Source organism: Lissotriton helveticus, chromosome 2_1 (genome assembly GCF_964261635.1).
Source record: "Lissotriton helveticus chromosome 2_1, aLisHel1.1, whole genome shotgun sequence".
NCBI lineage: Eukaryota > Metazoa > Chordata > Amphibia > Caudata > Salamandridae > Lissotriton > Lissotriton helveticus.
In genome coordinates, this window is record NC_136059.1 from 843,137,235 (window position 1) to 843,425,592 (window position 288,358).

Below are 288,358 nucleotides of genomic sequence, written 5' to 3' on the forward strand. Positions count from 1 at the left end.
AGGCGCCTGTACTTCTGAACTCACCTAGGCACAAGCAACAGAGTAGACAATTAAATTTTTACCGAGAGCCCTGTGGTAGATATGTAATCGATATATATTGGACCATTAAGGTCTGTGCAGTCTGTAATGAGTGATGTGGGTGAAGGTGCAGCAGTCTTCTGACATCAGCTAGCCCCATCACCACATTCACGTCTCCTGGGAGCCTATGCGTATCAGAGCAGAGGTTGTGGGCCCAGCCGCCCACTGACTTGCAGAGAGGGTTGGTCTTTCACATGCGGCTTGGCACAACCTCCCCCACACGTCCTGATTATGAATCACAAACTGTGAGGAAGGAGAGAGAATGCCCCTCATATACTCGCAAGACCAGGGATTTAAGTGGGCGGGATCTCACCGGGTCTGAGCACCGGTAGTTTTTAAAGGGGGCCCCAAAACGTGTCTCTATCAGGTTCTGTTTTACAGGGGGCCCGTTTTTCCCCAGACTGCAGTGACGCAGGCACATCATGTACGCGTGCTCACACTGCTCACTTCTCAATAGTGGAGAAGTTACGGCATGAAGTCGTGCCAGGTGAGCGTTGTAGGAGAAGGGAAATCTGGTAAAGCAGCGTTAGAAGTGGGCGGGAATGGAAGGGCATGGCTTGCCCCTACTATTAAAAATTATGCTAGTCCTTTCCCCTACTTCTTGTTTTTAAAAAAGCGTACCGGAAACTTTATTTTTCTGCCTGTGTGGTGCAACGTGCACATCGAGGATGGCCTCTGCAGTGCTCCCGACCTCCTCCCCTTCCCCTCTGTGTCTAGGGGCCTGCAAAGTGACACTGAAAGGGCCACCAGTGTAGAATAGCGCGAAAACGGCGATCTCTGATGGCCCTGCTGCTGCAGTGAGCCTGTGATTCACACCTCATTTTGTGAGGATGCTGCCTGCCTGCCTGCCCCACTGTGACCAATACAATGGTCACATCAGGATACTCTGGTGTCACGCAGACTGATGAACGCCAGCTGGGAAAGAAGAAAATGGTTTCACTGAGGACTTTGTGACTTGATGTAAATCTACTCTCCAGCCAGAACTGAAAAGCTGACCCAGCCCCACCAGCCTCTCCTGGAAATTATTCTCCGTGCCTGGCCAGAGGTCCCCGGCCCCTCCTTTACAGCTCTGCTCTTTTCTCTGTACTGAGGCCTGCAAGAGGAGCCTGGACTGCCTCTGAAGTTGAACTCCACAAACATCAAGTAAGTTGGGAAAATAAAATACCTGGTGCATTTTTTTTTTAAATGAATTTCAAAATGTCGAATGTCTTATCTGCTGTTTTTTTATGTTATTTTTTTTCAATGTGTAGTGCCCAGTAGTGCGGGTGTGTAGATCTGTGTCTAATGGGCTGGGTAACATGAGAGTTATTTTATATTAATGTATATAGTGTGCCTGGTTATTTGCACAAAGCAGCTTGGGAAACATGAGGTGCATTACGAATTTAGAAGTACCTAAATATGTCCATACGTGGGTGCACACAAGTAAAAAACGTATACATGCATGAAGAAATACAAGCATGAGTAAGGAAAGGAATGCACGTCTACACAGAAGTGTGTCGCTACTCATGGACTAAAGGAGCCATTGCCCATAGACGCCATAAATGCCCATTCTTCAGGCGATGTGCCCTGTGGGTGCCCCTTTAAACCCAGGGCCTGAGACAAGGGGTAAGCTGTCACGAGCAGCGTGACCTATTTTATGTGACCTTTTCTTTCCTGTTGCTGGTTGTAAGCAGTGTCCTGTTTCTTAAAGGACCCTTTCTTTGAGCCTTTGAGATGTCCCTTAAATGACACTTTCCAAGTGTATATGACGATGCAGTCAGTGTGATGTTTCATAATTGACCCTTTTCCAAAAAAGGGTCAATTAAATTGGGCTATCCTCAAAAGAAGTCTGGGCACTAATTAAACATTTTAATACAAGTAATAATGTCTTCAAATCTGACCCGATTCAATTTTGTTCGAAGATGCTCAAAAGAAAATTACGTTTAAGTCGACAAATGTTTGCAAATGTTTTTTGTTTTGTAGTGCCTGGAACAAAATCAACAAGCATTGGCATAGGCAATAGGTCTCGCTTTTGGGACCTTATAAGTATTTAGTTATGCAGCACAATATCCTTGGTGCAAAAACATCAACTGTTCCATGGCTAAACACTTATAAGGTCCCAAAGGCGAGACCTATTGGCTATGCCAATGCTTGTTCTATCTTGCACTCACTCTTCAACATTCGGTATCACATTCTCACTCTCACTTTTTCCTACTCTGATTACCTCATTCTAACTTACAGTTTCACTTACTCTACGTGACTCATTCTCACTCACTTTCTCTCCCTTTCATCCACATACACTCTTTCACTCATGCTCAGTTACATTCAGGCACTCAATCATTCACACCCACATTTACTTACTCGCACTCATTCTTCTTTGCAGGACACTTGAATACGTATTTGCTATACTATGTTTGAGCAGCTAGTTGGCTGACATGAATATGAAGGAGCCCTTGTGGGTTTCCGTGAGTCAGATCAGATACTCTTGAAGAGTTCCTTTGTGTTCTGAGCCCTGCTTGACACATATGTACAGGAGGAGCCCTATATTCATGTCCTCAATGTTTGAGACACAAAAATACTCATTGATTTCTGAACAATGAGAGTAAAAGCGTTAAGGTAACATGTCGTTCCTGCTTATATTTTGCATGCTTTACATAATCCTGTATTCCCTATGAGTGTTTGCTTTTTCCAGAATGTTGTTACTTTTTTTCAGGCAGTGCATAATTTGAAATGAGTCACATCCAGGTGTTTATAATGGGGCAGAATTGGGTTGTAGCTGAAGACAGTGCGAGTTTCACTCAGTGTGGCAGAAGGGTGTTTGGTGGGGGTAGGATGTGGCACTATGGCCAGAGCTACAGAATTTGGAACTGGGAATCCTGGTTCAGCCTTCATGCCTAGTCCATCAGACCACTCCTGAGGGAGCACATTCCCATGATAGACCTTAGAAGGCCCCACTAGACCTTAGAAGCCCTGGTCACCTAGCACCAGCAGGTGAACCCTACCGGTGACCAGTTTTGGTTAACCTTTAAGCCCTGTCCACCACAATCCATACTGAAGTTCCCCTCCAGTCTTGCGGGCAGGCCTACAAAGTAGTACACCCTCAATCAATCAATCAGGAGTTTGTTAAAGCGCGACTACTCACCCGTAAGGGTCTCAAGGCGCTAGGGGTGGGGGGGGGGAGTTGGGGGGGTGCAGGTTCCATTCCATCAAGGAGGGGGTCTGTCGAAGAGCCAGGTTTTGAGGTTTCTTGCGAAGATGGGGAGCGATGTTGTCTGTCTGAGGTGGAGCGGAAGGGTGTTCCATGCCTTGGCCGCGAGGAAGGAGAAGGAGCGGCCTCCCGATCTGGTCTTTCTGGTGCGGGGGACCACAGCGTAGGAAAGCTGGGCTGATCGTAGGGTCCTTTGGGGTGCGTGGAATTTGAGTCGGCTGTTCAGGTATGCTGGTCCGGTGCCGTGGAGGGCCTTGTGTGCGTGGGTGAGCATCTTAAAGGTGATTCTCGCCTCGACGGGGAGCCAGTGGAGTGTGCGCAGGTGCTGGGAGATGTGGCAGTGTTTTGGCAGGTTGAGGACCAGTCTTGCGGCGGCGTTCTGGATGTTCTGTAGCTTGCAGATGAGGTTTTTGTTTATTCCGGCGTAGAGTGCGTTGCCGTAGTCGAGTCTGCTGGTGACCAGGGCGTGAGTGACTGTCTTTCGGTGTTCGAGGGGGATCCATTTGAAGGTCTTACGAAGGAGGCGGAGGGTGTGGAAGCAGGAAGATGAGATAGAGTTGATCTGGCGGTCCATTTTGAGCTCGGAGTCCAGGATGATTCCCAGGTTGCGTGCGTGGTCTGTGGGGGTTGGCGGGTTTCCGAGGGCGATGGGCCACCAGGTGTCACTCCAGGCGTCGGGGTTTGGGCCCATGATGAGTACTTCTGTTTTGTTGGTGTTTAGTTGTAGGCAGCTGTTTTTCATCCATTTGGCGACGGCTTCCATGCCTTCTCGAAAGTTGCGTCTGGCGGTGTTGGGCTCGTTGGATAGGGAGAGGATGAGCTGAGTGTCGTCTGCATATGACACGATGTTGAGTCCGTAGGTTCTGACGATGGGGGCAAGTGGAGCCATGTAGACGTTGAAGAGCGTCGGGCTGAGGGAGGAGCCCTGGGGGACTCCGCAGGTGATAGGTGTGGGGTCCGAGAGGAAAGGGGGGAGTCTGACCCGCTGCGTCCTGCTGGAGAGGAAGGAGCAGATCCAGTCGAGGGCCTTGTCCTGGATTCCTGCATCGTAGAGTCTGCGTGTTAGGGTGCGGTGGGAGACTGTGTCGAACGCCGCTGATAGGTCGAGGAGGATGAGGGCTACTGTTTCTCCTTTGTCCAGTAAGGTGCGGATGTCGTCTGTTGCGGCGAGGAGGGCGGTTTCCGTACTGTGTTTTTTTCTGAAGCCGGATTGGGAGGAGTCGAGGATGTTGTGTTCTTCAATGAATGTGGCGAGTTGGCTGTTGATGGCTTTCTCGATGACTTTCGCTGGGAACGGGAGCAGGGAGATGGGTCTGTAGTTTTTGAGGTCGGTGGGGTCCGCTGAGGGTTTCTTTAGGAGGGGGTTGACCTCGGCGTGTTTCCAGTCGTCGGGGAATGAGGCGGTCGCCAGGGAGCGGTTGATGGTTTGGCGGAGCATGGGTGCGATGGTGTTGGCGGCTCTGTTGAAGATGTGGTGGGGGCAGGGGTCCGTGGGGGCCCCTGAGTGGATTGACTTCATTGTCTTCAGTGTGTCTTCGGTGGTGAGGGCTGTCCAGTCATCAATCGCTGGTTTCCGGGTGTCGGGGGTGGTTGGTGAGGGTTCAGTGTGTTGGTTGTCTTCGTCGAAGTTGTCGTAGATGCTCTTGATTTTGTGGTGGAAAAAGATGCTGAGTTTGTCGCAGAGGTCTTGTGAGGGAGGGATGTCGGTAGACTCGCTGGTGGGTTGGGCGAACTCCTTGATGATGCTGAAGAGTTCCTTGCTGTTGTGTGCGTGGGTGGAGATTCTGTCTTAAATCGCTTTTTTCCTCGTTTCTCTGATGAGTTGATGGTGGGCGTTGGTGGCGGCTCTGAAGTTGTTGTGGGCTTCTGTGGATTTGGTGTTTCTCCAGGCCTTTTCGAGGTGGCGGCATGTGCGCCTGGACTCTCGAAGTTCGGTGGTAAACCATCTGGCTTTCTTGGCACGGGTATTGTTGTTTTTCTTGAGGGGGGCTATGGTGTTGGTGCTGTCCGAGATCCAACTATGCAGGGTTCGGGCTGCGGTGTTGGGGTTGTCGTTTTCCGCGATGGTTGGGGTGGAGTTGTTGAGTGAGGAGGTGAGCTGGTCATCGGTGATTTTGGTCCAGTTTCTTTGTGGAAGCAGGTGCTGGTGTCTGTGGATGGTGGGTGTTCTGAAGGTGAAGTGGACGCAACGATGGTCGGTCCATGGGAGTTCGGTGGTGTGGCTGAAGGTGATGGAGTTTCCTGTAGTGAAGAGGGGGTCGAGGGTGTGTCCTGCTGAGTGCGTGGGTTCGGTCACGATCTGGCGGAGTCCAATGTTGTGGAGGTTGTCCAGGAGGGATGTGGTGTTGGGGTCCAGTTGATTGTCGAGGTGGAAGTTGAGGTCTCCCAGCAGGGTGTAGTTGGTGGATGCGATGGCCTGCGGGGAGATAATGTCCGTGATGGAGTTGGCGAAGGGTCCGCGGGGTCCAGGGGGTCGGTAGATGAGGGTTCCTCGGAGGGCTGCGGTGGGGCTGGCCAGTATCTTGAAGTGAAGGTGTTCAATCAGTTCTGTGGACTCGTCAGGGAGTGTGCTCAGGCGGAGGCTGGATTTGTGGACGATGGCGATTCCTCCTCCTGGGTGGATGGGGCGGTCCTTCCTGGAGATCTTGTATCCTTGGGGGATGGCGATGGCGATGTCCGGTCCCGAGGTGGTGTTGGTCCAGGTTTCGGTGAAGAATGCTACGTCTGGGGTTGTGCTGTCGACGAGGTCCCAGATTTTTGTGCCGTGTTTGTGGAGGGATCGGACGTTGAGGAGGATGCATTGCAGGGTCTTCGGTTCGGTTGTGTTCTTGTGGGCGGGTTGTGCTGGATCCGTGTTCTTGGCGGTGCTGCAGGTGTGCCGGCAGCGGTGACAGCTGAAGGGTCCATGGGTGTCGGCTGGTGATGCTAGCTTGCAGTTGTTGTTGCAGCCTGGGTTGAGTGCGTGGAGTGCTGCTGGGTCGTAGCGTTGGCGGGGCGGAGGTCCAGGGTTCCAGGTGCTGGTTGCGGACGGGTCGCAGACGGGCGCAGACGTGCTTGCCTTTGACGCGCCTTCGGTGCACCAGCGGCGCGCCCGCAGCCCTCGGCCGCGCAGCGGCCGCGGGCTGCGGGCGCCATTAAGTAGGGGTCGGGGAGGGCAGGACAGCTGGGAGGCAGGAGCGGGGAGGGGAGCTGGATTGGGCCGGTCGTGCTGGGGGGGGGAGGGGCCGCGGGGGCAGCAGCGGCGGGGAACGGTAAAGGGAGGAAAGAAGGGATAAAGAAAAAAGGGAAAATAAGCAGAAATAAGGCACAGAAGAGCAGAGATGCAGAAAAGAGCAGAAAGGTGAAAGATAGAAAGGGTAAAAAAACGAGTGAAAACGAGTGAAGGAGCAGAGGGAGAGAAAGGGAAAGTGGGCAGAAATAAGGCACAAAAGAGCAGAGGTGCAGAAAGGTGAAAGATAGAAAGGGGAAAAAAACGAGTGAAAACGAGTGAAGGAGCAGAGGGAGAGAAAAGGAAATGGGCAGAAATAAGGCGCAAAAGAGCAGAGGTGCAGAAAGGTGAAAGATAGAAAGTGGAGAAAAACGAGTGAAGGAGCAGAAAGAAAGAAAGGAGACAGAGGTCCACTGGACCACCAGGGATGAGGCGCAGGGAAACCTGCGGGTGGAGGAGGGCCTCGATCACCAACACTCAAGAGTGCAGGGGCAGGGGCACCTCACTTAATGGTGGAGCTGCGAGGGTGGGAGAGCAATTTCACTGACAATGAGTCAGTGGTCTTGCTCGCCTGTCCCCGTAGTGGCCGCCATTAAGTAGGGGTCGGGGAGGGCTGGACAGCTGGGAGGCGGGAGCGGGGAGGGGAGCTGGATTGGGCCGGTCGTGCTGGGGGGGGGAGGGGCCGCGGGGGCAGCAGCGGCGGGGAACGGTAAAGGGAGGAAAGAAGGGATAAAGAAAAAAGGGAAAATAAGCAGAAATAAGGCACAGAAGAGCAGAGATGCAGAAAAGAGCAGAAAGGTGAAAGATAGAAAGGGTAAAAAAACGAGTGAAAACGAGTGAAGGAGCAGAGGGAGAGAAAGGGAAAGTGGGCAGAAATAAGGCACAAAAGAGCAGAGGTGCAGAAAGGTGAAAGATAGAAAGGGGAAAAAAACGAGTGAAAACGAGTGAAGGAGCAGAGGGAGAGAAAAGGAAATGGGCAGAAATAAGGCGCAAAAGAGCACAGGTGCAGAAAGGTGAAAGATAGAAAGTGGAGAAAAACGAGTGAAGGAGCAGAAAGAAAGAAAGGAGACAGAGGTCCACTGGACCACCAGGGATGAGGCGCAGGGAAACCTGCGGGTGGAGGAGGGCCTCGATCACCAACGCTCAAGAGTGCAGGGGCAGGGGCACCTCACTTAATGGTGGAGCTGCGAGGGTGGGAGAGCAATTTCACTGACAATGAGTCAGTGGTCTTGCTAGAGCAGCTTGCTGCTGCTCTAGGTCACCCTAGAGCAGCAGTGACTTTGTCACTGAGGTCACAGTATCCTCGAGGCCAGTCCATCTCACCCATTGGTGCTTCCATTGGTCTTGTTCCAGTAGTACTAATGCAACTCACCAGGGATTTGTAATGCAGAATTTGCATGCACACCAGACAAAGGAGCATGTTTTCAATGACCTTGAGTCATGCTTGCACCTTGCTATGTGGTACATGCACAATTCAAAGCTCCAAGTCATGTTTTAAAAGCCAAGTAAAGCCACTTTGCATGTCTTTAAACAACTTCATAGATATTGAGTAGTGCAACGCAGCACAAACTACTGCATTGCCTTACTGTGTGCAAGGGGGGTGTTGCGGTAGGTGTTGCATGGGAGACTGGTTTTGTTACTGGGGGCTGGTTTTGCAGCAATGCTGCAAAATCGGCCCCCAGTAACAAAACCATCAGAACTGTGCAGCATTATGACTCAGTCTTAAAAACTCATAAATCACCGCAGAGTTCCTTGTAAACCCAGTAGTTTTTCTGCAACAATAAAAGTCTTCCACGTAACTCAATCAATCAATCAATCATAGTACTTGTAAAGCGCGCTACACACCCGTGAGGGTCTCAAGGCGCTGAGGGGGGGAGGGGTGGAGGGGTGATGCTACTGCTCGAAGAGCCAGGTCTTGATGAGTCTTCTGAAGGTGAACAGGTCTTGGATCTGCCGCAGGTGGGTCGGGAGGGTGTTCCAGGTCTTGGCGGTGAGGTAGGAGAAAGATCTGCCGCCGAAGGACTTTCGTTGGATGCGAGGACGCTGGCGAGGGCGAGGCTGGCGGAGCGGAGCTGGCGGGTGGGTGTGTAGAAGCTGAGTCTGCTGTTCAGGTAGGCTGGTCCGGCGTTGTGGAGTGCTTTGTGTGCGCGGGTAAGGAGCTTGAATGTGATCCTTTTGTCGATGGGGAGCCACTGTAGGTCTCTCAGGTGGGGGGTGATGTGGCTGCGGCGGGGCACGTTGAAGATTAGTCAGGCGGAGGCGTTTTGGATACGTTGGAGTCAGCGCAGGTGTTTGGCCGGGATACCTGCGTAGAGTGCATTGCCGTAGTCTAGTCTGCTGCTGACGAGGGCCTGTGTCACCGTTCTTCTTGTTTCGTTCAGGATCCACTTGTAGATCCTGCGAAGCATTCGGAGGGTGTTGTAGCAGGAGGAGGAGACAGCATTGACCTGTTTAGACATGGAGAGGAAGGAGTCGAGGATGAATCCTAAGTTGCGTGCGTGGTCGGTCGGTGTCGGTGCTGTTCCCAGTGCAGTTGGCCACCACGAGTCGTCCCAGGCGGAGGGGGTGGGTCCGAGGATGAGGATCTCCGTCTTGTCCGAGTTCAGTTTCAGACGGCTGCTCCTCATCCATTCGGCGACGGCCTTCATTCCCTCGTGGAGGTTGGTTTTTGCGGTGTGCGGGTCCTTAGTGAGGGAGAGCATGAGCTGGGTGTAGTCGGCGTAGGAGATGATGTTGAGGTCGTGCTGACGGGGAACTTGTGCGAAGGGGGCCATGTAGATGTTGAACAGCGTCGGGCTGAGGGAGGAACCGTGGGGGACGCCGCAGATGATATCTGTGGCTTCGGAACGGAAGGGTGGTAGGCGGGCTCTCTGGATTCTACTGGAGAGGAAGGACGTGGTCCAGTCGAGGGCCTTGTCTTGGATTCCGGCTTCTTGGAAGCGTGTTTTTAGAGTTCGTGGCAGACCGCGTCAAAGGCGGCTGATAGGTCCAGGAGAATGAGGGCTGATGTTTCACCGTTGTCTAGTTGGCGCCTGATGTCGTCTGTGGCGGCGATGAGGGCTGTCTCGGTGCTGTGGTTTCGTCTGAATCCGGACTGGGATGGGTCCGGATGTTGTTATCTTCGAGGTGGCGGGCCAGTTGTATGTTGACAATTTTCTCGATGACCTTCACCGGGAATGAGAGCAGGGAGATGGGCCGGAAGTCCTTGAGGTCCTTGGGGTCCGCCTTGGGCTTCTTGAGGAGGGCGTTGATTTCGGCGTGCTTACAGTTTTCCGGGAATGTCGCTGTTTCGAAGGAGATGTTGATGACCTTCCGTAGTTGGGGTGCGATGGCTGTGTCGGCTTTGTTGAACACGTGGTGGGGGCATGGGTCTGACGGAGATCCAGAGTGGATGGAATTCATGACCTTGTGAGTCTCGTCGTCGTCGACGTTGGTCCAGGAGGTCAGGTGGTTGCTGCGGGTGGTGTTCGCAGGGGTGAGGTCCGGTGTGGTCGGGGTGGTTGTGGCGTTGAAGCTGTCGTGGATGTCAGCGATCTTCGGGTGGAAAAAAGTGGCCAGTGAATTGCACAGTTCTTGTGAGGGCGGGTTGTCGTTGGCGTTGGCGCTGGGGTTGGAGAATTCCTTCACGATGCTGAAGAGCTCTTTGCTGTCGTGTGCGTTGTTGTCAAGACGGTCTTTGAATGAAGATCTCTTGGATAGTCTGATGAGGTGGTGATGTCTGCGGGTGGCATCCATGAGGGCTGCGTGGTTGTCTGGTGGGCGTTTGTGGAGCCATTTCTTCTCAAGTTTCCGGCGAGTGCATTTGGAGGTCTGGAGCTCGTCTGTGAACCAGGTGGCTTTCTTGCTTGCGTGGTTGATGGAGGGTTTCTTGAGCGGGGCGAGGGTGTTGGCGCAGTTGACAATCCACTGTCTGAGGTTGTGGGCGGCAGTGTCTGCGTCGGTGGGGTCGGTTGGTGTGTTCTGGACGAGGGTGGTGGTCAGCTGATCTTTGGTGACTTTGCTCCAGCAGCGGCGGGGCAGCTGTTGGGTGCGCTGGTGCGTGGTTGGTTTCCTGAAGGCGAAGTGGATGCAGTGGTTGTCGGTCCAGTGGAGTTCGGTGATGTTGTTGAAGGCGACATGGGGGCTTGTGGAGAAGATGTGGCTGGCGGCGTGTGGCTGGCGGCGTGGGTGGGTGCGGTGACGAGCTGTCTGAGGACGAGGTTGGCGAGGTTGGCGATCAGGGTGGCGGAGTTGGTGTCGTTGTTGTTCTCGAGATGGAAGTTCAGGTCCCCGAGGATGATGTAGTCCGTGGAGGTGAGTACGTGGGTGCTGGCGAGGTCAACGATGGCGTCGCTGAACTGTGCCCTGGGTCCGGGGGGTCTGTAGATGAGTGTCCTCTGAGGGTGGTGTTGGTGTCGGTGTGGATTCGGAAGTGCAGGTGTTCGGCGGTCTTGAGGGTGTCGTCCAAGTGGGTGTGGGCCTTGAGGGTGGACTTGTGGACAATGGCTATTCCTCCTCCGATTCCGTTGGCGCGGTCCCTGCGGGTGATTTTGTAGCCGTCCGGGATGGCTATGGCGATGTTGGGCGCCGAGGAGTCGTTCCACCAGGTCTCGGTCAGGAAGGCCACGTCTGGGGCGGTGGTGTCGAGTAGGTCCCAAAACTCGATGGGGTGTTTGTGTGCGGAGCGGGTGTTGAGGAGTATGCAGCGGAGGTGGTTGGGTCCGGTCCTTGGTGGTTTGGTGGCTCTGTCGCAGGTGAAGTTGCAGGTGCGGCAGGCGAAGGGTCCGTGGGTCTGTTTTGGGGCGGCTTGGAAGCAGAGGTGGTTTCGGCCGGCATTGAGTGCGTGGAGGGAGCTGACGTTGTTGCAGAGTCTGGTGGTGTGGCATTCGCTGGGACCAGGGGTTCTGGCGCTAGGCGCGGTCCAGGCGGGACGGGCGCAGACGGGCTTGCCCTGGCGCGCCTCTGGGAGGAGCAGCTGGGAGGAGTGTAGGAATCAGCCAATGGGATCTGGGGGCGGGTCCGCAGGGGACGCAGCGGCAGGAGAACCAGGAAGGGAGCGGAAGGCAAGGGGGCGGGGCCACAGGGGGCGGCGGGAGAGGGACGGCAAAAAACAGGCCGAGAAGAAGGAACAGAACAGTAAGGAACCAGTCACAACAGTAATACCAGTTAAAATCAGGCACAACCAATGATACCACGGGTGACAGCAGCAGCCCAGGGGCTCGAACACGGATCACAGGAGGGCTCAGCAGCAGCGGGGACAAGCGCAGTCAGGTGGAGCTGCGCGGCGTGGGGGAGCGACCGGCCTCAACCAGGGTCAAGGGTCGCACTCACTGCCGCGCAGCGGCCACCATAAGAAGGGAGGTGGGAGGGAGGAGCAGCTGGGAGGAGGGTGGGAATCAGCCAATGGGGTCCGGGGGGCAGGGCCGCAGGGGGCGCAGCGGTGGGAGAACCAGGAAGGGAGCGGAAGGCAAGGGGGCGGGGCCGCAGGGGGCAGCGGCGGCAGGAGAGGGATGGCAAAAAACAGGCAGAGAAGAAGGAACAGAACAGTAAGGAACCAGTCACAACAGTAATACCAGTTACAATCAGGCACAACCAATGATACCACGGTTGACAGCAGCAGCCCAGGGGCTCGAACACGGATCACAGGAGGGCTCAGCAGCAGTGGGGACAAGCGCAGTCAGGTGGAGCTGCGCGGTGTGGGGGAGCGACCGGCCTCAACCAGGGTCAAGGGTCGCAACTCCCACGGTTTTTGATGCATTCCCAGATTTACAAGGACTTGTTATCCTGGGAATGTGTCAAAATCTTGCTCTGCCCCAGGGGAGGCATAACTAGGAGAAATATCTTTATTTCTCTTTGGTTTTTCCTCTTTCAAATTGTGCTTTATTCTGCAGCACACATAGAAAGAGGAAAAAGCCTCTCAAGATTGTTTTTGTGCAGGATGGTGCCCTTCCTGCACAAAAGCAATCCTGCATGCAACGGAGGCACCCTTGCACCATGGGGCAAGTGTGCCTGCCTTGGCGCTAGGCTGTCGAAATGGCGCCAGCGCAGGGTGAAAAGACAGGAATGCACCATATTGGACAAATACTGTGCATTCTTGCCCTTTCCCTGTGATACAGAGCAGTGCAGCAGAGTAACTTGCTGTGCTGCCCAGCACCACCATTCCCATAAATATGCCCACTATCTTACTGAGACTACTCCTGAGGCGGAAAGCCGGGAGCTTTGCTTCGTAATTTTAAGTTCTTTTAAAAATTTGTAATACTGTGATTTTACTTGTGCACTGACCTCCTGGCACTCACCTAAACCACCATCAAGCAGCTGCCTGAGCGCTGCTCCTTCCAAAAACGCTCGTTTTTGGCGCCATTACCGTGCTGAGGCAAGCCACGAGACACGCCCCCCTCGGTCGGCCACGCCCCCCCACAGGTACAAATAGTGCGCGCTGACTACTAGCGCGGCACTATCTTACTGCGACTACTCCTGAGGCGGAAAGCCGGGAGCTTTGCTTCGTAATTTTAAGTTCTTTTAAAAATTGTAATACTGTGATTTTACTTGTGCACTGACCTCCTGGCACTCACCTAAACCACCATCAAGCAGCTGCCTGAGCGCTGCTCCTTCCAAAAACGCTCGTTTTTGGCGCCATTACCGTGCTGAGGGAAGCCACGAGACACGCCCCCCTCGGTCGGCCACGCCCCCCCACAGGTACAAATAGTGCGCGCTGACTACTAGCGCGGCACTATCTTACTAAGACTACTCCTGAGGCGGAAAGCCGGGAGCTTTGCTTCGTAATTTTAAGTTCTTTTAAAAATTGTAATACTGTGATTTTACTTGTGCACTGACCTCCTGGCACTCACCTAAACCACCATCAAGCAGCTGCCTGAGCGCTGCTCCTTCCAAAAACGCTCGTTTTTGGCGCCATTACCGTGATGAGGGAAGCCACGAGACACGCCCCCCTCGGTCGGCCACGCCCGATACTTACGCCCAGGACTTCCTCTATATAATATGAGTCCTTTCCGGAAGCGCAGCGGACGAGCGCAGCGGGCGCGACGATGGCGCGCCGAAGGCGCGCTTAAGGCAAGCTCGTCTGCGCTCGTCCGCGATCTGGACGCGAGTAACGCGGTCCACTCTGATCAATCACTCATAAATCCTAGTGCCCACCCCCCGCTGTATACTCGTGAGACATTGCTTAGTCTGAGAGAGTCTGCGCACGAAGGCCACCTTATCTTTACTGACAATGCCTACCCTTTGCATGATTTCACCAGTGGGGGCTTGTTCCTTGGAGGCCTTCTTAACGTTAGATCCCTGCCTAAGCATGCAAACGAAATACAATTACTTATTGATAACCATCATTTGGATGTTCTCTTTCTTACTGAGACATGGACTCACGTCGACTGTGACGTCGAATTAGACTGGGCCTGCCCCCAGGACTATAAAATCCTGCATCTTCCTAGACCCAAAGGCCGAGGTGGCGGAGTTGGCATTATTCACAGAGCATCATGGCGGATCAACATCCTAGACTTAGATCCGGTCGCTGAGATCGAGCTCTTTGGCCTCTCCATTGACTGTCTCACTGGAGCCACGTTCACGGCCATTATTTGTTATCGCCCTCCAGGGTTCTTTAGCTCTCAACAACAGCAATTACTACTCACCACCTTTACAAATATGGCGATCTCCCACAGTAAGTTGATCATCTTAGGGGATTTCAATCTCTGGCCAAACGGTAGTCTTGATACCGGACTGCACAACCTCCTGCTTTCTTGTGAAAGCGTAGGACTCCATCAACTGGTCAAAGAACCCACCCATAAAGCAGGTCACATACTTGACCTCATTTTCTCCACCCCCCTATTAGTACACCTGAATGAGATTCTGCCTACGGCCTGGACGGACCACGCTCTCCTCAAATTCTTAGTCACTACTAAAGGGACTAAACCGCCGGCACACAGCACCTTCTCTGAATTTCGGTACAGAGATTGGAAAGCTTTGGAAAGGCTGAGCACCACCGATGCTGTGTTCCAGGTGCAAGACAGCTTTTCTTCCGCCAATTCGGTAGAAGGCAATTATGAGGCCTTCTGTACAAAAATTTCTTCCAGGACGGATTCCTATGCTCCCTTAAAAAGATGCAAACCTAAGGGCAGACCTTCTGCCCCCTGGTTTGATGATTCTCTGAAAACTCTCAAAACTGCCTGTAAAAAGGCCGAGAGGAAATGGAGGCAAGGCTATACCGATATAAACAAATCCCTTTGGAAAACGAAACTTCAGGAATACAAATCCCAAATTGCTAAAAGTAAGTCTATTTACTTCTGCTCTACCATAACTAATGCTGCTAATAGCTCAAAGAGCATCTTTCAGATTCTCAATAACCTCACTCACCCTGACTGCGCAAAAAAAATAACCCTTCCGACACAAGCACTCTGTAATAATCTCGCACAGTTTTTTCATGATAAAATTGAGACCATTATCCATAGTCTCAACACCTCCCCCTCACTGGACAGCCCCAATACCCCCGGGACTCTCCTCCCTAACTCCGAGTCTACAAACCTTGAGAACTTGGCACATCTGCGGGATTTTCCCTCTATCCCAGAAATGGACTTTGTGAGACTGACACAGGGGATCACTTCGGGCTCCCCTCTCGATCCTCTGCCTCCAAAAATATGGAAACTGTTTGGACCAGTACTCTTTGATACCCTTCGGAAGATCTGTAATCAATCCTTGCATTGCGGATTCGTTCCGACGCTCTGGAAGCAGGCTCTCATCACCCCGCTGCTGAAGAAACCCTCTCTGAACCCCGAATGCTTATCAAATTACCGGCCTATCTCCCTTTTGCCTTTCCCGGCAAAGATTGCCGAACGCTGGGTGAGCTCCTGTCTCTCCACACATCTGGAGCAGAATCACATGCTGGACGACATTCAATTTGGTTTTCGCCCACAGCATGGGACTGAAACAGCTGTCCTAACGGCCATGGAAGATCTTCGTATGCGTGCAGACAGGGGCCAAGCAGTGGCTCTGATCTTGCTGGACCTGTCTGCCGCATTCGACACGGTCAACCACGTGATTCTGATGAAAAGACTAAGGGAGTCTGGGGTTGATGGTACTGCTCTGCTTTGGTTCCAGTCTTATCTTAGAGATAGGAAGCAGGCTGTGTCCCTTCCCCCTTTCCAATCTGCCTTCTCCTCTGTGCTCCATGGGGTGCCCCAATGCTCGTCCATCAGCCCCATTCTTTTTAATGTTTACCTAAAACCTCTGGTCACATTAATAAAATCCCATGGGCTAAAAACAATAAATTACGCATACGATACACAGCTCATTTTCTCTTGGGATGGGGCAGAATCGATTCCTCTAGAATCATTTCATGACTGCCTGAGAGACACCGCTAGATGGCTGCATAACAACTCCCTACAGTTTAACTCTGCCAAAACAGAGGTGTTGTTTTGCGCAGGAAGTAAGATTCCCCGCCCGCTCCCAATCGATTTCTGGCCCCCAGAGGCTCCAGAAAAACCACAGCCGGTGACTACTGTCCGCAACCTGGGTGTTATGATAAACAACAAACTTAGCATGGAGACACAGGTAGCGAGAACAGTGTCTACCTGCTCGGGCCTTCTTCGCTCACTTCGCAAGATTATGCCACTCCTTCCGGTTCAAGCTTGAGCGTTGGTAGTCAGGTGTACTATTCTTAGTCGCCTTGACTACTGTAACGCTCTGCTACTTGAGTCCCCAGCTATTCTGTTAGACCGACTCCAAAGGGTCCAGACGGCCGCCGCCAAATTAGCTCTTGGCTGGACAAGGAGATCCTCAGCCACTGCGGCCTTAGCTGAACTGCACTTGCTCCCTCTGAAGCAACGAGTGGCGTTCAAAGCACTTTGTCTTGTGTTCAAAGCTTTACACGGAGCCGGACCCATACCCTTGCAAGCAATGTTCACTTGGTACACTCCTACTAGAGCCCTCCGTTCAGCCTCAGCCTACCTTGTTTCAGTCCCAAGATTCAACAGGGTCAGGACTGGGGGAAGATCCTTTGGAGTTGCAGCGGCAAAACTATGGAATAGTTTGCCCCTAGATATTCGTCAAATACCGCTACTCCTTCCATTCAGAAAACGCATTAAGACCTGGCTCTTCCCCTAAACCTTATCTTATTTTTATTTTATTTTACCCCCTCTCCTCAACTTTCGTTTAAACCATCTATTCAGTCCACTCGTTCTCATCTCCCTACCTTTCCCCCTCTACGGAGTTACTCTCTGTTTAGCGCCAGGATGCCTGCAAGGCGACAGCCGCGCTCTATAAATGTTTTAAATAAATAAATAACTAAGCTCACAAACTTCATGGTCTCTCTGCTTCATACACTACACTTTTAGCATGTGCTGCCTGCTTTGGGGTCACTGCAATTATGCAGCAATCGAGGACAACATTATGTTGCAGTGTTGACTAAATTATGCAGCAAAAAAGACTTATACTTTATTATTTTGATATTTGTACACATATCAACAGTCTCTGGAAAGCTTTCGCCTCATTAATCCCAGTGTAACATGCAAATGCTGCGGTGAGAAAGGTGACCAGTCAACCTTTGCACACGTCCTTCCGCTTCACAACAACACAATTCACGTTGTTTAGTAACTTTTGCTCCGTTAAACAACTTATATATTAAACCGCAAATAAACATGTTTATTGATTGTTTGAATTAAATAGCATTATAAGCTGTAACTAATCAGGTAAATGCCAAACGTACTAAAAATTGGTATGTTTTGCTATTTCTAGCCACACCTCTGACTCCGCCCACTAATTCAATCCTCTGCTTATTCCCGCCCGAGTCTCCACCCACAGTTCCCCTATTTTTTTTCCCCACTTCGACCATTGCTGTAAAGAGTCATTTTCTCCATGGATTTCCCTTCTCTTTTTGGAACTCAGGAGCAGCAACATTGTCATGGTGTCGCCAGGGCTTTAAGTGGAAGCTTTTTCAATATTATGTACAAGCCAAAGTTGCTGCTTGTTTCTCTTGTGCAACTAACAACCATTGACCAAGCTAATAGTCCTGACTTATTGTAGGTGCAATGTTACTTGTATCATATCTGGATGCAATGATGACAGAAACAGCAAAATACAGCTAGGGTGGCACACTATGCTAAGGACAGATTGTCAGCTTCCGTGTTTTAAGCCTCGGCCTTGATTACATGGGCACGCCCCTTTGAGAGATCCCCCCACCCTTTTTTCAACCCACTTAAAGCCCTGCGCAGGACTATTTTCCTCCCCTGCAAATGTGTAATTGTATTTTATGGATCCGACCCACATCCTCCAATCGTAGACGTTGACACTAAAACATCAACAGCGCTGGTAGCTTTTTTGTGTCTCCTCCCTCTCTATGGACCCACATTAGGAGTGATTCTTGGGGTTGGGTGTACTCCCACAACACTCATTTTCAGATTCCTTCTCTTACAAGTAGCATCCGCGTGTCTCTACCGCGCCATTCCTCATAAAAACATGCTGCCGGCCATTTAAAATATTTGGCCAGTGACAAGGGTCACGTACAAGACGTAGCATTCCTTCTTGGACCAGCTGACTGATAAGTGTTCGGATCCAGTTGTTTTGCTCTCTTGACCTATCCTTTCCTTTCTCCCGAGTTGCATTATTTGTGTTTCCGCCTCCTGATCGTGTTAAAGGTCTGTTTCCTCCTGTAAACTCCCTGAGCACAAAGAGGCCACATTAGCTGCTGTAGCTGAAGCAAGTAAATAACGAGTGATTGGTCTTCGTGAGGGGAGCCACGCAGATGAAAACGAATGACCAGGATAATCAATAAAATGCATTGCAGCCATGGCACATGATCCTTAAAAGATTGAAAATGTTATCCGGTCAGGAACTATCGACGCCTGGACAGGAGCTTTCATGTTTTTCAGTTCATTCTGTAATCTAAGTGTGCATCCTGTTGTGCTTCTCATGAATCACGTGCCTTTGGGAAGCAGCAGAGTGCTGACGAGCTTTTTCAGAAGCAGAGCCTTCCTGGAGGGGAGCACATGCTGCAGAATCAGCTCAAGATGTTTGCAGGGCCCTGCTTTTCGACCATTATGAGGGAAGTGCTATAGAAAGACACTCCTGCCTCTAAAAACACATCTTTTCACGGAGTCTGGTTTTCTCCCCAGAGACGGTTTTTATCTCAAATTGTTATAACATAGAAAGTTGCACCGAAAGAGGAAACGCCTTGCTGTCTTTCTTCCCATCCAGTTCAAGCTCTCCCAGTAAACTTTCCTGAAGCGACAACACACATTAAACTGAAATTGTGCATGGCGCAATGCTGCAGAGTGGCGACTAATGCCTGTACAGGGTTACATTTGCCAATATGACCTTGCAAATGATGACATGTAACCATTCATCAGACCGTAGATAGAAGCTTGTGCTTTGGACGCTCCTTTAAGCACAGCCCAGGAAGCCGACATGCCTCTCGATGATCTTCCTTGGACCAAACCTAGTAAAGACTTGTTAGACTTTTCAACGGGTAAGATAATAAACTACTATAGCCTTTTACTGAAGCTGCAGACGTGGGTTGCATACTTTGACCAGGTGTTGTCTTGAAACATAAAGAGACAAAGGAGCTTATTTACAAGCCCCTTGCGCTGCCAGTGCATCACTTTTCCCTATGTTAAAAGTGACACACCTGTGACGCAAGGGACTTGTAAATAAGCCCCAAAGCTCTATTCAGATCAAGATGGATTCGGAAAATAAACTGGAAGGACCAAAGCTTGAGACACATGAAAGCCAGATGGATTACCTTGGGAATTAAACTAATGGGAGAACAGGAATAAGAAAGCAACGGGCCAATGGTTGGAAAACACACTTACTGCCCAAATCCATAGGGCTGAATGGAGGCTGTAGAAATGTTAAACCTGACAATTGTCCGTGAACGCACAAAGGGATGTGTTGGACCTGGCCCTCTCTGCAGGGTCACCCCAATCTTTTTGTCTTCACTCCTCCTGAACCTGTTTCTATTGGCCTTATAACTCTGCACACTTTACCACTGCTAAAGTGCATCTGCTCTCTCCTTTGAACATGGTAAAATTGGTTTACCCCCATGTGGCCTACTTAATTTACTTTTAAATCCCTAGTAAATTGTTACTACAGGTACCCAGGACTTGTTAATTGAATGCTACTAGTGGGCCTGCGTCTATCGTGACGGGGAGTTATCCTGTTGAGGTGGTAGGGGGCGATATCGATAACGTCTGTATTCAAAAGTGTACCCTCTATACACTTTTGAATGGTCAATATGTAGGCTGCGTAATTATTCCGTTCCTCTTGGGCCAACATAGGCTAGTTATTTACTTGTAATATTCTCCCTGTGTTTTCTCACACTTCAATACCTCAGATGCTTACATGACATACATGTATATCAGAACATACTGGCAAACATGGTGCAACAAACAGCAATATAAATAAAAAGGTTCTACAACAGTGAAACTTGTTGCTGTGGATCTTTTTTTTAGTAAACACTTATTGTGCTACCCACCTAAGTAGCCCTTTTAAATATGTTGCAGGCCTGTTATTGCAGCCTGTGTGTGCAGTTTTAAACTACCTTTGCGACCTGGCAAAAAAAACTTTTGCCAGGCCTAAACCTCCATTTTGAACACGTATATGACCCCTAGGATAAACCCTTAAACAGCCCATAGGGAAGGAGGTGTTGTATTTAAAGAGTTGGACATGCACTTTTAAGTATTACATATCCTGGTAGGGAAAAACTCTCAAATTAATTTTTCACTACTGCAAGGCTTATGCATGCCTTTTGTTTGTTCTCCCTGTCTTGGGTTTTTACATGTTTCAAATTCTTATGATTTAAAAAAAAAAGGCAAGGCAAGGATAACTGTGGGTTACCTTATCACATATATTAAGTGACAACTTTTGTGTGGGAGCTAGTAGAAATTTCATGCTTAGGGTGTGAGGAATTGTAATTTAAAACTCTTGTTAATGGTAAAATCAGATACATGTTAAGCCACAATTCTGAAAACGCGGCTTTTGAAAAGTTGGCATTATTTTTTCCAAACCATTTGGTGCCTGTATCCTGGGTCACATGGCTAGGTGTAGTTGGCAGTTGGCCTTTGCCTATCTTCCCAGATAGCCCCAGAATGGAGGTTCTGGGTGTTGGCAGAATGGACCATCCTGCCTTGATTGGGGACGCACTTGCACTTCAAAAAATACTGATCACCTCACACACAAAGGACTTCACACTAACCTATTGTGCCCCCAGACAAACTGGGACCATGGCAGGGATGCGGGAAATTACAGACACTTCTGAAAGGGGGAAACTCCAGAAGCTTCTCCCACTTCAAAGGGGACACCAGGTATAAAAGTAGGACCATCAGACTCACACTTCAGTACACCCCTGGACCTGTGGATACTACAGAAGAAGGACTGCACTGCTGCAAGGGGACTACCCTGTTGTATGAGGGGACACCTTCACTTACTTTTGGTAGAAGCCATTGCCTGGAGGCTCTTGCCGTCTCTCCGTGCTGTTCTGCTGTGCTTGCCGACGGACCTCGCCGCACCCGCTCCGCGGGTGCCGCATCGACGGACTGTGTGTGGGGCTGGACCCTGGACCCTGTGGGGAGCTGTGGAGCATTGTTACCAGGCAGAGGGCTGTAGCAGGGCTGCGAGCGTAGCAGGGACTCCATTACCCAGGAGTCCCTGCGAGACCGAGTGACAGCTTCCGGTCCGCTCTCCCTGTTGGCACGCCCACAGCCCACTAGGAGGCTCTTAAACCTCATGTCTTCCCGGCCTCTGTGGGACACCTTCACTTCCTTTCGGTAGGAGCCATTGCCTGGAGGCTCTTGCCGTCTCTCCGTGCTGTTCTGCTGTGCTTGCCGACGGACCTCGCTGCACCCGCTCCGCGGGTGCCCCATCGACGGACTGTGTGTGGGGCTGGACCCTGGACCCTGTGGGGAGCTGTGGAGCATTGTTACCGGGCAGAGGGCTGTAGCAGGGCTGCGAGCGTAGCAGGGACTCCATTACCCAGGAGTCCCTGCGAGACCGAGTGACAGCTTCCGGTCCGCTCTCCCTGTTGGCACGCCCACAGCCCACTAGGAGGCTCTTAAACCTCGTGTCTTCCCGGCCTCTGTGGGACACCTTCACTTACTTTCGGTAGGAGCCATTGCCTGGAGGCTCTTGCCGTCTCTCCGTGCTGTTCTGCTGTGCTTGCCGACGGACCTCACCGCTCCCGCTCTGCGGGTGCCGCATCGACAGACTGTGTGTGGAGCTGGACCCTGGACCCTGTGGGGAGCTGTGGAGCATTGTTACCGGGCAGAGGGCTGTAGCAGGGCTGCGAGCGTAGCAGGGACTCATTACCCAGGAGTCCCTGCGAGACCGAGTGACAGCTTCCGGTCCGCTCTCCCTGTTGGCACGCCCACAGCCCACTAGGAGGCTCTTAAACCTCGTGTCTTCCCGGCCTCTGTGGGACACCTTCACTTACTTTCGGTAGGAGCCATTGCCTGGAGGCTCTTGCCGTCTCTCCGTGCTGTTCTGCTGTGCTTGCCAACGGACCTCGCCGCACCCGCTCCGCGGGTGCCGCATCGACGGACTGTGTGTGGGGCTGGACCCTGTGGGGAGCTGTGGAGCATTGTTACCGGGCAGAGGGCTGTAGCAGGGCTGCGAGCGTAGCAGGGACTCCATTACCCAGGAGTCCCTGCGAGACCGAGTGACAGCTTCCGGTCCGCTCTCCCTGTTGGCACGCCCACAGCCCACTAGGAGGCTCTTAAACCTCGTGTCTTCCCGGCCTCTGTGGGACACCTTCACTTACTTTCGGTAGGAGCCATTGCCTGGAGGCTCTTGCCGTCTCTCCGTGCTGTTCTGCTGTGCTTGCCGACGGACCTCGCCGCACCCGCTCTGAGGTTCCGTGAGAATCATAACGATGTTTTGGGCATGCTCGGATATGGACGAGTTTGGTATCTATGAACCGTAAATGACGAGTTTAGTGGTCGTGCGCGTTTTCGCTACACTACTTGGAAGGGTTCGTCTTATTTACGGGTTTTTCCATCTGAACCCTCGGGTTCCATTTTAGATAAGGCATCCATGTTGTTTCTTGCCCTCACGTAGCCAGCGAACGGACAATGTCCGCTTCGTGACCCTGGGATTCCCAAGCACTTGCGGAAGATGAATATTCTTTGAGTTCGTCTTTATTTCTGGGGGAATGACACGACAAAGACAGATGGCTCCGCTCGAGGCTCATCCTGCCGTGCTGGTCTATTGTTTCAGCCTTGCATGTGTTAGGCTCGAATCCTTTGATCCTGTGACCATGCTTCCGATATTGCCCCCACACTCTTCTCAATCTGTTGTCTGCCTTTTGTCTTTTTTGCACCTGTTGCTGTTTCTTCTTGTTTACAACTAGAGTGGAATGAGCCTAATGGAGGGATAGCGTACTTTTACAGTTGGGAACCGGCAATGTTACTGTAATCATGTTCCGGGCTTCTGAAAACATGAATGAAATCCTTTGAAGTTTACTGTGGGAACTGAGTTGTAACCTTTTGTTTGTTATGTCGTGAAATGACGAAAATGTGTATAAAAGGAGCGATTCACTCTTGCAATTTGAAGCAGACTCCCAGAACCTACACTCTGTTGTACTTCTTGCGATTTCTGTGTCCCTGCAGTAATAAACGCTGATCTTTGACGCCGAAGGAAGTGTCCCGTGTCTCTGTCATTTCGTACGCCAGAACAGGTAACCCACGAAGGTTTCAGGTGTTGACCCTGGCACCGCTGGGCCTTAAATAGCTCAGTCCTTCAGTTGGCGCCCAACGCGGGGCGACATCCGCGGTACCGGTCCAAAGCCTGACGATCGTGAGGAACTTCGTGTGAAATCTCTGAGGGAAGGTGCACCCCGCTTCATCGATCCTGTTGTCGAAATAAGTGGTCCGAAGATTTTTCCTGCGAAGATCCCCGCCTCCTGACGGCTACGATGGACCGATGCTCTGACTGTCGACCAGTTTTGACGCTTGGCGTAGTCCTTTGTACGGCGAGACGATAGACGGGCCTTCCTGGTGACGCCATTGTGCTCTCAGTTAAGTATTGGTGGGTCGCTCCAAGTGTCCTTGGTTGTTATTTAAGCTTAGTTGTTTGCATGGTTCCATTTGCATTTGTGGTTCTTAGTTGTTGGTCCTTAGTTGTTATTTGACAGTTGCAATTGCCAAAGCCGAGGGTCTTGCATTTTTGCGAGGATATCGTATTTTGATAACCCTTGAAGTTTGATACTTGGTTAGTGTGCACGATGCTTAGCCATAGTGGCTTTCTTGGTTTCTTTAAATGTTATAACATGGATTCCCGGTTGGAGGACTCGTGTCCGATACCTCCAGTTGGAACTCCGATATATGAGCTCTATAGTCGACATGGTGTGGGCCCTATTATATATAATGCATATTGGATTCGTTATACGAAAAACGATGGTGTCCTTAGTTGGCCACCACACGGAAGTTTTGACACTAAAATTTTAGATAATCTCGAAGCGAAATTGTTTAAAAAGAAATCTAGGCCGACAATGTTCGATTCCTTTCGGCTATGGCGTAAAGAGACCAGGCAGAAAGAAATCAAACAGCTTAAGAAGAATAAGAAAGAGAGTAGTATCATTACGATAATGCAAGATGCAGAACGACACCAGCGAGATAAAGCAGATAAAGAAACGGAAGTTTCTGCCAGACTGCATCACATGTGGGTGGATAAATGTTATCGGGTGTTATCGTCAAGTCTTGATAAAAAGGAAGAAGATTCGAAAGAGGATTCTTTGTTAGCATATTTATTGAAATCGCCACCTCCTTATGCGCAGGGTGCTACAGCCCCTGTAGTTCCTCCTGTTCCCCCTCCTGTTGTTTTGGCGGCTGCTGGTCAGCCTGTTGTTGGTCCTGTTCTTGTCCCTCTCCCTGCTCCTCTTCCTCTTGCCACTTTGCCCGTACCTTCTCAGTCTATTGCTCCTGCTTCCGCCACTGTTCCTACGATCACTTCTAACGTTGTTGCTCCTGTTCTTCTTTCCTCTTCTCCTTCCGTTCGTAATCGTATCCCTAATTCTGTTGCTACCCTCCTATATTCCCCACTTTCCGGATCGTTATTTCAATCCGAGGTCTCCGAAACTCCCCAGAGACGAAGTCAAATCCCTGGTGGAAGGGAGAGAGCGACGTTAGAAACTATGGCGCGTAGATGGATTAGAGACCCTGCTAAATACACCTCGCGCATAGTTTTCGATACATTTTCTCAGTTTAATGAGCCCACACAGAGATTCGTGTTTGAAGAAATGTGCAACTCCTTGAGAGAAGAGTGGGATAATGATGACTTAGATGATGTATCGCCCGATATGACTGAACTTCAGAGTCAATTTTTGAACGGTATGATCGTAGGTGGAGATGTACGACGTGCATTAGAACGATTGTTAGCCTTCAGGTCCACAGTGCCTTCTCGAGTGTCTTTTGATGATGACTCCGATAATCAGAAAACGAACACTGGTCAGTATCCTATGAGGGAGGTTCCGCCAGTATGGATGCCAGGTGATCCTGCTGCTAATCCTGTGGTGCTGCCATACTTCCAAAGAGTTTGGATACACCTCCCGTGGAAACGAGCAGAAGTCTTGCAGGTGAAGCAATCTTTGCCTGATCCACGCAAGAATCCGGCAGGTTATTATAAAGAGTTATCCCAACTGGTGGATGCTTCTATTATGAACCTTGCTGATATCGACATGTTGTTTGGTAATGTCGTACCGCAACCGATTTGGGCGAAAATCCGCCAAGAGAATCATTTAGCTGAGTTGGGCGGTGATTGGGCTACAATATTAGCGGCTGATGGACGACAAATTGGTGGGGCTAAACCTGAGCAGATAATTACAGATCTGCCCCAGAGAATCATTACGCTCATGAAAACACTTATGCCAGCGATGAGGGTGAATTGGGACAAATTGTCGGCTTGCAAGCAAAAGAAAGACGAGAGTGTCTCAGATTTCTTTACTAGATTTGAGGAGGCATTTGTCGATCATAGTGGTCAGGACATGAGCACTGAGGGAGGCCAGCGGTTGTTTGTTGATAAGTTCGTGTTGAATTTGTTGCCTGAGTTATGCAACAAATTGAAAAATTCAGAAAGTGCATGGGCTGTTTCAACTACGGCTCAAATATTAGCAACGGCTCAATACTACGAGAATAGGGAAAAAGAAGAAAATGATCGTTCAGATAAGAAAACGAAGGAGCTTAAGACAAAGGTTTTATTGCAGCAAGCGTATCCTCCACGTTTGAATCAAAATGATTCGCAACAACAGTACCGACCACAGTTACAGTCTTCTAGGATGCAGTCACGCTCTGACTCCTTTGCATTTAGATCTATGCTTGGATATAATCAGTGTGCATATTGTAGGGGGGAGGGCCACTTGAAATATAATTGTCCCGCTTTACGTGACCGACTTAATGGTGTTTCGGCCCGAGGAGGCCGTGGTGGTCCCCAACAGACATCTCGAGGTAGAGGTCGTGGCACCTTTCAAAATCAGAATGAGCGCCCTACTACTTCGTCGGACGCGAATAATTGTTTTGACCAGCGAAATGCGAGGTCCGATGGATCAGCACAGTACCATGTGGACGATTATTACGTTGGACATGAGATTGTTGCAGACGACCGTTACTAGGACAGCCACCGACAAAGAGAGGGAGTAGTGTCAGTTCCGGTTGATCAGAGAGGGCCTTACGTCGCAGTTGCCACATCTGGCGTAGTTGAACCCTTTCTGTTGGACACTGGTGCAGCAAAAAGTTCCATCATGCATTCAAAACTCCCTGGCACACCTTTGTCTGGCTTAACGAATGTTTCCATTGGATTCTCTGGCGCCCCTGTTAGCAATCCTGTCTCTAGCCCTTTGTCCCTTACGATTGGTCCTCGTGAGCTAGAGGCTCCATTAATTCGATCTACTGGTTGTGGTGAGAATCTTTTGGGTCTGGATTTGTTAAAACGATTATATGCGACTTTGTACTGCTCTCCTGCGGGGGCGGAGCTTACATTAGGTCAGAGAGTAATATCCCCTATGTACTTATCAATCGATAAGTTCCCACCGGAACTGAGTTCCCTTCCTGCGTCGTTATGGGCCACGGGTCCCAATGATGTGGGCCTGTTGGACATTCCACCTTATGTGGTCCACTTGAAATCAAATGTGCGATTACCACGTATACCTCAGTATCGTATCTCTCTTGACGGTGAGCGAGCGCTATTAACGATCATTTATGATCTGATCAAAAAGGATGTTATTGAAGAAACTAGGGGAAATGTGTGTAATAGTCCTGTGTTACCCATTTTGAAACGGACCGATCCATCTCAAACTCCTGTGTACCGTTTTGTAATTGACTTGAGAGAAGTGAATAAAATCGTGATCCCACAGTTTCCTGTGGTGCCTGACATCACGGCCTTATTGACCCTGATTCCAGCTTCCGCCTCCTGGTTCACGGTGATCGACCTAAAGAATGCTTTCTTTAGTATTCCGATCGCTGAGGAAAGCAGAGATCTATTCGGATTCTCATTAGGAGGTCGCAGTTTTAGATTTAAACGCGCACCACAGGGCTACTGTGAGAGTCCATCGATCTATAGTCAAGCCCTTAAAAGTCAACTTGATGCATTTGTGTTACCGAGGGGTGCGGCTTTGATTCAGTACGTTGACGACCTATTGGTAGCTGCTGACACCGAGGTAATTTGCAGAACTACTACAGTCTCGTTGTTGCACCATTTATGTGACTTACATCACAAGGTGTCACCTTCTCAGCTGCAATATTGTTGTCAAGAAGTAACCTACTTAGGTCACTTATTGTCAAAAGAAGGGAGAAGGTTGACCCCAGAAAGAATCGCAGTGATTGCTCGAATGACTGTGCCAAAAACTCAGAGAGACGTACGTGCCTTTCTAGGTATTACGTCATACTGCAGACAGTGGATTCCAAATTTTTCATTGCTGGCAAAGCGATTGTTAGCCCTCACGTGCAAGGATGTTCCGACTCCTTTGCCCTGGACTGAAGAGTGTCAGAAAAGTTTTTCGGAATTACGGGATGCGTTGTGTTCGGCTCCTGTGTTAGGTACTCCCGATTACAGTAAACCGTTTACACTATACGTTCACGAGAGGGATGGTTGTGCGTTGAGTGTTTTGACGCAACAATTTGGCGACAAACAACGTCCATGTGCATATTTTTCTTCGACCTTAGATCCAGTGGCCAGAGCATTGCCGAGTTGTTTAAAAGCAACAGCGGCAGCTGCGGCGTCCATTCGACAGTCCGCAGGTCTGGTCATGGATAATATGCTTACGTGATGGTCCCGCATGCAGTTGACACTCTTTTGAATCGGACAAAAACTCAACACCTGACGAGCGCAAGGCTGTCTGGTTATGAGTTGACACTTTTGGCAAGTCATATACGGATAAAACGTTGTAATGTGTTGAATCCAGCAACATTGTTGCCGATCAACATGGAATCAGGTGATGTAGCACCACATGATTGCTACTTAAGAACCGAAGAAGAGACGAAGGGTCGTATTGACCTGCAAAACACTCCATTGGTAGATCCCGATGGTACTTTGTATGTTGACGGTTCATGCTTCAAGTTGCCGAATGGTGATGTGACGACTGCGTATGCTGTAGTGACGTTGAGTACGGTTGTGGAATCTGCGAGATTGAGTCAGAATTCGGCCCAAGCGGCTGAGCTGATTGCGTTAATGAGAGCGTGTGTGTTGTCTAGAGGAAAGCGGGTGAATGTGTTTACCGATAGTCAGTATGCATTTGGCGTAGCGCATAGTTTTGGTCAACTGTGGAGAGAAAGAGGGTTTTTTACGTCGCATGGCACGAAGATCCAACATGGACAGCTGGTAAATGACCTTTTGGATGCACTTACATTGCCTAAGCAGGTGGCAATAATTAAATGTAGCGCGCATCGGAAAGTGACAGATGATGTTGGCCGCGGTAATGCGTTTGCGGATGAGATTGCTAAGGAGACAGCCAGAGATCTGACAAATCGAATGTATGTTGCGACTTCAGTAAGATGGCCGGCGGAGACTAGTATGTGTGAGAACACAGTTGAGAGTGTGAAGGAGATACAGAATGAGGCTACTGAGATGGAAAAGACTCAGTGGAAAGAAAGTACGGGGAAGTTAGACGAGAATGGTTGTTGGGTTGATTTGTCAGAAAAGCAGAGATGGATGTTACCGGATGCATATGTACTTGCCGTTGTTACTATGGCTCACGGCACGTCACATATTAGCGTGAAAGGCATATGTAAATTGTTGTCTCCAGTATGGAAGAATAATGGGATTACTAAGTGTGCGGAGAGAGTGGTTAAGAACTGTATGGTATGTTTGATGTATAATCCTGGTAAGGGTACCCCCACTCCACCTGGTCACTTTGCTCCTCCTTCATGTCCCTTTGAAATTATTCAGTTGGACTTCATCCATATGTAGAGATGCAATAACCTGAAGTATGTTTTGGTTGTAGTTTGAGCATTCTCTAGATGGATTGAGGCTTACCCTCTTAAGGATAATACTGCCCTGTCCACAGCATAAGTTCTGCTTAAGGAATATTTCCCTAGGTATGGCATGCCACGGATCTTATGGTCGGATAACGGAAGTGAGTTTGTGGGAAGTGTGATGAAGAGTGTGTGTAGTGGTTTGGGAATATGTCAAAAATTTCATAGTGCCAATCATCCTCAGTCGGCGGGTTTAGTGGAAGGATACAATGGTACCCTGAAACTGAAACTTGCCAAAATCCAGGCAACTACTGGTTTATCATGGCCTGATGCTTTGCCTCTAGCTCTCTTATCAACCAGGGCGACTGTGCACTCTCGAGTAGGGCTCAGCCCATATGAGATTGTGTTTGGCCGTCCTGCGAACATTTGGGAAATTCCGAGGCCTAAGGAGTTTAACAGACTTGAATATCCAATGTTGATTGACTATCTCCAAGAACTGACTGCTAAATTGAGTTTGATCCATCAACAGGTTTTCGAGGCTCTACCGGCACAAACAGAAGGTCCGGGTCATCGGCACCAACCTGGCGATTGGGTCGTAACCCGAAATTTTGGGAGAAAACGCAATCTTGAGCCAAGGTTCGTGGGACCCTACCAAGTCTTGCTGGCAACGAGGACTGCAGTTCGGCTGGAAGGCAGGAAGCATTGGGTGCATGCCACCCATACCAAGAAAGTCCCGCTCCCATTGCCAGCAGATAATTGGATAAAGAAAGGATTTGCCCCGACTGAGACCGATACCACTTCACAATACGTGCCATTTAGTGATGCCCAACTTGTAAAAAACGATTCAATCCAGTCAGATACACCCGTTGAGACATCTGGAACTGTACCTTCGTCTTCAACATTTGAAAATTCAAGTTCTGAATTGTCACCTGAACAATCGAACACTCTTTTGCCATCTGAACCGTTGTTTGAAGAGCAAACTCGACCTGGAAAATGTCGATATTTTCTTCGATCACGTGATTAAGGACTAATAAAAATTACCTTTTCTTTTTCCCTTTCCGTACAGCTAGGAGACTTATATTGAACTAAATATAACACTGACTAAATCCTTCCATCTGGGTTGGCCGTAGGGCCGTGCGGGTACCTACTTCTGTTTAGCAGGTTTCTGACACTAGGTCGGTTGCTTTTGTCGGTTTCTGGGAACTCCTGGGAATTGATAATCGCTACTCAGAACGAGGTGCGTCAAGAACGTCACGGACGGTTTTTTTTTTAGAGGATGGAGTTCTCTAAATTGTCGGAAATGGAGAAGATGTCGGCGCAGAGATTTAAATTGCATAAGGTTTTGCGAACAAGATGTTTTTTGTTTCAGGTTTTCATGTTGTTCCTAACTGTTTCTATGCTACTAGTGGGTGGAGTGTACTTTGGGATTCAGTCATTTTTGCCTTCCACTTCACCTACTCCTCCTTCCCATGATCTGAATTCTGTCTCCACTATTTCTCCACATTCCTTTCATCTTCTGCCCCAACATGAACAAGTTAAACGTGCGGAATTTATGAACAATTCCTTTGTCCAACTTCTGCATCAGCATCAGTTGTTAATTAATACTACCAATTGTTGGGTGTGTGGGTTAATGCCACATACCATGGATAAGGGTATTCCGTATTTGGTTCTTCCCTACAGCTCCCAGGGGTCAGCTCGAGCATTCCAAACCATGTTCCGTAGTGCACTAGATTCCTACCCCCGTCGAGAACCGCGCTCCACAGACCTTGGGTCTGGCCCGTACCACAAGCCTTTGGCGATAGCAATTGCTGATTTAAATAAAGATATTTTTGATGCAACAATCATTCCAGAGGAAGAGGTGCGAGCTTACAAGGATCTGAGTGAGGTTGAGTATAGTATGTCAGTGAGTGATAGACAGCTTAAGAGCTCGTCTCCAATCTGGATCGTACCCCATCTCGGTCATTTCTGTCTGCAAGGTCTTGGTCGAAATCCGAGAGCTCAACTTGGGAGGAGTGCTTGTACTGAGACGTATGTTTTGCCGATGCTCTCTTCCCCTGTCTTCCTGACTGCCAAGGGTACTTATTTTGTGTGTTACGATCGTGCTTATACATGGTTGCCTCGTGACTTTTCGGGCACCTGCTATATCGCAAATCTTTTACCACCGACTTTCACAGTTGCCTCAGACTATCAAAAGACTAGAGTTGTGAGAGGCGTTATTAGCAAAGAGGACACTGCCGGTCAAGAGGCAGGAGACTTCTTTAAGGGTTTTCTACCATTTTGGGGTCCTATGGTTAATAGTAGGAACCTGAGACAGTTAACTCGTGTGGTGGAATCGACTGCTAATATCACTGCAAGCGCCCTTGGTAACCTGACAGCAGAGCTTCAAGCGGATAGACTTATGACGCTGCAGAACCGTATGGTTCTAGACGTTGTACTTGCAGATAGAGGTGGTGTGTGCAAGGTGATCCATTCGAGCTGCTGTATTTTCATACCTGATAACGCTCCAACTGTTTATCAAGCCATCTCAAAGTTGCATAAAATCTCAGAGTCCATACACGTGGACGAAGGAGATTGGACGCTCCTAGGATGGTTTTGGGGTTTGATGTCAACCTGGGGTTGGAAGATTCTGATGATTATAGGGGTTGTTGTGACATTTCTGTTCACATGTTGTCTTTGCGTGCAGTGTGGTCCTGCCTTATGTGGCCTTTGTGCTACAACGTGTATAAGAAGGCCATCTGTTACCAAAGAGACGTTGATGGATAGGATAATGTTCCAGCAACACCTGAAAGATCTGATGAATATCGAAATTGATTCTGATTTCGACTAGTGCTTGCCTACATGAGGGCAAAAGGAGCGTCTGAGGTTCCGTGAGAATCATAACGATGTTTTGGGCATGCTCGGATATGGACGAGTTTGGTATCTATGAACCGTAAATGACGAGTTTAGTGGTTGTGCACGTTTTCGCTACACTACTTGGAAGGGTTCGTCTTATTTACGGGTTTTTCCATCTGAACCCTCGGGTTCCATTTTAGATAAGGCATCCATGTTGTTTCTTGCCCTCACGTAGCCAGCGAACGGACAATGTCCGCTTCGTGACCCTGGGATTCCCAAGCACTTGCGGAAGATGAATATTCTTTGAGTTCGTCTTTATTTCTGGGGGAATGACACGACAAAGGCAGATGGCTCCGCTCGAGGCTCATCCTGCCGTGCTGGTCTATTGTTTAAGCCTTGCATGTGTTAGGCTCGAATCCTTTGATCCTGTGACCATGCTTCCGATATTGCCCCCACACTCTTCTCAATCTGTTGTCTGCCTTTTGTCTTTTTTGCACCTGTTGCTGTTTCTTCTTGTTTACAACTAGAGTGGAATGAGCCTAATGGAGGGATAGCGTACTTTTACAGTTGGGAACCGGCAATGTTACTGTAATCATGTTCCGGGCTTCTGAAAACATGAATGAAATCCTTTGAAGTTTACTGTGGGAACTGAGTTGTAACCTTTTGTTTGTTATGTCGTGAAATGACGAAAATGTGTATAAAAGGAGCGATTCACTCTTGCAATTTGAAGCAGACTCCCAAAACCTACACTCTGTTGTACTTCTTGCGATTTCTGTGTCCCTGCAGTAATAAACGCTGACCTTTGACGCCGAAGGAAGTGTCCCGTGTCTCTGTCATTTCGTACGCCAGAACAGGTAACCCACGAAGGTTTCAGGTGTTGACCCTGGCACCGCTGGGCCTTAAATAGCTCAGTCCTTCAGCTCCGCGGGTGCCGCATTGACGGACTGTGTGTGGGGCTGGACCCTGGACCCTGTGGGGAGCTGTGGAGCATTGTTACCGGGCAGAGGGCTGTAGCAGGGCTGCGAGCGTAGCAGGGACTCCATTACCCAGGAGTCCCTGCGAGACCGAGTGACAGCTTCCGGTCCGCTCTCCCTGTTGGCACGCCCACAGCCCACTAGGAGGCTCTTAAACCTCATGTCTTCCCGGCCTCTGTGGGACACCTTCACTTACTTTCGGTAGGAGCCATTGCCTGGAGGCTCTTGCCGTCTCTCCGTGCTGTTCTGCTGTGCTTGCCGACGGACCTCGCCGCACCCGCTCCGCGGGTGCCGCATCGACGGACTGTGTGTGGGGCTGGACCCTGGACCCTGTGGGGAGCTGTGGAGCATTGTTACCGGGCAGAGGGCTGTAGCAGGGCTGCGAGCGTAGCAGGGACTCCATTACCCAGGAGTCCCTGCGAGACCGAGTGACAGCTTCCGGTCCGCTCTCCCTGTTGGCACGCCCACAGCCCATAACGCTTACTACTTCAAGGACTCATTCTCCCGCAGCGCGGGACGCAGCTCGGGGCGAAGACCGGGCTAAGAGCGGGCCGTTTGAGGCCGTTCGAGTACGGCAGAGTCCGGTCCGGCCCATTCCCCTTGGCTCCCTGGCACTTTGCCGTGGTCACACTCTATTTGTCATCAGATTTTGGTAAGCAAACGGTACAATGTCTACACGAGAGTATAAAAGCAGGGCAGCAAAGGGGAAATTGAAAAACGGTACTCTTGATGACTTTATTTCCAGAACTAACAATGCTATAGATCTGGAAATCACCAAGATGCAGAAAAGGGTTTCAATCGAACTTGATGCTGCTAGAAGGCTTTCCCAAGAATTGACTAATGCTAAGAAATCCTCGTTGGGGCATTATGCCCATGTCAAATCACCGGATCGCACTTCTTGTCCAGCACCGATTATAGCACAGGCAGTGATCCACTACCCACCAGTCTCACCTCCTAGAGCCCAGGTAATAAATGTAGGGCCCCCACGCCCAGTAACCTCCAGTCTTATTACACCTCTGGACAGAGTGGGAGGGGAAGAGGGGCCACAAATATCGACTATACCAATTGACACTCCTAAAGTTACGAGTGCGAGTTTTTCTGTAAATCTGACTAAGGGTTCCAACCAAAAATGGAAGCGTAAGTCCACAACTGCATATGCAAAGAAAAAGGCTAAGGTAGCGAAGTCACAGTTACCCTCCCGAGTTTGGGCCCAATCACCACTATCACCGTTTGTTGCGGAAAAAAGTTCCCCTATAGTACTAGAATCTAGCCTAGAGAAGTTGAGGAGGGAGCAGGAGATTATGACAATGGAAAGTGAGAACGGAGGGGTACCACTCTGTATGATTCAAGGAAAGGATGTGGAATTCCTAACGATCGTGTGGGAAACGTTAAAAAAACACCTTACCCCGTTGGAACTCAGATTGTCTAGAATAGAAACCCAGCTTCTCGAGACTGAGAAAAGTATTTTAAATTTGGCAACCATGACCCTAACTGATAATAAACCAATAACTTCATCAGTCGCGAGCCACATACCAACAGTAGCTACTGTCATCTCACCATCCTCCCCGGTGATCAAACCCATCCCAAAACCCCGGAAAAGGTCCCTGAAAGTAATACCACTGATAAAGTAGCGGGAAATGTAAAACAGTCCTTGGTATCTTCTGCACCAGCCCCTAAAAGGCAGCCGGTTCCGAGGCTAAAAAAACCTGACACCTATAATGCTATCCCACAGAGAGACAGACACACTAAAAATCACTACAGGGGTTATGTTGATCTCCCCCCTGATGTAAGCCCATATGTAGTAGTACTCACGGGGGTGCCAGAAATCTTTCACCAACAGCAGGAGGACTTTGGGTCATTAAAAAACAAAGTCATCCATTGGCTTAATGTGAACAGGCCTTTACCTAAACACCACAGAAGTAAAATCCTTATGGTGCGGCGGGTTCCCTGGATAGGGACCACGCACAAAACTATCTCTGGCGATTGTGTATTGGTCTCATTTGAAGATCCGAAAACTGCACATTTTATCTACTCATGGAGCGGCCATGGTGCATACTCATCCATAGCAACTAGACCAGTCACCTACTTTTATCCACCACGCTCCGATTCCTATAGGGGGGTAATTCAGAATTGGAACGTGATCCCTGAACGAAACATTAGGCAGGGCGGGCTATCCAATCAATGGCAAGACAAATATGGAGGGTGGAACGGGGCCCCCACTTATCACTGATTTGGATGCCTCGAGGACGTGGATTGACTTCACTACTGGGTCCTTGATGTATCCCCCTTGACAGATTTGTATCACTCTTTACCCTATTCCCCTCCTTGTTCTCCTTCACCAACATTAGAAAAAGCTCAGGACACACTGGCACTATCCCCATATCCTTTAGGAGAATGTAGTCAAACCACAGGGGAAACTAAATGTATAGAGAAGCAGGTCGCCAACCATCCCTTCGTGGACATTTCCACTGATCACAAAATAGATGAAGATGAGCTTGTTACCCCATGCCCAGTTGCTATGCCATATGCCATTTCCCAACTGGTTTCAGAGGGATACTCCTCCCCCACCAACTGCCAGAGCAAGATAAGTAGGCGACCATCGACCTCTAATATTATTGAGTAGGGTGGGGAACCAAGAACACTTTCAATACTATCCTGGAATCTAGCTGGGTTGGGCAATAAACTCGACTCACCAGAGTGGGTGGAATTCGTTGAGGAATATGACATATGTCTATTCCAAGAAACTTGGGCTAGAGAACAACACTTCCATGCAGGGTTCGCCATTTTTGAGATCATGGCAAAATGGGGTGGGAGGGGCCGACCATTAGGCGGCTTCGCAATTTGGGTAAGTTCCCACCTTGGATGCAAGGCAAGAAACTTGGTAACAAACTCACCAGACATCCAGTGTGTTGTCCTGAAGTGGGCGACCGGTGATGGAGTAGCACTAATAAATGTGTACTCTAGACCGGTTGCCGTCGGGGGCACTTCAGGAACAATCGAGGAGCTGGCGGTGTTTCTTGACCGTGCGGCCCTTTGTCCATCACTTATAATGGGGGGGGGGACTTTAACATCCAGTACGAGCCCCTTCCGGATCATCTGGATGGTGTGTTCAATGAAGAAGATGAACTCTGGGAGATACCCATTTTGCCGGGTCCGCCAGTAAAATCATGGTCGCCCCTTGCCACCCAAATAATGTCCCTCACGCTGTCCCACTCACTAAGGGCTTGTAACGGGCGGTCTAAAGGGGATAACCCACCCCAGTACACCTTCAACAGACCAGGGCATGAATCACGAATTGATTACCTCCTGGTGCGGACCAGGGATTGGAATAAAGTCAGTGACTTTACTATACTCAAAAGGACTGACAGTGACCACAATGTACTCTCACTGAGGTTCGCTGCACAGGGCATGCCATTCCCAAACATAGACAAAAACTCTTTCCATTCGGAAGGTCTTGTTGCATCTAGTAGTAGACGCAGGATTAGATGGGCTACACTAGTGCAGAACCCAATAAATACTCAGAGGTTATACGAGATAGTGGTCCCTGTCCTTGAAAAAGTAAGGGATTTTCTCCTTCAGTCATCAACTTCTGATGACTTCAAAGTGTTGGGGGATATCCATTCCGAGCTTTGCACTAATCTGGCTGAAGTACTGAACACGGTGGCCGTGATGAAAAAGGGGAAGAAAAAGAGAGCCACATGGTTCAGTGCTCCTTGCAGAAGTGCAAAGGCTGCCCTCCTAGAGTCCCTAAAAAATCGGGATAGCACGAGTAAGATAAGGTCCAAGAGGATGGCCTACAAACTTACAACCCGCAATGCCAAAATAGAATGGGACCAGCACAACTGGTCGGAAATGACCGCTGCCTTGGCATTTCACGATGCCCGCAAATTCTGGCAGATCGTCAAGTATGGTTCGGCTGAACCCACACCCGCAGTAGATGCTAATATTGCTGCCACAGTATGGGAAGATCACTTTAAATCCTTGTATAGTGCCCCCAATCCGGGTCAACTAGGTAATTCACTTAATATACTAATGCCCGAACCCGCAGAATGTGTTGTAAAAATGGATGGGTTCACTTTGGGAGAACTTAATAGGGCAATCCTTGACCTCGCGCCTGAAAAGGCGCCTGGTTTGGATAAACTACCAGGTGACCTCTACAAACAGGAGGTTGAGATCTGGGCGCCCTACTTGAGGGAGCTGTTCAATGCAATCCTGAACGGCATGGCGATCCCCTTGACCTGGCTGGGGGCAGAGATAGTCCCTATCTTTAAGAAGGGTTCCCCTCTGCTCCCAGCCAATTATAGGCCAATAAGCCTGATAGATGTTTCTCAGAAACTCTTTACCAGGCTATTACTGGATCGTCTATCGGAATGGATGTTAGATCACGATATTCTGAGCCCATTCCAGGCGGGTTTTAGAAAGAAGATCTCAACTATCGACCAGGTCTTTCGGCTTGCCCTCATCCACTGGAAAACGGTACAGCTGGAGGGTGGCAGCCTCTACACTGTATTCGTGGATTTGAGGGCGGCCTTCGACCTGGTCCCCCGCAGAAAACTATGGGAGGTGCTGACCAAATTGGGGGTCCCTGGGGGTTTGTTGGAAATGATCATTCGTCTCCATACCGCCAACTTTGCCCGGGTGAGGTGTGGCAAGGAGGGGGCATTATCAAATCGCTTCCCTGTTGACGCGGGGGTTAGGCAGGGTTGTGTGCTTGCGCCAACCCTGTTCTGCCTCTACGTCAACGGGGTAATAGCTCACCTTGGCGGAGTCGTCAATTCGGACGCCCCAAAGTTGGCAGGCAGCAGGGTACCGGCGATAATGTTTGCCGATGATACCCTGTTGCTTTCAAAATCCCCAATGGGGATACAGCGCGTCCTAAATGGTTTTGTGGAATTCTGTGGGGAACATGGCCTAGAAGTTAACACCCTAAAAACCAAATTTATGGTCTTTAATGCCCCACAAAGGCTACGAACTGCCCCTACCATCGGACAGACAAGACTAGAGAGGGTGCGCACTTTTGAGTATCTTGGGCTCCTACTAAATGAGAACATGACCTGGTGCACACACCAACAGAAAGCACTACTTAAACTGGCCCAGTACTCGGGAGGGGTCACGAGGCTTATGGGAAACAATAGGTCATCCGTCAAACCTGTCGGCCCACCACTCCAGATTTATAAGGCACAGGCAAGGGGGGCCGCTATGTATGGCTGTGAGCTGTGGGGGCACATTCCTTCTCACGAACTGATGATAGAGGAGAACAGGTTTTTAAGGAAGGTGGTACGACTTCCGCCTAGTACCCCTCTAGTCCCACTGAGGTTAGATCTGGGGTTGCGACCCATAAGTGAAGAACTGGCACTGCGTCCTCTTGTTTACTGGCGCAGGCTGTGGGCGGTTCCAGAACTGAGCAGTTATAGGCAGGGTCTGGAGGAAGTCCTAGCAATGCCTAATGCCGGTAAAATTAAGTGGCTTAAATTTATCAGAACTGAGTTGGAGGAATTGGGCTTATCGACACTCTGGTCTGATCCTCTATCCGCAGCTCCATTAATTTCCAAAAAGAGATTGGCTAAGGTATACCACGAAAGTAAACTAGCTGCACTTTGTCGCCAAGTAACTTTGGGAACACACACTGAACTATTTTTATCCATCAAGGACAGCTACAGATTTGAACCAGCCCTGGATAAAATGTATCCCCCACTACTCAGGAAATTATACTTACAATGGAGGCACGGGACTCTGCCAATTAGAGTGCTAACTAGTAAGTGGAGTAAATCTCCATCTAGCTTATGCCCGGCCTGCGGACTGGACAATGAATCAGAACTCCATATAGTCTTTTTTTGTCCAGCCTATTACGTTTCTCGAAAGAAATGGATAATCCCCATCTGTAGGAGTCTGGGGTTCGCATAGTGTAAGGCCGCGTTCAGAGTTCTAAAATCAGATCTCTCTACACACATTGTTTTTGCTGTCGCTAAGTATTTAGGAGCAATGTGGTACCTGAGAAGCCAATACCTTAAGGCTAATGACTGATTATGGACTGACTGTAGATAAAACCAGAAACTTTGTACAAAGGAAATTTTTTGATACCTGGATGAACTGTCATTTTATTATTTTAATGTTTTAACATTTTTGAATGGAACTATGTATATCTTTTATGGTGATATAATTACCGAAATAAAGATTTATATGATGATGATGATGATGATGGTATGAGAAGGAAGCCTGGACCTGGCCCCCTCCTCCCAGGCTGAAGTTGCTTCCAGGGGTCTGCTGACTGGCCTCCTGTTCTGAGCTACAGGGCTCACAACAAGCTCCAGGAGCCTTTCTGGCACTGCCCAGCAGACCTGTTGCAAGTGAACCTGCCTGGACTTGCAACTGGACGTGCCTGAGCACTATAGCCTCTGCTGGAGTTAGTTCCCGATCCCTAAGAGGTGCCACCCAAGTCCTGGACCCTTAATGTAGCATCAGTTGAACTCTTTCTTGAAGAATAGAAGAAGTCCTGAAGTTTTGGGCTCTACGCAAATGGTCCAATTCAGGAATGATTTTGCAACCTGTGCCGCCCACTAACACAAAGCTTTGGTGAACCCAACTCTTTGTTTTGCATTGACTGGCTGCAAGATCCGCCCTTCACGTTACTGCATTGACAGCATGCTGCAACCACCAATGCAAATCTACAGCAACTACTGTTTACGACGCCCGGCAGGATTTTCATGCTTCAGCAGCGACCACCTGTGACGCCCGGCCTGCTCTTCACACATCAGCAATGAACATCTGTGATGCTCTCTCTGCCACTTGCTACCCCCTCCACCCTACTGGACATAGAAGGTAACTTTTTCAGCAGGACTAACTTGGACCCTATATCCACCTGAGCTTGTAACTTTCACCGGGTTTCACACGACCAGATAACTGTGAGTGGCACTTTGTGCTTTTTGGCACTATACTTACCTTAAGTCTTTAAAATTGCATATCTCTGGTACTAGTGATTAGATTTATTTTTGTTTTGTTGTCAAATAATTTATTACATTTTACTGTATTTGTCTAAATTGGTGTGGGATTTCTCAGGTGTTGTGTTTTCACTTTATTGATGTTTGTGTGCTGCATAAATAGTTTAAACATTGCTCTAAGTTAAGCCTGTTGGCTTTTGTGCCAAGCTACCGGAGGTTAATTCAGTGATTTTTTGTGCTTCACCCTGACAAGGATTGTTGCTGTTGCTCTAGTAGGGTTTCACACCTCTCAACCAACAACCCAAATTCTCACAGTAGAACTAAGGAGTTCCACATCTCTAGGACAATTGTTAGAAAGACGTTGGATGCAGAACTATTGAGACTGATAAAGGAAAGGAGCAACTTAGATGGTCCACAAGCAAGTTTTCCCCCAGGGAGATAAACTGGTTCAAGACCAAGGAGATGTTGCTCTGCTTAAAGAAACAAGATACAGCTCAGCTGGGCTAGAACAGACAGACTTCTTTTCTTCCTGGTGCTGAACACAGCTCCTGACCACCTGACTGTCTGTTCAAATCAGAATTAATTGATTGAGAATCATCGGAGCAAAATGAAGCTATTCTAAATTTAAAGCTTTTGATTCCTTCTAGTTTGAAGACACTCAAATCTGTCAGGGAGACCACCTCTCTTATCTAGGTTTCACTAAAGAGTCAATCCCTACCACCGCCTGCTGGCATTCATGATAATTATTGTGAAGGGAGAAGAAATAAGGTTCCATTGCTCAATGACTGCTTTGGGAGCCACTATCACAGATCAGGAGATACCTGCTGAAGAATGGGGACTGGAAGAGATTAAACTTGAGAAAGCGGAGCCCAAACCCTTACTGGGTGACAAACCAGGAGCTACACGTCAAGACAAGCCCAAGGCAGAATCAATATTGACGAGGCCATGTCCCACTAAACTACTAACCACTCTGGCAGATGCCTGGAATTTGGTCAGCAGGGAATCCAGTTAATTAAGATTTTCTTCGACACAACAGTGGGAAAGATTTGTCTTCCCAAACATAGGAAGGAGAAACTTCAGTCTCATCGACCAGCCCATCTGGCAAAATTCAATGCATCAGCTAGAGAGTGGTTGCTCCTACAGGGGTGGCCTAAACAATTACTATCCTGCCCTGGGCTTGTTGGCTTGTTTGCATCTTTAACCTGTGGTTTGTCACCAACTAAGTGATTGGGTGCCTCTATTGGAGGATTACAGTATACAAGTACTCATTCTTTCGCAGGTAACTGAGGGTCTGGAGTACCGGCTGAAAGAGGAGCCATTAAGCAGGGGTACACCTTTGCTTCTCCCTTTTGCCAAAGTAATCACAACAGATGCCAGCGGGAAGGATTGGGAAGCAAATCTTAAGAATCATCAAATCCAAGGGAGGTGGTAACTTTGTCAGAGATCTTCAAACTGGAGGTAGTTGAAGGTGGTCTATTTTGCATTATTTCAATTTAGTCTTATGATTTATGATTCTCAATCACTCAGTCCTTATTCTTTTGACCAATTAGCTGGTCAAAAGTTATCTACTGCGCGGGAGGGGACCAGTCCTGTTCCCTAGCTCAGTTGGCATATGTCATTTGCCTATGGCGGCACAGCATCTGCGGTCTTTGCAAGCAGTGTGTCTGCCAGGGAGGGATAACTTGCTTACAGACACCTGAGATTACCTTTTCCTTCTTCAATCTTGATGGTCTACATCCAAAGATCTTACAGCAAATGTACCACAGATTTGGGACACTGTGGACAGACCTGCTTGCCACAAAGAAGTATTGTCAGATTTCCAAATTTAAAGTCTATTTCCAGCCCCAGGGGTTAGGGCAGTAGGTGCATTTTTTGATCCAGTGGCCACAGGGTTTCCTATATACTTTTCCTCCCATTCCTTTGATTCCCAGGCTAATTCAGAAGATTATGACAGGTCACGTTCAAGTTCAGTGGTGGTACTATATTGACCCAGGAGGGCCTGGTTCCCTCTTCTCCTATAGTTGTTGGATTCTCCCCATTGGCCTTTCCCTCTGCAGCTATCGCCTCAGTTAGCACCATCCCTCGTCAGAGCAGCTCTGTCGAGGCTTCATTTGGGGGCTTGTAGCTTGACAGATTGAGACTTCAAGAGTTAGGTTGTTATGAGGAGGTCTCTATTGCAATTAATCAATTCTGATGTCCTGCTACCTTAAAAGCGCCCGGTAGGTACTGGAAGTAATTTTTTACTTGTGCACTTCAAAACCCTTATCCCTTAGTCTGTTTGATTCTGTGAGAATTCTACAGGAAACCAGAAGTTATATCGTCTGGTATCCAGGTTACAAACAGGGTCTTTTTAAAAAAAAATCCCAATGATACATTTTCCTGTCCCATCTTAGGATCTGCCATTGGTTTTGAAGGCTTTACAGTTCACACCTTCCAAACCTTTAGGGTCAGTAGGTCCCAAGTTTCTCTTATACAAAGTACTTGCCTTTCTTGCTATTTGTTCACGTTGCAGAATTGGAGAACTAGGGGCATTGCTTTCTTGTGACCCTTTGATTAGTTTCTTTCCAGACAAGGTTACCTTGTGACAGAAGCCTTCTTTTATTCTGAAAGGTCTAATGAACTTCCATGGGTCACAAGATCAGGTTCTACCGGTTTACTTTCCAAAGCTATCCTCTTCAGGAGAAAAAGTTACATACTCTTAATTTGCCTACAGCATTATAAATTGATGTTGCAAGAATCACATCTGTATGAAAGCATAGTCTCTTTTTGCCACATTTGCTTTCGTAGAGCAAATTGGGAGGGGTTTCCTTTTGGTGGCAGGAGATTTTAATATAACATTTGAACCCAGATTGATAAGCAACTGGAATTGGCAGCAGATTGTAATGGACAGTGGGGTATCCCCCAGCTGGATTTGTCTCAGTTACACTGGTCTTCAAAAACCGGCCAGCTTTTGGCCCTCACACTTAATTTTGATTTAAGAGGTGCAAATGGCAGGACTCCATCTGATCGTTTAGCTAAAATGACTTTTCATAGACTTGGTTATGAGAGTTGTATTCATTACCTTCTTGTAGATGTGAAGTTATGGCCGCATATAATTGATATGGAAGTGGTTAATAGATCGAACAGCGACCACCATGCATTAATCTTAACCCTGTCTGATAATTTTAAGATAACCTCAGCCCTGAAGGGGCTTCGTGACTTGGGTGCCTTTCTGCATCTATCAACCAGAAAAATATAGTGTGGAATATAGTGTGGAAATGGGTGGAAGAAAATCCCTTATGTCTTGAGGCAGTAGTTTCTAAAGTAACAACCAAAGTAGAGTTTCTCTCATCCCTTACTGATTCCACCAGATGTGAGGAGTTGGGACACATTGCACTTTTTAACCAGATCGGGGATCTGTTGGGTAAAACACCAAAGGGGGTGTGGGTTTCCCTAAAGCAAACTCATGGTACAATCGCTCCTGTAGGCTAGCTAAAAGCAAGTTATTGGTGGCAGTGAAATCCAATATGCACCATGATTTAACCAGCTGTAAGTCCAAATAGGGACAGGTTTTGTCTAGGGCAAGGAAGGAGTGGGAGGACAAAATGGGTTTAACTATTCATCAGGCCATGATTTTTAAGAATAGCCGTACATTTTGACACCTGGCCTCCACTTGTACCACTTGTATCCAAACTGTGTTAGACCTTTGTGTACAACCCGATGATTGGGTAGATCATTTCAGCAAGTTATATTCTAGCAGTGGAGCAAAAGCTATGGATGATAAACTGAGTAAACGTTTCTATTCTCAGGAATCTAATAACATTCTTGTCTTCACTTTATCTGAGACTCTAAACCCCATTAATTCATGTACTGCTGCCTGTGCCCCGGGTCCGGACAGGATTCCTAACAATCTATTTAAAGCCAATACGAACGTGTGGGGTCAGTATATAAATATTTTGTTAAATGCTATGTTGTTGGGTCTTGCAATTCTACCTTCGTTGAAGTTTGCCAAGATCCTGCCCATCTACAAGAAGGGGAATCGGGCAAGCCCAGCAAACTATCGTCCCATCAGTTTGATTGATTCCTTGCCAAAACATTTCTGCAAACAAGTACTGTTTCACTTGCAGAACTGGATTGACAAGGAGGGTATTCTATCTGACTTCGAGGCGGGCTTTTGTACAGTTATCAGTACCCTGGATCAGGTCCTTAGGTTCCTGTGTCTATATTGGTGTGAGGTGTTACTCCATGGGAGAAAGCTGTATGTCGCTTTTGTGAACCTGCGTACAGCATTCAACCTTGTTCCCGGGGCAAGTATGTTGAGAGTACTGGAAAACCTGAGTATTTCCCCTCCCTATTGAACATTTTAGTGAGACTCCATGTAGGAAATAAGGCTCATGTTTGATGGACCTCAGATGGGCAGCTTTCCTATCCATTTAGGGTGGTCCAAGGAGTCGGACAGGGCTGTGTTTTCGCCCCTACTCTTTTTTTTGTATATTAATGGGGTTATTGACCACCTTAGTGAAGAGGGGTGTGATGCACTAAGTCTCAGGTGAAGGAGGGCTTCATCTCTCCTTTTCGCCGATGATACCTTAATAATTGCTAAGACACCGCAAAGGTCTACAACTGCTCTTGAACCATTTCTCCTCATTCTGTGCTGAGGGGGGCCTTGAGCTAAATGGTGCTAAAACCAAATGCATGTTTTTCTCTAGGGCCAAACATTGTCATTGTAGTAGAAGACATATCTTGGTTGAAAACATGCCTATTGATCGTGTGTACTTCTTAAATTATTTAGGCGTTCGGTTGACACCTAACCTGATCTGGGCCCCGCAGATTGAAAAGGCCTAATTGATGCTTACCCAACAGTCTAAAAATCTGGTGAAGGTTCACCACAGAACTTCTTTCAGGCAAGTGGATCCTGTTTTGGAGATTTATAATGTTAAAGTTATTGGATCTGGATTGTATGGTGCTGAAGTATGGGGTTCATCAAATCCTAATAGTCCTGCTATGACTGAACATAGTTTTATGAGGTCTATCACTTCCAATGAGTACGCCTCTTGTACCCCAGTATTTATATCTTGCCCAAAGGAAGATATTGCACAAACTGAATGCCGAATGTTATTGTTTTGGTATCGTTTATGGACCACAGCCAATCTTGAACCCTAAGATTTGTTGACCCATCCGGGTGCAGTCAAAATCCCCTGGTTTCATGCTCACTTCAAGAGGTTTAGTCTACATGATTATTGCCTTCTCCCAGAGCAATTGTGCCAGTTATCTAGAGAAAAGTTCAACAATCTGTATTGGGAAGCAGCAGATATGTGCATAGTGACCAACATCACAAGAAGTCTCACTTTATCCTTTATTGATTTTAAAGCATTTACGAGTTTTTGGATTTCAACCGATGAAATCGAACCCACTTTTGCATGCAAACTCTATCTGCAGTTTAGATATCGTATCCTTCCGGTCAAATCTTATATTTTTAACTGGTCTGCAGGGAATGATGATGTTGACAACCAATGTCCGGCATGTGGGATGTGGCAGAAACCTTGGAACACTTATTATTCTTTTGTCCTCCAGTACAGTAGGCCACGAACAAAGTAGATTGTTCCACTGTGTAAGAATCCTGGTACTAGGAAACCTCAGGTTGCTTTTAAAATGTTAAGTACCAGTACAGCTAGGCCCCATGTCATCGGGGTGGTAATTTCTTATGGCAACCTAGATAAGGCACGCCAAGTTCCTATTAGATGTCTAAGTCACCTCTTGAGCAGCTACAACTGAGATGTATACAGTGGAATGGTTTGTAAACAGATATGTGTTTGGCCTATGAATTGTTTTATCTTGTTTTAATAACTGTATCCATTTTATGATAACAGAAGGACTGCCCTTTTTTTAAATCTATTTAGCACTCTGTAAACTGTGTCTATTTTCTACTTTGTTGAAATGTGTGATCGAAATAAAGTATTTTGACTGACTGATTTAATACAGGAATGGTATTTTTTCTGTTTGCCTCTTTATTTTGCTTGGGTATTGTCACACCTAATAAGGACGACTGGAACGAGGGAGATGGATGAGGAGGTAATTCCTCGGTGGCATACCTGAAATCCTCATTACTACGAATTCATGTCTTCCTTCTCACCGTCCTGCTTTGCCTTCCCACGGTCCCAGGAAAAGGAACTTGTCTTTTTCCAATATTTTGCCTGGTATTTTACATGAAGTGTTGTGTGCAACTTCCTGCTTTTGTAGCAGCCACAGGAAGAGGAAGTCGGCCATGTTTGTAGTTTTATTGTTTTTTTTGCTATGGTAAAAACCATTCTGTAACCAAGATTCCCATCTCCAGTAAGGACTGTGATGAAAACAAACTGAACTTAAGAGTAATGAAGATTGCCAGTCATTCTGAGGCATTCATCCGGCCATAGATTGAATCTTGTACTTTTCAGCATCATGCAGTTAGTGATAGTACTCTAGTGAGTTTTAACAGCGTGATTCCAAAAATTGAGGAAGTTGATGCAGGAAGTCAAAGCAGTAGACACACCCCCACCAGAAAAAGCTATGACTTTTGTACTTTATTGTATTGTCAGCCCAAACTATACCCTTGCTGATTGTTTATAGAGCAGAAAGTCTGCTAACACAGCAGCAGGGCAAATCTGAAATTGAAAAGTGACTTTTCACTTAATTTTTCACATGAAAATATGTCTTGTGAAAAAAATCCTATGTACTGTACCTGCTAGCCAAAATGGAGCTGTTTAAGGGAACTCTATCACGCTTATTGCATCTCATGATCTGATATGTGATACAACATGATACCAGTTAGCACCAAATCCACTGCCAAAATAGTCTCTCCATGAACCCTGAAAATAAAGGGTAGCAAGCAAATATGCAGTGTGCTGTACAGATAAAATCAATTGATAGGATCATTCTGACATAAAGGCTTCTTGGAAGAAAAGTGTTTGCAGTTTAAGACTGGTGGTTAACAACTACTCTGAATGTTTGTTGTTCTGTAGTTTGGTGGCACAAAATAGGGAAGCATTGGTGAAGCCAACAGGTCTCACCTTTAGGCTTTGCCAATACAAAGCTTAGCTTTGCAAGTGCTTTTTGCCGATGCTGTTCATCATTGGCATAAAGAAGGAAAAAGCATGTTTATCTTTCCTGAACCTCATCAGATAAAAGAAAAAGTGCAATGATTTGTATGTATACATGCGCCATCAAGTATGCATTATGACACTAAGGCGGACTGGGTGCAATGTGTATGCTTTTATTTAACGTCATAAGATGGTGGACCCACATGTTGTAAAGGTTAAATACAAAGAATAATTACCACTTAAGAAAGGAGCAGAACAGCAGAAAATTACAAGTTCCAGGCCCCTCAATAAAAATATGTAAAAGAAAGCACATAATGGGGAACAGGTGAGAGAGCCTCAGAGGAGTGAGTGGATGGGATTGTGGGGCATGGAGTAATGAGGAGTGACAGAGGAATTGGGGTGGGGTTGACAGCTAATATTTAAAACGTTGGACTGGGAGGAGGGGGAGCAACCAATGAGCTGGGAAAAAGGGCAAGCGCAATACAGCCTGTGGGGTGGGGGGTGCAAGTATTTAAGATGGGAAGCAGCACACAAGAGAGAGTGGGAAAACGCATTCACTCCTATGGAGCCCTAAAAGCAGAAATAAAAAAAAGAGTTCCTAAATGTGAGCAGGTGAAAGGATACAAGCCATACAATCCAAAAGATGGTAAGGAAGCTAGGTTCCAGGAGGGGATCAAAACAAGAACAGGAAGCAAAACCACCTAATAAGAAACAACAAGATGAGAGTGACAAGAAAACCTACCAATGGTAAGCAATGGGCTGACCCAAAGTTCATAGTGAATATTGCTATTGTCCACAACAGGCCTTCCACAACAGACAGCTGAGAGCTGTCCGTCAGGAAGAGTTCAATAAAAAAGGATTATCCACACTGTTTTGATATAATGGACTTACCTTTCTAAGGGTGGATTTTTGGTCTGATTAGAGGAATCCCACAGATTCTTTTCTGATTAAGCACTATGATAGAAATCATGAACTGTGATAAAGCTATGGTGGCTAATGGTCCCATTTTGGGGAGTTAAGATTTCCATCCTGTTGCTCGCTGTGAAAGAGGTATTGTCTGTGAGTGAGATGAATAAACTGCAGCACACAGTGGTCCTGCACAATGTAGCTTCAGGAACATATTAGCTTTTATTGATGCTAATAGGGAAGTGGAGACCTGCATTTAAACCTGCATGTTTGAATAAAAGACTCACAGGTGTATATGCTGAAAGTAGACCCTTAGGGGCCCTTTAGGATGGCGGGCAATCGCCCCCGCCAGGCCGGCGGGAGCCACCGCCGGCCTGGCAGGGGTGATCCGCCCACCATCCATGCCGTGCCGGAATGACACCCGACATATTAGTATGGCTGGGGGGTCCGCAGCGGACGGAAAGACCGTCTGCCGCTTTTCCGCCCCGGTGGCCTTGCGACCGGGTCAGAAAAGGGTTCATATGGTGGCGGTGTCTATCAGACACTGTCAGCCATATTACAATGGGCTTTGACAGATGCCTTTCCGTGGCAGCAATGCCGCCACGAAAAGGCATGCGGAGTCTGCTATGGGGGCCCAATGCGGGCCCCCATGGACTCCGGGGGAGTGGGGGTGCACATGGAGGGTACCTATGGTACCCCCCAGCAGTTCCATGCACAGCATGCCTTCCTGCCATTGTGGCGGGCGGTGCTGAGTGCACCGCCCGCCACAATGGTAGGAATGCTGGATGTACCCGCCAGGATGTACCCGCCACTGTGGCAGGCGCATCCTAATGCTGGCCATGGGACCCCCGCCCTATGGTGGTGGTCCCTTTCACCGGTAGGATGACGGGCGGACAAAGTCCGCCCGCCATCCTAATGGGCCCCTTAGTGTTTATTTCTTCCATTAAATTCCCTATAAGGTGCACATATATCGTCAGATCAGGTAACAGAGACACAGTGAAAGTTTGTTTGCCCAAGATCAAACAAGTTGGAGGCCCAAGATGGTAATGCAGTACTGCTGGTTTCAAAGGCTAATATTTTACCACAAAATTTCATTTAGGTAAACAGACCAGGAGAGTGGACGTTATCTACCCACCTTCCACAAGATAATATCCAGTCCAGCTTTCTTTAACCACAAACTTACTTACTGCTTTTAGATTGCTTATAAGTAGTCCCAATCTTGGACATAAAGGGGGTATAGACATATAAGTTCAAAAGGTGATTACACAAGGGTGCTCCACATAAATGTCGACTCAAACATATTGTCCTTCTATAATATTGAGGGTAAGTATATTGTGTTTTAACTGCTTTACAAATATGTCAGCGTATGGAATTTTAATTTATGGTAATAATATTACCATATTTTTTATAATGGTGTTTTATTGTATTGTGAGTTTTTATTTTATTGTATATATTATCATATAATTATGATTATTTTAAAAATAATGGGTAGTGTTAATTCTTAGTTCTGCAATGCTTTATGTTAATGAATTTGTCAATTATGTTTTAGCTTTTTATTGTTACCTTTTTGTTTAACCATGTAATCCATTTGTTAATTGTGTATTAATATTTCATTGTGGGCTGGTGGGTATATCCGGGCATTGGGAAGGTAGAGTTTGTTTGTTATTTGTATATTAATGTATGGTAATTAATTACTTTTTAAATTATTCTACATATTTTAATTGTTTTCATTTGTTTAATGTTTCATTAATTGTTGCATGTATGTATCACATTTTAGTTTTGTGTGTGGGGTTTATTGGGTAATTTGGTGGGCAGCTTTGTTTGTTAAACTACATATTCTTTTATGTTAATTGATTAATATGTTAATTGTTTAATATTTATATTGCTATTTATTTCTTTGAATGTTATATAGTTTGTTAAGTTATGTATTACATTGAAAATTCTGGGTGTAGGGCTTACTATGGGATTGGGTGGTATTTTTTAAATACAATAATTTCAAAAGTTTGATTACTGTATTAATTATGTTGTTTTTTAAATTAAAAATCAGTTAATTGTATCTTTTTTAATTAATTCTTAAATAAAAATAGTTTTTATTATTTTGTAATTAATTTAAACATTATGTTTGCTATAATTTTAACTGGAAAAATGTTTTGTAAATAATTATTTTATGCTATAGTGATATTTGTCTGTTTTAAGAGCAGGTTTGAGGTACATTTTATTACTTTCAGTAAATATTTCTATTCATTTATATTAATGAAAAATACATGAATAGTTTATTATTATTATTTAAAAAAAATATCATTTTAGGGGAATATTATATTATTTGTGTGACCTGAAAGTTACCCAGACATATATGCTCTTTCCCCAACAATTGTTAGGGTGAGTTAGCATAGTAAATCTGACCCCCATCAATATAAGCACTTTCCCCAGTGTTTCTTAGATTGGAGTTAGAATAGTAAATCTGCCCCCCTCCACCTAATGTATGCCCCTTACCCAGTGTTTGTAAGACTGGTTTAAGAATAGTAAATTTAACTCCCCCAATGTATCTACTTTCCCCAATGTTGGTAAGGTTAAAGTTAGAATAGTAGATGTGTATCCCATTACATCCAATTTCTTGAATGTTTATTAAGCTGGAGTTAGAATAGTAAATCTCATCCTACGTAATCTATGCATTTTTTCCAATTTTGGGACTGGAGTATGAATAGTAACTCCTAGCCCTATCCCCCTCTCCCTGACACGGAGCTCATTGCAGACAGGAGCGTGACGGCGCTTGCTGCTCTGCTACTTTTAAAAATTGCCTGAAATTGTTTATTTTGTTTTGTTTTTAGGTCGCTTGACCCTCGCTCTACCTCAGCCCCTTACCTGCACAATAATTGTGTCCCTGCACCGCCGCTTGGCGGGTTGGTTCTCGGGGTGGCGGACATCTTGCTCTGGGGTGAGTGGCCCATTACATCGGACAGCGCTGCATTGCGCATGCGCCAGCGGGGGAACGCGTATTTAACGCGAGTCCCCGTTCTCTCTCCCCTGACACGGAGCTCATTGCAGACAGGAGCGTGACGGCGCTTGCTGCTCTGCTACTTTTAAAAATTGCCTGAAATTGTTTATTTTGTTTTGTTTTTAGGTCGCTTGACCCTCGCTCTACCTCAGCCCCTTACCTGCACAATAATTGTGTCCCTGCACCGCCGCTTGGCGGGTTGGTTCTCGGGGTGGCGGACATCTTGCTCTGGGGTGAGTGGCCCATTACATCGGACAGCGCTGCATTGCGCATGCGCCAGCGGGGGAACGCGTATTTAATGCTCCTCCCCTAGCGCAGCGGGATCGCGCAGCGGGCGTGTCCTCGCGTGGCCGGAGTCGTGCCAGAGTCCTGCCCGTCTGCGCCCGTCCGCGCTTAGGACGCGTTGGACGTGGCGGGCTCTGGGCGGCCCTCGTCTATCCAATACCGTTGCCATGCTTACTTATTCCAGGGAGCGCCTGTATTCCATCGGCAAGGTGAGCGGTCATTGTACTCTACAGCCCGTTCATCCTTTATGCGGCCCTTACCGCTGTCCCTGTAATGGCTTGGCACTTGATCCACCGCTGCTTCTCGCTCGGCTTCTTCCCTCTGCCGTTCGGCGTAATAGAGGGTTACCGCCTTTTTTGCGGATTCTGAATCTTAATGTCAGGTCGATTCTTAGACATCAACAGAATGTGTATGACCTAATTGAAAATGAAGCCCCGGATATTATGACCTTAACCGAAACATGGCTTCAGGAAGCCGACACTGCCATTCCCAATCTAGTCTGCCCTCTCGGCTACTCCATGTATACTGCGAATAGGCTATCTAGAGGTGGGGGTATAGCTTTGATAGTAAGATCTAGCTTTTCCTGTGTGTGGACCATTCTTAAGATCGCTGGCTGCGAAAGCGCCTCGTTTAAAGTCTCTGTCAGCCCAGAATTTACATTCTCTGGGATGGTGGTGTATCGTCCGCCGGGCAGTGATGTAGCGTTCAGGAATGCTTTCCCGGACACTGTTGCCACCTTGGTCACTGCCTGTGCCAATTTTTCCATTCTGGGCGATTTAAATTTGCATTTTGATGCCCCATCCTGTCTGACAGCGCGTAGTATTCTTGCGGACTTAGAGGCCCTACAACTTTCACAGCTGGTCTCTCAGCCTACTCATTCCGGGGGACATATTCTTGACCCTTTTTTCACCAACTTGACCGAGGCTAAAGTCACGTTGGTGGCTCCTGTAGAGTGGTCTGACCATTCTTTGGTTTCCATCTACTGCCCTATGACTTCCAACATTTCCATCTCTCCAGCCAAGCAGGTACCCAGGAGACCCTGGAGTAAACTCAGGCTGGATGACTTTTACCATCTCCTGTCAATGGAACCTCTGGGTCCATTTAACAACGTAGAGGAGGGATATGATCTCTTCTGCTCTTGGCTCATTAGGGCTCTGGATGTTTTGATACCTGTTGTAACAACGAAGATTAACCCTCGTGTGTCAAGCCCCTGGTATGACGACGCTTTGCGCGCCCTGAAGGGAGCCTGTAGACGGGCGGAGAGGGCCTGGCGGAAGACATATGGGGCTGAGCAAAAAGCTACTTATGTCGCTTCCGTCAAGCTCTATCACCGGGCCATTTGTCGTGCCCGAGCGGCATTTTATGCCGAGGAATTCCGGAACAGCACTAACCCGTCGAAGGCTATCTTCAAGGCGGTGAAAGATCTTATGTCTAAGCGGCCCATTTCTACGACTGAGAGTTCTGTCACACATTGTGAGTCCCTTGCTTCCTATTTCTTAGGTAAAGTCCAGTCTATTTATCGGACTTTCCCGAGTACGGGTATAGCACTGGGTAGCCCAAAGGGGACACCCTACCAGCCCGCTCTTCTCACTCTTCCCCCTTTCACCATGGAAGGGTTTGATAAACTTGCTACGCAAGTTAAATCTGGTTCTCCGACTGATCCAGTGAGGCCTGCCCTCTTTCGAGATCAGACCTTTGTGGGACGTGTGGCTATTCGCTCTCTTGTTAATCTCTCCTTAGAGACTGGGGTCGTTCCTACCAGCTGGAAACAGGCGGTGGTGTCTCCGATTATTAAAAAGCCATCTCTTGACCCGTCTAAGCCGGAAAGCTACCGTCCCATCTCGCTGCTGCCCTGGCCAGCTAAGTTGACAGAGGCCCATGTCAATCTGGCCCTGTCCGAACACTTAGCCCGGTCCAATGCCCTCGATCCCACACAGAATGGGTTCCGTGCTGGCCACAGCACGGAGACTGCCCTTCTGGTGATGGTGGAACATCTCCGGGCAAGGTTGGATGCTGGACAGACGTCGGCGCTGATTTTGTTAGATCTCAGCGCCGCATTTGATACTGTATCGCACAGCATCCTCCTTGGGCGGCTCGAGGAGATTGGTATCGGCGGCTCGGCGCTGCAATGGTTCCGCTCCTTCCTAGACAACCGCTCCTTCTGTGTTGCCATCCCTCCGTTCAAGTCCGGGTTCCAGCCTCTGGCCATGGGGGTTCCACAGGGATCCTCGCTGAGTCCCACGTTGTTCAACCTCTACGTGAGACCGCTGGCTGATGTCGCTAGGCAGTGGGGCCTAACCATGGTCTCATATGCCGACGACACACAGCTGGCGGTTACTCTCAGCGGGGATGCGGAACAGGATGCCCCCAGGTTTCAGTCCGGTCTGAAGGCGGTGGCCAGCTGGCTGACAGGTAACTGTCTCCAGCTTAATGCCACAAAAACAGAGGTGATGGTTGTCGGGAAGGGAGTGGAGCTTTGGGGCGATCAGTGGTGGCCTTCGGAGCTTGGCCCCACTCCGACCCCAGTGCCGGAGGTGAAGAACCTTGGGGTCTGGCTAGACGCGGGTCTGACATTTATAGGGCACACCAAAAAAATCGCAGCCTGTTGCTTCGGTCTCCTTAGAGGGTTAAGGCCGGTGCTTAAGTTTTTTGATGCCCCGACTAGACAGCTTGTGGTCCAGGCAACCGTCATCTCTCGTCTGGACTACGCCAGCTCTCTGCTGGCGGGGGCTAACCAGGCTGAGTTAACACGCCTGCAGCGGGTGCAGAACGCCGCGGCGAGAGCCATTGTTGGACTTCCTAAGTTCTCCCCGGTGTCTCATGTCATCCGCTCTCTGCACTGGCTCCCGGTTAGGAAGCGTATCCTCTTTAAGGTCCTGTGTCTGACCTTTAAAATCCTTAGAGGCATAGGTCCCGAGATCTTGGCCAACTCGATCTCCTTCTATGTCCCTACCCGCAACCTTCGATCACAAGGTCAGGCCCTTGCTGTTGTTCCCAGATTTAGGCTCAGCCGGATGGGAGGCCGTTCCTTTAGGGTGAGAGCTGCGTCACTTTGGAACACCCTCCCGGTTGAAATTCGGCTGATAGAGGACTTGCTGTCGTTTCGTAGAGCCATAAAAACCTTCCTATTTTAGCCCTTCTGTTTTAGCACTTTTTTGTAGCATTCTGCCTTGTTGTGTTATGACTGCTCCGTGTCTCTGCGCCGGGATGCTCCTTTGCTGGAGTCGCTGTGCGCATAACAAATTGTTATAACATAACATAACATAACATAACAATGTATACACTTTCGCCAAAATTTGTTAAAAGTTAGAATACAAAATCTGACTCTGCACAATGTATGCGATTTACTAGGGATGTGCTACATTTGTTAATTTGCTTTTGTGTAATTACATGAAATTTCTACTAAATTTCACTAGATTATATGTAATTATGTGAAACTCAAATTCATCATTTAGCACTATATTTTTTAGTGCCACATGCGTTCTTTTGTTAATTTTAGAAAAGTAAATCTGACACCCCCAAATGTATACACTTTCCCCAATGTTTTTTTGATTGAAGTTAGAATGCTAAATCTGCCACCACTACTGCTGTATATCATTTCTGGAAGTAGAATACTATATGTGATCAATCAATCAATCAATCAATCAATCAAGGCATTAATATAGCGCGCTACTCACCCACAGGGTCTCAAGGCGCTTGGGGGAGGGGGGTCCGCTACTGCTCGAACAGCCAGGTCTTGAGCTGCTTCCTGAAGGCGAGGTGGTCCTGGGTGAGGCGGAGGTGGGTGGGGAGGGAGTTCCACGTCTTGGCGGCCAGGTAGGAGAAGGACCTTCCTCCCGTGGTGGCTCTTCGGATGCGGGGTACGGCGGCGAGGGCGTGGCTGGTCGATCGGAGCTGGCGGGTGGGAGTGTAGAAGTTGAGGCGGTTGTTGAGGTATCTTGGGCCTTGGTTGTGCAGGGCTTTGTGTGTGTGGGTGAGGAGTCGGAACGTGATTCTCTGGTTGATCGGGAGCCAGTGCAGGTCTCTCAGGTGTCCGGAGATGGGGTTGTATCGGGGGATGTCCAGGATGAGTCTTGCTGAGGCGTTCTGGATCCGCTGGAGTCTCTTCTGGAGTTTGGCAGTGGTTCCGGCGTAGAGGGAGTTGCCGTAGTCCAGTCGGCTGGTGACGAGGGCCTGGGTGACCGTCTTCCTAGTCTCGATGGGGATCCACCTGAAGATCTTGCGTAGCATGCGCAGGATGTTGAAGCATGACGAGGAGACGGCGTTGACTTGTCTGGCCATGGAGAGGGAGGAGTCCAGGATGAAGCCCAGGTTTCGTGCGTGGTCCGTTGGTTTGGGTGCGCTGCCCAGGGCCGGGGGCCATCCGAAGTCGTCCCAGACGGAGGGCGACGATCCCAGGATGAGGACTTCCGTCTTGTCAGCGTTCAGTTTCAGGCGGCTGTTCATCATCCACTCAGCTACGTCTTTCATCCCTTCGTGTAGGTTGGCTCTGGCGGTGGCGGGGTCGTTGGTGAGGGAGAGGATCAGCTGGGTGTCGTCGGCGTAAGAGATGATGTTGAGGTTGTGCTGGCGTGCGATGGCCGCAAGGGGGCTCATGTAGACATTGAAGAGGGTGGGGCTGAGCGATGAACTTTGGGGGACTCCGCAGATGACTTCGGTGGCCTCTGATTTGAACGGGGGGAGGCGGACTCTCTGTGTTCTTCCGGCGAGGAAGGAGGTGATCCATTCTAGTGCCTTCTCTTGGATTCTGACATTGCTGAGGCGCTGTACTAGGGTGCGGTGGCAGACAGTGTCGAATGCTGCGGAGAGGTCCAGGAGGATGAGGGCCGCTGTTTCCCCGTTGTCGAGCAGGGCTCGGATGTCGTCGGTGGCGGCAATGAGGGCAGTCTCGGTGCTGTGGTTGGCCCGGAAGCCAGACTGCGAGGGGTCGAGGGATCCATTCGTCTCGAGGAAGGCGGCCAGCTGCTTGTTGACGGTCTTCTCGATGACTTTGGCCGGAAACGGGAGGAGCAAGATGGGGCGGTAGTTTTTGAGTTCGGTGGGGTCCGCTGATGGTTTCTTCAGTAGAGCGCTGAGTTCGGCGTGCTTCCAGCTCTCCGGGAAGGTTGTGGTGGCGAAGGAGGTGTTGATGATGTCTCGTAGGTGGGGCGCGATGATGGAGTCGGCCTTGTTGAAGACGTGGTGAGGGCAGGGGTCGGTTGGAGATCCGGAGTGGATGGAGTTCATCGTGCGAAGGGTTTCTTCGGTGTTGATCGGGGTCCAGGCGTGGAGGGTGGTGGTGGAGGGTGGCGATGCGGTCGTGGGGAGCGTTGACTGTGTGCTGAAGCTGTTGTGTATATCTGCGATCTTGTTGTGGAAGTAGGAGGCGAGGTAGTTGCAGAGGTCTTGCGATGGGGTGATGTCGTTGTTTCCGGCGCTGGGGTTGGAGAGCTCTTTGACGATTTTGAAGAGTTCCTTGCTGTTGTGTGCGTTGTTGTCTAGTCGCTCCTTGAATGCGTTTTTCTTGGTGGTGTGGATCAGTTGGTGGTGTTTCCGGGTGGCGAGCTTGAGGGTGGTCATGTTGTCTGGTGTTGGGTCTCTGCGCCAGGCTCTCTCGAGGGTTCGGCAGTTCTTCTTGGAGTTCTTGAGTTCGTCGGTGAACCATGGTGCTTTCTTACTGCCGGGTCTGCTGGGCGGGGTCCTCAGTGGGGCGAGGTCGTCTGCGCAGTTGCTGATCCACCTCGTGAGGTTGTTGGCGGCCTGGCTGGGGTTCGTTGAGCTGGCGGGGGGGTCCTGGCTCAGGGATGTGACGAGCTGGTCGGCTGTGATCTTGTTCCAGCTTCTGCGTGCCACCTGTTGCGGGTGGTGGTGGGTCATGGTTCTTTTGAAGCTGAAGTGGACGCAGCTGTGGTCCGTCCAATGGAGTCCGGTGGCGTGGCTGAAGGTGATGTCCTTGCTGGAGGAGAAGATGGGGTCGAGCGTGTGTCCGGCGTAGTGGGTGGGGGTGGTCACCAGCTGCTTGAGACCGAGGTTGGCGAGGTTGTCCAGTAGGGTGGTGGTGTTGCGGTCGTTGTTGTTCTCCAGGTGGAAGTTGAGGTCCCCGAGGAGGATGTAGTCAACGGAGGGGAGGGTGTGCGGGCTGATGAAGTCGGCGATGTCTTTGCTTAATTGTGTGCGTGGTCCCGGGGGTCTGTAGATGAGGGTGCCTCTGAGGGTGGTCTTGGGGTCGGTGTGGATCTGGAAGTGCAGGTGCTCGGCGGCTCTGAGGGTGTCGTCGATGTTGGTCGTGATGCGGATGGTGTTCCTGTGGATGATGGCGATGCCTCCTCCGGTCTGATTGGCGCGGTCCCTCCGGGTGATCTTGTATCCGTCCGGGATGGCGATGGCGATGTCGGGTGCTGAGGAGGCGTTCATCCAGGTTTCCGTGAGGAAGGCGACGTCTGGTGATGTGGTGCTGAGCAGGTTCCAGAGTTCGACGGCGTGTCTGTGGACGGAGCGGGTGTTGAGCAGGATGCACTTTAGGTCGTTGCTGCTGGTTTTCAACTTGGAGAGTGCGGGTGCCGTGCAGGTCCGGATGCAGGTGAACTTGCAGGAGTGGCAGCTGAAGGGTCCGTGTGTGCGTCTCGGGGTGGCTCGGTAGCATCCAGGGATCCGGCCGGTGTTCAGTGCGTTGAGGGCGGCGGCATCGTCGGTCTGTCGGGTCGTCTTGCCTCGGCGGGGGCCAGGGGTCCTGGCGCTGGGCACGGGCCAGGCGCGGACGGGCTTGCCTTTGGCGCGCCTTCGGCGCACAATCGGCGCGCCCGCTGCGCGAGCGTGGGGGCGTCATAAGAAGGGAGCCGGGAGGGAGGGTCCGCTGGGTGGCGGGAGCGGGGGGGGGCAATCGGCTGGTGGGGGGCAGGGCCACAGGTAGGCAGCGGCGGGAAAGGTGAGTGCGGGCGGCTCAGCGGCGGCTGGGTCGCCTGCAGCGGCAGGCAGGCAGGCAGTGGTGACAGGCAGTCAGGCAGAAGCAGGAGGAGCGTGGGGGCGACCCGGCCCTTAATGTATATATTTTCCCGTGTGTTTTATGGATTGGATTTAAATTAGTAAATGTGATTCCTTCCCCCCAAAATGTACATTTTATCTCAATATTTGTATGACTGTACCTTTGTTAAAAGTTTTTGGAATACAGTTTGGCATACTATTTATCATTTATTTCAGTATGTGTTTAGAATGTATTACATTTACAAGTAAATACTTTTCAAATTATAATATTTCTTGTATGTTAGAATTGTTGTTTTTTTAAATTATTTCTCATGTGTTTTGTTGTGTGACATATATTAGTTTTAGTAAAATTTTCTTAAAATTAATTTTTACTGGTTTATCAATTATATAGTTAGTCTTTGATGGTTTGATGGTTTGTTTAAAATCAATAATAATCATGCATGTTTATATTGTTTTTTATTATATAATATAAATTGATAACATTATTGTTTTATTTCAAATGTACATTTTTAAAATTAATTCTCATGTGTTTTGCTGTGTGACATATATTAGTTTTACATTCCACAAAGTCAAACAGAACCTGCTTGAACGCTAGGGTGCACTGTTCACATGCCCAATCTGGTGCTTGGTTACATATATCACATGTTAAACAAACATTATAGCAAATACGATAATATCAACAAGATCAATTGAACCAAAGTGAATAAACGTAATAAAATGAAAACTCATATGTTCTTCAGTTATGTTTAAACAGTAGTCAGATACTTGAATGTAAACATTAAACTGATAAAATATTCAAGAACATTTCAATCGTGAAAGAAGCCGCAGGACGAGATGGTCACAGTTCAACACACTGTGTTCTGCTTTATTTTCAATTTCCAATTTTCAATTCTCCAACACAGCATCCAATATTTCCCATTTCCCAATGCATTTCGGTGCTGACACCTTCATCAGGGGAACGCTGAAAAAACATATGTACGCAATCCATGTATTCCACATAGGCTTCATGTTGAGAAATAATCGATTTAAATAACGTTTTAGATAAAGTCTTGAATAAAGTTTTATATGAAAACACCACCAGCCAAAACCAAGGCTCAAAAAAGCAGTGCCTGATCTAATATAGCATTCCTCAAAACGCTGAAAAGCCCAAAAGTGTATATGACCAAGATAAGGTCGTAATCACTGGGGATTTCAAGGACGGCATTGTTCCTCCTTCATTAAAAAAAAGCTGGAACTGAACTTCTCTGATCATAAAACTTTCAGTCTCTTTCTTTTCTCCCTATTAGAGCTAAAATCTAACATTGTGGAAAAACATGTGGCCAGAATATTATATAATCATCTGCAACCCTCTACAGTTGGTTGGAGGATATTTGCAAGAAGGGTTTTGTCCTGCCCAGAATACCAAATCAGTATTAATATCATGCTTGATAATTTACTCAGGGATTGTGGTCAAGGATTTATGAAAGCCCTAGTCCTTATGGATCTGCCCATGGCTTTGGATATCATAGATAATTGCAGCCTGCTGATGTTTAGCTGCAGCAGGAGATATTGCTTTCTCTTAGGGTCCAGTCTTTCCTCAGATAGTAGAAATAAACTGTTAGGCTGGCAACTTTTACTGTTAAACCCTCTTCACTTATGTTTGGGGTACCACAGGAATCTTACCAATTTTTCAACACATATATGGCCCCACGATTGACTGGCCTTTTTTACATGCAGTACTTGTACGAATGGGTTTTCCGCCATTATTCATAGGGTGGATAACGATGTTATACACAAACTTAACTGCACGCATACGGATAAATAAACATCTTTCGGACCCCATAACAATATGTCGCGGGACTAGGCAAGGATGTCCACTGTCCCCTATGCTGTTTGCCCTCATACTTGAGCCACTGGCCTGCAAGATCAGACAGCACCACCACTATTCGGCCATTCAGCTCCCAACTCGACCCATACACATCTCCTTATACGCAGACGATATGGTGCTGTATGTTAAGAACCCGGAACAAAATCTTAACCCATTGTTGCGAGAGTATATCAAATTCGGGCAATACTCGGGGCTACAAATCAACTGGTCCAAGTCCTTTATTCTATCATTAACAGACAGTACTCATCCAACGGCCTTGGACTATCCTCTATAATGGCAAAATGAGCCTACCAGGTATTTGGGGGTATGGTTCCACAGGGACCCGGAATTGGTTATCCGCACAAATTACGGGAGAGTTATATCTATATTGGAGGAAAAAATCAAGCGGTGGATTAAGCTGCCGCTGTCCCTGGCAGATAGAATCGCAATTGTGAAAATGGTATTGCTCCCCAAGTTCCTGTACCTGTTCAACAACATTCCTATCAAACCCCCAGCAGAGGTGTTCCGTAATATCAAAACCCTCATGCTGACCTTAATTTGGGCAGGGAAACAAGCCAGACTAGAATTAAAGACGATGGCACTACCATATGCTAAGGGTGGCTTTAACGTCCCAGATGTCTACTTATATTACCTCTGCGCTCAAGCGCAGTTTGTGCATTACTGGTATCACGAAATACCTTTCCTAACGCATGAAGCGGTGGAAAAGGGTGACGCTGATCCAATCCCGCTCACGAGTATATTGACACATAAAAGAGTACGGTTACATGACCATGACATCAATCCGGTAAATACCACAACTGAGGCGTGGAGAATACTGGGCAAAGTAGCAAAAAGCGTGCCACTCTACGCTCCTGCACTCCCACTAGCCCATCACCCGGCCCTATCAGTCACGCAGGAGCAAATTGGAATGGGATTACTGAAACACGCGGGAATAGACAGGATAGGCGACTTATATAGGGATGGAGTATTTCTAACTCTTGACAAACTAGATTACATCAGCAACCCAACACTGTTGTTTAGGTTCAATTATTATAGGTTGCAAAGGGCAATGAGAGAATACTTTCCCACATTTCCAGACGAACCACAGACGCTTGCCCCTCTACAGCTAGTACTTACCACACCGACGGCCTCACATTTAGTATCTAAGTTGTACAATAGCGCGCAAACAGACATTGGAGGGAACACTGAAAGGGCAAGGGAGAGATGGAGCACGGCGTTAGATGATACACTTTCGGAAGAGGAATGGGAAGTCACCTGCCTACTGACGGGGTTACTGACGCCTAATGGCAATTTAAGAATAATCCACTATAAATATCTTCACCAAATGTATTACACGCCGCACAGACTACACAGGTATGGATTAAGGGACACCTCCAATTGTATAAGATGTGAACAGGAAAATGCAGACTTTGTGCATTTAGCATGGCATTGTGGCCCGGTAGCGAACTACTGGGAACAAGTGATAAAGGCCATAAATGACATACTGGGAGCAACTTTGCAATGTACGGCCAAGATTTGTTTGCTAGGAATAGTACCGCAGCTACGAGCGCAGAGGCGTAAACTGTGTGTAATAGCACTCTTAATGGCAAAACGGAGAGTATCTTTACATTGGAACAGTAAACTGAGGCCCAAGGTAAAAAACTGGTTGGAGGACTTAACGTATTGTTGTGATACACTTGCCACATTCGAAGAAGACTTGCCTGCAAGTTCACGCCCCAGGGACTACTGGGCTCCTTTTCGACAATACTTGTTAACAAGTACGACGGACTGAAGTATTACTGAAGCTCTGAGCAGAATCCGGCCACATGGAAATGAGTATGGTTATATGTAAAGCAATGGGGGAGGGAGAATGCTGTGACACAGTGCTTTGAGAGGGTTTGTTAATTTGTTTATTCAGTTTACTATGGTTTCACATACAATATAAAAAAATGGTAAGAACAAGAACGTAAATGCTCGCAGTAGAAGCACTGTTTACATATGCACATGTCTGATAACTCACGAAACGCCGCCGGACCTACGGTTGTCGGCTGATGGACCGTGTATGAAGAAAGGCGAGTTTAATGGTACAAGCACAAAGTAGAGCAAACAGCCTGTATAGCCGGCCTGAGAAGGTTGTAGGCGGAGACATGTAATTTACCTATGTGACAATGTGAAATAAATATCTTACACCAAAAAAAACCAAAAAAAAAAAACACATATATGGCCCCATCTATCAAAGCTTTGGTTCGTACAGGCCTGTAGATATATATGTATGCCAATAACTCCTACATTCTGCAGAGACTGAATTTGACATCCTGGCTATCCTCGCTGAAGCGTTGCATAGTCCTTCTGTAGTAACACAACTATTTCCCCATATATTCTGACTAGATTTTCAATTCTCTCTTGCATGTTAGGATCTCGCACTGAAATACTGAGTAGTTTTCTTTAGTACGAGTATGTGATTGCGATGTAAAACCAATAACATATTATCTCCTTTTTCTCACTTGCAAAAGCAAGGTATTCCATCTTATGCCAACTGCATCTGTGGTAGTAATACTGTACTTAGTGGTCAAAGTGCCTTCCCTGCATATTTCTTTCTTTATATGTACTCAAACGCATTGCCCCCCGAAATGTGTCCCTTGTCATTAACTTCCTCATTGTATAAGTAATATTAGAAACAATCAACACAAACTTGGAATAAAATTCGGCAAATCCCAAAAATGAAAGCATTCTTGATAATAGCCAGCATTTGCAAATCCATATCCTACTTTCAAGGCCCTTGAAATGACATATGAGCTAACTTTTCCAAAAGCACAGAATGCAACCTCTACAGGGGCAAACCATTCACCTGATTTCACAGCTTTTATACCTGTTTCCTTTAATTTCTCTGGCTCCATCTCAACTTCATCTAGAACAGCACTAGGAACATTGTGGCTATTATTAACATTAGGAAAATAATGACTTTTAATCACAATGTGATTCTGGAACTCTTCCAGTATCTGGAAACATACTCAATAGCCCTTTCCCATTTATTTACCTTGCTAATCAACTAGGATCTTTCCCCTATGATGGTATATGGAGAGGTTGAATCAACTACAATGTTTATACCTACACCAAATGGTCATATTACAGACAGGTATATTAGAGTCTTTCTTTAACATTCAAAACAATGTCATTATCCTCACTAGTCCCACTAATTGACTCTTTCAGATAGTCATCACTTACACATTTAAACCTCTGGCCTCCTTTTTTTACATGCTTAGGCAAAATTGAATTTATTCCACCAATTATTCTATTTAACTTTAAACACAGAACAATTTTTATCTGACGCTACATGCCTCAGGCTACCACACCTATTCAAATCATTTAATAAATCACTCCTCTCTTTTTACTTTTAATTCACTTTCCCTACGATATCTCTAAGTGCCTATTTAATGGTAATGTTTATAGCGATAGCACTGCGCCCAATGCTTCACCTCTCTTAGAAATAGTTAATGTTTCTTTAAAAGGTGCTTTTTAATGCATCAAAAGTCTCACTTATACCATACTATATGACTGGATCATAATTCAGTCTTTTATGAATTTATAATTTAGTACACCTAGGGGGTTGATTCCGATCCGGTAAAAAGCCCTCCGAATCGTCGTACGGAGCGTTTTTTCCCCGTACGAATCGTACCTGTAAACGTCCCATACGTACGACGAAGTACGATTCGTACCAGGAGCCGTACTCCGAACGAATCGTACAGAGACCGTACGAACCGTATCCCCTTACGATTCGCCCTCGGAACCCCAGCTGTACGTGACGTCTGTACGGTTCGCGGCTGCTTTTTCCGACCTGGCAAGTACGATTCGTGTTGGGTACGCTCCGTACGACACTTTTTCTATGGGAGCTGAAAACACCCGTAGAAGCAGAGTTCACCCCGAAACAGGTACGGAGCGCCCCCCCCGGGTACGGTGCGTACCCCCCATGATCGTAAGGGTACGGCTCGTACACCCCATGATCGTAGGTGTACGAGCCGTACCCCTACGATCATGGGGTGTACACACCGTACCCCTACGATCATGGGGTGTATGAGCCGTACCCCTACGATCATGGGGTGTACGAGCCGTACCCCTACGATCATGGGGTGTACGAGCCGTACGGTGTGTATGTGAATGTGCGCTTTTCCGTACGAATCGCTCTTACTTGACGTGGCCCGTACAAATCGCGTCCTGATCACCCGGTCTGGATCGTACTTGCCGAGTCGTATGGTGTGTGTATGAGTCGTACGGAAACGGCTCCGGATACGAATCATACGGACAGTGATTTTACCGGATCGGAATCGACCCCCAAATGTGTAAGACACAGACAGCTTCCTCACACTAGCAACATATTCATCAATGCTCCCCTCCTTGGTATGCTTTCTGCGGAAAAACCTGTAACGGTTTATGGAAAAGCATATTTTTAACAAAAGAAATATGAATATCAGTTTTGGTATTACATATGTAGATATCTTCCCTTTGCCTACTCTTTCTCTTTTAGGCACTTGTTTATACAGCCTTTGCCCATTTGGCCGTAATGAATGTAACAATACTCTCTACAATAATTTCTTCTCAGGGTTTATTTGCTCACTGTCAAAGTTTGTGATATAGTTCAAGAAGTGATCCTTCCTCACTTCCCAAGGCATGAAGGGATCAACTCTTAAAAAAAGAAATAGCTGAGGAGGAGTGTTGGAAATGGCCCTTTTTACAGGGTTAGCCCCAAACCTTTTGCTTCTTCCTCCTAATTTTTCCTGACTTGTTTGTGTTGGTTTTAGGACTCTGGGCACTTTACCACTGCTAATCAGTGCTAAAGTGCATATGCTCTCTGTGTACATTGTGCTATGGATTGGTGTTTCCATGATTGGGCTATTTGATTTGCTTGTTAGTCCCTAGTAAAGTGCACTGCGTGTGCCAGGGCCTGTGAATCAAATGCTACTCGTGGGCCTGCAGCACAGATTGTGCCACCCACGTGAGTAGCCCGAAAAAAGGTACCTCAGACCTGCCATTGCAGAATCTGCATGCAGTTTGTAACTGCCATGTCGACTTGGCCCGTGCACACACTGGCCACTCCCTAACCTTCCCTTTTCTTACATGTCAGGCACCCCTACAGTAGGCTAAAAGCACCCCTATGGGCAGGGTGTAGTGTATGTGAAAGGTAGCACATGCCCTGGTGTGTGTGGCATGTCCTGATAGTGAATTACAGCCCATTTCGTTTTTCACTGTTCCAAGGCTACCAGTTCCCCATAGGACAGATTGGCAAGTTTGTTTATAACATCTTGTAAATATAACTGGCTCTGGGAACTAGATGGGAAAATAAAATTTAGTATGCCTGAACTCAGAATCTAACGATGCATCTTTCAGTAAAGGTGATTGAAAATACCACTTTTGGGATGTAGGTATTTTCTTGCTCAGTCATCCCGTGTGCCTCTGCTGGATTGCCTGTCTGGGTTTTGAACGACAGATGGCTAGGAAGCAAGGGTGGCTCCCAATAGTCTAGGTAGGTCAAGAAGGGGCTAAATAGACCTGGTCTGCGATGGGGGAAGAGGGAGGAGATTTCCTTGCACCTCTGCCTCTGAAAATGCTGTGTCCACCCCCTGCCGGGAAATCACACCAGAGAAGGCAGAACTGGTTCTGTCTTGGCACAGACACCCTCTGCCTAGAGATCAAAGGATTTCTGGATACAAATACTGGGGCCCAGACCCCTGAACTTTAGAACTCTTTTGGATCAAGAAGACTGCCAAGAAGAAGAGCTGGAGAAGCTGTGAGGAGGGACTTTTCTGTGTTGGCCTGCGGTGGCTGCTTCTGTCTTGGGCAGTGAAAGGACTGGATTGAACTTTCTGCAATCTACTTTTGTGAGTTTCTCCAAGGGCTTGCGGTAGAGCTTGCCCCCTGTTCAAGAAGTCTCAGGAACAGCAAAGACTTCAAGCTCTTCTGCCCTCAGCATAGGGACTGTGCGCTTTGTGCTGCAACAGAAGAAAAACAACTCGACGACGTCTATGATGCCGCTGCCGACCCCGTGTCCTGAAGGCACTGCTGAGGGCACCGCCGCAATGCCGCACCGTGACCCTAGTCTCACCGCTGACGCCAGCTGATGCGGCCACCAAGCCACTGCTTGCACCGCGACCTTGGGGCACCACACTCCTAACCGCCTCGCTTCATGCCGAAGCCTGGGCACTGCCGAGAGCACCGCCGCTATGCCTCACCGCGACCCTGGTCTCACCGCGATGCCTGTTGATGATGCCACCAAGCCTCTGCATGCACCGCGACCTGTGGGCACCATACTCTGCACCACCTAGCTTCACGACAATGCCTTGGCCTCCCCCGACGACGCAGCTGCTCCACGCCAAAATCGACGCTGCTGCTTGCACCATGGTTCGAGGGCACCGCTCGTAAAGTTACACGATGCAACGTCCTCATCCCGCACTGCAGCCTTGGCCTACCAACGCCAGTGCCATCGACTCCCGGTCGTCAGCCGACGACAGCGCTTCAGCAACGACAACGACGCTGCTTGTACCGTGACCTGCCAGCACTGTGACGTGCACCGCCTTGACCTCGCACCATGACCCTGGTCTCAGCAACAATGCCATCTGATGCTGCCACTGAGCCGCTGCTTGCACCGCGACCTGAGGGCACCGCACGCCACACCGCTGCACTTCGCAACTAATCAGTTAAAGATGTTTAGTTCCAAGGGACACTGGTTAATTACGACCACATTTTAAACCAACTTAATCACTAGCCATGTTATATTATCTAGCCTAAGATGTATAGGCCATACCCACATTTATTGAGACATCACCCATGTTTCCCCAGGCAATTGCCAAGGCGATCCAGACCAGAAAATAACCCCACCGGCTGGTGAGGTAGAATCCACGAGATAAGGTAGGGTGAGACCCCTTTGACGTGTTATACCAATAAATAAAGTTGTCCAGTATAGAATCAGCTAAGGTTTCCATCATATATTACTTTTAGAAGCAGTGAACTCACAGCACTAAGTGCTTTGTCGGCTGACAAGCACCCTCATCAGTAAAGGACCAGACGATCCACACACGTAACAATAAGGTGAGCTCATTAAGGGTGTCCCTTCCTTTGTTTTTAAAGCTGACCCTTAGAAAGTCCTGACCCCACGTTATTTACATTCATAGGCTGTCCTACCCCTGTCCAGTCGTGATGAAGACCCGCTCTAGATGCGCATAAACCAGCACATCACTACTAGAGTCGAAACGTCGACGTACTATGCTATATATCCGCCTGCACAAAATCCCAAGGAACAAAAGAACAAATTTAATCCATTAAGACTATTGTGATTTACAGTGGATACCTTGAGAAACTTTCATTTTATGTATATATGTTGTTTTCACATTCAGTCACAAATCACGACCTGCACCCCTTGTTTATTCACAGTATATGTTGTATGTATATTGGACAGGTCACCTAATGCTTTGTATAATTAAGATTCAAGAGAGAATTGAATACTAAAGATTTACTTTCTATACTTTGGGATCAGTGCTTCATTTATTTGTGTAAATCGGTGTATATCCTTCATGAGATATACACAAAAGTATGTTGTATTAGATACCAGGTACAATTGAAATGCTCTTCCCGACAGAACCATTATTACTTGTTTAATTACCCGCTGGGTTCTGAGCGTTACAGGGTTACCACATTACACTTAATGGAACTTCGCACCGCAGCACCCGACGCCTGCGTTCCTGATCCCAACAGGAAGGAGCCCGACCTGCAACGTGAGTGGTTTCAAGGGCCTCGGCACCCTGCATCTCTAACAGGTACTGTTTGCGGGTCTTCCCGACACCGTAGTTGGCCGGCAACGCTGCTGTCAGCCAGAACTGTTTGGATTTGTTTGCTCACAACACATTTTGATAAGTGAAACCTTTGAAGTACTGTATTGTGGATTTTTATCGTTTTTGGTCTTGTCTTAAGTATATATAAATATTGGATATTTTTGTAAACTGGTGTGGTGTCCTTTTGTAGTGCTTACACTGTATTACTGTTGGTTATGTGCAAATGCTTTACACTCTGCCTTTAAGATAAGCCTAACTGCTCGTGCCAAGTTACCGAGGGATTGAGCAGGAGTTATTTTAGGAGTGTAACTGCCTTATCCTGACTAGAGTGGTGGTTTCTGCCTGGCTTTGGCACATGCCCTAGCCTGCCAAACATCCCATTTCTAACAAGGAGTTAGAGACAAAGGGCCTGATTCACAAATTGCATTTTGTAATACATAAAGCAGTACTGCAATAGTGCTATTTATTTACCACAAAATGCAATTCGCAAATCTACAGGTTGAAATCTCTCCCTCCACTTCTATTTTCTATTGGGGGATTCTCACACTTGTTAGCTTAGTACTTAGGGGCCGAATACGATGTTGTTTGGAAACTCTTCCGACCGAATTGGTTTCGGAATCGTTTTGGGTTCGGAAAGTCCGTTGACTGATTACGATGCTTCCCTACATCGTTCGGTCCGACTCACATTGACTTCAAAGGGATCCTGTGTTCTGAACGAGAACACAGGCTCGCATTGAAAAATGGGATGGTTTGGGAAAACCTCTGTGCATGGTTTAACAGGGGGTCTCTTGGGTACCCTCATGGGCCCCAACCAGAGACCTCAGGGTGAAGGGGGTCTGCTACAGGCCCCAAAGTCAGATTCCGACAGCTATGTTGTGTGGGGCAGACTGAATCAGAACGGCTGTCCGAATCGGTCATCGTAATCGCTCACTCGGAGATCATGTCCATAGAGCTGTACGAATCGGCTCCGAAAGACTTGGGCTGTCCTTGTGCCTTTCAGAATCGATTCGGACAGCCCGAACGGTTTCCATGCATCGTAATTGGTTGGTTGGAAATGTGTACAATTCGGTCAGAAACATAGGTTCTGAACCGGATTCTGAGATTCCGAATCTCATTCGGAGCCTTTCCGAACGGCATCGTAATCGGCCCCTTAGTAGGAAATGTGGGAGGGAACCATAGGGAGTAGCTGGAAATTGATGATGATGATTGAGAATATCTACTACTAAATGGGACAGGTTTAAGAAGGCGTACTGAGGCATTTAGGGAGAGTTGAGGAGGGGTTTAGGAAGGGGTAAACACCCATCCATAAAAGAGTAAGCCCATTGCTATTTATAAAATGAGCCTCTAAAATTCTACAGTCAAAAAGCACCCAAAACAGTAGTAAATTTACTACAGCTCAGCATCCAGTAATTCCAGCACCGCACATGGGCAACCATTAACACATCAACATCCTCCCATAAGAAATAAAAGAGACAGGAATGTAAAGAGAAAATCAAAGGAACTTATGCTGAAATAAAAGAATGTATTTTGACTTTTAAAAATATATAATTGATTTCATGTTAAAAAATATATAAATAAAACATAAATATTATTGTATGGTCAAATATTGTAATAACCATTTTATTTACAAATAAATGCATCGTACTATTTTCTTTAAATTACGTTAATTGAAATGATTTCTACACGTAAGGTTCTGCAGTTTAGAATACATAAAAAATAAATATAAATATTTTATTTTAGGTGGGATTTTTTTTATTAAATGGTAAAAAAAAAAGTTTAATGTACTCTATTATATTTAAATGAATTCAATATTTAATTCAAAATTAAGTTGATCCTGCTTTAGAATGTTTTTGTTCTACACTTAAAATAAATATGTAACATGAATTTATATAAATATTTAGCATTACAAAGTTTTACTTATTTCTTTAAAATTGTATACGCTTTTTCGATTTTCCCTATACTCTACAATAGGGAGATCTCTTCCTCAGCAATTGAGAACTCTGCATATGTGCAAAAAGTTACTAGCAACAACTTTACACTTGTAAATTTGGCTCCACCATTTGTTAAAGGGGGTAGAGACTTGTAATCCTGCACTTTGTTTTTGTTGTACATTTGCACTTTGAAATGGTGAATAACTAAAAGTAGGAAATTTACTACAGTGTAAGAGTAGATTTATATGTGTAGATTTACTCACATGCAAATTTACCTTTGTGAATAGGCCTCAAACTGTACACTCATGGTGGGCTAATGTATCAGTTGCTCGCTCATACAGTGCCTAGTCTTGAGTTCTTTCATCCCCACCCACACTTGCACAGTCCTGTGCCACTCTCTACTTACAATAGCTTACTTGAATGAATGTAGAAAGCGTTATACAGAAAGAGAGAAAAGGATCAAAATGATCGTAGAGATTATACCAGCTGTTGTTCATACAAATGTTTGCCTAAGGGTTTTCCGCCCTTTGAGTTTGATGTTTTTAAATTTCTCTACAAGCTCCTGTTATAAGTCTCTTCATACAACATTCGCTCCTTTTACAACACTCTTCTTACAAATTGCCTTGTTATTCTTATCCTTTTATATAATAGTACAAATTAGTGTGGAAGGGGGTTTGTCCAACCCCCGAATAGGCCTCCAGCCTACCAGGATCCCCCATGCTAAATTCGCAGATGTGGCTACACTGTGACAACAAATGTACTGTATTGAATGTATAGGGGTAGGCTGGAAGTTCTAAAAGGGAGACCGTTTTCTGTTTAACATATCGCTAGGTCCCGTCCACACGAATTTATGTAAACCTTTTCCCCTGTGGAATCCATTTCTTTTCTTCTATTATCTTCACTAGAGCACAATTCTCTCACACCTTTTTCTTTTCCTGCCAATGACAACCGTCAAGTACATGTATAAATGTATATCATGCGCTTGAAATCCGCCCTTTTTTTGAATTGAGATGAATTGTTTGTTTTGCATTTTTACTATGCCTAAATAAATGAAAATATATTTTGTCGAATTGAAGTGGCCGATAGCCTTTTTATGTGTGCCTGTTTTTGCATATTGTTTATACGCATTTATCTATACAAAGTGATATGTTTAGATAAAAATTGTCTAGGACCACTGTTTTCTTTACCGATGTGCTTGGTGCGCGACATTGTCACAGCACACAGTGGGGTGAGTCAATACTGGACCATCCAGATATGCTGCAAACACCACACAATTTTGTCTCTTCACGTTCTGTCATTCCTAGACAAAAGGCACACATTGGAGAGTGTGCTATAACTCATAGACGAGCTGCGTTTCAGTGTTGATAAAAAGATGGTGAATCTGACATCTTAAGGTATGTATTCTCATTGTCAAAAGAACTCTCACATTGTCCCACATGAATGTGGCCTGTCTCTTTCATCTGTATTACTGTGGTGTGCTGAGGGCTATCGAAAAAGCTGAACGGCCTCTGAAGGTTTATTTTCAATAAGATTTGTTTTTAGAAGTTCCCCGATAGTAATGTTAGAAAGACGTCAGCTAAATCTGTCTACCCAACTGCTATCCCAGAGCACAGAGTAAAATTGAAGCACCAAGCCCTTGATTCTAAAGACTTTGATTTATTATTAGTATCATTCATCCTTGATAGCCATCGCACAATACACAGTAGGCTTACTTGAAGAGGGATAACCAGATTAGTGGATTGCAATATACAGAAAAATATCAAAAAAGTTCTTCAGTTAGTAACATTGATCAAACAAGGACAGAGGCAAGAGCCTCCATAGTTTTAAACCATAACTCAATGGAAAGACAGCAACCTCTTCTCAGCAGATCTCAGAGTAAATATTAACTATGTAAATGCAATGTTTGTATTACACTTTTTCGCAAAATGGACCCGAATACAAGGTTGCCAGTTTTTGCTGGGGGGATGCAGGGCCGGAATCACTGATTCTGATCAGTATCCATGCACCAAAAACAAGTGAATATGAGTTGTCTTTTGATAGAATGCAGAATAACCACACTGAGTAAGAGATACTGGTTTCTTTTCCATGCGATTTTCCCTGATTTCAAAAGAATACCAGGGACGCTTTCCATCTGCATTGAGTAGGCAGAAATTGTCAGCAGGAGGGTCCAGAAGAGGTAGGCAGGGTGCTAGGTGATGATGACAGAGTTGAAGATCGGCGTAAGCTTTTCCAAAGGGGGATTATTGTTTGCACCCCATGTTGCTGCAGGAGTAGGGCAGAGGTCAGACTGTGCTCTTGCTTGCAGCCCCTCCCAGAATTATCAGGTCCTGAGTTTGTAGATCCAATAATTCCATGTTCAGAGACACTCGTAATTGTGGATGGCAAAATTCCAGCTGACGTTATTGTTCTTTTTCAAATTACACCACGAGTAATTGGGGACCCAGAAATATGCTCAGAAACTCAATTTACTGAAGACTAGAGACTTGAAGCTTTTCAGAGTCAGATGATAATGCTCATTATTCAAATCAGAACAATGTTGGAAAAGTAATTAATGTGGACTGAAGATCATCCAAAAATGTAACATTTGTATTTTCGGCTGTGTGAGCATCAGGAGCAAAACAGCTTTGTTATTTTCATTCGAAATTACTTCAAAAACATGCTTCTTGATGAAAGAGCTGCTAAGATGAAACATGGAGGGAGCAGAGAGAACAATTGCAAGATGACAGCAATTGCCTCCATGAAAGAGTCTGAATTTGACTGTAAGCGCAACTACACTGAGCTGAAGGGTGATATTGCGCCTTTGCACACAATACAGCATCACTTTCTTAAGGCGTGCATGCATTTAGAACCAAAGAGAACAGTCAAATCTGATGTCTGATTGGCTGAGTCTTCTCCTGTTCACACCCCTTCCATGCCGTCCTAGCTAGCTGTCTATGAGAGGAGATGCTGACCGAGGACACCCAAATTACCTGTGAGTGAATGAATTTGACTGGTGTCAAGACGCTGGGTTGCCAGAGCTACAACTTCACTGAACTAAAATGTTATATTGCATCATTATTCACAGCAAGCAGCGCTTTCTCAGGATGAGCAATGTGGACAGGAGACAACAGTCAAGTTCACTGTCTGATTGACTGAGCAATCTAATGGCCCCACCCTCAGCTCTTAATTAGAGGAGATGCTGACGCACAGCATGAGGGAAATGTAAGCACACTAAACATAACAACCATGTTGCGGGCATGCTAACCACCCCACCGATATAGGGCAAGGGGCAGAACCTTTGGCCCAAAATAATGTAAATGTAAATGTAAATTTGTAGAGCACATTAAACTATAGGCATGAAAGTGCTGTAACCAACAAAAGCTTACAGAGGGGACCAACTAGGCAAATAGATCTGTGAGAAAAGCCAAGTTTTCACATTCTTGTGAAATGCAGAGTATGAAGTAATCCTAGCAATATGTACTGAGAGAGTGTTCCATAACCTAGTAGCTGCAACTGAAAAAGCACGCTCACCCCATCTTGCCTTCAAAATAATCAGCTTCTTCTCCAACTCCTACCCAGTTAATTATTTTTTCACTGGAAAATATTAGCTCTAACTCCTTCAAGGTATTGCTGTAGTTCCAGTTACTTCATTTGGAAACAATGAGGCAGACATATTCTAAAACTAAAGATCATGGCTCTAAAAGGGTGGACTACCCTTAGGCACAGTGAGAGCATAGGGTGACAGTTTAAAGCTAAAACTTGCCCTAATCTGAGACAATCTAGGAAAGTGGGAGGGATCACTCTTGGATTCAATAATTTTACATTTGTAGATCGGTCTACTGAAAGGAGTTGAAGTAAAACACAAGTAGGGTAACAACATTGAGGAAATTGCTAACTGGAATCATGGTGCAGCTAGAAGACCAAGAGGGCAGAGCTTGGCGCAACAATATGCAGGTGGTGGGAGTCCCAGAGGGCATGGAAAGACAATCGGCAGACTTCTTCCTGGAAGACTTTTTCCTCCACAGTCTGAAGCCAAAGCAATTGTCCACCTTCTTCTCTGTGGAGAGAGGGCATTTTGCATTGGGACCGTGCCTGGGGGCTCCCACCACACAATAATAGCCTGCATACTTAATTTCAGAGACAGTGACTCCATCCTGCAGGCGGCACACTCACATGGTGATGTCCAATATGAAAATGTCACCATCTGATTTTTTCTAGATTTTACACTTCAGGTCCAACGCCAAAGACAGACATTCGATGTGGTAAATAAAAGCCCTGAGACAAGAACCTGAAGTACATAATGATGTTCCTGGACAAACTCAAGGTGTCGGCTGAGGGAAAATCATACTTCTTCATGTTGCCAGAGAAAGCATGGGAATGGCTGAAGGGTTGGAGGACGGTCGGGCGAAAGATTGATAAGGAGAGAGAGCCTATTATGAAAGTACAAGAACCAAGAAGGCAAGAACTTGGTTCCCTGTCCGGCCTGTATGAACAGCCACTGAAAACTGTTAAGTGACACCCCTGGGGGTGGTGGCGAAGCCAGGACTGGCTCCCTCTTTTCAGGTGAGTGGTGAGGCGGCTAGAGGATCGGGTGCTGAAAGAAGAGGGAGGCCATCAGATCTCCATAGTTTAGACTCTAACCTAAGACTTGAGATTCAGCCCCAGAACAGTCCGGTGGCTGTGGCTACACCCTTTAAATGCTTTCTTCTAGAGTTATAGGGGAATCAACGTATCCGCCTTAAGTAATATACCCGTTGATGCTGGCAGCATGCACACCACCCCTCAATTGTTGTTAGGGTACCACTGCTTTGGCAACAGGCACTCTAAATGTTGGGGAGGTGGGGGATTGTTACTCATCTAGCAGGGATGCAGGGAGGTGGGTTAGGGGAACCGTTTGCCCTTCTTGTTAAGTTAATCAATGTTGCTCATGTTAAACGAAATCGATACACAGTACATATAGTCATTGGGCCCAATACGAGAAGGAGACGAGTAGTAGTTGCCGCTTAGCACACCCAAGAAAGAAGGGGAAGCCGCTAAGTTGACTTGGAATGAAAATTGTCTGGGAAACAATATCAAACGGGCACTTGTCCTGCAATACATTAAGCGCCACTCCGCAGATGTGGTATTACTGCAGGAGAAGCACCTGAATGGGAATTATTATAAGGCCTTGGTCCGCTTTGGTTACCGACCAGCGGCCCACTCTGGGTACTCAACTGGTGCCCGTGGCGTGGGTATTTTAGTGCAAAGCACAGTGCCCCTCACAGTCACCAAGATCTGGCATGATGATGATGGGTGTTAAGCGGCAGTGCCCGGCCAGTGGGAGGGGAGCACACTCATCTTCAGCTCATTTTACATTCCTCCTAGATTGCACACGAATATTCTACCAAAATAAGCGCACTGCTAATGGGCTTGCCCACGGGTACCCTTCTAGCCGGAGGTGATTTAAATGCAGTAATAGATCTAGACCTCGACTGTTCCATCGTGCCTGGGGTGTAGGTGAGGGACCAGATTCTGCCGGGCTTTCTGACAGAAATGGGCTTGGTAGACCTCTGGAGGCCCCATAATCCTTATGATAGGCAGTACACATACTACTCGTCACGGCATGGCTTATTCTCAAGGATAGATTACCTGCTCATGCACCATAACCAAGTAGAGTGCTTCATAACGCTGACACACATGGCAATGGGCATCTCAGACAACTACCCATTAAGCATTGTCCTTGAGGGGCCAAGAACTAACACAGCAGAATTCCCTAGGATAGATCCCTGGTATCTGAGAGACCCAGTGTGGAAAAGTAAATTTTGCCATGTTCTGTGTCCCTACGCCTCATCCATCATATGTTATGTGTGCATGACCAATATGCATATGTTATTCCCCATGTCTGATTAATGACGCAATTACAGTTGTGTCCACCTCTAGTATGCCAGTTTTCCAGTCCTCGTGAATACTACGAATATCAGGCCTAGGTAAAGTTATGTTGCCACGTTTCTTAGTGTGCACGTTATTCCATTATAAAGTCCCCGTTTCCAGGCCTCAAAAGGGCCCGGACATCAGATTCAGCTCCTGTCTCCTGAAAAGCCTCGCTAAGGAGCGATACAGCCCCCACCTGTATCCTCGACCTTTCACTTACTTCCTGCCTCGCAGTGCCCGGTGCAGCCCGGCTCTGCCTCTGAGTCTGCCAAAAGTATGTTATAGTTCCAGCTATCAGTTCAGTCCTCCTTCTCTGCATTCCTAAGCTACTGAACTGCATCAATAGTTTCCGTCATTGTCTAGCCTTCTCGTCTCCATGTTAGAGAAATACTGCATTTAATGGTCATTTAATATTCTTCATCACGCATTACATGTAGAATAATGCATGGTCCAGTCTTAGAATCAAGTTAGCTTTTCCCCTCATGACTTCTAGTTTATATCCACATGTTTCCTAAACATCAGATACCAGATAGGGTTCAGGTACATGTCGCTCCGACCCTCCAGACTCTAGTCTCTGCTCCTAGCACAGAGTTCGTAGCCCCCAGCTTCTCCTAGTAACACGTCATTGCCAGTTTACGCGCACCATTAGGTTAGAGGTCCCGGCTCCTTAGGTAGCCCCCTCCAATGTTTCCGCCCCATTCATGACATATTCTGTTACGTATGCACCACATGTCTATGCATACGCCCAGTTACACCTACTTTCACTGTTATCTCTCGCGACTGCTACGCGTCACGCCTTCTGCTCCACCCACTGCTACGCCTACTGCAATGTAATGCTATGTGTTTGCGCTATGTATATAAGTTGATGTATTATTATTAAAAGTTAGCGCGCTCATCCCAGACCAAGCCCCGGCAGCTGCTGGGCCCCAGTTGTCCTGCTGGGCCCCTGTTCCTATGCAGGTTGTCCTGATCCTGTCCTTATGCTGTAATAAACCTGCAGAAACTCCTACTACCTCGAATCTTGACTCTTATTTTATTGAGCTATCTGTTATTCATTCATTCATTCAAAAATAGATCCGGTATTATTTATTTATATACCACACCAGACTTGAGAGGACGACTCCATGAGGGAGCTCGTCTATATTTCAAAGAAAATGAAGGCTCAGTGAAGTCCCATCAAATCTTCGGGGAGGCCTACAAAACAGTGTTGCAGGGGCAGGCACAGGCGCTGATAGGGGGGAAGAAAAAGAAAGACACATTGAAACTCCAGACCCTTGAACCAGAAATACAGTCTCCAAAGTGAGAGGCGATCGCCGGCGGGAGCGCAGAACTACGACACAGATTAACCATACACCAGCAAGAACTGAATGCAGGCGGATAATGAGTGCAAGCGTATGCACTGGCCACCCAGCACCAACTATATGATATAGGAGATAAGGCCTCCAGACTACTGACTTGGCTAGATAAAAGAGATAAAGAAAGGTCATGGGTGGTAGGTGTCAGGGACGGAACGGGTGTCCTTCAGACAACAAGGGTTGGAATAGCGGCGTCCTTTGCATCCTAGTATGAGGGTCTCTATGCCCCAGTTAGCACAAGAACTGACAGGGACTGCGGGGAGTTCCTCGCGGACTTCTTGCTTCCAACTATTACGAGATGCCTTGGAGGCTGATCTCACAGAGGAAGAGCTCTCTAGCGCCCTGGGATCATTGAGGTTAGGGAAAGATGTGGGCCCGAATGGGCTCCAGGCCGAGCTCTTCAGGGGCTTAACTACAAAAATTATGCAACCAACACTTCAAATGTTTGAGGAGGTGAAGGAAGAAGGCTCACTGCCTATAGACCAGTGTATAGCCACAATAGTGGTAATACACAAGGAGTGCAAGCCTCCTGAAATCTGCAGCTCATATAGGCTGATCTCCCTACTGAATATGGAGGCAAAGTTGCCAGCCAAGGCACTAGCAAACAGATTAGTGATGGTCCTGGCCACCATTATTCACATAGACCAGTCTGGCTTCATGCCACACAGAAGCACCCGCCACAACGAAGCACCCGCCAGTTGGCGTAACGGCTAGGGCGCTCGACCTCGGACCTGGGGATCTGGGTTCGAGTCTCGGTAACGACGCCAAAACCTCCTGTGATTCTGGGCAAATCACTTAATCTCCCCGTGCCTAAAATGAATGTGTGTCCTCATGTAATGTAACTGGTGATATGTAAAGCGCTCTGATACCTGATTCGTTTCGGGTCTAGTTCGCGCTATATAAAACTCTGCAAAAAAAAAACCTGCGGTGGTTAAACGGAGTCCTCCACTTGACAGAGGTCCTTTCGCCCCAACAGACAGCGCTAATGTCTTTAGATGCCTTGATGACCTTCGATAGTATAGAGTGGCCCTACTTGTTCGCTGTGCTTTGGCCCAAAGTTCTGCAGCTGGGTGGGGTTGCTCTATATAATCAATCAATCAATCATGCCATTTGTATAGCGCACTACTCACCCGGGAGGGTCTCAAGGTGCTTGGGGGGAGGGGTATGCTACTGCTCGAACAGCCAGGTCTTGAGTTGTTTCCTGAAGGCGAGATGGTCCTGGGTCAGCCGAAGGTGGATGGGGAGGGAGTTCCAAGTCTTGGCAGCCAGGTAAGAGAAGGATCTTCCTCCGGCGGTGGCTCTTCGGATGCGTGGTACGGCTGCGAGGGCGAGGCTGGTGGACCGTAGCTGGCGGGTGGGCGTGTAGAAGGTCAGGCGGTCGTTGAGGTACTTGGGGCCCAGGTCGTGGAGAGACTTGTGTGCATGGGTGAGGAGCCGGAACGTGATCCTCTTGTCGACGGGGAGCCAGTGCAGGTTCCTCAGGTGGCTGGAGATGTGGCTGCGTCGGGGGACATCCAGGATGAGTCAGGCGGAGGCGTTCTGGATGCGCTGGAGTCTTTTCTGTAGCTTGGCTGTGGTTCTGGCGTAGAGGGCGTTTCCGTAGTCCAGTCGGCTGGTGACGAGTGCCTGGGTGACAGTCTTCCTGGTCTCGGTCGGGATCCAGCGGAAGATCTTGCGAAGCATACGCAGGGTGTTGAAGCACGATGAGGAGACGGCTTTGACTTGTCTGGTCATCGAGAGGGAGGGGTCCAGGATGAAGCCCAGGTTGCGTGCGTGGTCGGTTGGCTTGGGTGCGGTGCCCAGGGCTGGGGGCCACCAGGAGTCGTCCCAGACGGAGGGCGAAGATCCCAGGATGAGGACTTCCGTCTTGTCCGAGTTCAGTTTCAGGCGGCTGTCCTTCATCCACTCGGCGACGTCTTTCATCCCTTCGTGTAGGCAGGTTCTGGCGGTGTCGGGGTCTCTGGAGAGGGAGAGGATCAGCTGGCTGTCGTCGGCGTAGGAGATGATGTTGAGGTTGTGCTGGCGTGCGATGGCTGCGAGAGGTTTCATGTAGATGTTGAAGAGGGTGAGGCTGAGTGAAGATCCTTGCGGGACGCCGCAGATGACTTCGGTGGCCTCGGAGTGAAACGGGGGGAGGCGGACTCTTTGTGTTCTTCCGGCGAGGAACGAGATGATCCACTCCAGTGCCTTCTCTTGGATACCGATGTTGCTGAGGCGCTGGACTAGAGTGCGGTGGCAGACCGTGTCGAACGCAGCGGAGAGGTCCAGGAGGATGAGGGCCACTGTTTCCCCCTTGTCGAGCAGGGTCCGGATGTCGTCGTGGCTGCGATGAGGGCGGTCTCGGTGCTGTGGTTGGCTCTGAAGCCGGACTGCGAAGGGTCGAGGGATCCATTCGTCTCGAGGAAGGCGGTCAGCTGTCTGTTGACGATCTTCTCGATGACTTTAGCAGGAAAAGGGAGGAGCGAGATGGGGCGGAAGTTTTTGAGATCGGTGGGGTCCGCTGTAGGTTTCTTCAGGAGGGCGCTGATCTCGGCGTGCTTCCAGCTCTCCGGGAAGGTGGCGGTGTTGAAGGAGGCGTTGATGATGTTCCGGAGTTGGGGTGCGATGGTGGAGTCGGCCTTGTTGAAGACGTGGTGTGGGCAGGGGTCGGTCGGTGATCCGGAGTGGATGGTGTTCATCGTGCGGGCTGTGTCTTCGGTGGTCACCGTGGTCCAGGTGCGAAGGGTGGCGGTGGGGGGCGTTGGTTCGACGGTTGGGTGCGTGGGTGGGGCGCCGAAGCTGTTGTGGATGTCGGCGATCTTGCGGTGGAAGAACGAGGCGAGGGAGTCGCAGAGGTCTTGTGACGGAGTGATGTTGTTGGTGCCGGTGCTGGGGTTGGAGAACTCCTTGACGATAGTGAAGAGATCTTTGCTGTCGTGGGCGTTGTTGTCCAGTCGTTCCTTCAGGGATTTCTTCTTGGTGGTGCGGATGAGCTGGTGGTGCTTGCGGGTAGCGTGTTTGAGGGCGGTCATGTTGTCGGTGGTCCGGTCGAGGAGCCAGGCTTTCTCGAGGGTGCAGCAGGTCTTCTTGGAGTCCTTGAGGTCGTCGGTGAACCAGGATGCCTTCTTGCTTCTGGGTCTGCTGGGAGGGTTCTTTAGTGGCGCGAGGTCGTCGGCGCAGGCGGTCAGCCACTGTGTGAAGATGCGGGCTGCTTCGTTGGGGTCCGTTGTGTTGGCGGGTGGGCTCTGGCTGAGGGAGGTGGTGAGCTGGTCTGCGGTGATCTTGCTCCAATTCCTGTGAGGTACCTGTTGCGGGTGGTGGTGGGTCGTGGATCTTTTGAAGCTGAAGTGGACGCAGCTGTGGTCGGTCCAGTGGAGTCCGGTGGCGTGGCTGAAGGTGATGTACTTGCTGGAAGAGAAGACGGGATCAAGCGTGTGGCCGGCGTAGTGGGTGGGGGTGTTGACCAGTTGCTTGAGTCCGAGGTTGGTGAGGTTTTCCAGCAGGGCGGTGGTGTTGCGGTCCTTGTTGTTCTCCAGGTGGAAGTTGAGGTCCCCGAGGAGGATGTAGTCGGTGGAGGGGAGGGCGTGTGGGCTGATGAAGTCTGTGATGTCTTCGCTGAATTGTGTGCGTGGTCCCGGGGGTCTGTAGACGAGGGTGCCTCTGAGGGTCGTCTTAGGGTCGGTGTGAATCTGGAAGTGGAGATGTTCGGCTGCGGCGAAGGAGTCGTTGGCGTCGGTCGTGTGGTGGTATATAAATAAATAATACCGGATCTATTTTTGAGTGAATGAATGAATAACAGATAGCTCAATAAATAAGAGTCAAGATTCGAGGTAGAAGGAGTTTTGCAGGTTTAATACAGCATAAGGACAGGAACAGGACAACCTGCATAGAAATAGGATGACAGGGCCCAGCAGCTGCTGGGGCTGGGATGAGCGCGCTGACTTTTAATAACAATACATGAGCATATATACATAGCGCAAACACATAGCATTACATTGCAGTAGGCGTAGCAGTGGGTGGAGCAGAAGGCGTGACGCGTAGCAGTCGCGAAAGATAAGAGTAAAAAGAAGGTGTAACTCAGACATGTGATGCAAACGTAACAGAATATGTCATGAATGGGCGGAAACATAGGAGGGGGCTACCTAAGGAGCCGGGACCTCTAACCTGATGGTGCGCGCAAACTGGCAATGACGTGTTACGAGGAGAAGCTGGGGGCTATGAACTCTGTGCTAGGAGCAGAGACTAAAGTCTGGAGGGTCGGAGCGACATGTACCTAAACCCTATCTAGTATCTGATGTTTAGGGAACATGTTGATATAAACTAGAAGTCAGAAGGGGAAAGGCTAACTTGATTCTAAGACTGGACCATGCATTATTCTACATGTAGTGCGTGATGAAGAATATTAAATGACCATTAAATACAGTATTTCTCTTAATATGGAGCCGCATAGGCTAGACAATGACGGAAACTATTGATGCAGTTCAGTAGCTTAGGAATGCAGAGAAGGAGGACTAAACCGATAACGGGAATCATAACATAGTCTTGGCAGACTCAGAGACTGAGCCAAGCTGCACCGGGCACTGCGAGGCAGGGAGTAAGTGAAAGGTCGAGGATACAGGTGGGGGCTGGATCACTCCTCAGCGAGGCTTCAGGAGACAGGAGCTGAATCTGATGTCCGGGCCCTTTTGAGGCCTAGAAACGGGGACTTTATAATGAAATAACGTGCACACTGAGAAACGTGGCAACATAACTTTACATAGGCCTGACACTCATAGTATTCACGAGGACTGGAAACTGGCATACTAGAGGAGGACACAACTATAATTGCGTCATTAATCGGACATGGGGAATAACATATGCATATTGGTCATGCACACATAACATATGATGGATGACACGTAGGGACACAGAACATGACAAAATTTACTTTTCCACATTCCCTCCTTGTCACTACGTTTCCATCAGGAAACATCAATATTCATGATACCATCTATCATTTCATACAGTACCATTTGTTCATCTCGAATTGTCTTGGAACGAGATTTAGAACGGGGCTTGGGACTAGGAATACAAGAGGTAGCACACATGCCGCAAATCGCAGGGCCACATTGTATACAGAGGCAGCAGCTGAATATGATCGCTACTGCGATACCTAGAAAGGACAGGACTTTCCATCCCCAGGCGGAAATTATATTCCAGAACCAACCGGACCATGTCCAGGTGCCTGGATCCTGGTGTAACAGATGGGCAATTTTATGAAGTCTGGTTATAGCTGAATAAACAGACGGCGCGTTATTTGGAATAAAAATGCAACAACTGGATCCGAGGACTCTACAGGCCCCGCCCCTATCGGCCAGTATGACGTCAAGGACGAGACGATTCTGTAAAACGACAAATCTCATAGCAGATTGCTCTTCAGTTAAATTACCTAGAGCGGAGGCAGTCTCATCTACTACTGCTTCAAGGGTTCTTGTTAACCTACGGATTAGCTTACTATTTACAACTGTACCTAAATAAGGGAACACACCTTTATCAATATCAATGAATTGCTCTGCAGCAGTTTCAGTATAATCGACAATCGGGAGGTTTCTCTTGTGTCTAGTATGTACTAGGAAGGAATTCCTATGGTAGTCAGGTGGGGCTAGGAAAACAGGTGGCAGTAGGAAGGCAATGTAACAGGTTCCCTCCCAATCGAGGGGCAGACGAACATATGCAGTTTGACCACAAACAAAATAAGAATGACGTGAAGCTTTAAAAATAGATTTCCCACTGTCATTATACTGGATAACAGTAGTACAATCACTATGTCCTACGTGTACAGAACCATAATTACGGACACATAATTCGCCTTTGACTGGTAATACTGAAATAGCAGGTGAGTCTGGAGTAGTATCAGACTGAACATTCAGGACCATGAAATTCGAAGAATAGTTACCTAAATTGTACACTTCATTTTCTAGATCTAAACCTGTTCTGTGGGGGAGACCTTTCTTGTCTGGGAAACATGTGCTGTTAAGAAAAGACATATCTGTTGAGGATGACGTTAACGTGGACCATGCTCCACATGAACCATTATGTGAAAAAGGATAAGGAAAAAGTGGCAGAACTCCCTTTGACGTCTGGAAAGGGGGGAGTCGACCACACACCCAACAATTAGTGGCATTGCTGGTCTGGTGTGAGTAATGTAACATGCGGATAAATGAGTTATTGCGCATAGCGAGGCGGTAGGACAGTTCATGAGGGGGCAGATCACTAAACGTGTGCTCTACTGTAACATTAGAAGGCTTATTTACATGAGGAACTGGAAAACACAGGAAAAATGCGTAACTAGTGCAGGAAATCATTATGCTGAGAAATAATATGAAACTTAGAAAAACGATACATCGGTTTGAGTTTTGACTAACTCTCTCACTATGGGGGTCTATTTTATACATGTCAGAAACAGTCTAACCGTTTCACCTAGGGGAGGACTTAGACAATCAAACTGACTGACTTATTTTACTAGACCGGAGTTTTTGCTTATACTCCTGCTGCGGAGTTTTCTCTAACAGGGGAGGGGTTGTGTCAATGTCATTTGCGGGACAGTCCTTAGGAACAATGTTTTGACAAGTCTTGATATCCTGGGAAATGTTTTTAAAGACCGGCTTTAATCCGTAGAATTTCTTGACGTGCGAAAGGTGCACCCAGCCGCGGCGTCCTTCCAATTTCACAGCTGTACGGGTGGTGAGGAGGACCTGACGGGGCTCCTTCCAACGTGGCTCCAGCGGACTTGATCTGTCAAAGTTCCGGACGAGCACCATCGAACCTGGAACGATCTCATGCGGTGCCACCTCGGTATTGTCTGGAAATGCGGCGGCAACCTGTGAACGACATGAGTTGAGGGCAGACATCAAGGAAGCTAGGTAATCTGTCAGCATATTACATGAAACATCAGTAATACTTCGGGGTCTAGGAGTACCCCACATGTTAGGGGGGCGGCCGAAAACGACCTCATACGGGGACAGACCTGATCTGGAATGTGCGACCATGCGCATGTAAAACAAAGCGACTGGCAGAGCTACTAGCCAGTCCACACCCTTATCTTTACATATTTTGGCAATTCGAATTTTCAGAGTCTGATTATGTCTCTCGACTAGACCGGCTGCTTCAGGATGGCGTACACAATGAAACTTCCACTGGTACCCCAACAACAGGGAAACGTGCTTCATCAGTTCAGATGAGAATGGCTGACCGTTATCAGAATATACGACTCTAGGGAGTCCATATCGAGGGAAGAATTCACGAACCAACTGTTTGGCAGTGGTCGCGGCTGTGTAATCTGGGACTGGATATGCTTCTGTCCATCTGGACAAAGCGCATACAACTACAAGGACATACTTGAAACCTCGACATCGCTCCATCTGAATATAATCCATCTGGAGGACCTCAAAAGGGTGGTCAGGAGGCTGGAAACCACCTTGTTCCACCGGGACACTTTTACCTGGATTAAACTGACAGCATATCATACAGGTACGGACTTTCTGCTTGGCTGCAGCTCGTAAATGCTTGTTGAACCAAATGTTCTGGATACTGTCTAACATTGCTTTTTCTCCTAAATGTGCTGGACTATGTGCGGTATTAATGATGACTTGAACCATAGAGTCGGGGAGAAACCATGCGGTTCTACCCTTTGTTAACCATCCTTGATCTGTCTGGACCCCTCCTTGTTCGGACCATTTCTTCATTTCATCGGGAGTAGCATGTAACTGGATATCTATGACATCTTGAGTAGGGTCCTTAACTGTCATACATGTAGTCAGATCTGGAGTGTGTGTCATGTTAACTGGACTGTCTAGAGTCTGTGCTGTAAGCTTGGCTGTGCGATCTGCTAGATCATTACCTTGAGAAATAATGTCAGTGACTTTCGTATGTGCTTTGCATTTCATGATAGCGATAGATGTCGGTAAGTGTATGGCATCTAACAGAGCTTGAATAAGGAAACCATGCTGAATCTTGGTTCCATGAGAAGTCATGAAACCTCTCTCCTGCCAGAGCACTCCAAAGTCGTGTACAACTCCGAATGCGTAGCGTGAATCCGTGTAAACATTAACTTTCAGGTTCTTGGCGTGTATACAGGCTTGTGTCAGAGCAACTAGCTCTGCTGCTTGAGCGGACAGGGTATCAATACGGTGTGTTTCAATAACTTCGGTGTCAGTAGTCACTGCATACGCGGCGACTAGTTCTCCTGTACTAGTCCTCATACATGAACCATCCACATAAAGTGTCAGGTCAGGGTCTGGTAACGGAATATCTGTCAGATCTTGTCTTGGCTTTGTCGTAATGTTAACTACTTCCACGCAATCATGTGTGGCTGGATTTGAATTAACTGATGGTAACAGTGTAGCAGGATTCAGGATGTTGCAGCGTCTAATTTCTATGTGTGGCTGAAACAGTGTCAATTCATAACCTGTTAAACGTGCAATTGTCAAGTGCTGTGTTTGTGTTCGGTTTAAAAGAACTTCCACGGAGTGTGGGACTTGTACTGTCAAGGAGTGTCCTAAAACTATGGAATCACTTTGTCTGATAGCTAGGGCTGCGGCTGCAACTGACTTGAGGCACGCAGGCAGAGCCTGGGCTACAGGATCTAGTGTGCTCGAAAAATAAGCACAGGGCTTGTATTGTCCTGCTTGATCTTGTGTAAGAACAGATAATGCTGTACCTTCACGTTCTGTGACGAAAAGTGTAAAAGGCTTACTGTAGTTCGGCGTAGCTAGAACTGGAGCTTGGCATAAAGCTTTCTTTAACTCGTTGAAACTAAGTGTATGTTCAGATGTCCAAGGGAGAACAGTCGATACGGCTGCCTCCTGTGTCGTTAACTGTATCAGTGGCTTGGCTAGAAATGCATACTGTGGAATCCATTGTCTACAATAAGAAGTGAGGCCAATAAAAGCACGTACCTCCTTCTGGGTCTTGGGCTGAGGAAGACTCGCTATTAACTGGATACGGTCTGGTGTCAACTGCCTACCCCTCTTGGACAGTAAGTGTCCTAAGTAGACCACTTGCTGGACACAGAATTGAAGCTTCGAAGGGGACACCTTGTGCCCCATCTCGGCTAGGAAATACAGAACCGTCAGTGACGCTCGCTCGCAAGCACGTTCAGAACGGGCTGTGATCAGTAGATCATCGACATACTGGAGCAGGGCAGTGTCAGTTGGCATATGAATGTTGTCTAGTTGTCTCTTAAGTGCTTGACTGTAAATACTAGGGCTTTCTGTGAAACCTTGAGGAGCGCGTGTGAACATATAGCTCCTTCCATTTAAACAGAATCCGAAAAGAAACTGGCTGTCTGGATGAATAGGAACACTAAAAAATGCGTTCTTGAGGTCTATGACAGTGAAGAACGTGGCTTCGGAATCAATGGCTGTCAATAGGGAAGAGATATCTGGGACAACTGGGTACTGAGGAATAATACATTTGTTAAGTTCCCGTAAATCAATCACTAATCGATATACTGGGGGTGCATTTGGATCAGTACGTTTCATGACTGGAATGATCGGAGAGTTACATACATTGGAGTCAGTTTCTACAACTACTCCTTGAGCCATGAGCTCGTCAATAATTTTGGATAAGGCTGCTACAGCCTCAGGTGGCAATCTATACTGCCTGATTCGTGGTAACACTACACCTGGTTTCAGGGTCACACGATGGGGTGTGATTTGCATGTAACCTACATCAGTTGGACCTTGCGCCCATAAATGCTGCGGAACATTAGACAGTCTTGAATCAAAATCTCGTAATACATAGTGACCCTTAAAGTCACGTAGGAACAGACGTATTCCCTCTGGGGAACAACATATAACTGCACCTAACTCTTTCAGTGTTTTAATGCCTAATAGATTTTCTGGACATGACTTAGTAAGTAACAGATCAGTAGTGCGGGACAATGGACCTACTTCTAGAGTGACTGGCTTTGAAATCTCATTAACGATAGGCTTTCCTGAAAATCCAAGGGAAACATTTCTTGAGCCTGAGAGCGGAGCCCCTGGAACTTCGGCATGACTAATTGTGGTCCTACTTGCCCCTGTATCAATCAAAAACTTTCTGTCTTTCCCTAATACTTGACTGTGAACATAGGGACCTTCTTGATCTACAGGTATCTCGATGAGAGGCAAGCCTACCTCCCTCTCTAGGCTGTTTCATGAATATGGCTGGTACTCTGGATACTCAGACTGTGCATACTGGTACATCTGCGATGTAACATGCTGTGTTGCAGCAATAGGCTGCGGTACTGTAACTGTCTGTTGTGCATTCTGTGGCTGAGGAATCTGTGAAACTTGTTCTTGTCTAGGCGGACGTGGTCTTTCTTTAGTCTTACCAGTAGCTATGTTATGTTTCAGAACTGCACACTCATTTATAAAATGACCTGGCTGTTTACAATAATTGCAGTTCCCTTTAACGGGAGCTGCAGGATGACTGGCTTGATTCGGACCCCTCTTCTGACTGTCTTGAGGAACGGATTGTGCAACTAGTACTTTCATTTTCGTGTCTTTCATACGTTTTCTCTCGTGTTCTTGCTCTTCCCTGATTCTATTCTGGTGGTACTGGAGCATCTGGAGCATCTGGGACGGAGTATTTGCTTGCCAGGTGCTTTCGACTTTCAGAACTCGGTTTTTAATTGGTGGACTTGAATTCTCGACTAATTTGGTAACGAAAAGGTGAGGGTATGACTCACTACTTGTCTTGAGACCACTGTTGATACTAAAGCACTTTTCAAACCTCGAATAAAAATCACTAATATCTTCATCTTGTTTCTGTTTACAGGCTGAGATTGCATCCCAGTCTTCTTTTCTCGTTGTTAATAATCTGGGTAAAACTTGAATTAATAATTCTGGTAATTCTTTACATTTATCTCCGAGACCAGTACCTGGTACTCGTATCTTATCTTCAGCTTCTAGGACTGCCCAATCGATCTTTTTCTCTCCCACCTCCCATTCTTTTTCTTTAAGCTTTTCATACACCCCTGCGGGCAGCAGAACCTTTAACATTTTAATGATATCTGGGTAAGTGTATTCTCCCATACGGAGCATGTCTTTTAATTCTCTATGGAACCCTGCTGGATCTTTGTCATGACAGGGAATTAATTTCTTCATTTCGAGGAGTTCCATCTTTGTGATCGGAGTGTATACAAACACTCGCTGCATTTCGCCACCCGCTCCTCTGACTGGGTGGACTTCTCGTAACGGATTCTGTCTGTCTATGTAGAATGATTTACTTTCTGGGGGTGAGACATGAACAAAATGCGGGTTCAAGAATGTTCTATATTTGTGGCGCTGTTCTAGAATGACACTAATTAAATCGGTACCTAGACCTCTCCATTTGTACTGGAGTAACTCGTTCAAGATATCATGTAACGGGCCTGGATCAGAATGTTGACCCTCATACAGAGTAATGAGGTGCTGAATCATATACATACCCACCAGTCGCTGCTCGGCTGGGGGCATTTTCAGGAACATTTGTGCCACTATTTCGTCCGGAAAAGTGGTAGAATCAGTAATCCATCTGACTGCTGATCGGACTAGTTCCTGTTCATGCATAGTACTTAACTCACTGTAACCGATTCGTGATTTCAGAATGTGATCGGTAGCTTGGAATACTTGTTCTAGGGAACCTTGTTCTGGTGCTGAATGATGGAAAGTTGACTTGTGTTCTAGACGTAAATGGCGATCTGGAAATCTAGATTTTCCTACATACGCTATTCTGGCAGTATTCTCATCGTCTTCCTCTTCAGGATCAGAGGTACTTTCTTTCTCGCTTACTTGTGCTGCTTTACGCTGTTCGTGTATCTTTATTATTTCTCTACGGATTTTCTTGTACATACTTTCCATGGCACCAATGGTATTGTGCTTTCCTTCGGCTATATTATCACTCCACTTTGTTAGAGTTTTCATTTCTTCCGGGTCTTTAGACGGGTAATCCTGTTCTCTTATTAGACAGTTAATTAAGAACTTTAATATCATGCGCTGAATCTCGGCTTTCCTTTGAGACATGGCATCACTAATACTTTGTGGGTCATCCCCTGTACGGATGAAACGATATATCCTGTCTAGATCTTCTTTCATATTCGGCAGGGTGACGAGATACTCGGTCACTCTCCTTACTCGTACGGAATATAAAACCATATTAAACTCGCCTGGAACTGGGTCATAGACACATTCGCCAAGGGTTTGCCTGATCTCTGCAACAGACTTATTACTCTTGGGAGTACGCTGTGATGCTTGAGCATGTAATTCGAGTGCTGATAAACGCTTGTATGGCGGCGGGGTTTGAGGAAGACCTCCTCCCGCGGCCCCTAAACTGGAATCATCAACTGATGCTTTTCGTCCTGGCAGGGTGGGTAATTGTAACGTGGGCTGGACTTGTATGGCGGGCTGACCCGGGGGGGCTGTTAAGGGCACCCCGGTGTCTGGAGGAGCAGGAATTACCTGATTTACAGGGACTGGCGGAGCGCGAACAGGATTTGCATATTCTGGGACTGTGTCGTCCAGATAGGACGAAATAAAAATATCAGCTGCGGTCGGTTTGTGACGTAGCTTGGTCGGAACTAACGGTGGCGGGAAATTACTGGATGCCTCCGGGGTCGCTTTTGGCAAGCCCTCGGCAAGAAGAGGATACATACCCTTAATGAGGGCATTCCTCTGTCTGTCTGATTGCTCAGTTCTAACTCGTTCACCTATCTCGATTAATTCTCTTTCTTGGGCTCGTTCTTGGGATTCTCTACTTAGTTCTGACTTTCTGATTTCTTTTTCGGTTCTTTTATGAGCTTCTTTGCGCCATAACTCGATGGCATCTTTCTGCGACTGTCTGGCTTTCTTTTTCCATAATGCCTCCTCTACTCGCATGATGCATTCGGCATCCCATGTACCCGATACGGGCCACCTATACTTTTCTTCTAACTGTTTGGTATATTCTACCCATAAATCTAGATACAATATGGCGCTTATGCCATGTTTCTGATACATAAAGTGACCTGGACTGTCCCTGGGCGGGACGGGAACTGCTGCTTCCAGCAGACCCTTTCTAGTTTTTAACTGACGTAATTTTGAGAAGAGCGGCATGACTGGACTATAATCTGGACATAATACAATACACAATGAAAACACGAAATCACGTCGCACTCATACCACAACATTAAAATACATGAAGAACATTATGAATAACAGTTCGAACAGAATACCACCTGAAAATACTTGAAATTTCTCGAGAACAGAACTGACTAGAACAGAAACTAGATGCACTGCTGAAACAGTACGAAACTTACCGGTCTCTTAAAGAGACACGTCAGGACCCGCATCCACCGAAGTGGACACTTCGTTTGTGGGACTGTGTACCACCAACCCACAGACCAGAGTCAATTAAATTGACCCTGTCTAGATACCACCCCAGTAACGGTACTCACCGGGCAGCAAGAACGGAAGGCCTCGGACTGGACTGGACTGCTACGACGACGAACTTCGGACTTCAGTTACGGGTGGACCTCCGGATACCTCGGACCTTGGACTCTTGGCTTGGGCTCTGGTCGGGACTCGCCGCGTTCCTCCACCGTCTCGTCTGGATGCTGGACCGCCTCCTCCGTCTCCTCCGTGGGCCTGAGGGATACTTGAGCAGAAATATCTGCCACTGCGCAGAAGAGTTCCGTCACGACTGCAGAGGGTCAGGGGGTCGGCGTGGCTTCACCGACGCGTGGGGAAAGGGCAAGTCCCTATTCGGGCGCCATTATGTGGTATATAAATAAATAATACCGGATCTATTTTTGAGTGAATGAATGAATAACAGATAGCTCAATAAATAAGAGTCAAGATTCGAGGTAGAAGGAGTTTTGCAGGTTTAATACAGCATAAGGACAGGAACAGGACAACCTGCATAGAAATAGGATGACAGGGCCCAGCAGCTGCTGGGGCTGGGATGAGCGCGCTGACTTTTAATAACAATACATGAGCATATATACATAGCGCAAACACATAGCATTACATTGCAGTAGGCGTAGCAGTGGGTGGAGCAGAAGGCGTGACGCGTAGCAGTCGCGAAAGATAAGAGTAAAAAGAAGGTGTAACTCAGACATGTGATGCAAACGTAACAGAATATGTCATGAATGGGCGGAAACATAGGAGGGGGCTACCTAAGGAGCCGGGACCTCTAACCTGATGGTGCGCGCAAACTGGCAATGACGTGTTACGAGGAGAAGCTGGGGGCTATGAACTCTGTGCTAGGAGCAGAGACTAAAGTCTGGAGGGTCGGAGCGACATGTACCTAAACCCTATCTAGTATCTGATGTTTAGGGAACATGTTGATATAAACTAGAAGTCAGAAGGGGAAAGGCTAACTTGATTCTAAGACTGGACCATGCATTATTCTACATGTAGTGCGTGATGAAGAATATTAAATGACCATTAAATACAGTATTTCTCTTAATATGGAGCCGCATAGGCTAGACAATGACGGAAACTATTGATGCAGTTCAGTAGCTTAGGAATGCAGAGAAGGAGGACTAAACCGATAACGGGAATCATAACATAGTCTTGGCAGACTCAGAGACTGAGCCAAGCTGCACCGGGCACTGCGAGGCAGGGAGTAAGTGAAAGGTCGAGGATACAGGTGGGGGCTGGATCACTCCTCAGCGAGGCTTCAGGAGACAGGAGCTGAATCTGATGTCCGGGCCCTTTTGAGGCCTAGAAACGGGGACTTTATAATGAAATAACGTGCACACTGAGAAACGTGGCAACATAACTTTACATAGGCCTGACACTCATAGTATTCACGAGGACTGGAAACTGGCATACTAGAGGAGGACACAACTATAATTGCGTCATTAATCGGACATGGGGAATAACATATGCATATTGGTCATGCACACATAACATATGATGGATGACACGTAGGGACACAGAACATGACAAAATTTACTTTTCCACAATGCGGATGGTGTTCCTGTGGACGATGGCGATGCCACCTCCGGTCTGGTTGATGCGGTCTCCCCTGATGATCTTGTACCCGTCCGGGATGGCGATGGCGATGTCGGGTGCAGAGGAGGTGTTCATCCAGGTTTCCGTGAGGAAGGCGACGTCCGGTGATGTAGCGTCGAGGAGGTTCCAGAGTTCCACGGCTTGTCTGTGGACGGAGCGGGTGTTGATCAGGATGCACTTGAGGTGGTTGCTGCTGGTGTTTGTCTTGGCGGGTGCGGGGCAGGTTCGGAGGCAGGTGAACTTGCAGGTGCAGCAGGTGAAGGGTCCGTGGGTGCGTCTCGGGGTGGCTCGGCAGCAGGCGTGGGTCCGGCCGGCATTGAGTGCGTTGAGAGTGGCGGCGTCGTAGGTCAGTTGGGTCGTCTTGCCTCGGCGGGGAGGGCCAGGGGTCCTGGCGATGGGCGCGGGCCAGGCGCGGACGGGCGCAGACGGGCTTACCTGTGGCGCACCTTCGGCGCTCAATCGGTGCTCCCGCTGCGCGCTTCCGCTGCGCGGTCGCTCTGGGGGCGTCATAAGTAAGGAGCCGGGAGGGAGGAGCAGCTGGGTGGCGGGAGCGGGGCGGCGAATGGAATCACAGGGGGGCGGGGCCGCAGGGAGGCAGCGGCGGGAAATTCCAAGAAGCAGCGGGCAGCGGGAAATTCCCAGGAGCAGCGGGAAATTCCCAGGAGCAGCGGGCAGCGAGCGAAGGAATCTGCAGGCAGGAGGCGACAAAGGCAGGCAGGAGCGGCAGCAGTGAGTGGGGCGACCAAGCCCTGTGGAGGGCTGACCTCTATTGAGGTCCACTAGCCAGAGTGAGGGTCAGTGGAGCTTTATCAAGAAGTTTTGCACTGTGAAGAGGCACCAGACAGGGCGACCCCTTGTCACCGCTGCTATTTGTCCTGGCACTGGAGCCACTGGTGCATTGGATCAGAACAGACCCGATGATTTGGGGCATCGTGGTGCCGGAGGGATGGGAAGAACGCCGATGATATAATACTGCATCTGCCGAGGCCTTACTTCTCCATAGCAAGAGTCCTCCACATTTTTTTTAGCTCTTTGGGAGCTATTCAGGCTACACTATCAATTGGTCCAAGTCAGAAGTGTTCTCCTTATCGGGTCCCCCCAAGGTGGCCGGCGAGTTGTTCAGCCCTGATAATCATGGAGGGCTTCAAATACTTGGGCATTTATGTGATTGGTAACCAGCAAATATTTTTGCAAAGGAACCTTCTCCCACAGTTTAATAGACTTCACACAGACAGTAGCGCACCCTGCCGCAGACTTTAACGGGCAGAGCGGCGTTGTACAAGATGATGACCCTGCCGCGCCTTTTATACACTCTGCAAAATACTCCCTACTCGATCCCACCAGCCCTTTTTAAACAGATAGCCCAAGATTTTTGCAAGCTGCTGTGGCAGGATCACGCCTCGAATTGCCCCGCACAAACTAAAAAGAGGGGTCTACAAGGAAGGCCTAGCAGTCCCAGACATTAAACTCTATTACTGGGCCTCGCAACTTATGGTAATAAATGACTGGGTATATGCAGATAAGGAGGCCTATAGAATGGATAGAGACGCAATGCCAGGTGGGAACTACGAGGCTCGACTGTATGTGCGAAAGGCGAGTTGGGATTGGCCAGCACACACAACAGTATTAGTCAAATGCTGGAATGGGGCAAATAGGTACCTGGGATGGCAGGTCCGACTGACGTGCATGCCGTCTCTATTTTATTATTTATTTTTATTTTTGTGTTTTATATACCACGAACGTGACCCGGTAGGGTGCCAGAGCGCTTAACAGAGATATAGCGGTCCCAAATGCAACCGATAGCAAGCAACATAAACGTACGCATACAGATAACATAACATTTTAAAAACAGTGGACAGTAAAAGTTCTTAAGACTTGCAATAATATCTGAGACTGAGCAAATACGTCAAATTACAAATTATCTTTTACCAACAAAAGACTCAGAGTGCAAAGTTTAGATGAGTGATTCATCTCAGTAGCTTAAACGAAATAGGGGATCCAGAAAAGGACTGTGTAAATCCCAATAAGAATCAGTTCAGGAAGTCATTGTGGGGCCCTCTGATTTATAAATCTGTAGCTAACGGAAGGTGATTCAATCGACAAATGAATTAGTTGATTCTTTGTAAAGAGTTATGGTAGGAATTTCCCCATTAGGAAGATCTTAGCTTCCTTTTTGAATTTTGAATGGAATGTTATTCTTCTAATGTTTGGCGGTAGTGAGTTCCAGATTCTGGGTGTGGCACCTGAGAAAGCTCTGTTGTATGCTTTCTTCTTCTGGAAGCGCGCGGTTTCAGCACAGGATGTTTTGTGCCTCTGGAGTACCTGCCTCCTCCGGATATCATCACTTTCTGGGCAAGGTATGCCGGTGATTTTGAGTGTAGCTCCTTGTGTGCGATGCAGGCCAGTTTGAGTTGTACTGTGGCTTCGTATGGTAGCCAGTTCCGAGCTTTTACGTGTGGAGAGATGTGATCAAGTTTTCTAGATTCAGTTATGAGTCTTGCGGCTGCGTTGATACAAGCTTTTAGCAGCGCTGTTGAGGACTTACGCAGGCCAGATAAAGTTGAACATCCATATTAGATCCTCGCGATGACCAACGCCTCAACCACCATTTTGAGGTCTGACGTTTCAAGGAATGGTTTCAATTTTCTAAGACTACTCTCTGTGGCTGGGCGACCGACTGAGAGAGGTGGCCACGGTAGAGGGGTTCAGGGATGGCGGACCGTAGGCATTGAGCATCTGGGAGATGTGTGGAGAGATGGAATTCCCCTCCCCTATGATGACCTACAACAAGAATATGCCCTGACTCTCTCCCAGGGATTTCCATTCATGAGATTCGTGCATGCTCTACAAAGTCACATACAACAAGGCATGATCCTCCCAGATCACTCACCAGATATAAGACAGGGTATTAGTAGACCCTATTCCAAATAAGGGGACATCCACAATATACCGGAAAATAATGAATAATGCACCAAACCCAGTAATCTCCCTTAGGAGAGCATGGGTGGATGACCTAGGCAATATTGACGACGAAGACTGGTCCGAGGCCCTGCAGAGTCTCAGAGGTATAGCGATCCAAGCACATTTTAGGCCGGTACAACGTAGGATCCTACATCGCTCGTACTACCCCCGCACATCACTGCACAGATGGGGACGATTCAGACGGCACTATGTGCAAGAGGCTGTCAACAAAAGCGTTCCTTCTTCCATATATTATGGGACTGCCCAGTAATCAACTCATTCTGGAGAGGGGTGACAACTTTAATGTCAAGAGTGTTGGAGATAGAGATATCGATGGATGCCAGGTGGTTACTACTGATGATCATGGGTGCAGAGGACTGGCCTCAACACAGTGGATTCTGGCTGGCCCTCTCTGCAGGGGTGGCAAAATGCAATATGGCGAGACGCTGGGGGGCGTCCCTCCCTCATTGGTGACAGAATGGGAGTCCAACCTGGACTGGTGCCAACGAGCGGAGGAAGTAGTATATAAAAGCAGGGGCTGCTTAAAGAAGTGGGAAAAGACATGTTCCCAGAGGCAGAACTACAGGGTATGTGAGCCTCCTGAAACGGGATCATACACATCTCCAAGGCAAGAATATAAGTCAGACACAACCCATTCCACATGTAAGGTAGAGCTACAAAAGAGAATACCTTGATTGTTCCTAATGTGATTATAATTCTATGATCTTGTGATGTTGTATTTTTTATGTCAAACTTAACCTAATGGTGTACATGTAACCACTGTCCACCTAGTGATGTTTATGAGCTGGTTTAATAAACAAAAAATGTTTTAATTGTACATGTTCGATCCTGATGTAAGTCTCATCTTGACTTAATATTTATATCTTTTAGCTTGCAATAAATGCAACAAAAGAAACAGATTTCATTGATGGTATATGGAGAATACCTAAAAGATGTGTACATTTAAAATGAAAAGTAATGATGGAGGTATCCGATGGGAAGGTTTCTGTGCTTTAATGCCTAAAAGTCTCAATTGTTGAATTAAACTCAATGTTCAGCATCAACCAACACACTTGTTATGCAGCTAGGGAAACTGTTTGGATTAAACTTTTGTTAGGATAAGAATTTTCCTCCATATCAGCTCTGTTGACATCATTGATAGAATTAAAAACAACCATTCAGTTAGAAGAAATTGGTTAAATATTAATATGGTCAAATTGAGAAAGGCTGGAGTCTGTAGGTGAGCTAATTGGTTAAATTGCTTTCAAGCAACAACCAGGTCTCAAAACAGTTTTGAAAGCTATAATAAGTTGAAATCACATTGGAAAATTGGACCAGTAAAGATTTTGTTCACATTTCGTTTACTTGTGGGGCACTTTCAGAGACAAATCTGCTACTCGTCTTAATTCTGCAATTGGTAGATGTCTGAATTTGGTTTTCAATAAGAGTCCAGCATCGGTTCGAATTATACCTAATGTGCATGACATATTATTTGGATTTATTATACAGCAACAATTGTTTCCACCTATGACAGGCAGTGAAGGGGTCACTTTAACTAGTTATGTGGAGTGAGATGCACAGCAGTCACAGGGATAGCTCCGTGCCCTGGTTGATATATCTGATTTTGATCATTGAGGAACTGGTGGTCGAGGCCACTTGAAATAAGTCAGTAACGTGTCAGATTTAAAAATGAAATCAAAGATATATCATTCGAAAGTTCTTATGTCTCTGATTGGCGCCGCGTAGGGCTCTGAAGAGCCAAATTACACAAAATGCATATATTGATTTAAATATGTAATGGTATCTAACTAACCACAAAAAAACACATGGTCAGGCAAAACCAGTTGCGATTTCGCTTCTTGCCCCTATTGCAAAGTTCACACAAAAATGGAGGAAGGAGATTCAGGTTGAATGTCCTTGTTTCCATCTTTTTGGGGCAAGGGAAGAATCAATTTCTCATTTGCTAAGTTGCCCAGCGTTGCTATTTGAAGTATAAAGATTTATGAATAATTGGTTCAAAGCTCTTGACATAAGAACTGTGAAATTTTCGTATGCACTTCTGAGTTCATACAGTTCATAGGTCATACATTTTTCAATCTCTAAACTTCATTTCAGTCCGGACAAATATGCAGTAATTTTTTACAAATATTTCTTTATTGATTTTATCATAGATCAGAAGCATGACAACTAAGGTCTTTCGACATGGGTCTGGCAACTCAACCAGACAGCAGTGATTCCCCTCCCCCAGTTCCCAATTCCCTCCCCTCCTCACATCCCTACCCTTCTTTTCTCCACATACATAATTATGATATTTATAAATGACCATTCGAATGTGCACATATTTTAGCATTATGATCCCTGTTGTCATTGCCAGACTTCCACAGAGGATCATACACTGGTCTACATTCCTTCTTTCTATGTATACGTAATGCAGCACTTTCTAAATGAATTTTTCGCCATTAGTCATTGCTGTGGATCTAGGAGTTTATTTAATTTAAATTAATTGTCAAATAAATTCTTGTAATATGTATGTAATTGTGATTGTCAGGCTTGATTAATCGAAGGTTTTAGATTCAATCAAACAATGATAGTTGCCGCTCTCAATGTTTAACTTCGGACTGTTTTATGTATGTCTAATTTATGTTTGTTATGGTTCATTTGAAAATGATTGTAGTGATTTTAATCATTTAATACTCTCAAACTTTTTTTTATATATGTATTTATTAGCATTTTTCTTATACTTAGCAAAAATAACATACATACAGGAATTTTGGTCCGAAACACCATCTTTTACATGTCAATCTAATCTTTGAGTCACCTGTCCCTCCAACATACCCTTATATATCATTCACAGTTCGATCTCTGGGTTGTGGTCTACATACATTGTGATTCTACCATCTTATTTTCAAAACTGACATTCCTGTTTCTGATGCAAGAAAATTCTCTGTCTTGGGCAGTTACATCACTGTACTTTCTTTAAGCCATATCTTGTTTTAATAAACATTTAAACTGCCCCAGATCGTGGGAAATCATATAACATAACATTGTCCAGTAGTATGCTATTTGTATCTAGGATATTCGAATAGTCTCTTGAGGGGTATGGGGTGTGGGTCCGTCCCTAGTATTTCCCGATGTCTAATTGTCCGATGTGTCATTATCGCTGCCCATAGTCGCCTCTGTGTCTCCCTGTTCATTGCTATGTACATCCTTCCTGCCAGTCCAGGATCTCATTATTTCTGAAAACAACCCAGCTATAGGGCGCTTATGGAGTCTCTAGCCTCATCCCTTTGCAGGGCTCTTTTCTCTGCTTTAGCCCATCCGTCCACTGTATGTTCTCAAATCAGTATTGGAGGACTTCTCTGCTCTTTTCAATTTATGGCAACTTGTCTCCGTTCGAAAATTAATGCCAAGTCCATCCACAAATCGGTAACCCACTTTCTTAGCCTTCGGTCTAGGAAACAGTCCCAATAAACATACCTCGACCGTGCATGCAGTTTGTCTGTCCAGGGCAAAATGTATTTGGATCAGCACTTCTTTACAATATTCCTGCAATTCCCTACATCCCCATGTCATATGTGTAAATCCCACATCCTGTTGATTGCATCTAGGGAATCTCTGAGTTTTACCTCCATGCATGACGTTAACCTATGTGGCGTAAGATAGACCCTGTGCACATAGTTGAATTGGATTTGTGTCAGTGCGACATTTGTAGAGATCCGTTTCGGGCTCTGTCAGGCTCCCTGCTAGACCCAGCCCCACCTCATATCCTCGCCCAAGGTGGGAAAGCCGTCCTCAGTCAACTATGTAATCTACTTAATCTCTCCTTTGAAAATGGCAAGGTACCCATAGAGTGGAAACACACCATCATTAAACCCCTGCTGAAAAAACACAATTTGGACCCTGAAATGGGTTGGGTTTTCAAGCCAAGTGACATAAAGATATAAACATTAAAATAGATGAATGATGTCTTGGAGCATATAAATCGAAATTTGTAAGTTTGATAACTATTATTGGATTCACTCAAACATATGCCAGTATGGTAAGAGGGCCTCATTATAAGTTTGGTGGTGCTGGAGGGGGACCACCCTGTTCCTGCACTGCCAAATCTGTGGATGAACCACCTGCCAGATTAGGAGTTTTCTCCTGCCTGGCAGATGGTTCTTTGGCATTCACACGATGGTGCCTATGAAATAGGCACCTCAATGGGAATATCAAAATCAGTACCTGCACGGCATGGACTGCTGCAGTTTATGCTGTGCAGGTACTGGGATGCATGCACAAAGGGGTGCACAACATGTGCCCCCTCCATGCACCCCAAGGCGCAGAGGCACATGTTCCCCCCTGCATGCACCCCATGGCGCAGAGGCACAAGGGGGCCTGTTTCCACACCATCAGACTTTTCATGGTGGTCGCACTGCCATGAAAAGCGTGGTGGTGAGGAAACTCGTTATGTGCTTGGCAGGGTTGCAGCGGCCCTCCAAGCATATTGTGGCCTCAAGACCACTGTGCCACCATTCTGATCCTGGCAGTTGTGGTGGTCCCAGGGCAGCCAGACCACCCTATTTGTAATAGTCTAAAGACTGCAACTGCCATGCCCCTGCAAGCCTGGCATTCCATGGTGGATGTAATGTGATATAGTGATGATCTCCCACCCACATCCTGTTTCAGCCATTTATTTTAATGCCCACAAGGTCAATAAGCTTTCTTGAGGTCCGAGATGTCCCTGTTCCTAGTCTATTCTGCTAGTCTCTCCTTCCAAATCGGTGACCACATGTGCGCTAAGACATGTGGTATTGGTGTATCAATATGTCACTTACAATTTCTTGTACCACGGTGCATGATTATTTAAAATGCGGTAATTCCTTTCTGGTTTCTTAACCTGCGGTCCTGGGTCCCTGGGGGTCTGTGGCTGCTTAGAAAATCAAATATTATTAACAGATAAATAGCGGTTATATAAAGATGCAAAATGTGCAATTGAAATTTTTAAAACATTCTGTAAATGTGGAGGAATTTGAAATTAGAGGCTACATTTTAAGTTAGTGCAAATGCATCAAACAGAATATAGTATGGGCAATGAGTGGTCTCAATTGAATTTAGAAAAGCATCAATTTCTCCATTACAATTAAAATGTAGATGTTTTAATATTTGTTTGTGAATTAAATACAATATTTCATCATTTGTACATTTTTTTAATGAATGTTAGTTTCCATATGGTTTTGCGTTCCTAATTATCGAAAATGCTTAGACCAGGGTTCCCTTCTTTCAGTAATTACTCAGTGGGAGTCCCCAGATTCCAATAATTGTTCAGTAAGTGTCCCCGGATTCCAACAATGATTCAGTGTGATTTCCAGTAATGATTAAGTAGGAGTAAACAAAAGTCCAAAGGTCAGAAACCCTGCTTTAAATGACACTGGTTAGAGAAAGAGAGATTGAGTTTGAGAAACAAATAGGCAAACAGAGGGTATGAGGTTGATTTAAAGAAAGAGAAAACAATCATTTCCTCAAGGGGCCCCTTGGAAGTTGAGGCCCCCGAGCGATTGCCCACTTTGCCCATGTCCTAAAACATCTCGGTTCCTGCGGTCATTGGACCACTTGGCCAAATTAGAAATGTGAAAGGACCCGATTCCAAGAAATTGCAGCACTATATTGTTTTTTATTTCTCTCGGATGCAATTCGAATTCGAATCCATCATATCTCCCCGCCTGTGACTTGTTAGTCTTTTGCCTTCTACGCACTGCGTGTTAGTGCACAGTCTGTCATAGACTGCAGATAAAGAAATCCTCGAACACCAATAAGTATTCAGCAGCAAACACTTCAAAAACCAGCAACAATAACATCTCAAGCTAGACATACTCTCAAATAATCAATGCTCGTCATCCTGACTGTTGCCTTTTGTGTTTTTTCCCTCTGAATAGAATGCAGCGCTGCCCTCTAATTACACGTGGAAAATAAACGCAAATACTGTGGGCAATTGTGATTCGCCAGAGGGAGGACCCTCATGCACCTCTTTCCCAGAGAAACATTAGCCAACCAAGGCAACTGCAACAGGATCAATGGATTATTGGTATTTGATTGTCACCTTCAGAGGAATGATTTATCACAGCCTATCACCATGAGTAATTTCTCTCTTTGGGATGTACAGCAAATGCGGTGGGATTGGGAAGGCAGCAGGGTGGTAGTTAAGGGGCTTCAGATACTGTGACAGAAGATAAACTGAATCTTGTTAGACAAATGAGTCAAAGGCCATTAGAAGCGTCTGGAGCAGAAGCCAAGTAATGCATCTCCCAATCAGTGGAAACAAAGCCAGGTGATCTGCGGGTAGACAGAGCACATCATCCACCTACCGAAGACGCATGGCATTATTGGATCAGCCTTCGTCAATAACACATTAGATAGTCGAGGCTGATCTCTGTCAACAGAACAACATGGAAGCGAGAAACAAAAGGGATGTGGACATACAACTGCAATTAACTGGTGATTTAAGAAGTGTCTGCTCCTGAAGCACCATTAAGCAATCCATTAGTTATTCTGCTACTGTCGATGTACAGTAGCTTGTGAAAAAACATGTCTTTCAACGGCTGTTAGAGGTGACATTAGGACAGAAAGACTGCAGACAAATTAGTGATTATATTTCCCCTGCTTGTTATATGTGTAAAAGTGAACGGGCGCGTGTAGTATAATGCTGCCACATAGATCCCAGCCCGAAATATCTGAAGCGAGCAATGATTACGCTGAATGAGAAAGTGTAGGAAGGCTGATGCCCAACTTTTGACAAGTCAGACCCTGTCTCAATGAGAACTCTCAACCCATGTACCCCCTGTTCACTTATTTGTAACCTGTGTTATGGTTCAACCTGGTTCGGACAATAGGTGTGTTAATGGTCTTGTTGGGTTTCCCCCTACTCACTCACTTATGCAAGAGTCTTCTGTCGCTTGCCACGCTGTTGTTGCTCATGGTTTCTAGTTGGACTGGTGTTCTGGAAATCCACATTGGTGTTCTGGTGCTGCTGGGGGTCCCAGGGGTCCTAGGGTTACTGGCTAGATTGCATCTCAGTATGTTGTGTTGCTGTGCTTCCCAGAAACTCTGCTTTGTTCCAATACTGTCATGTCTGTGACTTCAGTTTTCCAAGGGAACCAGACCAAGCCATCATAGCTGTTGAGCAGCTCCCTATTTTTGTCATGTGTTTCCTTTACTGGGATTTTATATTTTGTTAGGGAGAAGTTGTTGGTTGCACCTGAACTCCTTCATTGGTCCTCTGAGCCTGTATATGCTTTGCTCCAGGATGCATCGTTGCATTCCAGTCTGCCATTTCCAGCTCGTCTTCTTTCCCACCTCTAGCCCTGGCTACCTCTGGTTTGTTAGATACTGCCTTGCTGCTTCTGCCTATTCAATACCAGTCTATTAACACATTCTCTGAACTCCTGTTCCAGTGTGATGAGGGTTAACATCCACATCTGTCTCTACTGCCACAGTGCAGTGCCTACAAACATCAGGACATTCAAACTAGGAAGTGGTGCACTCACCAAGTGAGCACACAGACGTTTTAATGTCCTTGTGGGTAAATCTTTTTCATTCTTCTTGGCCCAACTATCGAGGAAGCCACCATCTGTAACCCGTATTACCGTCATCAATGAAAGCCTCGGTTCTGAAACAGGTTTTTCTTCCTTTGTAAAGGTAAAAAGTTGGCTCCTTCGGGCAGCCTGTGACACCATGCCCCTAAAAGAGAGAGCACCATGTAAGAGTATCTTACTCTACACCTCACTGCAGAAACCTGGCGATACTTAGATGCACTGAAGAACCGCAGGCACCAATGGGGGCCAATGGAAGAAACCTGCATCCGCCGCACTTAGAGTGCCGTGGAGTCCCGCTGGTGTCCCAGTGACCACCACTGGTACTTAGCTACCAACCTGTCTTACCGTCTGCCGCGCTGGAACATTTATTAATTACTACAGTGTCACACTACATGAAATACTGCATTCTGTGGAACCAGAGCACCCCAATTTTGTGTACTGACCCCAAGAAATTTCTTGCAGACAGGTTTCGAGTTGTCAGATGTCTTTGCTCTGGTCTTTCTATTTCCGTATGATGCCCACTTGCACCTTTGTAGACATTTATATTAAGAAGCCTTTTCAGTGCGATACAAGTCATTCCACATCAGCAACACTGGCCGTCGGACGGAAGCAGTCCAAATGAAGTGTTTTTGATGTGATAAAATTCACCGGAGCGTTTAATCTCACCCGCCATTTTCATACAGCCCCACGCAATCCCAGAAACATTGTAATGAATTGCGCTCAGCAGCTTCATTTCTCTGAGAGGAGTGCAGCACGAATGAAGAACCGGGGGCGGATGCGCGTGGGAGGAGCCACCGCGTTGCTAGGACAAGTGCCAACAGCGCTGCCGACATGAACAGCCTATCACCTCCTCTCTGACTGTAGATACGCTTCCCGCCAAGCATTTCGGGGCAAGGCTGCCTTGAGACGTACTCCAGGCCCAGACCCTCGGCTGGAGTTTACTCCACTCTCGGTAGCAGCTGGCAGCCTGGCTCCCGCTCGAAGGGACTCTGACAGGTGGGAGGGGCCCCTCTGGCTCGCGGCCGCATCTCCAGAGCTGAGGAGTCTCGCGCGCTTGCCAAGAGTGGGCGCGCTCCCGCGCGCTAACGACTTGGCGCAATCACACATCATTTATTGAACGTGGAAGGGAGTCCGATAGAGGCAGGGGGCAGCGACCTGGCAATTTGTTTCACTTTAACTGAGTCGGCCCAAGCTCCACAGATATATTTGGGATATTCTTTTTATTTGCACAAACTAATTGGGGGAACATTCTTCTATTTCTGTAAGCGTGGTGGGTACAAAGGGTTGCCAAGTAATTTTGTTGATTTCACTTGAACCAGTGGGCAAATGTGAAGGTGGGTTATAATGACCATAAGTCAGAATTAAAAATGTGTATTTCTTATCGTAGTTGGCCCACGCATTTCACTAACTGTGTTTTAGCACGTGTTTCTCTAGCTGTGCTTTTGAATGCGGTCTTAATGTAAATTTTCTGCAGCGTACATGCTTTCTCTCAGGTGCACAGCACAGTGACCTGACAGGGTATCTGCTGTACTGCCATTCTGATATTAAAGAGTAGGCTGTCTGAATAAGCAATCTTACCCAACTAAATATGTGAGGGCCCTTTCAAATATAGTGGAGCTGTGAATAAAAAAATAATTCTGAATGCTTTTAAACGGTAGAAACTGTAAATGAAAGGTTACCTTAATGATTAAGTTAACTCTTCATTTTAATTTTCTCCCATTTCAAAATCATATTTACTGACAATAGGCCCCTTAATTCTAGGGGCCAGTAGATACGGTGCCATAAGTATAACTGAAAAATACAGCCATTTTTTAAAATGAGAGAAATTTAAAGTGCAGAAAAATGTTCCATATTATAAATATTCTTGCAGAACATTGTACTGAATTTGAATTTCTCCAATTTAAGAAAAAATGATTGTATGTTTATGTTATACATGTAAAGGTGACACATATGGAGAAAGGTATGTCCTGTGCTGCAAGTACATACAACACAGGCTCTTAGTCAACCATTCGGGCAGCCCCCCCCAGGTACAGGCTGCGAGGTCATCACGCCAGGGAACTGAGCAGCTGAAAGCAGAGGGGCTCTCCGGAGACGCGGAACACGCTGCAACGGAGGCCTCCCTGCAGCATCGGAGGGAGATGCTGCCACGGCAAGAGACAAAGGCCTAGGCGACTCTCAATCAATCAATCAATCAGAGTACTTGTAAAGCGCGCTACTTACCCTTGAGGGTCCCAAGGCGCTGAGGGGAGAGGAGGGGCTGCTACTGCTCGAAGAGTCAGGTCTTGAGGAGTCTTCTAAAGGCGAGTAGGTCATTAGTCTGTCGTATGTGGGTAGGGAGGGTGTTCCAGGTCTTGGCGGCGAGGTAGGAGAAGGATCTGCCGCCGCCGGTCGTTCGTTGGATGCGGGGGACAGCTACGAGGGCGAGGCTGGCGGAGCGGAGCTGGCGGGTGGGGGTGGGGGTGTGGAAGCTGAGTCTGCTGTTCAGGTAAGCTAGTCCAGCGTTGTGGAGTGCTTTGTGTACGTGGGTGAGGAGCTTGAAGGTGATCCTCTTGTCGACGGGGAGCCAGTGTAGGTCTCTCAGGTGGGGGTTATGTGGCTGCGGCCGGGGACGTTGACGATCAGTTGGACGGAGGCGTTTTGGATGCGTTGTAGTCGTTGTAGGTGTCACAGCAGTCATGGCGCACAGAAAAACCTCACCTGTGAATGCGAAAAAAATAAGAAAGTGTCCTGACAGGAGAAATTTGAAGAAATAGAGTCCCACCCTATGAAATGAGAAGCAACAGGATGAGACACAAACAGTTCAATTATTTCGTACAGGAGAAACGTGGCTATGCAATTACAGCAGAAGACACAGGTACTTTAGAAGCTCTGAAATCCCCTGTAATGCCTCATTCCTGATTCACTTGAGGTAAGATTTTCCAGCTATAAACACCATTGCCGAATGACTACATATGATGTAAACATACATACACACCTAGTACCCGCACACACTGAAAATGAACAGAGATGAACAGGAAAGGCAACACAGGGCACGCCTCTGGAGCAAAGAACTGAGGGATGTACTTACGGAACAGGCACGCTCACGTGCACTTGCCACCCAGCGACGAGTATACGACTTGGGGGATAAGGCTAACAAAATGATAGCATGGCTGGAGAAGAGGGATAGGGAACGAAACTGGGTGCCGGGGATAGAGCGGCCGGACGGGACAGTGCGTGACACTAGCGTGGCGATAGCGGAGGAGTTTGCGCTCTAATATGAGGCGGTATACCGGTCTCAGATGGCTATGGAGGAGCGGGAGTGTCGGGCTTTCCTGGCCCCCTTACAGCTGCCCACACTGGATCCAGCTGACAGAGACATCCTGGACTCTGATCTTACAGTCAAGGAAGTGGAGGAGGCCATGGGGGACTTACAAACGGGAAAGGCCCCGGGACCTAATGGGTTCCCAGCAGAAGCAGTTGGATGTGTGGCAAGTAGAACGGCACCACACATTCATAGCATGTTCATCGAGGTGCGGGAGGTTGGGAAGCTTCTGAGGGATCTACGAATGGCGACGATCGTAGTGATCCATTAGGCTGGAAAACCACAGCGGGAGTGCAGCTCCTACAGACCTATATCTCTCCTTAACTATGAGACAAAGGTCCTTGGAAAGATCCTGGCCACAAGACTGGGGGCGGTTATACAATCTTTGATCCACCCGGACCAGTCGGGCTTCATGCCCCACAGGAGCACACGGCTCAATCTGCGGCGTTTGTTCGGAGTCCTGCAGGCGGTGACTACGTGTCCTGAGGTAACTGCGGCATTATTGTCCCTCGATGCCCATATGGCTTTTGACAGCATGGAATGGCAGTACATCTACGCGGTCTTGGAAAAACTATTCTTTGGAGACAATATTTGTTCATAGGTGAAACTGCTGTATACGGAGCCGCAGGCGAGGGTCCGAGTTAATGGTGCTATGTCCAGGGAGTTCCGGCTGGGGCGTGGCATGAGGCAAGGCTGCCCCCTTTCCCCGACCCTATTTGCCTTAGAGCTGGAGCTGTTGGCCCACTGGATTTGGGTGGACCCTGGGGTGTGGGGCATAGATCTAGGAGGAGGATGGGAGGAATGCATATCGTTATATGCCGATGACATCTTATTGTATGTCCAACAGCCGGCTGCGTCCATCCAAAGACTGATGATTATGCTGCGCAAATTCGGGGAATACTCCGGATACCGCATCAATTGGGGCAAGTGATGAAGCAAAGCTTCGCATATTTTGCGGCTTGCCGAAGTCAAGAACCTCGTTTATGTATAACAAGGTAATCAATGTACGTCTTACTAACATTTATATTAAGTTTGAGTAAAGTTTATGATGCTTGCCTATGTGTATTCCTAACTATTTTAATCCGTGTTTATAAAATGGCCGCCGCTTGTATTTAGTTACTGCGCATGCGTCAGCCACACTCACGTGTCCTGACGCGTCTGCAGAAGTGGAGGGAAATTTATGCGCATGCGTAATTCATAGCTGTGCTTATCATGTGGTACTGCTCGTGCCACTGCTCTTGTACCCGTATCAATATAGCTAACATTTAAAACGCATAAGTTTATTTCTTGATGATGAGTTAAAAGTACAAACCCTGTGATATGTTTTCATAATGACATTATTATGTATTAATTTGTTTTCGCTTACTTTTCATGTACCGCGGGGAATGGGGTTCTGTTTGTACCGAGAACCATCTTGGAGGTCCCTTCTGCGCCTGCGCGACTTGCCGAGGCACAGCAGACCTTGACTGATGGAACACAGCCAGTTGGCAGTGATGAGCAAGATGCTCCTGAGAAACGACCTGAAAACTCGGCTGAACCAATCACATGTTCTCGCAGTGCAACATTGTTAAAATTGCCATTGTATTTCTGCACAATTTCTCATGGGAACCCCAATCTAGTTAGGCGGTACCCTACTATGCAAATGTAGGCTTAAATTACTATGTTGTGATTGGTGTGCTACCCAAATCCTACCTTAGGACCAATCGAAATTGAGGGATTCTGACACTTTGCAACATTGGGGGATGGTACACTGTCCCCAAACTGTATATCTACCCTGGGTTTACCTAGGGAGCCGTCCGACTTGTCTGGTTTAGCTGACCTGTCACTGACCCATCGTACTCAATAGGTGATTGAAGATACAGAGCGCTGCGGAGCACTCTGTCCGAATTTGACCATAGACTAAGGTTCTACTGAACCTTAAAGTGCTGGCGAAGCACTTTGCTGGGAGTTCGCTGACCCAATCGGGGTCTTGATCGATAACTGCAGAGCGGGTGGAGCGCAGGCGTTGCTTCCAAACTGTGGATTCCGGTCCTGTCCTGAGCGGTCCTGTCCTGAGGGTTTGCTGTCCTGTCCTGAGGGTCCTGTCCTGATTCCTATTCCGAGGGTATCCTGTCCTGTCCTGGGTGTCCATTCTGCACCTGCTGTCCTTTGAGGGGTATCCTTCCTTGAGGGTTTCCTGTCTTAACTGACCCGTGGCCAGGGTTTGGTTTCCACACCTTTCTAGGTAAATATTGCTCTGAAACTCCTAAAATCTTGCACCTTCTGAATTTCTAACTTTTGCTATAATAAAGTTCATCATTTGCATACGTTATATTTTCCATGCCTTTCCGCAACTATTGAAAGTCAATTACATATTTTCATAAGTTTGTTCCTATGTCTTCTCACTTGTTAGAGATTATATTTTGCATTGCAGTTTGTAATTTTCTGATATGGTCTAGAACTTCATTACCTAGACTGTTCAAAGGCCCCTTTACTTTAAGTGAAGCGTGTTACTCATTATAGGCCCTCCTATAGTTATCCATACATAGTCTGCCCATGCTTAGATATTACTGAATTGCATAGTATTTTTCTCTTGCATTTTATCTCAGTATTTCAATGATTACCCTATCATTATTTTTATATAGCTACATAATTTACATTATCTTGGTCATTGATTGTCTCATTCTTGTATACTTGATGCATGAAGAAAACGAACTTTAGATAAACATTTTAAAACTTCCAGTTGTCCGTGGTCATTTAAACAGTATTTGAATGTTATTGGTTGGGTTTGTATTTTGCTGCCTTTTCTTTACAGCTAGCTCCCTGATTCATTGTGGTCATTAGGTACCCGCATCGGTGGATGGTAAGTCGGGTGCACTGGAAATTAATAGTAGGGAACACACACACAAATTGGTAGAGCTCGTGAAGTCACCTGATCGATGTATATGGTGATTTGAAAGTATATGGGCCCTGAAGCCGGAAAACGGCGAAAACTATTGGTCGGGTGGCCTCGCGCGCTCTATCAGTTTTACTGGCAGCAGAGGATGGTTAGGGACTAGTTAAGAATAAGGCAGGGATTAGTTGGACTAGTTGAGTCGGAAGCTGCTAGTATATTGATGCTGCTAGAAGAGCGGCTGTTCTAAGAGACCTGATCATTCTCTTGTGAATACGCTGCTGAAACTCATGAATTTTTGTATTGTTATTATTCTTGTTCTTATATTGTTATATGTACTAATCCATGCATTTGTAAACCGTATTGTTTCGTGTTGTCCGAACTCCCCGGGGAATTGAAAGGGCAAGTGGTGAATAGAATCCATTGTCCTGAGGTCACAGGCTCGAGGAAAGTTAGGTGCAGGTTAGGATAACCGGGAAGCACTAACTAGGGGTTTCTGAATACATGTGTGAATAAATGACAGTAACGGGGCTCATTGGCAAAATTCCCATAGTGGCGTAACCTAGTAAGGGTCACATCGGAAGAGTAGCAGGTTCCTCGGAGCTAGCGTGAAAGCAAAGGGGTCCGCTGGGAAACCTTAAACTCGGAATATATCCCGGAAAGAAGTGGATGAGTTTAGGGGAATAACAGGTTCACCGATGCTAAAGTGAAGGGTAGGCGGAAGAGATCTACTCGCAGCGAGTGAAAAGTAAATGGAAGTAGTTTACTTGCAGTAAAATAATTCTTTCTCTATCTAGACACTTGAGCACTGTGGCGAATGTGTATTTGTTGTAAAATAACCAAGCACTGAGCACTTTAAAAGAAAGAAAGTTTCCGTTACCTTGTGAAGGGAGGGAGTCAGTCGCGAAGCGCCTCTGACGTCACTCTGTGCCGCGCTGGGATTGGTAGAAGCAGCGGGCGGGTAGCGGAGCTGGTATTGTAAAGGAGGGGTGAGAGCCAGAGCGTGGGAACTGTCTCACGAAGGGGCTGCGCACCCATTGGCGGAGATTATTCAGAGTCGCGCACCCATTGGTCGCACGGATTTCTGAAGCGCGTTCTGATTGGAGGTAGTTTGTAAACAAAGTTTAGCGTAGAAGTCGTATGTGGCACTCGCAGACTACAGGAACTCGACCTGATCCAAGGCACCTAGGGTTTGAAAGGGATCAGTGGAAAACTAATAGATACGATATTATGTACGGAACAAAGAGAAAATTGTCCCTTGTAAGTAAGGTGAAAAATTATTTTAAAACGGACAAACCAATTAAATCTAGGGAAGGTGTTCTTGTCCCACCACCTAATACTCCTGCCTCATTTATGATGTTTGACAGAGGGTACAATACCTGTGTATGGTTGGAGAATTGGGTGAAGTACACAAAAGATGATGGAGTATTGGCATTTCCATTAGATGGGACTTTCAATGGTAGGATCCTATTTAATTTAAGGACTCGGATGAACGAATTGCATCCCAGACCGAGACTAACGCAGTATGAGGCATTAGAGGAATGGGAAATTGAGGCTTTTGAAAGAGAAAGACCCCGAATGGACAAGGGTTTGACCAAGTGGTACCCCAGGCTGAAACAGGAGTCCAGGGATAAAAGGATGAAACAGTGGAGGCAGAGCATGATTGTTGAGGGTTTGTTTCCCATGATGCCGGCATGTCATAACCCTACAGCGGGTGAGAAGAGTACCGAAAAGTGTAAGCATTGGGGGGCCCCGGGGGAGTCAGATGATGAACTGATAGATGACATCTGTACCAGAAGTCCGCCACCTTATAACGAGGGAACCCGACCTTCCAGTGTAGGAGATGCTCCCCGACGCCACTTCCTCAAGGAAGAAGACAGATTCCTAGGACTGGGAGGGGGTGGTCAATTCTATGTCAGGGAGCGGAGGCGAGGATTTTGCTAGTCCTTTCTCCATTTTATTGGACAGCAAGTTAGTAGTAAAAGAAAAAACATCACATCCAGGACTACCCAAACCAACATGGCAGCGGTAGGCCTGGTAACGTAACAACCAATCAGAGTCCAACAGTTCGTATATATGGAGTCCCAGCTGTTAGTCCTTCCTCTTTCTCCATTGCTGCCTCGGCAAGATAAGTCACGCTCTTCATATCTTTGTCGTGGCAGATTTTTGTGTGATTGTTGACAGCTTTATTTGATAGCGATTGTTTGTATTTGACTTTGCCTTATTGTAGGCTGTGTTTCCATAACGCGGTAGGCTTTCAGCCCGAGCGTTCATTCTTCGCGCGTGCGCGATCTTGGTGTCGGCTTTTGACGCCGATCAGCTGTTCTCCTCAGCGCTCTTCGCGCTTGAGTAGAAACGCGCTGAGGCACTGCGCTTCTGTCATTTTCCGGCCTCTTCCCTCACACGGACGCCGTTTTTGACGGCAAGAAGTATTTTTCTGACTGAAATTATTTGAATTAATTATTTTTTCTGTCAGAATTTTGGTGTTTCAGGTTTTCTATTGTGTTAGCCTGCCTGGTACCTGTGTGAAGGGTTTTTTCCCCTTGTATTTAGTTGGGGTGTTCGTGTATGGGTACCAGTTTTTCTGCTAATATGCAGTCAAGTCCTTCAACTGTTGAGGTGGTGGCTCCTAATGTTCAGCCACAACTGACCCCTTTACACCCTCCTGCAGAGGTTGACAGGCTTCTCTCTTCGGCGATAGCCCAAGCTCTGGCACCTCTGCAGGACAGTGTAAACAGACTGTCAGCCCATGTTTTTAAGAATGATACTGGTGTTTTTGGGGACAGTGGGGCAGGGTCCAGTGGTGTTCCGTGTGCTCTACCACGTACGGCCAGGAAGCGTGACGCGGGGCACCTGGAGGGCTTCAGTAAATTATCTGAAGTGTTCCGTAAGAGTGCGCGCACGCTTAGAAGCGCACCCTACCGGGGGGAAGAATCACCCGGAGAGACTGGTGGTTTTGCCACCCAGGACCTTGACCCGGAGGAAGGGTCCCCCTTTGAGGGAAATGATGAGGAGGACGAATACGTAGATGAGGATGAGGATGCTTCCTCAGAGGATTTTTCTGATGTGAGCAGGTCTTGGCGCCCTAAGCCCAGTGCTCCTAGTCTTACGGAGGGTGATCTTGCGCCTCCTAATATGTTTGACCCATCTACGATTGTAAGACCTAGGTCATCGGAGTGGTTTCCTGAGCAGTCTACTGCTGATTATGTCGCAGCTAAGCTTCGACAGCCTTTACCTCAGGATGTCCGACTCCGTCTGCGCTCTGAGTGCCCTCGCCCTTCCCTTCCCTTTAGAGTGGCTTGCACCCCTGAGATAGATCCCAAGTTGTGTACCTTCTTCGCCAAATATATCAAAGACCCTAAAAAGGGTATTGATAGGTCATGGAAAGCCTGTCAGGATAAACTCCTAGATGTGGTGGGCCCTCTCACTAAAATTATTGAAACAGCCCAACGCTCTAAGGAGTCGGGCTTACCGATGTCTGTTGATGACGTTGCTGGTTGGTCGCAACGGGCAATGTGCCTTCTTGGCAATGCCAATTGCGCGCTCTCTGCAGAACGGCGACGTTCCTTACTGCTTAAGATTGACCCGAAATTAGGGGAGTTGTCGTCTTCGGAGGCAGGCCCTATTGCACAGGGTGCTTTGTTTGGGGACCCCTTTGTTAAGGAGTTGGGGAAGTTTGTGGCAACCTTTTCGGCTCTGGACAAGGCTCAGGCTTCGATGAAAAAATTCTTCCCCAGAAAGGTTTTTGGCGGGGCCGGCAGAGGCAGGGGTCGCTCTTCCGGCCGTCAGGTCCAGCAAGGCCCCAATAGAGGCCAGTACAAACGAAATAACGGCTGGAACGATGGACGACAGGGTACCTTTTACCCCTCCAGAGGAGGCAGAGGCCAAGGCAAAGGACGTGGTGGATTCCAGTCCAACTCCAGAGGATTTAATGGTAAGATTTCGAATCATCTCTCTGGTTCAAATGGGGGGAAGGTTAGCGTTGTTTCCCCAGGCCTGGGCGTCAATAACTTCAGATCCTTGGGTGCTGGAGACGGTTCAGGGGTTTCACATCGAATTCTACGGTTCCCCTGTTCAGCTTTCTCGTCCTCTAGTGTTTTCTGTTTCAGACCAAGAACTTGTCGATTTGGAGGTTCGGGCGATGTTACAAAAAGGCGCCATTATCCCCTCGGCGCTTCACCCAAACGGTTTCCTCAGCAACATCTTCCTGGTGGAAAAGAAAGGCAAAGGGTTCAGACCAGTAATCAACCTCCGCTCCTTCAACGAGTGGTTGGTTTACAGACACTTCAAGATGGAGGGCATCCATCTTCTGAGGGACCTTTTGTTACAGAACGATTGGCTGGTTCGCTTGGACCTGAAAGATGCTTATCTTTCGGTTCCAATCTTTCCTCCTCATCGTCGATTCCTCCAGTTTCTGTGGAAGAATCAGGTTTACGAATTTCTTACGCTTCCCTTTGGTCTTTCCTCAGCACCTTGGTGCTTTACCAAACTCCTGCGTCCGGTGGTAGAACATCTCCGGACCCTAGGGATTCGTATGATTGTTTACCTGGACGACATTCTTTTAATGTGTCAGTCCAAGGACCTCCTTCTTCACCATCTTCAGGTTACTATAACCCTCCTTCAGTCTCTGGGATTCATCATCAATGCCCAGAAGTCGGACCTCTTTCCCCGACAGGAAATGACTTTCCTTGGCTTTCTGATCATAACTACGGATGCGACTCTTCACCTTCCTTCCGAAAAGATCTCCAAGATCAAGAAGGAGATTCGCAAGGTTCTTCGGCGGGATCGAGTATCCCTCCGCCAACTGGCCAGGATTGTGGGCTTACTCTCTTCATCGATCCAGGCCATTTTTCCAGGCCCTCTTCATTACAGGGCTCTTCAGAGACTGAAGGCATTTCACCTCCGCAAGGGTCTTACTTACTCGGAACTGATTTCCTTGAATCTGGAAGCCCGATCGGAACTCCTTTGGTGGTTGGATCACATGGATGCCTGGAACGGGAAGGCGATTTTTGGTTCCCGTCCGGATCTGGTGATCGAGTCAGACGCCAGTCGCCAGGGTTGGGGTGCCCGTTGCGGCTCCCTCTCGGTGGGCGGCAGATGGACAGAGGAGGAACTTCACCTCCATATCAACTGTCTGGAGCTCCTTGCGGGCTCGTTCGCCATCCGCTCCTTCACCTCGACCAAGGTTTCGTGTTGTGTGCTTCTTCGGATGGACAACACGACTGCGGTCAGGTACATCAATCGGTTGGGAGGCACGCACTCCAAGGTTCTAGCGGACCTTGCGAAGGACTTTTGGAACTATTGCCTTCTTCGCCAGATCTCTGTCACGGCGGAGTATCTCCCAGGCGATCTGAACACTGTTGCGGATTGGCAATCCAGGAATTTCCGGGATGCCAGCGACTGGAGACTGGATCCTTCAGTATTTCAGAGAATTTCGGACCTTTGGGGTCTTCCAGTAATGGACTTATTTGCGTCCAGATGGAACGCCCAGCTTCCCCGTTTCTACAGCTGGAAACCGGATCCGGGGGCGGAAGCAGTGGATGCCTTCCTACAGGACTGGTCCCTGTTTCCAGCTTACGCGTTTCCCCCCTTCCTTTTCATTCAAAGGGTGGCGGCTCAAGTCCGCAGGCAGAGAGCTTCTCTGATTCTGATCACGCCAATCTGGAGAGCTCAATGCTGGTTCCCTTCTCTTTTGGAACTATCCTGGCACAAGCCTCTTCGGCTTCCGTCGTTCGACCACATTCTGACGGATCCATTGGGTCACCCACATCCGCTGGTTCTCCAGGGCCATCTACGTCTCATGGCATGGAGGATTTCAGGGGACGTTGGTCTTGTGACTCGCTTTCGAGAGACGCTGAGCTCCTCATTCGAGGAGCCTGGGCTCCTAACACCACTAAGCGGTATAGATCGGCATGGAACAGATGGGTTCGTTGGTGTGTGGGAAAACACCTGGATCCCATGGGCTCCTCTGTCACCGACGTGATTAACTTCCTCGCTGATCTTTTCAAGCAGAAATTGGCGTATAGCACCATTAATTCTTTCAGGTCGGCAATTTCTGCTGGGCATGCCCTCGTTGATGGCTCTCCGGTTGGTGAGCACCCTTGGGTTTGTAAACTCCTTAAAGGTATTCGCCTTTCGCGTCCTCCAGAACCTCGTTATTCAGGTTTGTGGGATGTTAATGTGGTTTTGAATTTTCTAAAGTCCTGGCAGGATAATCAATACCTTTCCCGCAAGGAGCTTTCGGCCAAATTAGCGATTCTCCTCTGCTTGATATCATGTAAACGTGCTTCAGATGTTCGTGCTCTGGACGTGTCAGCCAGGGTTTTTACCCCAGAAGGGGTTACATTTACTGTTTCCAGAAGAACTAAATGTAATACCAGGTCAGTAACTTACCCGGCTTTCCCAGATTCGCCAAAGCTCTGTGTTGTTCGTTGCCTTAAGACATATGAGGATGTTACTCTTGAGCTCCGCCCTCCGGGCGAAAGACAATTACTTATAGCGGTTAAGAAGCCTTTCAAGGCAGTTTCCTCTCCCACCATTGCCAGATGGGTCAGGTGGATAATGTCTGAAGCTGGGATTAGCGTCACTGACTTTGGGGCTCATTCCACTAGAGGTGCAATGGCTTCCAAGGCTATTCAGGTAGGTGGACGCCTGGAGGATATCATGAATGCAGCGGATTGGTCCTCAGATTCGACTTTCAAAAAGTTCTACTTTAAACCAATCCATGAGGCTGCTTCGTTGGTGGTGAGTAGGCTTTGAACAAGCAAAATCCTCGCCTCCGCTCCCTGACATAGAATGAGAAATTTCCTAGTTACCACAAAGGAAAGTTTCAATTCTATTAAGGAGGCGGAGGCGAGGATTTTCCCACCCAGGCTTTATCGAGCCTGCCCTCCCGTAACTGGAATATGATTTGTTACTTCGTCTAAGGGAGTATACCTTTTTTCTGAGTTTTAATGTTTTCATTGTTACGCTGTGCAATGTTGATTAAGTTATATCTGCATTTTGTTCTTCTACTCCATTGCAATGTTCTTGAATTCTTCGACATTGTTCTGGACGAGATATTATTATTTGGTTCTCTTCCCTAGGCTCCGATCAAAAAACGGACTAGTGGATGGATGACTTCTTCCCTGCGGCAGCTCCCACGAAAGAGGAAGGACTAACAGCTGGGACTCCATATATACGAACTGTTGGACTCTGATTGGTTGTTACGTTACCAGGCCTACCGCTGCCATGTTGGTTTGGGTAGTCCTGGATGTGATGTTTTTTCTTTTACTACTAACTTGCTGTCCAATAAAATGGAGAAAGGACTAGCAAAATCCTCGCCTCCGCCTCCTTAATAGAATTGAAACTTTCCTTTGTGGTAACTAGGAAATTTCTCAGTATTGCCCTATTCTGAGAAACCCGAGCCTGCGGAAACAAGGGATATATATCCCAAAGTGCCCGCAAGCCAGGAAGAAAAATATTCACGTACGAAAGTTTTGTTTCCCAGACCCTTGTATGAAAGCGAAGAGAAACCATCGAATTCAGGACTGCCTTTTATTCAACCTCCATACCGGGAAGAGCGCAGGTCCTTTAACACTGGAACTTTATTTCCGAAACCAAATTATGGTGGGGGACCAAGTGAAACGCATCCTACTGCCCCGAGTTTTACTCCTCCTTTGACCCCACAGATATTACATGACACGACTTTAAGAAGGATACTAGTGGAAAAGGAGCAAGAGGCTCTAGCTAGACAAAGGACAGAAATAATTCAGAAAATCTCCCAGTTAAATACCAGCCCTGAGGCATTGACTATTCCAGTAACTATTGGACCAGTGGTCCCGTTATACGGAAATGGTCAGGGAAATCCGATTACTCCAGTCATGACCCCAGTCATGGCAACCCCGAGACAGGAACCGATAATCATAGATGATCAGTCCAGTGAGTGCGAGTCTGAAGTTGCGTTCTTGGACTTGCCAAACAAACCGACCGGAAAGGGAATGCAGCAGAGGCATAACCCTTTTAATGCGAAAGAAATTAAATTAGAGTCAGCAACAGGCACTAGGAATGTCTCTCTGGTAACTCCAGATGAAATTGAGAGTTGGAGTCGTGAATTAGAGAAACAGACTCCGCAAACGAAACCTTTAGACCTCTACAAGCTGAGGGTAGAAATAGAAGAATTAATGGCAGGAAATGTGGGGTTGGATCGATTGAATACCTACTCTGAAGAAGAATTGTCGTTTATATGTAAAAGCTTTACAAGGAACACCAGAGTGCTCCACGAAAAACTGACCGAAACAGCAGTTAGTATGGGGGTAGATATCTCAAAATCCAAGCCCTTACAGAAACCGTACAGAGCAGACTTCTCAGACAAAGATATAGAGCACTTGAATGTGGCAGGAAAAAAGCTGCAGATTAAAGAATTATTGGGAGTACTGCAGAAATGGGGAGATGTGGAAAGATGGAGAAGCAGGTGGGCGAAAAAGAGGGAAGAGGCTCGCTCCCGACAAGTGACTCCTGAATTTGCTTTAAGGGAGGTAGAGAAACCTGAACAGTTATGCCCCATGCGCGAAGTACCTGGAGGGAAATATGTGCATGTCCCCTGGTCTAGACAGGATATTGTGTCCTTTACGAACGACTTTCCAAAATTGCGAGAGAAACCAGTAGACTGGTACAGGCAGGTGGAAAGGTTCGTGAAGGTACTGAAATGTCTGTGGAAAGACCTGGATGGGTTTTTCGACATTGTGGTTCCGGTGGATTTATGGACCCAGTGTAAGATAGCCATAGACTGGCCCAGTGAGGAGTACCCAAGAAATAAGGAAACAGGGGAGCCATCAAAGGATGTCATGCGAAAATATGAGCAGGTGATTCAGCATTTGAAAGAAAAGGTGCCCGCAAAGGAAACTGATTGGACAAAAATAGATAGAACAACACAGGAAAGGGACGAGACAGTGCACTCCTTCTATGAGAGGTTATTGCAGGTATTTAAAACATACAGTGGTATTGATAACATCGATTTGAAGGACATGACGCATTTTATTTACAGGTTTGTAAATGGTTTAAGACCTGAAATTTGTCAGTGGATAAAAGATAATAAAATCTGCTGGCATACAAAGAAAATGGATGAGGTCCTGCGGTACGCTAAGTACTGCGAGGACGAAATGGCAGAAAAGAAAAAGGCCCTTAAGGAAAAAGTGATGTGGGCTCAGGTGAAGCTCGCAGAACAGCAGGAAAAACAATTGAGTAACATGGTTAAAAATGCTGAGAACAAAAGTCCTGGGGGAGGGGGTGGAGGAAAGCCCCGGCCAAAATTTAGCAGGGAAGAGGCTATGAAGAAATTTCCCTGCCATCAGTGCGGCGAAATTGGACACTGGCGAAACGAGTGTCCTCAATTAATAGATGATAATGCAAAAACTCCTGATTTAACTCCACAGACGCAGAAAGAAAAACCAAGAAAGACTCAACCCCAGGTAAAAACAGTTCAGGTGCCTCGAGCACCCAAGCAGGTATACAGGGGAAGGCAAGCAGAGGGTGAGGAGATAGAAGTTTGGGAAAGCGGTGAGAACAGAAATACAGCAACTTCGCAGTATCTGCTAAATGATACCTTCCTTTGTAATGATCAGTACTGACGGGGCCTGAGAGGGGAGGACGAGGAGTGCGTACTTGGCGCTTCCTTGCCGGTAGACCAGTCTGGACCATACATTGAAGGAAAGGTTGACGGAAATGATGTCACCTTTCTGTTGGACACTGGCGCTACCCGTTCTACTGTAAGAACAGTGGACGTTCCAAACCTACCCCTCTCGGGAGAAAATATCCAAGTAGTGGGTGTATCTAATCAACTGATTAGTACTCCTGTTACCGAACCAATGGAGATTTCAATTGGAAATTTTAAACAAATGCATAGGTTTGTTGTCTGTGACACCAGTCCAGTGAATCTACTGGGTCGTGATTTGCTGTGCAAAATGAACTGTACCATCTTTTGCACACCAAAAGGTGTTGAAATACAGACCCCGGATGAAGATGGCATTTATAAATTATTGTTACTTAGACCTGACTCAGAAATTAAAAGATTGACCCTGCAGGATTTGCCCCAAGAACTCCAGGAAGCGGTAAAGCCAGAGGTGTGGGATTTCACTGGAAAAGATGTGGGATTAATGAAAGATGTGGACCCCATACAGATAGCCATCAAGGACAATGCAGTATATCCTAACACTAAGCCCTACCGAATGAATGCTGAAGTGAGAGCAGGTGTCACTCTGGAAATACAAAAATTATTAGAAGGAGACATCATACAGGAAGTGATGAGCAGCCCATGCAACTCACCGATTATGGGCATCAAGAAGCCTAGTGGCAAGTATAGGGTAGTGCAAGACCTGAGAAAGGTAAACAAAATTGTAGTTCCTTGCTGCCCTATTGTCCCGAACCCTGCAGTGATTCTGTACCAGATTCCTTGGGATGCTGAGTGGTTCACTGTGATTGATTTGTGTCATGCATTCTTTTCGATACCCCTGCACCCCGACAGCAAATTTCTTTTCTCATTTGCCTTCGAAGGTCACGTGTATTGCTGGAACAGGGTCCCTCAGGGGTATACAGAGAGCCCCTCTATCTTTAATCAGATCTTGAAGAAATGTCTAGAGACTTTGACCTTACCTGGGAACTCTGTCTTAGTGCAGTACATAGACGACCTTCTACTGGCGTCTAAAAGTCATAGGGACTGTGTAGTTGACACCATTGCCCTCCTGAATCATCTGTGTGAGAAAGGGCATAAAGTGGCCCCTGACAAACTACAGTTCTGTGCAAAATCAGTGAAATATCTAGGACACCAGATAGAAAAGGGTGTCAGAAAAGTCACATCAGAAAGAGTGAGAATAATACAAAAGATGCAGTTGCCCCGTACTCAAAAAGACGTCAGAATGTTCCTGGGAGTACTAGGATACTGCAGGCAGTGGATTCTGGGATTTGCAGTCTTAGCCAGGCCTTTGATAAAAATGACCACAAGAGGAATGCCAGACATTGTAGAATGGGACGATGAAAGCCTAATGGCTTTCACAAGACTGAAAAACTGTCTGTGTACAGCCCCTGCGCTGGGAATGCCAGATTATTCCAAAGAGTTTGCCCTATTCTGTGACACTCGCGATAATTGCGCATTGTCAGTCCTGACTCAAGAACATGGCACGACCAGAAGGCCTGTGGCCTATTTCTCTGCCACCTTGGACCCAGTAGCTGCTGGGTTGCCAGGCTGTCTGAAAGCAGTAGCTGCTACCTGTGCAAGTTTGGAACAAAGTGAGTCCATAGTCATGGGACATCCTGTGACTGTGTATGTTTCACATGGAGTGGTAATTCTATTGACCAGAACTAAAACACAGTATCTCACCCCTAGTCGGCTGACTAAATACGAGAGGATTCTTGTGGGTGCAGCAAATGTAAGCATTGTTAGGTGCGGTATTCTGAACCCTGCCACTTTACTCCCCGACTCCCTGGAAATGGAAGGGGGGGATGATGATGAACATGATTGCATTGATCTGACAGAGTTCAGCACAAAACCACGCCCAGACATAAAAGAAACGCCATTGCCTGAGCATGATAAAGAGCTGTTTGTAGATGGTTCCTGTCTAAGACATGAACTAGGAGGCCTGAGTGCTGCTTATGCAGTAGTCTCTTTAACAAAAATTGAAGAAGCAGGTTACCTATATAACATCAAGTCTGCACAAGTAGCCGAATTGATTGCTATGATAAAAGCTTGCAAAATTGGGAAAAACATACGCATAACAGTGTATACTGACAGTCAGTACTGTTATGGAGTTGTGCATGACTTTGGCCAATTGTGGCTACAGAGGGAATTTCTGACTTCCTCAGGTACTCCCATTCGGAATGCAAAGGTGGTGCATGACCTTTTAGAGGCCATCCAGTTACCCAAGGAACTGGCAGTGGTAAAATGCGGTGCTCATAAGAAGAGCATGGACAAAGTATCACTGGGAAACGATTATGCTGACCGAGTGGCCCAATGGTGCGCCAGAGATCGGTATATCGTAAATCCAAAACGAGGGGGGCCAGGAACCAGCTGCCAACTTCAGGTGTTTGAGGAAGTGCCTACTTGGGATGAAGTGAGAGAGTGGCAGGAGTCGGCTCCTTGGCAAGAAAGAGAGAAATGGAAGGAGGATGGGTGTAGACCGAGACGTGTGGATGGTGTCATCTTGGGCCCAACTGGTATGCCTGTATTACCCCGACACTTGCTTGGCACAATGGCAAGATTAATACATGAAGGATCACACATTGGTAGGGATGCCATGATTCTGGTATTTCAACAGACTTGGTATAGTAAGAAGTTCAGGAAAGTAGCAGAGTCCCTCTGCCAGAGGTGCCTGTCATGTCAACAGATGAACCCAGGCAAGAGGACAATGGTTGAACTGAGCAAAATTGGGAGATCAGGGGGTCCCTTTGTAAGGATACAGATTGATTTCATCACCATGCCCCGTTGTGAAGGGAAGCGATATGTCCTTGTCATTGTTTGCGTATTTTCAAAATGGGTAGAAGCTTACCCTACTCCCCAAAGTGACGCACTGACAGTAGCGAAGTGTTTACTAAAAGAACTGATACCTAGATTCGGGGTGCCATTCATTATTGAATCAGATAAGGGTGGACATTTCCAGAATGAAATACTGGCTGAACTCTGTAAGGCCTTTGGAATAAGGCAGAAACTTCATTGTGCATACCACCCAGAGGCTTCTGGAATAGTGGAACAAGTAAATGGAACTATCAAAAACAGACTAGCAAAGCTGACAGATGCTACTGGCATGACCTGGGTGAAGGCCCTGCCCCTGGTCCTGATGGGACTGAGAAGTGTTCCAGACCGCAAGACAGGCCTAAGTCCCCATGAAATCATTATGGGAAGAGTGATGAGACAAGCATGGGTGCCAGGAAGCAAACTGTTGAGTATTACTGATGATTTGGTGCTTGAATACTGCAGAAGATTGGGTGACCAAGTGCGTTCTATCTCTCGCCAGATTGGAGACGACGGCATCCTCAATCCAACGACTCCTCTCCACAGCTTGGTTCCAGGAGACTGGGTCAAAATAAAGAAGCACACTCGATCAAACTGTCTGGCACCAAGGTGGGGAAAGAAACGCCAAGTAATCCTGGTAACAACCACTGCAGTGAAGGTCGCAGGTGTTCCCCAGTGGATCCACGCTGGCCACACCCAGAAGGTATTACCAGACAAAGAATTTGCAGAAGAAGGGCAACCAGCAGAGGACTCTGCAGGAGCCAGACCAGAAGTAGCTGACAACGAGCAGCCCAGCACCAGCCAGGCTGCAGGAACAGCAGACGTTGGCCCAGGAGTAGTTGACTACGAACTGCCAAGAATCCAGCCTGCTGAAGAGGTCCAGGAAGCTGAGCCAGGAGTAGCTGATGACGAGCTGCCAAGCATATGGCCAGAAGAATGGATACCGATGATTGATCTGACTGAAGATCCTATCAGAACAAGAGAGCGACTTAGTGAAGGTAGAGAGTGGACTAGTCAGGAAAAGCAAGGCACAGGCGAAGAACCTCAGCCGCCTGAGATTCACATCAAAACTGAGGAAGGAGAAGGTCAGACAGGGACAGAACAGGTGTTCGATACACCTCCACTAACTCCTGATGAGGATAAGGGACAGCTTAGACATAGAGTGATAGTTCGAGCAGAAGAAAATCAAGAGATCGAAGTGCTTGAACAGGATCAGATAGGGTTAGAAGAACGGGTTCAGGAAACAGAAACAGAAACAGAGACAATCGAAAGCCAAAAACAAAATATTCCTGAACTAGGCCAGATTAGTAACCAGGCAGAAGAAATTGATGATAGCCCTGGAACTAGCGAGATAAGGGAAGGAGAAGAAGAAAGTGAAGCAGAATTGCCACAAGCTGAAGAGAATAAGAGGATAAGAGAAGAAAGTGAAGTCCAAGTACCAACTAAGAGACTAAAGAAAAGAAACAAACTTGAGCCTAGGTTCATAAAGAGACTAAGGCTAAGGATAAAGACGGTGGAAGAGAAACGTGCAGAAGCAAGGAGAAGTGCACGGATAGCAGAGCAAGAAGAAAACTCTTCCAAAAGAAGGAGTGAACGATTAAAAAGACAAAACAAGAAATACAAGTCTCCTGAATGGACACTCGTTTTGGAAGAACTTGAAGATCTTGATATAACTGACGTAAGCGACGGAGAGCCCGTCCCTGAGTACTCTGCTGAAGAAGAAGACGAACCACCGTGAATTTGCACAAAGTAAGCTAGCTGTGTAAAGACACAAAGAGGGGTCAAGAAACTTCTTCTGAGCCGAAATGTCTGATTCAACTGTGAATGGTAGACCTAGTTGCAGTCGTTTCAAGACGTGCTGCAAGGTGTGTATATGTAGTATAGTAGTACTGATAGTAATTTGGATAGGACTAACAATCTTTATACCCTTCACTGTAAGTAAAGATATTAACATTGTCCCTACTGAAATAGTAAATACAGACGGTGAGGAGTTGACAACACAGAGTGTCGCAAGACATGAGAGAGCACTGAGACAAACAAAACGAGACTTAGAAGCATCAGATGAGGGAGGACTACATTATCATGGAATTAAGAACAGGACACACTTAAATGTTTTTGCAAACTTGTTAATACACTATGTAGAGACTATGGAAATTGAAGATTGCTATGTCTGCATGAAGCTACCTACTTCTGTGGCTGAAGGCGTGACATACCATCACTTGCCATTAACATATGGAATCTCCTGTAGCATTTTAGCTAGTTTATTTTACAAAAGAGGACCGTTACAGTACTATTACTCTAATAATGACGTAATCTTTTCTGAACTTCCTATACGTGGGAACTTGAATCCTGTACATACCAAAAGCGACACCATAAGATATATGGGAGACTACTTCTTGACCATAGGTAACATTGACATAGCAGATGCACACAGAGACAACTTGACTTGTTCTTTGCGTGAACAGGAAAAGATGTTCCTGAACATGGCAGAGAAAAGAAGAATTAAAATACAAAAGAAGGCTAATGACGAAAGTCAGAAAAGCCAAAGTGGGCAGAGAACATGGAAGGCACCTCAAATGGTGGGGCGGGACCTGCTCTGTTGCTGGATTTTGAAAAGAAAGGCAAGCTATGTCTTCATCGCGAGAAGACTAGCTATTATAATAATGTTTTCATTGGTTCCAGTGAATGCGAACATAATTACAAGGTAATTGGAGGTTGGGGTTTCAAAAATGGGTCAGAGCCTGTGTTTCCTGGAATTTATTATATTTGTGGGGACAAGGCTTATTTCAAATTGCCGGATCACTGGTATGGAAGCTGCTATTTTGGCATTGTTTTCCCGAAAATATACCATGTGAATGGAAAAGCTGGAAGCAATGAAGATACTAATGGCTTAGTGCGTAGTAAAAGAGAAAGTATAGGTGAAATTATGGGTAGTATTTTCAGTGCACTGATACCTGGAGTGGGAGTGGTTCTGAACACTCACAGAATTTGCAAATTGTCTACTATAGTAGATGTGCTGTCTACTGAAACAGCTCATGGATTTCTGCTGGTCAATACCGAAATGGTTGCGATCAGATCAATGGTTTTACAGAATCGACTTGCTCTTGACACCTTATTAGCGAAAGAGGGCGGAGTCTGCCGGATGTTGAAGGCGCAACATTGTTGCACTTATATTCCGGATAAAAGTGTACAGATCAAAAGATATGTGAAAAACATTACTAATTTGACAAAGGAACTCAAACCACTCGAGGTTGATAGTGCCTGGAAGAGACTGGTAGATGGTCTCTCAAATGTAGGTCATTGGCTTGCTAGCTTAGGTAAAAGCTTATTGTTCAAGATACTGATGCCAATTGGTATTATAGGTCTTATTATATTTCTCATTTTTATCTGTTGTAAATGCCGTAAGCGCACCAAGAAGCACGAGGTAAATGCAAGAGGGTTGAAACGGAGTGTGGATGAGATTGAGTTGGAGGAAGTGAATGATCAGATATACAAAAAGGTGAAGACTTCTCACCCTACTAAAACTGAGAGAGAAAAGTTAGAAAGATTGCTGGAAGAGATAGAGTTATATAAAGTGTGAAAAAAAAGTTGGCATCTGGTTCCATTTTTGTGATGATAGTAAATATCATCAAAGAGGGGATTGATGAAGCAAAGCTTCGCATATTTTGCGGCTTGCCGAAGTCAAGAACCTCGTTTATGTATAACAAGGTAATCAATGTACGTCTTACTAACATTTATATTAAGTTTGAGTAAAGTTTATGACGCTTGCCTATGTGTATTCCTAACTATTTTAATCCGTGTTTATAAAATGGCCGCCGCTTGTATTTAGTTACTGCGCATGCGTCAGCCACACTCACGTGTCCTGACGCGTCTGCAGAAGTGGAGGGAAATTTATGCGCATGCGTAATTCATAGCTGTGCTTATCATGTGGTACTGCTCGTGCCACTGCTCTTGTACCCGTATCAATATAGCTAACATTTAAAACGCATAAGTTTATTTCTTGATGATGAGTTAAAAGTACAAACCCTGTGATATGTTTTCATAATGACATTATTATGTATTAATTTGTTTTCGCTTACTTTTCATGTACCGCGGGGAATGGGGTTCTGTTTGTACCGAGAACCATCTTGGAGGTCCCTTCTGCGCCTGCGCGACTTGCCGAGGCACAGCAGACCTTGACTGATGGAACACAGCCAGTTGGCAGTGATGAGCAAGATGCTCCTGAGAAACGACCTGAAAACTCGGCTGAACCAATCACATGTTCTCGCAGTGCAACATTGTTAAAATTGCCATTGTATTTCTGCACAATTTCTCATGGGAACCCCAATCTAGTTAGGCGGTACCCTACTATGCAAATGTAGGCTTAAATTACTATGTTGTGATTGGTGTGCTACCCAAATCCTACCTTAGGACCAATCGAAATTGAGGGATTCTGACACTTTGCAACATTGGGGGGTGGTACACTGTCCCCAAACTGTATATCTACCCTGGGTTTACCTAGGGAGCCGTCCGACTTGTCTGGTTTAGCTGACCTGTCACTGACCCATCGTACTCAATAGGTGATTGAAGATACAGAGCGCTGCGGAGCACTATGTCCGAATTTGACCATAGACTAAGGTTCTACTGAACCTTAAAGTGCTGGCGAAGCACTTTGCTGGGAGTTCGCTGACCCAATCGGGGTCTTGATCGATAACTGCAGAGCGGGTGGAGCGCAGGCGTTGCTTCCAAACTGTGGATTCCGGTCCTGTCCTGAGCGGTCCTGTCCTGAGGGTTTGCTGTCCTGTCCTGAGGGTCCTGTCCTGATTCCTATTCCGAGGGTATCCTGTCCTGTCCTGGGTGTCCATTCTGCACCTGCTGTCCTTTGAGGGGTATCCTTCCTTGAGGGTTTCCTGTCTTAACTGACCCGTGGCCAGGGTTTGGTTTCCACACCTTTCTAGGTAAATATTGCTCTGAAACTCCTAAAATCTTGCACCTTCTGAATTTCTAACTTTTGCTATAATAAAGTTCATCATTTGCATACGTTATATTTTCCATGCCTTTCCGCAACTATTGAAAGTCAATTACATATTTTCATAAGTTTGTTCCTATGTCTTCTCACTTGTTAGAGATTATATTTTGCATTGCAGTTTGTAATTTTCTGATATGGTCTAGAACTTCATTACCTAGACTGTTCAAAGGCCCCTTTACTTTAAGTGAAGCGTGTTACTCATTATAGGCCCTCCTATAGTTATCCATACATAGTCTGCCCATGCTTAGATATTACTGAATTGCATAGTATTTTTCTCTTGCATTTTATCTCAGTATTTCAATGATTACCCTATCATTATTTTTATATAGCTACATAATTTACATTATCTTGGTCATTGATTGTCTCATTCTTGTATACTTGATGCATGAAGAAAACGAACTTTAGATAAACATTTTAAAACTTCCAGTTGTCCGTGGTCATTTAAACAGTATTTGAATGTTATTGGTTGGGTTTGTATTTTGCTGCCTTTTCTTTACAGCTAGCTCCCTGATTCATTGTGGTCATTAGGTACCCGCATCGGTGGATGGTAAGTCGGGTGCACTGGAAATTAATCGTAGGGAACACACACACAAATTGGTAGAGCTCGTGAAGTCACCTGATCGATGTATATGGTGATTTGAAAGTATATGGGCCCTGAAGCCGGAAAACGGCGAAAACTATTGGTCGGGTGGCCTCGCGCGCTCTATCACAAGTCCCTGGGATATGTCTTGACGGGACCCCAGCTGCAAGTGATGTACGATTGCAGGGGTCTGGTTTGGCGGGATATGTTCCGCTATCTGGGAATATGGGTCACACCATCAGATACCGAATGTATCTGTTTAAATGTGCTGGCACAACTAGAACGGCTCCATGGTGATGTGGCACACTGGAGGACTCTCCCACTTTCCTTGATGGGACGCGCCGTCTTATTCAAAATGATGGCCCTTCCACGGTTGATATACGTCCTGCAGAACTCGCCCTGTTCGATCTCTACACCAAGGGTAGGTGCCTTGGTGCCCCAAACAGCAGTGGCAGTAGGGGTGTGGAAACGGGTGACGAAATTGCTGGGTTGGGAGGCGAAGCTCACGGAACACACGCCATTATGGGCTGGCAATTTCCTGTGGGAAGTTGCGAAATTACGGGATTTACGCCAATGGAGTCTGATTGGTATTGACATGCTGGGAGATGTGTGGAAGAGGGGGACTATGGTGGACTTTGCGACCTTACAGACTGAGTTTCAAATGGGCAACGGAGAGTTCTTGCACTATCAACAGCTCAGACACACCATAAATGCCCACATGAACCAGGGGGATCAACTGCCTGAATATGCCCCACTTGAGGATAGGCTACTGTTAGACCCCATGATAGATAAGACTATCTCCCTTACTTACAAAAATCTCGTTAACAACCTTCCAGACCCGCTGGGACCCCTGAGAGAAAAGTGGGAGTCAGACCTCGGGCTGTTAGAGGATGATGATTGGAATGAGGCCCTGCAGTGTCCCAGGGAGGTGGCGATTTGCGCCAGATTCAGGCTGGTCCAGTTGCGTATCCTCCACAGGTCCTACACCCCACGCACGGTGCAGTATAGGATGCGTTATGCAGCTTCGCAATTTTGTTTACGGGGATGTGGGGAGGAGGGCACTTTCTTTCACATTCTATGGGACTGCACCAAAATTCGAACATACTGGGTCAGACAGATAGGCATCATGGAAGAGGTAGTAGGGGCGGAGGTCCCGCTAGAGGCCCGATGGCACGTTCTAGGGATGACGAGTGATACTACCTGGCCAAAATGGGACAAGACATGGTTAGCCCTAGCAAGTATGGTGGCCAAGAGAAATATAGCTAGGCTGTGGGGGAGTGAACTTTTGCCAACGGTGGAAGAGTGGGAGCGAGACCTGGACTGGTGTCAGAGGGCGGAAAAGGTTATTTATAGCAGCTGGGGCTGCCCCAAGAAGTGGGAGAGAATATGGCTGGCGTGGAGGCAATACAGGGGGGCCTGGATGGACTCTCAAACTGGATCAGCGGTGGGGTGATGGGGTATTCGCTAAGGACATTTTCCTTTCTATCTGATTGGTTTGTAATAAAGAAGTGGACTGCTCTGTACACTCGGGGCTCAACCAACCACAACCAAGGATGACAATGGACATATTGAGGTGGGGGGAGTTTGGGGCGGGAGTGGTTGACAGTGTGGGGGGGTTTAGTTAGGGGTACTGTAGGTGCATTGGTACTGCATACTGGTTTCTGTAGGGGTTTGATCTATGGGCATAGGCCGCTTGGGTAATGAGGAGGAGTCTTACTTGATTGAATTGTTTGCATTTGCCAATGAACTTCCGATGCTGACTGATATGCACTGTAATGGAGCTGTTCTTTGTAATAAAAAGATTTTTTTTTAAAAGAAAATGAACAGAGATTATATGTGTGCCAAGTAATAGCAGCCATGCACACATGCTCTATTCGGCACGTCTGCTACACACTAACAGGACATTAAAAGGCAGAACACCACTACTCACTAGAATGAAACAGACTACAATGGGGGATTAAAGTTGTAATGGGGTCGAGAAAGGGGGTGATTTGTGGATGAGGCAAGCACCTGGAGGTGCATGCGAGCAAACAAAGACAGGAGGGAGGTGGTGGGGGAAACAGAAAGTAGCAACAAGGGGAAAAGCAGTAATGGGGAAGAAAGAGGCTGTGATTTGTGGGCAGGGCAAGCACTGGGAGGTCCAAGGCAGCAAGCAGCGACAGAAGGGAGAGGGTGGGGGAAACAAAGAGTAGCAACAAAGGGAAAAGCGGGGAGGGGTGATCTGTGGATGGGCATGAGGGCGGGTGGGAGGTGATGGAGCTGGTAAAAGCCCAAGCACTGAGTAGAGTGCTGAAAAAGAAATAAAAACGTAGGTTCTAAAATGGTTGTAAAAACAGGAGCAGTGGATGTTTACAAGTACTTGGTCCATGCTCTGAGGGAGGGCTAAACACAAGAAGAGGCATGTCCATGCATGCAAGTGACAAATGATGGCAAAGATCATGAGATAGAAGATGGAGTGAGCAAATGGGAAACCTGTGGGTTGATTGAAGCCTACAGATTAAACACAACATGTCTCTTCGAGATCGCACATCCACTGTCTAGCCAAGACCTAAAAATGGATAGCTCACAGCATAATTAGTGCTATCTCTTGGTTTTCGTGGTGCTGCCAACACTGGATGAGAAGCAAGAGGCACATTTTTCCATATGGAGTTCTTTTGTTGCTGCCTCTAAAATGCCCTCCTCCCAGATATACTTATACATTAATGGCTCACCTTCTTATAGTTTAATGGTTCACGTGTCCCCAACTCAATAAAAGATCTCCTTGATGCGCCTTTACTAAAAACCTAATGGGAAGACAAATGGGACACTGTAACCATCCATGAAATGCTGTGGACTTTATGGACAGTCCAGGCAACAAATGACAAACCATGAAAAACACATGAATGCCAGTGGCGGAAGGGGGTTAACATGAAGCCTGCACTTTATCCCTCTTTTCTTCTTTTTGTACTTTTTTGAAGATTTGATAACAGAAAGTATTACAAAATATTAATGATACCGGCTGACAGACCTAAAAAGGGGACTTTTGCTAACTGTCAAGATATTTTAATCCATTAAAATGTTTAGGGTAAATTAGGGTAACAATCAAGATGTGCATGAACCACAGTCTACCAGGGAAACGTAATCAGTTTTGTAAACCTCATTCACATGCAAACGATGTCTAATGCAATTGAAAACAATTAAAACCCTGGAAGAGGTACGCTGTAAAACCTCTCAAATGGAAGAGCAAGTGTTCACTGCAAACTCTGGCAGGCAACAATGTACACTTGCTCGTTCTCATGGCTCCATGGGGCACCTTTGACCTCAACTAATCATCACATTGTTAGCAAAGGGCTCCTTTACTTGTTAAGCATTTCCTTGCTTTGTTTTTGCAAAGTCTGAGACTGCACCAGTTTTTATGTGCACGATATTTATGTTGTTTTACGCCCACCAAGGACTATGCTGAGAAAATCCAGTTTATTTCGCTCCAATGTCTATTCTTCAGTAAGGGGAATTCTTTAATGTATGACTCGGATCCTATATTCCAGTCTTTTTTCTTCTTACACCAGATGGAGACATATTACATCCAAATGCCTGAACTGTAGAACAGGCAAAGCGGTCTTCACTGAAGACACGTGACAAAAATACTGCTTGACAGCACAGATTTATTGAACGCTTCAAAGACATAAATACTGAACTTTGGGCCGTTGTGTTTATTTCCACTTGTGTTCCCAAGACGTCAAACTAGAACCGTAAATAACATTTTTGTCATTTTGTGTGATCGCCTTTCACATGGGATCCCTTGCAGGTGGCATGGGCTTGCTTAATTGGGAGCCGGAAAAGGCCACAGTATACCCCGGTGTGCTTAAGGTCTCCAGGGCTCACTCTGCCGGAGCCCATCACGATCAGATACCTGCCTTAGAACAAGCAGAACTCCTGCTTACCCAGTGTGGGACCTAACAAAAACAAAGATGGCTTTTATAACCTTCAGTGGCATTTCCAGGGAAATTACACTGATCTTTGAGAAAGTCAATGGTCTTCACCGAACCCAAGTTAGAAAAAGTGTTTTTGAGGTGGAGGGCGAGGCAAAGGAAGAAAATGCTTTTCGAGACAAAGTTTACCTTGGATTGTGAGAGAGAGATGTGGAAACAATGTTCAGTTATTTACGGGAGGCAAAGCCGCCTTCTAGTTGCAATGTGAGGGGCTAGGAGATGGGCACGCCCAACATATCAACACTAGACAACACAACACAACACTGGACGCTGCATAATATGAGTTGCATAGTTGTAATCACAGGGATCAGAATTCCGAGTAGTCATGTGTCAGACCCTGCAAAGTTCCCGAGACACATTTTGTCAGGAAAATCCCTGGCAATATGCTTCTGGATAAACGGTTGCCAAGCGTAAGGAAATCAGTGTTGTAATCTCCAATTCCTCATGTTGTGACTCATTCTCACTTTAAAAACTAAGATCAGGAAGTATTTACTGCACCAAGTGAATGCCTCATTTGGTATGAGAATAGACGGGTTGCAGTAAATTGCACCCCCATTCCACAATAGCAGTAATCAAGGCCGCATTTCTCTGTGGACCTTCCTTTTTAGGTCGAAGTCTACCAGAAGACTTCTGAAGCCTGCTCAAGACTACTTGGGGACATTTAGAAAGCTACCTTGGAAATGAATTCTGCCCATTGCTTACCATTGGCTTTATGGTTTGTAACTCACATAGTCTGGCTTTATTTATTTTAGGCTGTCCCGGGTGAGTTTGTCCCTCCCAAGGATCATAGCATTTTCACACCAACTCCTCTTGTGTTCTTCCACAAGTTCTCCTTACTGTAACCATGCCTTTAAATCGTATTCTTATCTTGTCACATTTGCAGTGCATTCAAAGGTCAAATATCAGACTCTGTCTTCGAAGGGAGTTTAGTGTTTTCTTTCTCTGCCTTCAAATTGAGAAGATTTATGTGACAATCTTGCTGGATACTGGGGTTAGGGAAGAGTTTTTTTCTAGCTCACAACAACATGTAAATGAACTGTGCAAGTATTTCAGAATATATCTGAATTGGGAACACAAATGAAGCACGTTTTGTTAATTCTGAAGTGTGTTGAAAATAAATACTTTAATATTTTCAAAACAAATCAGTACACTAGGTGATGCCATTTCCACAAATCATTGTTTGTGTGCTATGTAGTTTTATTTGTAAAACTGTATGTCTGTGCAAATGTGATGGTCATTTCAATTGAAAATGTGTTGTTTGTAATGGCAGTGTCCTACCACACCATTGCATGCTCCACACTACCCCACTTCACTGTACACCACTCCATGCCACTGTGCTCTTTACTCTGCTTTACACCACTCCATGCCACTGCACTCTGTGCCACTTCACTCTACTTCACTCTGTACCACTCCACTCTACACCACTTCACTCTACACATCTCTACCCTATGCCAATGCACTCTACGCAACTCTACTCTAAACCACTGCACTTGATACCACTACAGTCTAGGAAACTCCAATCTACTCTGCACAACTCCACTCTACAACACTGCACTCTATGCCAATCCACTGTACGCCACTCTAATCTACTCTGCACCACTGTACTCTACACCACTTTACTCTACGCCACTTTACTCTACGCCATTACACTCTACACCGCTCTACTTTACACCACTGCCCTCTACCCTGCACCCCTCCACTCTACACCACTTCACTCTACTCTGAAACAATCTACTCTATCTATTCTACACCACTGCACTCTATGCCAGCCAACTCCACTCAGCGCCACTCCACTCTACGCCACTGCACTTTATGCCACTCTACTCTAAATGACTCCACTGTACACCAATACACTCTACACAACCGCACTCTGTCACTGCACTCTACTCTGCACTACTGTATTCAACACCACTGCTCTCTACACCTCTCTACTCTATGCTACTGTACTCTACAACACTCTACTCTGCAACACTGCACTCTCCGCCACTCTACACTAAGCCACTCTACTCAATGCCACTGCTACGCCCCTCCACTTTGCACCACTGCACTTTACTATGCACCACTCTAATATACGCCACTGCATTGTACGCTTATGAATTCTATGCCACTGCAGTCTACATCACTGTACTCTGCAACACTCTACACCAATCCACTATTCACCAGTCAACTCTATTCTATGCCACTCCACTGCACTCTAACCTGCAGCACTTTATGCCACTGTGCTCTGTGCCTCTGTACTATACTCTGCACCACTGTACTCAAAACCACTGCACTTTACTCAACACCACTCTACACCACTGCACTCTACACCAATTCACTCTACACTACTGAGCTGTACGACACTCTACAATACTGCACTCTATGCCGCTGTATTCATTGCCACTGCACTCTACTCAACACCACTCTCCACCACTGCACTCTACACCAATGCACTCTACGACACTCTACTCTACAGTACTGTACTCTATTACACTCTACTATGCACTCCTGAATTCTATGCCAATCCACTCTGCGCCACTTCAATCTACACTGCTGCTCTCTATGTCACTGCACTCAACAGCACTATATTCTACTCTGCACCACTCTGCGCCACTCTATTCTGCACCACTCTGTGCCACTCTAGTCTACTCTGCACAACTGCACTCTACGCCACAGAACTCTATGCCACTCCACTCTCCACTAGTCCATTCTGCACCACTGTGCTCAATGCCACTGCACTCTACGCCACTGCACTCTATTTGCAACAGTCTAATCTATTCCACTACAATGATGCATTGTATGCCACTGAATTCAATGCTGCTGCACTCTACGCCATTATACTCTGCAACCCTCCACACCAATGCACTCTATACCAGTCCATTCTGCTCTGTCACTCCACTGTACGCCACTATACACAACTCCAATCTATACCATTCCTGTACACGGCTCTCTACTGCGCTCTTTGCCATTCCACTCTCTGACACTCCACACCACTTTCCTCTACGCCACTAATTTTTAGACATGCGGAACAGCAGCGACGCTGGTCTACAACATGCCTGAAACACATTTGCAAAGCCAATAGCTCTTGCATATGCAAGCTCTATAAGCTTTGACAGAGCTTGTTTGCTTGCTGTGAGCATTCTTCACCTTACAGTTCAGGTCAGGGATTAGATAGGCTGTATGACTGCTCTCCTGCCATAAAATATTGGAATTGATGCGTGCATCTCTTCAGTGGGTTGCCTAATTTGGAAGTGTGTTGTGGCCTCACTGATGAGGTACCAGCATACTGCAACAGTGCTGTAATAATAATGTATTTCTATATAGCGCTAAGTGCTAAAGGTTAAGCCTACCTTATCAGAAGTCAAACTCATAAACTCTCGGAAATCAAATTTGTCAGCAGTGAACATTTGGCTCACTGAGACATTCTCCTGCCTTAGTGGCGCACTAACCTTGGTAATGATACCTGTACTTTTAATTAGTAAATCAAGCTGTCCAGAGATGAGCACTGACTGTATTCAACCTATTTGTATATCACTCCTGAAGGGCATTCGGTGAAAGAATATAGATTCTTGGTTTCAGGTCTTTCGTTTTTAAGTTTAAAAATCGTGTCTGTCCGGCTAAACTATACGTGTCAAAAAAGTGTCTGTCTGTGTCAGGTTAGTGTGAGTAAGAGAAATTTGATATTATACTCAAAACCAATTGTCCTGATCCTGTTATGGTCATTTGGGATCATCATGGTACTGGGGATCTCATATTAGAAAGATTCCCTAGTGTTTTTAGAAATGAAATTGGGAAATTAGCGAATTTCAAACATGAGATCCATTTGAAAGAGAATGCTTGCCCTAAAATACACAAAGCTGGCAACATTCCCATGGTAGTACGAGATGAAGTGGAAAAAGAACTTAAAAGCTTAGTGAGTGAGGGCATTATTAAAAAAATTAAACCATCTGAATGGGTTTCCCCCATTGTGGTAGCCAGACAGTCTAATGGCAAAATTAAACTTTGCATTGATTTATGCCACCTAAACCACAACATTTTATCTGCCAATTCCTGTTAACCACGCATTGCAGAGTTGTTAGCTACAGTAGATAAAGCAAAATGTGTCTCTGCAATCGACCTATCTGCAATCTACCATCAAATCGAGTTACATGAGAAGTACAAAAATTTAACTGCTTTCATCACACATTTTGGCTGCTATCAATATAATAGTATGCCTTTTAGGTTAGCGTCAACGGCAGCTGTTTTTCAGCGTATTATGCACAACCTGTTTGGGGATTATAAAAATGCTGGGTTTTTTTCAGGACGATATCCTTGTTTATGGGAATGACAAACATGAGCACGATTGCATGCTAGAGAAAGTTCTGATGATTTTGTGTGAAAATGGGCTGACGGTGAAACATTCAAAGTGCAGATTTGATGTTAAATCCGTCACTTATTTGGGACACGTGTTGTGTGAGGAAGGTATAAAACTCAAAGTTGATTTAGTAGAAGCCAAACGTGCTGCTCCTCATTCTGGTTTCAAAGATGAAGTAAGGTCTTTCTTAGGTTTGAGCGAATTTTATTCGAAGTACGTGCAAAATTTCTCTTCCAGAGCATATAATATTAGGCAATTGGTCAAAAACAAGAACAAGTTTGTATGGAGTGATGGGTGTGAAAAAGAATTCTGTGATGGGAGAAGTGCAATTTGCGAGGCTACGGCCCTTTGTGGTTTTGATCCACAACTCACATGTACCATTACCACTGATGCGATTTCTAAGGGTATGGGCACTAGACCATTTTAGCGTTTTTATTTGGGGCAAGAAGTGTACAATAAGAAGTGACCATAAACCTTTAGTGCACCTTTTAACCATGGAGGGAATGATCAAAGCATCAGCACACATTGATAGAATGTCCAAGAGGCTCCAGGATTTTGTTTACAATGTAGTGTATGTTCCTGGAAGAGAAAATGTTACAGCTGATTTTCTATCCAGGATGTCCTTACCTATCACAGAAGACATCCGTAATGAGTGGGATGAGTATCAAATTGCTTTGGTGCATGATGAAGGGACCATGCCTATTGATAAGATTGTTTGGGGTGGGGAATTTGCCCTGGATAAAGTGTTACAAGAGGTAGAAAACATTGTGAGAAGGTGGCCCAGTAAAAGCTCTATGGAAGGTGGTCTACAGTGTTTTTGGGAAGTACGGGATAAGTTGCCTTGTGTGGAGGGTGTTATCAGAAGGGTTGATAGAGTAATACCTCCCACTAGTTTAAGACACAATATAGTTCAACATGGTCACGAAGGACACAGCAGAATCATTAGAACCAAACAGGCTGTAAAAAAAGGATTTTGGTGGCCAAGTGTTGACATTTATGTTGAGTGTTTAGTCAGGAACTGTGTTACTTGTGCAAATTCATTTAAATCCCTTAAAACCCTGAGGCCAAACATGGGAGAGCATGTTGTTCCAGAACACCCATGGGACACCATTACTATGGATATTATGGGTCCAATTGGTCAAAATTCAAAGTTTATTATTGCTGCTATTGATGTTTTCTCACGGTGGCCAGTTGGAAAAATTGTAGAGAAAGTAGACACAGATGCAGTATTAGCGTTTCTTGATGATACTTTCATTGAAGAATTTACCAGTACGTCTCATTACAGATAATGGAGTGCAGTTTTTATCCAGCAAGGCACAGAATTACTTCACGATAGTAGGAGTTACACATGGCACCACTTCCCTGTATAACTCTAGTGGCAATGGCTTTATTGAGAGATTTAATAGAGTGCTCAAAAGTTCTACACAAATTGCTGGGATGGACAGTGATAAGTGGGGGACACAAATATTTAAAACAGTTTGGATGTACAGAACGACCATAAATGACATGACAGGGTGTTCTCTATTTGAAGGTAGGTTACCTAGGACTAAGTGTAACCTGCTTTGTTAGTCCAGTCAACTTCCAGTACCATGGATTTGGAAGTGGTTAAAGAAAGAATTGCAAAAACACACATAACCAACAAACAGAAGTTTGATAAGACAGGGGATCTAATGTAATCCTGTAATCAGTATTGAAATGTTTGTGAAGGTTAAAAAACCATGGAGAGTAAGAAAATAAGGAAGTTAGTACATGGACCCTTTTGAAGTCATGGAAGTTTTATAGAATGCTGTGTTGTGACTCACGGATCGCAGAGTTTGAAATCTAATCAGAATAGTGGTTCTCAAAGGAGACAAAAATCTCTATGAAGTGTCAAGGTAGTATTGAGAAAGATGATTGCGCTGAAAATGACTTCAAAAGAGTAGTTAAGCAGGATTTTTAGAGGAAGAAGAAACACGTAAAGTTATGGTTCATGAAGTTTGCAAAGAACTTATTGAGAATCAGCATAATGAGTCAACAGACAAGTGTTCTCGTACAAACCCTAGATGGTTGTCAGATTTTGTTACTCTTGTCAAAGGCAAATTTGCAGTGTGAAAATATACTCAATTGTTTCTTTTTCTTTAATTGCATTTATTTCGTTTTATATATTGCATTTTTTATATATATATTTATATATATATATATATATATATATATATATATGTATATATATATATATATATATATATATATTATTTTTTCTTTTTTTAAAGGAGGAAGATGTGGTGTGTATTTAAGTTTGAATGCATCGCCTAACGGCACAGCCATGGCGTTCCATTCTAGAACATCTGTCTGTGACTTGAGTTGGTGAAGGAGTTTGTGAGAGGCTACCGGAGCTGGAAGACTTGTACCCGGTGGTCCTTTCATTTCTACCAATAAAGTACTTCTACTCATATTCCTGTGAGCCTCGTTACTCAACACCAACTTTGAGCCCGATTCCAATCTCGCTAGAAAAGCCCTCCGTACGACTCGGATCCGTAGGGCTTTCCGAGCAAGATGTGCTCCGAGAGTCCGAACGAGCGAGTACGATGCTGCTGTTTGCTTACATACTCGGTTTGCTCGAACTCCCATTGAACTCTATGGGAGCCCATGTACAGACACGTACACAGGCTCCCATAGCAGAAAAGGGGTGTGTGGGGAAAAGCGTACACCATGGAGTGCCCGCCACACTGTGCATGCCTGGATCGGGGGACCCATGGGCACACCCCCATGACAGATGCGGAGGGCCCCAGGTGAAGGGGGGCCTGCTACAGCCCCCCGAAGTACACTTCCGACAGCTGTTTCTTCTCGTTGAGACCGAGGTGAAGCAGCTGTCCGAGCGGGCATCGTACTCGTTTGGTCGGAATTCGGCTCCATAGCACGGCACGATTTACTTACAAACGAGTCGTATGGACGGGTTCGGGTCCCGGAAACGATTCAGTAGGTGCGTACGTGATCTTCCCATTATACTTGGTCATCCGGACCTGTGTACAATTCGGTCATAAACAAGGGCTACAAATCGGATCTGGGAAAGTCAAATCTGATTTGGAGGCCTTCCGAACGACATCGGAATCAGGTCCTTCGTGTTCTGTTATGCGTGTTTTTCAAGGTATTCAGAACATTTTTAAATTGAGTAGTTAAAAGGCAAACTGGTCACAGCAAGGTCTGCACTTCTTCAAAAAATGTGATTTGTAAAGAGTGCAGGGGCCAAGGTCAAATGCAAGAAGCTGTTGGAGGTAACTGAGGAACTAACAGAGAATTTTGGGGTGTCTCTGGCCTCTGACTAATTGACTGACTTTCCTGAGGACTGAAATGGATTCGGCATTTTTGATCGACAAGGTTTAAGTAACTGCTGCAAGAAGTAACAGGTAAGGCAAGTAGCTAAGAAGAACATCTGAACTTCATATGCAGAGTGGATGCAAAAAGCAGGGCATTCTGTGGTCAGATCACAATGCCAAAGAAAGCGGCAAATAAACCTATCCACAGAATAAGAGTGACTGAGGGTAATGAGACACCAGCAAGGTGACAGATGGAATACATGAATTAATCTCAGCCACTAGCAATCGCTCGGGCCGCATCCCAGTCCATTGTATTTTTTGCCCACCCTGCCTCCTCAGACGTGGCAGACATTCATTGAAGGTTATAATGCAGTGTGAGTATGGCTGCCGAATGAGCCGGTAACATAAAATTTAAACACTCTCTGATGTGACAGTTAGGCACTGAACTCCTAAGAAAATACTCCCAGGGTATCGAACACCTGGAACTGAACTGTGGGAGGCTGGTCAAGAAAGAGGGTCAGGAATAAATGGAATAGGAAGGCAAAGATCATAGCAATCATGAGGGAATGAAATAAAGGGGCAGGTCAGAGAACCTTTCATCCGGATGGGAGGTCGCATTATCTCATTCAATATTTAAAATAATATTTTTGAGCATATACAATATCAGAAGTGGTTGCAACAAAGTTTATTGATGGTTTCAAGCAGTATGAGGTGAGACTGATAAGAGGAGGCTCACATATAAAGGTAAGGACAAACAAAATGGACCAGAAGAGAAAGGAAACACACCTGGAGTTACTGCTGATAAGAGATAAGAATTGGTGCCCAGAAAGAACAATTTGAGCTGGTTGATACATCGTTCACAAGTAGCCTTCACAGTTCAGGCAGGGCAAGTGCACTTTTCGTTGCATAGGTCAAAAATGAAAGTGGAAAGTGAGAGAGCAGAAAGAACATCATATGGGGGGGGGGGTTCTGGTAGCAGGATAATTACCAGAACAAAATGTGAATGATAATATAAGCGGCAGGTAAGTTGATTAAAGGAGATGTGTTTTAGTTTCAGCAATGTTTATTGAAACAGAGAAACATTGGTAATAAGAGAAACAAAGTTACAGTTACATGTGATAATGTGTAATAAGAATTCATATAGCCAGTAAGAGTACGTTTTTTGGTTAGCAGAAAAAAGTAAAAAGAGAGAACATATAAAAGGGAGAAAGAACAGAAGAGTAAAGAAGAAGAGAAATCAAAATTAATTTGAAGGCATAGAAGTATTAGCAGGAGAGTGTAAAAAGAGGAAGTTCGAAAAAGGTAATCAGAATAGATCAAATGTCATCTTTTGTTGAAGATTTCAAGAGGAAACATAATCTAATCATTTGGAAACAATATTTCAAACAAGATAATATCAATTTATATGTGCTTGCAATAAAAAGAAATCTACACCGATTTGACATATTCACAATTGAACACCATATTTATAATAGAGCCGTGTTCAGTGGTACAAGTCCAGCAACAGGGGAAAGTAGAGTGATCACACTTATTAATATCAGTTTGAGTACACATGGCTTTATTATAAATAAATAAAAAAGTGATTGAGTTACATTTGCTGCAGTATATGTTGTAAACAATTTACACCATAACGTATCCCATATTTCAATAGAATATGAAGCTTTCAAATCATCTTCCCATAGGTATTCAGTATTACTTTTAACTGTAATAAATAATAGCAACTTTGGGGAGAAGTCCATTACAAATATTATCAAGAGATACATTTAGTAAGGGAAAAACAGAACCTACATTTATAAGTGATATAGAGCTATAACGGTAAATGGAGTCAATAAATCAACCAATCAAATACTTTATTCAATTTTAAGAAATAAAATCATACAAATGATCATAGAAAGAAACCACATCATCACAATTATACAGGGAATACATCTGTTATACACGTGAAATAAAAATATAAATATGTTCAATAAAAAGATACCATAATTAAAACAAGCAAGAAAAGACATTTATAGCCAACACCCATATAATCCTTCCCGGCGTCCTGAACTGTAAACACCCACGAGAAACCTTGACACATAAAAGCAATAAAGTTGCAAACATAAAAGGGCAGGTCGAACCTGATAAAAATCAATAGTTAGAAATAGAGTTTTTGCAAACTTGAATTGGAGAGTTTTATAAAAAGGGCAAATTAATACAATGTGCAAAGTGTCGCAGCAACATAAGGGTAATTCAGATTGCTTATACCATGATCTCTCAGCATGGAGCAGCTGATGAAACAAACCCAACCTCAAGTAAGTCAATAAACGATGCTGGTAATTTGGCATTTCATAAAGAAGGTAATACTCTGTCCCGGGTACTGCTTTTACCATGACAACTTTCCTATATGATGGTTTGGCCACGACTGAGGCTTCCCTAACTACTGCCACCCTGAGAAGAAAGGCCTGCCATAGCCAAAATAAATTCTTGTTTGATGATGCTCTGTGGGTTGAAAAATAACTCTGGTCTCCCTAGGGTGCTACAATTTTCCTTCATATAAACCAGCCAGGTGATATTTTGCATGTTGTCCAACTTCATACAATCCATAATAACTAGCCTATTGACACTAAGGGGCTGATTAGGATGGCAGGCGGACTTTAGTACGCCCGCCATCCTCGCGGTGCTGGGCCGGCCGCCATTGGTGTGGCGTTCCCGCACCGCTAATTTGGATGCGACTGCCATCCTGGCGGTCGCATTCCGCATATTTGACATTGCGGCGGATGCTGCTGTAAGCAGCACCAGCCGCAATGCCAAAGTGCCTTGTTGTGCATTGCCATGCACAACGTGGCAGGCACCATGCGGTGCCTGCCACCTTGTGCATGGCAATGTATCTCCAAATGTATCTCCAAAAGACCTGTGAAAACCAGCATCCACCACCCCCATATTATGGCCCAAGTTCGCCCGGCCGGCAATTGGAACGATTACTGACTGGCGGAAAAGCGGCAGATGCAATTTGTGTCTGATGTGATACCCCCTGCCATTATAATATGGTGGGGGTAAATCGGGTCGGGATGGCGGGCGGTCGCCACCGCTGGGCCAGCGGTGGTGATATGCCCGCCATCCAACTGACCCCCTTAATTATTCCTTCAGCACACCATAACAAGAATAAAATCAGTAATATAGCTCATCCCTGGCTCTTTATGTAAGATCTCAGTTGGGTTCTTTGCCTCACCTCAAGAAGAGCCTTAAAAAATGTATTCTCTGCCAGTGTTATTGAGCCTAATTTCGTATAACCCCAAATCACACAGACAAAAGTGGAGCATGGGATATACTTAGTTTTATAAATTTCCAGCATAGTTTTTGATGGCTTTTGGCCCAAACGGGAGGAGAAATCATTTACTCCAGCACAAGCCCTCTTAAGACTTTAAATCTTCTTTGTATTAGGGGTTGCCACTTAAAACGGGAATGTATTACAATTCCTAGATAGGGAAAATTATCAAACTTACTTAAAATCTGGGCCTCCACCAAAAAAGTTGCACTTTTAGTGTTTTTAGCCCCAGTACCATAACGTGCTATTTTTTAAAATTAGTAAGGTGAGGCTGCCCATAAAATCAGCGAAAAGGTCTAAAGCCGCTGCAGACTTCTGGCAGAGTGGACAATTAAAATAGCATTGTCTGCGTATAAAAGAGCTGGGAGTGGTCTGCCCCAGACTCTTGGGACATCTAAGCCCTGTACAGAAAGTACTGTCTCTAGGCAATTAACATACATAATAAAAAGAAAGGGGGGCCCCTGTTCTAAGTGCAAAGGCCTTTGTCCATTCCCCATTACTACTGTAGTGGACTGAAGCCATCAGCCCACAATGTAGTTCCCTGAGAAAATCCACCAAACTCTGTTCCCCCCAATGGACCCCAGCTCCTCCCAGAGCGTGTCCCTGTTAACCTTATCAAAGGCAGAGCTGTGGTCCATGAAAGCAAGATGGAGGGAACCTCTTTTGGCTCTAATATATTTGTTGATTATGGAATGGAGGTTAAGATTCTGCTACACAGTGCCCCTCCCTGGGGTCAAACCCATATTAGATGTCAGAAAGATGTTGTGTTCCTCGGCCCAATGAATTAATCTCTTCAGTATGACCCTTCCTAAGATATTGACTTCAACATCAATTAAAGAGATACAAGGAGTCACAAATGAGATTATCTTCACACAAAAAAGAGGTAGGTTTATCATATCTATCCTGAAGACAAAAAAAGGTTGCAATAGTATAATCATTCCAAAGTTGAGAAACAGATAAAATACTTTAGTCCTTCCATCTAGGAAAGTTAAACGATTTGTGACGTATTCTGAGAAATTTGTTGCACCTGATAAGAAAATTCATATAACACTGTTGAGAAGAGAATTGATCTAGTAACACCTTATTTTAAAAAAAGATGAATATTTTGTCATCAAACCATTCACTTAATGAACATGTTGTGATGCGCAACTGGAGAGATTTTGGTGGCCATGGAGGAGAGAGCTTCTCTCTACATTGATAATGTCGTTTTTCTGCAAGATCCACCAGCCTCACTCCTGAGGCTGACAACCATATTTGATTTATATGGAGAGGCCTCAGGGTTGCCTGTGATCTGGGTAAAATCCACTTACATGCAGTTAAAAGGGCACTGCCACAACCAACCCTGCCCATATCCATTTGAGAAGCAACAGACTGGGCTAAATACCTGGAATGATGCTTACCCGGGATTGCTGGCTCACCTGGGGCCTCAAAATTGCGCCTCTCCGATTTCCTACTTGCAAGATCTTTGATGGATAGCCAACCTTACTTATTTCACCGATGGGTAGTATGGAACTATATAAAATGATTACTCGTTCACAGTTCTTGTATGTGCTGCAGAATGATCCCTTTGTACTTCTACTGAACTTTTTTGCAGGCCGGCAGGCAACAGTTTTGTCTTTGGGCTGGCAAGCTTCCTAGGGTTTTGTTTCAGAAATGTACTCTCTTTATGACTGGCTGCTCGGGGTCACTGACCTCCAGCTGTATTATTGAGTGGCCCAGTTGGTGTCAACAGAGGAGTGGTGTTTTAGAAATAAGCAGGATTCCCTCCTTCCGCCTTAAATTTGAGCACCTGGATTGGACTGGAATACAGATGCTCCTTTATGCCGCCCCTTGACCTTACCTCAAATAACAAGAATAACAATATTGAGCTCACAGGAAGCCCCTCAGCGTATGAAAAGGTCAGACAAGATTATTAGCATGACTCCCATTTTGGAAGGAAATTAGATTATTGCAAGTGACACAGCTGGCTGGATTCCAACAAATGGTTAGATTGGGATCTCAAAAGGGGGCAATATCTGGGACCAGGCACAGTTGAGGTCATTTGAACAATAAGCATTAGACTGCCGTCTCCAGTAAGCCCAGTTTTACAAGAATTTACAGCTGGGCCATGCTGTAACTACATATAACACAACAGCTACAATGGTTCAGGGACATTGTTTTCAAAAGAAAATATATGTAACAACTATTCAAAGAATATATTGTGAAATTGATAAAATTCAGTGTCACAATCAAAGAGACAGAAAACAATTATTGTAAAAAAATATAACAATACAAAGGTACCCACAGTAAAAGTTTTGTGATTTAATTATTTTGTATAAAACATATAAAATACCAAAACAAATACATACATAAAATTGGTGCTCATAAGGTTACATGTAACAAACATATAATAATACAAATCGCAGTGTAAACAAAGAACAAACACAATGGCAGAGGAGAAAAATTAAACAAGAATGTTTGTCCTTAATATAACAGGATCAATAATGCACCAAATGCGTTCTCTTAATTTGCCAGAGAGAGCGTCGACGGTGTTTCGACCTTATCAATTTGTCAGGTCATCTTTAGGACGAGGAACAATATTATGGAGCAACAAACAGTTACAATCTGTATTTAAATAATATCATGTGGATTTGTAGGGGTAACAATAAAAATAAACACCCAAAAAGCCCAACCTAGGGATGAATTAATAAAAAAGGACCTTATAATCAAAAATGGAACATGCAGGACAAATTAATTGTGCAATAGTCAAAGAGTCAATTCCTACATATAAGACGGCTCTTGAGGTAGTCCATGACTTCAACCCACTTGAGGCAAAACTCATGATAGGTGCTCCGTGTTGTAAAGGGATTTCCAGGTTATGTAACCATTAATGCTAAATACTCTTGACCCTCTTCACTTGCGCAGCACGGGAGGCAGATATGGGAGATATGGATGAAGAGTGTTGTCAGGAAGCTAAAACGGTTCATAGGGTGCTGGTTATTCTTTCCACCCTCCGGAAAATTCAATTCAGTTATGTTCACAAGAATTACTGAAGCTCTGAGAGAATACGGGGATGGGTCGGGTGGGCGCCTTCTACAATGTAATTTGGGAGTGTCCCTCGAGCCAGAGATACTGGAGAGAGATGCACGAGGCACTTCAGTATATGTACGGCACTCCACTTCAACCAGACCACAAGGGGTTCTGCTGGGAATCATGGAGGGATGGGCAGGGAGCCGAATTAAAAGGACTGTCAGGAATTGCCTTTATGGTGGCTGAGGTTCCGTGGTTTTCGGGTTCATAACGCCATTTTGTGTTGCCCTCATGTAGGCCGTGGAGGTAACCGAACGAACAAAGTTGCATGGGCCTCTTTGTTCATATATGCATTAAACAGGCCCTTTTCTGACTTGTGAGTGAACTGCAGGACGCTGACCTCTTCACCTGAAACTGACCCTTCACGAAGCCAATTTCTCTGGCTGATCGTTGTCTGAGATTGCCAATCAATGTTCAGGACCTCGTTAACCTTTAGTTTCCTTGCACATGTTTTATCTTGTCTAGCATCTATTACTGTTTCCTTTATGTTCTGACATTACATGGGTTGTGCTTTTCAATTATAAATTTGTCCGGCTTTCAAAGATTGAATTTGGGACAGTCCTAATAATTAACTTTTGGGTTGGGTTACTGTAAGTTGGGTTTTTGTTAATGTGATACTCAGTTAGAAAATGTGTCCTATTGGTCAGAATTTTGCGCAGTGGGTGTACATTTATAATGAGAATATTGTGTATAAAAGGTGATGTCTTGCTCTATGAAATTTGAACAGTTTCTTGAGTTGTACACCAAGTTGTATTGCTGAGATTACTGTTACTAGCTGCAGCTAATAAATTTGATCTCTGACGCCACCTAGAAGTATTCCATGTCTCTGTTTGCCAAGACAGGAGAACCCGAAGACTTTGGGCGTGTCCCTGGCGCCGCTGTGTTCTAAAACCCGGTTCTTCAGTTGGCGCCCAATGGTGGGGCGACTTCAGCGGTACCGGTCCAAGCCCGAGGATCGTGAGGAGCCACGTGAGGAAATTCTGGAGGAAGGCCGCCACTTCATTGACCCCTGCATTTCGACGTGGATCGAAGGTCTTTTCTGCGAGGCTTCCCGCTTTCCAACGGCTACGAAGGAATGCTGCCCTGACTGTCGCCCTGTCTTGGACCCTTGATTGATCCTTTGTAAAGCGAGGCGATAGACGGTCTTCTGGTGGCGTGACAGATATTTGGTTAAGTATAAGTGGGTCGCTCCCACGACTTTGTTTTGGTTCTTGGTTTTGATTTGATTTTTGCAAAAATCAAAGCCGAGGGGCTCGTATATTTACAAGTGTATCGATAGTTGATAACCCCTTGAAGTTTGAAGCTAGATTAGTGAGCTATAAGATGCCTGGTCTTAGCAAAATTGGGAAATGGTTTAGTTGTGGTTGCAACAGGGATTCCCAATTGGAGGATTCGTGTCCCATACCTCCGGTTGGAACTCCGACTTATGAGCTCTATTCAAAACACGTAGTGGGTCCTATCCCTTATAATGAAGTGTGGGTCCGCTATACAAGGAAAGATAGTGTTTTACGATGGCCCCAACATGGTAGTTTAGAATTAAAAATTTTAGATAATCTGGAAGTTGCGCTATTTAAGAAGAAAGCCCGGCCGGCAATGTTTGACTCTTTCCGCCTTTGGCGAAAGGAAGCCAAACAGCGAGAAATTAAGCAAGCAAAGAGAGATAGGAAAGATAAGAATATGTCAGTGCTACAAGCTGCTAGGCAGTTTAAGTCAGATGAGGAAGATCGAGTGTGTGAAGTTTTAGATAGACAGCGTTGCATGGCCATAGATAAATGTTATCCGGCCTTGCCGTCTTCTTCTCCGAAAGTGATGGAAGACACTGAAAAAGATCCTTTGATGTCTCATTTACTGAGATTGCCACCCCCTTACTGCGCCTCCATTACCCCCGGTTGTTCCACCCTTTGTTGTTCAACCTCCTGCTGTTGTTCATCCACCCGGTGCTCCACAGATGGTTTTGCCTCCTACTGCGCAACCCACTCTAGGGTCGCAAGCTTTGCTTCCAGCTTTGCCTCAAACTCCTTTGCCTTCTGCTTCTGCATCTCAGACTCCTACTGCTCTTGTTCCTACTTTGTCTCAAGATTTTAACTTTCCTGTTTTTACGCCCACTTCTTCTCCTTCTGCTCGAAAACGAATGACAGAAACTGTTGTTAAACTGTTGTCTCCATTGTTTGGGCCACTGAGAATGACCCCTGTTTCGGAATGTAAGCAGAGTCGTAGTCAGCTTCCTAGTTCGGAAGAGCGAGCAGTGTTGGATCTGTTGGCTCGTAGATGGATTTTAAATGCTTCCAGGTATAATTTGCCAGCAGTTATGGATGTTTTCTTTCAGTGGGAGCCGCCTAAGCAAAGGTATGTTTTTGATGTAATGTGTGCTTTTCTGCGGCAGGAATGGGAAGATAATGAGTTGGGTCCGATTCCGCAGGAAGTGCTTGATGTTCAGTCAGAGTTTGCTAAAGGGACGATAGTGAAATCTGATGTTACTGATGCTGTAGAGACGATACTTGCCTTCAGAACTAGACTACCGTCTCAGCCATTGTACGAACCTGATCCTTCTGTTAGGAGGAAAGTGAAGCAGTATCCTATGAGAGAAGTTCCCCCTGTATGGAGAGAGGCAGTTGCTGCTAATGTTAATCAAGGTATTCAGGCTGCAGAGGCACATTTTCAGCGAGTATGGGTACATGTTCCATGGAAGAGAGCAGAGGTCTTGGCTCTTAAGCAGACCTTACCTGACCCCCGTAAGAATCCTGCTGGTTATTACAAGGAGTTGTCCCAGACAGTTGAAGCGTGTATTATGAATTTAGCTGACATAGATATGTTAATGGGTAATGTAGTTCCGCAACCTTTGTGGGCGAAGATTCGTCATGAGAATCATGTGGCAGAATTAGGAGATATGTGGGCTAATATTGTTGCTGCAGATGGTCGACAGGTTGGAGGTGCCAAACCTGAGCCCTTAGTTGCAGAATTACCTGGTAGGATTATTAATCTAATGAAAACTATGATGCCTGCTTTATGAGTGAATTGGGACAAGTTAGCAGCATGCAAACAAAAGAAAGACGAGAGTGTGTCTGATTTCTTCACTAGGTTTGAAGAGACGTTTATCGTTCATAGTGGTCAGGACATGAGTACGGAAGGTGGTCAAAGGTTGTTCGTTGACAAATTTGTCTTTAATTTGCTTCCCGAACTTTCCAATAAGCTAAAGGACTCTGAGAGTTCATGGGCTGTTTCTTCCTCGGCCCAGATATTGGCTACTGCACAATATTATGAGAATAGGGATAAAGATGAGAAGGATAAAGCAGAGAAGAAAACTAAAGATTTAAAGACGAAGGTTCTTTTGCAGCAAGCTTATCCGCCTCGTCAGAATCAGCCTCAGTTTCAGCAACCTCCACAGTTTCAGAGATTGTTACAGAAACCTGAGCCTTTTGCTCCGCGATTCTTTCCTGGTCCTAATCAGTGTGCTTATTGCAGAGAGGAAGGTCATTTTAAGAATAGTTTCCCGGCTTTGTTACAGCGTGTGAATGGCGTATCTGGTCAGAGAGGTCGTGGTGGTTTCCAGCAAGCTCCTAGGGGTAGGAGAGGTGGTGTGTTACCCCAGAATGAGCGGTTCCTCTTCCCTTCAGAATTCTGCGAATTATTTTGACAGACAGAATGTTCCGAGTGGTCAGTCTGCACAGTACTATGTTGATGATTATTATGTCGAGAGTGAGAGTGCTGGTTATAATGATAGTTAGGACAGCCATGGGCAAAGAGAGGGAGTAGTGTCAGTTCCAGTAGACCAGAGTGGACCTTATGTTGAAGTGAATACATCAGGTGTGGTACAACCTTTTCTTTTGGATACTGGTGCGACAAAGAGTTCTATTATGCACTCTAAACTTCCTGGCGCACCTTTGTCTGGCTTGACCAATGTTTCCGTAGGATTTTCAGGCGCCCCAGTTTGTAACCCGATTTCTAATCCTTTGCCCCTTTCTATTGGCCCTTGTGAATTGGAAGCTCCTCTTATTTTGATGACTGGTTGTAATGAGAATCTGTTGGGTTTGGACTTGCTGAAAAGATTGTATGCGACATTACATTGTTCTCCTTCGGGAGTACATCTTGCCCTAGGTAAGAAAGTGATTTCTCCGATGTATGTGTCTAAAAATTGTCTTCCACTGGAATTGCGTTCTCTTCCTGATACACTTTGGGCTACAGGTCCTAATGATGTTGGTCTTTTGCAGATTCCACCTTATGTTGTCACCCTCAAATCGAATGCTAGGCTACTTCGTATCCCACAGTATAAAATATCTAGTGATGGCGAGAGAGCTCTATTAGCGATTGTCTATGATCTGGTTGAGAAGGGTGTAGTTGAGGAAACGAGAGGTAATGTGTGTAATAGTCCGGTTTTGCCTGTCCTTAAGCGTACTGTTGCTTCTCAGCCACCTGTGTACCGGTTTGTGATTGACCTTCGAGAGGTAAACAAGATTGTGGTGCCACAGTTTCCTGTTGTTCCAGATATCACTGCTTTGTTGACTCTGATTCCTGCTTCGGCAGCCTGGTTTTCTGTTATCGACTTGAAGAATGCTTTCTTTAGCATTCCAATTGCTGAGGAGAGTAGAGATATTTTCGGCTTCTCTTTAGGAGGACGAAGCTTCCGGTTTAAGAGAGCTCCCCAAGGTTATTGTGAAAGTCCCTCCATCTATAGTCAGGCGTTGAAAACTCAGCTTGATAGCTTTGTGTTGCCTACTGGTGCTACTCTTATCCAGTACGTTGATGATCTGTTGGTTGCCGCTGATGACGAAGAGATTTGTAAAGAGGCTACTCTTTCTTTGTTACGACATTTGTCTGACCTTCATCATAAAGTGTCACCTTCCAAGTTACAGTATTGCCGACAAGAAGTAACCTACCTAGGTCATCTCTTGTCGAAGGAGGGAAGAAGGTTGACTCCATAACGAATTCAAATGATTGCGCAAATGAGTGTACCATCCACACAGAGAGAAGTGCGTGCTTTCTTAGGTATCACCTCGTATTGTAGACAATGGATCCCTAATTTTTCCCTGCTAGCGAAACCTCTGTTGGCGCTGACTCTTAAAGATACTCCGCATCCTCTCCCTTGGTCTGATAAGTGTCAGAACAGTTTTTCTGAATTACGTGATGCATTGTGTTTGGCTCCGGTATTGGGTACTCCTGACTACAGTAAACCTTTCACGAGAGAGAAGGTTGTGCATTGTCAGTGTTGACTCAACAGTTTGGAGACAAGCAACGCCCATGTGCGTATTTTTCAGCGACGTTAGATCCGGTAGCTAAAGCGTTGCCGGGCTGTTTGAGAGCTACAGCGGCAGCGGCTGTTTCTATCCGACAGTCTGCTGGTTTGGTATTGGATAATACGTTAATTGTGATGGTCCCACATGCAGTGGATACCTAATTGAACAGGACTAAGACACAGCACCTTACTAGTGCACGTCTGTCAGGATATGAGTTGACACTGTTGGCTAGCCATGTTCACATTAAAAGATGTAATGTATTGAATCCAGCTACGTTGTTGCCGATTTCTGTAGAGTCAGATGCTCAAGAACAGCATGATTGTTTTCTTCGTACAGAGGAAGAAACAAAAGCTAGAGTTGATCTAAAAGATACTCCTCTTGAGAATGTTGATGGTACTTTATGGGTAGATGGTTCGTGTTTTAAGCTTCCGAATGGTAAAACGACTGCAGCATATGCCGTCACAACTTTACATACAGTTGTTTAGACAGCACGCATAGCACAGAATTCTGCGCAAGCAGCAGAGTTGATTGCATTGACACGAGCGTGTGTATTGTCAGAGGGAAAGCGAGTGAATGTTTATAATGATAGCCAGTACGCATTTGGTGTTGCCCATAGTTTTGGATGTTTGTGGAGAGAAAGAGGATTCCTTACTTCCCATGGCACAAAAATTCAGCATGGGCAGTTAGTGAATGAACTTTTGGAATCTCTTGCTCTCCCAAAGCAGATTGCAATTTTGAAGTGTAGTGCGCATAAGAAAGTTGTGGATGATGTAGGTCGAGGGAATGCGTTTGCGGATGAAGTTGCGAAGGAAACGGCGAGAGACATGATGAGCCGTATGTATGTGGCAGGTCCTGCAAGATGGGTTGTGGAAAGTGGAGTGTGTGAAGACACAATAGAAAGTGTGAAGATGATTCAGGCTGAAGCTACGGAAAAAGAAGTGAGCACGTGGAGAGAGAGTACGGGTATGTTGGATTCGACTGGTTGGTGGGTTGAGTTGTCAGAACACCAGCGATGGTTGTTGCCTGATGCTTATGTGCTCCCAGTGGTTACTATGGCTCATGGAATGGCTCACATTAGTTCGAAGGGAATATGCAAGTTGTTGGCTCCAGTATGGCAGAATGCTGGAATTCCGAAATGTGCTGAGAATGTTGTGAAGCATTGCATGATTTGTCTGAAGTATAATCCTGGTAAGGGAACTCCAACTCCAGCTGGCCATTTTGCTCCTCCGACGTATCCATTTGAAGTGATACAGCTAGATTACATTCACATGGAGAGATGCAACAATTTGAAGTATGTCCTTGTGGTTGTTTGCGCCTTTTCCAGATGGATAGAGGCCTACCCCCTAAAGGATAATACTGCCTTGTCTACAGCTAAGGTTTTGCTCAAAGAGTATTTCCCTACATTTGGTTTGCCGAGAATTGTATGGTCGGACAATGGGAGTGGATTTGTGGGTCGAGTCATGAAGAAAGTGTGTATTGGATTAGGGATAAATCAGAAGTACCACGCTGCGAATCACCCCCAGTCAGCAGGTCTTGTCGAATGCTATAACGGCACATTAAAGCTGAAACTCGCTATGATTCAAGCGAGCACTGGTCGTACATGGCCGGATGCCTTGCCGTTGGATCTTTTGTCAACAAGGACGACAGTGCATTCTCGTGTGGGACTTAGCCCATACGAAATAGTTTTTGGTCGTCCATCGAATGTTTGGGGTGTGCCTCGTCCTAAAAAATACAGTGACCTTGAGTACCCTATGTTGGTGGATTACTTACATGACTTGACTGCTAAATTACGTGTTCTCCACCAACAGGTCTATGACAGTTTGCCGACAGCTACTGCAGATCCAGGGCACACGATCCAACCTGGTGATTTTATCTTGACGAAGAATTTTCAGCGATCCAAGAATTTGGACCCGAGAGGGACTGGTCCCTATTTGGTATTGCTGGTCACTAGAACTGCTGTTAGAGTAGCTGGTAAAAAGAACTGGGTGCATGCCACCCATACGAAAAAAGTTCCGTTGCCCTTACAGTATGATAAGTGGGTGAGGGATGGAATAGCTGACTCCGAGTGTGAAAGGGTTCCTAGATTCGTACCTTTTAGTGATGCACATTTGACATGGACTCAGTCGGAACACGAGGATGATGATGTTCTGCAAGCTGCTGTGCCTCAGTCTCTGAGACTCGACACGACGAATCCGGAACTCCTCTTTAAGGATCAGATGTGCCTGGCAAAGAGCGCTACAATCTGAGATTGAAAAAGGATGTTTGAAATGGACAAATAAATCTGAATTTTTTTTATGTAGTGAATTACACCTTGTCAGATCAAGAGACTTTTTTTTACTTTTTCTTTTTCGAGTCACCATCCGGACTCAGCTGCAGGGTCACGGTATAAGTTCTTAAGGGGTGAGCCGCGTATTGACACAAGGTCTGTGGTTTAGGGTCGTTAGTACGATCTTGACGCACACTTAAGTGAAGAAGGAAAATTGCTGTGAGCAGTACGTTAGAGGACGGAGTCTTTTGAGTCCAACAAGGGTGTTAAAAGAGTTGATTTCAGAGTGCAAATGTGTATATTGGTTCGTAGCAAATGTTTTTTAATAATGTGTTTTCTTATGCTTTTGAACATTACGTTGGTTTGTGAGGGTTGGATTTTCTATGCGTCACAACAGACACTTGCATCTACCTCCCAACCTACTCTTTATTTTCCTACTGTTTCCCCACATGAGTTTCATACGTTGCCTGAACATGAACAGAAACGAAGATTAGAATTTGTGAACAATTCGTTCATACAGATGTTACATCAGCATCAGCTAGTTGTAAAAACCACGAATTTTTGGGTGTGTGGTCTTATGCCACATACGACTGATAAGGGAATGCCATATTTGGTTTTGCTTTTTTCGCCTAATGGGTCAGTATGGGCACTCCAGTCAATGTTTATCTATGCGAATGAAGCATCTCCTGTACGTTCTGCCAAAGATAATGCGAATAATAATGCCTTGATACAGGGAATAGTAGATATGGTCAGAGATATTGATGCATATAATGCTATCCCTAAAGATGAGGTACGAGCATATGTTGGTTGGAACAAGACGAGATATAGCATTAGTCTGACAGAGAAAGAGAGACAGAAAAGGTCTCCTCCTATTTGTATTGTACCCCACCTAGGTCATTTTTGTCTGCAAGGTAATGGTCAGAATCCGAGAGCTCAGCTTGGTAAGAGTGTGTGTGTTCACACCTATGTCTATACATCCCAGAAATCTCCACCGTTCGTGCCAGCTAAAGGCACGTATTTTGTTTGTTATGATAGAGCATATACATGGTTGCCTTCTGACTTTTCAGGCACATATTATGTGGCATTTTTGCTTCCCCCTACATACACAGCTGCTTTCAACTACCATAAGACAAGATATGGTAGAGGTGTTATCGATGCGAAAGACACTGCCGCACAAGAAGTTGGAGACTTCTTTAAGGGTTTCCTGCCCTTTTGGGGTCCTATGGCTAATGGTAGGACAATTCGTCAGCTTACGAGAGTGGTCGAGGCCACTATAAATGAGACTGCAGGTGCCCTTAGCAATATTACAGCCGAGCTTCAAGCGGATCGCCTTATGACATTACAGAACCGCTTTGCTTTAGATATTATACTTGCAGATAGAGGTGGAGTATGTTAATTGATCGGGTCTAGTTGCTGCGTTTTCATACCAGACAACGCCCGACAGTGTACCAAGCCATCTTGAGGTTACATAAGTCCGCTGAGTCTATACATGTAGACGAAGGGAACTGGTCATTGATGGGATGGTTTTGAGAACTGCTGTCCAAATGGTGATAGAAGATTCTGATGTTCCTTGGTATGGCTTTAGCGATCCTTTTCTTGTGTTGCTTATGCATCCAGTGTGATCCCGCCATTTGTGGCCTTTGTGCTACAATCTGTGTGAGAAGACCAGTCCCGAGAGAAGCGAAGGATAATAAGATGATGTTACAGCAACACCTTAATGACCTGATGAGAATAGATATAGACCTGGATTCAGATTGACGTGAGTTTAGGTCATTGCCTACGTAATGGCAAAAGGAGGGCTGAGGTTCCGTGGTTTTCGGGACCGGACTCCATTTTGTTTGCGTTGTTCATAAAGCCATTTTGTGTTGGCCTCACGTAGGCCGTGGAGGTAACCGAACTAACAAAGTTGCATGGGCCTCATTGTTCATGTATGCATTAAACAGGCCCTTTTCTGACTTGTGAGTGAACTGCAGGACGCTGACCTCTTCACCTGAAACTGACCCTTCACGAAGCCAATTTCTCTGGCTGATCGTTGTCTGAGATTGCCAATCAATGTTCAGGACCTCATTCACCTTTAGTTTCCTTGCACATGTTTTATCTTGTCCAGCATCTATTACTGTTTCCTTTATGTTCTGACATTACATGGGTTGTGCTTTTCAATTATAAATTTGTCCGGCTTGCAAAGATTGAATTTGGGACAGTCCTAATAATTAACTTTTGGGTTGGGTTACTGTAAATTGGGTTTTTGTTAATGTGATACTCAGTTAGAAAATGTGTCCTATTGGTCAGAATTTTGCGCAGTGGGTGTACATTTATAATGAGAATATTGTGTATAAAAGGTGATGTCTTGCTCTATGAAATTTGAACAGTTTCTTGAGTTGTACACCAAGTTGTATTGCTGAGATTACTGTTACTAGCTGCAGCTAATACATTTGATCTCTGACGCCACCTAGAAGTATTCCATGTCTCTGTTTGCCAAGACAGGAGAACCCGAAGACTTTGGGCGTGTCCCTGGCGCCGCTGGGTTCTAAAACCCGGTTCTTCATGGCCAAAATAGGTATTGCCTGTTACTGGCGTAAAGACACTCGGTCACCAGTCGGCAGGTGGTAAAGATGTATTAAGTACTGAGCTGTTGCTGAAAAAAATGGTTTACAGATGAGGGGATTTGATTTAAAAAAATCTAAATATTTGGAGACTATGGCTATCTGATCAAGTGGATGGTTAATCTGGGTCTCCCCATACTGCTCCTCCGTTGAGTGGCAGCAGTTTGTTTCTGACTGCAATCTTGTGTGCTTGTCCCCGTCTATCTCAGGTTCTCTGTCATTGATTGTATGGTGTGCTTTTCTGCAAAATACAACACACATTTGTATAAAAAATGGGAATTTTTAAAATAGGAAATTTAAAATATAACAACAATTAAACATGTGAATAATTTCATAAATAACAAAATCATTAAATAAAGATCTTTTGGAAGCTATCCATCGGGGTATTGGAGTATCATCACAATCATAATTCAAAGCAAATCATTGTCTAGTAATACATGAATAAATATAACATCTTAAATCTAAAAACTGTACCCCTCCTTCTTGTTTTGGCTATTATTACTTAAGTTATGTAATACGAGGAGTCATAATATTAAACAAAAAAATGAACATATGGTATCAAGTTGTTTAAAATAATAATTCAGAGCAGAGAAACAGTGTATACATTAAAGGAGACATGAAGGAAAAGAGACCACATTTATGATCAGCAGATTTTGTGAAAGTGTGGTTAAGCTGTCCAGGAGACTGGTAGGTCCAGGGAGATGAATGGCTGCGAGGTTAGCAAGAGAAAAATGGGCCTGTTGGCCTGGAAAAGGACCAGTGGGCCCAGAAATGCAGAAAGGTAAAGTTTTGGAAAAGTAAGGGGATATTACAGTCATACAGGATATGGGTTGATTTATTTAGGCAGTTGTAAAGAGTTACAGTTAGTATGCATTGAGGTGATGATAATGAGACAATAGTGTGTAGATGAAACAGAAGCAAGGATGTATATTTTTTAGCCTTTTTTTTCTTCCTTAAGGAAGTCAACTTTTAGCAAACTTAAAAAACATCTCTGGTTGTTGTCTCATCCCTCATAAGAGGGCCCCAGAAAATAGTTCAAATGTAACATTGGCAATGCACTGCCGAAGCAGATTCAGATATATCTTGAGGAGAAATAACACTTGTTTAGATCTGCATTGATTACATTTGGAGCCTGCTTTTGGTTTATACACTCAATGTTCTTTTTCAAGAAGTTCTTTTGAGTCAAATATTAACAGAGGGTGTCTACGCCTTTGTTATTTCCTATACCTGCTAACAACTCATGCCAATCTGAAATGCAAAGGTACTTCGCTCCTTATCGATTACTTTAATACCTATGTGTTAGAAATTGGGTCTCTAGTTGGCAGAGGTATGCACCCTGTCCATGTAGAGACCAGAATCCTAGTGAGGGTAAGCTAGATACACAGTAAAAGATAACCTGTGGTCACCCTCTGGTAGCTTGGCCCAGAGCAGTCTGGCTGAACTAAAGAGGCAATATGTAAAGTATTTGTGCAACACAAACACACACAGTAATACAATGAAAACACCACGAAAATACTCCACACAGATTTAGAAACATAGATGATATTTTTATGAGTAAAACAAGATAAAAATGACAAAAATCCAATAAGTAGAATCAGAGTTAAGTATTTTTAAAGAATAAATCAAAAAGTAGTGCTTATGAGCAAAAAGCGCTAAGGTGTTACTTGAGGTCACGCGGGACCGGGGTAAAGTAAAAGTTCAGGCCGCCCACAATGGAGGGCAGGCTGGCTACAGGACTCATGCAGGTCCAGTTGAAAAGTCGCTTGGATGGAGAACAGTAGTCGTCAAAGACTCGATGCGAGGGCTCAAGGAGGTGCTGTATCGTCGTCAAATCCTGTGGATGGAGCGAAGTGCCGGGTCTGATCGGCGCAATCGATGAAGGCTTCATCAACGAACCCTTAACTAATTGTATGTATGTTGTGGCTTCATCAACGAACCACTTTACGATACAGGAGCTGCGGTGACGTCCAGCCGCGCTGTCTGTAATTAACGAGCTGGGTAGTCCGCTGAGGCGATTTTGTCGATTGGCTCCTGTGTCAGCGTTGAAGGACAATGTGTTGGTTCAGATCAACGTAAAGTATCCACTGCGTCAATGTTGATGGTTCTGAACAGTAGAAATCATCTTTCAAGGGCCCAGGACTGGATTGGCACCACTTGGCAGGGCAGGGCTCACAGATGGCAGAGTTTGGGTGCTGTTGTAGAGATGAAGGAAGTTTTTGATGGCTCTGAGACTTCAAAACAAGGGGCAAGCCAGCAAGACTTTGGAGTCACTCCGGCTTCAATTGAAATGGGTCATTCCTTGTCATCAGTAGGGCACAGATCAGCAGGCAGCAGGGTAGCTCAGCAAAGCATAAAACAGTTCTTTCAGAGCAGCAGTCAGACAGAGTGGCAATCCTTGTAGCACAGCAGTCCGTACTCCTGGCAGAGATCTTTAACAGGTCTAGTAGTGTACTGTCTGGGTAGGGTCAGAGCTCTAGCACTTATACCCAAATGTGCCTTTGAAGTGGGGTGACCTCAGAGCTGGCCTTTGAAGTGCGCTGTTCCCTTTCATCCCAGCCCTGTCTGCCAGGCTATCTGTGAAGGGTAATCAGCCCTTTGTGTGGGAAATAGGACACTGCCTATTCAAGTGTAAGTGTCATCTCCCGATCCCTCTACATTCCCAGGAAGAGCTATCACAATGTTGATGAATGCATATGATTTCTCTGCCATACCCACACTTACTGTGTTTGTGGCTGTCTAGAGGGAATGCACAAAGTGTATCTCTCACCCACCCCAGACATGTATTGGAGACAGGCTGCAAGGCATACCAAGCAGTAAAGAGCAGAGAAATGCCCACTTACTAAAAGTGGAATTTCTAAAAAAGTAATGTTAAATCCAACTTTACAAGTAAAGAGGATTTATCATTACCATTCCAAAGAAATGAAACATTATGCAGCTACTCCTTTCTCATCAGGAATTATAGCTTTAAAGTGTTTTAAGGAATTTCCAATGCTAGCCTATGAGAGGAGTAGGCCTCACAGTAGTGAAAACCGGATTTCGCTATTTGTCACAACTAGGTCATGTAAAACCTAAAAGTACATGCCCTACCTTTTAGTTACAGAGCACCCTGCCCCTAGGGCTACCTAAGGCCTACCTTAGGGGTGACGTCTGTGTAATAAAATGGGAATTTCAGTCTTGGCAAGTGATTTTAAATGCCAATTCAAAGTGGCAGTAAACTGCAGATACAGGCCTTGCAATGTTATGTTATGTTATGTTATTGTGTGTTTTATACAGCGCTCAGCTACTCCGAAGAATGTCACGGCGCTACAGACCGTAGGCGGTACCAGGCAGGTGAAGGGTAACCGACTCTACTGAACAAAAAGCCAGGAGTTAAGCTCTTTCCTTAACGCTAACAGGTTGACGTTCTTCCTCAGAGAGACCGGCAAGGCATTCCACAATTGTGGCGCCAGGCGTCTGAAAGAACGACACGGGCTCGCCTAATAGCAGGAACCGCGGCCAAGGCCAGCGAAGCTGACCTAAGCACTCTAAGTGGCTGGTAGAACACCAGCCGTTTCCTGATATATTCAGCGCCAATGCCGTGAAGAGCTTTGAAAGCCAGCGTGAACACCTTGAAAACAATGCGTTTCCGAATAGGAAGCCATTGAAGGGATTTCAAGAGAGCCCTTGCACTGGCTCTCCGATGGAGGCCAAAGATAGCACGCGCTGCAGAATTCTGAACAATTTGCAGACGTGATAAAAGATATTCCGGAAGTCCGAGATAGAGCACGTTAGCGTAGTCGAGGCGAGAGCCTATTAGTGCCTGCACGGTGATTTTTCTGTGAGCGTGAGAAAGCAAAGGAAGAAATTTCCTAAGCATTTTAAGGAGGCCCAAGCATTTACCGACTAGGCCGAGGATCTGGGGCTTCAAGGTGAAGCTGTTGTCTATCTTCACTCCCAGATTCTTGGCCATAGAGGATGCGCCGGAGGGAGGAAACATGGCCTCGGGCCACCACGACTGCCACCTAGGATCGGGGGGACAGCCGAAAAAGAGCACTTCGGATTTGTCAGAGTTGCACTTAAGGCTGTTAAGCTGGAACCAATCAAACAGTGCCCCAAGGCAACTTCTGATACTCTCTCCATTGAAGTCAGAATGTTTCTCACAGGAGAAGAGAAGCTGGGTATCATCAGCGTAAGAAACGATCTGGGCACCATACGACTCCGCCAATGCCGCCAAAGGGGCCAAGAAGATGTTAAAAAGAGTAGGGCTCAAAATTGAGCCCTGAGGGACTCCTACCTCCAATGACGGCACGGCGGCAGAGAACGGGGGGGCCCAGACCGTTTGACGGCGGTCCGCAAGAAAGGACTCGAACCAGCTGAACACCGCCCCCCGCAGACCAATCTCGTTGAGTCTTGAAAGGAGACCGCTGTGGGGAACAGTGTCAAAGGTCGCCGTTAAGTCCAGCATCACCAGCATCGCCTTACCACCCGAATCCAGAACCTCCTTGATTGCCTCAGTTACTTCCAACAGCGCTGTCTCCGTGCTCATATTTGTACGGAAGCCTGACTGAGTGCAATGCAGGATATTTTTGTTTTCAAGAAAAGTGGAGAGGGAAGAGTGGACATGCTTCTCCACAATCTTGGCGAAAGCTGGAAGGAGAGAGATGGGCCTGTAATTGGCATGTACCAAAGGATCCAGATTTGGTTTTTTCAAGAGTGGCAGGATAAGGGCCTGCTTCCATGCCAGGGGCACCACTCCCGTGCTGAGCGATAGATTAAGCACGGGATTAATCAGGGGATTGATTGCGTGCGCTGTTTTGGCGAGAAACTTTGCCGGACAGGGATCCAGTGGAGAGCCTGACTTTAATTTGGTGAGAAGGTCCAAAGAGGCCGAGAGAGATAAACAAGGAAAACTTGAGAGAGTGGGGCCCACCACACTCAGGGACGAAGAAGGGGCACAATAGTGCAAGAGGCTGCCCCAGCACCGAAGGATGGAAAAGAGTCCTGAATGGACTTAATTTTGTTGGCGAAGAAATCGGCTAGTTGGATGACCCAAGATTCGGAGTGAGAACATGTGGGAGAGCTCATGGTGGGAGAAGTAAATTCTTTAACAATTGAAAATATTTATTTGCTGGTGTTAGTAGCTGCCTCAATTCTTCTAGCAAAATAGGCTTTCTTTTCCAAAGAAATATCACTATGGTACGATTTAATGGATTCCCTGAAAGCCATCTTAGCTATGAGATCATAATGGCGTCGCCAGACCCTTTCCGCTTTCTTACACTGCCGCCGCTTCTCAGTCAGAGCAGCGGTGAACCAGGGGGCAGAGGCCCAACAAGCGGCTTTATGGGTAATCGTAGCAGGGGCTAGTTCGTCTAGTCGCTCCACAAACCATGTTTGCAAGATGTCAAGGTCGGCCTCTAGACTACCTGACAGCTGGCAAGGATGGGATAATAAAGCTTGCGCCAGCATGTCAGGGGAAATGCGGTGAAAAGCTCGTACAGTCTGAGGTTGGCGGCCATGCTTACTTGAGAAACGTTTGTCTGAGTGCAAGATCTGAAAATTCACTAAATAGTGGTCCGACCACAGCACAGGTACTGGGGTGGACACGCCAATAAGAACAGTGGAAAAAATGTGGTCGAGAGTGTGGCCTTTGTTGTGCGTGGGAACGGAAAGATAAGGAATGAGGCCCAGTGGAAAGGTAGTATCTAGGATCTTAATCGTGTCTACATCATCCATCGTGTCCATGTGAATGTTAAAATCCCCCAGAAGTAGACAATGATCAGATTTTAGACAAAGTGCTGAAACCACCGAGTGGAGCTCTTCATGAAAGGAGCCGATGGGACCAGGGGGTCTGTAAATCAATAGCCCCGTACAGGATTGTTGCGGGGACAGGGATAGAGAGAAGCCCAGTGCCTCGCTCCCTGAATGTCGTCGGTTTGAAGGATGGAACAGGTGAAACGCTTGTCCACCACTATTGCTACGCCACCTCCCCTGCCGTTAACCCTGTCCTTTCTAAAAATAACATAGTTGGGAGGGAGTGCAGTGGCTATGTCAGGGCCCGAGCAGTCACCCAACCACGTCTCGGTAAGAAAGAGACAGATGGGATTGATTTCGGACAATAGGTGATAAAGATCTAAAGCATGTTTACTCAAAGATCTAGTATTCAGAAGTAAACAAATGCTCTTATTACGCAGATTATTGGAGATGGAAACGGAGACATTGCCCGGTCGCCAACCGCAGCCGGGGCAACGTCTCCTGCCCTTGGGCCGACTGGGGAAAACAGTACAACAATTTGCAGCCGTACCCCTAAGGATTGTGAGCTCATCCGCAGTGTATTTCAGCATGTTGCCAGAGAAAAGGAGAAAAGACCCAGCCCCTCCTGCACCCGTCTGCATCCGGGACGCTGACGGGCGCAGATGGGCTTTCCTTAGGCGCTCCTTTGGCGCGCCAGAGGCGCGTCCGCTGCGCGGAGCCGAGGGCCTCTAAATTTATGGCGTCGCCGGCGAGAGACCGCACCACTAGTCAGCCGAATAGCGGGCCTGCCTCCCCCCAAGATGGCCGCTACCAAGGTGAAAGGCCTACTGGTCCCAGAATACCCTGCGGCTCCAAATCGGCCATGAGGGTAAGGGACGATGAAAGGAAGTGCTGCGCAGCGCAACTGCCTGAAGACGGAAAGGTAAAGATAAAAATCGTGATAGAGAAAGCAAACAACCAAGAAGTCACCCGGCTTTCCGCCTCAGGTAACGAAATAGAGCAAGAGGTACACAGTAAAATCAATAAATGCACAATAATTGTTAAAACGCTAGTAATCAGCGATATAACACACAAATATTAATATATCTGCTAGTGATCAGCAGACAGTCAGCAAACTAAGCACCCACTCACCCGCACCCAGCGTCCGCCACAGGCTTAGTGGGAGGGGTAGGAGATCTAACCAGGGCAGCCCCTCAGCTCAAATTTATGGCGTCGCCGGCGAGAGACCGCACCACTAGTCAGCCGACCAGCGGGCCTGCCTCCCCCCAAGATGGCCGCTACCAAGGTGAAAGGCCTACTGGTCCCAGAATACCCTGCGGCTCCAAATCAGCCGTGAGGGTAAGGGATGATGAAAGAAAGTGCTGCGCTGCGCAACTGCCTGAAGACAGAAAGGTAAAGATAAAAATCGTGATAGAGGAAGCAAACGACCAAGAAGTCACCCGGCTTTCCGCCACAGGTAACGAAATAGAGCAAGAGTACACAGTAAAATCAATAAATTCACAATATTTGTTAAAACGCTGGTCATCAGCGATATAACACACAAATATTAAAATATCTGCTAGTGATCAGCAGACAGTCAGCAAACTAAGCACCCACTCGCCCGCACCCAGCGTCCGCCACAGGCTTAGTGGGAGCGGTAAGAGATCTAACCAGGGCAGCCCCTCAGCTCAAATTTATGGCATCGCCGGCGAGAGACCGCACCACTAGTCAGCCGACCAGCGATCCTGCCTCCCCCCAAGATGGTCGCTACCAAGGTGAAAGGCCTACTGGTCCCAGAATACCTTGCAGCTCCAAATCGTCCGTGAGGGTAAGGGACGATGAAAGAAAGTGCTGTGCGGCGCAACTGCCTGAAGACAGAAAGGTAAAGATAAAAATCGTGATAGAGAAAGCAAACGACCAAGAAGTCACCCGGCTTTCCGCCTCAGGTAACGAAATAGAGCAAGAGGTACACAGTAAAATCAATAAATGCACAATAATTGTTAAAACGCTAGTAATCAGCGATATAACACACAAATATTAAAATATCTGCTAGTGATCAGCAGACAGTCAGCAAACTAAGCACCCACTCGCCCGCGCCCAGCGTCCGCCACAGGCTTAGTGGGAGGGGTAGGAGATCTAACCAGGGCAGCCCCTCAGCTCAAATTTATGGCGTCGCCGGCGAGAGACCGCACCACTAGTCAGCCGACCAGCGGGCCTGCCTCCCCCCAAGATGGCCGCTACCAAGGTGAAAGGCCTACTGGTCCCAGAATACCCTGCGGCTCCAAATCGGCCATGAGGGTAAGGGACGATGAAAGAAAGTGCTGCGCGGCGCAACTGCCTGAAGACAGAAAGGTAAAGATAAAAATCGTGATAGAGAAAGCAAACGACCAAGAAGTCACCGGGCTTTCCACCTCAGGTAACGAAATAGAGCAAGAGGTACACAGTAAAATCAATAAATGCACAATAATTGTTAAAACGCTAGTAATCAGCGATATAACACACAAATATTAAAATATCTGCTAGTGATCAGCAGACAGTCAGCAAACTAAGCACCCACTCGCCCACACCCAGCGTCCGCCACAGGTTTAGTGGGAGGGGTAGGAGATCTGGCAGGCCTGAGACAGGTTTGGAAGGCTACTTATGTGGGTGGCACAACCAGTGCAGCAGGCTCACTAGAAGCATTTAAATTACGGGCCCTGGGTATATGGTATACCACTTTACACGGGAATCATAGGTAAACTAAATTTGCCAATCATGTATACACCAATGTCACCATGTTTAGGGGAGAAGGACATGCACTCCAGCTCTGGTCAGCAGTGGTAAAGTACTCAGAGTCCTAGATCCAACAAAAAGATTCAACAAAAAGTGGAGGTAAGCAGGCAAAATGTTTGGGGGAAGACCACCCTAAAGGTGACAAGTCTAACTCATGTCCCTGCCAGCTGAAAGTGGGGAGTTCTACCTATCCTCTAGGGAGTTCTCATCACTAAGGCGGAAAAAACCTGGATAGACCTTCAGCATTTGCATAGTGTACTCCTGGTCTGTGTTCCACCCTGAAGTATATACCCTGTAGGATAGATGGACCACCTAAACAATTTTGGATTCTCACCCTTCATTTGCAGGAGCCGTCTGGGGGGCCCGTGGTTAGTTTGAATCAGGAAGTGAGTACCCAACATGTATGGCCTCACCTTCTTCAGTTCCCAGACCACAGCAAAAGCTTTTCTTTCTATAGCACTCTACCTCTTTTCCCTGAGGAGTAACGTCCTGGAGATGGAGGCTACAGGTTGGTCCAGCCCTCTTCATTTTGCTGTGATAAAACTACCAATATGCCATGTCCTGAGGCATCTTTCTGGACGATAAACTCCTTGGAGAAGTCAGGGGCCCTGAGCACAAGAGCTGTGTACATGGCCTGCTTCAGGGAATCAAATGCTCAGATGCCTTTTGGCATGCCTCTGTCCAAATCACATTTCTGGCCTGCTTCTTAGAAGTCAGCTCTCCCTTGACAATTCTCCTGTAGTACAAATTGATGCCCAAAAATGCTCTTGTTTTGACCTCGATCTGGGTTTTGGGGGACTCCTAGGCCATGATATTCCCTATCATGGCTTGGAGGGGCTGCACCTTACCCCGGCCCACCAGGTATCTTAAGCATACCACAGAGCCCTGCTGATAGTCAGGCCTGCCTGCTGCAGGGCATGAAGCACTCCCTAGAGGTGAAAAAGGTGGTCCTTCTAACTACTACTGAAGACAACTATGTCATCCAGATTGGCAGCTCTGAAGGCAGCCATACCAGCAAGTAGTACCTGGTTTACCAACCTCTGGAATGTGGCAGGGACAATTTTGAGTCCAAAGGGCATTGCACAAAATTGCTAGTGGCCCTATGGAGTGAACAAGTCTGAAGTCTCCTTGGCATCTTCTGTTAGGGTGATCTGTCATTACACTGACATAAGATCAAGGGTACTTAAGTACTGGGCAGCCCCTAACCTGTGAATAGGCTCATCAACCCAGGGGATGGAATGAGCATCTGTCTTTGTCACTGAGTTTAGCCCTCTATAATCCACACAGAACCTCAGTTCAGGTGTGGTGCGCAGTGGGGCAACTTTGGTACCAGAACCACAAGACTGGACCAGGGACTTTTGGAGGGTTCTAACACCCCCAATACCAACATTTTGAGACTTCACTCTTAGTGCTGGCCCTCACCTTCTCCGACAACATGTAGGATTTATTCTTAACTGGGAGGTTGTCCCTTGTGTCCACATCATGGGTACACAGGTGGGTATACAAAACACAATATCTACGGGTCTGCTCATACAATTCACTCAATTTATGTGTATATGAGCCACATAGAACCTAAAGAAACTGCAACATTTAAAACTCTTTACAGATTACAAAGAAATATCCTTGAAAAGGACATATTCCCATCACTCACCATTGGTGACATGCTTCATCATCTGGGTCTCCTTCTAGTAACACACTAGTGTCACTAAGGGTTGCGACCCTTTCAGAAAGAAAGGGGAGCTCACTGATGTTTTTTATGCTGTTCAAATTGCAGCGATATAACGCGCTATATGTGATCCTACAGATGTGAGCAGTAGATTCACGTAGGAGTGATGTGTGCAGTGAAAAATAATGAATTAAAATTGAACGGTGAGAGAGAAAATACATTTTAATTGGTGTCTCTCACAGCTCACGCTTAAAAACAGTGCAATGATAACTGTCTGTAAGTAGAAAAAGGGGGTCAACATGTTTCAGCCAGGTGGGATCTAGTAATCCTAGGCCTTCTTCAGGACCACATCAATAGTGCTACTGCATTAGTCAAAATATATAAAAGAAAAATGTGTAAGAGAAAATGTGAAAGGTTGGAACAAATATAACCTAGTCACCTGTATTCAGGGATATTCAAGTCCTATGCAAGTGACGAAATGCTGTTAGCATCTGAAAAAGAACAAAGGACGGTCCACATATCAGGATTGTCACAACTTCAGTGGGGCTCATGAGCTCAAACTACACCATTGATACATAGTGACCCGTTTGATCGTCATCTATGATCTCTGATACTTCATAATCACATGTTTTTATGCTTACTCGTATTGCACGAGGAAAGGACCTCACCTCGCCTGGCAACGGCTCAGGAAAGGAGGTACCGCTCTGTAAGAGGACATATGAAGGAACACAAGGTGTTCATGGTAACCTTGTTATCTCTTTACCCTCATTATTCTACTATTAAAAAGAAGCACCACACACAACAGCTGTAACTATGGCTCTAAAAAATTGCTAACCATACAGTGGGTGTATTCATCCAGACATTGCTGTAAAAATCGGAGAGATATAATCTGAAAATGTTCATCTGGTGTCTACAAGACTAATCTTCAATACTCATCTACAGTGCAAGGCTCTTATATTGAGAAGGAGACCGATCTCTAATGTTCTCCTTGATTCTTAGTTTAATGTCAGGTGAACTGTCATAATGATGAAAGCCTCCTTGTACTCATTCAAGAGTCCGTTCACATAACCGTTTGTCAACTGCCATGTGGGTAGTCTCAGGAATAAGGCAAAAAAGAGAGGTGTACTGTCCCAACACTTGGTGGCAGCTTCTCTGCTGTTCAGGAGTTAGGCTGGGGAAAGGATTTCTCCTTCAACAGACCCATCTTTCTCCTTGGAGTCTAACAGGTCTGGGAAAGGTTCACTCTCCTCCTCCTCCTCTTCTCCATCTGTCACCAACAGCATGGTGATGCCAGACCTCTCAAAATGGGGTTTGAGGTGATTGATATGATGCACCCTGTGGGGTTACATGGGGTTCCTAAGGTCCACCAGGTAGGTGGCCTTACCCTTCTTCTTAGTCACCTCATAGGGCCAAGTACAATGGTCTTGGAGGGCCCTGGGTTCCTCAGGTTCCATAACCCACACTTTCTGCCCAGTCTGTGTTTCCACAGAGGTAGAATGTTGGCCATACCACTTTTCATTGCTGCCTGATTGGCTTCTAAGTGTCAGTAAGTTGCTTCCACAACTTAGCCATTTGGCTTCTGAAGGCCAGCATGTAGCTTATTACATCCTGGAGAATCTTCCTAGGAGCTTGCTCCCACCCCTCCTTCACCATCTCAGTGGTCCTCTAACAGGGTGCCCGTGCAGAAGCTCAAAGGGCTGAAGCCCACTCCTTTCTGTGGTAACTCCCATTAGGCAAAGAACAGGCATGGCAAGAGGATGTCCTACTTATTCCTCACAGCCCCAGGTAGGCCTCTAATTATGCCCTTCAGAGTCTTGTTGAATCTCCCAAGATGCCCATTTGTTAGTGGGTGGTAAGGAGGGGAGAACTTGTAGGTCACCTCACACTACTTCCACATTGACTGCATGTATGTAGACATGAAGTTTGTGCCCCTGTCAGACACAACTTCCTTGGGGAAACCCACCTAGGTAAAAATCCCCATCAGGGCCTTTGCCACCGCAGGTGCAGTCATGGTCCTCAGAGGGATTGCCTCTTGGTACCTAGTGGCATGATCCACCAGAACCAGGATAAACCTGTTGCCTGATGCAGTCTGTGGATCTATAGGCCTACCAATGTCAATACCCACCCACTCAAAGGGTATATCAACAATAGGAAAGGAATTAAGGGGGGCTTTCAGCTTCTGCGCTGTTTTCCTACTGGCTTGGAAGGTTACACAAGTTCTGCAGAATGCATGTGAGGAATTCTTGATCCTAGGATAATAAAAGTGCAAAGGTCTTGCCTCGCAAAGGTCTTGCCTTTGCCCAGGTGTCCTGCCAGGGGAATCTTGTGAGTCAGCTCCAGTAGGAATGCCCTGTAACTTTGGGGGACCACCAGGGTCCTTGTTGTCCCTTACACAGGAGCCTTAGACTCACTGTAAATGAGGTTGTCCTCCCAGTAAATGTGATAACTCCCAGAGATATCACCTGCTGCTTGGGCTTCTGCCTGTTGCCTCATGCCCTCAAGGGCACAGTGTATATAATACTAATGTATATAATACTAATATTTACCTGTCAGTGTAGTGTTTCGTTATATTTTTGTGCTTAATTTGCTAAAACGCAACATACATCAAAATATGAGTGACTGTTAATCAGTTAAATATATGTGGAAATATACCCTTTTATGACTCCATTTATTCTCAAAACATAAAATAAATATGGATAAAAACCAATAAAATGGCCCAAAAATAAATATGGATAAATACAGACCGAAATGTTAATAAAATAAATACCATAAAACCGGGAGCCCTAGGTATAATGTATGCAGGGTGGGTGTTCCCACGCAGGAATGCCTAGTAGAAGTGACGCAGTGAAATCTATAAGATTTCACTGCACCACTTCTAGGACGCCACTGCATCTATTGGGAATAGGTCCCCCCGTGCATTGCTGGATTGCGCCATGCTTGCGACACAACTTCAGCAATGCATGACTTTTGCACCACCAGATGCGTCTGAATTTCTGATGCATCTGTCAATACTTGCGCCATAGTGCGCCATATTTTAAATACAGTGCATTCATGGTGGTGCAAGAGTTTCGAATGGAGGGTGCAGGGAACCTGATGCATCTGTAAGAGCTTAGCTGGGGTCAGTTGAGGTGTCTTACGTTGGAAGGTCACCAAGTAGTGGTCTGAGCACATGACCGGAGTAATCCCTTGTAACACGACTAGGTCCAGTTTGCCGAAAATGATATTTAAGGTTTGTGTATGAGATTGGGATTGAGCTGCTGTAGATTGTGTCTGTCTAGGCCAGTGAAGACGGTTATGGGGTGTTGCATATTAGGTTTGTCAAACCATATGTTTATGTTCAGGTCACCAAGTGTGCATACATTTGAATATATTGGAAGAAGTTTAGAGATTGTGCCTAGAAATGTGTCTGGGAATGTTCCATTGCTAGTTGGTGATCAGTAAAGAAGGTGAAAGTTACATGAAAAGGTTGGGTAAGGTAGCATCTGAAAAAGGGGGGCCTCACAACCTTGCAAAGTAACATGCTTCATACAATACGAAATGCCATATTTTCCCAAGCCCTGATTCAGTTATGAAAAGTGATTCAGTTTTAGTGTATTTCAATAAGTTGAATAGGTGGTACTTGTTTTTTTAAATGGAACAAACATTTATAAGTAGGAAGTCTAAATAATGTTTTTGGTGGTGGTTTGAGATAGAAAAGGTGATGCAAGGTTATGAAGAGCGTTGTGGCGTTTACTTATTTTGCATATGTTGAAAGTGGAAGGTGTATGAATGAGGTGTGGTAGTGCAGAAATCGGGTCATGGGTTTTTTTTTCGTTTTTTTTAATTTCAAAGTACTTTATTAAGAATTTTACACATACATTTTAGCATCGCTTTCCCTTCACAGGGTGCATTCCCAGCTGGGCGTACCTGATTGTGGTACAAGTTTCAGTTTACATGATTAGATGCACCCCTTACGTCTGTCCTACTATAGGAGTGAAGGTAAGGGAAAAGATGGAAAAGAAAAGAGTGTGTATAGGAAGGGAAAAGAAAAAGGGGTGTGCGCGGAGATAGTCAGCTCGCACTTACACCTTCATGTGTGGGAAAGGCCTGATTTTGGCGGATTGCTCTACAATTCTGGTGCTCACAGGGGCTCGTAGTGACCCAGGAACTCATCCAGTGTTGACCACATACCCCTGGTTGCTGGCTTCCAGGGTGAGTTGCGGAGTGCAATGCTGTCAGCACCTCTCAGGTGTATTATCCAATTGAGCCACCCCTTGAATGATGCCCTCCCTGTATCTTTCCACTTGGAGACCACGATCTTAACTGCCGAAGTCAACAGGAGGTCTACAAGGTCCCTGTCTTGCTGTGAGCTCAGGTTAGTGGTTATAAATGCTGTAGTGAGGGCTGAGAAATCTGGTCTTAGTGTACACCCAAGTAGTTTTTTATGGCTCTGGATTCTGTAATGGATGATAGATGTATGAGAGAGTGTTGTGTATTTCTGGATTGGGTGGTTGGTGTATTTGTTGCTTGAAAAGTGTAAGCTAGAAATGGATATAGATGTATGTTATTTATGTTGGTATTCAGAGCAGAGTGGATGTGTGTAGGTATTTTGGGATAGTTGGGTGTTTTTAATGTGAGTTTTTTTCAGATACATTTTGTATGTGTGTGTGGCTTGATCATGGTGGGGTTGTATCTGATAAAGTGGTAGTGACTTCTGGTGTAGAATTTGAATATGAAGAACTGGTGAATTGTGGATGTTAAAGGGGAGGGGTGTGGGATTAGGTGTGAGAGGAGAGTCTCTGTGAACTGTGAGAGTGGATAAACAGAGGCTTGGAGCGATGGTTAGAGGCAGAGTAGGGGGAATATTTTGCCTTATTGTGGAGGAAAGTGTGGAAAGAGTGTTGCCATTGGTTTTGTGTGACAACAAGAGGAGGATTGTGTGGTGAAGCGGTATGATAGAAGATTGAAGAAAGGGTTGAGAGGGGTGGCAAGGGCAATTTTAGGAGTAGGCAGAGGGTAGAGGAATTATTTTGTTTGGAAAGGGAGGGTGTTTGATGAGATTGAAGGTATGTGCTTTGTGTTACAGATATAAGCAAAATGTGCTTTTGGTTCTGTTGTAGTACAGAGTTGTGAAAAAGGATGGAAAGTGATAAAAACTGGGTCTATCAGCAGTAAAGTTTGGTTAATCGTGAGTGGAACTGCACACAATTCACAACATTTTATAAATAACCCAAACACAGTTTGTCAACAAAAATGGTGTTGTATAGCTTTAAAATGCACTTTGATTAAAGTACAAAGAAAACACATCTATAGGGCTGATAAGCACAATTCACGTAGTCAGCAGGGGCCTGTGAATGACAGTAAAGCAGGGGCGGCTCCTCCATGTGGGAGGAGCGTCGCCCCACTGCTTTTCCACAGTGCGAGAAGCAGAAACATAAAATGGTATTATAAATACCATTTCATGGTTTTGCTTCTCGCACTGCTAGAAAGCAGAAGGGTTTGGTTGGGGGTGGGCAGGCAGGTGGGCTGGTGGGCAGTCCTGCTCCAGGGCAGGGGAGGAGTGGCTTGCCCACTCTGATGGCACTGACTGTTTGGTCGGCCCCAGGGCCTACCAAACCAGTCATACGCACTCTGCCTTTTCTCCATGTAGGCTGCATACAGCCTACATCGAGAATTTGGCCTCCCCATAGATGCCTGTGTGGTCGGCGTCCCAACCAATCACAACGCTGCCCTTGCAGTGTTGTGATTGACTATGGGGAGGGGAGGGAGGCTGCCTGCTTCCTGTGAGGGGCAGAGAAGCAGACACGCAGAGACGACATGGGACTGGACTGAGCCGGTCAAGGTAAGCTAACTTTTGTTTTGTAAATTAAACCTCCCACTTGCGCCGCCCCCTCCCTGCGTGACCGACCACCCCCCCACCCACGATTCATGCCGGCCACGACCGGAGTCAAGGTAGCAGAGAGTGGGAGGGACAAAGAGCAGGTAATAGAGGCTTAAGTAGGGACAGCAAAGAAAGTGTAGCAGAACCAGTAAATTGGGTGAAGGGTGAAGGGTAAGGAGGCAGTTTGAGATTACTTAGGAGAAGAGTGCATAGGGAGAAAAAAGTGTGGTTAAACATGGGGAGCAAAGCAGAGATTAAAGAGAGGGAAACAAGCTGTAAAGAAGAAAGGGGAGCAGAGCCAGTAAATGGAGTAAATGGTAGAGTGGTGAGTGGGGGCAGTTTGAGATCACACAGGGTAAGAGAGAAAAAAGTAGAAAAAAGAGAGAGCAGACAAATTGGGTACAAGTGAAAAACGACTAATGATGGACGAAATGCTGATCAACAGTGGATTTAACCCAGATCTTTGACTGCAGAATTAATGTTTGACAATGTTCAGCATTCTGTCCATCATCTATTTGTGTTGCTATAGTAGCCTTAAGTGGGAATGGTATGCCCAGATGTGGGTCCCGTTCTCGCTGTGCTACTGGATTCAAGCTAATCTGGCTCATGAGGGGTGATAAACCGAAACCGATCCCAGGATGCTTGTTTTCCAGTCCTAGGAGGACCTGGACTGGCAGTTCAGGTTGGACTGTTCGTATGGGGAGTAGGGTCAAGACTGATTTGCATATGTCTGGGTCAGAACTGGGGTGACAAAGTGAGCAAAAAAAGATGGATTTAACCCAGATCTGTGACTAGAGGTGAATGTTTGACAATGGTCAGCATTCTGTCCATCATCTTTTTGTGTTGCTATAGACGCCCTAAGTGGGAAGGGTTGACCAGATGTGGGCCTGTGCTCGCTAAGCCACTAAATTCAAGCTAGCTTGGCTGATGAGGGGTGGTCCCCTGAAACTGGTCCTAGGATGCAGGGGCGGCTCCTCTGTTTGAGCAGAGGAGCATCGCCCCACTTAATTGCCCCAGTGACAAAAAATAAAATGGTAATGAAGTAAATTCATTACCATTTTATTTTCCGTCAACCCGTCCTGAACAGAGTGTCAGGATGGGGTGGGGCAAGTTGAGTGGCAGCAGTGGTGGGCTGCCTGACTGTGCACTAGGTTATAGTAAGCTTTCCCTTTGGCCGGCAGTCTTGCAACGGCCACCCTGACAAGCGCACTATAACCCTCTCAACCCAGCAGTCTTGAACAGCTGGGTTGAGAGCCTACACAGGCCTCTACTGTCCTCAGGAGCGGCCAGAGATGCCACTCCCTCCAATCCTGGCCCTGCTCTCATGCAGCACCAGGTTGATTAAGCTCAACTGAACGTGAGGTGATATCAGCGACGTCAGAAGAAGACAACGACCAGAGCAAGGAGGACGTGTCCCTGAAAAATGGTAAGTACTGTTCTATTTTTTTATGCATGTAATTGTAATTATGTATTTTTTTTAATGTATTAAATATTTTTCACGTCCCTCTAATTGGCAGACTTTCCAGCCGCCACTGCTAGGATGCTTGTGTTCTGACCCAAGGAGGACCTGGCCTGGCAGTTCGGGCAGGACTATTCTCATGGGGTGCGAGGGTCAAGACTGATTTGCATATAGTTCGTTCCAAACTGGGATGGCATGCAGAGCAAAAAAATGATGGATTTAACCTGGGAGTGAATGTTTGACAAAGTTCAGCATTCCCTCCATCATGTTTTTGTGCTGCTATAGTCATCCTAAGTGGGAAGGATATGCCCAGGCTTGGGTCCCTTGCTGACTTTGCCACTGGATTTAAGCTAGCCTGACTGATGAGGGGTGATACCCCGAAACCAGTCCCAGGATGCTTGCTTTCTGGCCCAGGAATGACCTGGTCTGGCAGTTTGGGCTGGACTGTTCCCATGGGGAACAGGGTCAATACTGTTTTGCATATTGCTGAGTTCAAACTGGGGTGGCATGGTGGTCAAACAAACTATGGATTTAACACACATCTGTGACTGGGGTGAATGTTTGACAATAATCAGCATTCCGTCCATCATATTTTTGTGTCCTTAAATGAGGTTCACATAGCAGTGTGAGAGACAGCACACAATGGTGATGTTATCCTTGCCATAACAAAATTATATGATGTATGCCTCCACCTGAATCAGCAGATATATGAAGTGATAAGATTATATCTCCCTTTGCCTGTCCTGTGTGTGGTACATTTTAAGCAATTGCATTTCTCCGCTATTAATCCTCTTTCTCGGATGCTCATAATCAGGTATTCATGGGAACTGAAGAAATCAAGAAGTTTCGAGATATAAAACACTACTCCTGGCTAGCTAGGATGATTTACCCGGAGAGATGCCAAGTACCACAGAGGTATTTTGAAACAAGGCTGAGCTGCTAATCGTTCCTCTGAGAAAAGCTATGAGGTAAGAAAATAATAGCATGATATACTAGTTTGAGACTATTCTACAAACTGTTTTGATAAGATCGAAAAATATGAAAAATAACATTTCCCACAGCTTGGAACGTGTGGAATGTGTAGTGCTTTTTACAGTTCTTGTGTACCCTGGCAGTGGTACTTAAGTAAGAATTGGTGTGTAAAAGTACATTTAATAAATCGTGTTTTTAGGGAATAGAAACAAATGTTTGCTAACAAGGAACCAGCCTTATTTCAGAAACTGCAAAATGTAGCGATCATTGTAAAGTATCCTTAAATATTACCGCAGGTGAAGATTGCCAGAATATAGGCATCCATGGGAAACTGTACATCAACACACCACTTTCCTTAAAAAATACTTCTATGTGGACGGGTTTTAAGAATTTCCTCTGTCACGTCTTGCACGGTTTTTCCCAAGTAATACCAAATCTCAAATCTCCCCTCCCTACGGAAACTTCTGCAACGATATGTTTCCACACAGATATCTGACCAGAAGTCGGAGATCCTCATCTTTTCTTTACACAGGCACAATTATGCATTATGGAACTAGCAACAACAAAAATGTCACATAGCGGGCCAGATTTACCAGTTTCTCACGCAGTGCAATGCAGCAGCCACAAATACTGCGCTGCGTGAGAAGAAGAGAGCAGGAGAGCACCATATTTACAGAAATATGGCACTCTTCTCCCCTTTTCCTAACGCCTGCGCAGAAATGTTCTGTTGTGCGCCACGGACACACCTTTGCACCATAGTGCAAGGGTGCCTTGTCTAGCATAGGTTTTGAATTGGAAGGATACCCTTCCAGTACAAAATACTAAGCTGAGACTAACTTTAAACATGTCCCCACTTTGTATTTGTGCTGTACAGTGCAGCACACATAAAAAGTCGGAAAATAAAGGGGGAAAAAGCATTTCTCTCCTTCATAGCGCATATTTGAAATGGGCCCTATTTTCTGACACTTAACCTTGTCTACTTTTTTAAGTAAATATGCTTTAGTGTCAGAAACCTTGGGTGGTTGCGTGTTAACGTCCATGCACCACCCATGGTACAACCCTTTGGTGCTAAGTAATGCAAAGCAACGCTGTATGCTGCTGTGCGTTACTTTCAAGTGATTTTCCAGAGTAAAATTGATATGAAAAGATTTTGCGTCGGTTTGCGTCACTTTTGTAAAGCAAAAACAGTGTTACATTTTAGTAAATAGAGCCCAATATTCCCAGTAGTAAGTCTAGAAAGCTTTGACTGGGGCATCTTTTTATATATTCTGCTGGAAATGTTTGTGTATTGGAAAAAACACGTTTATGGAGGTAGATTTCCATTCTCTGTTTTAATCGGGCCAGTGTATTTATGGCAACATAACAAAGGAGGAATGAAGGTTTATTTGTGAAGTGATAACGGACTATCAGTATTTTATTGTATTGATAACTGATTAAACCCTTATTGCGAACGTTTTTGGAAGTACACCTGAAATGTCATCCATAACTGACTTGAGAATGAAGTCGTGGTCAATAACTTTAAGTGTCCACTAATATGGTCTAGAAAGCAAACTGTCCAAGCTTCATGCAAATATTAATACCTAAGGCCAGATGAGAAAGAATGCACTAGAGTTTGTGCTAGTAATTTAACTGATCTTGTTCGATAAATTGTTTTTAGTCAGTGCAAAAGTTCTTTTGTACTTGTCAACGGTGAAAAGGTCATTGAAACATCACACGGCACCAGTAAAATATGTGTCATCTGGAAATGTGGATGTACTATGCTACCAGCAACAGTCCAATATATGTAACCCAGTCCCTTATGGTGGCCAATTCACAAAAACATTCATGAGCAAAGGCAGTTGTACCTCAAAACTACTGTTGGACACACTCCTAGCCCCTTCCGTTCAGTCCTTCGTCCGCACACGTCCACTGTGGCAGAGGACGGAACCATTTACAGAACGGTTTACAGCAAGCGTAGAGAGCCATCCGGGCCCTCTACTATAATGTTGAAACTCACACACATCCATACACCCCTCGGGGGGCGGGCTCGTCCGGAGGGTATAAATAAATGGCCGGAGACCGCTCTGGGTCTTCCGGCCACGAGAACGAAAGTAACTGTCTCATGTGTTTTCTGCCAGCGGTGCAGCGGCCTAGTTCACCCAGGCCCGCTGCTCTATATTGGCATCGAGGCCGGTCGCACCCCACACGTGCCCGCCTACCTGTCGGACTTCTGCAGGGAGCGTGCGGTGCCCATCCGCGTTGTCCTGCTTCCCCTGCCGCCTGCTGCTGAGTCATGTCCTGTAGGAAGCGTGCAGTGCCCACCCGCTTCGCTCCTATCTGCCCGACATCTGCTACCGCCTGAGGCCCTGTCTGCCTGCAGCCTCCATCGCCGCTGCATCTTCCCGCCGGGGAAGTGCTCTGGCCAGCGCCAGCCCACGCTTCTCCCTACCCAACGGGAGCGTGTTCAGCTAGCGGCGCTCGCGGAGGCCTGCTGTCTGGGGGTGAGTGCTGCTGCGCAAGGGCATCGCTCGCCTCACTGTGGCTTGGGCGCGCTGCCTGCCCCCTCTGAGCAAAGCTTCCTGGGGGTGTGCTTGCTCCCGCGCCACCCCTGACCCATATGAGCCCACCGGTCGGCACACAGCCTTCCCACCCGCGTCCTATCGGCGAGGCCCTGGGATTGGGCTGCCCCTTCCGCTGCCTGCACCAGCCATAGTGCGCCTACTGCCACCCAGGCACACGCCCCTGGTTCCTCCCTTGGGGGCCACGTTAGCCACTGCATGTGGTGAAGAATGGGACAGCAAACAAGCTTTGGCAGCTGCAAGACTGGGGAGAACTGTCCAGACGGGGGAGAATTGTCTGCTCACACGAGGGGAGAGTGTGGACTGTTCTGCTACGGCAGGCAACATCTGCAGGATCATGCCACTGTGGCTCAGTTATCACCAGGGGACGACAAAAGTGGACACTGTGGAGGAAGACATCTGGTGTTGGGTTGAAGACACTCAGGCCTACTTTGCTCACACCTTCTCTCTCACCGAAAGCTGCGCCAGAGGGCCAACAGCCCCCCTGCACGCACACGGAGCCACTACACGGTCAGGGACACAGGACCAGATGCTGAAACACACGCCACAGAGCTGACCGTCAACACGCAGGCCATGCCTTTGCGCCTGCGCCCCACCGTCCGGCTACAATTTGCAACCCACCAGCGGCTGGTGCTGCCGCCCAGCAAGATGGAGGGCGCAATCCCGTTGTCTGTGCCAATCCGCCTCCCCTGGGGTACAGTCACACGGCGGTTGCGCCTTTGCCCCCCTTCAGTGAAGCCTCAGACCCTGCCACTGCCTCGCCGAGATGGAAGAAGTGGGTTGGGCAGCTCAACCATTACTTCAAGGGGACAAGGGAGATGGATGGCACAATGAAGCGGTCTCTCCTCATCTACTATGGGGGTGGAGAAATCTATGACCTCTTCGAGACGCTCCCCAACACGGGAAATGACTACGACTATGAGACGGCAGTTGCCGCGCTTAACAGGCATTTCGATCCCCAACTCAACCCTAACTTTGAGAATTTCAACTTCAAGAGGACGCGGCAGATGGATTCAGAATCTGTTGACATCTTCTATGCATGGCTACGCCGGCTGGCTAGCACGTGCCCGTTCACCGACCAGCGGGAAGAGATACGGCACCAAATCATCCTGGGTTGCCGATCCAAACTCCTGCGGAAGCTGATCCTTCAACAACCAGGCATCTCGCTGGACAAAATCTTGGTCCTAGCCCGTTCCCATGAGATGTCGGACGTCAGAGCGGAGGAAATTGAGGCCACCCTATACACATCGATTGCCACCCCACATGCGCCAAAACACCCGACGATCAAGGAGGAAAGGGTAGAAACGATCCAGAGGTACCCCACCATGACTCGCCAAGTGCTCAGACCACCACCCGGTGGGCCGTCCGGATACTGCGGCGAAGATCACCCCGCGGCGGCCGTCTGCGAGGCGAAGCGGAAGACATGCTCCCGCTGCGGCAGGTTGAATCACTATGCCAAAGTATGCCGAGGGGGGCGATTCAGACAATCATCCTCAAGACCTAGAAGCATGACCCAACGAATTTGCCAGGTCTCTCTCGACGACCCGCTGCCAATCGTGGAAGACCAACCACAGGAACGAAGCCCAATGTATGAGGATGAGGACGAGGAAGTGTTCGTGGTGTCATACATCAGCAGAATAGGCACTCGTCGAAGGCCAACTCCCATGCGCTCAGTCTCCATCGAAGGCACAGATGTACAAGCCCTCATTGACACTGGCGCATCTGTCAATGTGATGGACTCAGAACAATATGACCGCCTGTCACCGCAACCCCCACTTGGACCGTCCACAGCCCGAATCTACACGTATGCAGGGACTGACCCGCTTCCTCTCCGTGGTGTCATCTGGACCACCGTTGCCAGCGGAAGCCACTCCACTGAGGCGAAGTGCCACATCACCGAGGGTAAAAAGGGAACTCTACTCAGCTGCCACATGGCCGAGGACCTAGGACTTGTCTTCTTCGCCAATCAGATTCATGACTCCCACGCGGAAGCGATGCTGAAGAATTTTCCGTCTCTCTTCAAAGGACTGGGGAAGCTCTAGGGTAAGAAGTTCAAGCTCCACATTGACCCTTCGGTACAACCCGTGGCCCTCAGGCACTGGCGGGTGCCATTCAACCTATGCCCGCAAGTTGAGGAAGAATAAGGAAGCTCAAAGAGCTAGATGTGATCGAAAAGGTCTCTGGCCCCACTCCGTGGGTGTCCCCGCTGGTCATGGCGCCCAAACCCAGAGCCATTCGGCTCTGTGTTGATATGAGGCTGCCAAATACCGCTGTGAAGAATGAACGTCACATCACCCCCACAATGGACGACATCGTGGCAGACCTAAATGGGGCGAAGTGGTTCTCCAAGCTAGACCTGAACACCGGCTACCATCAGCTGGAACTGGAGCCCGAGTGCAGATATATCACAGATTCTCGACACACATTGGCCTCCGAAGGATATCACCACCTTCTCGACACACGTTGGCCTCCGAAGGTACAAGAGGCTCTGCTTCTGAGTATCATCAGCCGCCAAGGTCTTTCAAAATGCCATCAGGGAAACACTGTCAGGGATGCAAGGGGTGATCAACCTCAGTGATGATATACTTGTGTTCTCAAACACGCTCGAGGAACACCACTCACCTCCGAGCCACTCTGAAGAGGTTGGCAGACTGCGGGATGACTCTGCACAAATCCAAGTGTTCGTTTTATCAGGAGAGCGTCAACTTCTTTGGATACACGTTCACCCGAGAAGGGCTCCTGGTGGACCCGAAGAAGGCCAAAGCCATCCAAGCGGCCAGCACACCACGAAACCCCACCGAAGTGGGCGCTTCATTCCCAATCTCGCAGCCATGTCAGAGCCCCTACGGGTCCTTACCTGCCACGATCACAAGTGGGAGTGGACGTCGGCAGCCAACAAAGCGTTCCAAGACATCAAAGCGGGATTGCTGGCCAAGACAGTAATGGCTTACTTCCACCTAAGATGACAAACGGAACTTGTCATCGACGCCAGCCCTGTGGGCCTAGGAGCGGTCCTCCTTCAAGAACACGGCCCGGAAGTGTGGAAGCCAGTCGCCTATGCCAGCAAAGCTCTCACTGACACTGAGACCAGATTCGCTCAAATTGAGAGGGAGGCGTTGGCTATCAAATAGGCGTGCCAACACTTCCACCTGTGTCTGTGTGGCCAGGAGTTCCATGTCGTGACCGATCACAAACCGCTACTCACACTGTTTGCGGGCTCATCCTGGCTAGCACCCCCGAGAATTGAACGGTGGGCAGTTCAGTTGCAAGCATACAACTTCAAAGTGATCTATCTTCCATGGGCCCACAACCCTGCCGACTATCTGTCTCGTCACCCAAAGTCCACGATGCCATTGCACCCGTCGGCGGACGCCTGCTGCAACAAAGCTTTTGTCAACCTGGTGTTGCAAGGGGCATGTCCGACAGCCATGAAGCTTGAAGAGATTGGCCGGCCCACTCAGGATGATCTTAGTCTCTCCCGAGTGAAGGTAGCGCTGGAGAACAATGGATGGGCCCATTTCATGGACGGAGCCCTCGTCCTCCGGCCGGAGGTCAGCCATACCCACCAACAACTATTGCAGGTCCATCACGAACTCAGTGTGGGGTAGAAGGAGTTGTCTTGAGAGGACACCTGATAGTGGTCCCGGAGAGGTTGCAGAGACGGATCCTTATGCTGGCGCACCTCGGCCATCAAGGAATGGCAAAGACCAAGGCCAGGTTGCGGGACAAGGTCTGGTTCCCAGCAATGGACGCCATGGTGGAGGAGATGGTAAGACAGTGCCACGCCTGCACGATCACCGGAGGAGACCCCGCGCCAGCACCCATGATCACGGAAGAACCAAGCAAGACTCCCTGGACACACCTCAGCCTGGACTTTGGGAGCTTCCCAGATGGACGTCACATGCTGGTCATGGTTGACTCATTCTCGAAGTTCCCCATTGTTGAAGTGGTGTCGTCGACAGCTTTTCACAATGTGAAAAGGGCCCTGGACAGAACCTTCGCAATGATGGGACTAACGGAAGAGGTTAAGTCCGACAACGGATCCCCTTTCCAGGGGCGAGAGTTTCAGGAGTATCTTGAAAATCAAGCAATTCGCCATCGGAAGATCACCCTGCTACGGCCACAAGTGAACGGTGAAGTAGAACGTCTAATGAGGACACTTAACCGCGCATTGCACATCGCAGTGGATAGTGGAGAAGACGCTAAAACAGCTCTTGACCAATTCCTGGGTGCGTATCGACAAACCCCTCATAGCACCACCAAGTGTGCTCCGGCTCATCTACTGTTCAAGCGGGCCCCACAAGACAGTATCCCGTCAGACCCGACGTGGGTGCCCATGAAGCGGGATGGTTCAGCCATCCAAGCAAGGAGGGAGACAACAAATCGGAAGGCCAGCGAAGCACGAAGAGCACAAGAACCTCAGCTAAAAGTGGGAGACCGGGTGGTGATCAAAGACCAACACCCCGGGTGGAAGTTCCGGACGCCCTACGAGCCAGAAGTATGGATCGTTGTAGGTGTTCAAGGGACCATGATCACTGCTCATAAGGGAAAGCAATCTGTAATGAGGAATGTGTCCAGTTTCAAGAAGACAGCTGAGGTAGAGGTGAGCCAAGAAACATCCGACTACCAGGACTCACTTCCGAATTTCTCCCCTCCTGCCTCGCCGAGCACGACGAGTACCCCACCAGAGACACCCCGGCAAGTCAGCCAAGGGTGTGCTGATAGTGCTCAGTCGACATGCCAGACCACCGCCAACGAGTCGGCCAGTGGTGTCCCGTTCAGTGCCTCTGCGGCTCGCAGTTCTCGGAGCCAGAAGTATGGTCTCCGGCCGAGTCCTATGCCAAGTCAACGACTGAAGGACTTTCTATATACGTCTCCATGAACTAAGAGAACTTGATGGTACAGAACCAAAAGAAAAGAGGGATGTAGAGAGCCATCCAGGTCCTCTACTACAATTTTGCGACTCACACACATCCATACACCCCTCGGGTGGGCTCGTCCCGAGGGTATTAATAAATGGCCGGAGACCGCTCGGGGTCTTCCGGCCACGAGAACGAAAGTAACTGCCTCGTGCGTTTTCTGCCAGCGCTGCAGCAGCCTAGTTCACCCAGGCCCCGACGCGCTACACAGAGAGATCTCCTTTTTTATTTTTCAGCCTCGGGAACAGGGACAGAGATTCTCCTGCCGCCCAAGACATTTTTTTTTAATGTAATGACGATCAATGCCCATGGTGAGCTAATGTCATTACATTGGAAGTAAAAGTAAAACTGTGTGTTTCTCACATTGTCCATTTTCGTTTTCACTGTGGTAGCCTAATCATGCACATTGGAGGCTGCTCTAGTTTTGCATACTTTATTAAATGTCATGCTTGCCTTTGTGGCACGTTATATTTTCACACAGAGCCAGCACATATTTTCGTATTTTATTTGTTCTTTGGGACTTAGTATGAACAGCCTAAGCAAGGTCAAACAACATTGCCTCTTGTTATTTTTCTCTGATCACACACTAGAGCTTAGATATAATAGGAGAACGCAGCTGTTGTTTTGAATACACATATCTTGTCATAAAACTATGGACAGGGTTCTGGAAAACATCAGAAACACAGAGTGATGGTCCTGAGACAAGAGTGCTGCGTCAGCTGAGATGTCGAACATCCACCTTTGTATGCCAAGGTACGGGATCCACCACTAAACCCAGAGATCTGTATTTTATCACCATTTAGCATCAGTAGTACGGGAGGGTTTAGGCAGATCTGTCAGATAACATGCCAGGGCTCTTCATTGAATTTGTTTATTAACCATGCTGATGACGTTATTGACATGTATATGTTTTATAATTGTGGCACATTTATTGCATCTTAGAGCACAATTGTTTAAATAAAAATGGTAAACTTCCTTAGTGTCTCTCTCTCTTTATTCTAGACAAGTATGAGTGGGAGAGCGAAAGGGTGTGTCCTGTTGCTGCGTCCCTGAAAGGGTCAAGAGTGCTATGTTCTGGGGTGCCAAATCACTTGTCTCTCTGGAAAGTTTAGGTGGGCAAGTGTTGCACTACTGCTAGTGGGACTCGGGCTCATAGATGCTAATGTGGTATGGTGACTATATCTCCTACATACTGATGTTCTACGGTCCCAAGCATAGTTCTGTTCCTGAGCAGAATCCCTGCAACAAAATGAGCCGATTCGCTCATTGGAAAAAGAGGGTAAATTTTCAGTGGAAAAATGCGCTGTGTACATATTGTGTTTTGGGCTATTTTCTGTTGCGGGCAGATGGAAGGAAGTTTGTGGCTCCCTGAAGATACCAGAACTTTCCATCAGAGAAAAATGAGGATTTTTTTTTGTCAAAGTTTGAGGTTTGTTAGGGATTCTGGGTAATAAAATTTGGTGAGAGCCATGCAAGTCAGCCCAAACTGGATAGCTCTAGGTGTCTAGTTTTCAAGGTGCTGACTGAGGAAGGGTCCAAAATCTAGGGGAACACGGAAAGTGTTATTGCCAATTGTTCATCTCTGTATTTGCGCCTTTCAAATGTAAGACAGTGTGTGAGAAAGAAGGCATTTTGAGAAATGCACTCTAATTCACATGCTACTATGGGTACCAACAAATTATAAGAAATAAGCACTTCTTCAAATCTACTCGATGTAACTGTAATTTTCCTGACCAGTAAACTGCTCTCAAATTGTGTGATCATTGTCAACTCACCAGAATGGTTGAGTAGGCCCTAAATAGAGTTCAACCCAACAAAATTTGCCTTACAATAATGAGTCGGCAAGTTGAATTATCATGGCCTGCTTCCAGCCCGCTGCACCGCAAAGGTCCCAGGAAGGGGGGTGGGGTCCCGTGGGCCTGAGGAGGCTGGCCCTGCTTGGTAGGGTTCAGAAGCTCCCTCCAGTGGGCCTTGGGGTGGAAGCCCCGTTATGGGCTCTGTCTTATGGCCCGACGCATGGCCAAACCCCTGGGAAGCAGTCCCGGGTAGGCCTCCCCTGTCCCCACTCTCCAGTCAGTCACACTGCGAAGGGACAGGAATGGGGGTTTGTCGGGCCTGGGAAGTCTTACCCTGCTTGGCTAGGTTAAAAAGGTTTAATATGGCCCTAGCTGGGCCTCGGTGGTGGAAGCTCCCTTTCTGGGCTCCATCCTCTGGCCGCTGCATGTCAAAGCGCCCGGGGCGGGACGCGCAGACCTGGGGAGGACTCCCCTGCGTGTCCGGGTTCAGGAGCTCTAATTGCGCCCCACCAGGCCCTGGGGCAGGCACTCACACACTGGGCTCCTTCCTCCAGCATTCTGCACGGCAAAAGGCCTGGGTTCGAGTGTCCATCGGGCCTGGGGAGGCTTCCCCTGCTTGACCAGGTTCAAAAGGTCTGACCACGCCCTCATTGGGACCTGGGGTGGGAGTCCCCGTCCTGGGCTCCGGCGTCCAGCCCATCACCTGCGAAGGGACAGGAACGGGGGTCCATCTGACCCAGCTAGGCTTACTCTGCTTGTCCGGGTTCAAACGGTCTGACCGAGCATGCCCTGGGGTGGGAGCACCCATCCTGGGCACCATCCTCTGTCCCACCCTGTGGCAAAGAGCCCAGTATGGGGTCCTGTAGGCCTGCAATGGGGTCCCGAAGGCCTAGGGAGGTCTCCCCTGCACGGCTGGGCTCAGGAGGTCTGACCGGGCCCTGGGCCTCACTGGGCCCTGCTGTGGGCATTCCCACTCTATGCTCCATTCTCCAGGCTGCCGCATGGCAAAGGGGCCAGACAGGGGTGCTCCATCGGGCCTGGGGAGGCTTCCCCTGCTTGGCTGGGTTCAGAATCTCTGATTGGGACCTCGGCAGACTCTGGGGTGGGGGCCCTCCTGGGTGAGGCCCCTCCCATCCTGGGAGTCGTCCTCGGGCCTGCCATGTGCCCCAGATGGGGTCCGCGGGCCCGGGGAGACCCTTCTGTGCGGCTGGGTGCAGGAGCTACAACTGGGCCCCTGGTACCCGCCGAACCCCGGGGCAGGGGCTTCTTCCATGGGCTCCGTACTCTGGCCTAACTCACTGCCAGGGACCTGGGGCAGGGGACCATCGGGCCCAGGGAGTCCCCATGCGTGGCTGTGTTCAGCAGCTCTGACCAGGGCCCTGGAGTGGTGGCCCCCTGTCCTGGGCTCTGTCCTCAAGTTCGGGAGCTCTGGCCAGTCCCTGGTGCCCCCCGGGGCCCCAGGGTAGGAGCTCCAACCCTGGACTCCGTCCTCCTAACTGCTGCACTTCCAAGGCCAATTGACTGGTGTCCATTGGCCCGGGAAGAATTCCCCTGCGTGATCGAGTTCAGAAGTTCTGACCGGGGCCCCAGTGGCCCCTGGGGTGTGGTCCCCCAACCTGGGCTCTGGGCTCTGTCCTCTGGCCCACCATGTGGTAAAGCACCCAGGTCGGGGTCCTGCGGGCCTCGGGAGGCCTCCTCTGTGTGGTTAGGTCCAGGAGCTCTGACCGGGCCCTGGGGCCACACTGGACTCCTTCGGCCTGCAACACCACGAAGAGCCCAGGATAGGGATCCTTTGGGCCCAGGGAGGCTTGCCCTATGTGGCCGGGTCCAGGAGCTCTGCCCAGGCCCCAGGGACCCACCGGGCTCTGGGGCGCGCGCTCCCTCTCTGGTCTCCATTCTCTGGTCTATATCACCACCAAGAGCCCAATGCGGGGGTCCATCAGGTCCAAGGAGGCTTCTTCTAGTTGGCTGGATTCAGAATCTCTGACCGTGGTGCGGCTGGCCCAGGAATGGGGGCCCTCCATCCTGGGTTCCGTCCTTGAGACCGCCGTGTGGCAAAGCACCTGGAATGGGGTCCTGTGAGCATGGGAAAGCCTTCCCTGCATAGTCAGGTCTAGGAGCTCTGACTGGGCCCCGGAGTCTCACCAGGCCAGAGGCGGGAGCTCCCACCCTCTGCGCCGTCCCCCAGCCTGCTGCACTGCCAAGGGCGTTTGATGGAGGTCCATTGGGTCAAGGGAGGCTTCCCCTGCTTGGCTGGGTTCAGAGCATCAATATAGTAAATGGTCTGGGCCTGTGTAGATTGAGGTCATTCACCTGAAACCATTTGAGAAAGAGAAGGAGATCCTAATGTACAAACATCAATATGGCGATACTGAAAAACTAAAGGAAGGCTCAGGACAGGGTTCTGGTTTCATAGAATTGATGTGATGTGGTGGAAATGAATGTGGATTCAGCCAAGTGTCAAGTGATGGAGCTATCTCATAAATCCAACCAGGAAATAATGCATTCAGCAGAAGATCTGTTTAGATTTGCAGTCGGATAAATAAAACAAGTACCAAGAGGGAGAATGTTTGCACTTTATAGCAGCAGAAAAGATGATTGAGAAAATGGAGAAGATGATAGACGTTCCCAGGGTAGAGGAAGAACTATAATTCAACCATTGGTCTTGTTGGATATCCTGCAGATCTGTTGGTTATCAGACACCTCAAGATCACCCCTTGCTGACCTCATGCAATTAGGGGGTTGTGAAATTTATAAAGATGATCTAGAGACTAATAGATGGCATGCATCAATTTCTATGAGTTTATCACTCAACCCGACAATCATCTACGTGTGTTCACCTCCCTCCATACCATTTAAGGTGACCACACCACTCCAATCATTTCAGACACACTCTCCAGTGCTGAACTTTCACCTACAAATAATTGAGTTCTGGAGCGTCTTACAAACAGTGTCCCTGGGGCGCAAAGGGTCTGTCCCCCCATTTGTGGTGCCCCTGGGCACTGTAGTATTAAAGAACAAGCATTTGCAATGCAATCGATCTCGCATTTGCAAGAGTTTAAGTTATTGGCATTGTAAATGACAATGCCTTTTATTTATCTGTTTTGCTAAATAACACATAAATAAAAGGCATTGTCATTTTCAATGCCAATGACTCAAACTCTTATAAATACGAGGCCCATTTCCTAGCAAAGAAGCGGCCGCTATTGTTCTGGGCTGCTGTGAAAGTGAAAGCATGCAGGCAGTAGGAGAAACTCATGAAAGAAAATAGTGCTTACACAGTAAATAAGACATCCCATGTAAGAACAGAAGTAAAAGGGCTCAAGTTCTTTTAATCCGGCACCCAAGGATATATAGATAACACACATTGACTTCTCCTAAGCGCCTAGACTTAAAGCACTAAGGTATGTGTTTTAGAAGAAAACCTCCATCCATGTGCTAAAGCACAGTCCAGTGTAGATCATAGTCGTTAATCTAAACGTTTACGACGGTAGAAATAGCTGATGTTTCACTGCAGCACATATAATCCTTCACACCCATGGTGAACTCTTAAAATGAGCACTCTGGTGTTTGATACTTAATCTTCCACTGACACAAATGTTAAAAATGAAACTATGGGAAAGCACTTGAAATAATCTATGTAGCTCGTAAAATACACAAAACGTAATAATCTGCTCTTGTGGAAGCTTTTTCTAAAAAAAATCTAGATATAGCAATACATTAAATACACAAGACCAGGAGACTTCTCCAGTCAAACAGCCTGTACAAGGCTCATTTTAATACGCCTGCGTGTATGTTAAACAGTGGGCTTTGCTTTTACTTCACAAATTGAACTATTTCCAATTTAACCAGATGTTATTATTTAATAGCCCCTAGTGGTATTACCAATTAAAATAATTCTATAATTAGACTAATTTATACGGGAAGAGTTCATACCAGTCTCCACAGTAACATTTCCTTCTGCAAGTAAGAGAGGCAAAAGTACTACAGTCCACAAGACGTTCTTCCTGTTTCACACAGCTCACAATTATCACTCCTCTTTCTTAAAACCCGCACCACAGCCCCACTCCTTAAATTCAAAAGACCCATCCACCTAGAGGTGTTACCACCACAGGACCACTCTTGTTACTTATACCACTAAAGATGATCCTTCCAGAAATGTTCCATTGAAACTACTCCTTGCTACTACCATCGTAACACAGTCTCCACTTCCGGCTGCATTCATGTCTCCTTGCTACCGCAGTCCTGAAGTGCACCCTCCCTGGGCCCAAACGCAGTGCCTCTTCCGTTGCCCACCTTATATTTCTAGCTCTCTCAGCACATATAATCACAGTCGTTCACCCTAGTCTACCCCACTCACCGGCGGGATCAGTGACGAGGAGCACAACTGGGGCGGTAAAGCTGCTGCTGGAGCAGAGCTTAGAGGGAGGCTGCCAGGAATGTAAGGGCGCCCTCTCCCCACTCTAAGCACTAGGCAGCAAAACAGAGGAAGGAATGCGCAGCACAGATAAGTCATACACTGTAAAAATATTTCATAGAAATGGAAGGAGAAGAAACAGGCCCTTCAGCGATTTCTTCCTGCAGCACGCTGACATATTGCTCCGGTGCTCTAGCCATCAAACCTAAGCTCCGCCGTCTGTGCCTCTTGGATTTCTATGCTTCCCCTGGAACTTGTCTGGGAGGCATATAGAGTGTTCTACCCCTGACACGATTGAAGCGCGTTATGGTGGGTTAGTAGCACACTAGTCCAGCACCCAGGCATATAGCGTGTACTACCCCTGACACGACTGAAGCGCGTTATGGCAGGTTAGTAGCACGCTACTCCGGCACTCAATGCTAATAGTTAATCCAGTGGCAAAATAGATAGTGCTGCTCACCTGTGTAAAGCCGCAAGGAAACAATCAAGTCCGGGTGGGGGGGGCCTAAAGTAGACAGGAAGGGAAGAAAAAAGCCTCACTTTTAATAGAAATCGCGCCAATGAAAAGCATGGGCGGATCTTCCACCCTACTTCCGAAGTTGACTTGACGACAATAGATCTCATAGAGGGACAGCGCATGTGCTGCGACGCTAGACGAGACCTAAATAAAGGTGCAGGTTCTTGTGCACTTGTTCTGTAATACAGATAAGGCCAGTGCATACACAGTGCCAGCACAATTTTCAGGGGGCATTTACTCATTAGCACGGTGGCCTGGCCCAGTGCCAAAGATCGAAATATTTTGCCTAGATGGGGGCGCAGAAGAAGAGAGGCTGTCAGAAGACGTACTGACTATGCACCACAAAGAATTTGCCCACACTCAATGAGCCCTCCTGAGGGTGACCCCTGCACAAGTGGAGAGAGGGCCCCGTGGACCCCCCTAGACATCCCCCTGCAGGCGGGTGCAGTCACTCACTACACCCGCCTGCAGGGGGATCTCTGTCCCCTCTTTAAGGTGCAGGTTGGCTGATTCAAACAGATGCTTTGTATTTTACTAATGTGCTGCCCCAGGGGCAATGCATTACTTGCAATAGGGCACATTTTTCCGGTTTGCTCTTATACTGTCAACATCTGAACTGATGTTCAATTTGTTTTTATCTTAGAAAGCAGCAAATTTCGACAGGGTCTCCTGGAGGTTCCTGTGGTCTGTCCTGCGGTGGAAGGGGATGGGTGTTGAGTTTATCCAGGCTCTTCAGGCTCTGTATCAATTGCCGAAGGCTGTGTTCGATATATTAGGACAGGAATCTAAATCATTCAGTAGAAGTAGAGGCACTCGGCAGGGGTGCCCGTGCTCTCCCCTGTTATTTTCTCTGTACATTGAGCCTTTTCTTAATAAGTTAGAACAATGTAGTAATATTAAACTAGTGAAAGTCAATGATGCAAAATATAAGACATTGGCCTACACTGATGACATTGTAATACTTACTTCTGACATTATCTCTGCTTATCCAGCTGTGAAAGACATGGCAGAACGACTTGGTATTTCTTCAGGGTACAAATTAAACACCAATAAGACTCAGATTCTTTATTTTGGCACTGAGTCTTTTGTGGATCTGCCAATAGTCCCTGAAGTAACATATCTGGGGGTCAAGATCACAGCAGAAGTGGATCAAACCCGGGTATAAATAAATCAGCAAAAATTGCAAAGTGGGGAGGGACACGGGGGGAATATGCAATGGATGTGGGACGTGTCAGCTGACACTATTCATATGTTTTATTCTTGTCCCAGTCTAGCGCTATTCTTACAGAATATTGGATTTTTTCTGACTAAGGTTTTGGGGATCCCATTAACAATCACTGCAGATCTGGTAATCCTGGGGGTTGATGGAAACATGAATAGGTCTCGAGCTGTCATCGGGTTTTTATTTATCTCAATGACTATAGCTCGACTTTGTATCACCTCTCAATGGATCAGTCCCAATCCCCCCACTTTATGCAAATGGCGCTCTAGGCTCCTAGCCATATATAATATTGAATTTTCAGTTTATCAGTTGAAAGGGCAAAGGAGGCGGGAGATGGGACAAAAGATCTGGGCTCCTTTTACACAATGGCTACAGTAAAATTGGATTAAATAATGTTTAAATGTTTAAATATTATATAATATAAATATGTAAATATCCCCCTCCTGAAGAGCTATATTGTCATGACTTCTAGTATATATTTTGTAACCATATGGAGTTATTTGCTCTTTCTTGTGCAGAATGCCCGCTGTTTGGTCGATCGGGGTCTTGTAAATGTGATGAATGTGTGGTATAGGTCTATTCTGGCTTTCCTTTTTTTTTGTCACTTTGTCAACAAGTACAATGAATTGTATATTATCTGTGAATTTACCATGATAAGTATACATAAAATTCTTTCTGGTGCCTTTGTTTTGCTTATGCTTCTCTCATGAAAACAACGATAAAAAAATAATTATGCCAAGCAGAAAGTATCATGCCAAATAGTCATAAAAAACATATATATATATATATATATATATATATTCACTGAAAAAAACATAGGTTTCACACCAGTTATAGTTAGCTGGAAATTTTACTCGCATAAAACCATTGAAATTCCCACGTTATAGTTAGTTGGACTCACTATAACTTGCGCGTGCAATGCACTGCTGATGACGTCACATATTACATCACTCATGACATGGTCAGTGACATCACTCATGACATCACTGATGACACCATCCAGTGAATGTGTGTCTTTCTGAAAAATAAATATGTTTTATATATGTATATGTAAAAGTTGATGGTAGAATAAATGTTTAAATAAGTGTGTAAATTGATGTTTTTTTTATTTATAATTGATTGGTTAACTGGCTTATTAAGTGTATCTTATTGAATACATATATTAGTGAGTAATGTTTAAATATTTAAATATATGTATTAGTGTTTCACTTTGTGTATAAGTGGCTGCATGGGTTGGTGAGTAGCTACATGTGTATGTATATGCGTTATTAGATGTTTTTCTTAGTATCAGTATGACTGTTTGTAGGGTTTAGTGGGGGTATTACTCAGCACATAGATGCATGAATGACTGACTCTCTCTTTGTATGTGTTTTGAAGACAGCATATGTGCAGGACTATATGGGTGGATGAGTGTGTATATGTGTGTGTTAGTGAGTGAATGACTGTCTCACTAGTTTCTTTATCAGTAACTACATATGTTTTAATCTAGTATATGTGAATATTGATGTATATAAGTGAGTATATGTGAGAGTGAGGGATTGTAAGAGTTCCTGTTTAAATTAGTATTTGTTTCTATAAGTGATTGTTTAAGAGACTAAGTATGTGTAAGTATCCTTAGAAGTAAAGTGGTAGTGTGTGTATAGCTGTATATGCAAATAAATGGATGTTTAATAGTTTATTTGCATGTGTGAGTATATGTGAGAGTACATTTTGGATGAATGTTGGTGTGTAACAGGATGTATCACTACATATGATGAGTGAGTATATGTATGAGTGACTATATAGAACTGTTGGTGAATGAGTGGATGTGTATATAGATGGTGGAATTATTGAATTGGTTGTTGTAACTGGTATGGGTATCTCCATTTTTTTGAAAAGTTTAGTTTCTATTTTTGAATATGTGTTTCAAGGGTTACATTACAGTAAAAGGAGGTCTGTCACTCTGTCACAAGGATGGTGTCATCAGTGATGTCATGAGTGATGTCACTGACCATGTCATGAGTGATGTAATATGTGACGTCATCAGCAGTGCATTGCACGCGCAAGTTATAGTGAGTCCAACTAACTATAACGTGGGAATTTCAATGGTTTTATGCGAGTAAAATTACCCGCTAACTATAACCTGTGTGAAACCTATGGTTTTTTCAGTGAATTTAATAGGTTTTTTAAATGCTAATTCCTAACTATAACTGGTGTGAAACCTATGGTTTTTTCAGTGAGTTTCATAGGTTTTTTAATAGCAAATCTCTATAGGTATGAAAAGTAATATTTTTTTATAACGAATGATATAATGATGTTATAGTTTTTTTTGTTGGTTTTTTTTATTTTTTGCCCCGGAGCGCTCCGGGGGCGCGTACCGGAGCGCTCACCGGTAAGCGCAGTGTTACGGCGCGCCCCGGGGCGCGTACCGGTGAGCGTCCCGTTAGCGCTATTTCCGCGAACGAAAACAACATCGTGACGTATCCTGTAGCCGTGTGATGCGTCATATGACGCACTGCGTAAGTGCACCCGGAAGCACGCGAGCGCATACGATCGCGCAATGTCCTGACGCGCTTACGCTACGCGCCCCCGGACGCACCCCGGGGCGCGCCCCGGGGCGCGTAGCGTAAGCGCGTCGGGTCATGTGACCTCAAAATAACACTTTTGATTGGTTCAGAACAGTTTTGGTTTCCAAATGATGAGAAAGCCCAGGTCATGAGACCTGGAAATAACACTTTTGATTGGTTCACAAGAGTTTTGTTTTCCAAATGATGAAAGACCCCTCCTTTTTCCTCATTCTCACTTTGTTGTTTGAGTGAAGAAGACCTGCATTCATTCAGTGAGAAATGGCTTCACTAGTAGCAGCTGCAGGTGCATCTGCACCACCACCACCTCCACCACCACCACAAGGACCACCACAAGACTACATTGGTGGTCAAGAAGAAGAGGAGGACGAAGAGGAGGAGGAGCACAGGCACTTTCTGCCTGAGGACAATCCCCAATACAGACTCAAGGAACATTTTATTTGGGAATATTACAAGTTACCAAGCGGTGCAAAAAAAGTGAATGCAGCTAAGGTGACTTGCCTTATCTGTGGCGTAGAACTGTCAAGAGGGAACCCAAAGAAGAAGTACTCTTTTGGGAACCATTCTATGATTAGACATATGCAGAGGAAGCACCCGAACAATTATTCGGTAGCAGAGGTCAGGGAACTGACCAGGAACCCGCCCCATCCTTCTTCTTCAAGCGCCTCCAATCAACCCACTCCATCGGGTGCAGAGGCTAGGGAGATGGTCCCTAATGTACAAATCAAGTTTGCAAAATTTAAATTTGTTTGCATATATTGCAACAAAACAATTTCATATGGTGAGCAAAGCATCACTTTACTCAATCGAGCTGCAGACAACCATCACTGCAGCAAGCAACCTTAATTTTTGAGCTGTTTGCAATTCCCTGTGTTTTGTTTGACCCCAGAAAAACTACAAAAAAAATATTAAATTGTTCAGAAAAGCCCAAAAAAATAAAAAATGTTCAAAAAAACAACAAAAAAATATAAAACAACAAAAATAAAAAAACAGTTCTTTTTAGAACTACCTCTAATTTATAAAAAAAAATGCTAGATTTTTAAAAAACTCTGTCATTCTTTTTTCCCCATGGTACGCTCCCCGGTACGCTCCCCGGTGCGCGTACCGGCCGCTCCCCCCGTGAAAATCCCCAATTTTTTTATTTTTTTTTTGCCCCGCGGGGCCCTTTTATGGCCCCCACATCCAACCTAGGGGGTCAGGGGGGGTCTACCCTACCCCCCTTATGATCATTTCCCCCTTTGTTTTTGCCACCTCTTGTGTCTCGATCCTACCGAGACACAAGATGGCGGCCGCTCCGGACTGTTTGGAATGTTGACAGACACCCGAGAGCCAATCAGCTTTCCGCGCGCAAACTCGCGTTACGCGCTGGTACGCTCCCCGGTGCGCGTACCGGGGCGCGCTTATAGATATATATATTTTTTTTAACCTAAATTATTCAAAATCCTCTGGAGCGCATATCTTGAGACATAGCAAAGGCACATCGGGCTACCAGTCCCTACAATTTTGCCAAGTTTGGTGAAAATCCATTCAGCCGTTCGAGCTAAAAGTGAGTCCAACAGCCCTATGGAAATTAACATGGGGAAAACACGTTTTGGGACCCCCCTGTTATCTCGGCCCCCACTTGACGAATCCCCACCAAACTTTCAGGAAAGGAGCGGTGCGCAGCGAGGCAAGTTTGAGGAAAATTACAGGCAGTTCCCTCAATCTGCGCCAAAGTTATTCCCAATAGAATGTTGCGGATTTCCTATAGAAAACAATCCTAACTATAATTACCTACTGGCGACCGCCAGTAGGTAATAAATATATATATATATATATATATATATATATATATATATATATATATATATATATATATATATATATATATATATATATATATATATATATATATATATATTGCGCTCCAAGTTTTCTTCCCATTTGAAGAATACACGCAGGCTACTTCTGAATGCTTAAATAAAAACACTTAAGCATTCAGAAGTAGCCTGCGTGTATTCTTCAAATGGGAAGAAAACTTGGAGCGCAATTTTAAGGGTGTCCGGCACACGCGCAGGCTCGCCGCATCATTGAAACCAGGAACAGCCGGGTATGGTGGATCGTATATATATATATATATATATATATATATATATATATATATATATAGTGTTGAAGAATTATGCTTCGATATTTTACAGTGTCCTTATGAACTTTTTTAATTACTTGAAGCCTTGCGATTTTTTGCACAGGCGGAGGATATCTGCACGATCAGCTGCTATGAATATTGACCATACCAATTTTGCACTTTAGCTTTTTTGTACAGATAGATGGGGAACAGTATTCCTGATCGGATTTGTTTTGCACTGATGCGATGTTTGCACAAATAACTGCACTGAAAGCGACACTTGCAAATCATAAATCATGCATATGCACTTTATACATCTTTTGGTCTAGCAGGATTAGAATTGTAAATGATATCTGTACATATATATATATATATTTTTTAGGACTAATGAAGATATTATTGTATCCAGAGTTGAGTGGAAATTTGAATTATACAGCCTACTAGTACAATGTATTTAACTGTGATACCTCGATTTTCCCACGATGTTACAAATGTCAACATTCCAGTTCATTGCTAGACGGTTACTTGTTGCTAATCTGGTATTCTACAGTGATTTGTTAAAAGCAACTTAACAATGTTGTTAGAAATATAACTGTTACATAAGCTCAGTATGTTTTCTATGTCCATACACAGCCCTCACATGTGACGTTAATTAACCTATCACTGGCCCTTTATAAGGGCAAACCATGCATTAGAACATTGTCATGTGAACAAGGCTCCTGTGAGCCGAAACGTCATGAGACTACCTTGCACTAAAAAATAAAAAACGCAAGCACTTAACTGGTCCGTGTCGTGTACTTCGTATCCTGGCTGGTGTGACTCCAGAGCGCAAGAGAAGTGGCGGAGTGTTTGATATATATATATATATATATATATATATATATATATATATATATATATATATATATATATATATATTGCCACGAGGGAAATCCGCTGGAACTGATATCAGACTTATTTAGCAGGTTAGGTCTTTATTTTTTAGCAGCCAAGGACAACGCGTTTCGACTACAACCGTAGTCTTGGTTACATGACCCACGCCTCCATGTTACATCTTTTAAAGGAACAGTGTTGATACATCATCATAGACATAGAAAAGTTGCATTTCTTTGGGTATGTTGAAAACGTCACATATTTTTAAATTTACTTTTTGTGAAGAGAAATGAAATGAAAGGATATTACAATACAGTGTAAACATACATCTTTGCTGCAGATTGAACCTGTCATGTTTGTATGGAAGTAAGACAGGGATTTAACATGTAGTATGTTAATAAATGTCATGCCTGACCGATTGGCTAGTGTGGTATAGCTGTTTTTCGTTGGTCTAGTGCCTTGTGTCTGCCAAGTTACCTGTGTTCAGGGATGCTAGCGTTTCTGTGAGGACTAAACAGAGGTGAAGGTTAAATATCATAATACCAAAGACAAAGGAAGCGAGAAAACCGGAAAGCTCCGGATTCAGCGCAAGTGCTAGTGCTGTCATCGAATTAAAGAGACAGTACATACAAAGTCTGAACATAGGCATGTGATACTCGTCCCATCTTGCGAAGAATCACAGAGTATGCCAAAGTAAAAGTGCAGCACAATTTATTGCTTGCAATGCAAGTCCAGGTCACAGCCAATTTAAGGCTCCACACATGCCCAAAGTCTGCAAGACAGTCCAGGTAATGTTCAGTGATGCCTAAGTGGGCGTGCTCTTAAACAAAAACAGGAACAAGTGACAGATAATCCAACAGTGTAGGGACAGTTCCTGATGTGCTCTAAAAGAAAAGGAACAATATTAAAATCAATCATGACAATATCATGTGCACATACAAATAAACTGGTTCTACAGCATGGAGACAAGCATTACAGATGAGCTGAAGGACCAAGAAGAACATAACTAAGTGTAATCATCTTTGAGGTGAACCGCAAGCTCTTCATCTTGGTTCAACCCCCCCGGGGCCTTGGTATTGAAGGAAATGATGTATTTTGACTCTATCTGTCTCAATTTCAGTAGTCTGTTACCACCCCTAGGATTTTTGGTTACCTGCTCCAGGATGAAAAATTTCATCAAGGCTGGATTGGAGAAGTGGTGCTCACTGAAATGTCTGGCTACCGGGTATTTGGCATCTTTGTGTATGATGGCACGGTAATGTTCAAGAATACGTTTCTTGGCATGTGCAGTGGTGCTCCCAATATACCATAAATCACAGGGACATGTGATGACATAGACCACAAATATGGTAGTACAAGTCAGGAATTGATTTATGGCTTTGCTAACCCCATTATAGATGGCTTTCTTAACTGAGGTGCTAGATTTACAAGCCTTGCAGTGGCTACACGGAAAAAAAAACTTCAAACCCAACTCTTGGTTGTTGGGGTACATCGTAATATCACTACGAACACAGATATCTCTTATATTCCTTCCTTTTCTGTAGGTAATGCTAGGCTTGTTGTCAATTAAATGGCCAATAGTCGCATCACTTTTGAGAATATTCCAATTTCTAGAAACAATCTTGTGTATTTCTTTTGATTCTCTGCTATATGTAAGGATGAGTCTTGTTTTCTCATCCTCACTGCTGATTTCTTCAGAAGGATTTTCGCGCAAGGTCTCACTGTGCGTAATGGAATCAGCTCTGTTCTTAGCTTTCTTGAGAACCCAAGCCGGGTAGTCCCTGAGTTTAAACCGTTCCATCATTTCAGATGCAACCAGTTGATAATTGCTTTCGGTACTGCAGTTTCTTCTTGCCCTCAGCAGTTCACCGAAAGGAATACTCCATTTAAGAGGTTCCGGGTGACTGCTGAGGGCATGTAGAATGCTATTGCCAGCTGTAGTTTTTCTGAAGAGGGAGGTGGTGATTTTATTATCTATGATGTCAATTTTGACGTCAAGATACTCAGCCGTCTTCCTGTCAATGTTACTGGTAAGTCTGATGTTCTGACTGTTTTTATTGAGAGTCTCAATAAAGTTTAACGCTTCTTCTTCAGTGCCTTTCCAAACCATAAAGAGGTCATCAATGTACCTCCACCAAGTAACCACCAGACTGGTATGTTTGGTAAGCGATGGGTCCGTGAAGATGGTATCCTCCCACAGCCCCATGTAGAGATTCGCGAAGCTGGGCGCAAAACACGCACCCATCGCAGTACCAATCTCTTGCTTGAAGATGACACCATCAAAGAGAAAAAAGTTGTTTTTTAAGCAGAAATCAATCATTTCAAGGAGCATTTTGCTATGCTCCCGGAAACGTAAGGCACGTCCATCGAGAAAGTGTTGGCATGCTTCCAAACCTTGCTTGTGATCTATAATAGTATATAGGGCTTGGATGAAGAGCTTGCGGTTCACCTCAAAGATGATTACACTTAGTTATGTTCTTCTTGGTCCTTCAGCTCATCTGTAATGCATGTCTCCATGCTGTAGAACCAGTTTATTTGTATGTGCACATGATATTGTCATGATTGATTTTAATATTGTTCCTTTTCTTTAAGAGCACATCAGGAACTGTCCCTACACTGTTGGATTATCTGTCACTTGTTCCTGTTTTTGTTTAAGAGCACGCCCACTTGGGCATCACTGAACATTACCTGGACTGTCTTGCAGACTTTGGGCATGTGTGGAGCCTTAAATTGGCTGTGACCTGGACTTGCATTGCAAGCAATGAATTGTGCTGCACTTTTACTTTGGCATACTCTGTGATTCTTCGCAAGATGGGACGAGTATCACATGCCTATGTTCAGACTTTGTATGTACTGTCTCTTTAATTCGATGACAGCACTAGCACTTGCGCTGAATCCGGAGCTTTCCGGTTTTCTCGCTTCCTTTGTCTTGCGGCGTATATTGCCGTCCGCAGGGCATCTATTCTTTATGAACTTGCGCTGTGCATATTATACTGCAATTATTCTGTTTCATCTACATGGTAACGACTTATTCATTTTGTCTTTGGAGGGGTATCAACATATCGCTCGTTGGCCCTTGCAGCACTATGCTTTTATTTTATTTTTATTTTATTTTGTATTTTGCTTTTATTTTATTTTATTTTATTCCAGGTCAGCTGTATGACTCTAACTTGATGTCTACTTTAACTTTCCGCAGCCCTATTTCTATTTTTGTTTTACTTTGATAAGATGTCTGCCATACATTTTTTGCAGTCCTATGTTCCTTTCTGTTGTTTTCACTTGATTTAAACGTTCTGCACATTCACCCTCATTTGCGTGATCAAGGTTTGTGAGAAGCCGAAACATGTAGCATCTGATTAAACACCCTTGGATTATATCCTGATTGGCGTTTTTGTGGCAGCTACTGAGAGCGTGTTTATACGACTGTTTGGAGTGAATATATATATATATATATATATATATATATATATATATATATATTGCCACGAGGGAAATCCGCTGGAACTGATATCAGACTTATTTAGCAGGTTAGGTCTTTATTTTATAGCAGCCAAGGACAACGCGTTTCGACTACAACCGTAGTCTTGGTTACATGACCCACGCCTCCATGTTACATCTTTTAAAGGAACAGTGTTGATACATCATCATAGACATAGAAAAGTTGCATTTCTTTGGGTATGTTGAAAACATCACATATTTTTAAATGTACTTTTTGTGAAGAGAAATGAAATGAAAGGATATTACAATACAGTGTAAACATACATCTTTGCTGCAGATTGAACCTGTCATGTTTGTATGGAAGTAAGACAGGGATTTAACATGTAGTATGTTAATAAATGTCATGCCTGTCCGATTGGCTAGTGTGGTATAGCTGTTTTTCGTTGGTCTAGTGCCTTGAGTCTGCCAAGTTACCTGTGTTCAGGGATGCTAGCGTTTCTGTGAGGACTAAACAGAGGTGAAGGTTAAATATCATAATACCAAAGACAAAGGAAGCGAGAAAACCGGAAAGCTCCGGATTCAGCGCAAGTGCTAGTGCTGTCATCGAATTAAAGAGACAGTACATACAAAGTCTGAACATAGGCATGTGATACTCGTCCCATCTTGCGAAGAATCACAGAGTATGCCAAAGTAAAAGTGCAGCACAATTTATTGCTTGCAATGCAAGTCCAGGTCACAGCCAATTTAAGGCTCCACACATGCCCAAAGTCTGCAAGACAGTCCAGGTAATGTTCAGTGATGCCCAAGTGGGCGTGCTCTTAAACAAAAACAGGAACAAGTGACAGATAATCCAACAGTGTAGGGACAGTTCCTGATGTGCTCTAAAAGAAAAGGAACAATATTAAAATCAATCATGACAATATCATGTGCACATACAAATAAACTGGTTCTACAGCATGGAGACAAGCATTACAGATGAGCTGAAGGACCAAGAAGAACATAACTAAGTGTAATCATCTTTGAGGTGAACCGCAAGCTCTTCATCTTGGTTCAACCCCCCCGGGGCCTTGGTATTGAAGGAAATGATGTATTTTGACTCTATCTGTCTCAATTTCAGTAGTCTGTTACCACCCCTAGGATTTTTGGTTACCTGCTCCAGGATGAAAAATTTCATCAAGGCTGGATTGGAGAAGTGGTGCTCACTGAAATGTCTGGCTACCGGGTATTTGGCATCTTTGTGTATGATGGCACGGTAATGTTCAAGAATACGTTTCTTGGCATGTGCAGTGGTGCTCCCAATATACCATAAATCACAGGGACATGTGATGACATAGACCACAAATATGGTAGTACAAGTCAGGAATTGATTTATGGCTTTGCTAACCCCATTATAGATGGCTTTCTTAACTGAGGTGCTAGATTTACAAGCCTTGCAGTGGCTACACAGAAAAAAAACCTTCAAACCCAACTCTTGGTTGTTGGGGTACATCGTAATATCACTACGAACACAGATATCTCTTATATTCCTTCCTTTTCTGTAGGTAATGCTAGGCTTGTTTTCAATTAAATGGCCAATAGTCGCATCACTTTTGAGAATATTCCAATTTCTAGAAACAATCTTGTGTATTTCTTTTGATTCTCTGCTATATGTAAGGATGAGTCTTGTTTTCTCATCCTCACTGCTGATTTCTTCAGAAGGATTTTCGCGCAAGGTCTCACTGCGCGTAATGGAATCAGCTCTGTTCTTAGCTTTCTTGAGAACCCAAGCCGGGTAGTCCCTGAGTTTAAACCGTTCCATCATTTCAGATGCAACCAGTTGATAATTGCTTTCGGTACTGCAGTTTCTTCTTGCCCTCAGCAGTTCACCGAAAGGAATACTCCATTTAAGAGGTTCCGGGTGACTGCTGAGGGCATGTAGAATGCTATTGCCAGCTGTAGTTTTTCTGAAAAGGGAGGTGGTGATTTTATTATCTATGATGTCAATTTTGACGTCAAGATACTCAGCCGTCTTCCTGTCAATGTTACTGGTAAGTCTGATGTTCTGACTGTTTTTATTGAGAGTCTCAATAAAGTTTAACGCTTCTTCTTCAGTGCCTTTCCAAACCATAAAGAGGTCATCAATGTACCTCCACCAAGTAACCACCAGACTGGTATGTTTGGTAAGCGATGGGTCCGTGAAGATGGTATCCTCCCACAGCCCCATGTAGAGATTCGCGAAGCTGGGCGCAAAACACGCACCCATCGCAGTACCAATCTCTTGCTTGAAGATGACACCATCAAAGAGAAAAAAGTTGTTTTTTAAGCAGAAATCAATCATTTCAAGGAGCATTTTGCTATGCTCCCGGAAACGTAAGGCACGTCCATCGAGAAAGTGTTGGCATGCTTCCAAACCTTGCTTGTGATCTATAATAGTATATAGGGCTTGGATGAAGAGCTTGCGGTTCACCTCAAAGATGATTACACTTAGTTATGTTCTTCTTGGTCCTTCAGCTCATCTGTAATGCTTGTCTCCATGCTGTAGAACCAGTTTATTTGTATGTGCACATGATATTGTCATGATTGATTTTAATATTGTTCCTTTTCTTTAAGAGCACATCAGGAACTGTCCCTACACTGTTGGATTATCTGTCACTTGTTCCTGTTTTTGTTTAAGAGCACGCCCACTTGGGCATCACTGAACATTACCTGGACTGTCTTGCAGACTTTGGGCATGTGTGGAGCCTTAAATTGGCTGTGACCTGGACTTGCATTGCAAGCAATGAATTGTGCTGCACTTGTACTTGGGCATACTCTGTGATTCTTCGCAAGATGGGACGAGTATCACATGCCTATGTTCAGACTTTGTATGTACTGTCTCTTTAATTCGATGACAGCACTAGCACTTGCGCTGAATCCGGAGCTTTCCGGTTTTCTCGCTTCCTTTGTCTTGCGGCGTATATTGCCGTCCGCAGGGCATCTATTCTTTATGAACTTGCGCTGTGCATATTATACAGCAATTATTCTGTTTCATCTACATGGTAACGACTTATTCATTTTGTCTTTGGAGGGGTATCAACATATCGCTCGTTGGCCCTTGCAGCACTATGCTTTTATTTTATTTTTATTTTATTTTGTATTTTGCTTTTATTTTATTTTATTTTATTCCAGGTCAGCTGTATGACTCTAACTTGATGTCTACTTTAACTTTCCGCAGCCCTATTTCTATTTTTGTTTTACTTTGATAAGATGTCTGCCATACATTTTTTGCAGTCCTATGTTCCTTTCTGTTGTTTTCACTTGATTTAAACGTTCTGCACATTCACCCTCATTTGCGTGATCAAGGTTTGTGAGAAGCCGAAACATGTAGCATCTGATTAAACACCCTTGGATTATATCCTGATTGGCGTTTTTGTGGCAGCTACTGAGAGCGTGTTTATACGACTGTTTGGAGTGAATATATATATATATATATATATATATATATATATATATATATATATATACCTTCGAATCCTTCCGCCTCCTCTCCTCTCAGCAAGACAGTCACGGCACAGCAGCAGATAAGTTTTAAATATATTTGTTTACAACACCATGTGCAAGAAGTGCAAATTACAGGACGGCCTACGCATTTCGGCTTCACTAGCCTTCAACTGGACCATAGAGTCCCTGGGCGTCTAGATCGGTTTTTAAAGTTTTTCCGCTCAAGTACCCTTTTCTGTGTCTTAAAAATACTAGACAAGTAACCTCCTTTCAGGAGGTGGACTATTTTCGGCACCATTTTGTTTTAAAGCTGTTTTGCATACAAAGTAAAGTACTATCCAATGTACAATTTGCTTTCAATATTTCCTTTTTGTTATTGTTATTTGTTTTATATATATATATATATATATATATATATATATATATATATATATATATATATATATATGTTAGAAAGGGTTCCCCACACAGTAAGGCTTCCAGGAAACACAGAAGACTCGCACTCCAGGGTCCATGTTCAAAATTAGTTTATTGGCGACGCGTTTCGACCAGGCGGTCTTTTTCTTTAGCCTTGGATCCTCACAAGCAAAAATAATTTTTAATTAAACATGTGATTCAAGAATTTTGTGCTACACAAATCGTGTGAGTACACCCCTCTTTTCATTTCCATCTCGGTCCTGAAGAAAGCCCCATAGACCCGGCTGGGCATAGCGGGGCTGAAACATGTCGGCCAACTCTTATGTATAGAGGATCTAGTAACGCGATCCAAATCTACACAAAAACCTTTTTTAACAATTCTCGACTCACATGTTTTATTACAAATTCTTTTTGCTTGTGATGATCCAAGGATTTTTTAAACTCACAAATATATTTTTGGGAGCACTATTTCTGGACACTGCTACATATGCAGTGGTCACCTCCGGGTGGAGGTTGCATACAACTATAAAAACCTTATGATGATGCACCCACGCTACGTAAATTGGTGGAGAACCAAGATATACCACCACATCGCTCACGTGCGTGTATGAGGGTTCTTTAAGAAGGTCACTAATAACCAAAAAACCCTGGTGCTGTAGTATCAAGTGATCCATTCTTCATTTGATTGTTGACCAGAAAAAGATACTTCAGACCGAAGCATTGGAAAACCTGGCCATTTCTGCTAAACCAGGAATACCAAACTTTTCTGGGACACAGTAAACGCTCCTTTTTTAAAGAATAATGATATCTCGGAGTTTTGTTCTTGTGCTCCCTCTGATACATGGGTGACCCATTTCTCTGGGCTTTTTAGTAACCGTGGGGAGACAACAAAAAGGTCTGATTGGGAGTTGTGTGAGGGGAGGCACCTCTCTTTGAACATCACTAATGAAAAGGTTCTTCAGACTATTCAGGCGAGCACCGGGATGGTGTTCCAGTCAATGTTTTTAAATCTGCCCCTGAATTATGGGGACCTATTTTAACCAGGGTGTTTAATTCAGCCATATCAGACATGATGCCACAGACATGGAGAGAATCCATCATCGTACCTATAGTTAAAAAAGAGGACAAACAGATCCAAAAAGCTATCGCCCTGTTTCGATCCTAGACACCGCCCTGAAAGTGATGAGTAGGGTTTTGTTATTAAGAATGGAGGAATGGGCGCAAGAGCACATAGAGAAGGGCACCAGTAGTTATTTTGGGCGCATTCTCTGAGGTGGGGGAAACCACATCACTTATTTTCACTCTTGGCATATTTGCACAGTTTTGATTTCTATGTTGGATATTAGAAGCGGACTCGACACTTGGTTTTAATACTTTTAATCTTTCTTACTTCTTTTAAGCTATTCCATGCCGGCTGGGCTTACCATTACTTTTCTTTTGCTCTCTCAGCTCCGCTCCTCCCCATTTCACCGCAGCTCTTGTTGGCTGTTTGTTGTGGAGGGAGGACCGATTTGGCAGTAGTACACTTCCGCCTGGCCATTACACAGCGGCCATTACTGATGTTGTCGCTCTAGTGGTTCTGCTCGGCTCTCCTCCCCTCCTGCATTTAAACAGGGGATGGCCCCAATGCGCAATGAGGAAATGAAAGCAATGTTAGGCGCACACCGTGCGGAATGAGACTACGAGAACTGAACAGGTATGGAATCCAGTAATCATCAGGGAACAAGTAAATGCATAAGTATGATAACAAGACTGGCGTGATGCGAAGCGGGAAGGTAGCATCGGGTTAATGTTCGGACTTGTGCCACAGTGGAGTGTTTGAATAATTGCGTAATGTTCCAGAAGACGGACGGGGAAGGTTGGGAAAAGTCACGTGTTATCGAGTTTTATACTAGAGTAGAAGTGGGATATCACACGGGTGGTATTATATATTTTGGTCTGCGTTAGGGGAGGGAGTTAAATAACGGAATGTTTTACATTTATGTTGGTAGAATTTTAAAAGATAAAATTACTCGACATATTGATGTGTATACTGGTAACTTTGCGAATCAGAGGATGTAATGGTAATAATGTTTTTTGTAATTGTCATTTCAACAGCTACCCCTGAAGAAGGGCAGGAAATCTGCCCGAAATGCATTGGGTTTTAATAAAGAATGGCTGTTTTGAATTAATTTGTGCATTGAGTGATCGTTTTCCCGAAGAGGCCCGGATGGGCACACGTGATAATGTGAAGCAGAACAGAATGCACTTTACGATACATGTGGATTTGCAAGAAACGGTTAAAGCGGAGATAACTTGAGAATGAAACTGTGGACTATAAAGAAGAGAATTAACTCTGAAATCAAACGAAAGGTTAACTAATTTAGGATCTGGTATCCAATCAGCAGTGCGACTGGGAGTGGAGCGTATATCAGCGCTCCCCACTGTATTACCTAATGCGCAGCCTGCACGCCACTGGCACACCAAAGGCTCACCTAAGGCCAGCCCGTCTGCGCCTTCAGCGGCCAGCACCAACTATGCTCTGAGCGAGGCTTATATTATACCAGGGGCCAGCTGTGGGCTCCTCTCTGTCCCTGGTCCTGCCCCCACCAAGGTAACTGGGATGTGGTGGACGGTAGCAACAATACATGCTCGACGTGTGGCTGTAAGTTGGGTGTGGGCTCAGTTCCCCTGCCCGACCCAGCACTTTGTCGCGCAGTGCCCCACCTATCTCTGCTGCACTACTCAGCGTTTGCTCACTCAGGAAACACCATGTAGATGTTTTTGAGCTCCTTACCAATCGTCCTGTAGACCTTTTGTTCATTACGGAGACCTGGCTTGACTCTACGGCTGATCGAATTTTTACTCTGGCTACGCCTGAGGGCTACAAGTTCTCCAGAGCAGATCGCCCAGAGGGGAGGGGTGCCAGACTGGCCATTATTTATAAAAATAAGTGGGACCATCGCAGGGGCGATGTTACCTCCTGGGTTGATTGTGAGGCCCTTGGCTTTAGTATTCGCTTCTATGCTCAACTCACTTTCGGAGACTCTTTGATTTACAGACCCCCTGGTCTGGTGGGCCCATTTTTAAAAGTGTGGGGTGATGCTGTTATCTCCTGAGCCTTGCAATTCTCCCATTACATGGTGCTAGGAGACCTCAATATACATTTTGATCATGCAGACAACAAGGATGCACTTGATTGTCTGGATATCCTGCACCTGGCTCATCTGTCTCAGTGGGTTAACCATCCTACCCACCAGGCAGGCCATATATTAGACCCCATTTGCACCAACTTTCCCATCCGGTGCAAGATCCACGTCCGGTTGCATGGTCCAATCACTTTTTAACGTATTTGTCTTGGGATACTATTATTGGTGTGTCATCGGTGCATTGCAATAGCAATCCAGCTTTCAATATAATTAACCCTCTTGCGCTTAGCCAGGCCTTGGAGGCTTCCAGGCCCATCTTTTCGGGGGGGTCTCGAAGGCCAGCTTGTGATTTTACCAACTGGGTCTCCAGTGCAGTGGATTCGCTTGCTTCGCCACCATGCTCAAGGTTGTCCAGGGATTCTCCATCTAAAACCTGGTTTACACCCGATCTCAAAGCAGTCAAACATGAATGCAAGATTCTCGCGCGTGCTTGGCGTAGCAGCAAATATTGCCCTGCGACCAAGCTGAAGCTTCGTCTTAAACAAAAAGTTTATTATGGGGCAATCACTCAGGCCAAAAGGCAATTCTATGAAATTTGCATCGAATCGGCCAAAAACAATGCCAAAGAAATGTTTCTATTGTACAAAGCTTTACGTTCCCTGTTGCTCTTTCGAGGGAGTCTCCATCCTCTGATACTTGGTGTGAGAGTCTGTCTAATTTTTTCAGGGACAAAATTCTTTCTATTCAGGTGGCCTTCACTTCCTGCGACAAGGGCATTGAGACCGTACTGGTGTCATCACCCGCTGCTCCCGACCACTGTATGCACGTCTTTAAGCCTGTGAACCTTTCTGAGTCCCTTAAAATTCTAACGGGCCGGAAGTCTGGCTCTCCTTCTGATCCCTGTCCGGCTAGAATGTTGGCAGCAGTTGCTAAGACCAACAATAATGAGGTGAATTGTATCATCAATCTGTCTCTTCAGGCTGCCTGCGTTCCGGAGGTCTGAAAGCAGGCCGAGATTTGCCACTTTGAAAAAAGATGTCGCTTAACCCACTTAGCACAGTGTACGACCGCCCCATTTCCCTTTTATCCGGCCTGGCCAAGGTGTGTGAGAAGGTGGTGAACAGACAACTCACAGAGTTTGTTGAAAGAGAGGGCCTGCTGCATCCAGCCCAGTCAGGGTTTAGAGCCCCCCACAGTCCTGAGTCTGCCCTAGTGGAGGTTTCAGAGGCGATTAGGGAGTGTTGGATGCCGGCGGGAAGGCAGCATTAATTCTGCTTGACCTGTCAGCAGCATTTGACACTGTCCCCCACTCCCTCCTCCTCTCAGGTCTAACCAAGATCGGGGTGTCGGGTGCTGTTTGGGACTGGCTCAGATCCTTCCTCGAAGGACGGGCTCAGCAGATATGGCTTCCACCGTCCTCTTCTTCTTACCAGGCAGTGACTACAGGAGTACCGCAGGGGCTTCCCTTAGCTAACTCCTCTTTAACATTTATCTCACGCCTTTGGTTTGTCTGGCAGAGAAACTTGGGGCTAAGATTATGGCCTACGCAGATGACACCCAGCTTCTTTTCACTTGGGATAAGAATGTGGACTCTTTTCTTCTGCTCAACACTTTCTGTCCCCCATTTTTCACTGGCTGGCCGCCACACAACTTAAGTGCAACTACGATAAATCGGAGATTCTCCTTTATGGAAAGTTTCCCTCGAATTTTAGAGAAACTCTTTGGCCCCCAGTTCCCTATCCCCACCTCCATAGGGAAGCCCGCTGAGAACTTGGTGGTGTGGTTTGAGGAGGACCTCTCCTGCGCTACACAGATTAAGAAACTTGCTGGGACCTGTTGGAGCCTCTTTAAATCTTTGTGGAAGTTTCTCCCTCTCCTGCCTAGGGCGGCGAAAGAGAATGTCATTTGCGCCCCTATTTTGTCTTGGTTGGATTACGCCAATGCCCTTTATGTGGGCATCCCTGGATATCTGTTAAAAAAACTCCAGGTGGTCCAAAATGCGGCAGCCAGACTCCTTCTTGAAATTCCAGCTAGGACTAGGATGAGACCTTATCTGCATTCTCTGCACTGGCTTCCTGTAGCCGACCGGGTCAAATTTAAATCCTTGTTCATGGCCCATCGAGCTCTTCATGGGCGTGGTCCCATCTACCTTCAAAAACGCTTTGCCTTTTATACTCCAATGCGTTGTTTGCGTTCCCTGTCCCAGCGCCTTGCTCAGGTGCCCAGCTTTAAATGTCAGAGGCTTGGAGGCAGCTCTCTAGCTCGGAAACCCGTACTAATATATGCGGATGACGCAGTACTATTAGCACGGACTCCAGTAGGCCTCCAGAGACTGATGGATGCTTTTTCAGATTTTATGACACAAAAGAAAATGGTAATTAATAAATCTAAAACATTCACCATGGTCTGTGTGCCTAAACCCAAACCCTGCAAATCATTTTTTATTGACATTATTCAAATTAATACAGTGAATTCCTTTTGCTATCTTGGTATTTTATTTTCGGGAAATGGCTCATGGTCACAACATATTTTAAATACTAGACCTTAAATGAGTAGGGCAACCCAAGTGATTTTAAAAAAAATTATAAAATCAGGGAATCAACGAATTAACAAAATGGTAGACAGTTATAAAGCAAAAGGAGTGAGCACAGCCCTTTATGGGGCGGGTCTCTGGGGTTATGCAAGTAGCACGGTCCTGCAAATAGAAGAAAACTGCTTTTTAAAACGTTTACTATACCTACCCTCCTCTGCATCAAACACTATTGTACATCATGAGGTGTGATTATGGTTTTTAGAGGATCTTTTCATCAGATCAATTATTTTAGACTGTTTTACCCTGAATGATGCATTAAGCATTCCCTGGTTATTGTATATTAACTCTTCCCTCGAAAGGCTGTTTAAGATATCCATTTGGTCAATCCCTCAAAAGTAATGTCTCTTACAAACAAAGGTTTCAAAGAATTCTTTTTCCACCACAGACTGGATCGTAGATCACTGGTCGAGCAGAATAAACAAACAGTCGCCTTGTATAAATATTTTAATTTGGAGGAGAGAGGTAATAAATGCATATCACATATGACTAATGTACAACATCGTTTTGTGCTGGTAAGACTGAGATGTGGCATTGTTCACTACCTAGTTGCATTCTCAAAAATGAAATTTGAATTGAAAGAGGAGTTGGCCTAATGGCTAGGGCGCTCGACCTCGGACCTGGGGATCTGGGTTCGAGTCTCGGTAACGACGCCAAAACCTCCTGTGATTCTGGGCAAATCACTTAGGGCCCGATGTAGGTAATTCTTATTTACCACTTCTTAAATACCGAATTTTACCGATTCGGTATTTAAGAAGTGGTAATATGAAGGGGGGAGATGTAGGTATTTCCAGATGTGTAAATACCGAATCTTTAAGATTCGGTATTTACCGAATCTGGAAATACCGAATTGGTATTTCCTATTGATTCCTATGGGCTGTGAAGCCCATAGGAATCAATGGGCAATACCGATTCTGTAATTACAGAATCGGTAAATACCGATTTGCACAAGGGTGCAGGGGGTGTCACTTTGACACCCTCTGGCACCCCCAAAACAGGCTCGGGTGCCATGTGGCAGGCATACATGCCCTAAGGGCAGGTCTGCCTGTCACATGGCATAGGTGTGCATGCACACATGTGCATGCACACCGGAATCGGTATTTTACCATCAAATTGAATTTGATGGTAAAATACCGACTCTGTAAGGCCTCTGGGACTCTGAAGAGTCCCACCTACATCTCGGTGCCTCAGAATCGGTAAATTTACCGATTTTTTATTTTACCGAATCGGTAAAATTACCGAATCGGTAATTTTACCGATTCGTTAAAATAATGCCCCCTACATACCTGTCACCCATATACCGGTCGGTAACGGCCGAAAATACCGATTTTCGGCCGTTACCGACCGACCTACATCTGGCCCTTAATCTCCCCGAGCCTAAAATTAAAGTGTGTCTTCATGTAACGTAAATGGAAAATATGTAAAGCACTCTGATACCTGGTTCGGGTCTAGTTCGCGCTATATAAAACTCTGCAAAGAAAAAAAAAATCCCACCCACCTGATATGGTACCATGCTCTTGTGACAACAAAAGTAAACAAAGCATTGCACTTTTTTTTGTTTTGTAATTTTTATCACAATTTTAGGTGCATTTACCTATTGTTTGCTGCTCAGAACATTAGGTCACACAAAGTAGCAATGAAATTTTTGGTGACACTAGATGATTCTTCAATATGTTATAATGTCGCTTTGTTTATCTTGAAATCGATCTACGCGAGGAAAAGTATTAAGCTATAGTGTAACAAATTAACTGATTATTTTTATAATTGTAACTGTAATTATATGTTTTTTAATTGTCTTTTTAGATGTACTGTTTTGCTTGTACTTTTATGGCTGTTTTCTTTGATAGCCGAATAAAGATTTAAATGATGATGAGTGACTTTGGGCTCCTACAAATTCAGTTTTATTAACTCCTTCAATACCCACATGCGATCATGACCTACACATGGGACCTTTAGGACATCCCAGAGTTCAGGCCCTCGAGGCGAAATTGATAATGGTTCCCTTCCCCACACTAAACAAAGTCTCTTTTTTTATATATATATGTTTTTATTGGTTTCTCAATACAGTATACATCACTACTATTAATGTCAAAGTGCAGTATGTACAGATATACAGGATTATATCCTTATAGATTCAAATACATATTCAGCAACACCCCACCCACCTGGCTGCTCATGTGGTGATGTATTTAAACAATGCACAACAGTATGAATCTCATGGCATGAGTCGCAACTCTTTTCGGTGTTGCGCAGATATGTTAATGAGTTATCTGTTTTGTGTCTGTGGTCTCGTTGCCCTTTGGGGCATAAGTAGTAGTACATAGTGATACCTTCCCTTCAAGCTGGCCGCAAATTTGACAGCTCTGGCAGGAAAATCCTAGTCTTAATTGTGACAGGTTAGTCTTAAAAATGTTGACAAGTCTAGTCTTAAACTTCTGGCCTTAAATTTGAAAAGTCTGGCGGAAAACCCTGGTCTTAAACAGGCCAAGGCCTTAAACAGGCCTGGTTTTAAAATGGGGTGACATGTAGGGATATTCCCAAGAAGTAACAGGCTGCAAAACATGAGGTAATTGTGTATATGTTTAAAAGTGCATAGAAAAGTGTGTGCATGTAGGCTGGAAATGTCTGTGCATGTTTAAAACTGGGGGTTGCAGACAGCTGCAAGCTGAACAGCTGCTGAGCAGGCCTGAGTCCCCATCCCAGGGTGTGGGACGTGTTTTTTATGTTTGAAAAAAAGGGGAGCTTTTAAAATGTAATTGGTTGGAAACCCATAGTGTGTTTTAAAAAGCACAAGCCATGTTCACTTTCCCAGGAAGGCTTGGGCCTGTTATAAAATAATAAACCACAGCCACCCTGAGCTTTGAGATGTTGAAAAAGACAAATGTCATGTAGAGGCAAAGCTTCCCCTGAGAACCTGAAACAGGATGCCAACTGTTAGGATGTAATTCACACACCCCCCCAAAGCCCCTGGTCCCAAACTGGACAGCTCTGGCTGGAAAGATGACAACCTAGTCCCAAACTTGACATGCTGGCAGGAATTTTGACAGGTTAGTCCCAAACTTGATATCCCTGGCAGGAAAGATGACGGGTGATGGGTCTAGTGCTGGGACAAGAGCCGGTTCCCGGGGGTCCCTACTTCCCAGGAGCAGGACCAAACAGCTTTAACATATGAGGCCCATTATAAAAGTGTCCAGAAGATTAAGATATGTTTGCTATGGCCCCAAGCACCCTACTCTTCCCAAGATAAGCCGTGAGTGTAAGTAACAGATGTATACAGCATAAACTGTACAAGGATAGAAAAAAAGTTCCCGTCCAAAGACCCCCATGACATTGTTCTAAACCCCCTCAAGTCATAAAGGGTGTGGGGGCTTCTAATTAGCATGCATGGACAGGTATAAAAAGGCCCCTTAAGGAACACTGTCAAACACCCATTCAAAAAACCTCTGGGAGCGACTGGCGTGGATTGCATTTGTTGTACCTTGTGGATTGCTTTTGTTGTACCTTGTGGACTCCTTCACCAACAACCAAGTCAAGAAAACTTTGGGAGTGCCTGGACTGCTTTTGCTGCACTTTGAGGATTTCTGCACCAGAGACAACCGTAGGAACTTAAGGCAAGAATGGACCTGAGCAACTTCTCCCAAATTGAAGCCGCCTGTGACAGTTTAAGGAAGGTAAATAAAGCATGGCGCAAGGATGTATGTTTATGTGGTGTTAAAAGTATACAAAACTAAAGTTTTGAAAATGCTAAATAGTACTTTGTAAACTGTTAATGTTTAAGGCGATGTGTTGTGTTTAATGTGAATAATGGTGCCAATGAAGTTTTTTTTACAAGACGTGAAATGTAATGTAAATGTATTTAAAATGAATAAAGGCTGTGTTGAAGGCTTGAGTTTAAAGATATGTGTGTAGGCAATTAAATGTTAATAGAGGCGGTGTTGTTGGGCTGGCGCAGAGTTTTGCAGGGTTTGTATTTAAGGGGCATAATGTTGTAGGCCTTAGGAGGGTACATGCAGAGGGGAACGTGTATTTTTACAAAGCATAGAAACATTTTACCAGGATGTTGTACATTTAATGCTAATAAATGTTAGAGGCTACTACTGCTTTAGGGGTCCCAGAGCCATCAAAATAAAATACAATGCATACAATTTAAAATGATTAATGCATTATTGTACTCACCAAGCCATTGCTGCTCCTTGGGGGGTCCTGAGGGCCATGTATTTCTTTTTTTTTTAAATAAGCCCTGTGTACAGTTGTCGAGGGGAGGCTCCTGGTGGGGCTCCATAGTCCTTTGGGGGTGTTGTGGGGATGTCTTTGAGTGTCCCGGGGCCACCGTGGCCCGAATGCCCGAGTTTTTAAGCTCTTTAAAATGCCCCCGAGCCCGCTTGCGGCAGGTGCTGCTCAGGGGTTCTGGTGCTGTGTTCCTGGGGTCCTCGTGGCTCCTGGGGCCCTTGTGCTGCTTCCTTTTTTTTTTTATAATCAAATGCCCCCGAGCCCGCTTCTCCATGGCGCTGCTCGGGGTGCTGGGGCTTGGGCTGTGTGTCCGGTGGGGGCTCCGTGCCCCGAATGCTGCTGATGTCCCGTTTAAAAAAAAAAAATGCCACCGAGCCCGCTTGCAGATGGCGCTGCTCGGGGGTGTTGTGGGGTAGGGGCTCCGATGTCCTGTGGGGCTCCGGGGCCACTAAGTGGCGAGTTTGCCGCCCTTTTAAAAAATAAATGCCCCCGAGCCCGCTTGTGTCTGGCGCTGCTCGGGGACTCTGGGGCCGGTCTCCTGATGTCCCTGTGGGGGTCCGACCCCCAAGTGCCGCTTATTTTTAAAGATAAAATGCCCCCGAGCCCGCTTGTGTCTGGCGCTGCTCGGGGGCTCTGGGGGCGGACTCCGAGTGTCCCTGTGGGGCTCCGAGCCACTGAGTGGCGAGTTTGCCGCCTTTTTTTTAAAAAAAATGCCCCCGAGCTCGCTTGTGTCCGGGGGCTGCTGTGGTGTCTGGGGCTGGGCTCCGGTGCATGTATTCTAGGCCGTAGGGTCCAGGGGCATTTCCATGGAGCCCAAGTGGATCCCTACGGCCTCGGGGCATGGCGGCTGGTAGGCTTCTTCTCCGGGGGTGCCTAACAAAGCCCGCCCCTTCAGTGATGTCAGCAGCTCGTCACTGAAGGGGCGTAGCTTCCCCTGCAGCCTCGGTGTGTGTGTGTGTTTTTTTTTATATATCGCAAACTTTACTGTGGCAGAGCGCTTCACAATAGGAATAGAAAATTACAAGTGTGCAAAATACAAAAGCAGACGATAAGTTACACGGGGTAAAAGTGACATTTGTGAGCAAAACAAAATACATGTGTTAGCAAACGTTACAGGCTGCAAAAAGTGCCAATAGTGAACAAACAAAATACAAGAGGTAGCAAGTGAAGCATTACAGGAGAAAAAAGTGAAATGTGTGCAGATTACAGGTAGAGGCATAATACTGCAATAAAAGGCAGACACTCCAGCATAAGAATAAGCGCTATGTAGGCAATTGAGGCGCTGGCGCAAGTATCAAAAGCATGCCAAATGTAAGAGGGCGCAAGCAGGGTGTTACAAGAGAAAAGTGGCATGTACATGTTACAAAAGAGTGCCAAACACATATGCGCAATGGTTGCAAGGTAGGATATTGGTGGTACATTAAGTCATTTACCCAGAAGCACAGGATATAGCGCAGGGTGTTTCTATTTATTTTAAATGTCTGATAACGCTATCCCCAAGGTGCATAACTATTACAATACATGCTTTTGCTCTGTACAGTCACCCCTTTTTTTTTTTAAACATGTGTTTTAGCGCAGCACAGGCAACGCTTTTTTAAAAAATGTGTTTTTGTTGCACCCGCCAGCCACCCTTGTAAATGTATCATGGAATTGCTTGAAGTTGTGTTTAAGAAAGGCGTTTTTAAAACTGCTGCTTTTTTTGTTGTTGTTTTAATACAGATGCAAGACTCTGCAAAAGTAGCCGTTACCAATGTACCCCCGGCGCTGGACACCCCTGTAATAACTAGCAACGCCGTAGACTTGACAACACCGCAGCCAGGTATATATATTTTAAGTTGTGTAGTTCTACGTAGTTTTGTACAACAAGCTCTCAGAAGTTCTCTTTTTTCTAATGTGGGTCTCATGTATGTATACTTTTACAGCTTATGATCCCGACCTACAGCAACTTTTTCAAGATCTTATGGTGTACCTCGAGACTCAAGGAGCTCTGAACAGTGTGCAAAACACTTCAGTTCCTACATGTAATTAAAAAGGCCACTGTTATTTTAAACTGTCTAAGAAGCTGGGGAGTTGGCGGGGTAGGCCAGAGTCCTGACCCTGAGGGTGTATAGTGGGACTCCTCAGAAAGATGACTAAGGCTGTGTATTATTTTTTCTTTACAGACACCCCCACGTTATGCCCGAACGGCATCGAGGTACAAGAGGCGGCGCGACGTTCAAAAGAAAGCCCTTTGAAGAGGAAAGCTTTACCTTCTAAAGTGGGACCACCGTCAAAGAAAGGAGTTGCAAAAAGACCTCTATCAGGTGTGTTTGTTACAAAGGGTGTGAAAAGTACTAGCTGTGTTACAGACTCTCAAGCAGAAGGGTACAACGACTTGTAGCAACGCCTATATAAAAAAAGGTGGCTGTGTAGAACTTAGGATTGTGCTGATTGTATGTGTTCTTTTTATGCTTTCTCTAATATATATATTTTTTCTGTTTATATTTAGAAGCGGCTCAGAAACATGCTGCTGAAGAGAGGTCTGCGAAGCCTTAAGGGACATAACAACGACCGTCCAGAACAACAGCAGCGCTGCAAAAGGCGTGAGTAGGCGTGTGCGCCATGAGAAACTCTCAACGTCCTACACACCAAACATGATGAACAATCTTCTACAACAATCTATTCTGCACAGGGGTGGGGTCAGCAACGGCGGAGTGTTTACAAGCACAGATAACACGGGGCAGGGTCTGTGTAAAACAGCTACAGAGGGTCTGAACCCTCTCAGGGTATCAAAAGGGAAAGGTGTCTCAAACACTGCCTCCCTTAAGAAGAAACATCGGGACTCAGAGAACCTTCCCGACCTTTTAAAACGTGTGAAGTCCTCCAAGGTATTCACAGAGCCCCAAGCAGAACCCTTAAACCTAAAGAAGACGGCGCCAGTGCTCCCAGAGGTCCAGGCAAAGCCCTTAAGCCCTGAGAAGAAGAAGAAACCTAGGACCCCTGAACCCAAAGATAGCCCCTTAGTCTTATCCGTAAAAAGGTGATGCTAAGCCCTTGAATGATGCCGATACACCCATGAGCCCCAAGCAGGCGGCAGTTGTACCTGTGGATGTAGAAGAGATGGCGCCGCCACAGCCCCCTAAAACATCACGCCTCTCAAGAAAACATCTGAAGCTGAAACCGGGGGTCCCTAAGCTACAGTTAGCCGCGTCCCTCAGCAACTCTAATGCAACGCGGGATCCACCCAGCATCCTGAAACCCCAGATAGTACCAAATAAAATAACTGTACATGTAGAGGTGCACGCCCCTGAGCAGCCCCCAAAGCCGGTTGTAAGTGTTCAGGCACAGCCTAGGGTCTCAACGGGTAATAATACGCAACCCCTAGAAGGGCCTTCTATCGTGAACAGCCACGCTCTTGAGGTGATGAGGGGGATGGTAGACAGCATAGGTAGAACCCCTGAAGCGGTGTACCAGGGGTCTTTGAGCACAAAGGGTTTACAGAACCCAGGTAGCCGGACACCACACCCTGACACAGGCATTTTAGCTAGGACCCATGATTACAACGACAGCTCCTCACAATCCTCATACCCATTGTCCCCTAGTACCCCTCCGGGGGCATACGACCCCACCAGCCCCGCTGCCAGCCCCGTGGACAGCCCCGTGTCCAGCCCAGTTGCCACCCCCGTGTACAGTCCCGCATCCAACCCCGCTGCCAACCCCGTGTACAGTCCCTCGTCTAGCCCAGCTGCCAACCCCGTGTACAGTCCCACGTCTAGCCCAGCTGCCAGCCCCGTGTCCAGCCCAGCTGCCAGCCCCGTGTACAGTCCCGTGTCCAGCCCCGCTGCCAGCCCCGTGTACAGTCCCGTGTCCAGCCCCGCGGCGGTCGTAAGCCCCAAACCGCCCTCAGCAACAAGTGTGGATGACAATACCACGGGGCCCAGGGGGTACAGCCGCTTTTTCCATACAAAGTTTGCAATGTTCCACTCCTGTCCGCACCAGGGCGTTCGCAGGGGGTCCCTATTTCTAGAACACTAGCGGAACAGGCTTTACAGAATGGTGCTAAGGCTGTTAGCAGTATAGATGGTCCTAAGACGTTGCAGCCATTTATAAGACCTCGCAAGGGGGTCACCCCTAAGCAGGAACCAGATGGGTATCTAAACACACTCGAGGTAGTGGGGGCTCATGTAAAAGAGATACAGATGGCGGTTCGAAAATTAAAACGTCAGGCGAACCGCGCAAACATGAGAATGGATCTGGGGGTTACCAATTACCATAACAGGAGGGAGGCCCAACATCTGGTCATGGAAAGGGTGGCGTTGTGTAAAAAAGTGATCATCCAGGAGTGTCAGGCGGCTGTGGCCGACATACACGGTATACAGGCGTGACTATGGCAGCACCATCCCCTAAAGACCCCCACAGCCACTGGTGCTCATAAGAGGCCCCCAAAATATACCCGTAAGGTCCAGAGTTTAGTGACAAAGTCTGTACGCTTCTTAAGACTGCTCAAGCAGAGCCCATCTGCTGCCCCAGAACGCCGCAGACAAGACAACACTCTTTCCCTAGACCCCTTCAAACAAGACACATCTGTTTCCCTAGACCCCTTCAAACAAGGTCCCGTAGCTTCAAGACCAACGCCAGAAACATATAAACCAGCACTTCACCACCGACAATACATAGGTGCATGGTCAAACATACCGAGGGTCGGGCATTTGAAGGGGGTAGGGGGGCGGACTTTAAAACTCCAAACACAGCAACATTCAGAAGGACCTAGGGGTGGAACTGTAGCGGCGGCCTCCATGAACAAGGCGTACAATGACACCAACCAACCTGTTCAGATAGGCTGGGGCATGGTATCTCGAAAAGCCTGGGGCCGTAAAAGAAAAAAAAAGTGGCTTAATAGTACAAAGCAACGCCGGCGTTTAATAAATAAGCTGAAGAAGGCGAGAATATGCGCTACCCGCAGGTTTACAAGGACTCCTGAGACATGTCCCACCATGACCCCCCAAAATGACACAACAGAGAACACCTCCGCAACTCACACTCCTCCTGATGAGGGCCCAGAGCCCTTGTTTTTAGAGAGTGTTAGAAGTTACACTCGCAATGTAGAGAGGTTTAGGGCCGTAGAACACTATGAGGAGTTTAGATTTGTTAACCTACACCAAATAACATCATCCGATCAGGGTGTTCTGGCTATACATCAGGCTGTGCAGGAGCTCATAGAAAGGTTGTTACACAATGTGGGGCCTAATGACTTTTTCCAACTCCGCTTCCAGGGGCAGGGTTTTGACACTCCGTTGTTCACCAGGCGGAAGACCCGAGATATTTTTGACGCTGTGCAATTTTTAGAAAACCTCTCAAGGCTTTTACAGAGTAAGGCAGAACTAGTAGCCTATGGCACTTTTAGAGTCATAGCCCTCATTGTACGGGGACGTGAGGGGGGTGTTTCCAGACCTTTAAAAAACATACTCTACAGTTAAATAATTGGTAAGAAACAACGGTGGCTGCTCAACTTTAACAGCCCCTCTACCAACACATGTCTGGCTGCCAGCATCGTGGGGCTGCTGATGGCTCGCAAGACCCCTGACGCTGTCATCATGTCTAGAGCTGCTGAAGCCCACGAGGTTCTTGAAATACCTCCTGACCGAATGGTCGGCTTTGGCGATATAGGTCTTTTTGAGAACTATTTCGCCGTGACGGTGAAAGTTCTTTATCACAACGGTTTCTGGAAGTACTTTACAACCGGGGGACCTGTGAGAAACAAGACCGTATATGTCCTCCACGCCGAAAATCATTTTTACGGCATCTTGAACCATAAAGGTTTTCTGGGTGTCAGGAATGTGTGCGCCCACTGTGACCATATATACAGCAATAAAACATACCACCAGTGTGAAATGCATTGTAAGATGTGTCAGAGGGACGGATGTATAGAAGACGCTACCCTGAAGGTGAGGTGCGGCACATGTAGGATGTTTTGTCGCTCGCAAAACTGCTTTAGCATACACGAGAAATCTTTCACCTGCGTCCCTAAAAAGGACTGCAGAGAGTGTGGGCGGTATGTGGCAACGGATCACAAGTGCAACGGTATGATATGTCCCCGTTGTCATGTGTCTTACGAGGCCGGCACCAACCACCAGTGTTATATGGGTAAAGGTCTACCTCAGACCAAGACCAAGGACTATATAGTGTTTGATATAGAATGCACAGAAGAGACGGGGGTACACCGGCCAAACTATATTTACGCACACCATCTAACTTCCGACGACAGCTGGGAGTTTGAGGGACGAACGTGCGTTGGTGATTTCCTAAAAACTTTCATTCAAACCAAATTCCAAGGGTATACCATGCTCGCCCACAACTCAAAAGTCTATGATTCCTTCTTTATTCTGCGAAACATGATTCGTGAAAAGATACATGTGGAACTCATAACCCAGGGGTCTAATCTGATGGTGATGACGGTATGCCCTTTGCAAATACGGTTCATAGACACCCTGAATTTCCTGCCCATGAAATTGAGCAAGCTGCCAAAGGCCTTTGGGTTCCCAGGGTGTAAAGGTTATTTTCCACACTTTTTTAACACCTGGGCTAACCAGAATTATGTGGGACCCATGCCGCCTCCTGACAGCTACGGGGTTGAATACATGATGCCTGATGAGAAAGTGAGCTTTCTACAATGGTACTCTGAAAACCGTGAAAAGGAGTTTCACTTTCAAACAGAGTTGAAAGCTTATTGTCAGGCGGATGTAATGATCCTGCGGCAAGCTTGTAACCTCTTCAGAGATGCTGTGGTGTCTATGACTAAAGAAGTCACGGTCTTGAAATCATCCAAAACCCATGAAATGCTGCAAGCGGTCGAATACATAGACCCATTTCAAAACGTCACTCTGGCATCCATGTGTATGTCCATCTACAAACACATGTTTTTAATGCCCGAAACTATAGCTCTAGTACCGCCAGACCTCTATAACGGTAAACAGAAACGTTATTCAACACCCTCTATCCAATGGCTCATGCACGTCTCTGAGAAGGAAGACATACAAATTCAGCATGCCTTACAGGGTGGTGAATACCGCCTGGGCCCCTATTACCTGGACGGGTTCTCTGTAATTAAGGGTGTGCCGACGGCCTTTGAATTCAACGGTTGTTTTTACCACGGCTGCCCCAAGTGTTACAAACCCCACGAGTATAACAAAATGCTGGGGGCCAAATTTGAACACTTATACAGACGAACTCTGACAAAGGCCCAGTATGTTGAAAACCAGGGCTTTGCTATGAGAGTTCTTTGGGAGCACGAGTGGTTAGACATGTTAAAAACCGACACAGACCTCTGCTCTTTTCTTAAGACTCGTGATTTACCCACACCTCTAGAGCCCCGCGATGCCTTATTTGGGGGGCGTACAAATGCCATACAAATGTACAAGGCCGCTGGTGAGGGTGAGAAAATACACTACTATGATTTCACCAGTCTGAACCCTTTTGTGAACAAGATGAAGTTGTACCCGCTGGGTCATCCCACCATCATCTATAGAGATTTTAAGCCCCTATCCGAATACTTTGGGCTTATCAAATGTGAAATCTATCCTCCTAAGCAGCTTTACTTCCCGGTGTTACCATGCAGAGTCGATGGCAAGCTGATGTTCCCCTCTGTCGAACATGTGCTATGCTTAAAGAAGTTGACGGCTGCAGACACACCGATGAACAAAGGATGCTCACAGGGACCTGGTGTAGCATCGAGGTACAAGCTGCCTTAGAGAAAGGGTACAGGCTAGGTAGAGTACACGAAGTGTGGCATTTTAAGAGCACTACAACACAACTCTTTGCCCCCTACATTAATTTGTTTCTCAGAGACAAACAGGAGGCCTCAGGGTATCCTGAATGGTGTCCTAGTCAAGATGCAAAACAGAAATACATCGACGACTACTACGCTCACGAGGGTATCCGTTTACGCCCCCATCTGATAGAGGTCAATCCTGCACGCCGCCAGTTAGCCAAACTCTGTCTCAACTCCTTATGGGGAAAATTTGCACAGCGCACAAACCTTTCAAATACTACCTTAATATCAGATCCTGATGAACTGTTCAAGTACCTGTTTGCCCCATGCTACGAGGTGTCCCGCTGCGACTTTATCGATGACGATACCGCGGCTTTGTGTTGGAAATACGCCCAAGAGTACCCCACATCGAGTAACAACATAAACATTTTCATAGCCTGCTTCACGACAGCCCACGCTCGTCTAGAGCTTTACGGGGTTATGGATAAGCTCCAGGATCGCTGCTTGTATCACGATACAGATTATGTGATTTTTCTGAGCAAGCCGGGGGATGAAGACCCTCCTCTGGGAGATTATCTGGGTAATCTAACCTGTGAGCTAGATAAGGATGAGTTTATAAAATAATTCACTTCCTCCGGGCCTAAAACATACAGTTACCGTACCAACAAGAACAAGCCCCCACATGCATCAAAGGTTTTTGGAATCGCAAACGGTGCGAATCGGAAAATTCGGCCGTTTGCGATTCCAAAATCACTTTTTGCTATGCATGAAACTTGTAGGAATTTTTTGCACTTCTAAAAAATGCGTTTACATTTAAGGAATCGCATGTGTGCGATTCCTTAAATGCAATGCATGATTTTTTTTAAAAATGCGAATTCTAAAATAGGAGGTGCAAATTAACACGAGGTTGACCCTCGTGTTAATTTGCGAAAATTTGCAAAAAATTGCATTTTTTAAACATGCATGTTACAGACACACATGTCCTTAGGACATGTGTGTGTGAAACATGCACTTGAAAATACATTTCAGGGGTGCAGGGGGGGGGTCCTTTGGACCTCCCTCTGCACCCTTGCAACGCATCAACAAATTGCAAGTGCAAAAAAAAAAAATGCAAAACGGAATTGATTCCCATGGGCCTCTAGGCCCATAGGAATCAATGTAATGCCATTCCTTAAGGAATCGCAATTTCCGAAAATTAAGGAATCCTAAAAACTTTTAGGAATTCTTGATGCATACGATTTTGCATTTCCTAAATAGCGATTCCTTAATTTTCGCTATTTAAGAAATGCAAAATCCTAGATTGATGCATGTGGGGGAAGGTGTGTATGAAGGTCAAAGGGATAACATTAAATGTCAGCAACACCCTAAAAATCAATTTTGATAGTTTGAAGAATCTGGTGCATGAATACGCTACAGCAGACGATTCTGAGAATGCTAAAACCATAGTCGTGAACCAGCCCTGCATAGTCAGATCCAAAAAGAAGTGGGAAATCACAACCCAGCCTCTACATAAAACATTGCGAGTTGTTTTTGATAAAAGGGTCCTGACCACCGACTATAAAACACTGCCTTATGGTTATTAGACTCACTAGAGAGACAGCCGCCACAGCATGGACACTAGGTTACAGCATCCGTTCTCCTGCGTGCTAGCAGGACCCTCAAACTGCGGCAAAAGCTACTTTATAAAAAAGCTCTTAAAAACGCCGGCTCTGCTTTATCACAAACCCCTAACAACATTGTGTGGCTTTATTCATGCTGGCAGCCTCTTTATACAGACTTGGGCCGCCGGTTCCCACATATCAAATTTATAGAGGGTATACCGGATAATCTCAACGATGATGAGCTACTACCCCCAACCCTTGTAAATATGATAATTGTTGATGATCTGATGCGTGAAGGTGGTGATCATCCCGAGTTAGAGAGAGCTTTTACCCAATATTCCCATCATTGTAATCTAAGCATCTGCTACATTGTGCAGAACTTGTTTTACAAAGGCAAGAACAGTAGGTCTATAGCTCTCAACGCTTCATACCTTGTTTTATTTAAAAACCCTCGTGACAAACAACAAATATCCGTCATAGCTAAACAGATGTACCCCGGAAACACACACTTCTTCATGGAGGCCTTTACCGACGCTACAGCAAAACCCCACGGGTACCTGTTGGTAGACTTAAAAAATGAAACTCTAGAAGACTATAGACTAAGGGCTGATATTTTTCCCCCAGAGCTACCTGTAGTTTACACCCCAAAGCCCAAGACCAGGACCTATAAAAAGCAGCGCTGATGTCTTTTAGAACCATTTACAGCCCCACCCTTATAACGCACAGTGGCGACCATGTCTGCACACCTACGCCGCAATTTAGCCCTCCTGAAAATGCTTGTTAAAGCCAGTCCCCAACATCGAAAGGCCATCCTGGGCACCGCTTCTGACGATTTAGTGGCTGCCATTTCAGAAATAGCCCTAAACACCCTAAAAGGCAACGTCCCTATATCAAAGCGTCAGTTACAGGCTCTGAAGAAGAAGAAGGGGCTTATCAAGAAGCTCAGTATCAAATCAAATCAAATCAAAAACAACTTTATTCGGTTTTCATTAGGAAAGCCATAAAAGTACAAATTTACACAATGAAAAGAAACTTTTTTATAAAACATTAAGTTCATGGTATGTTAAAATTGGTCTCTCTTAAAAAGGACAAAACATTTACTGAGGTCCATATTTAAGGCAACTCTATGATTTTCATAAGTTCATACGGTGCCTAAGGCACAATTTTAGGTAATGTGCCACAGATTTTGACACTAAGCTGTTTTCCAAAAACTGCAACGCCAGGTATGCAGGGCAGCATCTTCGAATCTTCATTACTTTTAAAATTGGTAAAATCCACTTTTTACGGAGTGGCACATAAAATTTACAGAAGAAAAGTACATGAATTGTGGACTGAGGAGAAATGAAGTCACAGGGGCACGCTGTCATATTATGTGTCCAAACATTCTGGGAAGGGAATAAAACCATAATATGAAAGAGATTAAACCTGAAGCGGGTGAGAAGAAGTTTTTCAAATTGCGTCAGGTCGTGCTGCAGATACGGTTGGATAGATGGAGCCGATTGTATCATTAGACAGTGTTGAACTGATGTCTTTCTTATTTCGGTCATTATCCGTAGTTGGGTTAGATGAGACAGGCATAGCTTTTTTAGATCCTTTTTTGTTATGTCTGTTACTGAATGTGGTTCATCAAAAAACCTCAAAAGACCGATATCTGCAAGAAAAGATTTTATATAGCATAACCATTTTATCCTTTTCATACACTCTAGTTTCATACAGTCCTCAATAATTGCTCTTGTGAGCTGGCATTCGTCCGTAGCCCATATTCTGCGCCACAACATTATGGGCTGGATCTTAATAAGATCTGAGATATGATCCACTCCAAGTTCTAAATGGCAGCCAAAGGTAGTTGTGCTCTTTGGCACAGCTAATAGAAATTTTAAGAAGGAATTTTCGACTTTCTGTATTTGTTCGACGTTTGTTATTCCCCAAACTCCTGCTCCGAAGATCGCCGTGCTGATGCATTTTGCATTATAGATCTTAATCATCTCAGCCAGGGGTCTTTTTCCTAGACGGAGAGAGAATGCTTTTAAAGCGCCCACTGTTCTTATGAGTGACAACTTGCGTGAAATGATTGCTTCTTTCCATTTGAACTCTTCGTCAATAGTGATGGCGAGATATGAGTAAGTTTTAGTTCTTTCAAGGGGCAATTTGTCCACGAAAATTGTCTTCACTTTTTTCCCCTTGGTGCCGGCGTGCATCACATAAGTTTTTTTTATATTGACTTTTAAGTTTAGACTTGACCTAAAGGTGCAGTAGTTATTTAAGGCCCGTTGTAGCTGGATCGGGGTACGCGCGAGGATCACCGCATCATCGGCATATAACAATGCCGGAATTGGTCGCCGGCCCGCTTCTGGAAAATCTTTTACGCCCTTTAACATTGCAGCTTCTAGTCCATTAGTGTAGAGCGTGAATAAGAAGGGGGCCAGCACACACCCTTGCCTGACCCCCTTCTGTATTGGGAAACTATCTGTAAGTTGGCCTTCTATCCCATATCGTACTTTTCCCGTGGCGCCGGAATATAGCTCGCGTAGAAAGTCTACAATTGCTGGCTGGATCCCCATTTACAGCATTATTAACCAAAGTTTTGAATGTTCCACACAGTCAAACGCTGCCGTTAGGTCAACGTAGACCATGTGTAGACTTGATTTTTTCGCTGTTGTGTATTTTCCAGCCAGTAATGTTAGATTCAAAACTTGGTCCGCGGTACTCAGGCCAGCCCTGAACCCGTATTGAAGATCTGAAAGTGCCCCATGTTCTTTAGACCACCCCTGGAGACGGTCAAGAAGTATCCTCCCTGCCATCTTTCCGACCGAGTCCAGGAGGGAAATGGGGCGATAACAGGAAGGACTGTCCCTGTTGCCTTTCTTGAAAATAGGGACCAAGATCGATGTTGACCAAGAGTTAGGGAGGTTAATTTCCCTAGCTGTGTTCAGAACTTTGGTTAGAAGAGGGGACCAGAGATCAGGAAGGAGTTTGTAGAAGTCCATAGGAACGGAGTCTGGTCCTGGCGCTTTGCCATTTTTTGCAATCTTTATAGCTTTCATTGTTTCATTAATGGTGAAATCTATTTCTATCGGGTATTTCACCAATGGGAGGAGAGGCGGAGGAGCTAAGTCTCCGGATTTAACCTCTCCAAAAACCCCTGAGAAATGCTGCACCCAGTCCTCCGTGTTTATTGCAACATCTAAGGAGGGACCCTCATTGTTTCCAGCTAGAAATGGGGTTTTAACTATTTTCCAGAAGGCTGCGCTGTTTTTTTGAGTGCTGCTATTTAAAAGTTGAGTCCAGAGGTTACATTGTATCTCTTTTTTCCTTTGTTTGAGTGCGTGCGTATATGATTTCCTTAGTTGCACTATCTCTTCTCTATTTCGATCTTTCTTTGCTAGGGCTTTCTTTAAATCTGAATAAGCTTTTGTGCACTGGGTATTAAACCAACCTTTTCTTAGTGTATTGTTTTCTTTTCTGGGTTTAGTTAGTTCGTTACCTATAGTTTTCACTATTGCATTATAGCTGGTCAGAATTTCAGATGCCGTTGCGGTAGGGTTTAGGCAGTTGTCGACGTGGGTCCTGCATTTTTTAATTATTCTTGCGCTGATTGTTTTGGTCTAAGTTACCCCATTTTAGGGTGAAACCATTCAACCTGTTTAATGTGAGTGTATCTTGGTGCAATAAACCCAAATGGTCCTTAACTTGGTTCTTGTGATGATCAGGCTCTAGGTACGTTAAGCTTAGTGGATAATGATCACTGAGTGCGTTGTTATTCACTTCAAAGTGCTTTATGCATGTGGCGTTGTTAATAGAAACTAGGATATAGTCAATTAATGTTTGGGCGCCTCTTCCATGAAACGTTGATGTAAATTGGGTTATCGGCGTCATTATCATGTTCGCGAACCCTATATCTAGCTCGAACGTGATGGCCTGCATGTTATTTCCTTCCTCCGTGTGAGAAAAATGAGTTAAAAGGTTATCTTGATCGTCTGTAATCCCACATATGGGGGCATTACTTTGGCTGCATATATGAAGGTTAAAGTCTCCGCCCCAAATTATCGAATGTGTGATTTTGGCGTATTTAATTTTTAACTCATTTATCACATCCCTAATTTCGCTCAAAGCTTTGGTTAATTCCGTCGGACTCATATTGTTATAAAAGTTTATTATAGTATAGATAACTTGATTAGTTGCTTTAATGTTGATAACCTGATAATTCTGGTAGAGTACTATAGACGTTGTTTCTTGACTGGGCCAAAGATTAGAGATGTATGTGATAAGGCCTCCTTTACTTCTCCCTGAATGTGATTTCGTTGCATGGGAGAAGTATGTTCTGTATCCCACCAGGTGGATTGGGTCGTTCAACCATGTCTCCTGAAGACAGATTAAGTCATTTGTGTGAACCAGATCCAGGAAGGTTTTCTCAAGATGCTTAGTTGCTAGACCCGCCACGTTCCAGAATAACATATTCCTCTCGACAACTGTAGTGATGTTAACAGATTGGATCAACAGGTCGAGGGGTTCTGCCTCTGCTGTTGTGTTTGGCGGGTTTACGTTCAGATCTGCCTTGCATTTTCGTTTGTTTGAGGCGGGATGTGGCAGGGTCTGCTGTCTAGTGTCAGAATTGGAATGATGAGGACGGTCTTTAGTCTGACTACCTGCATTTTGAATTGTGGATTTTGGAGATTGGTCATGTATTCTGACTTTGGGTGAGCTTAGAGTCTTTTCAGGCGTCTTGATCTTTGGGTTATTAGCTGGAGAAAGTAGGTAAACTCTAGTATTGGGCAGAGATCTTGATGTATGAAACTGTGATAACGGTCAATCGACCATGTCTAAGCAGCTATAATGATTGAAAGTTGGAATTCCGGTCCAGGGTTCTCTGTGGGAATGTTGATATGCCCTCCTGCCGTAATTATTCCAGTCTCCTCGGTCTCTGTGATCATATCCCCAGTCCCCCTGAGAATGGTACCTTTGGTTATTTCCCTGACCCCTGTCGCCCTGGTTCCAGTTTCTTGGTCCTTGGTCAGGTTGACTCCAGGACCAATTTGATGGCCAGTAAGGATCCTCGAAACGATGGCTTTGTCGAGGGTAAAAAAAGGATAAACGTTTAACGTCTATTCCTTCTTTATTTTCTGGAGTATCCCAAGAACAGATGTAATCCACTGCTCGTGGGTTTTCAAAGTTAACTATTATACAATCACCATGGATTGGTTTTGGCTGGTGACCTATCCAAGAGGCCCTTCTCACCGTGGTGATTCTGGTGATGTTATTTGGGTGATTGGGCCTGTTGATGTTTAGCCAGTAGCGTGCTTTATTTAGTAAGGACCAGGTAGGTTCATCTGTGTCTTTACTTAGTTCTGGGACCCCAGTTAATATGGCTACAAAGGGTGCGGCTTCTGGTGGAAGATTTACTGTTTTTGGCCATCTTTTATTAAGTCGTTCTGATTTACTGGTTTGTCTCTGTGGTTGTTCCTGTCGGGAAGTATTTGATGCAGGTGGAATGGAAGGGGTTGTTACCAGTGGGGCTTTAGCAGCAGTAGGTTTTGCAAGTGATTGGTTTTGAGGACCAGAAGTGATTTTAACATTGTCCTGATTGGGCTTAATTTTCAGAGGGAGAGTTTGATTAGTTGATTTTTTTTCTGATTCTCTTGTATTAGTATTTATGGTATTTATGGTAGCCGAATTATTCACTAATTGATTCAATGTATTAGTAGCATTGGTTTTACTAGAGTTGGCGGTTGTGCCTAATGAGGGTGAGAAGTCATTTTTCCTTGGGTTAGTGGTTGTTTTAACGGTGGCGATTAATATAGCCATTTGCTTTTCTATTATTTCAAGACTTTTTTGTATAGGTTGTAGCTGATGTTTTACTATTTCCAGGATTTCTTTTAGCAGGGATGATTCTACCTTGGTATGTCTTGTGGTTCTTGTCGGGTGAGAAACCAACGTATCTTGTCGAGTATGTTTAGAGTTAGGCCTGTTCGCATTGTCTTCTACTATGAGTACGTCAGAAATAATGTTATTAGTAGATTCTGTGATAACAATATTCTGTTGGTTTTGGTCACTAAAAGATTGTTCAGAATCAGAGTTTGTGTCAAAAATATGTGTTGGGCTCTTAGGGCGTGATTCTATATGGATCTGTTGTTTAGGGATTGCTCCCTCCCTGACACCTCTGGATTCTGACTGTGTTAAATAATTTTTTGTTGGCTGTAAACTTACGAAAATATCGGGGGTCTGTTCGAGATCCTGAGAGGATTGTGAGCTAGACAGTTGCGAGGCTACTGATAGGTCGACTGTATTTGGTAGTGCATGTGTTTCATCATTTGTTTCCAGAGTCAACTTATTTTGAAGTGCAGCATTTGGAGTTTGAGCCTGTGCCAACATGCCCATAGATGAACGTCGTGCTTGGTCTATCTCATAAGACACTCGGCGATCAATCATCAGTACTGTTTGATCTATAGTTTCATTTACTTTATGAAGAAATTGATCGATGGGGCCGACTGCGGTCGTCATCATGTTTTTTTTAATGGTTTTGCTTCTAGAGCCTCTTGTTGTCATTGTATGTTTTTTGACCAGAAAAAATTAAGTGAGTAAACTTCAGATAATTAATGTGTCGTGAATGGTAATAGAACACTTTGTAACTTTGTTGCAGACTTTTGTGCGAAATTTTACCTTGGCTTGGATATTAGGGGGGTGCGCCCGGCCCGGTCTCCTCCGGTCTGTGACGGGCTAGGACGGGCCCACCCTTGGCCCAGGCTTCGCCCAGCGTCCCGCTCGCGTCCCGCGAGAGGGAATAGTGACGCCCTTTATGCGCCTCCTGACGCGGCGTGCTGGGGGTGTGGCTGGAGACCTCGAGGGCTGCCGGGAGTTGTAGGCAGCCCCTCGCCTCGCTCCACTCGGCGGCCCCGCTGAAGATGTTGGTAACAGCAGGACGGCGGGAGGGAGACGGTGGGGGGTCTCAACAGCCTGCAGAAGTTTTTGTTAAGGGGAGCCTTCCCCGGTCGGCGCGAAGCAATTCTCAATGGCAAGATGCAGGTATGGGCAAAAGCAGCGTGTCACTGCTCGATGCAGCAGTGACGCCCTTTATGCGCCTCCTGACGCGGCGTGCTGGGGGTGTGGCTGGAGACCTCGAGGGCTGCCGGGAGTTGTAGGCAGCCCCTCGCCTCGCTCCACTCGGCGGCCCCGCTGAAGATGTTGGTAACAGCAGGACGGCGGGAGGGAGACGGTGGGGGGTCTCAACAGCCTGCAGAAGTTTTTGTTAAGGGGAGCCTTCCCCGGTCGGCGCGAAGCAATTCTCAATGGCAAGATGCAGGTATGGGCAAAAGCAGCGTGTCACTGCTCGATGCAGCAGTGACGCCCTTTATGCGCCTCCTGACGCGGCGTGCTGGGGGTGTGGCTGGAGACCTCGAGGGCTGCCGGGAGTTGTAGGCAGCCCCTCGCCTCGCTCCACTCGGCGGCCCCGCTGAAGATGTTGGTAACAGCAGGACGGCGGGAGGGAGACGGTGGGGGGTCTCAACAGCCTGCAGAAGTTTTTGTTAAGGGGAGCCTTCCCCGGTCGGCGCGAAGCAATTCTCAATGGCAAGATGCAGGTATGGGCAAAAGCAGCGTGAAGAAGCTCAGTAATAAAAGGGGCTCACTCATAACAAAGAAGAAACTGGTGAAACAGTCAGGAGGTTTTATAGGTAACTTGCTGGGGATAGCTATACCTGTAATTACAAGCCTCCTCGCGGGTCAGTGATGGATCATGCCACAAAAATGTATCTGGTTCCTAGACGGCAAATGGAGCAGCTGGGGTCCACCTCGGACAACGCCTGGGATGTCCGTAGAAATGAGACTCTACGCCTGGATACTGAAATTAAAGACATTTTGAGCAGGACTGATCTAAACCCCTATGACAAGGCTAACCTATACAACAGCACTCTCAAAAATGTCTTAAATTACTACGGCCAGTGGAATACCGAGAAAAACAAGCTGACTCTATATACCCCAGACTCTGAACAACCAACTGCTCAGGCCCCCGACCCTCAGCCCCTACAACCGCCTCCCGATGGTGCGACAGCCTCAGATACCTTTGTTGGAGACCTCCTAAAAAATATAGGTCAAAGGCACAGAGGGGCTGCGCAGATGCTGATGAGTAAACTAGCCGCTTCTAAAGACCTAGCCTCCTGGAATGACCGCGGCGAGTTTCTCTACAAGGGCCAACCGGTTGCAGGGTCGCATATGTAGGATCTAGTCAAAGGTCTGACACACCCCAAAATCCCAACGCCTCAAAATGCCCCGAGAGGCTGGGAGCAGTTTCTGAAGGCCGCTGCTGAACTCAATATACCCTCCACGCTTGTTGGTAATAATGAACACCGTCGCCTGCTAGACAATTTGAAGAGTCCCCTACTGCCATCGCCTACAGGTTCTGAAGGCCACAGACTATCCCCTAAATGGTCTACACAGCCGACGACATCTCGAAAAAAAAAGACATTGCCCCAGCCACCCTTCGCATGGATTTTTGAATAATTGTGTTTGTGTGTGATTTTTATTCCTAGGTTTCTGCAATAAAGTTTTGTCAACTAAATATTTTGTAATAAACACCTTGGTATAACTTTACAAACCGTCTCAGTCGTCTTTTCAAAAAACATTTTATGGTGCATGTATATTGAAATAATGAGTCTGAATGCATGTTTTTAAAAAATATAATGTCTTTTATTTTAAACGTTCAACATTAAGCATACAACTGTTATAAACTCTTACAGTTTTGACAAGGTACATATTCTGTTTTCACAGGTCTGACCGACACCCTGGTGTTTTCTTTTACATATTTCGCAACTATACGGTCATTGTTAACAAGATCCCCCGGATATAGCTTTAAGAAATTTCTAAACGAAAGACCCTGTGACATTTTACTGATAAAATAAATACAATGTTCCCCGCATGTGATGGCCATGGAATCCTGCACCCTTAGTTTGTTATACTCCACCACAGCTGCAGCTTTTTTCACAAACTTAATTATAGGTGTTGTATAGAGTTTGTGCTCAGGGAACTCTGCTGTACTGTCAAACACTGTAACCTTGTCAACATATATAAACATGGCCGCCCAATGTGTCCCAGCCTGGTCATGCGGGTCTGTGTTAAAGACTAGGGTGCATGGTCTTTCTGCCCCTATTTCGCCTGGTAGCCCATCGCTAGGGAAAACACCCAAAAAGTATTTCCTAGCGTATTTATGTCTGCTTAAGAAGTCACGTATCTGCACCGTATCTATTTCACAAATGTTTTTAAAGATAGTCAAACAAAATCTACCTTGCGTGGTTGATCTGAATGATGCTGTCGAATACAGAGAATACGACCATGTTCACATTAGCCGCCAGTGGAGCTGCGAATCGTATTTCAGGTTTTAGATTCCCATTTTTGACCAGGTTGTAGTGATCGCCATCTTCCATGTCCGGTGTCAGGTCGAATGCGAACAGCGTGTATCCACGTCCATAGCCTTCTCTTGACACCGCTACACGCAGTCCCTTTGATGCTTTCCTGTTATCGAAACCAGTCCCTGATATTCCCTGATGTAATGCCCGGCTGCAAAACTGGGTGTGTAGGGTTTTGCAGGAATCACATTGCCCTCATGGACCAGCGCCGCGTAGTTGATGTTGTAGTGTTTAAAATTGAAGGGGTTTGAGGCATAGGTGCCACTAAAAGCTGTATTGTCCACAAACCCTATGATGATGAGCTTTGGTAGCTGCCCCAGAAATAAATTCTGCTGTTGTGTTAAGCGGGTACCTGCAGGGATGCTGAATACCTTCAGAGCTACTCTTTCCACAGCGTACTTGGCGTTGGATATTTGCAAAGCTTCGGCGTACGCTAACCTGACGCTCGGGGACACTTTCACTCTCTTTACAAACAGGCTCGCGGCCTGTATGCTCAGCTTGTACTGTTCAGCATCCCCGTTGATGAGGCAGAATGAGTCCTTGTTGTGATTGAGCTTGATCTTAAGATCAATTCCGTTGATGAGCAGTTTATCTTGGAAGAAGAGGTCCGAATGTATGCGTCCCAGGAGGTCAAAGGTACGGCTGGCTGCAGCATGCCCCGCTCTTTTTATAAAACCCTTATTATCACCATCCAGAGCTGTGCTTTCAAACTGGCCGTGTGTATCCCTGTGAAAGAGACCGGCTGAAAGTTGTGTGTCAAGGGCGTCGCTACTGTAATTTAGAATGCTTTCTATGTAGGCTCTGTAGGCGTACATGTTATCGTTCTGGGTGATGAGTCGGTCGCCCAGGGTGATGTCCACTTGATTAAACATGGTAGCTAGAGGGTAAGCGATCGGTGCCACTTTAGAGCCGTCGTCAATGTCGGTCCCGTCCGCTTTTACGATTTTACACATAAGATGCAGCAGAGTGTTGTTAAGATCCAAATACATATCCGTGGCCCCTGACACATAAAACTCTATAGGTGCCAGCGGTGTCAATGCTGCTAAAGGTGACACCTCCATGAAGAAGCTGTTTTCGATGCTTGTCTGCGTGGGTTTTAGACTAAACAAGTCTAACTCTGATTTGGCGCACTCTCCAGATCCACAATGTACGAAGGCCATGGCTGTGTTTACAAGGCTTTAAAAAATATTTACTTTAGAGCCGGTTCGCTTCTTCGCAGCTCTCTTCCGTCTTGGAGCTCTTCTTTTCTGAGGGCGTTTTGAAGCTGTCCTCCTTTTTTTATAGGGGGGTGGGAGACCCCGGCGTCTGGAAACACCCCGTTTCCTTTTGACACTAGCGCGTGGCTTATTCATCAAACCAGCTCCTTCTTGAGGCTGCTTGTTCATGCGCTCTGCAACCGCCGATGTAACAGACCCCACCACCTCCTGGGCAATGTTCGTGGCAGCCACCTTAACATGAGGTTTTGCAATTTCATAGCCTCTTCTCAGGAAAGGCATAGCTCTTCTAAACAGACTCCTAAAGAATCCTCCTAATCCAGCTCCGTACATAACGGGTGAACCTTGAAAGTACGGTGGTCCTCCATAACCGGCTTGACTTCTGTAATAGTCTCTGTACATAGACGGGTTTCCGTAGGATTTCATAACCACCATGATGGCTGCTTAATACCCTCTGTCGTGTCTAGGCCTTAAATGAAGCTTGACAATAACTTTCCCGTATTTAAAGGCCACCGGCTCAGACTGATCATCGTAGATCATAATTGAAATAGTGTCAAAATGGTTTTTAGAAACTGCGACGTAGTCAGGTTTGTTAAATTGTATGTTGACCATGGTATTATTATCACCCTGTACATGCACCCACCTTAACAACGGCGAGTAACTATCACCTATCCTCTGAGACTCTACAATATCGCTGTACACGTAGAGCGTGTAGAACGCCCCATTAATATCGGGGCACGTGTGATCTTGTTCCACGGGGCTTTTCACATGTTGTACTGTCCCTAAAATCCTTTTTAATTTACCTGAGCAGTTAAACAGGGTGTTTCTATTTATGGATTTAAGAAACACCTTCCTTCTCACATTATCTAGCACCAGATGAATATTCGGATGTGGTTCTATACCGGCTATGGATTTGTTGATGGCCTCGATAATGCTTGAAACGTGTGGGTAGTAGCCGGGCGGGAAGGATGTGTGCATGCCCATGGGGTCCTGTTCCCTCTTGATGTGAAACTTGGTTTCGGCCGCTGTAAATGTATTCCATGTTCTAGGGTATTGTATTTCTGTTAGGGCAACCTCCCAGTCACCCTTCAGGTCCACAGCCTTAGCCAATTTGACGGTGTAATTAGAAATCTGATTGTTGGGGAACATGTCCTTAGAAGCGTTGGATGGTAAGGTTATATAAAAGGGTGTAGTCTCCATCGTGGCAGCGGCTTTTAGCTCACACACCCTTCAGGGAGCTGGCCAACACCCAACTGTTAAATTTCTCAGGCCAGCCGCGCCATTTGACATATGCCTGTCTCTTAGTACCTGTACCTTTCCTTTTCAGAACCTTTTCAACCCTATACACGCGGTTTGGATCATTTGGCACCTTTTGTAACTCTTCCTTGTAAAAGGATCCCGACACCGTTTCCCCATCGTAGTACTTTAACCTGTAAATATACAACCCTTCCTTAAGCTCCACACTTTCCACTATAAATATTTCATCACTAAAGGTCTGTTGGTAACCCTTCGTGAAGACTCCTTTCAGTTTTGAAATCCTTACGTGATCACCATTTTTAAAAACAGACTTCTTCACCTTTGTCCCGAAGTTAGGCCCATACACATTTCTCCAAACAGTTAACGAATTACTAGGTGTTACCTCTTCAGGTGCCATTTTGATGGTCCTATGATAACTGGCATTATATATAGCTAAAAAAGCCTGTAGAACATCCACGTATCTGTATGTATTGTTGGCCGTAAAATACCGCCACATCTTAGACTTTAAAGTTCTGTTAAACCTTTCTACAACCGCTGCTTTTACCTCCGTGTGTGTTACAAAATGTTGAACATTGTGCTGCTTTAATAATTTCTGAAATGACTTGTTTAAGAATTCTTTTCCTGCGTCTGTTTGTAGTTTTTGAGGAATACGCCCCTTATCGAAGATGGCTTTAAAAGCGACCGTGACGCTAGCTCCACTTTTATCACGCAGCGCCTCTGCGTAAGTGTACTTGGACAACACATCTATAACTGTTAATATATAACAGGCGCCGTCGTTATGTTTTGTTATATCTTGAAGGCTGATTATGTCCGCTTGTCACTGATAATCTATACAAGCATTAACGATTGTAGGACGCCTCTTAAAGCGTCTTCTGGCTGGTTTATGTAGTGAATACGCCTCCTCTCCTGATAACCATGTCTTCACAGCCTCTCTGCTCACCGACTCCTTTTCAGCCACAGCCCTTCTATATAGAGCTGCGCCGCTTCCAAAGCTGCCAACCCCTCTTGTATCATAATAAAGTTTTCTTAACAGGCCCTCTGACATGTTAGCAGTCATTACAGTACAGGAAATGAAAGACGCTTGTTTTGTGTAAGAACATTTTATTAAAAATAATGAGTATTACCAAATCACAAACAAAAGGGGTTTCATATCTTTTCACAGTATGCGTAGTAAGTACGGTTTAACACATATACGTTTTTTTGTGTGTAACATTCTACTACTTTACTTTAAATACACGCTAGCACTTAGCAATGCATCAGGACTTATCTATTATAAAATAGCCTTTGTGGTGCCAGGGCCACTACTTTTCTGCTTTTTAGATACACATTACACATGCGCCTTTCTATAAGTCTTTCTATAATTTTTCTGTCACAGCACGCACAGGCGTTTGGCATGCCTCTTAGTTTTGCGCAGGGGTCATTGGCATGGCGTATCTCCTTTACTGTCGCCGTCAAGATCTTCAACATGTTAGGGTGGACAAAATTATTTTTATCGCTCAGGCCGTGCACCACCCTTAGCAGCTTATTCATCTTGTACGGATCAAGCAAACTACATATGTGCCGTATCATTCGGTCTCTGTATGATTCGGCTAGACACTTGTGCGCCCCCTGTTGAGGGTCCCTAATACGATGGCCGAAACACATGTTGTAATAGTCCCTTTTGACACAGGCTCGTACAACTATAGCTGCAAAACCTGCAAAACCTGCAAACCCAGCTATAGTGTCTCTGGGGAACCACGCCATTGCTTTTACAAACTCGTCGTTCTTAGAACCATCTTCACATTCCATGGGCATAGGTGAACTCAGCTTTGTGGAACTTCCAGTCTGGTTTGCACAGCATATACAGGACAGATTCAAGCTGCGACCTTTTGCAGTCTGCCCCTGGGCCTCAGTTCTTTTCGGTGTTTCATCCTAGGTTCAAAAGACAAATATTGACACCCCGTTAGCGGTAGAAAGACAACAAACTTTCATGTCAAGGGTCTACGCCTAACATTTTTTTTACTTACCCACACACTTTCACCACCCTCTGCAGCGGCTCTGAAATCTTGAGAGTCGGTAATATCCATCGGTGATCCCTCATCTTCAACGCTTGTATCAGGCTGTTGCACAACTACCTTCGTAGGACTCATAGCCTTCTGAACATCCATGGTTTCATAGATGTGCGTATTAGGAGGGGGCATAGTTTGATTTTCTTTGTGCATTATGAAGTGAGTGCACCCCCGATGGTGCTGCTCTCTAGAGGGTCATAAACAAAAAAAACGAATTATTAGCGTTTGCTAGTTGTAGAAATAAAAAATACATCCTTATGTAAATGGCTGCTTATAACATTTTGACTCACCACCACATTTTCACCACCCTCGGCGGCGGCTCTGCCATCTTGAGAGTTGTTAATATCCTGCGAGGCCCCATCGGCCGCTGTTCTGACATCTTGAGAGTCGCTAATAACAGCCGATGCTCCCTCACCTTCCACGCTTGTATCAGGCTTTTGAACAGGGACATTCTCAGGAAAAAGACTCTTGTGAAAACCCACGTCTTCATAGACGGGTGTATTAGGCGGAACTATGGTGTCTTCCGCATCCTCCGCCTGCAAGAGCATGCTTTGCTCAAGCGTCAAATCGCCACTCGAACCCTCGCTAGAGCCGCTGCTGCTGTCGCTCTTAATCGGGGGCAGCGGGCACCGCCAATCCTTGAGACCAGGGGCGCCAAAGCGCTTAGCAAACCCACAGCCAAAAGCAGTAACGTCGCAACCCATATCCTTAGGTTCTTCTGATTGAGCATTCTCGTCCATGACCAAAGGGCTTATGGTTCTGTAATAGCTACTGATGGGGGGCTGTGAGCCACCAAACCAGTGTTTTCTCGCAAATGGGGTGTAGCTCTTCTTTTCTGCCATGGCGACCCTTCGCGTAGTCCAGCGGGTACTTGCTATACCAGGCTCCTGACACAGGCTTATATGTATTCTAAGAAACCACAACCCCTAAAAGAGGCGTACACCTCTACACCATAACAGGGACACATGGCCTCAGGGCTGTTCCGCCACGCCTATGTCTCCAAAAACAACCCACCCCCTATGACTCATTCGCCCCCTTCCGGGGCAGCTCCGCACCCTTGTCAACACTAGTGCCACCTGTCACTTGTTGTTGCCATCAGTTTAAGGCCAGGACTGTTTAAGGCCAGGTCTGTCCATTTTAAAACCATGCCTCTCAAATTTAAGACTAGGGTTTGCTGACAGACTTTTCAAATTTAAGGCCAGAAGTTTAAGACTAGACTTGTCAACATTTTTAAGACTAACCTGTCACAATTAAGACTAGGATTTTCCTGCCAGAGCTGTCAAATTTGCGGCCAGCTTGAAGGGAAGGTATCACTATGTACTACTGGCATAGTATCCCAGTGTTCATTCTTCTCCTTATTAGCCATTTCCCATGCCCCCTGCTCAGCTTTTTATGCCTAACCATTGGGTCATTCCATCTCTGTCCTATCACTCTACAGGCCTAACAGCATCTGTATCCATGCTGCCAGGTTGTCTTCTAGCCTTTCGTCCCGTCTCACATGTTTCATTCTGACCTTTTCGGCCACTACCCACTCAGATACATCCCGTAACCATTCACCTTATCTGGGTAGGTGGGTGGGCATTCGTCCATTTAATGGCGATCCGCCTTCTAGCCAACACCAGTCCTAAATAAAGGCTCTTACCTATTTAAAACTTTAGTAATAATACAGTTCAATTGCATACATAGAATTTGGCAAACACCTGAAAAACTGTGGATTTTTTAGAGGGGCTCTGCCCAGAATACTTGAGATGTCAGGCTGAAGTGGGAGATTTTCTTCACACCTATTTAGTTAGGCTTGTCCATCCCTTGGGCCCTTCTGATCAGGGATTTTCCACACATTCCGAACCATTCTGAAACAGCTGATAGATGGGTGTCCAGTGGCGTAACTGTGGCACAGTGCGCACGTCTGGCAGGCCGTGGCGGGAGCTCCTGACTGCATCTGCCTTGTTAGGGGGGCCCTCCATGTACTTTACAGGGGGGCCCTCAAGTTTCATTACACCACTATTTGTCCCAAAATGGCCTTGTTGAATATTTTGGAGGATGATGGCTGCACACATGCTGAGAAGGCATTCTTGAGATTGGGATTGACGCTGGGAAAAAGAGACATTGCGCAGAACTGGAGGAAGCCAGCACCTCGAAGTGTTAAAGGTTGGACATGCAGCATGGACAGGTATTGCATTCTTGAGATCAGTATATATGAAGCTAGAGGTGTCCCCAAAAACATAGAAAAGTCTCTAGCAGCTTGGAAGAGTATTACACTGACCTGGCATACATCTGACCCTAATAAAGTTCTAAAGTCAAATGACACTACTCCTGTAGTAGTTGCATCACACAGAATCATGGATGGCATTTTCACATCCGCGTGGTGAACGGGAAATTAGATGCACGTGAAAATAAATCCATATGTGCTAAAGTGGTCCCGAGAAGTCTGTGTTTGTATCGGGAGTGGCTTGATATTGATGTTCTCATGTATAAACAATAAAGATATGTATTTAAAAAAATATATATATAAAAATGGAGAGCAACTGGCATTACTCTGAGGCGCGTGTCATTTGAGGTCCAATATTTGGAGGGATTTGCAACTTGTGCTGCCTGCTTTTTTTTTTTTTTTTAAATAATGATTAAAATAGGGCAAGCATACAACAGCCTGACTTTTTCAGGACTAAGGGCCATATGTATCAACATACCCTTTTGCGATTTCTTAATAGCGATTTTTAAGGAATCGCTATTTAGAAATCGCAAAATGGTATGTGTGTAGAAAATCGTTTTTTTAAAAAATTCTTTAATTGCGATTAGCAAATTGCTAATCGCAATTAAGGAATAATTTTCCATTCATTTCTATGGGCTAGGAGGCCCATAGGAATGAATGTGAAATTATTCACAATTTGAGATTCGCAATTTGCTAATCGCAAATTGAGAATAATTTCAAGGGTGCAGGGGTGTCTCAAGAACACCCTGCTGCACCCCTGAAAATGCCATGTGTGCGCATATTGGCGCACATACAGGCCCTAAGGGTATGTATGAGCATCACATGGCACCTTTGGATTTTTAAAAAAATGCTTTTTTAAGAGAATTCGCAACTTACCACCAACTACAAGTTGGTGGTAATTTGCGATTCCTTAAGGGTATTTTGGAATGTTTTTTTCCTTGATACATTGCTTTTAAGGAATCGCAAAATTTGCGATTCCTTAAATGCAATCGCAAAATAAGGAATGGCAATTTTTGCGATTCCTTATTTTGCACCCAAATTGTTTCATACATACCATTTTGCAAAAATGGGTTCGCAATCGCTGAAATTCGCAGAATTTCGGCGTTTGCGAACCCATTTGGCCTTGATACATATGGCCCTAAGTCACCTTGCACAAACATTTTCTTAATCTAAATTCAGAAAATATTCGTGCATATCAGATCCTTTAGCCCTCCTGCTTCTCATTCTCTGCACCGAGCTCTTCTCGCCCGGAACCGTGTCATAAACTCCATTCTCGTTTCCCTCAGTTTCTCAGCCCAGGAGCCGGCCATACAAGAAAGCCTCCACATTGCCTCGCTGCATTACAATCACGATTATCATTTGAATCCTGTAAACACACTGCCCCCACATGCTGCTGGAGACTTGAACATCAAAGGCAAACCGCGGGTGTGTGCATGCATGAGATCGGGTCACTGGCGGCATATTGTGTATGTAGCAAAAAGAAAGTGCTGTAGGATTCAGAATTAGTGCTTAAACTTTCCTTAAACATTCACTGTCTGGCTCGCATGCCCAGGTAAAGGATCAACAAATGGGAGCAGAGCGCGCAACCTTATAATTAAAAGCCTAAGGCTAATTATGTGCAAGCCTTCAGAGGGTTAATGAAGAGTCTTGTGATGCTCGGCTGCACACCCTTTAATTATGTGTAAACGAAAGATAAACACAATAAATCCTGTTCATTTACATGAAGTCTACCAACGCGATCCTAGGCCCATTCCTGAATTTCTCAAAACATACCAGCCATTACTTTGTTATATCAGTGTCTAAACTGGAAAGCATCACGTTCTCTTCTTGTACGTTTAGATGTCAGATGAAGACATCACTCTAATGTGTTTTGTTTGCTTGCATATCTGAAATGTGTGTAGAAGCTTAAGACAAACAGCACAGATCAACAGCAACATCACACTCCCTCTAGAGTCAAATAACACCTTATGTCTAAGCTCATACCTGGGCCCTTCATTGAGGTAATATTAGCCCCCCCAGCCCCCGCAGTGCGGAGGGGGCCCATACTCCAGGGGGCCCCTTCCGGCACTGTGCACCAGTTCTGAGACCTCTTGACTAGGTCCGGAGCGTGGGGGTCCTCTTAATGTACTTTGCAGGGGGCCCTCAAGTTTTGTTACATCACTGCCTTGACCCTGCTTGACCACGGCTTTACTCACACAGCGGTAGCGGATTAGGCTTTTCAGGATAGAAGCACAGCAAGGGCCCCAAGGACCTATGCCGGCAAGGGCAATGCGTAATAAGGCGCCCGGTTGGGAGGTAGGAGACAACCTTAATTGTGATGTCCAGAGCCCCTCAAGCCCCTAGTTCTAAAGCCACTGCATCTGCTGCAGTAATGACAGCTACACCTGTTTTCAGGTACTCTCTGGTAAGTGAAGAGGAGTCCAGTGTGACATCACTTGTAGGTGTCCTTGGGGAAGACAAGGAGTGTTGTAACTTGTCTGGCCACCTTGAGCGTGGTCCTGAGGTCTGTAGTTCCACTGCAAGTTGTTTTCTGGATACATGAAATTTCCCTTCGTAATCATAGCTTCCATGGACTACTGTTCAAAGTTTAAGCTGTGAATGCTCATGGACTATCGATTTCTCTTCACAAGGTGTCTCCCACTTGTATATCTGAAGGTTTATTACCTCTACTTTGACTCCAGCAACTCTCTTCCTTTGTTAGCGCTCCCCAGTAGTGAATTAATTGGAACAGGAACTCTGCTGGTGAGTGTTGGGATAGTTGTTACAATTTGGCTTGTAAATGGTATTCGGGTGACCAACTCCCTCCAAGTCAATACAGACACTGATTCCAGTCCTTGACATTTGTGAGAAAACCTAATGAATCCTGGGTACTGTAGTCATTGCTTTGCTTTTATGGAACTGTTCAGATTAACACATCGGGGTCTGTATTATGTGAGGGGCACAACTTTAATGGGTGTGCTAGGCCCAAACTAGGCTGAGCTGGGAAGCACTATAATCTTATGCGAGGCCCAAGACCAGACAGCGGGAAAGGTAAGGAGGATCTGACAGTACAGGATGAAAGAGTAAGAGGGTCCACACTGAGCAAGCACAAGTAATCAGATCATTAGATGCGATGACTAGAGCATAGTGGGATTCAGTCACGTCACTATGGTGCTGCGCTTAGCCAAGATGGTGATGCACAAGAGTGTGATCAGATCCTGTCTGGTGGGTATTTCGATAAAATATCGGGAAAAAATATCATGTCAGGAATATCAAGGACAAAAATATTGTGATGTACGTTTCAATAGGTAAGAAAAGTTTTACTATATATAACTCCACATAAATGTACCTTGATAATATACATATCTTCAAGGTACATAGATGTGGAGTTAAGAATAGTAAATCTATACATACCTATTTGCTCTTACCTTCTCGATATTTTGATCCATACAACATTGTTACATATTTTCTGTCAATGATTCGTCTTGTGCCTGGATGGTAGAATGCATGCAGCGGGCAGGTGTTTGTCAAAACAAAAGGGCTCATTTATAAAGAAGGCGTGCAGTGCAGTGGAGCAAAACATCTTGCTGCGCTGCACTGCATGATAGGGAAAGGTCAGCAAAGTACCGTAATTAAAGCAATAAGGAGCATTCCTGTCCTTTCCCATGAGCTGGAATCCCTTTAGGCTGCTTAGTGCCAACGCAGGCCCCTTGCACTGTGGGTCAAGGGTCCATGTATTGCATGCAGGAACACATTCCTGCACAAAAACAATCCTGGGAGATATATTCCTCTTTATATGTGTGCGGTTGAATGTAGCACACATAGAAAGAGGAGGAAACGAGGAGAGATAGAGATATTTCTCCTCATTAAACCTCTCTTGGGAAAGCTACATATCTTGGCGCATTCCCATGATTACAAGGTCTTGCACATCTGGGAATGTGTCAAAATCCATGGGACTTGCTTGGGACCACCCACACAATGCCCATGAAATGCTGGCCCAGCGCCGAGCAAGGCAATGCTTCATAAATCTGACTTAGAGGTTTGCGTTGCGCATGTAGCACGATAGGTGGTGCAAACGCAAAGTAAACCTCCCATAAATATGCCTCTCAGTGGGAAGCATACAGTGCAGTGCCTGGGACCGGTGGGGTGCGCCAGTTATACTGCTTCAGCTATAGCCCTGCGCCTAGGCAGGGTAGTAAGGCTGAGGAGAGTAGTATAGACAGAGAAGAGTCTACCAGCACTTAGCATCTCCAGCTCAGTTCGAGTTTTGAGCTTTGGGTGCTGGCGTGATGGTAGAGTCTATATTGTCATGTGATCTTAGAGCGATGCTAGGGTGAGTTCCCTAGGAATGATCAGGTCTTTACAGCTTTTCAGTCATGCTGGAGATAGAAAGAGAAAGAGAGTTCTGTAAATTTGTCATCTGCATTGCCAAGTTACACTGACCAAGGACTGGGGAGTAAATGCCAGTCTGAATCTAGGGGTCTTTTTGGTGGTTTGTAGGTGTGTTTGGCATACATGCTGGAGCAAAATTGCTTTGGTAGCATCTATATCTTTTTGGGAGGTGCAAAGGGCAAGGAAGGCGGTACACTTGGCCCACCAGGAACCAGTGCAGATGGAAGTGGTGTGACCACACAGTTGATATAATGGCCACCACCATTTACAGGTATTAGTTGACAGCTTTTTGCTTCTTTCAAGACCCTATGTTGAAATCTTAATGTTACATTATCTATATATTTCCATTTAAATGTCAACATGGCAGAGTCACAAAATGCTTTTAAAACGTCTCAAGTCGACTCACTTGATGTTTACCCACGATATACGAGTAAATATTCAGCTTTCTGGACAAAACAGAAATCCCCAGAAGTACAAAGAAATCTACACAAGTCAAGAATGTCAGAAGTAGCACCCCACTCTTCGTACAACTCTTTTGCTATATGTCCTTCTCCAGGTCATATGCATGAATAGCAGACCAAAATTAGCATTGCTTCCCAAATGTTTTAGAACCACAACCTTCATTTTTAGAAAGACAAACCTTTGCAACCCATCTAGCTTTAATGAACATAAGGCAGGGGCTTAGTTTTTACTGCAAAGAAAGATATCTACTTCCGGCAGTAATGACCCCGGTTGGCTGGCACATGGGGCGGCTGTGTGTATTGTCAAGGAGTTGCACTATGGCGCAATCATGCGCAGACTGGTAGAACATATTCAGAATTGTAAGCCCCAAGGGCTTTCTTAGGCTTGTTTTACAGACAATAAAATTCCACAAATGTTCACGTCAAAGATGGAGAGATGTGAAGACATGGAAATATGTCAGCGGTTAATCTGTCATAACATGATTTAAATAGGACAATGCTTACAGCACACACATCAGTGGTAACACCAGTGTGCCTTTCTGCTGGTGTCATGTTGCATTTACTTTGTAAATAAAGTATTTTGCCCATTAGGACTGGGGAGGAGTGAGTTACAAATGAAGTACAAGCTTTAAATGTGACAGTGACTCTGCCCTTCTAGCCTTCCAGCAGGACTGACCTGCGAATAATGACATTAAATTGTCTATGAGCCCAATCCCCATCCGCCCCTGAAGAGGCGTGTGCAGCTGACAAGATAAAGACACTGCATCCTGCAGCCCCAAACTCATACCGGGGCAATTGATGGGCAAAAACAACAATAAAGCAGATGGTGCATATTTGTTAAGACCAGGAATATTTGTGGACCATCGCTCGAAGGAGCTCAATTTCAGCTGCTGCACAAACAGGCATCAGACGTAAACTATATCCATAATTTATTGTCTGCAACACAAGGCGAAGAAAGTCAGTAGGGCTCAAAAATCTGATTACTTAATTATACCAGGCCTTATGCGAGTCACCAAAAATAGACTCACAACCTACTCACACTTTGGAAAAGACTAGTATAGAAGCATATAACACATTTTGTTTTTATTTCTGTGTGGACAGGCTATTTCTTCTTTAAATATTTATATTATTTTTTCATTTATAGTGTCTCAGGAGAGGTTGACATGAGGGCGCTTTACAATAAAACAATGTTAAAATGTTGGAAATACATCGAGATGAGGAGAGGGCTTCAACAACTTAAAACCTCAAAATATATACCCATAGCAGAATTCTTTCTAAGTTTGAAAGTTAGCTTGAAGATTTTAGGCTATGAATTGTTGGAAAAGATGGGCCTTTCGTTATTTGTGAATGACTGAGATGGGTCAATATTCTGAAATTGGAAGATAAAGGGTTCCAGGCCACAGTGGTTGATCCAGAAAGTATGTATGACGTTACAACGCAACATTTACCACGCTTGCCTTTACAATGCAGTTTTGACATCCCAACATCCATTACAACGCAAGATTTTACATCACATGCCATCACAACGCATCTTTAGAAACTACATTTACAACGCATTCCATTAAAACGCATACAATCACAACACATACCATTACAATGCATATTCTATTTAGTGCAACAGTAGGGTAAGTGTTGGATAGTTTAGGGGTACAAATTACTATTCCCACTGCAAAGTGTGCAACAGTAGGGTAAGTGTTGGATAGTGTAGGGATAAAAATAACTATTCCCACTCCAGTGAGTGCAACAGTAGGGTAAATGTTGGATAGTGTAGGAGTACTAATTACTATTCCCCATTACTTACCTTAAATTGTGTTGTAATGGCATGCATTGTAGTGACATGCATTGTAGTGAAATGCGTTGTAATGCCATGCGTTGTAGTGACATGTGATGTAATGACTGCGTTGTAATGACATGTGATGTAAAGGATGTTCTGTTGTAATGACTGCGGTTTAAAGGTAGTGTGCTGTGATGACTGCGTTGTAAAGTTGTTTCCCTCCAGAAAAGGATTGTTTAAGAGTAGTCCATGTTCCGAATTTAGGAGGGTCAAGAAGAAGGGATTTGTGATTTCTGAAACCCCTTGAGCCACCTCTGGTATTAAGTAGCTTTGCTATTTAGGATTTGCATATATAGCTCTCTGGAAGAGGTAGAGCATTTTTAAGGTGAATCTGGTCGGGATGGGTCGGCAGTGAAGGCTCAAAAAGTATAGAGTGATGCAGTCGTATTTGCTTGCAGAGTGAACCAGGCTTCCAGCAGATTTTAGAATCGATCCGAGTGGGACAATAGATGCTTGATGTGGGCCTTCTAAATGCCATTTATTCAATCTAGCACGGAGATAACTAGAGAAGGGGAAATTATACTGGGTGCTCCCTTGTGTCTGGACAAAGCTAAACCTCTCTGAAGAGCTGTAATGACAGCAAAACAGGTGACAGGGGTTTCCTTTATTCGTTTCAGGTTTACTTGGATGGTATTTTACCAATCCAAAGCTGTAATATTGTGCCTGAATTGGTAAATGGCTTTGTCATTTTACAACTCGGCGTGGATAGCACTGTGCTAATCCTATGCTTAAAGACTTTGCTGTACAAATGGCAAAAGACTTTGTCCATTTCTATCTCAGCGTGGATAGCACTGGGCTAATCCTATGCTTAAAAACTAGAAAAGCAGACCGTTGAGGTGAGCAAATTTCGAGTGTCACTGGTGTTGAGGGTGCTCTATACAGGAGCTGCCTGCCACCTAAACTTGGGAACTACCCAGAGTTCTCTCCTTCTTTTTTGCATATCAGAGTTCTCTCCTTCTTTTTTGCATATATATATATATATATATATATATATATATATATATATATATATATATATATATATATATATATAGCAGCATGTAAGAACCCAAAAGGAAATTAAAACGCACTCGCTCGTGCTGCTCTTTGAAAAGTTACTAGGAGGAAGGGGTCCCAGTGTAAACAAAAATTACTACACATTCATCACAAACTGATACTCATAGAACAATCAATGTATCGACACTGTTTAATTATCAATGGGATAAAGTATATTAAATATACAAGACAAATTCATAAGGAATAGTAGTTGTTAAGTGCCCAGTAGAGCAGGAAAAAGGGGGAAGATCAAGTGAGGATGTGAGGATAAAGAGAGTTGGTGACATTAAAATCAGTTAGTTGACAATATTCTCTTGACAAATTTAAATGCAAAACAAAAAGACCAAAGGTTCCAGCATTTCAACAAAAAGACATACTTCAAATAGTACAATATATGTAACAATGATGGCATGAAGTTGTCGCAAAACAAGGTGGTTGTCGACGTTTCGACCCTCAAATATGCGCAGGGATATGTGGTGCCCTTGCTGTGGGGTCTTCTTCAGGACAGTCGGGGGGGTAGGTGGGGGGGCAGGCAACCTATTAGAAAGGTTTAAAAAGGCTAAATTAGATAACAAAATGAAATTCCATCTAACACAGGGGTATATATACATTGTAGACTTAAGGGTGGCAGATTACAAAGGGTCTCACTCCACAAAGGTTAGTGGATAGTGCCTGGTTGGTAATGGCACTTCAGTTCAATTAACGACTATATGAAAGAGCTCTAAACGATTGTTTGGGGAGGGTCAGGTGCGTAGAGATGGATCGCAACATATGTTGGCCCGGGAGTATAAATAAATAAATTGATGAATACCTGCAGGTCCAGAATCACACCGTGATCATCATTGAGACCGGTGTCAATCGAATCAAAGAAATACATCCATTTCAACTCACGTGTATTCAGAATACCTGATATATCACGAACCTCCCCCCCCCCCCGGGGCCTAGAGTAGCTTTTTCAATTACCACCCATTTCAGGCTATCTGGGGAGTGTGATAACGCCTTGAAGTGGTCCACTAGTGGGGCGTCCTGTACCTCACATCTGATCCGACTTTTGTGCTGTAGGATCCTGACTTTGGCCTTCTGTTGGGTTTGCCCAATATATATCTTATTGCACGGGCAAATTATGGCATAAATGATGTTCACTGAGTTGCAATTACTGAAACTCTTCAACTTGATTTTGTGATGATGTCATTGAAATTCTTTGGTCTGAATGGTTGAATCGCAAGCTTTGCATTGGCCACACTTGTAATGTCCTGCCCTGGAAGGCATGTCCCACATAGATGAAATGGTTGGTTGATCAGGTGTCGATAGTAAGGATCGTACCACAACGTTTTTAATGCTCTTGGCCTTTTTGAAGGCATGTAAAGGTGTTGCAGATTGGTTAACTTCATCTGATACCAAATGCCAGTGTTGATTGATGATATGTTTGATCTTGTTGCTCTTTGTGTTGAAGGTAGTTACACAAACAATGCGTTTTTCTTCTTGAGTATTTTTCTCTCTAGGTGTAAGTAGTTCGTCTCGGGGATAAAACCAAGCACTTTTGCGTGCCCGCTTGACCAGACGTCAAGGGTACCCCCGTTGGTGAAGTCGGTTGGCCAGATCCTCTGATTCAGAGAAGAAATGTTCTTTATTGGACCAGTTCCTTCGAATTCGTAAAAATTGCCCGAATGGCAAATTGGCACGAAGAGCTCGCGGGTGGTGGCTGTTGTAAGATAGCAGGGAATTCCTTTCAGCCGGTTTCCGAAATAGTTTGGTCAGCAATATTCCCGATTCCTGATAGATGGTAATGTCAAGGAAATCGATGGTTTGACTGTCAGATTGAATGGTAAATTTAAGATTAGCCGATTGTTGATTGAGCCAGGTGAAAAAAGACTCCAAATCGTCTTGATTTCCATTCCAGATTAGGAGAATGTCGTCAATGTACCGCATCCAGAGACCGAGCTGGTCTCTGAATGGGTTCACTGAATTGAGGACTGTGTCTTCCTCGAAAGCCGCCATATAGAGGATGGCCACATCCGGGGCGAAAGGAGCCCCCATCGCCACCCCAGATGTCTGTAGGTAAAATGTATTCATGAATATGAAAAAGTTCTTGGTCATCGCTATTTGAAGTAGAGCCACGATAAACTCAGCCGGAACTTGCACAGGGGCGAGTCGTCGTTGCAGACACCGTGAAATCACCATGAGAGCCTCTTGTTGGGGGATGCAGGTGTACAATGAAACCACGTCGCATGTGGCTAGTCTTTGTTGGTGGGGATCAAAAGGCACATTTTCAATGATTTTAATAGTATGCATCGTATCCCTTAGGTAGGATGGAGTGGACTCGGCCAAGGGTTTCAGAAAGAAATCTATGTATTTGCCCAATGGCTCAAGGATAGAACCACATCCGGAGACGATGGGACGCCCGGGAGGATCAACCATACTCTTATGGATTTTGGGTATAGTGTATATCGTGGCCAGGCGAGGATGTTTCTGATTAAGAAATTGAAATTCATTGTCAGACAAGAAACCTTGATCAAGGCCGGCCTGGGCCTGGGTTAGTTCCAAAATTTTAAGAGCAATGGCTTTGGTAGGGTCACATCGCAATAGTTTATAACTCATGTTGTCAACTAACTGATTTTAATGTCACCAACTCTCTTTATCCTCACATCCTCACTTGATCTTCCCCCTTTTTCCTGCTCTACTGGGCACTTAGCAACTACTATTCCTTATGAATTTGTCTTGTATATTTAATATACTTTATCCCATTTATAATTAAACAGTGTGGATACATTGATTGTTCTATGAGTATCAGTTTGTGATGAATGTTTAGTAATTTTTGTTTACACTGGGACCCCTTCCTCCTAGTACTATTCGAACCCAGGTCCCAGTGACTCTGTTTGGGTAAACCCCCTTATTTATACTCTACTTTGAAAAGTTACAGCAGCTTTATTTTAGACCATACCCAACGGGTTTCGCCTTTGCAAAAGGCTTGATCACGGGATCCCGTGATCAAGCCTTTTGCAAAGGCGAAACGTGTTGGGTGCGGTCAAAAATAAAGCTGCTGTAACTTTTCAAAGAGCAACACGAGCGAGTGCGTTTTAATTTCCTTTTGGGATCTTATTTGCTGCAATAAATAACCGACCAGGACCCTGTCGGTAAAACGCACCACGCTATATGGAGCGCGCCAGCGTCTACGAGGGTCAAAGCTTGTTGAATATATATATATATATATATATATATATATATATATATATATATATGAGCACAAAAGTTCCTCCTCTGTCTGCTCTGCGCTCGTGGTCACAGCCTCCGCGCCAACAACAAAAAGGATACGGACCACCAAATCAGCAAATGATGTTATTTATTCTAGTTACACAGAACCAAAATCAGCGACGCGTTTCGAGCACAAGTGCCCTTGTTCACGCTGCAACTAGATGAACAATCACAGGCTTTTTATAAATGCTAACACTCTATTACCACCCCCTGGTGGTGACCTCCGGTGTCACGTGAGTAACAACAGTGAGAAAAGATTTTTGCTGCAAATGTCAAATATAAACAGCGCACATAAAAAACAACAGTCACAGGTTGAATCCACATGATGAAAGTAATGACATAGTGGCATAGAAAATGTTTGTTGATAACTGGTTAAATCCAGGAACTAAGATTCAAGAATGAATTATTAAAGTGCAAATACTTAGTACATCACAATAAAAGTGATCTACTAGCTACATTACTACCCATCCAGATAAACGATGGTACAAACAGTTTAAATTCCCAAACCAACGCTGATAAATAGGGAAATGTAAACATATCGACTGTCATGTGCAAAGTAGCAAAATTTGGTAGCAGCAAAAGGGAAAAAAGTGCATGAATAGATAAAGTGCAAAAAAGTGATTGTGACGAAAAGTGCACAAAGTGCATAGTGAGCCGCATTTTCACAGGACAAGAGATACCATTTGAGATATAATTGTTCATAAAAACTCAGATCCCTGAGAAGAATGAGCAATATATATGATAAATAACAGCACTCAAAGTCACATATGATAAAAGCTAGTATCAAAAAAGCATATCAAAATTTCAAAATGGATATATATATAAAAAGCACTATATCCCATATGACTACAAGATAAAAAGACAAAGCACAATATCAAATACACATTTCATAAAGCAAGACAAGTATATATAAACATTATATCATGAATGAATAGAATAAAGTAATGTACAAAAATTCTATCTACATAGTAAGAAACACTCCATTAAACACCTATTTCAACACCAGTGTGGGCAAATATGCAGCATATCACAAATAGGGAACCTAACTTGTGAAAAGGATGCTCCTGTTAGAGCTAAGACCATAGAAAGAAAAACAGAGACTAGAAATGCATGTACAGAGATCGATAGGATGATAAGATAATAGGTCATTCTAAAAAGTGATGCATTTCTTCAATATTATTTAGTCCATTGGGCCAACGACTGTCGAGCTCTAAGATAAAACGAGCTTCAAGCTTTCTCAATAACAATTCCCTGTTACCTCCCTTTCTTTGCAAAGGAACAGATCCGATCACAAAATAAGTAAGGCAGGATAGGTCCCTATTGTGGACCTGATTAAAATGCCTAGCGACCGGATAGGCAGAGTCGTTGTGCAATATAGCCCGTAAATGTTGTAATATCCGCACATGCACCTGGAGCTTAGTACTGCCAACGTACCTAAGCCCACAGGTGCATGTTAGGATATAAACGGCGTGATCCGTTTTACAGGAGTAATTGCCTTGAATGGATTTCGCCACTGTGCTGAAAGGAGTGTCATAATGTGAAGTGGTTATGCCAAATTTGCATGCCCGGCAGCTTGAGCATTTAAAGAAGCCCCTGGTAGGTCGTATATATATATATTTTTTTCGCTCACAAATCCTCATCCACTGGGGAAAGGAAGACAGCACTCCGGCAGTTACAGAATACAGTATTTATTCAGCAAACGTTTCGGCAATGGCCTTCCTCTGTGTTTCTTACCGGACCCTCGCAGTTCCGGTTTAAATGCAAGTGTGCTAGCAATGGTAAATGATTCAGAAAAGGGGGTGGTGATGAACAGAGTGTCTGAATTAAGCAGACCACTCTTACCCAGTCCAAAGATCAGGGCTTGATCCATCACCGTTATTTAGCTCACTGCCCCATCCCAGCTCAGAAACTGGCTTTATGCAAATTAGTCTGTCCCTGGCCCAGTGCAACATGGGAACAGGGCAGACCAAACTACCAAGCCAATTCTTCACCAGAAAGGAGACAAGCTTCCGGGGACCGGTTTCTGGCATTTCCCTGTTCCCATCATGCACTGGGACAGGAACAGACTAATTTGCATGTAGCCAGGTTCTGAGCTGGGATGGTGCAGTGAGCTAAAAAACGGTGATGGATCAAGCCCTGATCTTTGGACTGGGTAAGAGTGGTCTGCTTAATTCAGACACTCTGTTCATCACCACCCCCTTTTCTGAATCATTTTGTCCACCATAAGCGTGGAAGGGTATACTCAGATGTGAGTCCCTTGCTCATTGCACCATCAGGATTCAAGCAAGCCGGGCCGACGACGGCTGAAATGCCAGAAACCGGTCCCCGGAAGCTTGTTTCCTTCCCAGTATAAGAATTGGCTTGGTAGTTTGGTTTGCCCTGTTCCCATCATGCACTGGGACAGGAACAGACTAATTTGCATGTAGCCAGGTTCTGAGCTGGGATGGTGCAGTGAGCTAAAAAACGGTGATGGGTCAAGCCCTGATCTTTGGACTGGGTAAGAGTGGTCTGCTTAATTCAGACACTCTGTTCATCACCACCCCCTTTTCTGAATCAGCAATGGTAAACGACACCAACAAGGGACTACCCCTTTGGACACCACAATAGGCGCCATCTTGGAATATGTTGAGTACCTCAGAGAATAGGAGTATTCACAAGCAAGAAGGGTCTCAAAACAATAAAGCCGTGGATCGGCTAATGTCCCTATTTAAAGGGTTGAATACCAACTAGCAAACAAAGATAATATAGCATTATGAACTGCGTATGGGTGTTCAGCACATTTCATAACATCATTTTTCAAATTCATTTGTCGAAATTGATAAATTACATATAGCTACAGATAATGAAATGTCCATCATAAAGCGAAGGTTACCATGCCACTGACACTGTAAAAGGAGAAACACAAAACTGAAGGACAATCAACGAATAGAGGAAACATTTCATGCTCATGTTTAAATTTCATTGATGGAGCTAGAGAAATAGTGATGGTTCATAATCAGTACTGGATAGTACATCGATTCATCAGATGAACTGTAATGATACACAATCAGGGAAGGTTCATTTACAAGGCAAAAAGATATGTATACATACACACTACTGATGCAAATCAAAAGGTCATATCAAATTAAGGGCAATGATATAAATTATGATTGATTATATACCAGGCTCCCACGTGATTCAGTCGGGGTATAGGCAAAATGAAGCAGAATGCTCAGCTTGCCTAATATAATATATCAGGGATGTTATAGCTGTTAATCATTATTTATCTAAGTGTACTGCCATTTCCTCCCCGCTATTCATGCCTTTCGGATACTTGGTGGACAGATCAATGATGTACCTTGATTCGAGGCGTCGTAGCCTTCTAAGTCTGTCCCCACCCCGTGGGCAATGTGGAACCTGATCGCAACTTGGTTCTATCTTTGTTGTGGCATTCCGCAAAATGTCGGCCACTGGGTACGAGGGGTCTACTTTATCAATTGCCCTTAGATGTTCCAGCACTCTCAATTTTAGTTGGTTAATGGTGCTCCCGATGTAGCGTAGGCCGCACGGGCATACTAGGCAGTACACGGCATAGGTGGTACTGCACGTGATGAATTTGCGAATTTTATTGGTCCTGCCCGCATCCGGTATATCATAGTGGAGCACCCTGCGGCTGTTGGAACACGCTTTACATTTGCCGCATGGAAAGAACCCACTCATTGTCTTCAGAGTGTTAATTTCGGCGGTGGGCATTTCCAAGTGGCTAGGTACCAACATGTCCCCCAGGGACCTAGCCTTACTAAAGGTCACTAGTGGGTGTGGTGGGAGATCTTCTTTCAACACCTCATCGGTTAACAAAATGTGCCAGTTTTTTTGCATCATTGCTCGAAGTTTATCAGCACCCGTAGAATAAGGTGTTATCATCCTAAAAGTATCTTTTTTAGAGATGGTGGGTTCCTTGGGTTTCACTTTGAGCAGATCGTGCCTAGGGCTCTTCCTGACTTTTTTGAGAGTGTTTAATAAAAGTGGCTCATCATATCCCCTTAGACGGAAACGTGCCAGGCAATCCGAGGCAGCCGCCTCGAATTCCCGGTCTTGGGTACTGTTCCGCTTGATCCTCAAGAGTTCCCCGTAGGGGATACTCTTGATGAGTTTTGGTGGATGTCCACTTTTAGCAAAGAGGATAAAGTTACCCGCTGTTTCCTTGCGGTACAGCGAGGTTTGGACATGGTCATTTTCAACATACACCCGTAGATCCAAATAGTTGGCTGCCACCCCACTAATTGTACCAGATAGGTGTATGTTGTAGATGTTGTTATTAAGAGATCTGATGTAATTCTCTGCCATGTCCTTGGTACCTTGCCACACGATGAATAGATCATCAATGTAGCGGTACCAATGTACCACCCTGACGCTCTCCTGGCCTTCCTTCCAGCTCCTGGGCACCCGCTCCTCCCACCAGCCAACGAACAAGTTCGCATAGCTGGGAGCGAAGCAGGTGCCCATCGCCGTAACAGAGATCTGTCTATAGAATCTATCCTCAAACAGAAAAATGTTGTGTGTTAGACAAAATTACACAAATTCTATTAGCATGATATTATGATGTGCAAAACGTATTTGACGTTTGCCTAGATAGTATTCAATAGCGGCCAGCCCATGGGTATGGTCGATGATCGTATAGAGGCTGGTGATGTCCATCACCAGAAATAGATAGTCTGATTCCCACTTCATAATAGCCACCTTACTCAAAAAGTCTTTGGTATCTTTGATGTAAGACTTCAGTTCCAAAACTAGTGGAAAGATGTAATTGTCCACAAATTTAGACATATTAAAGGTTAGTCCATCGTTGGAAGCTACAATTGGACGGCCCGGGGGAGAGGTGTTGTTTTTATGTAGCTTGGGCAGGTGATAGAAAGTTGGTATCATGGGGTTATTGCTGCGCAGGAAGATGTGTTCATCTTTACCAAGCAGAGAAAGGTTATACCATTTTAGAACCAAATCATCATATTCTCTGATGCTTGCATCATATACACTCCTGGTGGTGATGGACTAGTACTTTATATCGGAGAGTTGTCTCATTGCTTCATCCCGATAGTAATCTCTTGTCATCAGTACAACATTACCCCTTTTGTCTGAGGGTTTTATGATGATTTTCTTATTGTTCATAAGAATATATATATATAGCACTTGGTATGATCTTGAGTGTCTGTGGCAGTTGAACGGACTCCAGCTGAGGTATTGATATAGCTTGAGGTTATGTATCGTTCAAATTGAATAAGCATCTTTCCTTCAACCTCCACCAGTTTTTTACTTTCATCAAGTTTGTTGATCCCATTGGACGATTTATTTTTGATTTTGGAAATAACGATGATGTAGTAAAATGTCAAGCTCAACTTACCTGCCATATGCGTCTTTCAAAAGTCCTCTAAGAATATTTAGCAGTTAGTTGAAAAAGTGTCAAGAGGACCAAGTAATATCATAGGGCGGACCAGAAAGCCCATGCAAATGACTGGATGTTGGTTGCCCTGTCCAGGAAGCCTTTAACCTCAGAATTTGAAACTTTCATTGAGCACAAAATATGGGACAAAATCAATGGCTTTTTCTGGCAGATAGCTCAACGGCATTATGTAGGTCTTCACAAAGATTCTTAGTGAACACCTTTCCAGGGCTTGAAAAAGTAGTTTTTTCAGGTATAATGAATAATAGAATTGTCAAGACAAGCGTCAGTGACCTCTGTCCTCTTCAATAAAGTCTACTAATTATACAAAACCTACTAATTAGACCAGTTAATGGAAATCCCTCAAAGTGGGCTGTAGGCATCCTGTTGCAGGACATTCTTAACTTCCATTATCTTTAGAAGTAAGTTCTACTAGTGGCAGTCACCAGTAGACCAATTATCTCCACACAACTGATACAGGTCTTTAAAGTTTTTCTAACAACACACAAATTAAAAGGGAATCCTATAGGATGGTTAGACACTTTCATTGCACAAAATCAATGGTACATGCTCAGGGGAAAGATACATATAAGCTCCACTAGCATTAAAATAATGAAATTCATTACAAGTTAGTGTACTGATAGCACTATACCCTAGTGAAGATTAACAGAATTTACTCCACTGCTACAAACCTCTGCTGGTGCAAATGTAGTATGATAGTAACTACTTTGCATATATGGTGGGATCATCTGAAGTTGCTATCCTTCTGGAAGAGTGTGGCAGACATGTTACGAAGCGCTCTGGGTTTCCAATTACAATTCAATGCCCGCATTGTGCTATTGGAGTTGAGATTCGATAATTAGTGGTGTATGGCCAAAACAGACTGGCACGCAGAGCTGCTATCTTTGGGAGCGGCATATTTAGTTATAGGGCAACACTGTAAATAGACAAATCCTCCCACACTTGAGCATTGGTATCAACACCACTGGCACACTTTTAGGCACTATGGAGGCCGTTGTTGGGTCATTTGCTACTGTGAGTTTCTACACACATCACGGTGGAAAGCTCTGGGTTTGTTCACACAAATGTGGACCACAGCGATGAAGGCTTATTTGGGCCCTATGGAAGGAATAAGGACCTCACAAAGTTTTACTAAAGAAGAAGGTAAATGGATAGAATATATTGCTTTAGTACTATGTCGTCATGGGACTTAGTGGGAGGGGAGTTAAGGTTACGAGAAGGGAGCTCTTGATTCATTTAGCACAATGTTTTTCAAATGCGGTGACATATTGTACCCATTTGAAATGCTAATAAATGTTTGTTTGAAAAAAAAGGAATCTTTCCACCGGTCAGCAGATACTGTTGGCACAGGACCTTCTCTCCATAGGTAGTCAGGTATTTAGAATCTAAGTTCACCAGCACGCAGAAAGCCGTCTAGAAGAGACACGGAAAATACAACTGACTAACCTAATAGACCTCATCGTTATAAATTTTTGTTTTTCACATAGATATCTCCTGCTGCTAAAAGAGCAGCCACAATCTCCATGTGAAACTCTGGAGGAAACATTTTCTACAGCAATTCTTGCATGTTACTCCTCAAGAAAATGTCATCACTATTACCCCTCCACCCCAGGAATTATGGAGGGCGGGGAACTAATAGGGATTTTAAGAGGCATCTCATAGTGAGGGCCTCACTTTTTAGGTACTCTGCACACGCTAGCTAAGATCCACATTTTGCCATTCTCAAGTGCTAAAACATTTGTCTTGCTTCTTTTACTTAACATGGTTGAGAAAATGTAACTCTCCATTCTTCACAGCTGCCCAACACTGTCTTTAACTTGAACATTTCTTACACCATGTCTCCTATTATAGTATCTTTTATATGCCTCGTGCTTTCCAATCATCTTTCCTTAACAGTGTTTTAATCTAACCATATAGACATTAAGTGCTCATTGACACTCAAAGGTCCTGATCATCCGTAGAAGAAAAGGGTTGTTGTTTCTTACCGTCACCTCAAATTTTTGGATGGACCACAGGAATTTTACATATATGAAATACGAAACAGAATTGATAATTCCAATCCTACAGAGGAAAATTCTCAGGAGTCAAAAAAACTGGACAGGAACACAATGTCTGGAAGCTGAGTAAGATTAGACCAAAAAACTGTATAGAAGCAGCAAAAAGCTTGAACATCCACATATGAGCTACAAAGTAGAACCCTGAAGAGTTGCGCTGCCAAGAAAACCTAGACTCCACCTATTATATAGGGACGATGACTGAAATAATCTAAACAGAACAGAAACACAGGAAGTAGTTTACTTCCATACTGTCATGGTAGAATAAAGAAAAATAAGAATTCAGTTCCCAAGGTGGAATACTGTGATAGTGGGTTAAGACAGAGATGAAAGTCTAAAAAAAACAGAATTCCAAAACTGCAGGATACAGGAAAATTAAGAAGCAGAAAAGCAAAATAGCAAAAGGTTATCAGTCTTATACAGCTCCCAGAAAGAAAGAAGCCATTAGAGCTGAGTCCTGCGATAACCTGCAACTGACTCGACCACCTGTCAGAAAGGAGTGTGAAGCATGGCGCCAACTCAATCCTCAAGACCAGTACACTAATTGAGTTTTTTTCTGCTGCTGCCACACTGTGATGCAGAAGAAACAAATCTGCGAGGACTACCATCACTCACATGAGTAAGGAAATACTCAGGTAAGACAGCATACTAAAATGTGCCGAAAGAACCTGTTTCACTAACCAGTCAGGCATTCCTTTAGCAGCGGGTTCTATTTTATTTGCTTTTTTTTTAGGTTGGGACTGGCTCCCTTGGGCATGGGCATGTGCTCCCCTCGCTGCCCTGGGACCGATTAGCTGTTTTGTTCTCCTGAGGATTGGGTGGGGGCATGAACTCCCAATCTGCTGCCCCAGGGTCGCAGAAAGCCCACTGGCTGTCAGGGTTTTCTTGTTTGCTTATTTATGGGTGGGGAAGCACCCCACCTTAACAATGGTCTGTGCTCCACCCCTTTCTTGTATCCGAACAAGTGGGAAAATGCTTGGTAGTGGGAATTTTGTGGATGCCTGAAGTTGACAACACAAAAATACAAGGAAAATGTGTGATTGTAGGCAAGTTTTGAGGTTGAAGAGTTGAGGGCAATGGGTAAGAAACTGTTGTGAGATCCATGTGAGGAAAACCACCTTGGATTCCTCTGGGTGTCTAGTTTTCAGAAATGGCCGGACTTTATAAGTTACCCTGGGTAGCCGCTGATCCTGAGCCCAAATGCTGCAGGTACCTCAATTACCAAATGGGGTAAATGTTGATGTCTCCACATTGCGTTTTGGGACCTTTCCTGTCGTGGGCACTAGGTCCAACCGGACAAGTGAGGCACCATTTGTATCAAGAGACATTGGAGAATGCTGGGTGGTAGGCAATGTTTGGCTCCAATAGATTCTTGAACTTTTCATCACACAAATGTGAGAAAAATATGTGTTTTAGCCAAAGTTTAAGATTTGCAAGGGCTTCTGGGTAAAACAAAAAATGGGTGAGAGCTATGCAGGTCATGCCACCTTGCACTCCCCTGGTTGTCTAGTTTTCAAAAATGTGAAAGTTTAGTAAGTTTCCTTTGCTGCCAAATTGCAAAAAGGGTTGGTTTTAAACTAAAATAGTTGATGTGTTCATGTTGCGTTTTGGGCTCTTTCCTGTCGCAGGCACTAGGCACACCCACACATGTGAGGTACCATTTGTATTGAGAAATTTGAGGGAAAACAGTAGTAGGAAATTTGTGGCTTCCAGCAGATTGCAGAACTTTGCCTCAAAAATGTGAGGAAAATGTGTATTTTTAGCCACAGTTTGAAGTTTGCAAGGGCTTCTTGGTAAGAAACCCTGGTAACAGCCACATAAGTCACACCAACTTGGACACCCCTGGGTATCTAGTTTTCAGAAACACCGGGGTATGGTAGGTTTGCCTGGATTGCAGGTAAACCAGAGAACAAAATCCACAGACACTTATACTGTAAATAAGCTTTGATTCTGATGGGTGATATATAATATCTCCAGGTTTGGGTTTGGGTTGTTTTGTGCCACTAGCGCTAGGTTCAGTCATATCGTTTTTATCAGTAGACATGTGAAAACACAGAATAGTAGAACACCTCAGAATACCAACTGAATTTCTCTGCATTTGTGGCTTCTAAATGTAAGCCAGTGTGCCAAAAGAAGAAATTTTTCAAAATGCCCTCTGAATCACATGATAGTATGGGTAACCCCAAATTCAGAGGTGTACAAATAAGCACTGGTCCACAACTCAGTATCTAGTGTACATTTCAGAAATACATAGGTTTCCTATCAATTACTCTACACTTCGCTCACAATTAAGAACCATTGTACGGTGCAGCTCAGTTGTTGGATGTAGCTACTTCAGGTTCTTGGGCACCCTACAAACCCTATATATCCCCACAATCAGAAGGGTCTCGCAGACTTAATGGTATATTGTGTTAACAAATTGGCCATTGTGACAAGAAGTTACAGATGAAAATAGCACAAATGTCTGGATTTATTTTAACGAATTTTATTATTTTGTTAATTCAACAGCTAGTTTCTTTGAGAAAACCTTGAGGGATCTACACAAATGACCATTTGCTGAGTTTAGAATTATGTTTACTTTCCAGAAATCTACATCTTTCCAGGGTCACTCAGGGGTTTCACTCCTGTTTATACCACAACCTTGAAGAAGGTTGAAAGCAGAAAAAAGTAAGAAAAATTGGCTACCTCTTAGAAAAAGTAAAAAACTGGTAAAATAATTGTTTTTTTGATTCAGCTCTCCTTGTTCCTGAAAGCTGGGAAGATTGTGATTTTAGCAAAGTAAACGTTTTATTAATGCTATTTTTAGGGGAAAAACAGGCACTTTCTTGTGAAGCAGTTTTCCCATGTTTGCAAAAAGAAATAAACAAACCATTAGAATCTCCATGATGTTGGGGGAAAAACAATGCACTTTTGGCATGGATACCTTATATGGAAAAAAAGTTGTGAAGCCCTAAGCGCGAAGTACTCTAAATAGCCCCAAAAAAATGGCTCAGCAAAGGGGTGAAAAAGAACCAGCTGTTAAGGGGCCTAAAAGCTGTGGCTTCCACCATTACAGCTGCTATAGAAACGCACATCACTGCACAATTAGGTGGCCAAACACCACCTGTGCAATACCTGAAAATAGCCATCAACAGAAAAAGAGGAGAACAGGCTACACCAGCACTCAAAATGTTTCAAGAAATTGATATCCCCCCACCATAACTGTAGCTCACAATAAGGAAGATTTCGTTCTCCACAACAATAAAAATAATAACAGAATAATCGTTTTCAGTACTGGCAATAACATTACACACACTATGACATTACCAATTAGACTAATGGCAAACGTCATGCCCCCCCCCCCCATACACACACCTTTACTACATATACTTCAGCCTATTTCGGTTTACCTAACAAGCAAGTTTTCAGCTATATAAAATTCATTAAAATAATATATCAAACAACAATACATTTGTTCGAGACAAAATCGTCATGAACTCTGAGTATGTTGCAAAAATCTACACTAATTGTGCAATACTTAAAAAACATATTAGCCTTAGCTTTTATTCCCTCATCCCCAACTGAAGTTATAAAACACCATGACCTCCTAATATACTCACACTTCTACAAGTCTTAAGAATACAATGTCCAACATTTAGACTACGTTGGGAACAACCTGGGTGGGTCACATGCACCTGTTAGGGCAGGGACGCACGCCCAGGTTCCTCAGTTAATTGTGGATCTCTTATGAGACCATAAAATCAAGCAAGCCAAAAAACATAATGCCAAAGAAGGGCCATAGCACCTTGGGAGAACACTGCCCGACCCTTTACCAATTCAATGAAATCCCGAAGGATGTGGATAGCTACCAAGATCTAAACCAAAAGCAATTTCTAACCAACACTGCCCCAATTAAACTAAACACATGCACAGGATGCTAGCTATCAAAGCCCGGATATTCGATAGCATAAAAATTCTAGATTATCTAGAACCAATAGCATATACCCTAATGTAATCTAATAAACAACTTAACAGTGTCTGATAATAAAATAAACAGCCACACCAACCCAAATATCAAACCAATAATCCAAACATTTGAAGTTAATAACAAAGTCTTGCTAAAGTAACTCATCCTGCACATGAGTTTCTGTTTCGTAATTCCATGTTAATTGTATAAGAAATGGAGCTACTTGTTCCAGCATGGCATGCAAAATAAAAATAAATAAACTTCAAACCTATAGAACACAGGATTAAACCTTTAGAAAAAAAACATAACCCATATTTAAGGAATGGCATAAACATAACAAAAATAAATTACTTTAACTGCAATCTGTGTTAAATTATACTTTAAACAAAGCATATGTTAATATTTTGTAATAAACATAACATCCTCAAAATGTACACACATTATATAATGCAAAATAAATATATGTAGTGCAAAAATATATAAAATACATGAAAGTACTCATTATGTTGATGCTCTAGAAAATCCAAGCATAACATTCTTCCATTACAGGTAATCAAATATGTATCCCCCTAAAAAACAGACAAAATGCTTTTCCAAAACATAATAAAGTTCCAAAAATGATGTTCAATACCAAGTCCATCGATACTCTGCACAGCCTGATAAAATCATTTTGAACAGGCTTGGAGACCAAATTATAAAAGAAAAACATGAAACAAAGGTGGAAAACAAAAATTTCAAACACATTGTTCTTAAAAAACATGCAAAAGTAAGGATAAATGCTACACCATAATGGAAGATGTTCTGTTCCTACAAAATTAAAACACTGCATATCCTCTCTGAAACAATAATACATTAACTTGGGGTAAAACATGGCGGCAGCTAGTTGCGCTCTGACCTGGGTTCCCGTCCGTCTGCACTTTTGACATTAGATCACGGACTTTTGACGGTTGCCGAATCTCTGCAAAATACTGCAAAATACTGCCCCATGAGCATTCCATGTTATTTGTGATTTTTTCGGATATTTGACTTTTTTCACGGATCCTCCGTCTCCTTCTGTGTTTCATGTGTGGAGAGGGGGCGTGTTTGATCTGCCCAGCGTTGCCGGCTCCACGCTCCCTCCCTCCCTGCCTACGCAGAATCGGCCGCTGAGCCTGCCGACCACTCCAGTGAATCCGCTGCAGGCTGTTTCGGGCTTGCGGCATTGGTGTTTGGCCGCCCTGGAGCTCCGTCGGGGAAGGAGGACCCGTAGCCTTCTCTTGGGTCCCCGCGGCAGTTCAGTGGGATCCAGCTCTAGCTCCAGTTCCCGCACCGGTAAAGGAAGCCTGAGAAGGGTCGAGGAGGAGGAGGAGGCAAAGCCTGGAGCCATTAAGGAAGGTGGTAAGGTAGTGGCTGCTACATTGCGAGACTTTGGGCATTCAAGTAAGCAAGGTGAGCAAGGTGTGGAAAGTTTGGAGTCGGTGGAACCGGGGGGTCCTGGTTTTTTAGAGGCCCCCAGCGTTTTACCAGTCCCAAAGCAGGCTGCCGGCAGAAAGAAGGGGAAACGTGCTCCTAGTTGTAAGGAGGCTAAAGGAGCTAAAAATCTAGCGACTGGGTCTGGGTCTGAGCCCCACAGTGTTAGCAACTACTCTATTCCTGATCTGGGTCCAACTGCTCTGACAAACTCCACAAAAAAGAAAGTTTCTTCTTATCTGTCTGGAGAAGTTAAGGCAAAACGAGCTTTTACCTGTAAACCAGCCAGGAGCTCTAAAAGCTCTAAATCAGCCATTAGCACTGGGTCGAAGATAACCCCGTCACTGCGGTCTTATTTCAAAGTAATCCCGCAGGTTTTGCACCTTTCAGATCAGCAACCTTTTAAGGAACTTTCTGAAGGCTCTCCACACCTGATGGCATCATTAGAGCCCCAAGCGGCTGCCCCTATTGCCCTATTGCAATAGCCATAGCTACTCCTACAGCTAACATTATGGTTGATAAAGAGGTTGAAGTGGACGATAATGTTAATGAGTCCAACGAGGCTAGTGTAACTCCTGTAGAGGTTGAGGTTGAGGTTGTTAATATTACGGATGGCTCACTAAAAATTGGTGAGAACCCTACTGAGACGTTTGCTGCTATTCCTATAGCAATAGGGTCCTCGCAACCTCTCTTGCCTTTTTTGCCTCCCCCACTATCTGTGCTATCTTTAATGACACCACCGCTTGGGTCACTATGTGTGGCTACATCACAAGGGGAAGACCTTCGGGGTTGTTGTGTTACGGCCCTTTCCGGTTCTTTGGTGGAAGGTGGTGACAATTCATCTTTGGTTACCTGCTTACAGTCTATGTTTTCGTCTTTGTCAGCAGATATTAAGAAAGGCTTTGAGGCATCAGAAGCTATCCAATCTGAAATAAGGACCTTTTGCGAGTCCCTGGACAGTAAAATCGACGGTCTTACTTCAAGAACAGAAGTGTTGGAGGACACAGTGTCGGGCCTCTCGCTGCACTTGGATGAAGCCAAGGCTGACATCGTCAAGCTTAGGAAGGAGGATCTGATGCTGGCGGAAAGAATGGAGTAATTGGAGAACAATGCCCGTCGTACCAATCTACGCATTCTTAATGTTCCTGAGGGTTGTGAGGGATCAGATATTAAGCAGTACGTTATTCAGCTCTTAAAGGAATCTTTAAGATTAGATCAATCGGTGGAAGAGTTGGCTACAGACATCCAACGTATTCATAGAGATCCCTTTAGGAAGAACCCTCAAAGAGCAAAACTGAGGAAAATATTAGTGAACTTCCACACTTACACTCTTAAAGAGGCCATCCTGAGTTTGGCCCTTAAGCAGAAATCTGTGAGTGGGAAGGGTTTCAACTTTCAGATCAGGTCCGACCTCTCAAGGGCCACGCTAGACAAATAGTGGGAGTTCGGGAGGAGGCTCGAAGCTTTTAGGAGCCAGGGGGCCGTAGCTCAGCTAGTGTTTCCGGCAGCATTGAAGGTTATGCACAATAACACAATGCAATAATATTAGATCTGTACAAGCTGCAGATGAACTGTTGATATCCATGGGAAAAGGAAAAGATAAAGATAAGAATAAGGGGGCGTCAGGCTAAAAGGGAAAATGCTTAAGGGAATCATTAAGCGCTGAGAAAAGATTAATATAATACTAGAGTTGGAAAGAATAAAATAAAAAAAAGAATAAAATAGCAGTCAGAAGCAAGGTAATAGTGAAATAGGAATTAAGGAAGATATAATTTAAGAATGAACGGTATAATCGTCATGATATATATCTATGTCTTTTCTTTTCTATGTGTTTTTTCTTTTTTTTGCACAGATGAGGTTCGGGTGTAGATAGGACGGGAACTCAGAAGGGGCACTATCTTCTGGATTCTTCAAGATAGATAGAGCAAGGGTTTCCCATGGGGGGAGGGAGGGTTGTTTGGGGCACGGGGAGGGGTGGCAAGGGAAAAAAATTAAAAAGGTCCTCATTTTTTGCTCTGCTCCAGTTTATTGCTTTTGGAGAGCTAGAAGTTTAAAGGTTAACAACAGTAGATATTGTGGGGGGTTCTTGGCCTTAGTCTTTGGGGTGAGGGGAAGATGTTCTCATGAATAAACTAAAGGTTCTTTCTTGGAATATAAATGGCCTGCGTACCAGTCCTAGAAAGTGGAAGATAATGCTATACCTTTGCGACTCAGATGCTCAGGTTCTTGTTCTTCAAGAGACCCATCTCACTGAGACAGAGATGCTCTCTGTGGTTAAAAAAATAGGTGTGTCGATTTTTGTGTGTCTACAACACAATCGGTAAATACTAGAGGAGTTGCGATTATCTTTAAAAAGTCTCTAAAGGCAAGATTAATTGATAAGTTAGTGGATCCAGGGGGTAGGTGGCTTATTTGTATCTGTAATTATTGCCGGGTCCCCAGTTACTATAGTGGGATATTATGGTCCCAATCAAGACGACCCTTCGGTTTTGAGATCTATGTTTTCCCACCTACTTTCTTTTACGGAGCCGACTATTTTGGCTGGAGACTTTAATATAGTTTTAGATCCTAATTTGGATAAATCCCCGACTAATAGACCGATAACCCCCTCTAAAACTAGGGCTTTTCTACTTGACAATATGAAACAGCTAGGCTATGTCGATGTATGGAGACTAAGATCAGGGCTTCAACAAGGCAGCTCATTCCGTAACTATAAATATCACCATCAGTCAAGATTAGATTACATCTTATCAGCCAACAACTAGTTAGCTTGGTGCAAAACATCTCTCACCTACCTTTCCATCTATCAGATCATGCGGCCATCTGTTTAGAACTGGGGGGGTTTCCTAAAAACCCATCGAGAATCTGGTCGTTTGACCGTTCATTACTCGCGGCTCCTGATGACATCACCTTTCTTAAAACTGAAGCACAACATTTGTTTGATAACAACATTGGGTCCGCTTCCCCAGGCTGTGTTTGGGACGCATTCAAAGCTTTTTTGAGAGGCCTGATAACCAACAAGGCCTCATATAAAAAGAAGATCTATAGAGAAGCGGTTGCTTCTTTGGAAACCGATATGGCTAAGGTGCAAGAGTATATCATGCTGAACTCTGCTGCCTCCGCAGAAATCCTACAAGAATGGCAAAATAAGTTACTCACTTTAAAAGGGGAATTGGGTTCAATCTTGAATGTACGGGTTCTTGAGAGATGGGAGGCCAGTAAACTGGCTCACTTTTAATATGGAGAGGGGGCCGGGAAACTGTTAGCTTGAAAGGCAAAAACCGACCAAGTTAGAAACAACATAGATCAAATCATCTCTGACGATGTGACGTATTCTGCTGACGATGATATTAGGAAAGCCTTTCGTGAATTTTTTCAGAACATATATCACGAGGACGATTCCAGGTGTAGGGGTGTTGGTGAATTAGTACAGAGATGTAAGGAACATATGCTCGATTACTGGAATTCCCTGCTTGTTCTCCTTTACTTCTTTGTTATGACAAGTATAGTCCAACATCGGACGAGTTGGGAGCTATTGAGGTGACCAGTTAGGCTCCGGCACACTGACAGAGGGGTGGGGGTAGGAGGGAGGGGGCTAGAATTGTTAGGGAAGAATTTTGTGGTACAACTTTGAATGACATATGTACGGATTGATGGGCCATCTGTGTAATGGCTATGCAAACAATGAGAAGTTGAAAGTCTGCATGAGGATGAAAATAATAAAAATTCTTTAAAAAAAATATATATATATCACGAGGACAAGCATATTGAAGTGAATCAAGTGGACGATTGGTTGAAAGGAGTGTCCCTCCCTTCCCTATCATTGGAACAGAGTGCCTCTTTAGATAGAACTATTACGCAGGAAGAGGTTAGTCGTGCTATTTACAGCAGCAAGAAGGGTAAGGCATCAGGGCCTGATGGCCTTCCTTCTGGAATTTATTTGGACTTGGAGCCAATAATTGTTCCATTTCTAACCCTGTTGTTTAACCAGATTCTCCAGGTCGGGTTGTCTCCCCCTAACTCTTGGAACGATGCTTCTATCACTCTGATTTTGAAGCCAGGTAAATCAGCAACTTGCTGCGGTTCATATAGACCGATATCCATTTTAAATGCTGATTACAAGCTTTATGCGTCAGTCCTTGCAAGCAGATTGGGGGCGGTGGCACCGTGCATCCTGCATCAGGATCAGCGAGGTTTTGTGAAGGGTCGCCAGCTCTTTGAACTAACCTACGATCTGGTGGGGGCCATTGATACGGCGACCATGGAGTCTCTTCCCCTGGCTATTCTTACGCTTGATGCCACCAAGGCCTTCGACAGGGTGAACTGGACATACCTGTCGGGGGTCTTGGGTAAATTTAATATCGGGGAGGGCTTTCATAGAGCCGTGAGACTACTCTACCAGAATCCCTCAGCTTCTTTACTGGTTAATGGAGAATTGTCAGGCCCATTTAACATCACTCGGGGTACCCGTCAGGGCTGCCTCCTCTCCCCTCTCCTATTTGATTTATATATTGAACCCTTCTCCCAACGGCTGAGGGATGAACGCAACATCAAGTCTTTTGTCTATAGGGGATGGGAGAGGAAGGTAGCTCTGTACGCGGACGACATTCTCATTTTTTCTTCGGATCTGCGTACTGCTCTTCCCACAGTGATTGCTTTGGCCCATGACTTTGGGGAGATATCTGGGTATCAAATTAACGCATCCAAGACCGAGATGATGTTGTGGAATGATCCTGAGCCAGTGGCAGGGGCTCAGTTGAGTCTTTCTTTGCGTTATCTTGGTCTTACTATCGTTAAGGACATAGATGAAATCGCAATGTTGAACTTTTCTACTGTGGCTAGAGATTGTAGAAGGCTCATGCGATCTTTGTCTCCACTCCCTCTTTCCATCCTGGGCAGAGTAAACCTGGTTAAAATGTCTATTTTACCAAAAATCTCTTTTTTGTTTAATACTGTTCCCCTGTATTTTGAGCCCTCTGTTATAGCTAAACTTCAAGGAGATATTAGTTCTTTTATTTGGAACGACCGTATATCAAGGATAGCATGGAAAAAACTCAGGCGTCGGAGAGAAAAGGGGGGCCTGGCAGCTCCTGAGTTACAACTATATGCGTGGGCATTTCAATTCTCCCGCGCCAGGATGCTGCTTAAAATGCCCACGAATTTGGGAATTGGAAGTATGTTTGCTGCTTTACTTAGAGGAGAAGGGGTGGGCCAGCAGGCTTTTTGCTTAAATTTGGGGACCCCAAGTTTTTTAAAAAGGTGAAGCTGAAGATCTTGCTGGGCATGGTAAAAACATGGGTTAAACTTAGGAGTGCTATAAAGGTGGGTTATTTTGCATGCAGGGCACCACTGTGGGACTCCCCGGGTAGCCTGGGATGGCTTCTTGATAGCCTCGCAAAGCCGCTGAGAGAGGCTGGCCTGGAGGTCTGGGGGGATCTCTTCATAGAAGGCTGTCTACTCTCTTGGGATTCTTTGTTAGCTAAAATAGGGTCGGGACTTTCTAGGTTCAAATACTTGCAGATTGCGAGCTGGGCCCACTCACAGATTTCTGTTAGAGGTAGATTCCAATTAGGAGGAGATAGCAGCCTAGTGGCCCTGATGTTGGATAAACCCCCTGCTAGTAAGGAGGTTTCAGTTTGGTACAATCTATTATTAGAAGAGGTCTACGGCGAATTCCAACTGCCTGAGACACTATGGAGCTCTTCTTTTACTGGCCACGACCTTGAGAATATGTGGTATTCATCCTTTAAGATCATGTGGGTCATTGTGAAGCCTGCTTGGCTCCACAGGAACCATCTTTTTACCCTGCATAGGGCCTATTACTCACCACAGCGGCTATCGAAATTCTCAATAGATTCTTTCGTGGCATGTCCCAAGTGTGGGTTGTCAGCAGCTTCTGAAATACATATGTTTTTCGAGTGTCCTTTGCTGTTCTCCTACTGGGATTCAATCAGTGCTCTATTGACCACAGCTCTTGGTTCTCAAATTTCGATAAATGCAATGCTTGCAATTTTTGGAATAACACCAGAGGTCCAGGGTCCAGCTTAAAACCTTCTTTTTTACTGTATACTGTTGGCCAGAAGAGAAATTTGTAGGAAATGGAAGAACCCATCACCTCCCACCCTGTTAGACTGGCGTATTTCAGTCCTGCAAACCTCAAACGTTGACCTAGCAAGATCTGGCAATCCTGATAAACAAAACTTTTGGCTCCTTTTAAATTGGGTTTAATTGGTGACTAGACTGTGTTTTTTTTGTGGTTTTTTTTCTTCCCCAAGGTCCAATGATTAAGCTGCTTGGTCTGCTCCTTTTCTTGATATACCCAATACTATGGCTCGCGACGGGTATTGGACTGCAGCAATTTCACTCTATCATGGTTACCCTAAGGCGGCGCTTCTCGGAGGGCTGAGTCAATACTGTGAGGCAACGCTGAATAATCTGGCTGTTGTCACTACCAGTTTACCTGTGACAGTATATTGCTCTCTCCTGGTGCCTCTATGCGGTATACCAAGGGCGAAAATGAGGACCAAAAAAAATAAATAATAATAATAATAATACATTAACTAAAACTAATAAAATATACAAATAAAACCTGACTTCATTACAAACCCCATAATGCACATTACTTACTAAACAACCTCCCATACATGCGCTACAACACTTGATAAGCAATAATAGATTAATTAACACTGACCGGAATATCTACAAAATATTACATTTAAAATAAGTAAAACTAAACCTAGTCAATCTAGTTAATATACATAAAAAGTTAAACTATGATGAGATGAAACAGGAGTCCGAAGCTTTATCCTTTGATGTCTGCGGGGCAAAGACATGAAGGAAAGACAATACATTGATTTGAAAAGAAAGACAATATAACGTAAATGACAGTATAAATTCAATACAAATACACCAAAGTCAATGTATATTTGTAGGAATGTACATGGTATTTATATAGCACTAACCTAGCCAGAAGTCACAGGAGTGCCATCCGTGGTAAATGACAAGCATACAGTCAACAAGTAATAGGAGAGGACGCTGCGATGTGGATGGGTAATGCATTGTGATGCAGTGTTCTTTACTTTAAAACTGTTATTGTTATTATAAATATTTCTAAGGGGGGTTTGTGGGGTAGCCGAGCACCGCGAGGTCTGCCCCCCGGGCAGATTGGGAGGGGGAGGGGGTGAGACGGGAGCAGCCATTTTGTGGCTTTCGGCTGCCTTGGGAGTAGCCCAAAGGCAGCCCAATTTCGAAAAGTAGCCCACGGCTACTTGGGGGAGTGCAGCGCTGGCCCAGCCACCATTTTAGGTTCTGGTGACCCGGTGGCTGGGAGCGCTGTAGGATAGACTTTTTTGTCAGGCCTGTGAAGGTGAAGGGGCGCCGCGTGAGGAGCGCGTCAGCGGGCGTGGCCCTGGATGTGGGGTCAAGGGGCGCGGGGGGCCATGGGAGAAAATCACGGCGGGGGAGCGCCATGTGCGACTCCCCGCCGCCATCGCTTGATGTATCTGACCGCCCCGCTGCATCGGGGGCGGTCTTGGTGGTGCCGGAGTCGGGGCCTGGGGCCAGTGGTGGGGTGACGAGGAAGAGCCTGGGGAGGGTGGGCGGCCCGGGGCCGGAGGTTGCAAGTAAGTGCCAGGGAGGTGTGGGGAGCGTCTCTCCTCCCCGAGTGCCGGGAGTTTCTGGAGCGCGTGTGAGCGCTGGTCCGATGCAGGGGCCGGCGGTTGGGAGCGAGCGCTGGGGAGGGGCGCAGAGCGTCTCTCCTCCCCAAGCACATGGCATGTATGAAGAGCGTGGGAGCGCTGGGCCAGTGTCAGGCGGGCGGGGCACCCCAAGGGAGGGGAGGAGGCCGTGAACGGTCACGGGGAGGAAGCGGCAGGGAAGAATGTGCACAAGGGGCGGAAAGGAGCCGCTCCCCAACCTGTATGCTTTCGGGCAGAGGGCACATACCAGGCGCAGGGGATCCGGTTATGCAGGCAGTGGGAGGATGGGGGTCAGGAGAAGGCGCCCAGGGGCACAGGTGGATGGGAGGGGGGACGCAAGAGGATGGGAGGAGAAGAGCTGAGGCAGTGGGGTCGGGGATAGGGGGGCAGGAGGATTCGGGGGATTGGTCCTCGCTGCTCTTGTCAGAAGGCAGCGACAGGGACTGGGATGGCCTGGATGTTTTTGACTCCTGGGCGGAGGGGGTCAGGGAGGCCCAGGGGATAGGCGAGGCGGGGCGCAGCTGGGGTGCGGAGATTTGGGGTCCCCCGGAGCGGGGGGAGAGAGGAGGTTTGGGGGGATGAAAGGGGAGAAGGGTTGGGTGCAGAGGACTGGGGTGATGGGGGCTACTTCGGATGAAGGGGCGGGGTTCGGGGGCTTGTGTGGAGCGACGACAAGGAGAATGGGAAAGGGGGGTGGATCTCAGCGTGGTGGGTAGGGCGTGGGTGGCAGATGTGCAGGGGGCAGGGAGGTGGCAAGGGGGGCAGGCGGGGTACAGAGAGAGGGACCCAGCACACCAGTGCAGCCATTTCTTTTGCAGGAGGAGACGCGTCGCGGGGCTCCAGACTTGGCAGGGCTAGGGATGACCCATCGGCGCCAAGGCGAAGGGAGGGCTGAGCCTCCCGCAGAGTGCCCGGCACCGGTGGGGGATCCCGTCACGGCCGGCAGAAGAAGTCCCCTGGCGGGCTCGCCGACCCCTACACCCACAGGGCCGTTGCGGCTTGGGGAGCAACGCCGTAAGAGGAGTGACGCACATGTGGTTTTTAATGTTTCTGGAAGGGTGCAGTCGGCGCCCCCGGCTGGAAGGGTTTATGTGGCTAGAGATGTGCAGTTAATTGAGGATGAGGATAGTATGGAGGAAGGAGAGATGAGAGACGGTGAGGGCGGAGGGGGGCCCAGTAATCGTTTTGATAGTGTGTTACAGGTGTCACGGGGCCACCTGGAGAGGACGGCCCGGGCATCGCGCGGGGGGGCGAGAACTGCGTCCCTGGATCAGAGAAGTGGAGAGGGGCGTGAGGCCTCCTTGGCTCCAGGTAAACCAGCAGTGTTGCCAGCAGCGTGCATGGTCTCGGTGGGGGTGGAGGGGAGGTGGGGGACAGGGAGGGGTAGGTATGTGTCTGACAAAGGGGTGGGCCCGGAAGTGGAGATGGCAAGGCACCTGGGGACGGCGCCAGGGGACAACAGAAATGCGGGTGTGGGGCCCTCGGGATCGGGGGTTGACAGGCCTAAAGGAGGTGGGGCAGCCGGGGCCACGAGCGGGGCTGGCGCGGCGGGTGCTGGCCCGACCAGGGAGGATGTGGTGAACCGGAGAGTAAGGAATTGAAAATCAAGCGCCCGCCGTACATGGAGGTAACGAAGCCGTTGGGAGCCCATTTGATGTTGACAACTAAAGAGCGCATTTGGAAGGGGGAGTATGTGGAGATATTAAAACTTCTACACCGGGAAGTACGGGCGAAGGAGGGTTCTAAGGAGGAGGAGTATGAACTCCAGAAGAGGCCGAAAGGGCCTCTTACGATCAAAAACTGGATGGCGGCATTCCTAATATTCGCCAGCTAGTATTGTGAGAAGTTTCCCGAGCAGTCGGTGTCCATGTTTAAATACATGGATGTCATCAGGAAGGCCCAGATTACGGGGGGAGGGTACGCGTGGGCCCAGTACAACGAGGAGTTCAGGGCACGCATGGCATGGGACCCTGAGGCCAAATGGGGAGAGCTGGACACCGATTTGTGGCAGTACACGAAGGGGCTGGTTGGTTCGGGAAAGACCATATTTACTGCGTGCGGGCTGCCTATTCTTTACCAGCCCTTTCAGAGCCACCCCACCCGAGGAGGGGTGGGGGCAAGGGCCAGTCAAGTTCCCCAGGAACATGTTGGGATTACAATAAAGGGGCATGAGCAAGGGAACGTTGCTGGTTCCAACATGAATGTTCAGGCTGTGGGAAGTATGGACATCCCCTGGTCAGGTGCTGGGGAGCCTCGGGGCAGCAGGAGGGGGGACAACAGGAACAGGCAGGGGGGGTTCGGTCAGGGACACAACAGCAAGCAGGGGGTGGTAGAGAGGCCAAGGGGTCTGGGCCCAAGGGCTCGTATTCCAGTTAGGGTAGGCCGTTTGGTGGCAGCTCTACAGGACTATCTGGATACAGGAGCTGCTAAGCGTTTGCGGATGAGGTTTCTGGAGGGGTTTTGGCTGGGCTATGAGGGGCTGCGGCTTCGGAGGTGGGCTGACGATTTGAGATCTGCCAAAGAGCACCCGGAGGTGGTGTGGGGCAAGCTGGATAAGGAGGTGAGTGAGGCCGCATAGTCGGACCCTTTGAAGATTGGCCGCTGGTGGATTTGATTGTGTCCCCCATTGGGGTAGTGCCAAAGAAAGAAAAGGGGCAGTTTTGACTCATTCAACATTTGTCATGGCCCGAAGGTGGCTCTGTAAATGATTACATTGATGAGCGGGAGACTGCGGTGTCTTATTCCTCTGTTGATGCAGCCATGTCCTTGGTGGTGACCGCGGGCGCAACGGCGAGGATGGCAAAGTGCGGCATCAAATCGGCTTTCCAGCTGCTTCAAGTCCACCCAGACGATTGGAGCTTACTGGGGATCCAGTTTGACAGCCGCTGGTACTTGTACACAGCGTTGCCGATGGGCTGCTCGATGTCTTGCGCACTGTTTGAATGTTTCAGTACGTTCCTACAATGGTTGTTCACCAAAATGACGGGTCACCAAGGAGTAACGCACTACCTGGATGGTACATGTTTAGGCCCTATGTGATTTTTGCGCAATTGTGATTTACCTGCCTAATTTGATTTCTGCATCATGTGTAATGTTTAATACCTCTGAATGTATGTGATGCTTAGGAGGTTGTTTTTCCTAATATAGGTCCTACTGTGAGTTCATAATTCCCTGCATGATACATACCTAAGGTGGTTAGGGTTGCATAGGTGGTACTTACCTTTTACCAGTGGTTACTGGTTTTGGGCTACATTTGCTATTTGGTGCTACAGTTATTATATGTGCTAAGTGTTAATTCTAACAAGTATTCTAGTTCTAAAAGTGCTTATCCCTGACAGTGGTCCATGTACCCCTGTCGTGTACATATATCCCCTGTAAATTCTGCCCGTGCCTGTTGGCACATTGCAAAGCGTGTGTTTTTATCTAATGTGTTTGCAATAATACAAAGGCTATTTTCATATATAACCTTGTGTGGAGTTTCCTTTGTAGTGGAACTTGGTTGTTGTTGCTGGGGGTGCGTGCGCAAATGCTTAGCTTGCATTGCCTCCGGGATAAGCCTTACTGCTCGCGGCACGTTGCCTAGAGGGTGAGCAGGGGTTATCTTTGGCGTGTAACTCCCTTGCCCTGACTAGAGTGGTGGTTTCTGCCTGGCTTTGGCGCAAGCCTCAGCCAACTGGAAATCCCATTTCTAACATTGGTAGGCAGCGGAAGGGATCCGGATTTGTGTTTGCGCAGAACCACAGCTACAACTGGCTTCACTACAAAACTCTGCATTTTAGATAGTCACATAGAAGGGGATTATTGTTTTTAAGTTTATGCTAAAAGTCATTCCTTGGGAAATGTGTTTCTTGTGCACTGTGAGTTAGGTTTCACTAGCTCTGGGTGGTTTTCTATCCCCTAAGTGCAGTGATAGTTTTTCTGGATTCACCAAAGGGTGGGATCCAGTGGTAGCAGCGTAATTGTGTCCAGTACATTTGTTCCCCGCCCTGCTCCCAGAGTTTGGTACCTGTGTCACGTGTGGTCAGGTTGAGAAATCAGGGGCGGTAGAAACTGCCTTACCAGTCCGAGGGGGGGTTGTGTGTGGATGAATGGAGTGTTGCACTGGACAAGTGAGTGTGAGTTCTCTGGGATAGGGAGCTTGCTGAGTACTTTGTAAATTGTGTACTCCTGTTTTAGCTCAGACACCTAGGTTCCCTGTGTTAAACTTTTCTCCAGAACGTCCACCAAAACGGAGCCTGCTTTTGATGTCTGTATTCTGTTTAGATACAGTATGTTGGAGTTGGTAAGGTTCTGTGAAGAGGGAGACATAGAGGTGGGTGACTCAGACACCCCGCCCGAACTTAGGAACAGCCTGATCCTATGGCAAAAGGATCAATGGGATCTTGAGCGCAGTGAGGAAAGGGCCCGGGCCTCACGCCATGAGGGTGGTGGGTCTGTGGGGAGCCCTGAAGAGTCTGAAGAGGAGGAAGAAGATGACACTTCATGGGCACCAGCAGATAGAGAAGACCTCATAGATAGGGAGTCCCTTGCTGGGTCCAGTAGTGGAGGCAGTGCCTCATCCCTTTCCCTGTCCCCAGAGGAGAATAGGAGGTTATCCTTAGAGGAGAAAATGGCATTATGGGCTCATGAGTTGAGTCTTAAGGCGTTGGGCCTTGAACAGCAGAAGCTAGAGACTGAGAGGGTCTTAGCGCAGGAGAGGATAGAGGAGGCTGAGAGGGCCTTCACCAGAGAGAAATTAGCTCTGGAGGGTAGATTATCCCCGGAGCGCAGCTATGGTTTTCTGGATTCTCCAGGGAGGGTTGAGTCCAGTGGTGGCAGCTACATAGATTTCAGTGCAGGAAGTCACATTCCCCATTCCCAGAGTATGGTACCTGTTTCCCAAGAAGAGGAGTATAGGTTGAAATTCAGGGGCAGTAGGAAACTGTCTCACCAGTCTTGGGAAGATTTTGTGGGTGAATGTCAAGGTGCACTGTCTGATTGGTTAGAGGTTCACATGGAATCTGAGTTTGTCAAAGTGTTTGATCTGGTTCTCAGAGAGCAGGTGCTCAGTAGTTGTTTGCCAGGGTTGCGCCAATACCTGTTGGAATGTGGGTTGACTGATCCAGACACCCTTGCAGAGGAAGCAGAGCGCTGGGAAAGTGCTAGAGGTTCTGAAGAGTCCCTGCTGAGTGATTCCAAAAGTAGTGCTTCAGGTATCTTCCAGCCCAGCGTGGTGGACGAGGCTCAGTGTAGCCCAGCTAGGTCCCAGAGTAGCGAGAGGGATGTAGACGCTTACTACCTGTCTCAGTGGAGTGGGAGTGAGTGGGTGGCTGAGAGTCCCCAGATGCCCGAAGCCCTGACTCAGAACCTGGGTGGTTTCTTTAGGGAACACCAGGTTGGGGACCTAGGCTGTCCTATTAGTCCATTTGAGGAAGATCACCTAGTGTCTAGGGAACCTGGGGCATTTGTAAATAGAGTTCCAGGGGTTCCAGTGACCGGCAGTGCTGCTCCAGTTGGGAGGGCACAGAAGTCCGAAGTGAGGAGTGATTGGAGGATGAGTTCGCCATTGGAAGAACCAGTAGGTCAGGGACTACCCAGTTGGGCTACGTTCCTGTGTAGTGACCATGGTGACACCACTTCTGTTCTGGGGGATCTTCCCGCACTGTCAGGTGGACAGGGGATGGGGGATCTGCGCCAGACAGACGGACACACAACAGATGAGTCATTTGTTAGCCTCAGGGGGATGGTGTGTAAGTCCCCAGAAGTCCTGGAGTGCCAGGCAATTATTCCAATAAAGGTTTTAGACCAGAGGTTGGGAGGCCAGGTTCAGGATCCACCTGACCTGAAGTGTAGGACGTCTGTAACCAGCGTCCTGACCGGTTCATCTTCCAGGGGTACCGCTCCAGTTGGGAGGGTGCAGAACTCTGGAAGGGGGTGCAGAGGGTGGTAGAGCCCGCCTCTGACCCCGGTGCAACCTGAGGGGTTAAACCCTAGGTTGGGTGAGTGGTGTTCTAAGGGTACAATGACAAAAACAAGATTCCTTTCTGTGTTATTCCATCCCTTCGTGACCTTTAGGCCTACACACAGAATCCCGCTAATCGTACTTCGTAGTGACACAGATTATTGATCTTACAAGACACTGGAATTACTTATATCTCTCAAATTTTTTTTATATATAAAAAGATTTATGGTGGTTAAATTACATTCATACATATTTAGCAAAACATGTTACATTTATATTCTCAAGTCAGTGCTTTTCGTTTCCTATACAATTCATTTGCAATACAAGACTTTGAGATAATCCTTCAGTGATGAAAAATTGTTTTGACATAAATCACAATTAAATAAATACAGTTTTTACAATCAAACAAAATTAAAAACAGGTAAAGTCCTTTTGTCGACGCGTTTCGGTGCTTTGTTCTAGGTTTTGTAAACACCTTCCTCAGGACAGAGCTTTATTTAAAAACAGGATTTCTTCGTTCTAAAAAATGAATACATACAATTAGTTTCATAATGTCCTATTTGAGAGAAAAGAATACCTATCTAATCGTGTCTTAGATGTCTTTTTGTCACTAAACTATATATGTATAGAAAAGTTACAATTCTTACTTCTGTAACTTTGTAGGTGTCTCTCTTGGAGTACAGGACCTTGTGACTATATATTTGGTCCTCCTTGTGGAGACTAGACATGCATATGTCCCACGGCTCCTAAAGTCATAAAGATATATTTATTTATTTATTTTACTTGTAATCTCTGATTTCATTCTTTGAGATTCATTCTTATATACTGGGTCACTTACTTAAACATTCAGGATCTCGTTAATTCTGTTCTTATGACCTTCCTCATGCATTCATCTTTAATTCTGCGCTGAGTTTGATAAAATAATGGATTCGTCAATGCCTATGGAGTCAAAGGGTAACAGTGTTCACTGTCATGGGTACCCCCTCTGTGACTTTATAGCTATTTAAGAATATAGATATCCATTTACGTACCGTTCTGGATACTAGGAAATTCCCTCAATACTTTCTTTTACTTCTGTATCGATTTCCTTGCTAGGTACCGTTCATGGGGAATTTTCAATGTCTCCCTCAAATCGATCCTCCTTTGGATTCTTCAGTTGTTTCCTATGGGCAATCAACATTATTTTAGGTTTATTTAATAGTATGTGTCGGGTTACAATTATACTCGCTGCTGGGCATATATACTATCTTTTAACTCCAGCTCTGGCTCTCCGTTTGGGTGACAGCCCTCTCATTTCCTCAATTTACCTTCCCAGATTGCCTCTATAGCTAAACCGGTCTGTCAGTATGGATCTCTAGATTATGACGTATGCCGGTATTCAATTCCTTATTTATCAATTGCCAAATCCCATTGGTTATCAGGCACTGCATCTTTCTTAAAAGTATCAATGCCGACCAATTCGCAACTAAGAATAGTATCAGGACTCCGCTTCTTCCTCTAAGGATTAATGCAGGTCGCCTGTGCCACTTGTTACCCGCTAACTCGTGAGCCTTCCATCTATACTACTACAGACTAAGCATGCTATTAAATTCCGTTGCGGTGCTGCGCTCCCCATGCTATTAAATTCCGTAGCGGTGCTTCTTACCTTTACATAAGTATCCGCTTCAGTGGCACTTCTTCTCTCGTTCGTGGAATGAGAGGGAGTGTAAAATACCCGGTTATATATACTAGTCACTATTTACGCTAATCGTTCAATCAGTGTCTGTTGATTCGCCTTTCTGCCTGACCATATTCGGACGTGCGCCATTTTGGTAGTTTCTATAGAAGTTACCATGGAGACTTGCGAGACTACGATGTTTACGCTCCTCCTTCAGACTCTTCCAGGCGTACCGCTCAGTTGGGAGGGTGCAGAACTCTGGAAGGGGGTGCAGAGGGTGGGAGAGCCCGCCTCTGACCCCGGTGCAACCTGAGGGGTTAAACCCTAGGTTGGGTGAGTGGTGTTCTAAGGGTACAATGACAAAAACAAGATTCCTTTCTGTGTTATTCCATCCCTTTGTGACATAGAGGCCTACACACAGAATCCCGCTAAATGGTACATATAGTCGAGTGTGTACACACATTGAGAACACGCAGAAAAGCAATACCAACAGGAATAACTATTAATATAGTAATGAAAACAGCTACAGGGAAACCCCAAATAGAGAAATTAAGTAGATGCACCAATAATGTAGCCTCACGAGTAATCACCGTAAGTTGAAAAAACTACGAAAATGGTGCATATAAAAAGATGGAGCATTATGGACTAGATGCGGACAAATATCGTTAAAGAAGTGCAAACAGGCGAAGGGTAGAAGGCTGAAGGAGGAGCGTAAACATCGTAGTCTCGCAAGTCTCCATGGTAACTTCTTTAGAAACCACCAAAATGGCGCACGTCCGAATATGATTTTGGTAAAGGGGGGTGGTGATGGACAGAGTTTCTGAATGATGCAGAATACTCTTACCAAGTCAATAGATCATGGTTTTAATCCATCACCGTTTTTTAGCTCACTGCACCATCCCAGCTCAGAACCTGGCTATATGCAAATTAGTCTGTTCCTGTCCCAGTGCATAATTGGAACAGGGCAAACCAAACTACCAAGCCAATTCTTATACTGGGAAGGAAACAAGCTTCCGGGGACCGGTTTCTGGCATCACAGCCTTCTTCGGCCCGGCTTGCTTGAATCCTGATGGTGCAATGAGCAAGGGACTCACGTCTGAGTATACCCTCCCACACATAGTGTGGATAAAACCGATTTTGGAAAAGGGGGGTGGTGATGGACAGAGTTTCTGAATGATGCAGAATACTCTTACCAAGTCAATAGATCATGGTTTTAATCCATCACCGTTTTTTAGCTCACTGCACCATCCCAGCTCAGAACCTGGCTATATGCAAATTAGTCTGTTCCTGTCCCAGTGCATAATGGGAACAGGGCAAACCAAACTACCAAGCCAATTCTTATACTGGGAAGGAAACAAGCTTCCGGGGACCGGTTTCTGGCATCACAGCCTTCTTCGGCCCGGCTTGCTTGAATCCTGATGGTGCAATGAGCAAGGGACTCACGTCTGAGTATACCCTCCCACACATAGTGTGGATAAAACCGATTTTGGAAAAGGGGGGTGGTGATGGACAGAGTTTCTGAATGATGCAGAATACTCTTACCAAGTCAATAGATCATGGTTTTAATCCATCACCGTTTTTTAGCTCACTGCACCATCCCAGCTCAGAACCTGGCTATATGCAAATTAGTCTGTTCCTGTCCCAGTGCATAATGGGAACAGGGCAAACCAAACTACCAAGCCAATTCTTATACTGGGAAGGAAACAAGCTTCCGGGGACCGGTTTCTGGCATCACAGCCTTCTTCGGCCCGGCTTGCTTGAATCCTGATGGTGCAATGAGCAAGGGACTCACGTCTGAGTATACCCTCCCACACATAGTGTGGATAAAACCGATTTTGGAAAAGGGGGGTGGTGATGGACAGAGTTTCTGAATGATGCAGAATACTCTTACCAAGTCAATAGATCATGGTTTTAATCCATCACCGTTTTTTAGCTCACTGCACCATCCCAGCTCAGAACCTGGCTATATGCAAATTAGTCTGTTCCTGTCCCAGTGCATAATGGGAACAGGGCAAACCAAACTACCAAGCCAATTCTTATACTGGGAAGGAAACAAGCTTCCGGGGACCAGTTTCTGGCATCACAGCCTTCTTCGGATCGGCTTGCTTGAATCCTGATGGTGCAATGAGCAAGGAACTCACGTCTGAGTATACCCTCCCACACATAGTGTGGATAAAACCGATTTTGGAAAAGGGGGGTGGTGATGGACAGAGTTTCTGAATGATGCAGAATACTCTTACCAAGTCAATAGATCATGGTTTTAATCCATCACCGTTTTTTAGCTCACTGCACCATCCCAGCTCAGAACCTGGCTATATGCAAATTAGTCTGTTCCTGTCCCAGTGCATAATGGGAACAGGGCAAACCAAACTACCAAGCCAATTCTTATACTGGGAAGGAAACAAGCTTCCGGGGACCGGTTTCTGGGATCACAGCCTTCTTCGGCCCGGCTTGCTTGAATCCTGATGGTGCAATGAGCAAGGGACTCACGTCTGAGTATACCCTCCCACACATAGTGTGGATAAAACCGATTTTGGAAAAGGGGGGTGGTGATGGACAGAGTTTCTGAATGATGCAGAATACTCTTACCAAGTCAATAGATCATGGTTTTAATCCATCACCGTTTTTTAGCTCACTGCACCATCCCAGCTCAGAACCTGGCTATATGCAAATTAGTCTGTTCCTGTCCCAGTGCATAATGGGAACAGGGCAAACCAAACTACCAAGCCAATTCTTATACTGGGAAGGAAACAAGCTTCCGGGGACCGGTTTCTGGCATCACAGACTTCTTTGGCCCGGCTTGCTTGAATCCTGATGGTGCAATGAGCAAGGGACTCACGTCTGAGTATACCCTCCCACACATAGTGTGGATAAAACCGATTTTGGAAAAGGGGGTTGTGATGGACAGAGTTTCTGAATGATGCAGAATACTCTTACCAAGTCAATAGATCATGGTTTTAATCCATCACCGTTTTTTAGCTCACTGCACCATCCCAGCTCAGAACCTGGCTATATGCAAATTAGTCTGTTCCTGTCCCAGTGCATAATGGGAACAGGGCAAACCAAACTACCAAGCCAATTCTTATACTGGGAAGGAAACAAGCTTCCGAGGACCGGTTTCTGGCATCACAGCCTTCTTCGGCCCGGCTTGCTTGAATCCTGATGGTGCAATGAGCAAGGGACTCACGTCTGAGTATACCCTCCCACACATAGTGTGGATAAAACCGATTTTGGAAAAGGGGGGTGGTGATGGACAGAGTTTCTGAATGATGCAGAATACTCTTACCAAGTCAATAGATCATGGTTTTAATCCATCACCGTTTTTTAGCTCACTGCACCATCCCAGCTCAGAACCTGGCTATATGCAAATTAGTCTGTTCCTGTCCCAGTGCATAATGGGAACAGGGCAAACCAAACTACCAAGCCAATTCTTATACTGGGAAGGAAACAAGCTTCCGGGGACCAGTTTCTGGCATCACAGCCTTCTTCGGCTCGGCTTGCTTGAATCCTGATGGTGCAATGAGCAAGGAACTCACGTCTGAGTATACCCTCCCACACATAGTGTGGATAAAACCGATTTTGGAAAAGGGGGGTGGTGATGGACAGAGTTTCTGAATGATGCAGAATACTCTTACCAAGTCAATAGATCATGGTTTTAATCCATCACCGTTTTTTAGCTCACTGCACCATCCCAGCTCAGAACCTGGCTATATGCAAATTAGTCTGTTCCTGTCCCAGTGCATAATGGGAACAGGGCAAACCAAACTACCAAGCCAATTCTTATACTGGGAAGGAAACAAGCTTCCGGGGACCGGTTTCTGGCATCACAGCCTTCTTCGGCCCGGCTTGCTTGAATCCTGATGGTGCAATGAGCAAGGGACTCACGTCTGAGTATACCCTCCCACACATAGTGTGGATAAAACCGATTTTGGAAAAGGGGGGTGGTGATGGACAGAGTTTCTGAATGATGCAGAATACTCTTACCAAGTCAATAGATCATGGTTTTAATCCATCACCGTTTTTTAGCTCACTGCACCATCCCAGCTCAGAACCTGGCTATATGCAAATTAGTCTGTTCCTGTCCCAGTGCATAATGGGAACAGGGCAAACCAAACTACCAAGCCAATTCTTATACTGGGAAGGAAACAAGCTTCTGGGGACCGGTTTCTGGCATCACAGCCTTCTTCGGCCCGGCTTGCTTGAATCCTGATGGTGCAATGAGCAAGGGACTCACGTCTGAGTATACCCTCCCACACATAGTGTGGATAAAACCGATTTTGGAAAAGGGGGGTGGTGATGGACAGAGTTTCTGAATGATGCAGAATACTCTTACCAAGTCAATAGATCATGGTTTTAATCCATCACCGTTTTTTAGCTCACTGCACCATCCCAGCTCAGAACCTGGCTATATGCAAATTAGTCTGTTCCTGTCCCAGTGCATAATGGGAACAGGGCAAACCAAACTACCAAGCCAATTCTTATACTGGGAAGGAAACAAGCTTCCGAGGACCGGTTTCTGGCATCACAGCCTTCTTCGGCCCGGCTTGCTTGAATCCTGATGGTGCAATGAGCAAGGGACTCACGTCTGAGTATACCCTCCCACACATAGTGTGGATAAAACCGATTTTGGAAAAGGGGGGTTGTGATGGACAGAGTTTCTGAATGATGCAGAATACTCTTACCAAGTCAATAGATCATGGTTTTAATCCATCACCGTTCTTTAGCTCACTGCACCATCCCAGCTCAGAACCTGGCTATATGCAAATTAGTCTGTTCCTGTCCCAGTGCATAATGGGAACAGGACAAACCAAACTACCAAGCCAATTCTTATACTGGGAAGGAAACAAGCTTCCGGGGACCGGTTTCTGGCATCACAGCCTTCTTCGGCCCGGCTTGCTTGAATCCTGATGGTGCAATGAGCAAGGGACTCACGTCTGAGTATACCCTCCCACACATAGTGTGGATAAAACCGATTTTGGAAAAGGGGGGTCGGTGATGGACAGAGTTTCTGAATGATGCAGAATACTCTTACCAAGTCAATAGATCATGGTTTTAATCCATCACCGTTTTTTAGCTCACTGCACCATCCCAGCTCAGAACCTGGCTATATGCAAATTAGTCTGTTCCTGTCCCAGTGCATAATGGGAACAGGGCAAACCAAACTACCAAGCCAATTCTTATACTGGGAAGGTCCGAATATGGTCAGGCGGAAAGGCGAATCAACAGACACTGATTGAACAATTAGCGTAAATAGGGACTAGTATATATAACCGGGTATTTTATACTTCCTCTCATACCACGAACGAGAGAAGAAGTGCCACTGAAGCAGATACTTATGTAAAGGTAAGAAGCACCGCTACAGAATTTAATAGCATGGGGAGCGCAGCGCCGCAACGGAATTTAATAACATGGGTAGTCCGTAGTAGTATAGATGGAAGGCTCACGAGTTAGCGGGTAACAAGTGGCACAGGGGACCTGCCTTAATCCTTAGAGGAAGAAGCTGAGTCCTGATACTATTCTTAGTCGCGAATTGGTCGGCATTGATACTTTTAAGAAAGATGCAGTGCCTGATAACCAATGGGATTTGGCAATTGATAAATAAGGAATTGAATACCGGCATACATCATAATCTAGAAATCCATACTGACAGACTGGTTTAGCTATAGAGGCAATCTGGGAAGGTAAATGAGGAAATGAGAGGGCTGTCACACAAACGGAGAGCCAGAGCTGGAGTTAAAAGATAGTATATATGCCCAGCAGCGAGTATAATTGTAACCCGACACATACTATTAAATAAACCTAAAATAATGTTGATTGCCCATAGGAAACAACTGAAGAATCCAAAGCAGGATCGATTTGAGGGAGACATTGAAAATTCCCTATGAACGGTACCTAGCAAGGAAATCGATACAGAAGTAAAAGAAAGTATTGAGGGAATTTCCTAGTATCCAGAACGGTACGTAAATGGATATCTATAGTCTTAAATAGCTATAAAGTCATAGAGGGGGTACCCATGACAGTGAACACTGTTACCCTTTGACTCCATAGGCATTGAAGAATCCATAATGTTATCAAACTTCAGCGCAGAATTAAAGATGAACGCATGAGGAGGGTCATAAGAACAGAATTAACGAGATCCTGAATGTTTAAGTAAGTGACCCAGTATATAAGAATGAATCTCAAAGAATGAAATCAGAGATTACAAGTAAAATAAATAAATAAATATATATTTATGACTTTAGGAGCCGTGGGACATAGGCATGTCTAGTCTCCACTAGGAGGACCAAATATATAGTCACAAGGTCCTGTACTACAAGAGAGACACCTACAAAGTTACTGAAGTGAGAATTGTAACTCATCTATACATGTATAGTTTAGTGACAAAAAGACATCTAAGACACGATTAGATAGGTATTCTTTTCTCTCAAATAGGACATTATGAAACTAATTGTATGTATTCATTTTTTTAGAACGAAGAAATCCTGTTTTTAAATAAAGCTTTGTCCTGAGGAAGGTGTTTACAAAACCTAGGACAAAGCACCGAAACGCGTCGACAAAAGGACTTTACCTGTTTTTAATTTTGTTTGATTGTAAAAACTGTATTTATTTAGTTGTGATGTATGTTAAAACAATTTTTCATCACTGAAGGATTATCTCAAAGTCTTGTATTGCAAACGATTTGTATAGGAAACGAAAAGCACTGACTTGAGAATATAAATGTAACATCTTTTGCTAAATATGTATGAATGTATTTTAACCACCATAAATCTTTTTATATATAAAAATAAAAATTTGAGAGATCTAAGTAATTCCAGTGTCTTGTAAGATCAATAAACTGTGTCACTATGAAGTACGATTAGCGGGATTCTGTGTGTAGGCCTATAGGTCACAAAGGGATGGAATAACACAGAAAGGAATCTTGTTTTTGTCATTGTAAAATTCCCACTCCTTTCTGGTTTTTTGGGAAACTCTCTTCTTTTTGAAGGTGTTGTAAGGGTACCCCTCGCAGGAGGAGGAGGAACCCTAGACGGAGAGGTAGGGGAGGAGAGCCTCCCCTGCGACTCCTGGTCCGCCTGAGGGTGTAGACCCTAGGCTGGAGAACCAGTGGCAGTCTAGCCCTGTCCTACAGACAGGAAGAGTGGAAAATGGCTACTATGTACCAGGGGTTACTACCCCCCACTCTGTAAATAGGCAAGGACCAGTGGCACCTGGGTGGCCTAGGGCCTGGTCCTGGCCGCGGACAGCTTGGGAGTACCAGTGGGGTAGCCCAGTTGTTCCAGATAGTGTTTTTAGAAGGAACCCCATGAATTCGCCGTGGCGTAGAACAGGAGGGTGTCGCTGCAGTTGCTGGCCCGTGTCCGAGTTCTATCGCCCCAAGCAGGGAAGCCCATCACGGTGGTGATTGGTCTACCCTGCGTTTTGGCTGAAAGGCGGTTGTGTTGGACTTGGCCCTTCTGGCAGGTTCACCCCTAAACTTTTTGCTTTTTATGGTGACCCAGTGTTAGTGATTTTTGGCTTCTGCGCACTTTAACCACTGTGTCCCAGGGTAAAGTGCGTGCGTGTAGTGAGGTTGGCCTGCCCTCCCATAGGAATGCATGGGGAATTTATGTGTCCATGTTAGTTCCTGATGCGTGGGGAGTGCAGGTGCGAGTTTGGTATGTGTGGACGTCCTGTGATTAAATGCTGCGCGATGATGTGTGCAGCGTGAATGTGTCTAGTGTGGAAGTGCCACTTCTAGAAGTTGGTGTACCTGTGCAGTGAATGTGCTGGATTGTGATTGGCTGGAGCTGGATGTTGAGCCTGGCTCCAGGAGTCAGGATGGGTCTGCCCCGGTGGTGAATGGGAGATCTGCATGTTAATGTGAGGGAGGGGTGCACCTTGGACCTGAATAGGGCTGGGCTTTTCTCCACACAATGCTGGCTCCGCCCCCCTGTGGTGCGAATGATGACCCTAGCCCGACTAGTGATTAGGAAGGGTGGCTGAGCACATCAGAGTGCTCCAAAACCAGCTGCGACTGGTTTTTCCCCCACGCTGCAACCTCAGACAAAGGGATTAGTGAATAGAAAGGGGCTGTGTCCCCTTGCAAAATGTCCTTTCCTGACCATAACTTGAGGAGGGCCTGCTGCTGCTGCTGGGCGCCATGAGGACCACCACTGGGACTGCCTCCCTGCCTGGAGGGCCCTGTGAGCTGGCCCTGGGCCCAGCCTGTGCCCCCCCCCACTTTTTCTTCCTAAAGATCTTTAATTCTGAACCTTTGCCTACAGCGCCTGGGAAGCGCTGGATTCCAATTGCAAGGAGCGCTCTAATTATTCCTAAGGAGCATCGTCCTCGTGGGCTGTAGGGCAGAGCTGCAATCCTCTGCGGCAGGGGACACCCAGCGTAGAGATTCCCCTGCCCTCGAACTGCCGATATCGGCACGGGTGCCCACCCTGCATATCTGCCAATTTCGAAGTCCCTAGCGGGTGCCCACCCCGCCAGGGACTCTGTGCCAACTTTGTGACCCCCCCTGACGGGTGACCACCCCGTATTTTACAGACAGAATCACCGCCGCCGCCCGGGGGCTTCATTTGGAAGAGCGCGCCACCATTTGCTAACGGCCCCTGAGCCTGGAGGCTTGCCTCCGGGGCCGTGCTGCCATTGGCTGAGGCGTCCCCTGAGCTGGGAGGCTCGCCTAGAGGGCAGCGCAGCGATTGGCTGCCATGCCCGCCTGCAACTCGAATCGGGGAAGTTTCCCCAAAGTGGAGGCTATGCCGCCTGGGGTCCCAGCAACGAGAAGCCCGGTGAGGAGGGCTCCCCCCTGAGCAGCCACCGCACCAGGAGAAGCCGGTGAGTGTCACGGGCTGGGGGAAGCTCCGGGGACACTTGCAGTGCCTGATAGAGGAACAGTGCCTAGATGCGTGTCGAGTGGCCCCGTTTGGTTAGAGGACCGCTCCCACAGGAGGCCCCTTTTCTTCATGAGTCCCCCGAGTGGGACTCCGACGACGGGTGCATTTTTTAAGCGCCCCCGAGAGGCTCAGGGCACATTTGTTGACCTCGAGTCCCCCAGGGAGGGACTCCAACGATGGGTCGAATCGTATTCAGAGCCCACGAGAGGCTCTTGGGCACTTCCTGTGTTTTTCAGTCCCCAGAGGGGGGACTCCAACATTGGGCGCCACATTTCTGCAGAGCCCACGAGCGGCTCCTGGACAGCTTTGTTGTCTCGAGTCCCCGAGTGGGACTCCAACGATCCCGGGGGCACTCCAGAGGGTAGAGCGTCCCCGGTTGGCAGCGGGCCGCTCCCCCAGTTCAGAGGGCACATCTTTGTATTCGAGCCGAGAGGCTCCAACGAAGGGGCCATTGTTTCAGAGCCCAGGAGGCTCCACAAAAGGGGGCCTAGGTATTTCAGAGCCCAGAGGAGATCCACAGCTGCCCAGCACTTAGTGGGCAGCTGCTTCATTTAGGCTTGCCCCCCCCCTTGCACAATCTTTCTTTGGCTGCCTGCGCAGCCTGCCCTAACATTCTGGACGAAGGGCGTTTCAGCCTCTGAGAGGCCAGTTGGCCTGGGGGACAGTACTGGTGCTGTGCCCTTGCTAGGGTACATGTTTAGGCCCTATGTGATTTTTGCGCAATTGTGATTTACCTGCCTAATGTGATTTCTGCATCATGTGTAATGTTTTATACCTCTGAATGTATGTGATGCTTAAGAGGTTGTTTTTCCTAATATAGGTCCTACTAGTGAGTTCATGATTCCCTGCGTGATACATGCCTAAGGTGGTTAGGGCTGCGTAGGTGGTACTTGCCTTTTACCAGTGGTTACTGGTTGTGGGCTACATTTGCTATTTGGTGCTACAGTTATTATATGTGTTAAGTGTTATTTCTAACAAGTATTCTAGTTCTAAAAGTGCTTATTCCTAACAGTGGTCCATGTGGCCCTGTCCTGTACATATATCCCCTGTAAATTCTGCCCATGCCTGTTGGCACATTGTAAAGTGTGTGTTTTTATCTAATGTGTTTGCTAGAATACAAAGGCTATTTTTATATATAACCTTGTGTGGAGTTTCCTTTGTGGTGGGCCTGGGATGTTGTTGCTGGGGGTGCATGCGCAAATACTTAACTTACATTGCCTCCGGGATAAGCCTTACTGTTCGCGTCACGTTGCCTAGAGGGTGAGCAGGGGTTATATTTGGCGTGTAACTCCCTTGCCCTGACTAGAGTGGTGGTTTCTGCCTGGCTTTGGCCCAAGCCTCAGCCAACTGGAAATCCCATTTCTAACGTTGGTAGGCAGCGGAAGGGATCCGGATTTGTGTTTGCGCAGTACCACAGCTACAACTGGCTTCACTACAAAACTCTGCATTTTAGATAGTCACATAGAAGGGGATTATTGTTTTTAAGTTTATGCTAAAAGTCATTTCTTGGGAAATGTGTTTCTTGTGCACGGTGAGTAAGGTGTCACTAGCTCTGGGTGGTTTTCTAACCCCTAAGTGCAGTGTGAGTTTTTCTGGATTCACCAAAGGGTGGGATCCAGTGGTAGAAGCGTAATTGTGTCCAGTACATTTGTTCCCCGCCCCGCTCCCAGAGTTTGGTACCTGTGTCACGTGTGGTCAGGTTGAGAAATCAGGGGCGGTAGAAACTGCCTTACCAGTCTGAGGGGGGGTTGTGTGTGGATGAATGGTGTGTTGCACTGGACAAGTGAGTGTGAGTTCTCTGGGATAGGGAGCTTGCTGAGTACTTTGTGAATTGTGTACTCCTGTTTTAGCTCAGACACCTAGGTTCCCTGTGTTAAACTTTTCTCCAGAACGTCCGCCAAAATGGAGCCTGCTTTTGATGTCTGTATTCTGTTTAGATACAGTATGTTGGAGTTGGTAAGGTTCTGTGAAGAGAGAGACATAGAGGTGGGTGAGTCAGACACCCCGCCCGAACTTAGGAACAGCCTGATCCTATGGCAAAAGGATCAATGGTATCTTGAGCGCAGTGAGGAATGGGCACTGGCCTCACGCCATGAGGGTGGTGGGCCTGTGGGGAGCCCTGAAGAGTCTGAAGAGGAGGAAGAAAATTTCACTGCATGGGCACCAGCAGATAGAGAAGACCCCATAGATAGGGAGTCCCTTGCTGGGTCCAGTAGCGGAGGCAGTGCCTCATCCCTTTCCCTGTCCCCAGAGAAGAATAGGAGGTTAGCCTTAGAGGAGAAAATGGCATTATGGGCTCATGAGTTGAGTCTTAAGGCGTGGGTCTTGAACAGCAGAAGCTAGAGACTGAGAGGGTCTTAGCGCAGGAGAGGATAGAGGAGGCTGAGAGGGCCTTCACCAGAGAAAAATTAGCTCTGGAGAGTAGATTATCCCCAGAGCGCAGTTATGGTTTTCTGGATTCCCCAGGGAGGGTTGAGTCCAGTGGTGGCAGCTATATAGATATCAGTGCAGGAAGTCACATTCCCCGTTCCCAGAGTATGGTACCTGTTTCCCAAGAGGAGGAGTATAGGTTGAAATTCAGGGGCAGTAGGAAACTGTCTCACCAGTCTTGGGAAAATTTTGTGGGTGAATGTCAAGGTGCACTGTCTGATTGGTTAGAGGTTCACACGGAATCTGATTTTGTCAAACTGTTTGATCTGGTTCTCAGAGAGCAGGTGCTCAGTAGTTGTTTGCCAGGGTTGCGCCAACACCTGTTGGAATGTGGGTTGACTGATCCAGACACCCTTGCAGAGGAAGCAGAGCGCTGGGAAAGTGCTAGAGGTTCTGAAGAGTCCCTGCTGAGTGATTCCAAAAGTAGTGGTTCAGGTATCTTCCAGCCCAGCGTGGTGAAAGAGGCTCAGTGTAGCCCTGCTAGGTCCCAGAGTAGCAAGAGGGGTGTAGAGGCTTACTACCTGTCTCAGTGGAGCGGGAGTGAGTGGGTGGCTGAGAGTCCCCAGATGCCCGAAACCCTGACTCAGAACCTGGGTGGTTTCTTTAGGGAACACCAGGTTGGGGACCTAGGCTGTCCTGTTAGTCCATTTGAGGAAGATCACCTAGTGTCTAGGGAACCTGGAGCATCTGTAAATAGAGTTCCAGGGGTACCAGTGTCCGACAGTGCTGCTCCAGTTGGGAGGGCACAGAAGTCCGAAATGAGGAGTAATTTGGAGATGAGTTCCCCAGTGGAAGAACCAGTAGGTCAGGGACTAACCAGTTGGGCTACGTTCCCGTGTAGTGACCATGGTGATACCACTTCTGTTCTGGGGGATCTTCCCGCACTGTCAGGTGGACAGGAGACAGAGGAACTGCGCCAGACAGAGGGTCACACAACAGATTAGTCATTTGTTAGCCTCAGGGGGATGGTGTGTAAGTCCCCAGAAGTCCTGGAGTGCCAGGCAATTATTCCACCAAAGGTTTTAGACCAGAGGTTGGGAGGCCAGGTTCAGGATCCGCCTGACCTGAGGGGTAGGACGTCTGTAACCAGCGTCCTGACCGGTTCATCTTCCAGGGGTACCGCTCCAGTTGGGAGGGTGCAGAACTCTGGAAGGGGGTGCAGGGGGTGGGAGAGCCCGCCTCTGACCCCGGTGCAACCTGAGGGGTTAAACCCTAGGTTGGGTGAGTGGTGTTCTAAGGGTACCCCTCGCAGGAGGAGTAGGAACCCCAGACAGAGAGGTAGGGGGAGGAGAGCCTTCCCTGAGACTCCAGGTC